The sequence below is a fragment of the Eptesicus fuscus genome, chromosome 5 (assembly GCF_027574615.1).
Source record: "Eptesicus fuscus isolate TK198812 chromosome 5, DD_ASM_mEF_20220401, whole genome shotgun sequence".
In the NCBI taxonomy this organism is placed as follows: Eukaryota; Metazoa; Chordata; class Mammalia; order Chiroptera; family Vespertilionidae; genus Eptesicus; species Eptesicus fuscus.
In genome coordinates, this window is record NC_072477.1 from 65,570,015 (window position 1) to 65,828,437 (window position 258,423).

General features: G+C 45.4%; 8 protein-coding genes, 1 long non-coding RNA gene and 1 pseudogene across 14 annotated transcripts; 4 read left to right on the forward strand and 6 right to left on the reverse strand.

Annotated features, from left to right (window-relative positions):
* Nucleotides 1-5,440: 5,440 nt before the first annotated feature.
* TYRO3 (TYRO3 protein tyrosine kinase) lies at nt 5,441-22,212 on the reverse strand. Of its 2 annotated transcripts, XM_054716336.1 has the most exons (19): nt 21,875-22,212; nt 20,035-20,218; nt 19,725-19,825; nt 18,829-18,999; nt 17,242-17,328; nt 16,364-16,479; nt 14,244-14,421; nt 13,482-13,627; nt 12,822-12,966; nt 12,134-12,263; nt 11,953-12,053; nt 11,575-11,670; nt 10,928-11,008; nt 10,385-10,477; nt 9,897-10,018; nt 9,406-9,515; nt 9,079-9,238; nt 8,726-8,862; nt 5,441-6,166 (listed from the first exon to the last, which is right to left on the reverse strand). In XM_054716336.1, the coding sequence occupies exons 1-19, from the start codon at nt 21,969-21,971 to the stop codon at nt 5,776-5,778; spliced, it is 2,646 nt and encodes an 881-aa protein (XP_054572311.1). In that variant the 5' UTR covers nt 21,972-22,212; the 3' UTR covers nt 5,441-5,775. The 2 variants fall into 2 exon arrangements, with proteins under 2 accessions (XP_054572311.1, XP_054572310.1); XM_054716335.1 differs by lacking the exon at nt 10,928-11,008 and having other exon boundaries at nt 21,875-22,043.
* An 8,253-nt stretch (nt 22,213-30,465) lies between these two features.
* Nucleotides 30,466-49,748, forward strand: RPAP1 (RNA polymerase II associated protein 1). 2 transcript variants are annotated; one of them, XM_008143026.3, is made up of 25 exons: nt 30,466-30,515; nt 31,287-31,531; nt 31,839-31,987; nt 32,268-32,357; nt 32,802-32,922; nt 33,512-33,733; nt 35,681-35,860; nt 36,797-36,912; nt 37,187-37,285; nt 38,088-38,189; nt 38,838-39,005; nt 39,588-39,770; nt 39,897-40,031; nt 40,125-40,295; nt 40,789-40,946; nt 41,578-41,736; nt 41,888-42,089; nt 42,521-42,630; nt 42,826-43,021; nt 43,232-43,384; nt 43,602-43,744; nt 44,431-45,187; nt 48,739-48,915; nt 49,063-49,122; nt 49,230-49,748. In XM_008143026.3, exons 2-25 carry the CDS (start codon nt 31,351-31,353, stop codon nt 49,377-49,379), a joined length of 4,182 nt encoding a protein of 1,393 aa, XP_008141248.2. In that variant the 5' UTR covers nt 30,466-30,515; nt 31,287-31,350; the 3' UTR covers nt 49,380-49,748. The 2 variants fall into 2 exon arrangements, with proteins under 2 accessions (XP_008141248.2, XP_054572312.1); XM_054716337.1 differs by lacking the exon at nt 30,466-30,515 and adding an exon at nt 30,641-30,706 and having other exon boundaries at nt 31,091-31,531.
* A 6,202-nt stretch (nt 49,749-55,950) lies between these two features.
* On the forward strand, nt 55,951-57,322 carry LTK (leukocyte receptor tyrosine kinase). The gene is given in 10 exon segments (XM_054715633.1): nt 55,951-56,020; nt 56,023-56,057; nt 56,216-56,325; nt 56,427-56,476; nt 56,479-56,527; nt 56,629-56,685; nt 56,687-56,755; nt 56,820-56,911; nt 57,011-57,056; nt 57,058-57,322. Coding segments are annotated over 10 exon segments (843 nt in total).
* Nucleotides 57,323-58,062: 740 nt separating this feature from the next.
* Nucleotides 58,063-67,412, reverse strand: ITPKA (inositol-trisphosphate 3-kinase A). The gene is made up of 7 exons (XM_008143025.3): nt 66,875-67,412; nt 60,093-60,189; nt 59,796-60,012; nt 59,470-59,674; nt 59,129-59,230; nt 58,770-58,841; nt 58,063-58,658 (listed from the first exon to the last, which is right to left on the reverse strand). Exons 1-7 carry the CDS (start codon nt 67,361-67,363, stop codon nt 58,455-58,457), a joined length of 1,386 nt encoding a protein of 461 aa, XP_008141247.1. The 5' UTR covers nt 67,364-67,412; the 3' UTR covers nt 58,063-58,454.
* Nucleotides 67,413-77,332: 9,920 nt separating this feature from the next.
* Nucleotides 77,333-139,211, reverse strand: RTF1 (RTF1 homolog, Paf1/RNA polymerase II complex component). 2 transcript variants are annotated; one of them, XM_028147513.2, is made up of 18 exons: nt 118,408-118,470; nt 113,462-113,569; nt 104,222-104,369; nt 101,126-101,330; nt 96,681-96,795; nt 95,606-95,717; nt 85,468-85,603; nt 84,812-84,989; nt 84,249-84,331; nt 82,826-82,913; nt 82,620-82,727; nt 81,701-81,778; nt 81,078-81,199; nt 80,833-80,890; nt 79,960-80,037; nt 79,436-79,531; nt 78,260-78,371; nt 77,333-78,027 (listed from the first exon to the last, which is right to left on the reverse strand). In XM_028147513.2, the coding sequence occupies exons 3-18, from the start codon at nt 104,301-104,303 to the stop codon at nt 77,921-77,923; spliced, it is 1,758 nt and encodes a 585-aa protein (XP_028003314.1). In that variant the 5' UTR covers nt 104,304-104,369; nt 113,462-113,569; nt 118,408-118,470; the 3' UTR covers nt 77,333-77,920. The 2 variants fall into 2 exon arrangements, with proteins under 2 accessions (XP_028003314.1, XP_008141246.1); XM_008143024.3 differs by lacking the exon at nt 113,462-113,569 and adding an exon at nt 138,998-139,211 and having other exon boundaries at nt 77,334-78,027; nt 118,408-118,518.
* An 8,370-nt stretch (nt 139,212-147,581) lies between these two features.
* Nucleotides 147,582-163,321, forward strand: NDUFAF1 (NADH:ubiquinone oxidoreductase complex assembly factor 1). 2 transcript variants are annotated; one of them, XR_008555995.1, is made up of 5 exons: nt 147,582-147,860; nt 151,442-152,093; nt 158,098-158,283; nt 158,808-158,964; nt 162,456-162,511. XR_008555995.1 is itself a non-coding variant. In XM_008143023.3 (5 exons), the coding sequence occupies exons 2-5, from the start codon at nt 151,518-151,520 to the stop codon at nt 163,251-163,253; spliced, it is 987 nt and encodes a 328-aa protein (XP_008141245.1). In that variant the 5' UTR covers nt 147,591-147,860; nt 151,442-151,517; the 3' UTR covers nt 163,254-163,321. The 2 variants fall into 2 exon arrangements, 1 of the variants encoding a protein (XP_008141245.1); XM_008143023.3 differs by lacking the exon at nt 158,808-158,964 and adding an exon at nt 163,104-163,321 and having other exon boundaries at nt 147,591-147,860; nt 162,456-162,530.
* Nucleotides 163,322-165,969: 2,648 nt separating this feature from the next.
* Nucleotides 165,970-199,353, reverse strand: NUSAP1 (nucleolar and spindle associated protein 1). Its single transcript, XM_054715563.1, has 11 exons — nt 199,192-199,353; nt 196,003-196,071; nt 189,849-189,992; nt 188,424-188,580; nt 182,376-182,477; nt 181,124-181,233; nt 177,136-177,323; nt 172,843-173,000; nt 171,929-172,045; nt 167,822-167,930; nt 165,970-166,823 (listed from the first exon to the last, which is right to left on the reverse strand). The coding sequence occupies exons 1-11, from the start codon at nt 199,282-199,284 to the stop codon at nt 166,730-166,732; spliced, it is 1,341 nt and encodes a 446-aa protein (XP_054571538.1). The 5' UTR covers nt 199,285-199,353; the 3' UTR covers nt 165,970-166,729.
* Nucleotides 199,354-199,620: 267 nt separating this feature from the next.
* Nucleotides 199,621-211,273, forward strand: OIP5 (Opa interacting protein 5). Its single transcript, XM_008143220.3, has 5 exons — nt 199,621-199,942; nt 200,187-200,253; nt 204,955-205,077; nt 207,431-207,512; nt 210,797-211,273. The coding sequence occupies exons 1-5, from the start codon at nt 199,624-199,626 to the stop codon at nt 210,890-210,892; spliced, it is 687 nt and encodes a 228-aa protein (XP_008141442.2). The 5' UTR covers nt 199,621-199,623; the 3' UTR covers nt 210,893-211,273.
* A 9,454-nt stretch (nt 211,274-220,727) lies between these two features.
* Nucleotides 220,728-240,556, reverse strand: LOC114231995 (uncharacterized). 2 transcript variants are annotated; one of them, XR_008556138.1, is made up of 4 exons: nt 240,381-240,556; nt 239,817-240,065; nt 238,049-238,126; nt 220,728-229,394 (listed from the first exon to the last, which is right to left on the reverse strand). It is a non-coding gene; the product is annotated as an uncharacterized LOC114231995 (long non-coding RNA). The 2 variants fall into 2 exon arrangements; XR_008556139.1 differs by having other exon boundaries at nt 240,232-240,556.
* On the reverse strand, nt 235,525-235,718 carry LOC129149216 (small nucleolar RNA SNORA48; annotated as a pseudogene).
* Nucleotides 240,557-258,423: the final 17,867 nt, after the last annotated feature.

Below are 258,423 nucleotides of genomic sequence, written 5' to 3' on the forward strand. Positions count from 1 at the left end.
TGTTGGAACAATCGGTCGCTATGATGTGCACTGACCACCAGGGGGCAGACGCTCAACACAGGATCTGCCCCCTGGTGGTCAGTGCTCAGGCAGAAGCTGGGCTCTGTGAGGGCTCAGGCCAGGCTGAGGGACACCCCCTCTGCTCAGTGTATGAATTTTGTGCACCAGGCCTCTAGTAAATCAATAACAGTGGTTGCTTCTGGAGAGAGTAACAGAGGGGCCAGAGCAAGGCAACTTATTTTCACTGTATACTTTTCTATACCTTTTTAATTTTTTACCATGTGTGTTTGACATCTATGTGAAAAGATAAACTAATTTTATTAATTAATTTTTTAAACAGAAAAATATCCATCAGAAACACATTATGAAAAAGTAATTAAATTTTATGAGCTGTAGAAATCATATTACAATCTTTTCCATTAGTGTTATTTTGTTAAAATGATTACATATTGTAGTCACTGAATGATTTTTCAAACATTTGCTGCACACTTTCAAATTATTGATGGGGCATAGTGCTTGTACCTCAAAGTGTGGTCCTCAGACCAGCAGCCTCAGTATTACCTAGGAACTTGTTAGAAATGCAGAATCTCAGGCCCCACCCCAGAACTACTGAATCAAGAGTCTACATGTTAATAAGAATCTCAGGTGGTTTGTCTTGTTTGAGGTATGAGAAACACTGAGCTAAAAGATATAATAATAATTTAAAAACCAAATGTTTTACTCATCTCTAATCTTTGATCCCCTGCCTCTCAAAATTGCTGTTTAGTGTTAGACATGAGCAGAGCAAGGACGATGAGCCCGGTACAGAGTCACCAGGGTAGAAAGCCCCAGATGCAAGAGGCAAAACTGGGAAAACAAGAAACTGGCCCCAGGGTAACCTACCCTCCCCTAGTATTTCACTGGTCATGTGATTTGGACCCCTGATCTTTCATATTGCTGATCAGGCGAATTAGACCCTCTGACCTTTTCCTCCCTAAAGATAACATCTAGGCCTCCTTGTATTTCAGCTCCAGGCCCAGAAAAGCAGTAAAACCAGACAAGTGAAGCCCTGGTACCTCAGAACCAGCTCCGTTGACTAATGACCCCCTGTCCTGGCACTGACCAATCAGTGGAGCCTGTGAGGTCCGCGCTGAAAGGAGCCAGGCTAAGAGACCTTGTGAGAGTTTAAGAAATTTTATGACATTTTCTCAAGGTGGGCTGAGACCGGTATGTTGGTGTCAGCCCTGAGGGGGTGGTTAGGGTCTCTAACGTAGGATAGAAGTATGCAATATAGAGTGAGGGTGTGGGTGCACAAGCAGAGGGGAGGGCATGAGTTGGTCAAGGGAGTCAAGGGAGGAGAGTGCAGAGGGCTGTCAAACAAAGGGGGATTCATCTTGCTTCTGCATGCACAAGCCATCTACTCCAAGCTATGGGAAGAGACTTATATAACAATATATATTTCAGAAAACATGTCCAAGCAGGAGAGATTTAGGATAGTTCATCCTGACAGAAACCACAACCCTGAAAGAGCACACCTGGAAAGCTGATGAATATTCTATTAAGACCCTCTCCTGAGATCTGCCCTAAGATTTCCACCTGCAAGAAAGTGATAAATGGCCCTAGCCAGTTTGGCTCAGTGGATAGAGCGTCAGCCTGTGGACTGAAGGGTCCCAGGTTCCATTCTGGTCAAGGGCACATACCTGTGTTGTGTGCTCAATCCCCTGTAGGGGGCGTGCAGAAGGCAGCCAATCAATGATTCTTTCTCATCATTGATGTTTCTATCTCTCTCTCTCTCTCCCTTCCTCTCTGAAATCAATAAAAAAATATATTTTTTAAAAAGAGATAAATACACTCAGGACAAAGGACCCAGTGCATGCTCTCCCTCTAAGGAGCATATCTGTACCATTCCCTTCCCTCTCTCCTTTCCCCACAGACACATATCCCCTAACCTCTAAGGGACCTCATGGGACTTGCAACCAGGGGAGCAATGGGCAGTGGCAGCTCATCCCGGACTAACCCCCTGAATCTATCTCCAAGGCCCCCTTTCCTCTGACTTCCCAGGGAGCCAAAGCAACCCAGTCTAGGCTCTCCTATTGTTTCTTCTATGCCCTTCCTTGTTTTACTCTCCTAAGTGTATTTTTGCTGCCATCATGGACCCAATAACCTTTGGCTCCGTGCTGTGTAGCCCTTCCCTTTGGGTATCCCTATTCCCCAATCCCTTTTCCTTAAATAAATTCAATTTTTCTTTATTCACCCTCTGAGATAGCTATTTAGCCTGCCCATGTACTGCCAACGTTAATCTTTCAGTTAGATGATTCTGGAAAACAAATTACTGAGTAAAAGAAGGCAAGCAAAATAATACAACCTGTACGACTCCATTTATATGATCTTCCAAAAGAGCTACACTAATCATGGTGTTAGAAGTTACCTTTGGGGAAGAGGGAGGAGATAGACATTGCAACAGGGTCCAAGAGTTGCTTTTGGAAGGCTAGTAATGTTATTGGTTATTTATGTTTATAATATTCTTAAGGACCATACACCTCTGATTAGTGTGCTTTTTGTGTCTTATCCTATCTAATAAGGAGGGACTATGCTAATTGACCCTCACACCCTCACAAAGATGGCAGCACCCACAGCCAATAAGGAGGGAAATATGCTAATTGACTGCCACGCCTTCAAAGGTGGCGGTGCCCAGTCCCCTCAGCCCCACCGGGGCGGCAGGCGCATGGCACAGCCAGGCCCGCCCCCAGGCGGGTCTGGCCACTCTGCGTGTCTGCCTCCGGAGTCCCCCAGTCCCCTCAGCCCCCCAGCTGCCCAGGGCCAGCCTGAGGTACAGGCAAGCCTTGGATGGCAGCTGCCCAGCCGCCCAGGGCCACCCAAGGGTCAGGTAACCAGGGCCGGCCATGGCTTACACTGCCAGCAGTGGCAGCAGCAGAGTTGTGATGGGAGCATCGCCTTCCCCTGATTGCCGGGTCGCCTCCCACCCCTGAGGGCTCCCGGACTGTGAGAGGGGGCAAGCCGGGCTCAGGGACCACCCCCTCCAGTGCATGAATTTTCATGCACCGGGCCTCTAGTATTTCAGTAAAAAGTGTGTATTTTTTTTAATTCCACTATTATCACCTACCTCAAAACCCTTGACCATACCTGGTTTGGGGATGGGGGGTGGGGTCAGGGACAAGGTGCTTGATGAAAAGATACTAAGTTGATAAAATTATCTGCACCGATTTAATTACTGATAGATAACTCCCACACACTCATTTCAGAACTCATGTACATTTTAAAAGGTGCCTACTACTGACTGCTTTCACCCAAAAGATGACATGAGTACAATAGAGCTCCAGGCACTCTCTGGAGCTGTGGGAGGAGAGCACAGGCTCTGCTCTCTGACTTTGTGGGTTTGGAGCCTGGATCTACCACTCATTAGCTATACAGGGGTGGGCAAAAGTAGGTTTACAGTTGAGTACACAAAAGTTTATTCGTGTATTATTGTTTATTGTATTACAACACTAATCCTACTTTTGCCAGCTCCTATATAATCTTAGGCAAGTTACTTGGCATTGCTGTCCTATGGGAGGATGACAATTATAGTCCCACTTTATAGGAATGCTCTATGTATTAAATGGGATAATATATATGAAGGGCTAGGCAGTGCCTGGCATGTAATAGACCATTAGTGGACAATTATTTGAGTGCAGGTCTTCTCAATCAATAACTCCCAAACACTACTTCACAGATAATCATTACCTGCAGTTCAGGAAAATCACAGAAAACATTCCAAAAGCCACTTTCCTGAACTCAATTCAGGTGTCGTGATCGAGGTGAGAACCAGAATCTGGAGCATCAGCAACAGGTTTTTCAGGATATTTGTTTTCAGAAGCAGCTGCCTCATTCCCTTACCTTTAGCCAGCAGTAATGCCTGTGTCCGCCCACTTTCCCCACAGCTCAGTACAGAGCTGGGCCTGTTCTCACGCCTCCCGCTGCACTTCCCCAGGAGCTGGCTCTAAAAGCTTCTCAACTAAAAATTTCAGGTGGAAATACTTGCAAGCAAACTCCATTCTCTTATTTCTAATCCTCAAGAGGCTCAATATTCTCTTTGCCCACTTCTTCCCAGTTCCCCTTGGCTCCGGGCAACAGTATAAAGGTGAGAACAAAGTCTCCACCCCAAGGATAGAAGGCAAAGTCTGACAGAGGGGTAGGAGTCAGCCAATGCAGTCTTTTTATCCTTGTTCCAAGGTGAACTTTTTCAAAGCATTTGCATTTTCTTTTTTCTAGGCCTGGCCCCAGGACCAGCAGCACTGTAGCACTTTTTTTGAGAGAAACATCGATTTGTTGTTCCACTTATTTATGCCTCCATTGGTTGATTCTTGTGTGTGCCCTGACCAGGGATCGAACCTCTAACCTTGGCGTAGCAGGATGACGCTCTAACCCACTGAGCTACCCAGCCAGGGCAAAACATTTGCATGTTCAAAAGGTGGTTATTTCCAGGTAGTAGGACATAGGTATTTAGCATTTTTTAAATGATTTTCTGCATTTTCCCAATTGTCTACAATGACTATTATCTTTCTTTGGGGTCTTCTCTAATTTCAAAAGCAGTCTGTGCTCAATGCAAAAAACTTGGGAAGCCTCCTTAATCACATCATGTGAAGATAACAGCTGTTAACATTTTGGCATATGTCTTTCCAGACTTTTTCTTATATAGAGATGCTTCATTTTTGTGATCTGGGAAAAAAGTAAACATTTAAGAGACAAAGCCTTGGGTCTTTAGTCTTCAATTTTATTTCTGTTTTTAAAGAGCATCTAACAGTGTGGAAATGTTCCTAACAGCAGGGGCCACCCATGCACTCCCCCAGCCAGGACTGGGGTCCAGGCTCCAGTAACTCCCGCTCACCCACATCAGCTATTAGGCTTTTTCTCTCCATCTCTGGAGACCTGGGACAGAAGAGGGTCTCCAATTAGAGGAAACATTGGGACTAAGGGACGCTGTGAGGATTGGGCTCAGACACAGCTGCCTTTGTTAGCCTTAGGATATTTGGGGATCTGGTAGCATGCTCAGACACACTATAAGAGGGCATGGAGAGGGGCTCCTGGTCTCCTCTCTGGCCTCACTCATTCCTGGGCAAGCCCTACAGCACCCCTTCTTGCTAGGCTCAGGGCACTGCCTGTAGAAATTGGGCAAATTGTAGCCGGTGGTTATCCAGTATGCCTTGCTGTAACCTGGTCAGCTGCACTTTACTTCTGGCCGAAGCAGGGTTGGTAAGCAGGAAGGTGACCTGAGAGTGTCCCACTGCCTCCTACCATAGGGCTTAGGTCCTGACTGTACCAACCCCGTACTCTCACCTAGAGGGGAACAACACAATGGTATCTCTTTGTGAGGAGGGGCAAACCTGGGCCTCCAGGCCAGAAACACCTCAATGCATGCACTTAAGCAGGAGGGGCAGCTCAGTCAGGAGAGTACTAGTAGGGGCCCACAGGGCGAGATATACTCTCCTCCAACTCCTTTCCACACCCATGGTAACCATGGAAACATAACCACCCCCTCCTGCCAGCTGCCTGGGTTTAGACAACCAGGCCTGGCCCACCTCCACCCAGCCAAGGCCTAAACTGAGGAGACCAGACTGGCCACAGAGTGGCTGCAGGAAGAACTGGGATTGGGTGATTTGGTCAGTCCAGACTTCCAGCACAGCTTGGGAAGACTACCACAGGAGCCTCCACCCTTTGCTGCCTGGGCTGGGGTCAGATGGGGCTAGGTTAGCCAGCAGAGCCAGCCGCAGGGCCCCGGATGCCCTCTGCCTGGGGCTAACAGCTACTGTGGGGCAGTAGCCCTTGCTGCAGCAGCAGAAGCCTCTGGGACTCGTTGAGGGGGCTTTCTGGCTGCTGCTCCTCCACCCTGGGCTGCTCAGCTAGCCCTCCAGGGCTGAGGATGTACCGATAGTCACTGGGGGTGCCCCCCACTGCCCCTATGCCACTGCCATTCTCAGCCCCGCTACCAGCCTGGTCTCCACCAGGCAACTCCAGGCTCCCTTCCTCAGCAGGCTCCTCGGCTCCCTCAAGGTTGATGTACAAGGGGTCGCGGCTGGTGGATAGCACAGACAGGTGGCCCAGAATGGTTTCCAGCTCCATTCGCAGGCAGGTGAAGCTTGGGCGCTGCTTGGGGTCGGCACTCCAGCACTGATACATGAGCTCATACCTGGGGCAGACAGAAGGGAAGGGGAGGTGGTGAGGAGCCAGAAGAAAGGGAAAGGGTGGTCCTTCCCTCAAAAGCATACAAAACCAGGATCTTAGAAAATTTTATTTAACAGCTTCATATAGCCCTAGCTGGTTTGGCTCAGTCAATAGAGCATCGGCCTGCAGACTGAAGGGTCCAGGGTTCGATTCCGGTCAGGGGCATGTAACTTGGTTGCAGGCTCCTCCCTGACCCGGGCCCTGGGGGAGGGGCTCATGCAAGAGGCAACCAATCGATGTGTTTCTCTCACACTGATATTTCTCTCTGTCTTTCCCCCTCTCTCCCACTCTCGCTAAAAATCAATGGAAAAATATCCTTGGGTGAGGAGTAAAAACAAATAAAAACACCTTCATGTATAGGGCTTACCACGTGTTGGGAACTCTTCGAAGTAGTTTATATTTATTATTTAAGTATCACAACAACCCTATGAAACAAGTGATCCTCCTTTACCAATGTGGAAATTGGGGCACAGAGAGGTTAAGAACCTTGACAAAGGTCACACAGGTAGAAAGTAATGAAGCTGCAATTGGAAGCCAGGTGGGTTGGCCCCAGAGTCCCTCCTATTCAGTCTTGGGAGGAAGTACTAGGAGTGTTTTTGTCTTGTGGAACACAGCCAGGAATGTAGATTGGGCAGCCGCGTTTTGTCCTAAATCCTCACCCATTCAGGCAGTCTTAAATCTCTTTGTTCGCGAATACCTTTGAGAAAAGCTTCCAGCCCTCTCCCCCTGGCAGGAACACTTTTGACACACAATTTCAGGAACCTTACAGATTCCCTGAGGTCTTACCCTGTTCCTAGGGCATGCCTCAGGCTGAGGAAAAAATAAAAGAAAAAAAACTAATGGGAAGGGGCTGAGACCAGATTAGTCAGAGACAACAAATGCCTGACTCTCTGGTTGTTTCCACAATAAAAGGTCCAAACACTCCCCACACACCAGCCTTCCTGACAGGGCCCCCAATGATGGGGGGAGTCATGCCAGACACCGAGTAGGCCGTGGGAATGGTCCAGGGCCACGGGTCCGTGGCCAGGCTGGGACACATTGTCAGAGCTGTGCTAGGAGCCAACTGGCGCCCGTCCACCAGGCTGCTGGTGGGAGGCCAGCATCCGCCCACCCTCTATTGACAACAGGAGCTCCAGTCCCGGAGACGAAGCCAGGGAGGGACTGGTCCGCACTGCCCAGCACACTCTCTGCAGCTCCAGAGGCCTAGGCAGGCTGCGGCCAAAGGGCGACCCGACCTTCCTGCCCAGCCATGCCCTGAGCTCTGCCGAATGAATAGGGGGGTAGGGCCGGGTTCATGACTCAGATTTCTCTCTTACACACAGTCCAGGCTCAGGGCACTTCGAACCCACTGCCCTCGAGAAAGAGGACCTCGCCATTCAGGCTGAGCCTTCCTCTACCTGTCCACATTCTTGGACTGCTAGAGGCCCAATTCCACAGCAAGAAACAGAGGAAATCCTCCTCTGCTCCTACGAGGAAAAGACTACTTTTAACCCCATTTTGTAGATGAGGGACTGGGGTTGAAGAGGTTAAGTAATATGATCAAAGTCACACAGCTATTAAGTGGATGAATTGAGGCTTGAACTTAGATCTCTGTCATTTCAGAATATGTGCTTCTTAAACATGACGCTATGACTTGTCTGCTCTAGTGTTATTCCCTCACCCCATGCAAGCCAGGGTCTTCCTGGGCCCCCAGAGGACCATTCACTAGTACCAGTGGGAGGGAGTCCCTTCACTCCCTCAAGAGGCCAAGACAAGAAAGGAACCCAACCTTCCTCCCAGCAAGGAATGTGAGAGACTAAGCAGTTTTTCCTTGCCCCTGTGCAGCCCTCTCTGGGGGGAGGGAGGGCTCGCTCGGCCAGGAGCTTTCCTTAGACTGGCTGGGAGGGGTGGGGGAGAAAGCGACAGGGAAACCTGCACTGACTGCTGCTCAGTCCTGTAACTTCTGCCTTCAGGGCTCCTGGTTCTTCCTGGAAATTGGAGAAAGCAGAGTAACAGAGAAAGGCTAGAGCAAGAAAGATGAGATGGGCCTTAACCGGTCTGGCTCAGTGGGTAGAGTGTTGGCCTGCGGACTGAAGGGTCCCTGGTTCGATTCCGGTCAAGGGCATGTATCTTGGTTGCGGGCACATCCCCAGTGGGGAGTGTGCAGGAGGCAGCTGAATCGACGTTTTTCTCTCATTGATGTTTCTAACTCTCTATCCCTCTCCTTTCCTCTCTGTAAAAAAATCAATAATATATATATATGTATATATATATTAATGATTTTTTTAAATCAATAATATATATTAAAAAGAAATATGAGATGGGAAAGGAGGAAAGAAAGGAAACAGGGGGGTGGTATATGAAAAAGAAGTTTAGGGTAAAGGTCAGTCTTCCCTGAACAACAAGGACATTTCCAAAAAAAAAAGAAGAAGAGAAGATCTAATTGAGGTTCTGAGCTGCCACTGGCCCAGCAGCTGTGATGGTAGCCATCAGCTGAAACCCCAAATTCCCGTTTCTTCCAGAATCCCCTTCCCGGGGCACTTACACATCCTCCATACAGTCCGGAGGCTGTTTCAGGCGGTTCCCGCCGATGAGGTAGTTGTAAATCTCAGCGTTCTCGATGCCAGCATATGGCGTCTGTCCACGAGTCATGATCTCCCACATGGTCACCCCAAAGGCCCACTGGGACAGAATGGGGATAGGAGGAGAGGTGTCACTAGGCTTCCTGAGCCAGGCAGAGCCCTGAGGCAAGCACTCCCTGGGGCTCAGGAGTCTCATACAAGCCAACCAAGGCCCAGGGCGCTGACCTGGCTGGGCCCTTAAGGATCCGAAAGCTCCACCCATACACTCGTCCACACCACTTGTTACCACCGAGCCTCCCTGTGCCACCACACCCACCACGTCACTGTGCACCGTGTACAGGTTGTCGGCCAGGCTCTCCAGGGCCAGCCACTTGACAGGCAATTTGGAGGCACAGCCCTGACGATAATAATCCCCGCTGTAGATCTTCCGAGAGAGTCCAAAGTCGGCCACACACACCGTCATGTCTTCTGCCAGCCTGTGAGGAGGATTGAAGGGTGGAGTCATGCTGGCAGCCTTACCAAAGCCAGGGCATCTTTGTTCCCAAGCTGTCACCTTGCATAGCAGTTACTGCCCCAGGCAAGAGCTGCCCATTAGCCAGCACTAGCCACTCTCTCCCACTCCCGAGCCCTGGAATTCACATACATGCAATTCCGAGCAGCCAGGTCTCGGTGAATAAAGTTCCGGGAGCTCAGGTACTCCATGCCACAGGCAATGTCCACCATGAACCGAATCAGGGTCTGCAGGGGCAGGTTCTGGTGGGCAGACAGAGCAAGCTCAGGTTGGATCCGTCCGGCCAGCCAGGGCAGGATAAACGGGGATCCGTGGCCAGAAAGCCGAGACTACCCTTGGAATCACTTAAAGGGAGGGGAAAGAGGGGCTTCCCAAAGCAAGGAAGCTCTGGCAACCCTTCCAGAGCGCCCAGGAGTCAAGACTCCCCCGATCTGGGGCTTCACAGGTCTCTTCTCCTAGAAAAGGCCTTGCCCAGCCCAAAATTCCCAGCAAGCATAAGAAGACTCGAACTCAGAGCCCACCTTCTCCCAACCAGTTCCATTGGCCCTCCCCATCCAGACAACCTCTTCCCCAGGGTCTTTGTCCCTTTCTAACTCCTGGCCACTTCCACCCCAGGCACTCACGAAGGGGTTCTCCCCAATCCGGGAGGCGAGCAGGAAGGCGTGCAGGTCCCCGTGCTTCATGAAGGGCAGGATGACCATGGGGATGGGGAGACGGCCTTTGGCCCTGCTCCGGAGGCTGACCCCTGGGAAGAAGGGAGAGTCGGGAGCGGGGCACATAATCGGCAAAGGATGGCTCAGGTGTCTGCATGAGCCCGTCCCTGCTGGGTCCTATCTCTAGCCCTGACTCTGCTACCTCCTTCCCCACAAGTTCCATACTGGCCTGGTGACCACCGAGGATGAACTGTGGCTGCCCCCAGATCTCTGGAGCATCTTCTTTGTCTTCCTCCTTCATGTGCAGACCTTTGGTGCAGGACCTGGAGTCTGATCAAACTTCAGCCAGGACCTCCTGGCTATTTTGCCATCTGCTCACTAGCCAGGTGAGTCTGAACTTCTCTCCCACAGGCTGCCCTCCCGCCTAATTGTGTATCTGCCTCCCCTGAGAAGCTCACCAACAAGCTTGGCCACATGTGGGTGGTCAAACTCCTTCATGCAAGCAGCTTCCCTGAGGAACTCTTCAATGTCGCTCGAGGCAATGATGTCAGCTGGGAGAAAAGGATGGGAGGGAGGGATTGAGGAAGATATGGCCCCCGTTCTGACCCAAGGCTCCTAGGCCTTGTCCTTCAGATGTCCTGGGCTTCCCAGGGGCCCATGAAACAGTCTGGCCATGAGCAGGAGAAACCCTGCTACAGGAGTGGTGCTACCTAAGTTTCTTCACTTGCTAATGCCTTTCATCGGACAGCCCAGCAGCTCAACCAACCACAGCTTTCATCACTCTGAGTGAGCCCCGAGTACAGTCCCCGCTGACAGCAGAGAGCAAAGGCTGAGGCATGAATGTGTGTGGGTTCATGTCTGTGAATTATTCACGCGGCATCCCAGTTAGTGCTAGCTCCTCTGGGAAAGTCTAAGAGCCCCGTAGAGCCTGCTTCAGGATCAGCCACCCTTCCCACCTCCCACGTGATGCCTTCACGCCCCACGCACTATTCTCCACTCACCTTTCAGCATCTTTACAGCCACTTTCACAAAGGAGCCATCCTCCTGCTTCAACTGGGCCTCCCGCACTGAACCAAACTCCCCTACAAACCAATCCAAATTACGGTCAGTCCCCTCACCCTCCTGTCCTCCACCCCATCCCTCCCAGGTGACCCTCTATAGCAGGGGTCCTCAAAACTTTTTAAACAGGGGGCCAGTTCACTGTCCCTCAGACCGTTGGAGGGCCGGACTATAGTTTAAAAAACACACAACTATGAACAAATTCCTATGCACACTGCACATATCTTATCTTGAAGTAAAAAAACAAAACGGCAAAAACACCCGGCGGGCCGGATAAATGTCCTCGGCGGGCCGCGGGCCGTAGTTTGAGGACGCCTGCTCTATAGGGATACAAACTCGTTAGACTCTGGGGCCATCGGCAGAGGCACCCTCTTCCACAGCCAAAGCAATGTATGCTCGGAGTGACTCCTCATCAGCACTCCTCGTCCCCACCTGCCATTCCCTCAAGAATCCCACACTCAGGAGTTTATAAGCATATCCTGTTTATAGGAGCCAACCCAAATCCACACCCTCAAAGTGATGGGAGCAACCAAGCACACCCAGACACGGTAACCTCCACCCACGCCAACCCCTGCCCAGCCCCAAATACCTTTGCCCAACATCCGGCCCAGGGTGAACTGCTGCTCCGGGATGAGCACATCCTCCAGTTTGTCCTTCAGTTCGTCACTGATGCCCAAGCTGTCCACTGTTGGGGAGGGGTGGTGAGAAAGGAGAGGGACCTCTCTGGTTCCTGATCCCAAACCCAGCGTGCCTCCTACACCCGACTCCACCCACGGAGCAGACGTGAGCTCTCCCACGGCTAGAACGACAGTCTCCACAGGGGTAAGGTCCGCATGTCTTTTCCATACTGTGTCCTTGGCACTCACCAAGGTTCAGACACAGAGGCCAAATTCATGAGTTAGTAAAAGGAATACAGATAGGGGCACACGATAGCCCATTCTTCCCTCGAATGATTCCCACCACTCACATGTGGCCTCAATGCGTTCAGGCCTTTCCCGATTGAAGGACCGGGCTGCCCGGAAGTGAACAGCTGGCTCCCCTCCGGCCATGACACTGTCAAAGGCTTGCCTAAAGGGAAACCCAGGACTTGGGGTCAGCTCCAAGGTCCGCAGTCATCACCTTCCTCTCCCTGTGTCCCTACCTCTTACCCAAAACGTGTCTCCTTCCGCCTCTTTCGAAGCAGGATGAGAGCCAGGGCAGCAGCCGTCACCAGGGCTGTCAGCACGCCCAGGACCACCGGCACCCAGGATGTACGGCTATGCGGAGGGCCTTGCTGGCCTGTGGGAGACAGAGGCCTGAGGTAGGCTGACACCAAGGGAGTCCCTTTAAAACTTTCTGATGATGGCCATCTGGCCTGGTCAAGAGATTCCCTTAAATCAGTGGTCGGCAAACTCATTAGTCAACAGAGCCAAATATCAACAGTACGATTGAAATTTCTTTTGAGAGGCCAAATTTTTTAAACTTAAACTATATAGGTAGGTACATTGTTATTAACTTAATTAGGGTACGTGGTATTTTGTGGAAGAGCCACACTCAAGGGGCCAAAGAGCCGCATGTGGCTCTCGAACCGCGGTTTGCCGAACACTGCCTTAAATCAATTAAGGACCTGAGTAGAAAAAGGCTCCAAAGGAAGACCTGAGAGTTCCTACCCTGTGAGTGACAGGCCCTGGCTATTGGGACCTACAGCACAACCAGAGAGGGAGATCTAGTTTAAATGTCAACCCTAGCCTCAGCCGCTTGACTCTGAGTCTTTGGGGCTATTGGGAGGTAAGGTGCTGCCAGCCTCCTGGGGTGCCCTTGAAAGCCCTCATCCTGTCCCCTCTCTACAGGCCTCACCTGCATGGTCATGAGAAGAGACCACCAGTGGCTGACTCCAGGGCCCACAGCCAACTGCATTGGAGACGCACACACGCACAATCAGGTCCTTCTGAGGATCCCAGACTGTCAAGTTGGCCCAGGTCCCTTCCACTATCAGTTCACCCTGCAGCCAAGAAAAGCCCCCATCCCACACTGAGGCAGAGAAAATGGCAGAGAAAAAGGCCTCCAACTGGGGCCGCGGGCAGAAAAAGGTCTCGCTAGGAACAGGGGAGCCTAGGGCCACTGCTGGACGTTATCACATTCCTGCTCCAGGCTGCAGAGGCCTCTCCTGAACACAAACAAGGCTCAGTCCCTGGAATGCAGGGGTGGGGGATGGGAGGGAACTGGGCTTCGGATAAAAAGGCCTTATCTGTGCCCTCCCCCCAGTTTGTGAAGAAATGTGCTTCCTGCTTTACATACAAAGTAGCCAATGGATGCAACCCTAACAGGAAACATAATCCAATAAGAAGTGCAGCCTGTAGGGGAAGATGGGAGGAGCAGGCTTCCTGGGGTGGGGGGAGGCCCAGCCCACTACGCCCAGGCCTACCCAGGACAGCCATTCTGAAGCCAAAGGCCGTAGAGCCCTCAGGGGCGACTCTGTACACCTAGAGAGTGGAGGCTTCGGTCTTCTTCCCTTACCTGGGTTCCGTTGTCTTGAACCCAGGACAGTTTATAGGGTCCCAGAGGGCTTTCGAAAGGGCCCTCAGGGATCACTTCTTCCCACTCCAGGATGAGACCTGAGTCTGTGCGGATGGCATGGAGGTTCTGGGGAGCGCTGGCTGGGGCTGTACCCAAAAAGAGAAGGTTGCTAAGAGCCCCGCCCTTCCCACCATCACTATCCCATGCAGGCGGATGGAGCCAACTCCCACAAACTAAACAGTTAAGAGATCAGCAGGTGGGGGAAGAGCTTGCCTCCCAGTTCTGACTGCTTCACCCATGTCCTGGGGAGGAGGGTTTAGCAAGGGCAGCACCCCTGCTAGGCAGAGTGTTCCTCCGACTACTCCCCCGTCACAGTCCAGCCAGCCTCCTTGCATTGCTAAAGAGCTCCAAACAAGTTCCCGCCATGGGGTCTTTGCACTCATTGTGCCCTCTTCCTGCAGTGGTATTTCCCCCAGCATGGCTCCTTCCTTATCAATTCCTAAACCACCCTGGGCACTCTCTTCATCTGATCTTATCTACTTTGCTCATCTGTTCCACTCACTAGAAATAGAGCTGCATGGGATGGGGGTAAGATATATCTAGTTCATAAGTTTGCTGCTGGCACTCAGTGTTTGCCAACTGGTGCATAAAGCTCGCTCTCAGGTAGCTCCTCTCCCAGGCAACTCCATCCAGAACTGGAGCCGACAAGGACCTTCCCCCACTCCAGCCCTGACCAGCCACTCTGCTCTAAAAGTCCCTTACCTAGACCCTTTGTCCGAAAGGGCACCCAGTCAGCATATGGAGAAGGCCCCAAGGCATTGGCACAGCGCACCCTGAGGCTGTAGTTGGTAGCAGGTGCCAGGTCACGGAGAAGGCAGGTAAAAGGTGGCACAGGGACCACGACAGCCAGGACCTCCCAGCCTCCTGGGGCCTGTGTCACCTATAGAAAAGCAGAAAACTAATAATGTAGAGGGAGACAAAAGATGGGATAGGTATGCATATGTGGTGGGGAGACTTGAGCTAATGCCTCCTCTAAGTCTATCAGCAAACACTTGTAACCCACCCCTTCCCACCAGCCCCCCTCTAATAACACACCAGGTTCCACACCACCCGCCATGCCTTTGCAAATGCTGTTCCCTTTGTTTAGAATGACCTGCTCTTCCTATCAAAGTCCAACTCATCCTTTAAGACAACTCAGATACCACTTTCTCTGTGAAGGCCTTTCCCAACTACTCCAGAAAATTCACGCCCCTTTGTTTTCAGTGCACAACTTGGTTAGAGTAGTTACCACCTATTGGTATGCCAGCCAGCTCACAATCTCAGAACTTCTCAAGGGCAGAGTAGCTGGGAGCCTAGGGACATCGTGAACCAGGCCTTCACCTCCCATTTTTGGAGCCCATGGCAACAGTACAAATGGAGATCCATATGGCTAAATATTTAAATGTTATAAATCAGCCCTGACTGGTTTGGCTCAGTGGATAGAGCGTCGGCCTGCGGACTGAAGGGTCCCAGGTTCTATTCTGGTCAAGGGCATGTACCTTGGTTGCGGGCACATCCCCAATGGGGGGTGTGCAAGAGGCAACTGATGGATGCTTCTCTCTCTCATCGATGTTTCTAGCTCTCTATCCCTCTTCCTTCCTCTCTGTGAAAAATCAATAAAATATATTTTTTTAAAAATAAATGTTATAAATCAGCTAACAAATTATTAAATAAAATATTTCTTAATATATTGACAAACAAAGCTTCAAATCAACCTGGAAGGTCAGGTTTGCATTTATAATCCTCCAAATCCTTGGACTCCCAAGCCAAAAGGTAGTGGCACAAGGTCTGTTCCATGAGGGGTGTCATGTGCATGGGTGTGGAAATACTGCCTGCATACCCATCCCCCCATAAATGACTGCCCTTTGGACATGGAGGTGCACATACCATACCCTCCCAAGGATGCAGCAAGGAAGAGGCCCACACAGGTCCGGGAGCAGACTTGCCATAAGACAAGAAATCCTGAGGGCCTAGAGTACGTATGATATGGGGAGAGGAGGAGGAGTTGTCCTCATGATCTGGATAGGCATGTCCCACTTGCCCAGGAGGAAGGGGTGAAGGGGTGAAGCTCAAGGAGGGCCAGAGTGGGGTCCTCTAAATGGTGGAGCCCAGAGCAAGGGCCTCTCCTGGGGGAACTGCCTCAAACAGTTTCAAAGGTGCTCATTACCTTTAAAAAAATAATAATTTTATTTATTTTGTTAATCCTCACCCAAGGATATTTTTCCATTGATTTTTAGGGAGAGTAGGGGAGAGAAAGGCAGAGAGAAGCATGGATGTGAGAGAAACACATTGATTGGTTGCCTCCTGCAAGAGCCCCGACCAGGACCTGGGCCGGGGAGGAGCACCGCAATCGAACCCGGGATCCTTTGGTCAGCAGGCTGACGCTCTATCCACTGAACCAAACTGGCTAGGGCTCATTACCTTTTGCGTAAACATCTGAAAATAAACCTGCATCACCTCTTGTTTTCAGTATTACCTTACCCAGGTTTTTCACTCTCTGAGGCTTAGAATCCCTCCGAGTCCCCTTGTTCTCTTTGGCATGATTTAGGGGGTGAGGCATGAGAGTGCAGTTATCAGATAAATCAAAGGTTTGGGTTTTCGTCAACATAAGAAAAACCCTTCCAGACACCCCAAATCTACTCCGGTGATTTGCTTTCCAGCCTGAAGAATGCATGGATTTCAGCCAACCTGCAGAGTCACCTGGTTGCCAGAGCACCCTATGATAACAGGTAAGGGGCAAGTCTAGCATATCTAATGTGATACCACTGTCCACAAAGTGCCACCAAGGCGGCCAGAATGAACTCGGCATGGCCAGGAGAGCCTGTCCCACCCTCTCAGTTTACCTGGACGGTACAGGACTGAAGCACAGCTCTGCCATCAGCACCTGGCGTCCAGGCCACACTAGCATTGCTGCTGGAGAGCTTTGTCACGGTGATGTTGAAGGGGGCTGCAGGCAGTGCTGTGGATGGGAACTCAGAGTCAGTGCCCTAGAGTTCGGTGCCCAGGAAGGAAGGATAGGAGAGAAGGGGACAAAAGGTATGGGGAGTCAAGCCTTGAGTCCCTCCCTAGGGTCTGCCCCTCTTAAACTCAGCATTCCCAGGACCACAGTAATAGACAAGACAAGCAACCAGCAGGAGACAGATGCTCATGCCCAGGAGTGTGCCTAGGCTGTGGAGAGAGGCTACCCCTCCCTGAATTAGGGGCTCTGTCTGATCAAGGAAAAGGATAAGATAGTGGTGGTGGGGGGTGGGGAATGAGGCCTTGGGAGAGCAAGTCACTGCAGCCACAGCCCCTTCCCTCCCTCTGTGCAAACCAGCCCTTTGGGTCTCCTCTATCATCCTGCCAGGCTGTTTTCCCCTCCCCCACTCCCGCCACCGGGGGCGGGCAGAAACAAGGTTGGGCACGAGCCTTGACCATCTCCTGCCGGCTCCCTCTCTCCCTCCTCCCAAGCGCTCTGCTTCAAGATGGGAAATCTGCTGTGACGTCAGGTTTCTATTCTCATTGCAGCCTCAGCAGGGTCTCAGGTGCTCCCACAAGGAATGGAGCTATGCCAATTAACCCCTCATCCTCAGATCCCAGCAGGACTGAGAAGAGCTGGAACACCAAATGATTCTGTCTTCCCCCACGGGGCGGGGGGGGGGGGGGGGGGGGGGGGGGGGGGTGGGAGATGATACTGAAAATGGCCCTGCCTCACCTACCCCTCTCCCACCAGTCCTCCTACCTTGAAGACGAACCGTGGCTGGGCGGGAAGAGGCCAGGCCTTTCCGGTTGTGAGCTTCACAGGAGAACACAGTGCTCTGGGTCACCCCTGGGGCCAGAAAACCTCAGTCAGCTCCCTCCCCCCGGCCAAGCAGCGACTCCCATTCAGTCTGGGATTGGGGAAGGTGGATACTTAGGCTCCGGATCTTAATAGACTAGAAGTCCCTCCAGCTAAAGGAAGGGGCTAGACAGTGGGGTACGGCAGAAGGAGCAGGGGCTTTGGAGTTTTATGAGCCTGGGTATAAATCCAAAGGCTGGGGCTCTGTCTTCTCATCTCCCTAATGGGAGAACTGTGAGAAGCAAATGACGTCAAGTGCAGAGCACACAGTAAGCACTTGAGAAATGCTATACCATCCCTCCCACCTCCAGCCCAGCTCCCGAAGACAGCACAAAACTGCCTCCCTTTTCTGGTCGCTCCTTTATTGCACATTCCGGAGCCCCTCTCTGTTTGCTCTGCCTGTCACTGCTGTATTTGCAGATGCTTTGCCTTGCAATAGTTCTCAGCTCCTTATGCAGGTGTCTTGTCTCTAATTCCTTGGGGGCTGGACAGATGGTTTCTATTTCTCTTGTTTTCCCTCCATCCCCTGTGGTGCCTAGCAGTGTGGCATGTGGAGTAGGAGTTCAGGGAGTGCTTATTATCAGGCTGGCTGCCTGAGGGTCCCAACCACCCACACCTAGAGAGAACTGAAACCCAACCTCCCTTCTAATCTGCTCCAACCCAGCATCTCCTAAACAAGACCTGCCCTTGTTTCCAACAGGTCCTGCAGTCCACCTTGTCTCAAGATTCATATTGCTAAGGGACTTAGCAGATCAGAGCCTGCCCCAGCAGAGGAGAGAGGGTAGGTGAGGCAGGGGCATTTCCTGCCAGTACATGACACCAAGCTCAGACAACAATCTCTTTTGGCCAGTTCAAGCCTCTACCAGAAACATTTTCACAGATAAGTGAGCCTCATAAGCATGTGAGGTATGTGCCCAAGGACCAGGTGGATGTGCAGGTGTGGTTGCCACAGGTTAACTGTGTGGAGGTATGCACAGATACAGTTGTTTAGGAAAACCATGCAAGGGCCATTAGGAGAGGAGGCCCTGTATTTTTGTGCTGGCCTCCCCTCCCCATTTTCCTTCCCCCTGCCATTCCCTACTCGGCAGCCTGAGACTAGTCTTCTAGGCACGTCTGCCAGACACTCCTCCTAGCTCTGCGTGGGCTAGTTCCTGGCTCTATTCCTTGGGAGGAGTGAGGGGTGGAGGAAGAATGGGTGCCCCTGTTCCCTCCCAATTCATCTCCCAGGGCCAGCTGTGCACAGCCTGCGCCATGGTGAGCCAGGGAAAGAGGCTCCAGCATCCTCGTTAGGCACACACAGCAGGATCACCGCTAATCTGCCCACCCAGCTGGCCTGGCACACCTGATTAACAAGCTTAGCAACGGTGCAGCTCACATACCCAGGCACCAGGGTTTGCTCTGGACACTCACAATAGCAAACAGTGATTGAAGCAGATTTGAAGTCTGCCAGCCCCACCACCCCGGCTCAGAAGTCCTCCTGAGGCTGCTCACCTGTTACGTTTAAAACAGAAGGAGAGGGAAAAGGTCCCCCAATCTTTGTGCCTCCTCTCCACCAGATAATGGTAACAGGTTCAGGGGGACCCACAGCCTCACAAGACAGTTGGAAAGAGGCATTGGGTGGTACTGCCAGATCTTTCGGCTCCACGGTGAAAAATGGCACACCTAGGGAGAAAAGGAGCATGGGAGTGAGCCTTGCCACCTCTCAGCTTCCAACTGCCCAAACCACAAGTTTGCTCTTTGAAGCCCTCGCTGCATAAGGTCCCACAGGCCCTTATGGTTGGGTCCACTGTACAACAGGAACCTAGCTTGATAGGAGAGCTCTTCTTTGACCCCCCCCCCTTAGGAGTACTGTTTATGCTGTCCCCTTGGGCATGGCAGATTCTCCCTTCCCAGACCTTCTCTGACAGTCCCTCTCTGAGCAAGAAAGGGGGCAGAGGGTGGGGAGCTGGGAGAAGGGCAAAAAGGGAGAAGTGGGCGGGAGCTTGAGCTGAGTTCTGCTGGCAGGACCCAGATCCAGTTCAGAGCCCTTTGTTACTTTCTTAGTCACTTTGTTTTCCTGGGCTGAAAAGCTCTGAGCTCCCACAGCTGCGGATCCTTCCTCCCCTCCCCCTGCTCTCCCCCTTCTGCCCTGGCCACTTGGCAGAACAGGGTCCAGCCCCAGATGGGTGCTTGAGGCTGTTGTTCAGGCAACTGAAACTGACTTGCATCCCGTAAGTGGTGAGTCCTAGTTGCCCCTTTGGTTCTCAAATACCCAGATTCCAGTGGGTATGATCTTGCGATGTATGTAGGGGGTGGGCCTGGAGCCTGGTACAGTCAGGCAGCTTTCTTCCACTGAGCTTTCTTCTCCAGAGTTGTGGTCACCAGCAGACAGCCACGTGCCCCCTCACCTTCTACCGTGAGCCACACTGGTGGGGAGATCTCAGTTTTGCCCCCATCTTCCACCTCGCACCAGTACCGGCCGGCATCAGAACGCTCCACTGACTTCAGGCTGTGGAAACAGGACACCAGGCTCACCTCCCAAGGTCAAGGGGGGCAGCTCTGCTGGGCAGACTCAATGGGCTCAGCCTGCCCTTACTTCTGGAAGTTTCCACAGGTGGCCAAATAAAGAAACCACAGACCTCTGGGCATCATCAGCTTTGCCCCCAGCTCCCAGTGTCCCCAGGCTGGCATCCCACACCTTCCCCCACAGTCCTGCACCTGAGGAAGCCGATCCAGTGCTGCTCGCTGACTGAGACGTACATCTGATTCAAGCCCTGGACCATAGCCCCGTCCTTCATCCACAGTATGTCAGGATCCTCCATCCCCTCCACACTGCAGTTGAGACTCACCGGCTGCCCCTGAGACACTGTCAGCTTCACCGGGGCTCCCATGAGCTTCAGGCCTGTGCGGTGGGAAGGAGAAGGTTCAGCCCACTTGAGAGGTCCCCTGTCTCTGGACACATCCTCATCCTCTTCTAGAACCTAGCTTGTGTCAGGGGGCTCATTCTCAGCCAATGGCTAAGGCAGCAGAGGCAGGGCAGTGTGGAAGGGACTTAGACCTGGGCTGTGGGAAGGGGCACGACAGACTCTCCATTTCTGCCACTGCCAAGTTCCCCCCGTTGCTAAGGAAGTGATCTCTTCCCCATACCTCCCCCAAACCAAAAAGAAGTCAAGCCAGGCTGAAACAGTGGGGCGTTCCCACATACCTGGGGCAGGTACTGCCTTGTGACTGACTGCTGTACCCAGCCAGTACAACAGGCAACCAGTTCTCCACCCAAGATGTCAGCCCAGACCTGCACTGCAGCTGGCACCCCCCTCCCCGTACCCCACCCAGGCAAATGAAAGGAGGCTGAAGGAGGGAAGGAGGGAAGGAGGGGGTGCTCCCCTGAAGTGGAGAACATATGGCTGCAAAACCACGTCAGATCAAACACATGGCAGCCTTCCTGGCAGCCGCCTGCTCTATTAATACCTGAATGTGTGCAGGGGCGAGTGCTAGGAAGGTAGGAGGTAGAAGGGAGGGGCGGGGGGGGGGTGGACCTGAATGGGGAGCCCAAGACCCCTGAACTACTGTCAAACCAACAGAAGCCACCCTCGGAACACTATCCTGTGTGCGTGCCCGCGCACCGCCTGGTGTTTTTAAGCAGAGAAGGGCAGGCGAACTATCTGCATATCTGAAATCCAGTCCTGCCTCTTCCTGCCCTTTGCTGTGCGACCCTGGACAAATCCTACACTCTCTGAGACACACACCTTCCAGATCCTTGTCACTCTTTCACTTCCCTTCCCTGAGAGGCTGCGGGCGGTCTCGAGAGAGGGTGCCAGCTGCGTGCCTGCTGCCCTGTCCTGTTTCTTCCTTAGCCCCTCATCTGTCAGGACCAGTCACCGGACGGGAAGGCCGGCCTCACACACCCACACACGGGCAGCGGTCCCAGGGGTGTGTAGTGTAAACTTGAGGATCCGGAGTGCCGCAAGGAACGCTCCGGTGACTGTCAAATGCCTCCGTGGCTATTAGGGAACACAAGGCTAACCCCAAAAAGACTAGCCGCCTCGTCCCAGCCATCACCTCCAACAATCCCGGCTTCGGGAAGCTCCGTGGGCACAGGAACTAGAGGCTGCCCTGACATTCCCTGCGACCCGGCACCCTCACGGCCACTGCACAGAGGTGGTACCTCTGGGGTGCTCAGCCCCAGCCCCTGCCGTTCCGGAGAGAGACCCTGGTGTGTGGGGTGGGCAGGATGGGGTCCCCGGAACTGGGAGGGGAGAGCAAACAACTGGGAACATGGAGGTGGGAAAATCCGGGTGCAAACGCCCCCGCTCACCACACAGCCCCACTCCTCTCCTTTCCACCCCACCCGAGGAGCCCCGGGCGAGAGAAAGTTGGGGGTGGGAGCCCCGAGATCCAACAGCGAACACGCCGCTCCGCCCCAGCCCCAGCCCCCCCAGCCCAGGCCTTCCAGCGGGGTCCCCCCACCCAAATCTCTGGCCCGGCCGGGCCCGGGCTCCCACCCCGGCCGCGCCCCCCGCAGCCCCAGCGCCCCGCCGCCTCCCGGGCCAGCCCCTACCTTCGGCCACGGGCTCGGGGAGCAGCAGAGCGGCCAGACCCGCCAGCAGCGGCAGCGGCGGGAGCCCCGACCGCCCCATGCTCCGCCTCAGCGCCATCGGCGGCGACGCCGCACCATGCCGGGCCGGGCCCGCGAGCGGCCGGGGAGGAGGGCGGAGGAAGGAGGAGGAGGAAGGGGAGAGGAGGGTCCCGGGGGCGGGGGCCGGCCGGGGAGGCGGGGCTGCAGCCCGAGGCGCCGAGACCCGCGCCCGGGAAGAGACGCGGCGGCCTCCGTCAGCAGCGCGGGGTCGCCGGGGCCGCTCCCGGGCCACCGCGCTCCTTCCACGGCCGTCGCCGCCGTCGCCGCCGCCGCTGATTCATGTTCTTGGAGCCGCCGCCTCCTCCCCGGCCCTCCCGCCCGCAGCCGGAGCTGGTACCGCCCCCCCGCGGGGCCCCGGGCGGCTCGCCGGCAGCGCCAACCTGGCGGTTGCCATCCCGGTCCTCCGGCCTCTCCGGCCGATCCGCACCCACCCATGTCCCCAGCCCCGGCCAGCACCCCCTGCCCCGGCTACCCCAGCGCCGAACCCGAGGATCTGGTGGGTCCCCTGGATGGGCACCCCCGCCACGCCCCTCCTTTCCCCAAATACACTCCAGAATCTTTTCAAACCCACAACTCCAGATCCTGCCCCTGAAAACCTTGCTAGAAGAAGCCTCTGCCCCATCTCAACTTCTGTCCAGACTCCGATTCCGAAACCCAGCACCTGCCCCTCGGGACATAAGGCATCTCGGTGCCCTGACACTTCCAGCCACCAGCCCTCTCCCCCCACGTTGTCGTGACTCGGGTGACTCAGAGCTCCCACCGCAGGATCTACCAGAACCCCTTCGTGCTGCTTTCGGGAGCCTTTCACCCCCGTCCCCCAGTTCGTGCTCCACCTCCCTCCGCTTCACCCCCGAGACCTTGGCGTTTTCCAAGCTCTTCCTGGGAAGCCTCGGGTTTCGCCTGCTGTGCCAAAGCCCGGGAGCCCACCTCTGGTCGTTCTTCCTAGTTGCTTCCTCGGCTTCTAGCTACCCCTGCCCAGGGCATGTTGTGAAAGTTGGCTGTGTTATTACAATTTCCAATAAAACATTAGTTATTATTAATGGAACGCCTTGCACACAGTAGGCACTCTGTAACTAAATAGGCAGATGCCTGTTAAATCATTTCCTCAGAGCTTGGCCTGCCCCACAACCAGCAATCACTGGGGCGGCTGTGCCCACGGACACCCTGTCGGGCCGGTGCAGAACTGGGTCCAGATCCAGGTCACCAAGTGTTCGCCTCCCCTTTGCCCTCGCCTCTACGTGGGCCCTGAGGAGGGACCGGCCACTCAGTGCCCTGTGTTTCCGCAGCCTCTTTGGATCCTTCCAGGGATTCGCCTTCTGAGCAGCCGGACCCTGCCTCTTCCTCACTTGGCCCCATTAGTCCCTGTTTATTTCTTAATGACGGTGATAACAACAGCCGTGCTGGAGGCAGCCCCAGACCCCGTTGGGGCGCCCCCGGGCGGCAGCACGGGGAGAGACTCCGGAAGCCTGTCTGTTGGATCGCAGGGGCCGAGTCTTCGGTTTAGCTGAGCACTCTACCAATTTTCTTGGACACTGTGGGTTGGCTCCAGGACCCTTCCTTAAAGGAAAAAAAAAAAAAAATTGTTCGGTTCCAGAATCCACAGATTCTGAGCTTGGGCCGAGTCGTATCAGGGCAGGCAGGCAACAGTCTGGGACTGAAACCAGATTCGCAAGGGCCGCCGTACGGCAATGTGGCGGCTGCAGTCCTGCACTTGATTGAGTCCTTGTCACTTCTCAGGGCTCTCTCCCCCACCTCTCCTCTCCTGGGGACGACAAACTTGCAGTGGCAGGAAGCCTCCTTTTATCGACTCTGACTGATGTTGGAAAGACCCTTCCTAGAGAATGTTAAACCCAGAGCCCAAACCCAGCCTTCCGCTTCCTTCACTCCCCGCATCCCCTCCCCGCCATTTCCTGAACTCTGACAGAGAATCCCAGCTCAAGGGCCATCATTTCCTACCCGTCAAAATGGGCTTCTCGGACCTGTCATGGATGTCATTGCATTCTTTACTCGGAGCCTTGTCCAACTTCCTACCTCAGCTGCAGACTGGAGGCACATCGCTGTCACCCTCCAGCAGCACACTTTCCATGTGGGGCCAGGAGCCCTGAGTTCCTGCTTCCTCTACCCCTACTTCAGAATCCCTCTCAATCCTTAGGATTTCTACTTGCAGGGTAGGGCAGACTATAGGGCCCTGATCTTCAGAGTTCCCAGATCCAATAGGGTGCTTGCCTTCCTGAGCCCTTACACCCATTCTTCTTACCTATCTTCTCTCTCTCTCTCTCTCTCTCTCTCTCTCTCTCTCTCTCTCTCTCTCTCTGGTATAGAACATACTTTAAGAGTATGCAAGCAGGTGTGATTTTGTGGGAGAGGTGTGTAGGTGTGTGAGAGGGTGTGCATTGTGATATATGAGGGAGGGTGTGCATTTATGCAAACTCTAAATGTGACTGACACTTTGTGGGTGGATGGGAGAAAGTGTATGTGTGTGTGTGTGTGTGTGTGTGTGTGAGAGTGTGAGAGAGAGAGAGAGAGAGAGAGACTGGAGGAGGTTGGCTGCCTATGCCTGCAAAAATCTCCCTTCCTTTCATAAACGCATTGCTTGGAAGGAAACTAATCAAATCAACAGGAAATGTATTTGACCTAATGCAGGAGCAGCTGTCCCAGCAATTCCTGTCCTCAGAACAGAACAGGGGCCAGCTATGATCTATCCCTGGGGAGTAAGAAGGGGCTGCAAGGGAGAGGAAGGGCTCAACAGTCCCTTATACACAAAGCTAGGTTGAACCCTGCCATTTCCTTACTCAGGTGAATTAAGTATCTGCCCACTCTCTGCCTTCTCAGGAAGCAGCTGCTTCATCGTTTTTCAGAGTTTGGGGTGGGGGCGGGGGGGGGGGGAACAGTACACCAAGAGGATACCAAGGTGAGCCATGGAGTCCTGGTAGTTTCCCCAGCCCTATGATCAAGGACCTAGTCTTTCCCAACTACTGGTTAAAGAGGTGAGAGTTGGGAAGTTTCACTTAAGGAATGGGGCAGGCCACAGACTATGTTCCTCATCATCTTAGAGAAACAGGGAATCTGTGCCTGTGGGGCTTGGAGGATAACGACCTGCAGGTGTGATTCCAGGGCTGGTGGGGACTGTTGCTGCGCCTGCTAAATATACCTTGCCTGAAATTCCTAAGCCAAAAACAATGCCACTCCTTGCCAAAGATGAAGCAGAAAGGTAACTTCCTAGAAGAAAACAGACTTTGATTTATAATCATAGGGGACTTTCAAATAATCAGATTTCACCCCAAAAGCAGATTTAGGAAGTAGGAAGAGAGCAATAAGTTTGGGATTTCTGAACCAGCAGATGAGTCCAAATGTGTGAAAGAACAAAATTTGTCCTCTTCAAAATTTCACGTAGGGATGGCAGAGTTTCACCTAAAGAGGAAGTGTTTCATGTGTGAGTGTGAGTGTGTGTGTGTGTCTAAATGCCCCATATCTGGCCCTGGCCGGTGTGGCTCAGTTGGTTGGCCTGTTGCCAGTACACCAAAAGGTGGCAAGTTTGATTCCTGGTTAGAGCACATAGCCAGATTTGGGGTTTGATCCTGGTCTGGGCGCCTACAGGACGCAATTCGATGTTTCTCTCTCTCTCTCTCTCTCTCCTTTCCTCGCTCTCAAATCAATAAAAATATCCTCGAGTAAGGATTTAAAAAAATAATTATATCTGGCTGTCTGTATTTCTCTTTTTGACTTGGCCCTCTTTAACTGCAGCCTGGCAACTGAAGCACTTCTGACTCTATTTTTATAAAAAATGTTATTATAGAATATTTTTAAAAGTTTTTATTTACTGATTTGAGAGAAAGAGAAACATCGATTTGTTGTTCCACCCATTCACACACTCACAGGTTGATTCCTGCACGTATCCTGAACAAAGGTCGGACCTGAAAGCTTAGCAGCTCAGGAGGACCCACCAACCTACTGAGCTACATGGCCAGGACTTGCTGGAGTTTTTAAAAGCAAATCTTAGCTACATAATTTCAGCTGTAAATATTACACTACATATCTGTAACAGACTTTAAAAAAACTCTCCACATATAGATCCAGATGGTTATATATAGAAATGTTTATAAATATGAGTATATATAACAGTATATACATATATTTCCATTGTTAGCTGAGAAGGGTCAAAAAGGAAGACACCCCCATGGCAATAAGCATATCACCCAAATCTTTGTTTCTAATACCATTTTCTAATAAAGGGAACCAAAAGTTGCCCTAACCAGTTTGGTCAGTCAATAGAGCGTTGGCCTGAGGACTGAAAGGTCCTGGGTTTGATTGCAGTCAAGGGCACATACCTCCGTGGCAGGCTCGATTCCTGGCCCTGGTTGGGGCACTTCCTTACTTTCTGGAACTATAAAATGCTCCAGGCTCGATTTGTCTATTTCCTGTCCCAATCCTAGAATCAGCCATTTTTCCAAGGACTCTTGGTTTCTTTTGTTGTTGTTGTTAATCCTCACCCAAGGATATTTTTTCCACTGATTTTTTAGACAGAGTGGAAGGGAGGGGGAGAGACAGAGAGAGAGAAACATGGATGTGAGACACATCGATTGGTTGCCTCCATATGTGCCCCAACCAGGGCCCAGGGATCTAGCCTGCAATCGAGGTACATGACATTGACCAGAATCGAACCCAGGACCATTCAGTCCGAGGGTCAACACTCTATCCACTGAGCCAAACTGGCTAGGGCCAGGTTCAGTTTTTTGGCATGAAGCTTTTTGAGGAAATGGTTTGTTCTGTACTTCCAATTGTATCACATCAGGAGGACTTTTAAAACTGAGAACAGTGATACAAGGAAGGGCCTAGGGCAGTGGTCGGCAAACTGCGGCTCAAGAGCCACATGCGGCTCTTTGGCTCCTTGAGTGTGGCTCTTCCACAAAATACCACGTGCGGGCACGCACGTACAGTGCGATTGAAACTTCGTGGCCCATGCGCAGAAGTCGGTTTGCGGCCTGGGCGAGTCTATTTTGAAGAAGTGGCGTTAGAACACTCAAGGGGCCAAAGAGCTGCATGTGGCTCGAGAGCCGTGGTTTGCCGACCACTGGCCTAGGCCCTAGGGTAACAGGAGAGGGGCCAGGTGGAGAAATGAGCATAAGCTGGGCTGCTTTGTATTCCTTTAAGTTCATTTGTCCTTGAGTGTGGCTGGCAAATGGCATTAATTGGGTTTCTGCTATCTATCTCCCTGAGTGGGGTGATTTAAGCTACTAGGTGTGCCGGTTAATAGTACGGATTTTGTAATCAAAGAAAACACCATAATTTCAAGAGAAACATCAAAAGTGCTTTATTCAAAATGATGTCCATCACTAGCTACACATTCCCCTATCTTTCAGGTAATTTGTAGATACTGTCCCAATAGAACTTTTCTTGTGTTTTTTTTAAATATATTTTTTATTGATTTTTTACAGAGAGGAAGGGAGAGGGATGGAGAGTCAGAAACATCGATCACCTGCCTCCTGCACACCTCCTATTGGGGATGTGCCCACAACCAAGGTACATGCCCTTGACCAGAATCGAACTTGGGACCTTTCAGTCCGCAGGCCAACGCTCTACCACTGAGCCAAACCAGTCAGGGAAGAACTTTTCTTGTTTTGAGGCAAACCATTCAGAGACCCAATTTTCACTTCTTCCTATGTTTTGAAGTGCTGCTCGGAAAGTGTGTGTGCCATCGATCAGAACAAGTGGTAATCTGAAGGAGCAAGGTCTGGTGAATATGGCGGGTGGGTTAATACTTCCTTAACTGGTTTTGAAGTGTGTGATGGTGTGTCATCACGAAGCAAAATTACTTTGCTGTGTCTTCTGGCCCATTCTGATCATATTACGATCAAAGCCTGGTTCAAATTGATTATTTGTTGACGGTAGTGATAAGTATTAACAGTTTCACCTGGTTTTATTATTTTTTTAATATATTTTATTGATTTTTCACAGAGAGGAAGGGAGAGGGATAGAGAGCTAGAAACATCGATGAGAGAGAAACATCGACCAGCTGCCTCCTGCACGCCCCCTACCGGGGATGTGCCCGCAACCAAGGTACACGCCCTCGACCGGAATCGAACCTGGGACCTTCCAGTCCGCAGACCGATGCTCTATCCACTGAGCCAAACCGGTTTCAGCTTCACCTGGTTTTAGAAGCTCATAATACACCACACCTTCCTGATCCCACCAAACACAGAGCATTGTCTTCTTTCCGAAGCGATTTGGCCTTGCTGTCGATGTTGATGGTTGACCTGGATCAACCCATGATTTTGTGCGTTTGGGATTCTCAAAATAAATCCACTTTTCATCGACAGTCACAATTCAATGCAAAAAAGACTTTCTTTCGTGTGTTGAAGCAACATTTTACTGATGACTTTTTGGTTTTCCATTTGTATTTGGTTCAGTTGATGTGGCACCCATTTTCTTTCCTTTAAAATCTTTCCCATTGCTTGTAAACAATCGGAAATTGTTTGCTGAGCAAAGTTTAATCTTTCTGCAAGTTGTTTTTTAGTTTGACACTCATCTTTATCCAATAATGCTTGTAATTGTTGGTCTTCAAACTTGGTTGGTTGACCTGGACATTCTTTGTCTTTCACATAGAAATCATCACTTTTAAAGCATTTAAACCAGCGTTCACAACTTTCTTGAGATGGAGCATGTTCACCAAAAGCTTCCCAAAGTATACGATAACGTTTAGCAGCACTTTATTTCAAAATAAAATAATGAATTAAAACTTCCCGCAAATGCTCTTTTTTTGGCACGAAATTTGACATTTTTAAGCCTAAAAATATCTATGATGTTAACACCTTCAGCAAATTTGACATATGAAGTTTTGAAGCTTGTTGTCAATACAACAAAATAGCATACATATCAAATCGCATATATATCAACATATGTGTAACTCCATGTATTGAAAAAAATCCGCATTATTAACCGGTACACCTAGTTCTATAGAATACCTGAAAACTTGTTGGAAATGCAAATTCTTGGATCCTATTCCAGACCTACTAAATCAGAAACTTTTAAGGATGAGGACCAGCAATCTGTTTTAACAAGCCCTCTAGGTGATTGGTGCCTGCTGAAGTCTGAAAACCACTGGATTAATTATTGGCTGCCCTAAGATGGCCTTCAATCAAGCAATGACTTACTAAGGTCCTAAGTGCATGGCAATATGCTGGGTGTTGAGTGTTATGGAAAAGAAGGCCTGCCCTAGCTGGTTTGGCTCGATGGATAGAGCATCAGCCTGCGGACTGAAGGGTCCCAGGTTCGATTCTGGCCAAGGGCACATGCCTGGGTTGTGGGCTCGATCCCCAGTAGGGGGCATGCAGGAGGCAGCTAATCAATGATTCTCTCTCATCATTGATGTTTCTATCTCTCTCTTCCTCTCCCCTCCTCTCTAAAATCAATAAAATATATTTAAAAAAATATATTTTTAAAAAAGAAGGCCTGATGCCCCCAAGGAACTCACAGTCTATTCAAGGGAACAAGACACATGCTAGCTATAGTTGATATTTAGTAGTGCTTCCCAACGCGTCACACAAGTGGTACAGATGGAATGTTCCAAGACAAGTTCAGTGATTAACCAGGTTGGCCAAGGTTTTAGAGTTGACTCCAGCTAGGCCTTAAAAGAAGAGAAAGGAAATAGATCCAGAGACAGAGAAGCACAGAACAGACTGCAGAATCTCAGAGGGAAGGCAGGGGAGGGTGGGTGGGTGGGAAGAGATCAACCAAAAAACTTGTATGCATATATACATAACCCATGGACACAGACAATAGGATGGTGAAAGCCTGGGGCTGGGGGTGAGGACAGGCTAGAGGGGGGGGGGGGAGACCTATGTAATACTTTCAACAATAAAGATTTAATTTTTTTTAAAAAGAAGAAGAAGAGAAAGGCCCTGGCCATTGTGGCTCAGTTGGTTGAGCATCATCCCATGCACCTAAAAGTTGCCCATTCAATTCTGGGTAAGGGCACATGCCAGGGTTGCAGGCTTGATCCCCAGTGGGGGTGTGCAGGAGGTAGGCGATGGATGTTTCACTCTCACGTCGATGTTTCTCTCCCTCTCGTTCTCCCTTCCTTTCTCTAAAAATCAATTTAAAGAAAAGAAGAAGAAAGACTTTGGGATAGGGTGGAAGGGAAAACAAGATTTCCAGAAAGGGGCACTGGCATGCACAAAGGCAGAATGCTCCCTGAGGAAATGGCCTTGGCGGCAGTGGGCTGCTTTCTGCTCTCTTCTCTCCGCAGCTGCGTGCTGGCATGTAGGGTGCGGTTATCCGCGCTGGTGAGAAACGCTTTGCCTCTGTCGTGGGTGTTGTATGTGGAGAAGGGCCAGTGCCTGATGTACGGCCGAAGGATGTGTTCTGTCAGCACAGAACTCACGTCGTGGACACAAGGCCCGCGGAGCGCCTTAGCGCTCACTGGTCCCAAACTCCGAGCCGCCAAACCCCTGAGCAGGCGGAGCCAGGCCGGGGAGGCGGGGCCTCGCTGGGAGCGGAAGCTCAAATCTGGCGGCGGCGGAAGCCGGCTGGTTAAGATGGCGGCGCCCAGGGAGCCCGGGAACGAGTAGGTGGCTGGGCTGGAGAGACGGCCTTCGGGGGATCTCGGCGGAGGGCTCTGGTGCAGAGTATTTAGTTCCTCTGTCAGAGCCCGCCCGCGTGCGTCTGGGCTGCACAGGAGCGGCCGCGGCCCCGGCCCCTTGGGGTGTGGCGGTCCCGGGCGCGGCCCTGCATCCCCAGCAGCCAGGCTGAGACTCGGTGATTTCTCTTCGCGGACGCGGGTGGTCCAAGAGCACGCGCGACCGCGCAGCCTACGGGGCGTTGTGGGGCCCCGCAGTGTACAAGTGTCTTGGTGATGTTTACTCTTAAGTATTTTGTTATTTTTTTATGCTATCGTAAGTGGAATTGTTTTTCTTAATTTCACTTTCTGATCGTTCTTTGCTAGTATCTAAAAATACAAATTATATATATATATATAATTTTTTTACAGCCCAAAGTGTTTTACTAATTCAATACTTTTAGTCCGGGCATGTTTGCTCCAATTTGATAGAGTCCCCACTCCCTGGTATTTCTCTACCTGGCTCCTGGTGCATTTTCCTTAGTTCCCCTCAGGTTGTAACTGAGACTTTTTGTCATCCACAGGTTAATACAACCTAAGTTACCAGTAAATATTGTTGCTAGGCTGATGATATCAACGAAGGATAAATAGGAAAGGAATGGCAATAAGGCACGAATGAGGAGGAATGAGTTGACATGAATCCAAGGAAAAGGTCTTCTTTGATGCACAATAAAGAGAACCAGGGTTCAGTTAAAGAGGGCCCATCTTTATTGCTTTTAGGGGTGAATGAGAGGGAGTCCCCACACGGAAGCAGTTGCACTGGGGAGGCAGCTGGAGTGTCAAGATGCTGTCCAGACCAAAGCCAGGGGAGTCGGAGGTGGACCTGCTGCGATTCCAGAGTCAGTTTCTTGCATCTGGTGCAGCCCCAGCAGTACAATTGGTGAAGAATGAAAGTAGAAGAGGTGCCAATGCTAACCTGGACCAGCCTCGGCTGCAGGATCAGCGGGATGTGGTGATGCTGGACAGTGAGTGGCTGTGTGTGTGAGGCTGAGGGGGAGAGGGTACAACATCAGGGTCTCCTTCCCCTTCCTGTTATGGCTGGATTCTACCCATTATTATTTCATGCACTGCATAGCCTCTGTGGCTGCAACTCCATTTTACATAGGAAGAAACTGAAGCTCAAAGAGGTTAAGATCTTGCCCAAGGTGACACAGCTTGAGTCAGGGCTCCCCAGTAGCTGACTTTCTTTCTTTGGCTTTCCCCTAGCCTTCAGACTCTACCTGGTAAGGTATGAGTATCCTCATATCTGTCTACTGTTGTTTTATCCCTCAGATCTCCCAGATTTGCCCCCAGCTTTGGTTCCTGCTCCTCCAAAAAGAGCCAAGCCCAGCCCTGGCCGTCCCCTGGCTGACCATGTGGACCCTGAAGAGAGGCTGAACAGGCATGATCAGCACATCACTGCTGTCTTGACTAAGATTATTGTGCGTCTCACCCTGACTGAGTGGGACAAGGCATCCTGGGGCACAAAGGATATTGGGTGGGGGTGGTGAGCCTTATGAGTAAAGGGTGATTTAGAAAGATGGGACTTTATTCCCCTGCAGTGAGGTGGGGGTCTGGTGTAGGATCACTGTGCCCTAAAAAGCAAGGTGGGTTTATCACTTCATAGAGTGAGATTCTAGTTATACAGAACTGGGGCTACTAGCATAGGCTCCAGCCTGGGGAAGTCTCTGTGTCCTCACTTCTTTGTCCTCTGTTGCGCAGGAACGAGATACAAGTTCAGTGGCTGTGAATCTGCCTGTGCCCAGTGGTGTCGCATTCCCCCCTGTATTCCATCGCTCACAGGAGAGACAGGTAGACAGGGGTAACCATAGGTGGTACTTAGGGTACAGTCAAGTGAACTTCCTAGCGCATCTTCTGCAGATTGGGAAACTTAATAATAAGCAATTCTGATGTTAAAGTGGCACCATACTAATTACTTTATATGCATTCTTTTATTTAATCCTCATAATAACGATGTAAGGTAAGTAACATTATCCCCATTTTTTCAAAAGATAAATGACTTGTTCAACACCATATATCCAATAGATAGAAGAGTCGGAAATTCAACCCAATTCTATCAGACTTCAAGACCTGTACTCCTATAGTGGCCTGCTTTTTCTGAGGACTAGGGATGTGACCGTTGGAGATTAAGCAATTTGCTTTTATCTCTTTGTCCCAGTGACTAGTATGAAGAGGTTGAGAAGAGAATGGGGTAAGGAATATCAGTCTCACCTGAGTTTTCTTTTTGCTCCTTAGAGGAAGCCAGCAACATCTGGTAAGAGAAGCATCTTTGCCCAGGAAATTGCAGCAAGGAGAGGATCTGAAGCCAGCATCCCACCAGTTAGAGGAGTTGTGTCTACCCAGGACCAACCAGAGGGTGAGCTGGGGTTGAAGAGGCATGAGCTTGGCTTTTTTGTAACGCAGGATGATAGAGTGATCTTTGGATATACATGTTCCCTGCTTCAAATATGAATTGCATTTGAGCCATTTAAAGAGGAAGCTGTTCTATATCCTCATTTAGAGTATTGAATAAGGGTGGCTTAGGTCCACATCTGGGACTTAGGAGCAGGGAGAGAGCAGGCCAAGGACAAGGATGGAAATGGCAAAGACAAAAAAAAAAAAAAAAAGAAAAAAGAAATGGCAAAGACTACAAAATAAAGATAGAAGCCAAGATTCCTTTAATAATGCAAATTATTGTGGAAGAGCTGGGGGCATGCCTTTAACATGCAGCCTGAACATCTAAGAACATGGTCAGAAAGTAGGATGTTTCTAAGGGAAATCTTCTCATATAAGTCCAAGGGGAAGAATGAGTAGGAGGTGGAGGTAGGGATCTCTGCTCTGTGCCTAGGAAAGCTCTGGGGCCTCCATCTCTCTCCAGGCCTAATGGGATTGGAGAAGAGGGCCAAAAAGCCCAATTGGTACGAGGCAATGATGAGGCAATGAAACTGATCATACACTTCTTCCAGGTGCTGTGACCTGTGAGTCACTCACACCCAGGGAGCAGGATCACCAGCTTCCATGTGGCAGCCAGAACTTCCAGAGACCCCATCTGGTCACAGGAAAGGGGCTCAGGGACCAGGAGGCTGAGCAGGAAGCCCAGACCATCCATGAAGAGAACATAGCAAGACTGCAAGCTATGACTCCTGAGGAGATCCTGCAGGAACAGCAGAGGTTGCTCGCTCAGCTTGGTATGGGTACCTGGCTTTCCTGCCAAGGCTGGGCTAGGAAGGGACTGCTACTTATTGAGGAAAGCTTACTGTGATTGCCAGGCATTATGCTGAGTACTTTACATCATTCTGTCCTCAAACTGTTCCTGTGAGGGAGGTGGTACCAATCTCGTTTACTTATGGAAAAAACAAAAAGAAAAAAACGTGAGGCTCAAAATTTTAAGAAATTGCCCTGGCCGGTTGTTCAGTTTGTTAGAGTAACGTCCTGATGCACAAGGTCATGGTTTTAATCCCTGGTCAAGGCGCATACAAGAAGCAACCATTGAATGCATAAATGAGTGGAACAACAAATCGATGTTTCTCTCTCTCTCTCAAATCAATGAATAAAAAATTTTATAAAGCAGTAAAAACAAAAATTAAAAAAAATTTTTTTATTGATTTCAGAGAGGAAGGGAGAGAGAGAGAGAGATAGAAACACCAATGATGAGCCCTAGCCGGTTTGGCTTAGTGGACAGAGCATTGGCCTATAGACTAAAGGGTCCTGGGTTCAGTTCCAGTCCAGGGCACATGCCTGGGATTGTGGGCTCGATCCCCAGTTGGGGGCGTGCAGGAGGCAGCTGATCAATGATTCTCTCTCATCATTGATGTTTCTATCTCTCTTTCCCTCTCCCTCTCTAAAATCAATAAAAATATATTTTTAAAAAAGAAAAGAAAAGAAACATCAATCATGAGAGAGAATCATTGATCAGCTGCCTCCTGCACACCTGCTACTGATGATCGAGCCTGCAACCTGGGCATGTGCCCTTGACTAGAATCAAACCCAGGACCCTTCAGTCCGCAGGCCAGCGCTCTATCCACTGAGTCAAACTGGCTAGGGCCAAAACAATTTTTAAGAAATTCTCCCCCAGATCACATAGCTGGAAAGAAACATGGATGAGATGTAAACCCAGGTCCATGTGGTCTCACAGGCCCTGATCTTAACCACTCTGCTGTGTGTATTGTACTACCTAGTATAACAGCTATTCTCTAGTATTGCTGCAGTACACTCTACTATATGATGCTCTACTATACTAATCCTCCCTCCTAGTTTCTGTGCACCAAGTCAGTCTTATTCCAAACTATATCTAGCCTGGCCTGTGTTGCTCAGTAGTTGAGCATTGACCCATGAACCAAGAGGTCATGGTTCAATTCCTAGTCAGGGTATATGCACAGGTTGTGGACTTGATCCCTGATGTGGGGCATGTAGGAGGCAGCTGATTGATGATTCTCTCTCATCATTGATGTTTCTTTTCTTAAAATATATTTTTATTGACTTCACAGAGGAAGGAAGCGGGAGAAATGGAAACATCAATGATGAGAATCATTGATTGGCTGCTTCCGCTTCCTGCACCCCACCCCCACCCCCACTGGGGATTGAGCCCACAATCTGGGCATGTGCCCTGACTGGAATCAAACTATGACCTCCTGGTTCATAGGTCGACACTCAACCACTGAGCCACACTGGCCTCGCTGATCATTGATGTTTTATCTCTCCCTTTCTCTGAAATCAGTCAGTAAAACTATATCTAGCACCTATATAGAGCATAGCTTATATTAGGTTTTTAGTGAATATTTGTGCATAAATAAATTAGCTACAAGTGAGAGAAATTTTCCCCCTAAATGCCTTCATTTTCACCCTTGGCGACATTCATTCATTTACTCCACAGCCACTTTGGGCCTATGACCTGGAGCCAAGCACAGGGATGGGCATAAACATGGGCCAGTGGACTGTGAAGGTGGAGGCAGAAGTGGGCAGGCAGGTCCCAGTGACAGTTATGGGTCATTGAGGCCCCACCAGAGCCCAGGGGCCTCAGTCCAGGGCTGGAAGTAGCTTGGTCTTGGCACCTATAGGCAGTATTCAGGTTTCAGGTCTAGAGGAGGTTAGGGAAGATCCACCTTCATCCCCTCTTTCCACCCCCTCTCCTCTAGATCCCAGCTTGGTTGCTTTCTTGAGATCTCGCGGCCATACCCATGAGCAAGCGGAAGAAAAGGCCATCAAGGAGCAGAGGGCAGGAGGACCGTCTGTAGAGGTCACTGGAGAGGAGCCCATTAGGCCAACTTCTGCCAGTGACCCTAGGCAGGAAGATGAGCTGGAGCCAGGAACCCCAGGTTTGGAGGAGGGGGGCATCTTTTGGGGGAATAAAAGGAGAGGAAAGAATTCCTTCTGTCGGATGAGAAAAGAGAATCGCCTCTGTCCTTGAACATCTAATGTGAATCTTCGTTATTGCCTTGAAATCTGTCTTCCTTTATGGACATGTATATTCTTTCTGCACATGCTTCCTGTTTTCCTGTCCTGTTACTTCTCCTTTTCCCCCTTCCCTGGTAAAAGGCAGCAATGTGTGATGGCTGAGTGGCCCCCTCCCCCGGCAGAGCATCTTCTCCCTGCCTTGGCAATAGCTGCCCCAGCTGTGGTTCCATCCATCCCAGTTTTCTGCTTCTGCTCTCAGAGTTGGGGGAAAGATGGCAGGGCCAGGATGATGGGAGAAGAGTGATGCAGGTCTTATCGATATGCCAGACCTGAAGCAGAGAGGCCAGTGGGAGCACTCATTTCCCAGGAACTTGATTATTTTATTAGTGATTAACAAAAGAAGAAATTGAATTATGAGAGCCAGGACCTCCTGCCCCTGGATGAGCTCCAGGCCAGCTGAGCAGGTTGGGTGTGCGTTGGGGTGAGGAAGGAAGAGGTGGTTGGTGTGTGTTTTTGTATCTTGCCTCCCTGAAGCAGTATAGCTACCCCCACTCCTTGTCCCCTCTTCTCTGCTCCTGTGGGAGGTTGATACTAAAGAGTGAGACTATTTTTTCCCTGATATATGTGGTCCTCCCTTCCTTCTCTGCTCCTTCTCTCTTCTCTTCTTAACTTCTCCTCTTCCCTTTCCCCTCCCAAGGAATCCTTGGGGTCAGTTAGGGGCTAGAGCCCATGGACTAGGTATGTTCTGCCATATCGGGGCCAGGACATTTGCCCAGTTCCCAGGATGAAGACTGGGACCCCAGTGGCTCAGTGAGCCGAGTCCCTTAGGGAATACTACTCTGCTTCCATCTCCCCAGCTCTGGCACTGCCTGTGGCCCCCCACAAGGAGTGGCTGCACATGGACACTGTTGAGCTGGACAAGCTCCATTGGACCCAGGACCTGCCCCCACTCCGGCGGCAGCAGACACAGGAGGTGAGGAGCTCCAGCTGGCCTACAAGGGGTGGATTGGGTGAGAGTGGAGCTGCGGCTCTTGTACCCAGAACCCAAGCTCAGGTCCTTTTGTTCCTTGAGCTTGAAAAACATCTCTTCTTGCTCACCTTCCTGGCACCGTAGGCCAGAGGAGCCCATTTCTAATCAGATGAAGAGTCAGGACCTAAGACCGAAGAGGCCTGGGATTAAAGGTGAGGGTGGGTGTGGGGAAGTTGCTGCTGCCCCAGCCCATAGACCTCTTTTCTCTTCCCATTAGAGGATGCAGGCCCGATTCAGTCTTCAAGGAGAACTGCTGGCTCCCGATGTGGACCTACCCACCCACCTGGGACTGCACCACCATGGAGAGGAGGCAGAGGTGATCATGGGGCCCAGGGAGGACTGGGCAGCTTTTAACAGCCATGGAAAAGGACCTCTGGTCAGATGCCTTGGCCCTCCTATTGCGGTTCATGGCCCATTGCATCCATTCAGGTTCTTAGCTCACAGTCTTTCTCCTCGTTCCCTCACTTTCCAGTCAGTTGCCAGTTCTCTCACTTCCCCTTGATGCTTCTTAGATAAGAGCCTTGCTCCCTCTTGTCTGCTCAGTCACCATGTCTTCCAACTCTCTGCCATGTCATTCCAGTCCACCCCTCTTGAGGCTGCCACGCTGATTCCCTCTGGTCCAGCTCAGGCCAACTTGCCTTAGAAAGTTCCCTGGCTCTTTAGCCCCATAAGACAGTCCTTCCATAGTCTGTCCCTGCCCCCTCACTTCTGCCGCACCATTCTGTTGCCCTCTCCCCACATACATCCTATGCTTAAGGACCTCCAGGGCTCAGCTCCTGAAGCCTGCTCCAGGGAATGAATGCCTTTACCCTGTGCTCCAGGCCAGGCCATGGAAGCTCTGCCCACCCACTAAGAGCACATCACTTCCCAGTTTTCTCTTCTTTCTCTCCTGTTGCAAATTAAATACTAATTATCTTCCTTCTAATCTGCTTTATGTCATGGTTATTTGTATGCATATCTTATCTTCTTTACCAGTTTGAGGATCTTTTGAGAGAGAGATGTATCTTTGTCTTCCCCGTGACTTCTAACCCAGTGCTTGGCATATAAGGGTTGCTGTGTATTTGTTGGGGGTGCTGCCATGTATCTTGACTCTTTGTGACTTCTTGTCCCTGCCCCAGAGAGCGGGGTACTCCCTACAGGAGCTGTTTCACCTGACACGCAGCCAGGTGTCCCAGCAGAGAGCGCTAGCACTGCATGTGTTGGCCCGGATCATCAGCAGGGTGAGTGGACTGCTGGCTTGGTCCTTCCCACCCTCACACCTCACCTCTCAACCTTAAGACTTTCCCACTTCCTGTCCTTTTCACTCTGGCTCACTAGTCCATACACCAGCTGTCTGGGTCAGACTGAGAACAGATGGGCAAGTGAATGGTTTAGGACAGGATGGGGAATGTCTGGCCCTGCCAAGGCATTAGTGGTGATTTAATTAAATGTTTGACCAAATATAGCAGGCTATATTTGTTGTTGTTGTTAATCCTCACCCGAGGATATTTTCCCATTGATTTTCAGAGAGAATGGAAGAGAGGGGGAGAGTCACAGAGAGAAAAACATTGATGTGAGAGAGACACATCAATTGGTTGCCTCCCACACGTGCCCTGACACGGGCAGAGGTCAAGCCTTCAACTGAGGTACAAGGTACATGCCCTTGACCAGAATCTTAACTCGTAACCCTTCAGTCTGCGGGCCAATGCTCTAACCACAGAGCCAAACCAGCCTAGAGCAAGGCTAATTTTAAGTTGGTAATTTTGTGTGGCCTGCGAATGATGTTATAAATACCCAAATGGCCCATGGTAGAAAAAATGTGTCCCACCCTAGTTTAGGACAAAGTCTCTGTAACTTCCTCCTGCATGCTTTTCTCCTCTTTCTCCCAGGCCCAGGCTGGTGAGTTTGGGGACCGTCTAGTGGGCAGTGTCCTGCGCCTTCTTTTGGATGCTGGTTTCCTTTTCCTGCTACGCTTCTCCCTGGACGATAGAGTGGATGGGGTCATCGCAGCTGCTGTTCGCGCTCTTCGAGCTCTGCTGGTGGCTCCTGGAGATGAGGTACAACAGGGATAAGAATGGGGCTTTCTTATATCAGGGTCCCTACTGTTCCTGTGGTCGTGCCCTCATTGTGCTCCAGGCAGAGCAGAGGATGGGATAGCAGCATCACCATCTTCTTTTAAAGGCCACAAAGCCTGGAGCCTTACCCTTCTCTCTCTCTCTCTCTCTCTCTCTCTCTCTCTCTCTCTCTCTCTCTCTTTCTTTTTTGCTTTGTTTTGCTTTGTTTTGTTAGTCTCACTCAAGGATATTTTTCTCATTGAGTTCTAGAGAGAATGGAAGGGGGTGATGAGAGAGAGAGAGAGAGAGAGAGAGAGAGAGAGAAACATTGATGTGAGAGAGACATATCGATTGGTTGCCTCCTGCTCATGCCCCAACCAGGCCAGGATCAAACCTGCAACCCAGGTAAATGCCCTTGATCAGGAATCTAACCCGCCACCCTTCAGTGCATGGGCCGATGCTCTATCCACTGAGTCACAGCGGCCAGGATGCCCTTCTCTTATTTGTTGATGGTTCCACTCTCTATTCCTGGGCCCATTTCGTGCTTGACCCCTTCTTCCTACCCCATTCTCTTTCCTCTGGCAGGAACTCCTCGACAGCACCTTCTCCTGGTACCATGGAGCTATGGTGTTCCCGCTGATGCCCACCCAGAAGGACAAGGACGATGAGGATGAAGATGAAGAGCCCTCAGGAGAAAAAGCAAAAAGGAAGAGCCCTGAGGAAGGAAACCAGCCTCCATCTGACCTGGCCCGACATGATGTCATCAAGGTAAAGATGCTGGGACAGCTGCCTCTGTCCCATGACCTCGAGGGCATGCACATGTTAGGCAAGAGGGGTCATCAAGGCCTGGGGTCCAGCTGCATTTGGCAGTAGATTTATCTCTCTCATCCCCAGGGGCTTCTGGCCACCAATCTGCTGCCTCGGCTGCGCTATGTGCTAGAGGTGACCTGCCCAGGACCTTCCGTGGTCCTTGACATCCTGGCAGTACTCATCCGCCTGGCCCGGCACTCCCTGGAGTCAGCCACAAGGGTGAGAAAACGGAGACAGAATGGGAAGAGAGTCCAGCTGGGCCTGGTCTTGACCCTCAGCCTCCCTACCTCCCTTCCCTCCTGTTCCCCACAGGTCCTGGAGTGCCCTCGGCTGATAGAGACCATAGTTCGAGAGTTCCTGCCCACCAGCTGGTCCCCTGCGGGGGTGGGGCCTACCACCAGTCTACACAACGTACCCTGTGCAGCTGCTATGAAACTTCTTCGTGTCTTAGCCTCAGCTGGTAGAAATATTGCTGCCCGGCTGGTAAGCAGGACACAGGACGGGGGTGGTGGCGGTGGTCCTCAAGACAGTGCCGGGCTAAGGGCTAAGCATGGCCACCGGACTCTGGGTGGGGTGCTCATGCCATCTTTCTCTTTGTCTTGATCCAGTTGCTTAGAAATGCAACAAAAACCACCAGTCAGAAACCTAGTCAGCTGGAGCCTAGTGTATCCTGTAGGCCTACTCTGCTCTCCTGTGAAGGGAGGGCTCCCAGGCCAGAAGAGCCACATACAGATACGCACACATCACCCATAGCCAAGTAGCCCTAGAAAAGGTGCCCAGCGTGTGCTTGCTAAAAGGGAGAGGAAGGGGAAGGTGGGAGAGGCGGGCAGGTGAGGCAGTTACACCCTGGCCCGGAGCTATGGAACCGGAGGGGCCTGGAACAGGGCTAAATTGAGTCAGTCTCCATAGTGAGGAACCTGAGGTTACTTGAGACTCCCAGCTGACCCTGATCCCCAGACTTCCTGTCCACCCTCAGTTGAGTAGTTTTGATCTCCGGAGCTGCCTGTGCCGCTTTGTAGCTGAGGCTCCTCAGGAACTGGCCTTGCCCCCAGAGGAAGCTGAGATGCTGAACACGGAGTCCTTCCGCCTGTGGGCTGTAGCAGCCTCCTATGGCCAGGGCTGTGACCTTTACAGGTGAGGAGAGACAAGAGGTAGGCTCCCTGGGAGACCCCCAGTTCTGCACTCTTGCCTAACCTGACGATTCAACCTTGCCCAAGGTTGCAAGCTTGGAGGGAGGCTGAAAATGAGGACGAGGGATTCTGGGAGTAATGACCAAACGGGAGAGGGGAACCAATTCTGTGCGGTTGTGTAGATCAGGTTCCCCGTTGGGGGAAGCCTTGAAGGGCTGCCTCCTTCCCTTCAGCCCCCAACTTCCCTTCCTTTCCTCTTTTTTTTTTTAAAAAATATATTTTTATTGATTTCAGAGAGGAAGGGAGAGGGAGCGAGAGAGAGAAAGATTAATGATGAGAGAGAATCATTGATCGGCTGCCTCCTGCATGCCCCACACAGGGTATTGAGCCTGCAGCCTGGGCATGTGCCCTGACTGGGAATCGAACCGTGACCTCCTGGTTCATAGGTTGACACTCAACCACTGAGGCACGCCGCCCGGGCTCCTTCCCTCTTGAAATCTCCCAGGATTACCCAGCCTGGGGTCTCTCCCTCTGGTCCTCCTTAACTATACTGCAGAGCTCTGGGGCAGGCCTGCCTTGTACTTACGTCTCTCTCTCTCTCTTCTACACTGAGAGGCAGTCATTGTTCTCCCCAGGGAGCTATACCCAGTGCTGATTCGGGCCCTGCAGGTCATGCCTAAGGAGCTCAGCACTCACCTCTCACAGCCCCTGTCCATGCAGCGGATAGCCGCATTGCTCACTGTCCTCACCCAGCTGACCTTGGCAGCCAGCAGCACTGCCCTGCAACCCAGCAGGTAGGTTACAGCCCTCAGCGGCCAGGAGAGACCTCCTACCAGGAACTCTGGGGCAGGCAGGAGAGTTCCTCCCCAGGGAGAGGGTGGCTAGAGCTTAGAGGGGTGTCCAGGCAGCCAGATCCTCACTGTGGCCCCTTTGGCATTCCTGTAGTGACTCTGCTGAGGCTGGTCTGTCGGCCACCCCTTCCTTGATCACTTGGACACAGGTGTCTGGGCTCCAGCCTCTTGTGGAGCCATGTCTAAGACAGACCTTGAAGTTGCTGCCCAGACCTGAGATGTGGAGAGCTCTGGGCCCGGTGCCCACTGCCTGCTTGCTCTTCCTAGATGCCTACTACCAGACCTGGAGCCAGCAGGTAGGTGTTGCCCGCCTGCCTTCCACCATGCCCTGGGTGCCCTGCCTCAGTCTTAACACTCCACCCTCTTTCTCTCCTCACCTCTCCACTCCTGCCTCCCAATCCCACATTCTCCTACTTTCTACCTTTTCCTTCCTACCTTTCGTTCTCTTTCCACCTCCATACTCAGTGGAGCTTCCAAAAGCCATGGTGGGGACCCGAGAACCCCAGCAGCAGCTCTGCCTCCATGGAGCCCTTATGCTCTCTCAGGACCCCTCTCAGCGGGTTCCAGAGCAACCTCAGGGTCTTCTCTCCCGCCACAAGCGTCAGAAGGCAGAAACCTCCAAACACTGACTCTTGGGCTCTTGGAATTATGGACTTGGCCTGGGTCCACAGGGTCTAGGAGATGGGTGTCCTGGGCTGTCAGCTCAGTGACCCCCTTGGTCCTCCAGCCAGACTTGTGCCCAGGGGATTGGCTTCAGGACATGGAGCGCCTGTCGGAGGAGCTGCTACTGCCCCTGCTGAGCCAGCCCACTTTGGGCAGCCTGTGGGACTCCCTTGGGTATGTGCTGTGTGTGTGGTGGGGAGGTAGTTGTTCTCCTTGTGGGACTCCGGGGTCTGCCTCCCTGGTCCATCCCAGGTGGAAGCCCTCAGCCTGAGGGAAACCTGACTCCTATTAGGCCTCAGCTGGGGACTCAGGAAGGTGGGCACTGGTCTGCGCTGGAAAGCCCCTCTCAGTTTCTCCGTTCTGCCTCAGGCGCTGCTCTCCTCTCTGCAACCCACAGTCCTGTGCTCCGGTCCCTGAAGCTCTGCCCAGCCTCGTGTCACTGGGCTGCACAGGAGGTTGCCCCCCTTTCAGTCTGGCTGGCTCAGCCTCACCCTTCCCGGTTCTCACTTCCCTCCTCACTCTCTTCAACACGCTGGCCCGGATCCACAAGGGGCTATGTGGCCAGGTGAGCCCTGGGCACCTGGTTAGATTCCAGGCAGGGGGCCAAGATGCCAGGAGTCAGAAAGAAAGTGGGGAGGGCTCCCCTTGGGGAAAGGAGGCCTCTTCTGCCAGCACCCATTTTTCTGAGTTTGGCTGGGGAGAAAGCCGCCACCTGGGGACCCCCAGGAGAGATCAGCATCACCTTCTAGACCTGAACAAGCTTGCTTCTCCTCAGCTGGCTGCTGTACTGGCTGCCCCTGGACTCCAGAGCTACTTCCTCCAATGTGTGGCTCCTATGGCTGCCCCGCTCCTCACACCCTTCTCTGTGTGGGCCCTGCGCCACGAGTACCACCTGCAGTATCTGGCACTCAGCCTGGCTCAGAGAGCAGTAGGTACCCCCAACCCCCTACCCCGCTATCTACTCCCTCTGCCCCACATTATCTGCATTCTGCTTCTGTGCAACCTGTGCTGCTCCTGGCAGGCAATGCAGTTTCTACTTTCCTCCAGATACGCCCTTCAGCACATATCTTTGCTTATGTCCTCATCCTCACTTCTATTTGCTTTGTCCCCTTTCAACCCTTGAGCCCCCCACCATCTGTCCACAGGCAACATCCCAGCCGGTGCCGGCCACCAATGCTGCCCTCCATCATGGCATGGCCTTGGCTCTGCTGAGCCGGCTGCTGCCCGGAAGCGAGCACCTTGCCCATGAGCTACTGCTGAGCTTTGTATTCCGGCTGGAGTTTCTCCCGTAAGTCCAGAGTTGGTGGCATCAACTCAGCCCTTTGAGATGAGTACTGTGGTTATTGACAGAAGCAGGCTTAAATTGGGAGACAGGAGACCTGGGCTTAATTCTCTTTCTTCCATGGATTACCCTTAACCTGTCTGAGCTTCCATTTTCTCATTAGTGAAATGAGTTGGTGATTACCACATTAGAGAATTATGAGACTTCAGCGTGACTGTATGGTATATAAACTAGTATACACATGTAATAGCCAACAGTTCCGAGTGCTGACTTTGTGTCTGGTATTCCCTTAAGTATTTGACTATCTTTTAAGCATTTTACCCTCACCATGAGCTAGGTATTACTATTTTTTAAATTATTTTTTAATTACAGTTGACATACAATATTGTATTCGTTTCATGTGTACAACATAGTGATTAGACATTTACACACCTTACAAAGTGGTCCCCCAATAGATTAGCATTTCCATTATCACCGTTTTACCATGAGGAAACGGAGGTACAGAGACGTTCTGTAAACTTGCACCTAGGCAGCTGGCCCTAGTGTCCGTCCTCCGAACTGCCACCCACACATGAAAGGGTGTCGGGAACTGGGAAGACCTAGGAACCTCTCTGGGAAGCCCTGGAGAGCTGGCATGGCCTTCTGGGTGCTGTGGGTCCAGCCCTTATTTTAACTTTTGGGTTCTGTTACAGGGAAAGAACATCAGGGGGTCCAGAGGCAGCCGACTTCTCGGACCAGCTGTCCTTAGGGAGCAGCAGGGACCCTGGGTGTGGGCGAGGGGCTCTGCTGGCTCAGGCCTGCCAGGACCTCCCCAGCATTCGCAGCTGCTACCTGACCCACTGCTCCCTGGCCCGAGCCAGCCTGCTAGCCTCTCAGGCCTTGTACCGAGGGGAGCTACAGCGAGTCCCAGCTCTGCTGCTCCCCTTGCCTAAGGAGCCTCTGCTGCCCACTGACTGGCCTTTCCTGCCCTTGATCCGCCTCTACCACCGGGCCTCAGACACCCCCTCAGGGCTCCCTCCTGCGGACACTGTGGGCACAGCCATGCGGGCCCTGCAGTGGGTGCTAGTTCTGGAGAGCTGGCGCCCCCAGGCCCTCTGGGCTGTGCCTCCTGGTGCCCGCCTGGCACGGCTCATGTGTGTGTTCCTGGTAGACAGTGAACTGTTCCGGGAGACCCCAATACAACGTCTGGTGGCAGCCCTCCTGGCCCGGCTCTGCCAGCCTGAAGTCCTGCCAAACCTCAACCTGGATTGCCCACTGCCTGGCCTGACATCGTTCCCTGACCTCTATGCCAACTTCCTGGAGCATTTTGAGGCTGTCTCTTTTGGGGACCACCTCTTTGGGGCTCTGGTACTCCTTCCCCTGCAGCGTCGGTTCAGCGTCACCTTTCGCCTTGCCCTCTTTGGGGAGCACGTGGGAGCCTTGCGAGCTCTGGGGCTGCCTCTGACCCAGGTACTTTCTCAGCCCAGCACAGCCTATCGTGGGCACCTACACTGGGCTTTGGGGGCAGTGGTGGCAGTGGGGAGCTTGGGGAGCCTCCGGTTCCTTACCTGCCTCTTGGGGGCTTTGAGGAGATTAAGAGAATCCATGAAAAGGGTTTAACGTGGTATCTGGCGTGTAGTAGATGTTTGTTCAAGACACAGCTTCTTGCTCATGAGGTGCTATGATCTAGATAAGAGATGTCCTAAATCCCCAGGTAGTTCTAAATTATTCAGATTTTAGGTGCTAAGTCAGTATGCAGAGAAAGGAAAGTTGGCTTCCCATAAGGAGAAGGCTTTGTGGAAGAAATGGCAATTGACCTAGCATTGCCCAGGAATATACCTAGTGGAACAGCATGAGCAAAAGCTCAGAGGCAGAGAATAATATGACAGGGCCTGGGAGGAGGGAGAGTCTAGAACAGATTTAAGTTTGGAAACTTGTTGGAAAAAAGCTAATAAAGTCTTAAGAGCGCCTCAAATATCAGCCTAAGGAGTTAAATTTATAAACTGTAAAGAGCTTTTTTTTTAAGACTTTTTTTTTTTTGCACTGTGTAATTCTTTTATTTTCTGCATATTAGTGCTTTACCAACACTACAACCATTAAAAACACAATTCCAGGTACTTTTACTTTTTAGTTTGGGGCAATCAGTCTACAGACTCATTTACTTATATTAGACAAGATTAACCTCATTCAAAACTTACTGTAGTTTATAAATTCACATAAATACAGAAATTGATGCAATTAAACAAAAACTTCAGGATCTCAAGATTTTGTTTTTAAATTTTCATTATAACATTCTGATAAACTTAAAATAGAAATATTTTAGTATATAAATATATTTCACATGTATATAAAATATGAATGTATATTTTACATAAAAACTACATTTTTTAATTAAAAAGAACATTATTACCTTAATGTGGTTTTTTAAAATATATTTTATTGATTTTTTACAGAGAGGAAGGGAGAGGGATAGAGAGTTAGAAACATCGATCAGCTGCCTCCTGCACACCCCCCATTGGGGATGTGTCTGCAACCAAGGTACATGCCCTTGACCGGAATTGAACCTGGGACCCTTCAGTCCGTAGGCCGACGCTCTACCCACTGAGCCAAACCGGTCAGGGTTTAATGTTATTTTTAAAAAATAATTCTTTAATATATATTTTTATTGATTTCAGAGAGGAAAGGAGAGGGAGAAAGCAATAGAAACGTCAGTGATGAGAGAATCATTGATCGCTGCCTTCTACACATCTCACACTGGCGATTGAGCCCACAACCTGGACATGTGCCCCGACCGGGAATCAAACAGTGATCTCCTGGTTCATAGGTCGACGCTCAACCACTGAGCCACGCCAGCTGGGCACCTAAATGTTCTTAATGTTCATAATCCCACTGTTCAGTGGTAACTATTTTGATTTTGATTTATCTTTTTCTAGTCTTATTTATATGCATATATATTTTTATAAAATTGGGATCACTGCATGTTTTCTTATGATTACATAATAAGTATTTTCCATATCATTAAGTATTCTAAGAAATCAACATTTGTTGTTGTTATATAATAATTCATTGTGTACCCCACTTTATTTTATCGGAACCCATTAACGTTGTTTCTGATTTTTTTTTTTTTTTAAATATATTTTATTGATTTTTTTACAGAGAGGAAGAGAGAGGGATAGAGAGTCAGAAACATCGATGAGAGAGAAACATCGATCAGCTGCCTCTTGCACACCCCATCCTGGGGATGTGCCCGCAACCAAGGTACATGCCCTTGACCGGAATCGAACTTGGGACCCTTGAGTCCGCAGGCCGACGCTCTATCCACTGAGCCAAACCGGCTTCGGCACGTTTCTGATTTTTGCTATTTTAAGTAACTTTATGATAAAGACTATGACAGCTTTATCTCTCATAATCATTTCTGCACAGAATTAATCATTTTATTTTATTTTTTTAAGAGAGGAAGGGAGAGAGAGAAAAAACATCTATTGGTTGCCTCCCACACGCACCTCAACTGGGAATCAAATCTGCAACCTGGATATGTGCCCTGACTGGAAATCAAACCCACCACCTTTTAGTGTATGGGACGTCACTCCAACCCATCCACACCGGCCAGGGCAAGAATAATTTTTTAGAAAGAGAATTGCTGGTCCAAAGAGCATGAATTTTTGAAAGGTTTAATGAGAGCCCTGGCCAGTGCGGCTCAGTTGGTTGGGCATGGTCCTGTGCACAGAATGGTTGCCCTTTCGATTCCTGGTCAGGGCACATGCCCCGTGGCAGACTGGATCCCCAGTAGGGGGTGTGCAAGAGGCAGCTCATCAGTGTTACGCTCTCATTGATGTTTCTCCCTCTCCCTCTCTAAAAATCAATAAAAATAATGAATTTTTAAACGTTTTAATGAGAGATTTTTTTTCAATCCTCACCAATGGATATGTTTTTATTGATTTGAGTGAGAGAAAGGGAGAGAGAGAAATAGCGATTGGTTGCCTCCCAAATCGAACCAGCAACTCTTCAGTGTACAAGATGTCGCTCCAACAGAGTCACACCAGCCAGGGCTGAAAGGTTTGGTAATATAATTGAGCGGTTGGACATGACATTTTAAAAGTTGTTTTGGTTTGTTTTTGTTTTAAAATATATTTTTATTTATTTCAGAGAGAAAGGAAGAGAGAGATAGAAACATCAATGATGAGAGAATCATTGATTGGCTGTCTCTTGCATACCCTCTACTGGGGATTGAGCCCACCACCTGGACATGTGCCATGACTGGGAATCGAAATGGGACCTGGTTCTTAGGTTGACACAACCACTGAGCCACACCAGCAGGGTGAAAGTTTTGTGTGTGTTTTTAATATACTTTTATTGATTTCAGAGAGGAAGGGAGAGGGAAAGAGACAGAAACATCAGTGATGATAGAGAACCACCGATCAGCTGCCTCCTGCATGCCCCACATTGGGGACCAAGCCCACAATCTGGGCATGTGCCCTGACCAGGAATCGAACCCTGACCTCCTGGTTCATAGGTCGATGCTCAACCACTGAGCCACGCCAGCCGGGCTGAAAGTTTTAATTTTATGTAGATTAAACAGGTAGTAGCAATACACAACTGCTTCTGTTTCCCAGTTTTCCTGGCTTTCCAGCCTTTTAGTCTGTAACCTTATCCTTGTGATACAGAGGCAAATATGTCTGTCTAGGACAGTGGTTCTCAACCTTTCTAATGCCGCGACCCTTTAATACAGTTCCTCATGTTGTGGTGACCCCCAACCATAAAATTATTTTCGTTGCTACTTCATAACTAATTTTGCTACTGTTAATGAACTGTAATGTAAATATTTGTGTTTCCCGATGGTCTTAGGCTCTCCAGCAGCGGTTCTCAACCTGTGGGTCGCGGCATTAGAAAGGTTGAGAACCACTGGTCTAGGACCTGACCTCTGCCCTCATGATTTGATTCATGTGAACCATTCACCCTGTTGTCCAGTGGTAACATATTTCCACCCTCACCCTCAGCATATTTCATCTCCCCTGTCACAGTTGCCTGTGTCCCTGGAATGCTACACCGGGCCTCCTGAAGACAACCTGGCCCTCCTTCAGCTCTACTTCCGGGCCCTGGTTACTGGTGCACTCCGTCCACACTGGTGCCCGGTGCTCTATGCCGTGACTGTGGCTCATGTCAACAGCTTCATCTTCTCCCAGGATCCAAAGAGCTCAGTAAGTTACATCCCCATCTCCAGAGGGAGGAAGGGAGCCTGCAATTGCATTTCCTTTGGGCCAGCTGGAGAGGAGGTGAGGGCCAGGAGGGCCAGCGACGGGGACCAGTCCTTGGCCCAGTGCTACTTCTCCCTGTTCTACCTCTAGGATGAGGTTAAGGCTGCCCGCAGGAGCATGCTGCAGAAAACGTGGCTGCTGGCAGATGAGGTAGGGTGGGGAATATCCTGGAGGGAGGGAGAATAAAGGGTCTTTGGGGACAGAGGTCTCAACAGGATCTCACTACCCACTTCCTAACGTTTCTTCCCTCTGTGCAGGGTCTCCGGCAGCACCTCCTCCACTATAAGCTTCCTAACCCTACCCTCCCAGAGGGCTTTGAGCTATATCCCCAGTTGCCCACTCTACGTCAGCAGTACCTCCAGAGACTGACCTTAGGGATGACCCAAAATGGCGTATCAGAGACCTAGCATAGCTGCCACAGATGAAGAGATGGATACATTCTCCTGGAGTTCACCAACAGATGCCTGGCCAGACAAGAGGGCTTTGTATCCTAAGGAAGGGCAGGAGACGAAGGAGCAGAAGGCTTGCCTTCCTGGGATTAGGCTGTTTGAGGTTTTTGGAGCAGGGTGAGCCCTACCATTACATCCTAATATCTGGAGCTCAGGATCTGGGGCTTCTAAGGATCAGTGCTGGGAGTGAAGGGTGATTAGCTATTCACCCCTTCTTGGAGACAAGACAAACTAAATAAAACTCTCCCTCTCCTCCCGCTGACCCAGCCTAGAGTAGATAAACGTTTTAATTATGTACTGAAATAAACAAAATTTTTTCTCCTGGGATTCTGATTTGGACTGATTTGAGATATGTTAGTTCAGAATTGGTATCAAGGGTTGGGTTATCCTAAGGGAGAAGTGTGAGAGACGGGAGGAATGAGTGGAAGGTGACAACTGAGTCCACATGTGGAGACAACAAAAATGCAGCTCTGGAGTGCAGCCAGGCCAGGGCAGTGTTCTTGGGATTGTGGGCACTCTGGAAGGACTCTCACAGTGTCCTTGAAGTACAGGTATCCTTAATGAAGCAGGTCAGCATCTTATCTGTGGTCCCCTATTTCCATATCCTGAGATATGAAGAGGCCAAAAGACTATTGCAGTAGTTTTCTGTTTGGGCTGTTATAACGATACCATAGACTGGGTGGCTTATAAACAGAAATTTATTCTCCCAGTTCTGGAGGCTGGAAAGTCCAACATCAAGGTGCTGGCAGATTTGGTGTCTGGTGAGGGCCTGCATCCTGCCCATGGACAGCTCTCACATGGCAGAAGGGACACAGGAGGTCTCTTGTAAGGGCACTAATCCCATCCTACCCAACAAGGGTGGGATCCTAATCACTTTCCAATGGCCCCACCTCCACATACCCTCATATTGAAGTTTAGATTTCAACATAAGAATTTGGTGGGGTTACACCATTCACTCTTTACACTGTTCTACAAACACCCCTTCCGTTATGGACTTTATTGGTGGTAGGCAAAGCTGAGAAGGAGTGGGTCAAAAAAACAAACAAACTGGTTCCTTGATTCATCTCTTTCTTTTGAGAGAGTTTCTAACACAAGCTGTCGTTTGTTATGTGGAATAACTTATCGTTGTATTTACAGGTGATCAGAATGAGTATGTTGTGCCCTGTCAGTAGGTAGAACCCACTCCCCATAAATGGAGTTGCTGAACACAGTATTATAACAATATGTTTTACTAAGCAACCACTTTATCTGCAGTAATTCCTAAGCTTACCATATGACAAAAGTCACCTGGAGAATGTGTTAAAACAGATTGTTGGGCCCTACACCAGTGTTTCTGATTCAGTAAGTCTAGGGCAGTGGTCGGCAAACTCATTAGTCAACAGAGCCAAATATCAACAGTACAACGATTGAAATTTCTTTTGAGAGCCAAAGTTTTTAAACTTAAACTTCTTCTAACGCCACTTCTTCAAAATAGACTCGCCCAGACCATGGTATTTTGTGGAAGAGCCACACTCAAGGGGCCAAAGAGCCACATGTGGCTCGAGAGCCGCAGTTTGCCGACCACGGGTCTAGGGTGACATTTGCATTTCTAACAAGTTCCCAGGTGATGCTAATGCTGCTGTCCAGGCTCCATCCCCCCTGAGAACCATTGGCTTACAGAGACCTTGCAAAGGATATTCTGTGACCTCGTAGTGGGATATCTACAGTTAAAGAGGGCATAGGCACCAGAGCTTTTACAAAATCACTGTTGTATCTACACCTAGCAGTATACACTCATAGAATTGTACCAAGTACCTAACTACTATAGCTTCGTTTTCCAGTGTTTTATATTAAATACTAGAGGCCCGGTGCACAAAATTCGTGCACGGAGGGGGGTTGTCCCTCAGCCTAGCCTGTACCCTCTCCGATATGGGACCCCTGGAGGGATGTCCGACTGCCCGTTTAGGCCGGTGGGATCGGGCCTAAACAGGCAGTCGGACATCCCTCTCACAATCCAGGACTGCTGGCTCCCAACTGCTTGCCTGCCTGCCTTCCTGATTGCCCCTAACTGCTTCTGCCTGCCAGCCTGATCACCCCCTAAGCTTTGCTTCCCCTGTTGCCGGCGGCAACCCTGGCCTGCTCTCTCAAGCTCCATTCTGCCACCATTTGTTTGAATTTGTTTACCTTCTATAATTGAAACTTTGTAGCTTGAGTGGAGTCTTAGGCCTGGCCAGGGCAGGCGGAAAGCTTGGCTTCCTCTGTTACCTAGGAAACCTTGCTCTCTGTGGCTGTAGCCATCTTGGTTTGGGTTAATTTGCATACTCACTCTGATTGGATGGTGGGCGTGGCTTGTGGGTGTGTTGGAGGTATGGTCAATTTGCATATTTGTCTATTATTAGATAGGATATGCTTCAGCCTATAAAATTAGTACTTGGTGCAAAAGAGTGAGGAAGATACAAAACTGAAGGCTGAATGGCCCTCACCGTTGTAGGATGCCTTGTGATTTGCTGAACAGTTTTCCTTCCTATGACTTTTATAGATGGTGGGGAAACTGCCTCAGGACAGGTGTGACTACACCATCACCCATTGGCCAGAGAAGCTAGTACAGTACTAGCACTCATATCTGATGTCAGGATTCAGGCTTTCACACCATCACACTAAAGTTTTGCACAGAGTTAACACAGGTAATGGAATTGTATGAGGTGAACTGGAGATCCTTGTTTCTGAGGGTGTTGTGAGGTACAGTCTTACAGTCACAAGTAATGGCAAGTGTTGATGCCTTACTTGGGGCAGTTTAAGGAGCACTTCTGCCCTAACCAGTTTGGGTCAGTGGATAGAGCGTCAGCCTGCAAACTGAAAGGTCCCAGGTCCGATTGCGGTCAAGGGCACGTGCCTGCATTTCGGGCTTAATCACCAGTGGGGGATGTGCAGGAGGCAGCCGATCAATGATTATCTCTCGTCATTGATGTTTCTCTTTCCCTCTCCCTCTCTGAAATCAATAAAGATATATTAAAAAAAAAGTACTTCCTGTATGTTATCACAGTGGCCACTACCAATGAAGTGTGCACATACACCCCACTGCTCCTGACTTGAGAGACCTAGAAGCCCCATAGGGGGTGCCTGGGGTGTGGTTCTCCACTTTTTCAAGATCCTGCTTCAAAAGGGTGGGGACACTTTCCACCTTACATGATAGCCACCCCATTCCCTGGGACAACCAGTGGCTGGAGAGTTAGAGCCTTTGTGTGTGGGGCTTTTCAAGGTTCTTCCACCTTGGGGACCTCTCTGACTACCCATGGTGTGAGTTGGGGGTGGCCAGGTCAGCTTTAGGACCAGGTAGTGACTAGCCAGTGGCTGGACACTCCTATAAGCATAGCTGGAGCTGTTACTAAGTCACTGTTGTATCTACATCTAGCCCTATACACTGTGGTTGGGTCTGAGCCAGCAACCCTAAATGCATGGGGGAATAGGTGATGGCTGCTCCTGCCCCCTGCTGCTATGGCAGCTGCGGGAAGTGCTTTCTGGCAGTCAGGGAACTGTCTGGCCAGAGGCATTTTCCTAGGTTGGGGATGGTGGACTCCACAGACTTGTTCCCAATGGTTCCTTCAGAGGCCTCAAACCCTTATGGGCCCTAGCCGGTTTGGCTCAGTGGGTTGAGCATTGGCCTGTGGACTGAAGGGTCCTGGGTTTGATTCCTGTCAGGGGCACATGGCCGGGTTGCGGGTTCAATCCCCAGTAGGGAGTGTGCAAGTGGCAGCCGATCAATGATTCTCTCTCATCATTGATGTTTCTATCTCTTTCTCTCCCTCTCCCTTCCTCTCTGAAATCAATAAAAATATGTTTAAAAAGGTAAAAGGGGACATTCATTACTTTAAAAAACACACACACAAAAACCCTTGTGGGCCGGGAGTGCGGTGCATGCATGAATCCTAGGTTCGGGATCACTCAGCTTGGGAAGGAGGTACAGGTCCTGGGGTCGCAGGACCGAGCTGAGTGCGATTCCCAAGTCACTCACTAGGAGGGGCTCTCCAGGGGAGAAAGGTGCAGAGGTACCAGTGGGCACCCGCAGGGCGGTGGCCACCAAAGTTGGGTTGTCTGGCTTCCAGGCTGTACACTGGCTGGTGGGGTTAGGAGCGTGGCCTCGAGGGGCAAGGCTGGCTATTGAGAAGTGTTTTTGTTGTTTTAATCCTCACCCAAGGATATTTCTCCCATTGATTTTTAGACAGAGTGGAAGCGGGGGAGAGAGAGCAGGATATAAATATAGACGCCTACCACTGGGGATGGACCTGCAATGCCTTGACAGGGAATCGAACCCGCGACCCTTTGGTCAGTGGGCGGACGCTCTAACCACTAAACCACCGGCCAGGGCGAGAAGTTTCTCTCTCCATCTCCTGTCCTCCATTAACATTCTGCCCTTTCTCCCAACCTCGCGGTCTCCCTGTCACCTTTCAGGAGCCATTCTCTCCTCCAGCTCCTAGTCCCAGGCTCCATTTTTGCCATCCTCACCTCCCACCCCCCACCCCCGACTCCAAGCCCCCAGGACACGAACTTCAGGGACACCGACTGGCCTAGCGGCCTGGAGCCAGCCCCTCCGCCATTCCCTCAGGTGAGCTGCGGGCTCCTTCCTCCTCCATCCATCCCACCTGGAGCGGGCAGGTGCTCTGTGGCCCTTTCCTCCCTCCCTGCTCCCAGGCACCGAGGGGCCTTGGCAGTTCTCCACCTGCGGGGCCAGCGGACAGCCAGCGCGGCCCGCAAACACGGCGCGGGCCCTAGCAGGCAGCATGCAGATGTGGCGGCGCGGGGCCGGGCAGGACCGGGAGCTGCAGGGAAGGACCAGAGGTGGGCGGGAACCTGTGCGTCTGAGGGTTACCCTGGGGGGGGGGGGGGGGGGGGGGGGAGGCCACGTGCGCGCCACCTTGCCTCTTAGGGTGTTCTGCAGCGAAGGGGCCCCGCGACCTGGACTGCCCCTCTTTCGGCGGAACTCGGGGCAGCGTGGCCGTGGCCCCCAGTGACCCACCCCCAGAGCCTGTTCCCGCCCCGCAGAGGCCCGCAAGCAGCGGCGGAGGCAGGTGCACAATCTAACCGCACGGTGTGTCACCCCGGGGTCCCATCTCTCCCGAGCCCACCCGGGCCTCTGAGTCCCTCGGATAAGGAACTCCGCAGCCGTCTCTGTCACCACCCTCTGCTCCGGGCGGCGGCCCCAGGACCCGCGCGAGGGCCGGGGACTCCGCGCCCTCTGTCCGCGGGGCCGAGGCGCCAAGAACTACCCGTCCCGGGTGCGTGGCGTCCCCCTCGGCCGTGTCTCCCGTGTCTCCGTGGTGGCGGGAGCAGCTTCACGTCCTCGAGGGGCAGCAGGGAGAGGACGCCTGTCCCGGAGCTGGCGGGGCCGCTGGGAACGGGCGGCTCCGGAGCCCAGGGCGCGGGCTGGGTCTTGGGAGGGAGGGAGCGCTCCTCCGGGTTCAGGCTGCGGCGCCCGGCGCCCGCCCGGGAGCCCGGAGAGCCGCCCGTCTGCCTCGGAGAGTCTCGGCCGCTGAGGAGCTCGCGGGACCGAGGGGACCGAAGGCGTCCCGGGGGGTGGGCGCTGGGCGGGCGGTGGCGGCGGAGCGGGGACGCCACCTACGTCTTTGGGGTCCGTGCCCGCTCCCGCCCCAGCGCTTGGCGTGGGGACCCAGCCTTTTCCCGAGGGCGCACACTTGAGCTCTCCGTAGCGCCTTGGGGTTCCAAAGCCCCTTTCCTTACCCCAGCCCGGGGGCGGGGGGCCTCGCCCAGCGCCCGGTCCGCCCCTGAACGCGCCGCCGGCCGGGAGCTGCGCGCAGGCGAGTTGGAGCCGCCGCTGCTGGCGGCCCGCGGAGGCGGCCGGCCCCCCTGCGGCGGCGGGCCCGAGGCTGGATTCAGGCCGCCCCCCCGAGAAACCGGAGAGCCGCTCCACGGAGCCCGGGGGCAGGGGCGGAGGAGGGCGGCCGGTGGGGGCTGGGCCGCGGGCGGAGGCGGGCGTGCTCGCGATCCCCGCCCCCAGCCGACCTTGTGTCTCTCCGCAGGCGAAGGGGCGGCTGGACGTGGCGGGCCTCCGCTCCCAGGCCCGGCGCTCACGGCGGGAGAGGGCAGGGGGCGGCCAGCGCTGCGCTGAGGCCTGGGCTTCGCGTGTCTGGGCCGCAGCCGGCCGCTGGGAGTGGGGGGCGGCGGCTACCGGGGTAGGTACACCCTTGGGTCCCTGCTGACACCCTGGGTCCCATGTCCTCAGCAAACTGGGGGGCTCCTCAGGACTAGCAGGATTTCCTCAGGCGGTGCACCTGGGGCCAGAGGCCATGTGGGAGTTGTGGGGAAGGCACCCAGAATCTGCAGGAACAGCCTCTCTTCACCATGGGGCTAAGAGGTAGCAAGTCCAGGGACACCGAGGTCCCCTCCAGTTGTGTGGAGCCTAAAGCGTGGTTTCTCTCCCTCTCTCCCTGCTGGTGATGGGATATGTGTCCCACCAGCCCGCCACACCTGCTAAGTTCCTTCTCCCAGCCCTCCAGGTCCCTCTGAAGACCCTGTCCGTGTGTGCCAAACCCTCATGGGCAAAGGCACCCTCTGCCCAACCCAGGGCCAGCCATCACCTCTGGCCATGCAGGACCTGCTCCAGCTGGCCAGGACATAGCCCAGGGCTGCCACCACCTGGAGGCAAATCTTCCTCTGGGGCATCCACTCGGATGGCAGGTCAGGAGTCTTACTGGTTCATGGGAGCACTTAGCCCAACTGCCCCCCCCCCCCCAAGAAAGAGACCTTCCACATAACTTTTATGAAAGTAGATCAGAGCAAGAGACTCTGAGTTCTGGCAGTCGTCCCAACTCTGCAGGGACATCGCTGCCAGGAACTGTGTGCTGAGCTGCAGTGGGCCCAGCTGAGTGGCCAAGATGGGGGACTTCTGGATGGCCAGAGATATCTACAAGTGTGGGGCCTGGGGAGGGGGGAAGGCTGCTGCTTCAAGGGAGTTTCCCAGCAGCCCCCTGTGATTTGAATAACTCATCACTCCCCTCCTCCCTCCAACAGAGGCAGTTATTACCTAAAGGGTTGCCAGGCTCTGCGGCCAGTCAAGTAGATGCCCCAGAGGCCTTCCTGGAGGGCATCTTCACATCCAAGATAGACTCCTGGTGATACCACACCCTCCCCTCCCCTGCCTTGGGCCACCTCATGTGAGGGAAAGGGAGGCTGTGCCCGATGGGCTTCATTAGGTTCCCCACTCATGATGCAGATCTTTTGGGGTACTGCTCTGGGAGATCTTCTCACTGGGCTATATGCCCTACCCTGGGCACCAACCAGGAGGTGTAAGACTTCATGGCCAGAGTTGGACTGATGGCCAGCCCCTCCCAGGGGCATCGGTCTAGGGCCTCTGAGGAGGTCCTTCACAGCCGTGGTTGAGCACAAACTCCTACTTCTCCCCAGGTATCCTATCATGACCCAGTGTTGGCAGCACCAGCTTGAACTCCACCCTAGTTTTGCCAGCATCTTCGAGCATTTTCCATACTGGACTCAGGTGTGTCCGTGACCTGCCCTGACCATCCTGTCTTGGGGGTCAGGAGGGAGGCCATAAAACAACACTGGGCCACTGCTCCCATACCCTGATGTGCTCCCTTGCCCTGATGTGCTGAATTCACCTCTGCCACTGGAGCTAGGGCCCAGGAAAAGAAAGGGCTGCTGGGCTGGGGAGCAGGTCTTTGGAGGGTCTAAGATCCCCATAGGCCCAGGAACTGAGTCTGAAGAACTTCAAGAGCTGGGAAGGGAGCTGGCTGCCCTCTGGCCTCAAGCCCCCCAATTCCAGAGGACTCCAACCTTGGAACCCTTGGAATCCCATCTATAGCTGCTGGGCCCCCAGGGCCCCTGAGAGTGAGGACACAGGCATTGGCGCTAGCAGTGGCTCCTCCCTGCACTCCTCCCCAGGCTTCTAGGTGGCTTGTTATTCCAGTAGCCGCTCCCCCACCTCCACCCAGTTTGTACTGCATGCTTGGGCCTGTCTCAAGGTTGGCCTGCACCACTGGACTTTCCATCCTGGAAACCAGACCCAGGCCTCCTGGGGAAGGGCCTAGCCACTCCCAAACTTTGAACTTTGGGACTAGAGCAGAGGCCAACCCGCTTTCCCCAGATGTGGGTGGCCAGTTGAAATTGCCTCCTGCAGGAAGCCTTTGCTGGACTGCCCTCCCCCTATGAGTATCCTTCATCTGGGCAGTGCACAGCCCTACAGATAACTCTAATAAAGAGCTCTTCTCACCCTGGCCAGTGTGGCTCAGCTGGTTGGAGTGTCATCCTCTTTTTTTTTTTTTTTTTTATTCCCACCCTCTCCCCATCCCCCGCCTCCTTTGTTTCTCTTTTTTTTTTTTTTTTTTTTTTTTTTTTGTGGAGTGTCATCCTGATGCACCAAGGTTGCTGGTTGGATCCTGGTCAGGGCACATACAGGAAGCAACCAATGAGAATGGATGGGTGGAACAACAAACAATCTCTCTCTCTCTCCCTCTCTTCCTCCTCAACCTCCTCCTCCTCCTCACCTTCTCTCAAATCAATCAATGCATTTTCTTTTTTAAAAAGAACTCTTCTCATATCCTCCAGTGATCTGAGTGGACATTAGAGATGCCTGGGAACTGAGAAAGAGGGGACCAGAAGGGGGAGGAGATGAAGTCTGAGTCACCGAAGCTGGTGTCTTTGAGTTTTATTGGGGAGGGGAGTCCATTGTAGTGTGGGGAGGATAGATCAATAGATCTAGTGCCTGTGAAGTAAAATTCATTATCTCACCTCCCTGGAGAAGCACAGCGCCCCCTCAGAAGAACTGGACTCAGGAAGATGCCCATTGTCCCAGTCTACCCCCACCCCCTAAATTAGTGTCATCGGCTCTGGGACCGCTTGGGTTTGTATGGGGAACAGCCTTGGTGCGTGCAGTGCGTCCCACAGTGGTTGGCACCTGGTCCTACAGGACCTTATGAACCACCCCAACCTCTGGGTTTGTCTTTTCCCAGCATGCACAGCGGGAACAAAGCTGCAGGTCCATTTGCGAGACCAGCGGGTCTGTGCGGGGACAGGGGCCTAGCCTCATCTCTCGGCCAGGCTGGCCAGGATGCTAATGAGATTGTCCAGCCCCAGCAAATAGCCGTCCTCGCGGTTGCCCTCCTCCCAGGGCCTCCGATGGTCCAGGGTCTGGCCGTCAGGGAGGGGCGTGGTCTTGCCGAAGTCGATGAGCCACACGCCCGCGCGATGGCAGTGATCGTGTACGAAAAGCAGGGAGCTGCCGATCACCTGCCAAAACCCACAAGATCAGACCACGGCCCTTTCCGGGGAAGCCCCCGGCCCTCTGCCCGCGCAGCCCTCACGGACCACAGACCAGGAGCCTGGCCCGCCCCCTCTCACCTCATGCCTCCGAAAGAACTCAGAGACCTCCAAGGTGTCCCGGATCTGCTGCAGGCGGTTCAGATACCTCCTCTGGATGGGGTAGGGTAGGAGAGGAGGGCAAGTTAACGGAACACTGACTGAGCTTCTGCTAACATTAGGGGTCAGGACTCATGCTCTGCTTGGTAAATACCGTGGAGGAAAAACAAGGTCCTCACGCGGCGCGCAGAACAGAAGGGAAGAAACGTAACAATTACAACACAGCGTGATAAAATGCTACGATAGGGGCCACAGAGGCGAGGGCACTAGGCAGGATGGCCTGGGGGCACCCCCGGTGCCAGGCGCCCCAGCAGCTCAGGGTGCTGGGATGCCGCACTCACCAGCACTTCCGCATCCCCTTGCACGAACTCCCGGAAGACGCCAATCACCTGCTCCCGGCTTCGCGTGGTCTTGAAGTCTGTGCTGCAGGATCCGTCGGCTTTCTTAAGGAGGTGGGACAGGAGGTGTCAGGGGCCCGGGCCCGCCAGGGGGGAGAGGGTCAGGTAGAGCGGCGGGATCTCCCCGGACGTCGGAAGACGTATCTCCGGGACTCGGCGAGGCCGCCGCCGGGGGGTGCTCATTCGGAGGGGTGGTGGGGGGCCGACTGGGAGGTTTGAGCCCGCGGTGTGGGGCCGGGGCGGGGGAGCGCGGGGCTGCGCAGAGCACAGCGAGCCTGGCCCACCTTGATCCCCTCGATGCGGAAGCCGAGCGTGGTGCTGGAGCTGATGCCTTCCCGCCACTGCATGTAGCGCGGCTTGGTGACGGCGCGCTGCGCGTGCTCCTCCTCCGTGGGCGCCTCCGGGTCCACGGCCAGCATCTTCTTGTACATGTCCTTCCGCAGCTTGGGCCGTTCGCGGGCTTTGGTCAGCTCCTCTTCCAGGTAAGTCCTGCGGAGGCGGAGGCAGCGGCGGGGCTCGAGCGGACTCACCCCCGGACCGGTCGAGCACCGCCCCGCGCCCCCCGCCCCCCGCCCCACGGTGCCCGCACCGCCCGGCAGAGCTCACGTACCTGATGCCCATCTTGCAGTCAAGTACGCAGGGTCCATCGAAGCCGTCGAGCAGGTCCTGCAGCTGCAGGTAGCTCTCGCCGTCGCGCTCCACCACGCCGTGGAAGGCAGGCACGCAGCCGCGCAGCGCGTCGGCCATCAGCCGCGCCAGGCAGTAGCGCTCCGGCTCGGAGCTGCGCTTCAGGATCAGCCCGCTGGTGCCCGCCGCCTTGAAACTCCCTGCAGAGGGGCACCGGTTAACGCCGCCTGGTCCCTCCCTCCCCAGACTCCCCTCCCCACCCGCGCCCGCCCGCGCTCACCGGTGTGCCCAGCCAGCTGCACCCAGGCGTAGCGCCTCTTGAAAGGGCTTATGACGGGCATGTTCACCATGGTCCGGATCTTCTGCCAGTGGCTTTTCTGAAAGCAACACGGTGGGAGCCCGCAGGTCCAGCATCTCATCCATGCGTAAGCCCTCCCTCCTCGGGACCGGGACTCAGCCAGCCCCGCCCCACCGCAAGCAGCTAGGGTCCCATGATTCATTCATTTGTTCAGGAAACTTTATTGTGCGCCTCTGTGGTGGACACTGAGACACGCAGGGTGGTGACAGATATCCAGCTTCTCAAATGTGCTGAAAAGAGCCCCGGACTTAGCGTCAGAAGGCTCAGGTCTGTACTACAGTTTGCCCCTCAAAAGCTGTGTGGGCAGGTTATTAAACTGCTCTGTCGGAGGTTTTTGTGAGCGTGAGAATCGACCGGTGACGACCCTTGTTAAAAAAATGCAGGTTCTTGGGTTTACCACAGGGAAATTCTGAGTAAGGTTGGGGTAGGATCAAAAACTTGCATTTCTACCAACGTGTCAGGACATTTGGGGGCCTGAGAAACAAGCCTTTGAGCATCAGTTTCTTCATCTGTAAAATGGGGAAATAACTGCTCGCACTGTGTTGTGAGTAGTAAATGGGGTTTGAAAGTGACTGGCTCTTTCTCCCCTAGCTTCATTTCTTGGCATGAAGTAGAAGCTGGACAAATATGGATTGTTTTTAAAATATATTTTTATTGATTTCAGAGAAGAAGGGAGAGGGAGAGATGGAAACATTAATGATGAAAATCATTGATCCGCTGCCTCCTGCACGCCCCCTACTGGGGATGAAGCCCGCAATCCAGGCATGTTCCCTGGAATCACACCCTGACCTCCTGGTTCATAGGTTGATGCACAACCACTGAGCTGGACTGGATTGCTTTTTAAACTTATTTTGAGAAGATGTTTATTAAAGCTGGGGACAGTGAAACAAGGAAGGGCCTAGGACAGATAGAAGGAGCAACAGGAAAGAGGCTGCTTTGGTTCGCTAGAAATGGAATGGCGAAAAAGTGAGCCAAGATGGAGCTGCTGTCAGCTCACTTGAGAGTCAGAGAAAAGGGCACCTTGGGGACAGGTTCAGGCCATTAGTCCCTGATGAGATGCTGCCGCCCATTACTCCCCTGGTGGCAAGTCTCATGGGTCCCTTAGAGTCTAGGAGATGCACGCTGCCTGTGGGGGAAGAGGAGGAGGAAGGAGAGAGTGCACCCAAAATATGGACTGTTGATTCATTCACTTTGGGACCATAGGTTCCTCTCATTTAGGGAGACAATCACAGAAACAAATCTTGACAAAGGCCCAGGGCAGGGAGGCCAGCCTGGCTGGGTCTGAAGAAACAATGGCTTGAGGTTTCCCCAAATCATCTGCTATCCCTGGATGCCATATCACTCCTCACCACTTAGCAAGACCAGGGCACCCTTGGTCCTCATCTGGACCTAGAAACCTGAGCTTTGAAAATGCAATACAGAGCTGAGGGTCTGTTATCTTCGATGAAACTGAGAGGGGAATGTGGGTTTTGATGAACCTCCTGCCTCATGACCACTGCTTCTGGCCTCCACCCAAACCTGAGAGCATCTCATACTCTGGACCTTTCCTCTTCCCACCCAAAACCCATCATTCCTATGTCTACAGGTTTGTAGCGCAGCACAGGTTTGCTCATCCAAACTGTGTGTCTGCTGCCTCCTCCCAGGGGTGCCTGCTTTTAGATGAGTTACACATGTGTGCTCCCACAGGGCTGGAACCCAGGAATCCAGCCTCCCTGACTAGAGAGAGTTCTCAGAGGGAGAGGGAGAACTGGGGTAGTGGTCTAAGTAGGGGAAGGCTGCTGACCATGAAGCCCTTTCCCATGTGGAGGAGATGGGGGTTAGTGACAGAGCACGGGATGGGGAGTCAGGAGTTGGTTCCAGTCCTGGCTCTGTCATGGTCTAGCCCAGTCCAAGCGAGAACTTCATCTGTGTGAGCCTGTTTCCTCTGGGAAGATATAGCTGCTGCCATGACACAAGCCACCATTTACTGACCGCCTACTGTAAGCCAGGCACTTCCCAGCCTCCACAAGACAGCATTGCTACTGCTTTCCTACCGCAGTCCCTACACGGCACACTGGGGTGTGATCACGTGTCCAATCCCCAGGGATCTAGGGGTGTAGCCAGAAGCAACCCACTAGAAGCATGACAGCTCTTTCAAACCTCCTTGCTCACTCTTTAAATGCCTACAAGGCTTGCATTATGCTGCATAACAATCCAAGTTTTATTATAAACTCTCCCACCTCCAAATCTTCAAATAAAATTCCAGGAAGATGTATGTGCCATGTGTATTCAGCGGCACCACCCTATACCCTCTTCTCCCACTCTCAGTTTGAGAATCATGATAATGATGCACAGGGACAGACAGCAAGTGCATGAGGTGGTGGCAGTATTGCTATTTTTAAAAAATATATTTTATTGATTTTCTTACAGAGAGGAAGGGAGAGGGATAGAGAGTCAGAAACATCAATCAGCTGCCTCCTGCAGAAACATCAATCAGCTGCCTCCTGCACACCTCCTACTGGGGAGGTGCCCGCAACCAAGGTACATGCCCTTGACTGGAATCGAACCTGGGACCTTTCAGTCCACAGGCCGATGCTCTATCCACTGAGCCAAACCGGTCAGGGCCAAAGTGGTGTGTTTTGATCACTGGGGAAACACTGAAATCCGCCTGGAGACCCCTCTCTGTTGGCTGGATACCTTCATTCAAAGGAATGAGGTTACTTGTGGGGCTTGAGGCAGCTTTAGGGGCCTACTGGCAGACGGTGGGGGACAGTGGGACCAGAATGGAGTTAATCAGAGGGAACAACTATTTCTGTAGCCGATCCAGTAGAAGAGGGAATCAGCCTTGGGTCAAATGAGATGGGAGAACTGCATTATTCTTTCTTCTGCGATCATGTGGGAGCAGTGAGTGGGGCTGAAGATAGGTAGAGGTAGACCTGGTAGAAGAGGATTTAGCACCTGCAGTCCAGGACTACTGCCACTTGATTGATATGTGATAACACAGCATCAACTTGCTCCCAAGATGATGTAAAATTGGGGCATCATCTACCCTTACTACCACAATTTTGAGAGGATCATGTCAGCTGAGAGCAGCAAGGACAAAGGCTGGTTCTAGTCATGCAGGTTACAAAGGGCTTTAATACCTAGTATGTCATCTGAGCCCTCCCAGCCACCTCCTGAGGTGGTATGACAGGATTTAGCTTCCCTGCCAGTAATGGATATGTTCAAACATGGAAGGAGTTGATACAAGTGTCATGGAATTCATTGCCATCTTCCATCTTAAGGAACTACCTGGTACCTCCCCCAGGACATAATGCATATAAAGATGCATATGTCTGCCCTGGCCAGGTGGCTCAGTTGGTTGTAGCGTCATCACATACACCAAAAGGTTGCGGGTTTGATCCCCAGTCAGGGTGCATACAGGAGGCAACCTGTCAGTGTTTCTTTCTCACATCCATGTTTCTCTCTCTCTCTCTCTCTCTCTCTCTCTCTCTCTCTCTCTCTCTCTCTCAAAAATCACTAAAAACGTATCCTGCCCTGCTGGAATGGCTCAGTGGTTGAGCGTCAACATATGAACAAGGAGGTCACAGGTTTGACTCCCAGTCAGGGTACATGCCAGTTTGTGGGCTTGAGCCCCAGTAGGGGGCATGCAGGAAACAGCCAATCAATGGTTCTCTCTCATCATTGATGTTTCTATTTCTCCCTTTCCCTTCCTCTCTGAAATCAATAAAAAAATATTTTTTAAAAGATGCGTGTGAAACATTCTTTGGTGGGTGGGTGATGATTTGGCACATGAACAACAGCAGGGAAGATATTTTTTAGCAGGTTAGGCTTTTATTGTATGTATCTCAGAAAGCAGATTTATTATGTCACAAAGTGAAATCTACCTGAAAAGAGGGCCAAAGCACCATCCTCTGGCCCAGCCTACTCCCCACAGAAGACTGGGAAACCAACTCATCTTGGGGCAAAAAGCCCCTGAGAGCTGACCCACGTGTCTTTAAGGAAGTCACAGGAGGACCCTCTGACAATTCCTCACTCCTGGAGCTGGACTAGGAGCATCTCTCTGGGCAGGGCTTTGCTAGACACAAGCCTCTAACTGGCCTTTATCTAAGCTCTGTGTGGAAGCCCGGAGGATTCCTGCTTCTTATGTCAGATCAGCTACTCAGTGTATCTTCTGCCAGAAAGGACCCTTTGCTCTGCCTTTGGGACTCATCCCCATACTCCCTGCCTTCAGCCATTCAGTCATTGGCTGAAGCTCTCTACCAGCCCAACCCCCTCCCCATACTGCACTGTCCTATCAGACTAGCACTCCCTGTGGTGGTGGTAATGGTGGTGGCGGTGAAAGCAATCAGTTTAAATTTATAAAATCATTTGCACTAAGGTATAAGTGACCCACGACTTCACCTTCCCCAGGGCATTTACTTTATAAAAAGGAAGCCAGTTAACCTAAATTCTGCTCTATAATTAGTGAAAAGTGAAGTGTGGGAGTTCTGGGTCCAGGACAGGATGGCATCCAGGTCTCCTTACCGATCCTGGAGCACTGAGAGAAGAGAAACAAAGGAACAGGAGCCAAACATCCTCTCTTCTGCTAGAGCAACACCCCAAACTTGTGTTAAGAGACAGGGAAGGCCTAAGAATACAGACACTCATGGCAGCTGCCCTTGGGGGTAGGCCCCTAACCCCCCCTTCCCTCGCCTGTATAGGTTTCCCTGCCCGTGACTGACTTTTCCCTATACCCGAGGAAAGGCCCAGGGAGGGAGGGAGGCTGTCCAGCCCCAACTACCCTGCGGGGAGCAAGGCTCCAGGCTCTTGGGGGATCCTAGGAGGAGAAGGGGAAGGACGCGTGTGCCAGGCAGAGGCAAGGTAGAGTCTTCCAGGCCTCCTTCTGCTCTGGCTACTCCGGTTATCTGCCCAGGCCTGACTGCAAGGGGCTGGCGCCCGCCCGGGAGCTCCTAAGCGCCCCCACCGAGCCCTTCTCCCCGGTGCATCCTGAAGGCCAGCCAGCTCGTGGGCTCTGCTTCCTGCCTGGGGAAGCCCTAAAGGCAGCCTGGCGGGCGCGCTGTGCCGCTCCCCACCGGCCGCGAGGCAAAGTCCGCGCCGGGCCCTTCCACGCGGACGCAGGAGGCCTCTGTCAACAGTTCCCGGCTTATCTGCCGCCGCCGTGGCTGTTTGCCTTCGGGGAGGCCCCGGCGGGCTGGGGGTTGGGAAGGCCCGAGAGACGCAGCCTTGGAGCTGGAAGGGCCTTCGAGAGGCCATCTGCTGCAGCTCCGCTCGGGACGGCGCGGCCCGGGGTGGGGGGAGGCCGCCGGAGGCACCCAGGGCGCAGCTGCGACCGCTCCCGAGTGCTGGCCGCCGCCGATGCCCACGGGGCTCCCGGGCTGGGGCCGCGGGCCCGCCTCCGCCCACGGACGTTAGAGAGAACCGGGGGCTGCCCTCGTGGGCCCTCCCTCCCGGGCCGCCTCTCAGCTGTCAGAGATGGAGCGGGGGAGCCGGGGCCAGGACTACTGCTCCGAGTTTCCGAGGAGGCCGGGCGGGAGGAGGCCCCCCCCTGCCCCCCAGTCCGCCTCCCTGGAAGCCCCCGGCGGCACCGCCTCCCTGCTGGGGCCGGGGTGGCACTAGGAACTATCGGGGTCAGGGGCCCCCTTACTCCCGGGAGCGGAGAGGGGCTCCCCGCACCTACCCGGCAGCGGGTGCGTTCCTATTCTACGAGACTTTTTGTTTTTTTATTTTGTGTCACAAACCGTGCCGCCCTCTGGGAAATGTACGTCTCAGGGGGTCGCTGAGTCACACGGGTCCAGGGCAGGTCGTCAGTGTCTCCCCGCCTCTTCCTGGGGAGCCCGCGGGGCGCCCTTCGCCTCTCCCTCCGCTCCAGGGGCACTTGCATAACGTGGATCTGGAGCACCTCCTCAGCCCGGCCAGGAGTTATTTGAAGTATTTGGCCTTCGTTTAAACAAGGGGCTCCGGACGGCTCTTCTGGGCGCGGCACACCCCTCAGGGGCAGGCACCCCGGGTGACTTCACCGCACCCTGGCCGGGAAGATTCGGGGGTCAAACCAGGCCTCTGGCACGAGAGGCGGCGACTCACGGGCTGATCACGCCCTTTCGGCCTCAGTTTACCCGCCCTCGGCCGTAATCGGTAGCCGGGACCGGGGCGGGCGGCGCTCCGCAGTCTGCCAGAGCTCCCCGCCCTGCGCGCCTCCTTCCCCGCGTCCACGCCTCGTGCGGGCGCCGGGAGCAGACGGCGCGGTTCCCGAGCCGAGCCTGGAGCGCCGCTCCACTCCCACTCAGGAGAGGGAAACCGTGGCAACGGCGGGGGCGGGGCCGCGGCGCGGGAGAGGGGGCGGCGAGATGGAGCGACTCGTGCGGCCCTCTCTCCCCGAGAGTTCGCGGGGCGAGCCAACCCCTCCGATCTCTCAAGTCCCACCCCGCAGCCGGCAGGTCCCGCTCCCCCGCTCCCCACCCCACCCGGTCCCCGAGGCCGGGCGCGGACTCCTCCTCGCTCGCCTTCTTAGACGCCCCGGGGCCCGGCCCGCGAACCTCCCGTGGAAAAGGGGTAACAATGGCCAAGGCGGGAGGCCCGCCGGAGGCCTCCCTCCGGCCCCGGAGCCCCCCGGGCAGTGAGAGCCCGGCCCTGGGCGGAGGGACCTTGCGGCCGGAGTCGGACCTCAGGGAGCTCGGGGCTGGGTCCCCCGCGCCCGGCCCCGGCCCCGCCCCCGCGGCCCGTACCTGCCCCACGTCCTCGCCCGCTTCCAGCTGCACGTTGCCGCGGCTCCGGCTCTCGCTGTCGCTCAGCAGATCGTCCTCCGAGTCCTCCGGCAGCGACGAGGAGCCGGTGGAGGAAAGCGACGAGGTGGAGAGGCGGCGCGGCTGCTGCAGGTGCGAGGAGCCCGCGGCCGGGAGCCAGCCGCCCTCCGGCTCGGGCGGCCCGGGGCTGGCCGGGGGCACGTCTGGCTCCTCGGCGGTCACCGTCAGCTGCGGGATCACCGGGGCCGGGGGGGCTCGCGGAAGCCCGTTGGGGACTTGTCCCCCACGCCGTTTGGCCCCGCGGGCCCGGGGCTCCCCGGCGGCGGCGGCGGCGGCGACCGCGGCGCAGCGCGCCTCGAAAAGCAGGCGCAGCTCCCCGACACTCCGGCGCGGGGCCCGCTCCAGCCCGGGGCTGCAGGGCCCCCCGCCTCCCGGCCTCGCCATGCCCGTCGGGCCCCCGGGCAGGGTCATTTCCCCGCACCAGATCCGCCGCGGAGCCCACCAGCCCGCGACGCGGCGGGGACTGGAGACGCTGGGCGCCCCGGGCGGGAGCCTGCCCCGAGGCGGAGCCTGCGCCGCCGCCCGCCCGGGCCCCGCCTCGGCCGCGCCCCCCGCCCCCTTCTTTCACTTTCAGGGAAAGCGCGGGCCTCCCCGGGCCCGGGCCCGGCAGAGAAGTCTCCCCGTCGCGGCTCCGGTTGTCTGGGAAGCCCGGACGGCGTGGACAAAAAATCCGGGCCTGGCTCCCGCGGCCTCTCTCTGCCGGGCCCGGAGGAGACGGGCGGGGCCGCCGCACCTCCGAGTCCTCCCGCCTCCCCGGGCGGCGCGCCGGAGAGGTTCCTCCCAGCGGCTTCCAGACCCCGGACCCCGCAGCGGGGAGCTCGTCCTTCCCTCACTCTCCCGCCCTGTCCCGCGGCCTCCTTTCCGCGGCCCATCCACCCTGGTCTCCGGCCCCCTCCGCCCAGCGCCCCTTCAGCACGGAGTTCAAGGCCATTGGCTTTGCAAAGAAGCCTCACCCCGGGGCGTGCGCCCCAGTGGAAACAGGGTCCCAGGAGGAGCCGAGGCTTCTGCCCTCAAACTCCGGGCCGCGGAGAGCAGGGCAGGGGCGGGGCCTGGCTCTCTCCACGTGCCCGGCCGAGTCCGGCGGGTGCCGGGCTGACACCTGGTGCTGGCTGGTGGGGTCACGCCGACCCCCTCTCCCCCTTCCTTTAGTCTGCGGCTCGGAGTCTGCTGTGTGGCTGTAAGCAAGTCATTTCCTCCCCTTGAGCTGCCGATTCTCCTCCTCCAGGCTGCTGTCCACCTCACGGGATTGCTCGTCAGAATAAAATGAAACGGAAGGTGTGAGATCTCTAAGACGTTGGAGGGGTTTGAGGGTGGGTGGTAGAAATAGCCAATCCCAGGTTCACCTCCCTCTGAATGTGATTAGGAAAACCTCACCGACTCACAGGGCTGGGCTGTGGAACCGGGGAGACTGCGGAGGGTGGGGAAGTGTTTCATGCACCGCCATGTGCTCATGGGTGGCGTCTTTGTGGTGGGTCTTTGGCCACTTCACACGTTAGTGGTCAGTTGAACTGCAAGGCTGCTCTGAGTAGAATTCAGTATCTCACCGCATTTGCTGTCTTCCCCCAAAGGCCACAAGTGAGGGTCCCTTATCAGGTGCCTGGTGCCTAGGGATTGTTGGGGGCTGTGCGGGGAGAGGGTTGCAGGACTGCCTCTGATGCTGATGGCCCAAAGGAGGAGCCTTCCTTTCCGGATCTCCCGTCAGTCAGCCAGGGTTCAAGGACGGCCCCGGAGGAGAGAAAAGGAGGGCTCAGAGGAAGAACGGGAACCTTCAGCAAAGAAGAAAGATTTTGGGGAAATTGATGAAGAAGGAGGGGGAGGGGAAGGGAGGAGGAGAAACTGAGGAAATAAGTGAGAGAAAGAAGAAAATACAGGAGTTTGAACACTGAGTCCTCTGAGGCACAGGAGCCTGGAGGAGCCTGGGCGTCTGGGTGAGGGGTGTACTGTAGAGCTTGGAGTCCCAGAAACACCCACGCCTCCTGGACTCACTTCTCTCCCTCTGTTGGAGCTGCCCTGGTCTGTGGTGGGGGCTGGGAAGGGACTGCCCTCAGAGGGGGACTGGGGACAAACCCAGCATGGGGGAGTCGGCAAGGACCTGTCAGAATTGGGGAGACGGGCACTGTGCCTGTCAATGTCTGGGCGATCAGATCCGAAGGCTACCCTCTCCTCGGGGGTAACAGCCAGAGGAACACGCAGGGTGGGAACTGGGTCTCTGTCCTGGCTGCCAAGAGAAAACTCAAGGGTAATTTATTTTCTTCTGGTATCAGGCGCTTGCCCAAGGGTCCATAGCCAAAGAAGAGCTCTTTGCTCATACTTGCCAGGGGTCCCTCACTGGAAAGGTAAGGGCAAACCTGGGAATGGGTTTGAAGTGAGAGCTAATTTCGTAGACTTTTAGAGTGGAAAGGACCTTTAGATACAGCCTAGCCTCACAATACAGGAGAAGGAACAAAAGGGTGAAGGCACTTCTACAAGGTCCCACAGCCAGTTGGTGGAAAATCCGGAGTGTATTTTGACTAGGTCCCCTGACTGCTATTCCTGTGCTGTGTTCAGGATCTTTCATTAACATCTGGCAGTTTTGTTCCTACCTTACCTAATGAGAGAAGAGTCTGCTTCTACCTCACCACAGGCAGAAAGCGTAAGGGCATATATTGGGGCAGGGCCTGTGGGTCCCAATATAGTTGTAGACAAGGTCAAGGGGCTCTCATGTCTTCTTAGTTGAGCCAAGAATGACCTTTCAAATCCTGGAATCTTGTCCTTGGTGCCTCAGTTTCCCCAGTTCTTCAGGTCATGAATAAATGAATGTGAGTAGAAGGATGTAGAGAAAACCAGATTACTATGTAGATGGAGGCATGGCCTCTGTTCTGCAAAAAAAAAAAAAAAAAATTAAAAAATGGGGGGAAATGGAGGCATAGAAGAACGTTTCAAGGTTTTAATGGTCATTAGGTGGCTGATCTGAGATGGGTCACGAGAGTCCCTCTGCCTTACCAACACGGTAAGCATGTCTGAGGGAAGAACTGGTCTTCCTTCTGTGGCATCTCATTCAGGATCCTTCTATACCCTAGAAGCCTGCACTTGGTGTGTCTGAGTTTTCATGCCTCTCCATGGCCTTCAGAATTTATCTGGTCTGAGGGCTACACCCTCCTAGGGGGTAACAGCCAGGGCACAAAAGGTGGGAAAGCCTGGGAAATGGGGTCTGGGAGCTGAGGGGTTCCTGGGATCTTGGTGTTATTCCCCCGCCTACCTGATTTAGCACTGCCCCTCCCCACCCCTCCCCTACCCCAGGGCAGCACAGTGGCCCCAGTGACAGAAGCAAGGTCACTGCTCACCATCCCTTGCCAGGCACAGCGCCCGTTTTTGCTTCCTAAGACCAACAGGCAGGGCCTCTCAACTGGGGGAGAAAGGACGGAGCACAGCCTTTGGCCTGGCCAGCGTTCCTGAATGGGCGGTCTGCTGCTTTGAGGAGATTTGAAGGCCTCTCCAGAGAGCGCGAAGCCTTTATGGTGTGTGTGTGTGTGTGTGTGTGTGTGTGTATGTGTTGGGAGTGGGCAGAAGGGGTGGCAGGAAAGGTTTCTCTAGACCAGGTGATACAGGGTCTCATTCTAGACAGCAACTCCCAGACATGCTCTGTGGGGCTTGGTATCCTCCAAGGGACTAAGTCCAAGATTCCAATATTCTGTGACGAGACCTGTGATTCATTCAGTCACTCACAGAGCAAACAAACTTCCATTGAACAGCTGCTATGAGCCAGGCACTGTGCTAGGTGAAAGGAATACAGGAATGAGTAACTCCTATGAGGACTCCCTCCTTCCTGGGAGTGGTGGTGTATAATTTCATATTGTCTTGTGGAGGAAGGAAACCAGAAAGGACCCAACCGGAAAACAAGCCCCAAGATGCCAAATGGCTGCATTTACTGTTTCCAAGGGACTGTCAGTGAGACCCTGGTCTTTCCGAGGCTTCATGCACACAATTCCCCACCCTTGGTCAACCAGATGCCCTTCTCTGCTGAAGGAGGGCTGGCCCGGCTGGGGCCCCGTGGAAACTTGGGGGTGGGAAGGATTGGAGGTCTTCCTCCTGGGGAGAGGGAGCTAATGGCTATCTTCAACTGACAGCCCCAGACCCTTTTCTTTCTTTTTAAAATATATTTTATTGATTTTTTACAGAGAGGAAGGGATAGGGATAGAGAGTCAGAAACTTCGATGAGAGAGAAACATCAATCAGCTGCCTCCTGCACACCTCCCTACTGGGGATGTGCCCGCAACCAAGGTACATGCCCTTGACCGGAATCGAACCTGGGACCTTTCAGTTTACAGGCCGAGACCCTTTTCTTTGCCTCTGGATTTCTCCTCCTCCCCGTGCCATCCATCTCTGGTCCCATAATTGAGGGACTTGGTGGGAATGTTAGGGAATTAGGAGCTGGATAGGTTAGAGTTTAGTAGGGCTAGAGACCTGGCAGCCTTCACTGACCCTCCACCATCTGAATCGCTCTCCTCTAAAGCGAACAAAATGTGTCACCACGCCTGTGTATGCGCAACAAGAACATTCTCTCTCCTGACATATTTCAGAAACAAGGTTTCCCATCTCTCCCAGGAGCCTGTGTTCCTGTGTTTCTCTCTCCTCTCTCTTCAGAACTCGCAGAAACTCTCCCAGTGGCCAAGTGAAGGGAGTATCTGAGGTCAGGGCTGTGGCTGCTGGTGTGGATGGAGGCAACTGCTCTAAGGCCTGGGGTGTATTAGGCTTCTGTCCCCCATGCTCCCCATCTTGTAACTGCGGGGTGGGCCGCCCGCGCATCCCCTAATTAAATTTGTGATGTCTCTGCCTGCCAGGGTGATCTCTACCCCGCAGTGCGCAGCGAACAGTCCACGGAGCACCGGGTGGGACACACACACACCACACACACACACACCCATACACACACACACCCATACACACACTCATACACACACCCATACACACCCATACACACACACCCATACACACACACACACCCATACACACACCACACACACACCCATACACACACCACACACACACACCACACACACACACCCATACACACACACACCCATACACACACATACACACACACCCATACACACACACACACACACACACACACACACACACACACACACACACACACACACACACACACACACAAAGGCTTCGCTCTCGCTAGAGAGGCCTTCAAATCTCAAGGCAGCAGACCGCCCATTCCGGAACGCTGGCCAGGCCAAAGGCTGTGCTCCGTCCTTCCCCCCAGTTGAGAGGCCCTGCCTGTGGGTCTCAGGAAGCAAAAACGGGCGCGGAGGCCGCTCCCCCACACCGGGCGGCCGCGGGCGCGCGCCCAGCCGGCTCCACGCCGAGACGCCGGAGCGCGCACGTGCCGGCAGCAGCTGGGAGCTGGGCCGCAAGGAGGCGAGCGAGGCGGAGGCTGTTGGCCTGTCGGGGTCCGTCGGGGTCCGTCGGGGCTGCGGCACAGCAGCCCGGTCCCGGGCGGCTCCGTCTACAGCGGCCTTGGGTTGAACCCAAAGGACGGACACCCTGAGCTTCTGCGGACGGTGTCGGTGCCGCTGGGTCTCATTCCCCCGTGCGCTGTGGTCTGGGGGCGAGAGAGGCGGGGAGAGGGGGGTCCTGCGCCTCAGATGGCGCGGCTGCGGCGCGTGTCCACTTGGCTTCCCCGCTCCCTTTCCTGCCGCCACGCCTGCTGGGCGTTAAGCGGTGCCAGGCCGCGCGGGCCGCGGAGCTGTTAACGCGGCGGGGCGGCAGCTTCCAGGCTGGGGCGGGCCGCGGGGCGGAGGCTCTGCGGGGTGTGCCGCGCCGGGGAAGCCGCGGGCGGTGCTTCCGACCCCGAGGGGGCGGGACGGCTCCCCGGGGAGGTGGCCTTTGCGGGGTGCGCCGAAGGGTGAGGAGGCGTCCTCCCGGGGAGTCGGTGGAGACGGGCCGGGGCACTCCAGGAGAGGTGAACGTGTGTGGCCGCAAGATGCGGTCTCCCTCCGTCTGCGATTAGCAAAGCAGGGCCATCGACAGCTAAAAGAGAACCATTATTTTATTTTATTTTTTAGAATCTGGTATTGGAGTATTTGAGATCTTGCTTCCCAGAAATTGTCATCAGTTTTGGCTCAAATAAGGTCTTATAAAAATTTTTTAAAAAATAATTCTGGGCCGAAACCGGTTTGGCTCAGTGGATAGAGCGTCGGCCTGCGGACTCAGGGGTCCCAGGTTCGATTCCGTCAAGGGCACGTACCTTGGTTGCGGACACATCCCTGGTAGGGGGTGTGCAGGAGGCAGCTGATTGATGTTTCTCTCTCATCAATGTTTCTAACTCTCTGTCCCTCTCTCTTCCTCTCTGTAAAAAATCAATAAAATATATATTTAAAAAAAAATAATTCTGGTATTTTGGAAGAAGGTATTGGCGTAGTCATTATGGGAAGAATCGGAACTTTGTTGGACTTATTTACACTTATTTTCCGGTTTTGTACTGTTTTTGTAAAAATATATTTTTATTGATTTCAGAGAGGACGGGAGAGGGAGAGAGAGAAACACCGATGGGCCTTCAGTCCGCAGGCCAACGCTCTACCCACTGAGCCAAACCGGCTAGGGCCTGTTTTTCTGTTTTAATTAGGGGTGTGTGTGGGGGGGGGATGGGGGAAGGTGGGGCCTGTTTTCTGAGCCTGCTGGGGCTGTGGCTCGGTGGCAGCCTTCGGAGCCACTGAAGGCTGAGAGAGGGACGCTTTAAGACCTGCCATCTGTAAAGGGGGTGCGTGTTGAGGGCTGGAGAGTTCTGCTCCCCCGGACTGTTTCCCAGGCCAGTCTGAGCGCCCACGTGTCGGTACCTGGAGGAGGAGTTTCTTTCCCTCCTGACCCCCGACCCAGGTGGAGGCTGCCAGGAGTCTCTGGGCGGAGCGCTCCATCCAGCTTCTGATCATTCCTCTGCAACCCCCACCCCCCAAGCCGGGGCTGTTCTTCGGATTCAGTCTCCTCCCTCACCCCGCAGCTCCCTCCCTCCACCCTGAGCCCCCGACAGTCTGTCTTCCGAAGCCCAGCAGCCTTTGCTATCACTAACAACAGTATTTATTGAACCCCTAGTGGGGAAAGGAACATTTCATCTTTAACGCGATTCTGGCATATTATTAAATATAGGAACTCTGTGTCCTAGAGGAGTTAACTGGCTCAGCCCTAGGTAGTAAGTGGCAGCCCTGGGATGTGAACCCTGCACCCACGTGCCTTGCAGCTCTTAGCTCTCCCTTGGGTCCAGAGCACTGGCTGAAAGCCTAAATGTGCCTTTGCAGTGGCTAAGCCCCTCTGCATGGCCAAGAAACTCCATCTCCTGGCTCTGCTCAGCCCACACTGGGGCTGGCCTGGCCTGGGGAACTTGAGAAGGCAGGCTGCCGCTCGGAAGTCATTTATGCAAAGACTCTGTCTGAGCTGGGGGTCAGTCAGTGGCTTCCCAGCCCTGGAGAACTGCTGGACACTGCCACTCAGGTTTACCCAAGGAAAGCCAATCCCCGGCCAACCTTGCACCCTCTCCCCTCTGCATCCCACCCTCCACGGTGGTCAGCACCTGGCTGTTCCACTGCTCCAGGTGGGAGGTGAAGGGCCTCGGCTGCCCTCTGCTCAAATCCCTGCTCTCTAGGGCCCAGGGAGCCCACTGCTCCCAATAGTCAGGAGTTGGAGCAAACCCTCTTTGGACTAAGTTGCTGGGTGAACGCAGTGACCCACCTCTTCCAACACTAGAGGCAGGCTAGGTCTGGTCACCTCCCACTTTTCCATCTCAAAAGGGGAGGAATTTGCTTCCTAGGGAGAACAAGGTCAGAAAGATCTGAGACACAGCCTAGCCTCAGGCAGTGGGTGTCAGGTGCCCCGGCACATCTTCCTGGCTTGGGGGCTCGGAGGGAGGGAAGGTTATCAGCATTTCCTCCAGGGCCACACAGGTGCCCCGGGTTCCCCTTCACAAGAAAACAGGATAGCAAAGGAACTGCTCCTAGGCCAACTGAAAGCTGGACAGACCACATGCCCACTAAGGTTAGGTAGGGTATCAGGAGCCTACCCAGTTCTGCTCAAGTGCGGTGTATCTTCCAAGGTAGGAAGTAAATCAGGCCAATTGAAGGTCACCCTGGCTCTAGACAACTGCCATACCAGAGAGGCTTCTGGGGAACCAGGCTCTGAAGAGCTGAAAACAGCCACTTTCATTTGGGGGGCAAGTAGGACTAAGAGAAAGGAGAGAAAGCAAGAGAGGCTCTCATGGATTTTCAAAACACAACTTTGAGAGTTGCCATTCAGGATGCAATCTGTGGACTAAATCCAATCCTCTTGTTAAAACGGCATAAAATTTATTTACAAATATCTGTACAGTTTGTGTGACAGGTCAGGATTTCACAACAGAAACAGAAAACAAAAGCATTCTTTTTCAAGGGAAGTTGCAGGCGTAGACTTTCCCTGCACCTGTCAGAAGCAAGACAGACAAACAGACCTATACATCATGAGTTAGGCATATGGACACTGGCCTTTTTGCTTCTTGGAAGGAAGTGAAAAATGTATAAAACAGCCTAAGGTACTGTACCCATCAACACTGAAACCACATTGGGGGGGTAGAAGTGGGGTGTGGAGCAGGGGGGCCCTGCAGCAATTTCCCAGCACAAGAAAACAAGAAATACTGCGAACCACCAAGAAGCCCAGCTGATTCTATAATTTCATGTCTTATGCCTGGGTAGGATTTCAGTTCAGAGGCCCTGCCTCAGGTGAGACTGGAGCCAAGTCCTCAGTCTTGATTGCGATCACCGAGTAGGCTACTCAGTGATGAGTTAACTTTCGGTCTTCTTTGGTTGGCTTTTCTCCCTGCTATTTTGGCGTCTCAGAACGAAAGTTTCAGCAGCTGCATGTGGGGAGGTAGTGGTGAAGTGGCTACAGTGTGATGCAGTTTTAATAAAAATTTTATTACACAGCCATAATGTAATTGACACTTCTCCAAATCCAAATGATATTAAATACAGATCTACATGGTGAATCAGAATGACTCCAGCAAATTCTAAGGATTCTATAATTTCGTGTCTTTTAAAACCAGGAAAGAGAAAAAAGTCCAAGTTAGTCATGATAGGAGAGGTCCCAGCAGCCTCCGGGACTCTGCTGGAGTCCAGGCAACATTTAACAGTCTGTGATTCCACATTTATACAATAGTCTATAAAGGGTTCTGGTCAATGGACTATTCAAGTATATATGATTTTAATGAGTCCATCACCACTCCTTTGCCCAACTGAACTGTGTCACAGCTACCACATAGCTGTGTTACAGTTATATTTATCAACTTTACAGTCACAATACTTTTTAAAAACCATTCATTACTGCATTTTTTTAAAATAAAAAAGTGTAAACTAAGTTAAAGCAATGCTGAGGCTCTACTAAACCCAGAAGAGCTATTAGCAAGTTCATTTTTATGTTTAAATACAACTTAACTCCATTATTTCCCATCACCCCACTTCCTTACAGAAAAGTAGAGAAGAAATACAAAGTAGAGCTTCTAGCTAGATTTCCTCTCCCTCCCATGGGAATCAGCAGCTCTCAGCTGTTTCTTTAGCTTAGTTCTCAGTATATATAGTCAGCTGTACTTTGTTCTGAAAAGATTTGTTAAATGCCACTTTTATTTACACTTGGAGCTTTACACCTGAGAATGATTATCAAGCAGTCAGCTTATCTCTTTTCAAACATTTCATAAAGACATACACACTTCTTTGCTGGCTTCACCCTAGCTGCACAATATACAGTATATATGTATACACACACACATATATATGTATACACACACACAAAACTGCACATGCTTGTAACATTTGCAACCTAAATCTTTTTGTGTTCTTTCTCTCCACATCATGTTAAATACTCTCTCTTAAAAACAAAATATTATTCTTACTGAAACAGCAAAACAGAATCACTAGAAAGAGACAAGTACATGGGGTGGGAAAAGATTCACTCTACGCTCAGCCAAGAAACTGTGTTCTGTACCCATGGGATGAGCAAGACACCCGCACTGCCCTCCCTGGGACTTGGCCATGGGCTTCCCTCCCACCTGCCAGGACACAGCCTATAGGGAAGGGGCCTAACTGGGGAGTTTTCTTCAAGGTGGGGAGGTGATGAAGAGGAGGTGGGGAAGGGGAAGTTACACAGCTACAGCAGTCAGGCCTGTTTAAGAAGAATCACATTTAATGAGTTTCTTTCTTGCAGTTTCAGATGCTCAAGTACAGCTGAAAAAAAATCTGAAACAGCTATAGACCCATGACAGACTGATACAAAGAGTACTGCATTTTTAAAAAATGATAAAAAAATCCACACACTTGCAGACACACACACACACACACACACACACACACACACACTCACTCTCTCTCTCTCAAATAAGACCCTCCCTCCCTCCCCACAAATGTACACTTTTTGGAAACTAAATTGATGTTGAAAACCCCTCTTCCACAGAGATGGGAAGAAGAGTAAGATGAGGAGAGAGGATGGAGGACTGTAGGTGCCCCGAACCCACTCCCTCCACAAGGGCCAGGTTCCAAATGTTCAATGTTTGGGTTCAATGCAGTCCAGAGAGGAGACTGCCCAGTGCTGCTGCTATCACCACCTGGGGCTCCAGCAAGAATCCCAGCTTCACGGTAATACTGAATGCGTGCAGAGTGGCCAATGAACTGTGCTGGTTAAAAAAAAAAAAAAAAAAAGGCAAACACAAATCTAAAGACATGGATAAAGCCCAAGAGAGCCCAGGTCCCCACTGGGTGAGGCCTGGAAGTGGGGAGGGTTGATGGAAGATGGTGCAGACAAGGGAAGTCTATACAGCAAATGGTTTATATTACAGATGACTGGCAGTTTAGAGTCTCTTCCCAGTTTCTACTGCTGCTCCAGCCCAAAGAGGGCAATCAAAGGAAGAGGAAAGGTGGGACACTGATGGGGCATGCAGGGTCAGAAGCAGCAGGCTGGGTGCACTCAAATAAGCCCCCGTCGTTTTTTGTAGTCTTCCAAGTTCAGAGATCTCCTTGGAGCCCCATCCTTGGCTGGTGGAGCTTTTGAGGTGATGGCCAAAGCCTTTGATTCTATGGGAAAGAAGAGCAAATTGACAGCTGAGGTACCTACAAAGTAGTGCTTTACTCCTTCAGGTAGCCTTCCTGAATGTCCGTCCCTATTCCCTCTCAAAACATACCTGCAGCCTCTCTAAATACTGAGGAGCAGAACCCCCATTTCTTCCCTATATCAGGCTGCCTTGCAGGCCGAGAGGGCCATGGAGCTATCTGGTCCTTGGCCATTACCACTCCCACCCTCACGTACCTGAGCTGGGAACTTGTAAATCAATCTTCACATCGAAATCATGTACTTTGAACAAGTCTTCTGAGAGGTCACTGGCTGACTTAGAATTCAAATCTTTATCCTTTCCCTGACCCTGCAATGTGAAGAGGAAAACTAATTAGAAAAGCATAAATGTAAGTGGACTTCAAGCAGAATTAATGGAAAAAGCTCTTGCTCAAGTTTATTAGATCTTCCTACTAAGGCTCTTTTCTGATTCCTTTTCTCAGAGGACAGGAAGGAGGCCACAGACAAAGAGGTTTCTTTTCTGAAGCTTAAAAGCAAAGAGGAGAGGGCAGGCTCATGCCTGTGGTGTGAGGGTAGAAAGATAGGCTTAAGACAAGCCAACCTTCTGACCCAAGATTTCAGGAATTCCTGGCAGTTTGGGCTCCACAGGAAAAGATCTAACTTAGGCAGAAAAGTAGCTCTCTTTCGGGCAGTTCCTCAGTTTAGATTTTTAGTTTTCAAAGAGCTTTCACTTTCATCATTGTCTGATCCTTATATGTCATTTGCTCCTCCTAATTTTCCTGTGAGGTAGGCAGAGTATAGAGTATTATACCCATTGTACCTAAGAGAAAATGTGGATCAGAGGACTAGATGTCAGTTGCCTAAAGCTGCAGTGAAGGCCTTAAGACAGTGGTTCTCAACCTTTCTAATGCCGCGACCCTTTTTAAAAAAAATTTTTTTTTTTAATTGATTTTTTACAGAGAGGAAGGGAGAGGGATAGAGAGCTAGAAACATCGATGAGAGAGAAATATCGACCAGCTGCCTCCTGCATACCCCCCACCGGGGATGTGCCCACAACCAATGTACATGCCCTTGACCGGAATCGAACCTGGGACCTTTCAGTCCGCAGACCGACGCTCTATACACCGAGCCAAACCGGTTTCGGCGCCACGACCCTTTAATGCAGTTCCTCATGTTGTGGTGACCCCCAACCATAAAATTATTTTCGTTGCTACTTCATAACTGTAATTTTGCTACTGTTAATGAATCGTAATGTAAATATCTATGTTTTCCGATGGTCTTAGGCTCTACAGCAGCGGTTCTCAACCTGTGGGTCGCGACCCACAGGTTGAGAACCGCCTAGGCAAGGTCCTGCTTGGTGTCCAGGCCAGCAGCCTCGCTCCACCAGCACAGGGGAGGTAGTGCTGCACTTACCTTGCTCATTTCCTTTGGAGCATCTGGTAACACTCCAGAACCATATTTTGCATTCAGCTGGGCCAAGATGGCAGCTTGAACAGCTGGGTCTCTGGACTGAGAGAGGAAATAAGATTATTCAACACTCAGACAGTCCTACTGAGATTCTTTTCTATCTACCACCATTAACATCACAGGCATCACAGGGTTCCACCAGCAGCTTAGTGGGGTTTTCCTCAAGGCAGCAAAAGGCTTTGAAGCCACGCCCAGTCTAGCCAGGTCTAGATGGCTGACCCAGCCTACACATTTCTAATGTCTGTGGCACAGGGTGGTTTAGTCCATAGGTTTCTATAAACCTATGCCAGGCTTTTACCACCTGGATGTCCTATAGCAAGATAAAAAGGGAAGTATCCAGACCCACGAGTTTGAGGCAAGCAAATCCCACTAAGAACATTATTTTTAACTTCTTTATTAATCTCCTAATGGAACCCATTTTATGTCCCAAATGTAGGTCCTGAGTAAAAATGTTCTCTTTAGGCACTCACATTAGAAACGATGGTAGGTTTGCATTGTCGTCTGGTAAAGGGATCCATCTGTTGGTTTTTCATGTTGTGACTTTCAGCCTGAAACAGAAAGCATGTATTACAGAACTATATCTCTTTTCCCCTCCTCTCATCATGAGCCCACATATAAGTAACAGTCTTTGCAAGGGCCTGAAAAAAGTCAAAGCTGTCTATCCCTCTTTTCCTCTCAAGAATACCAAAGTAGATACGGGGACAACCACCTAAGGAACAAAACTGGAAACAGATAAAAACAAATACCTGTGGAAGAATCTAAGGATGGGGAGGGGTAAGACAGAGCAGAAGACTGTTGCTTTTCATTATAAATTAACTAGAGGCCCAATGCATGAAATTCGTGCACTTGGGTGGTGGTGGGGGGGGGGTCCCCTCAGCCTGTCCTGTGCCCTCTTGCAGTCCAGGAGCTCTTGGGGGATGTCCAACTGCTGGCTTAGGCTGGGGAGCAGGCCTAAGCCAGCAGTCGGACATCCTTAGTGCTGCCCAGGAGGTGGGAGAGGCTCCCGCCACCACTGCTGTGCTCACTAGCCATGAGCCTGGCTTCTGGCTGAGCTGGGCTCCCCCTGTGAGAGCACACTGACCACCGGGGGCAGGTCCTGCATTGAGTGTCTGCCCCCTAGTGGTCAGTGCGCATCATAGCAACCAGTCGTTTTGCATAGTAGCCTTTTATTATATAGGATAAACTGAATGGGTGTATGTATACATACGTACAGAGCACATGTGTTAACTGAACACATTATTTCAATAATTTAAAAAATAAACTCAAGCCAGATGTAGAGAGTATTTCATATCATTTTACTAACTGAAATTATGTTCAGTGATCCAGATAAAGTTCTTACTCACCACAAGGGCCTTCTCAGACTCCACAATATTCCATTCCCGGTTCCGCTGGTTGATGTAACTAGGGGGTGAAGAAGAGGAATGAGTCAGTGGGCTGTGAAGCAAGGAAGGGAACCATTGAGTTTTGACCTCAGAGAGACGAGGAGCCAGTGCAGCACAGCATGTACAAGGCCATAGGCTCGCCTGATCACTGTGGCAAGGATGTGGACCAAGGATAGGAACCCAATCAAAACGACTCTGTAACACACCTAATAGCAGATATGTTCTTGGTCCGCTGGCGGTCCAGGGCCTCTGCCCGCTCCTCCAGCTCATTCAGCTGGTCTTGGATTTGTTTGGCCTTGTCTTGATCCCCCAGGTCCTCAGCCATGGCCTGCACAATGAGGAAAGTGTGTGATTTTGGCTATAATTTGTATTACGTGTCCCTGACTTCCAGGACAAGTAAGCTATCTTACGATATGAACAAATGACAGGAGATGTGAAATAATACTTAAAACTTATAGTAGTAACACGTTCCCATATAGCTACCTGGCTCTGGGCCTCTGGTAGCATTAATGCAAGAACTCAGACCCTATATGTCTAACTCACTCCAACAAGGCTCACCCTATCCTGACGTGAAGAATGGAAAACCACCTACTGCAGCTGGGCGTGGCAATATAATTCATCTGTTCAGACCCAGACTGATGCTGCCCTAGGGTTTATCTGATCATACACGATACTGAAGTGATTAGAAAGTAAGAAGAAAAGAAGAAGCAAGATCAATTTCAATTTATAGAAAGAAAAATCCTGCCCCTGCTTACTCGCCAGAGTGAACAAGTTTGATTCTCACGTGTCCTTAGAGGACAGGGAAAGAGGTTTGAGAGCAAGTCCTTACCTTTTCCTTTAGCAGCTGAGTCTTCTTCATGGCATAGTTAGGTGGAGCTTTCCTGAACCTTTCTTTTTCTTTTACAATCTGTACCAGAGAGGAGATACCAGCAGTGAGGTATTCCTAAACTATTTGTGGAGAGGCTAAGTGAGCCCACTTTGGAGGCAAGCAGCTAGTTAAAAGGGGGCTGCTCTTCCTACAGCAGTGTCGTGCCCCAGAGAGAGCGAGTTCCTTCCAAGGGGTACTATGCTGCTTCCGGGGTCACGGAGATTCTTCTGGGACAGTCTGAAGGAACATGCACCAATAAACAGCAGCAGCCAGAGGCCAGGTATTGTAAGGCTAGCCACTGTCCAAGAGAACAGAGATCAAAGAATTTTACCAAAATATTTTGGAGAAAAAAAACAACTCTTGAAGGACCAACCCTAGCAGAATACAGATCCCTGAACCCTGAATACACTTCTATAATCTATGACTTCAAATGAGAATGTATAGAAAAAACTCTGATAAGCTATAAACAGTGAGAGAGCATTATCAGCATTCCCTCATCCTCATGCAGTAACAGCACAGCTAAAAACACCAAGGTGTGAGGAAGGGAGCCCTAGCCAGTTTGGCTCAGTAGACAGAGCGTTGGCCTGCAGACTGAAGGGTCCCAGGTTGGATTCCAGTCAAAGGCATGTACCTCAGTTGCAGACTCCTCCCCAGCCCGGGCCCTCATTGGTGCGCATGCAGGAGGCAACCAATTGATGTGTTTCTCTTACATCAATATTTCTGTCTTTCCCTCTCTCTTCCACTCTCTCTAAAAATCAATGGAAAAATATCCTTGGGTGAGGATTAAAAAAAAAAAAAGATATAAGGAGGGGAAAGTCATGCTCTTCTCTAACACTGGTTCTTGATGAACCTCTAGGCCCTGAAGTACCAGTTTTCTTACCTCTTCAATGTCTTGATCATTGAATTTATAATTAAGAGCTTCTTTAATAGATAATTCCTTCTTATTGATTTCATCTAGAGTTGGCAACTGCATGCCAGCAGAGAACATCTGGACCAAAACATGATAAAAAGTTACATAATAAGTGATTTTGGAAAGAAACGCTGTAACCGTTTTCAGGAACAGCTAGGTGTTGTCTGCCCACTTACCGCTTCTTTCCACTTCATGAATTCGCTTTCAGTGAACTCTTGGTTTGAGACAAACTCTAGGCGGAATACCCGTTGGTCATTGCCATGCCTACATAAAAAAAAGACAGCATCTCCAAGAATATGTTGACAAGTACCAGCAAAGCAACCCTACCGGACTGTGTACCATCTATTTCTGTGGTTCTCAATCCTGGCTACGCTTTAGCATCATCAAGATTTATAAAAATTCCAGTGTCAAAGCACCTTTGTAGATAAACTGAATAAGAATCTCTGGGAGTAGGAACCAGGCACTGAAATTAACAGACAAACAAAGCCTCCCAGGTTGTTCTAATGTGCAGCCAAGATTAAGAATCAGCCCAGCTGGCGTCCCTCAGTGGTTGAGTGTTGACCTATGAACCAGGAGGTGTTTGGTTTGATTCCAAGTCAGGGCACATGCCTGGGTTGCAGGCTTGATCCCCAGTAGGGGGCATGCAGGAGGCAGTTGATCAAGGATTCTCTCTCATCACTGATGTTTCTTCTCTCTCTCCCCCCCTCTTCCTTCCTCTCTGAAATCAATAAAAATAAAAAATAAATTAAAAAAAAGAAAGCTATGGACTTGGCCTGGTACTTCAAAAGTCCATTTTAATAAAATTTATCACAGTCAACTGGCCTCCAGAATATGAAATACCATGTACATATCTAAATGACAAGGAAACTATTCCCTAGAGAGGAAGAACACTATCTTTCTACTGACCCCTGTGCTGACAAAGTTAAGTGAGTCAGTGCCATTCTCCTAGAGACAGTCACTTGCTGCACATCATGGCCGCTGCCCTCCCCAATTGGTTCTTTTCAAACAGACCAAGGAGATAATGGGGATAGAAGAAGGAATGGGGAGGGCCCATAGAGAGCAAGGTAGGCCACGGGAGAGCAATGTCTATCACCTGCTGTTTGCAGTGGTCCTGGCAAACTACTTCTAGATCAATGTGGGGCTTTAGAATCTTCAGGAGCCAAGAGGGCCAGGATTTGTGTGTGTATTTTGTTGTCACTGCTATCCTGATACTCAGGACAATGGCACATAGCAGACGTTCAGTAAATACCATGTTACCGAAGAGGAAACGAAGTCCAGAAAGGTGACCTGACTTGTCCAAGATCAGGGTAGTTAGTGCCAGAGCCAGGTCCAGAAAGCAAGCCTCCTGACCATGCTCAGGAAAGGCTTGTAGGGCTCTGGGAGGAGGGGGTCTTACAACCTGCCTTTTCACTTCTATATGTCCCACTACTTCGTATCTCTGATTTCCCCTAGGAGAGAGACAGATATCCTACTTTCTCTCCAGGCAACAGCATAATAAAGTCCCAGAAAACCATCACATTGGGAAAGAATAACAGCCCACACAGGCAGTGCCTGTTTGCAATGGGAGCAGAAGTGGCCACACAGAATCATCCCTCCTACCGTAGCTGTAGCCCTTTGTTTGTTCTGGTGCCACCAAGCTGGTAAACCTTGGCGGTTTCCACAACACCCGTGATCTCAGCAACCTAAGAGAAAGGACAGAGACAATATTCAAAAACAGAGTCGGAGCTCTCACACCACTCTCTCTTTGGCTCTATTTACCGACTGCAGACGAGTGACCCTGCACTAAGAGGAGTCCACAGCTGAAAGTCCTGGGCACCTTTCTCAGGGTTAGAACTGATGGCCAAACACCAGGAGCCCTGTGTGCAGAGTAAGCAAGCACCAGGGCGGGAGGCCGTTAGCCTGTGGGGCTCATGAGAAGCTTCCCCTCCAACTTAACCCTACCTTACTGGGGGAGGCACTTGGGATTTCAGAGGTCAGTTTTATCAATCAAATATGAAGATCATGGAGGTCAGTTCCCACTGCCAACCTTTCCAGGGTAAGATATGTTAAATCCATACAACCCAGAACAAATGGGACTAGAAGAGTGACAGATTTATGCGGTATCTCTTAGAGAGTAATTATATTTAAAACATGGATAATTGTCCAAGGAAAGAAACACCAACCCGGTAAACTGGTTTGCTGTTGTGGTTTCCAATGCCAATCCGTACAAAACATCCTGTGACAGTTTTAGCAAAGAAGGGCATGTGACACCAACGTTCCAGCTTATGCCGTGATAATCGAACCCGATTCAGTTCTTCGGGTAAGGACACTGGTTGTGATTTTGGAGGAATCTCTTCTTTCCTGTGAGGAACAAAGGGCACTGGGAAAAGTGTTCATCATACAAACTGATCCAGATAAAACTTAATGAAATCAAAGTACATGTGATTAAGGCAGTAGAAGAAATAAATGAACCGACAGGAAAGAGTGGTAATAGAATCCTGTTCTTAACCAGTTGTGTGAACTGTGTTGATAAGACTGCCACCTTCCCAGATAACCTATTAGAGTAAGAAAACAAATGGAAGCATCTGGCCAAAATGGGGGTGACATGAAGTCAGTTCCTACCTACTGAGCCCAAATGAAATGTTGAGGGCTTCAGGCCAAGAGCCAAAGGCAGGAACATATGTCTTGGCTAATGTCCTGGGAACTCAGCTCCGAAATTCAGGGTACTGGACCAAACAATATTCAGAGACCAAACAGGGAGATTTTGGAAACTACAATAAGCTTCTCCTCAAAGAACCCACCTGTCCTAACTACCAGACCAAAATGTACACAAGCTTACTCTTCTTCTTCATCAGAGGACGATGTTCGGGATGAGCGGTCTGACTTTTCACTGGATTTGTCATCCTCTTCCTCTTCCTCATCGTCAGAGTACACCTCACTGGTTTTTAATGGCTGTTTTTTGGCGAGGAGCTCAGCTAAAAAGAAAGGGAAAATGTTTACTTAGATTCTCTCAGTAAGAAACTGGAACATTCTTCATCTTTGAAAAAGAACTAACACATTGAAAATGACTTGATAGCTCCATCTGCTTGGGACTGGATTGTGATGATTTGGATACATGAAGAAGTGAGGCCCTGGACAGTTTGGCTCAGTGGGTGGAGCATCAGCCTGCAGACTGAGGGTCACAGGTTCGAATACAGTCAAGGGCATGTACCTCGGTTGCAGGCTCGATCCCCAGCCCTGGTCGGAGCGGGTGCAGGAGGCAACCAGTTGATGTGTCTCTCTCACATCAGTGGTTTTCTCTGTCTGTCTCTCCTCCTCCCTTCCATTTTCTTTAAAAAAATTAATTTGAAAATATCCTTGGGTGAAGATTAATAAAACAAACAAACAAACAGGAAAACAAACAAAAACAACAACAAAAAATGAAATGAATTAAACACGAGAGTTAAAATCATTTAGGAACTAAATGTCAAGCCTCAGTAGACATAAAAAGGGCTGGGATACTGTTTCTAAGTGGGCAAAAAGGGTCACCAATTGTATGGACAATTGTTTTTTATTGCACTTAAAATACCTGATGATGGTCAGGAAAGAGGGGGAAAAATTGTATGATTACTTCAGAGAATCTTTGAATAAAACTTAGATAGAAAGCAGCTACAGATAATTATGACACAAATGGGCATCACTGTATTCCAATAAAATATTACTTACAAAAAGGTAATTTATCAACTGCTGCTCGACATAAAATATAAGAAGTGATTTCTAGGATATACAGTAAAGTGAAAAAGCAAGGTAGAAAAAAGTATGTATGGAGTGCTACCATTAATCTAAGACAGTAGGTGAATCTGTGTCCTTTTGTTTAGGGGGAAAAAGGAAAGATAAAAAAATTTTCTAAGTGGTTATGTATTATGGGAAGGAGGAAAGAGTGAAATAGAAAGGTATAGTGCTAAACTTTTCTGAATATACCTTATTTAGTAGATTTGACTTTGGAACCTTGTATTTTATAAAACAAAATAATAAAAAGTCATCTCTATACATCACAAGCAAAATGAAGCAAAGTATTCATTTGATGACACAACCACACAAAAAGGAACTATAACAAGTGACTTTAAAATATAGCTATTAAAAAGACAGACATATAGACCAATAGACTAGAAAGCCCAGAAGTAAACCCTTACATATATGGTCAAATAATTTTCGAGAAGGGTGTCAAGACCATTCAATGGGGAAACAACAGTCTTAAAAAAATTGGTGCTAGAAAAATTAGATATCCCACATGTAAAAACACCCCACAAACAAAGAAGTTGGGCCCTTACCTTACAATTGTATATAAAAACTAACTCAAAATGGATCATAGACCTAAATGTAAGAACTAAAACTATAAAATTCTTAAAAGAAACCTTAGGGGAAAAGTTTCATGACACTCGATAACAATTTCTTGGATATGACAACAAAAGCAGAGGCAACAAAAGAAAAATATTAAGTTAAAAATTGTACTTCCATCAAAATTAAAAGCTTCCATGAATCAAACAACACTATCAAAAGTGAAAAGACCATCCTGGCCGGTTGCTCAATGGTTAGTGCGTTGGCCTGTGGCGGGAAGGGTTGTGGGTTCAATTCCCGGTGAAGGGCACATACCTTAGTTGCAGATTCCCTGGCCCCTGTAGGGGCAAGTGCAGGAGGCAGCCAATTGATGTGTCCCTCTAATGTTTCTCTCTCTTTCTCTCCCCCTCCTCTCTAAAAATTAATGGGAAATATACATACATATATATATATATACATACATACATATATATATATATATTTTGGTGAGGATTAACAGCAACAACAACAAAAAAGACCAAATGGGAAAGACATATGTGAAAATCATACACAGTGGAACCTCGGTTCTCGAACTTAATTCATTCTGGAAGGCTGTTCAAGAAGCGATTTGTGGAAGACAATCATTTTTTCCAATTATAAGTAATGTAAATTGAATTAATCCATTCCAGATCCCCAAAAGATTCCCTGTTTTAATCTTTCTTTTTTTTAAAAATAATAGCATTTTTTAAAAATATGTTTTATTGATTTTCCACAGAGAGGAAGGGAGAGGGATAGAGAGTTAGAAACATCGATCAGCTGCCTCCTGCACACCCCCCACTGGGGATGTGCCCGCAACCAAGGTACATGCCCTTGACCGGAATCGAACCTGGGACCTTTGAGTCTGCAGGCCGACGCTCTATCCACTGAGCCAAACCGGTTTCGGCTGTTTTAACCTTTCTTATATACAATACATGTCTAATGTATTGTTTAATCTATAAATAAACATGTTTTTTATTAAATTTACTGAACCACCCCCTACCAGCCTTAAACGAATCACTTTTAGTGTTCAAGCCAGGGGTGTCTTCCAGGGCAGCGTGCAGCATCTTTGCTTGTTCATCTATCACTGCCTCTGAGACAGCTGTCACTGGCTAACTGCTTTTCCTTTATCCAAATCAGCAAGTTTTTCTACCGCTTTCATTGTCTGTGATCACTGTTTCTTTCACACACTTAGCAACATTAGCACTCTTTTTTCTTTAAAAAATTTTTTTAACAGAATGATTCTGTTGATTTTTTAAAAATATTTTTTATTGATTTCAGAGAGCAAGGAAGAGGGAGAGATAGAAACATCAATAAGCCCTAGCTGGTTTAGTTCAGTGGATATAGAGCGTCGGTCTGTGGACTGAAGGGTCCCAGGTTCGATTCCGGTCAAGGGCATGTACCTTGGTTGCGGGCGCATCCCCAGTAGGAGGTGTGCAGGAGGCAGCTGATCAATGTTTCTCTCTCACTGATGTTTCTAACTCTCTATCCCTCTCCCTTCCTCTCTGTAAAAAAATCAATAATATATATATATATTTTTTAAAAAGAAAGCAAAAGAAACATCAATGATGAGAATCATTGATCGGCTGCCTCCTGCATGGGGAGTGAGTCACAACTTGGGCATATGCCCTGACTGGGAATACAACCTTGACCTCCTGGTTCATAGGTCAATGCTCAACGATTGAGCCACACCAGCTGGGCAACATTAGCACTCTTGATGGCCTTTTTATGTTTTAAAATTGTGCTAATCCTTGACATTGATTTCACCAGCAATAAAAGCATTATCTCTGTTGCCTGAGAGACACTTTTTGTCATTCTCAGGTATCAGCTTGAAAGGGTTGTCAGTTTGAAAATAAACTGGTTGGCAACTGAATTGTTCAAAAAATTCAGGTTTGGCTGTATTTAATAAGGGATTAATAGTCAAAAAATATAAAAAATATAAAAAACACCTACAACTCAACAACAACAAAGAAGTTGATTAAAAACGAGCAAAAGATATAACAGATATAACTTCATCAAAGAAGTTATCCAAATGGTCAATAAGCACATGAAAAGATGCTCAACATCACTAATCATTAGAGAAATGCAAATAACAATCACATTTCATATCCACTAGAATGGCTACTATCAAAAAGACAACAACAAGTGTTGGTGAGGATATGGAAAAAGTGATACCCTCATACATTGCTGGTGGGAATACAAAATGGTAAAGCCACTTTGGAAAACATTCTGGCAGTTTCTCAAAAGGTCAAACACAAATTTACCATATGTTCCAACAATTCCACTCTTGCTCTAGCTGGGTAGCTCAGTTGGTTAGAGCCTTGTCTCAATATGCCAAGGTTGTGGGTTTGATCCCTGATCAGGGCACATACAACAATCAACCAATGAATATATTAATAAGTGGAACCTGGCCGGCGCAGCCCAGTGGTTGAGCATCAGCCTATGAACCAGGAGGTCATGGTTCGATTCCCGGTCAGGGCACATGCCTGGGTTGCAGGCTCCAGTGTGGGGTGTGTAGGAGGCAGCCGAACAATGATTCTTTCTCATTATTGATGTTTCTATCTCTCTTTCCCTCTCCTTTCCTTTCTGAAGTCAATAAAAAAATATTTTAAAAATAAATAAGTGAAACAACAAATTGATGTTTCTCTCTCTCAAATCAATAAAAGGAGAAAACAAAAAACAAAAAACACCCAATTCCATTCCTAAGTACTACATACCTAAGAGTAATTAAAAACATGGGTCTATTCAACAACTTATACACAAATGTTCATAGAAGAATTATTTATAATAGTAAAAAAAGTAGAAAAACCCAAATATCCATCAAGAGGTCAATGGATAAATAAAATGTTTTTATCCATACAATGGAATATTGTTCAGACATAAAGAGGAAGAAGTATTGACATATACAACCACATGGATGAACCTAGGAAACATTATGCTAAGTGAAAAAAATCAGACACAAAAGACCATATATTGTGTGATTCAATTTCTATGACATGTTTAAAACAGGCAAATCTATAGAATTAGCAAGTTGATTAATGCTGGGGGATGATAGATCTGGAAGGTGATGGCTACTTGTAAGGGGGTTTCTTTTTAGGGTAAAAAAAATATTCTAAAATCCGCCCTAACCGGTTTGGCTCAGTGGATAGAGCGTTGGCCTTCGGACTGAAGGGTCCCAGGTTCGATTCCGGTCAAGGGCATGTACCTTGGTTGCGGGCACATCCCCAATAGGGGGTGTGCAGGAGGCATCCGATCAATGATTCTCTCTCATTGATGTTTCTAAACTCTCTATCCCTCTCCCTTCCTCTCTGTAAAAATCAATAAAATATATATTTAAAAAAATTCTAAAATCCATTGAGTTTTACTGCACAGCTCTGTGAATATACTAAAAGCCACTGCCTTGTATACTTTAAATAAATTCTTAGGATAGTACATTAATTATAGTTCATAAAGTTGTTATAAAAAAATAAAAAATCTTGGCATCCAAATTTTTAAATGAACTTATTTAGTATGAGGCTCCTGATAAGTTTTATCCTTAAAAAACAAAAAAGAAATTCAGAGACAAGATGGTGACCAAGTAAATGTGGTATTTGCATCCTACCACAACCACCTGAAATTTAGCTAAAGAGAAGTCCTATAACTAAGTATATAAAGAAGAAGTCACAGACTGAAAGAAAAGGGATGGAAAAGTTATTTCTTGAAAATGGAAACAAGCAAGCTGATGTAGCAATACTAATACCACAGAAAATAGACTTTAAAATAAAGCCTATAATGCCCTGGAGAGTATGGCCCAGCTGGTTGAGCATCATCCCTTGCACTGAAAGGTCACCAGTTCAAATCCCAGTCAGGGAACATACCCATGTTGTGGGTTCAATCCCTGGTCAGGTTTCGTATGGGAAGCAACCCATCAATGCTTCTCTCTCTCCTTCTCCTTTCCTCTCTTTCTAAAATCAAGAAAAACAACAAAAGAAACAAAGGTTGCCCTAGCCAGTGTGGTTCAGTTGGTTGGGTGTCATCTGAAAGGTTGCCAGTTCAATTCCCTCTCTGTAATCAATAAAAATAAAAAAATAAAAATTATTTCTTAAAAAAAATATTATGTGTATATATATATATATATATACTAGAGGCCCAGTGCATGAAATTCATGCACAGGGGGAGGGGGGGGTCCTCTCAGCCCGACCTGTACCCTCTCCAATCCGAGAGCCCTCAGGGCATGTCCTGCTGACGGCTTATTCCCGCTCCCTGTGGTTCTCTGCTCCCTGTGGGGCTTGCCTGCTCCACACCATAGCGATGGGCAAGCAAGCCCTGCTGGGTGCTGCCTGCAGCTGCGCTTGTCTGCTCCCGGGTCGCCGCGGCAACAGCCAAGCAGGCCCTGCTGGGTGCTGCCTGCAGGCCCACTTGCCTGTTGTGGGTTGCCGGCAGCTACGGCCAAGCAGGCCCTGCTGTCTGCTGTCAAGCTGCACTGCTGGACCCACCCCCAGGCCCACCCTGAGGTTGCCTGTCCAGCCCTGCCTGGCTCCCTGGGCCCCGCAGCAGCTGCGGCCACTGGGGTCTGGCCCTGCCTCCCTCTTTGGCTCTTAAAGCAGCCTTGGCGGCTGCTGACCAGGCCCTCCCCCAGTGCAAGTGCATGGAGGCGGGTCCGGGAGCGGGCACCGCCCCAACCCGTGAACGCTGATGGGGCGGGTCTGGGCGCCACCGCCTCTGCCGCACGAACGCTGATGGGGGCGGGTCTGGGCCAATCGGGCCTTTGAGAGGCCACCCCGAGTCCCGCCCCCCAGCCTCCCGCCGGCCCAATCGTGGGTGTAGCGGAGTGATGCTTATTTGCATATTACTCTATTATTAGATAGGATATATATACACACACACACATACACATATACATACATATACACATACATATACTAGAGGCCCAGCGCATGAAATTCGTGCACGGGTATGGTCCCTAGGCCTGGCCTGCGATCAGGGACATCTTCCCCAGCTGCCTGCAGCCAGCCCTGCCCCGCCCCCCGCCGCCACCCACCCCCGGTTCCCTGTTCGCCATCGGGTGATCGGTGCCTGATGGCCGGGAGAAGGGACTGAGAGGTTGGCTATTCCAACCCACTTGCCGGCCCCGCCCCCACCATGGATGGCCATGAGGCTATCAGAGCCTGCCAGCCAGGGAAAGGGACCAAGAGGTGGTCAGTGCGCCTCATAGTGACTGGTCCAGCAGTTGTTCTGGCCATTCTGCAATTAGGGTCAATTTGCATATTACCCTTTTATTATATAGAATAGAGTCCTGGTGCACGGGTGGGGGCCAACTGGCCTGCCCTGAAGGGGGTCCTGGATCAGGGTGGGGAGTTCCCGCTGGGGGCGGGGCTGGGCTGGGTGAGGGGCCGCAGGCGGTTTGCAGGCCGGCCATGCCCCCAGCTTTGTCAGGAAGGACGTCTGGAATGATGTCCGGAATGATGTCTGGAAGACGTCAGGTCTATCCAGTCTAATTAGCATAGTACCCTTTTATTAGTGTGTGTGTGTGTGTGTGTGTGTGTGTGTGTGTATAAAACAATGGTGGGAAAATTAAAAAAACAAAAACAAAAAACAAACAGACATAGGCTATAAGAGGCCGTAACAAAGGACCCAGCAATTTCACTTCTGGGTATTTATCTGAAGAAACTCAAAACACTAAAATGAAAAGACATATGCATCCATATATAATCATTGCAGCATTATTTACAATAGCCAAGATATGGAAGCAACCTAAGCATCTATCAACAGATGAATGCGTAGCCCGGCTGGTATGGCTCAGTGGCTGAGCATCAACCCATGAACCAAGAAGTCAGAGTTCGATTACCAGTTGGGGCATATGCCCAGGTTATGGGCTTAGTCCCTGGTGGGGCAGGGGGGTGGATGGAACATGGCCAATCGATGATTCACTCTCATCGATGTTTCTATCTTTCTATACCTCTCCCTTCCTCTCTCTTAAATTAAAAAAAAAAAAAAAGATGAATGCATATAAAAGTGATGTATATATAAAATGAAATATGACTCAACCATAAAAAAAAATGAAATCTTGCCATCTGCAACAACATGGATGGACCTAGAGGGTATAGCACTGAATGTAATAAGCTAGACAGAGAAAGACAAATGCCATATGATTTCACTTATATGTGGAATCTAAAAAATAAAATAAATGAATAAGCAGGCCAGAAACATACTCAGTAATACAGAGAAAATTTGATGATTGCCAGATGGTTGGGAGAATGAGTGAAAAAGGTGAAGGGATAAGGAGCACAAACTGGGAGTTACAGAATAGTCATGGGGACAAAAAGTATAGCACAGGAAATATAGTCAATGATATAGCAAAAACTATGTATCATATCAGATGTGCACTAGATTTATTGAGGTAATCACATAATACTGTACACCAACTATAATTGAAAAATAAATTATTAAAAAAACAAACCAAGCTCTACACACTGAAAAGTCTTAGACATAATAGTCAACCCAGTAGTATGGACACTTGTTGGATCTAGACTGTGGTGTCCACATATAATTTCTCATGAAAAAGGAACCAGAGTTCCTTAGAGAAATGGCTAATTCCAAATTCAGAAAGCAAGAAAACTATTAGACTATTGGAGTGTTGTATCAAAAGGACTTAGGCTACAACTGGTTGAAGATGAAACAATATGAATCTCAATAATAATTACTGCAATGGATTGAAATGTATGAAGTATCTTAAAATCCATGAGTTCATAACGATATTCAAAATAAAGAAACAAACCTCACTGGGCACCTTTGGAAGTTGTCAAGGAACTATCTTTCTTTTAAAACCTAGTAAAGCAAAAAAAAAATCAAGCATTTATTCTGCCTTTCCTATAAAAAATAGTACCTAGTGGTAACTAAATAGCTGATGAGAAGTTTCTCTTTATAGAAGTAAACCCAAGATAATAAATGAAGAAAGAATAATAGATTATAACATCACCCTTTTGCAACTCACAATAAATTAAATGATCTAGGTAATGATTACAATGGCTGTTGGGATAGAACATATTACTATTACCAATCTTCACCCTTCTTATACCCATGCTCTTTGCCATGTGACTCAGTGGGAAGTTCCTCTCAGCCATTCATGTTGGGCTTGGTAATGTGACTTGCTTTAGCCAATGGAATGTGCACACATCTGACACTGCTCATTCCAAGTCTAGGCTGTAAGAGGCATCTCATGTTTCTGCTTGCCCCTATTATACTTCTGCCATCACCATGAGAAGAATGTGCCCTAGTTATACTGGTCTGAGGCGGGAGAGAGATAGGTGAAACAGACCTGGTTCTATCATGAAACTTGGGGACAATCCCATCTAAACCTGTATATCAAGCAACCCCTACCTGAATTGCAGATGCATGAGTAAGAACAAATGATTGTTTATCTGAGTTTGGGGCAGTTTGTTATTTCACATTATTGAGGTAATAGTTAAGTGACAGCTGGTAGTATCACAAAATGATAGACAAGCAGATACTCTGGGTCTCCTGGTATAATATATTACTACCTAAAACTTAGTCTTCCAAAAAAAAACCAAAATAGAAACAGAACAAATCCAAATCTGTCCAATTCTCTAACTCTAAGTACAAATTACAGAAAATTCAAGGGACTAGAAAAACACATTCAACACCACTAATGTGATATAGTCAGCATCTGTGAAAAACTATAAGATAAATGAACACAGTTTCTTCAACAAATAAACTGAAAGGAGCTAGTTAAAAAAGAGAGATGGACAGGAAAACCTATAGATTAAGTGACTTCAGGGATATATTAACAAATAACAATGAGTAGATTTTATTTATATACTGATTAAAATAATCAAATTAGTATATTTTATAGAACAACTAAAGAAATTTAAAGACTGAATAGATACTTGTATAAAGGAATAAAATGGTAAGGGATTCGTTATCATTTTTTAGGTATGTATTGGCATTATAGTTATATTTAAAACAAGAGCCCTTATTTTTTCAATATATTGAAATAATTATGGTTGAAATATAATGATGCTGGGATTTACTTTAAAATAACCTGATGATAAAAAACATAATAAAAAAATAAAATAACCTGATGGAAGAGAAAGTATAGCTTTAACAAGACTGGCTATGAGTTGCTGTTACTATTCTTATGCACCATTCAGACTTGTTTGCCCAGCACAGTAGTTTTATCACTAAAAGATGGACTTGTTGATGGAGTTCCATAGTGGTTTCAGTGTTAGACACAGTTTTTTCCACTATACATCTGTGCATTTTTTCTTTGGGTGACTGAATGAATGTTTAAGACATTTGTATGCAAAGTTACTCTTTATATGAACTGTTGTGCCCTGTCAATGCATATTGCTCTGTGACTCCAGTATATCTTACTGCACTGATCAAACCTAAATAAACATTTTTATTGTAACTCCTCCAAAACAAAACAAAACAAAACAAACAAAACAAAACAAACAAAATGGTTGGCCATAAGTTGACTGTTGAGTCTGGATGATGATGGGTTCATGGAGGTTCATTACACTATACTCTGTATGTTTTTGGAATTTCTCATAATAAAGAGCTAAAAAAGGGGAAAAATAAAAATGAGCACTAGGAAGTCAAATCATATGATCAAAGACACCAAGTAGCATTTTTTCCCTACTTACCTGTTCTGTTCTTCCGTTTTTCTCTCTCTGCTTTTAGCTCCTCCATGGCTTGAGATTTTTTATCTAGTTTCTCATCCCGTTTGGAACGCCGTTCCTTGTTGTGGGATGTTACCTGGGAAGGGAAAGATATGTAGGATGGCTCTTTTTATCAACTGGTTATGACTGTCTATACCCAACAATTAATTATTTAGTTCTCCACTGTGAATCTGTATATAGAAACTGAAACGTGTTTAAAGGGGGAGAGCATCCTCTTGTGGACAAAGAGGATAGAGCAGTAAAGTCAGCCCCCATCTTCCCTGCCTAATAAACAGCCTAAGAATCATAGGAATAAGCACTTTTAAAAATATATGTAAAATCTATATACATATATATATTTTTATTGTTGACAGTATTACAGATGTCCCCCATCCTGCCCTCACTTTTCCCATCTCTTCCCAGCCCCTGCCCTACCTCAGGCCTTCACCACACTATTTGTCTGTGTCCATGGGCTATGCCATGTATGTATATAAATTCTTTGGTTAATCTCTTCCTGGCCTCCCCACTTCCCTCCCCTGTGAGATCTGTCAGTCTGTTCCATGCATCCATGCCTCTGGACCTATTTTGTTCCTCAGGTTATTTTGTTCATTAAATCAGGAATTAACACTTTCAAGAAGGGCATCCTAGATCAGAGCCAATATTTGCTGATATTATCAACAAAGCATTTTGTGACGAATACAGAGATGACTAATATTCCCAGCTACTTTTACAACCAAGTACAGGATGACGTACACCTGACTGAGTAAACATAACTAACCAATTGGGCTACACTGGACAGGAAATTTACCAACTTTTCCTTAGAGGCTGTTCACACATCATTTAAGCTGCTTTTTAAATGCAGACTTGAGTGAAGAAGGATTCCTAAGGAATTAAACAGTGCAGCTAATGGTGAAATGATATATCTAGAGAATGAAGACACTATGTAATAGTCATGCACTGACTGACTTAAGCTGATTAATATAAACGCATCTTTTATATAAACACATGCACTCAAAACAGATTTTATTCTTCAGATAATGAGGTCCACTGAATCTCCTACCTGAGATTCTTGAATCTGTGTCAGCTTTTTCTTTTCTTGCTCCTCTTCTTGCTTTTTCTTTTTTTCTTTCTTTTCTTTCTTTTTGGCTGTTTTTAGTTTTTTCTTAATTTCAAACCTGATTAAAAGATATTTGTTTTTTTAAGTGGCAATTAAATATTTGTAATGACTGATTTCTATTAGATAGGAGAAAGGAAGTAAGTAGGGGGGAGGAGTTAATAAACATTTTCTGCTTCCTTTAAGAAACTCCAATGTACCAGTACCATAAAAAACATTGACTATAGCCTGGCTGGTATGGCTCGATTCCTGGTCAGGTTACATGCCCGTGTTGTGGGTTCGATCCCCAATAGGGTGCATTCAGGAGGCAGCCGATCAATGATTCCCTCTCATCATTGATGTTTCCATTTCTTTCTCCCTCTTTCTTCTTCTCTGAATAAAATATATATTTAAAAATATTGAATATAAGTACAGAAAATACTTAAAAACATTAAGTTGGAATAGACTTAAGAGGACAAAAATGTTCAGGATATTACTGTATCCTGTCAGTAACACACAAATCCTCCTTGACTTTCACATAACAGAAGAAAATAACGGATTTTTAAAATAAATTCCAATGGTGTTCCATTAGAAATAGAATGAAACCACAGAGAGTCACTATCACATTAAAAAAATGTTTTTATTGATTTTAGAGAGAGGAAGGGAGAGAGATAGAAACATCAATGAGAGAGAAACACATGGATCGGCTGCCTCCTCCACGCCCCCTACTGGGGATCGAGCCTACAACCAAGGTACATACCCATGACTGGAATTGAAACCAGGACCCTTCAGTCCGAGGGCCACTGAGCCAAACTGGCGAGGGCAGTAATACCAATTCTTTTTAAAAAATATATATTTTATTGATTTTTTACAGAGAGGAAGGGAGAGGGATAGAGAGTTATAAACCATCAATGAGAGAAACATCAATCAGCTGCCTTCTGCACGCCCCCTACTGGGGATGTGTTGGCAACCAAGGTACATGCCCTTGACCGGAATCGAACCTGGGACCCTTCAGGCCGATGCTCTATCTATCCACTGAGCCAAACCGGTTAGGGCGGTAATATCAATTCTTCACAAACTCTTCCAAAAAATAAAAGAGAAGGAAACACTTCTCAATTCATTCTATGAGGCTAGTATTATTCTTTTTTTTTTTTCTTATAAGAGAACATTTTTTATTTTATTATTATTTTTTTATTTTATTGATTTTTTACAGAGAGGAAGAGAGAGGGATAGAGAGTTAGAAACATCGATGAGAGAGATACATCGATCAGCTGCCTCTTGCACACCCACTACTGGGGATGTGCCCGCAACCAAGGTACATGCCCTTGACCAGAATCGAACCTGGGACCTTTGAGTCCACAGGCCGACGCTCTATCCACTGAGCCAAACCGGTTTCGGCATAAGAGAACATTTTATTTGGTAAATTACAGAGGTAGAAGAAGTAATTCATAGAAAGATGGGCTTAGGAAACAAGTTATAGAGGTAAAGGAAGGACCCTTGGAGTTTGGAAGTGAGGAAGCTAATGTGCCTGGGGGGCGGGGAGGGGAAGGGAAAGGGAAAGGCATGGGAGAGCCTGGGCTAGTATTATTCTGACACCAAAGCCAGACAATGACATCACAAGAAAAAAGTATAGACCAGTATCTCTTAAGAATGCTGATGCAAAACAGCAGCAAATTCAATCCATCTACATTATAAAAGGCCTGTGGCCATAACACCGTAACAACAGTCACCAGGAGGTGCATTGATGAGTCTTGTGGTGGCACGGTGGGTCTGGGGTCCCACCCCCAAGGCTGCACTGCAGGTCTGGGGTCCCATGCCTGTGGCGTGGCGGGTCTGGGGTCTGGGGTCTTGTGCAATTTCGCGTGCTGGGCCTCTTAGTAAACTTATAAAAAGGATGATATACCATGACCAAGCAGGATTTATTCCAGAAATGCAAGGTTGGTTCAACATAAGAAAATCAATCATTGTAATATACCATATTAGTAGAATAAAGTACAAAAACCACATAATAGCCGAAACCGGTTTGGCTCAGTGGATAGAGCGTCAGCCTGCGGACTGAAAGGTCCCAGGTTCGATTCTGGTCAAGGGCATGTACATTGGTTGCGGGAACATCCCTGGTAGGGGGTGTGCAGGAGGCAGCTGGTCGATGTTTCTCTCTCAACGATGTTTCTAACTCTCTATCCCTCTCCCTTCCTCTCTGTAAAAAATCAATAAAATATATTAAAAAAAAAAAATCTCAGCACTGGCTGGTTTGGCTCAATGGTTAAGAGTGTTGGCCCGAACTCTGACCGGTTTGGCTCAGTGGATAGAGCTTCGGCCTGCGGACTCAAGGGTCCCAGGTTCGATTCCAGTCAAGGGCATGTACCTTGGTTGCGGGTATATACCCAGTAGGGAGTGTGCAGGAGGCAGCCGATAGATGTTTCTAACTCTCTATCCCTCTCCCATCCTCTGTAAAAAAAAAAAAATCAATAAAATGTATTAAAAAAAAAAAAAAAAGTGTTGGCCCGGGGACTGAAGGGTTGCAGGTTCAATTCCCAGTCGAAGTCATGTACCTCAGTTGTAGGCTCAATCCCCGCATTGGTTGGGTTGCCAGCAGGAGGCAACTAGTTGATGTCTCTCTCTCTCTCTCTTCTCTCTCTCTCTCTCTCTTTCCCACTCCCTCCTTTCCCCTCCCTTCCACTAAAAAAAAAAAAAAAAAAAAAAGGAAAATAAATATAAAAAAAATATCCTCACTCTTCAGGTGAGGATTAAAAAAACACCTCAATTTTCTGTGAATGGCTCAGAACTTATCTTACTTATCTATCATCACTGTAAACATTCTTCCAGTCACACCGAAACCGGTTTGGCTCAGTGGATACAGCGTCAGCCTGCGGACTGAAGGGTCCTGGGTTAGATTCCGGTCAAGGGCACGTACCTTGGTTGCGGGCACATCCCCGGTGGGGGGCATGCAGGAGGCAGCTGATCAATGTTTCTCTCTCACTGATGTTTCTAACTCTCTATCCCTCTCCCTTCCTCTCTGTAAAAAATCAATAAAATATATTTAAAAAAAAAACAAACAAAAAAAAACATTCTTCCAGTCACTAAAAAAAGTCACTGAATCAGTCAACTGCTTCATTTGCATTAGGTGAAAAAGTAAAAACCAATATATATTAAAAACCTTGAAATAAACCTTGAGATAAATGGGTGGCTTATCTTGAGATACTTTGTGATTTTCTCATGAGACCCCATTGACCTTATACAAGAACCTCTTGTTATACTTCCCACATTTCAGAAATACTATTTCTAAGAGTCATCCCAAAGCAGTTGGCAACTCCAGCACAGTTTCTTAAACCCTATTTGTTCGAATACAGGTAACATTGGAAGCATTCACACTCAAACCAAATGTCTATTAGTTGCTGCTGACTAAAAGCCAAAACATTCTTGTCTAGGATAACTCACCATACTTAATATGGTCTCTAGAAGGGATAAGCAGGATCCCAGATGAAATAGAGCTAACCGTTGCCCCCCCCCCCCCCCAAAAAAAAAAAGTTTCTGTTTTTGATATAGAGTAGGTAGGGAAGGATCCTAGTTCTGAGGACTATTTTATTTCCTGAGACAATAGCTATATTTATTTTTACCTTAAAATTCTCTTAGGAGATAAGGAAGAACTTTTGCCATTTAAACATGGCTTCTGAATATCAAACAGCAATTTAACATTTGAGTTTTGAAAAACATACAAAAGCCATGCTGGAAAGATAGTGAGATACCTAATGTGTAAATAATAATGATAAATCCCGCCCTAGCCAGTTTGGTTCAGTGGACAGAGCATCAGCTTATGGACTGAAGAGTCCCAGATTCGATTTCTGGTCAAGGGCACGTACTTCGGTTGCAGGCTTAATCCCCGGCCCTGGTGACCCTGGTCGGGCCCAATGTGGGAGGCAACCAATCGATGTGTTATTTCTCACATCGATGTTTCTCTCTCTCTATCTCTTCCCCTCCTTTCCATTCTCTAAAAATCAATGTAAAAATATCCTCGGAGAGGATTAACATCAACAACAATAACATAATAATAATAATCAGCCGAAACCGGTTTGGCTCAGTGGATAGAGCGTCGGCCTGCGGACTGAAGGGTCCCAGGTTCGATTCCGGTCAAGGGCATGTACCTTGGTTGCGGGCACATCCCCAGTAGGGGGTGTGCAGGAGGCAGCTGATCGATGTTTCTCTATCATTGATGTTTCTAACTCTCTATCCCTCTCTCTTCCTCTCTGTGAAAAATCAATAAAATATATTTAAAAAAAAATAATAATAATAATAATCATAATAATAAATCTCAAGTCTTAATTAATTAAATCCTATAGAGATAGGGCTTCAAATGTGAATTTTGGAAAATTATTTTATTATTTTATTCACTCATTAAGGAACTATAACCTTACCTTCTTTTCAACACCTCCCTCTTCTCGATGCGGTTGAAGAGTTCTTGCTCTCTTTCCTTCTCTGTCATCTGCTCCAGACGCGCCCTGTCCTCCTCATCCCCCATGAGGTCTTCCCCGTAGCCATCGTGGAACTCTTCATCTTCAGAAGAGGAGTCAGAGTCTGAACTAGAAGAGGAGCTGTTGCTGTCAGAATCTGACACTTCACCTGACACAAAGGGCAAACAGAAGATTAGGCTCTACTAGAGAAGACAGGCCAAGGTGACTAGTGTTAATCATCATTACTCCTTGGCTCTCCTAGGTAAAATGGCATATGGCCATCTCTGCTCCCTTGGGAACAGTCTTTGGTCTGCCTTTGGCAAATGCAAGTACAGGTTAGGGAAATTTAGGCTGGAATATAAACCAGCATGTTCTTTTTAAACTTTTCAGACCTAAAGAAAAAAGGTGCAAGAATAGGTGATTCCCACACATCTTTTTTTTTTTTTAAATCCTCAACTGAGGATATTTTTTCCACTGCATTTCAGAGAGAGTGGAAGGGAGGGAGGGAGAGAAAACAAACACTGATGTGAGATACATCCATATTAATGGATGTATCTCATCCATAGTTACTGGCTGCTTCCCACACATGCCTGGACCAGGTCCGGGAGTGAACCCCAATCCAGGTATGTGCCCTTGACCAGGAATCGAACCCAAGACCTTCGATGAGCTGGCTGACACTCTAACCAGTTAGCAACACTGGCCAAAGTTCCTGCACATCCTTTTTTCTCCCCTTCAATATTTTTATTGATTTTAGAGAGAGGAAGGGAGGGAGAGAGATAGAAACATCAATGATTAGAATCATTGGTTGGCTGCCTCCTGCAGACCCCACACTGGGGATCAAGCTGCAATCTGGGCATGTGCCCTGACCAGGAATTGAACCATGACCTCCTGGTTCATAGGTGGATGCTCAACTGCTGAGCCACGCCGGCCAGGCATGTGACTGAGTCACACTGGCCGAGCCCATACATTTTTTTTATAAAATATATTTTATTGATTTCAGAGAAGGGAGAGGGAGAGAGAGATAGAAACATCAATGATGAGAGAGAATCATTGATTTAACTGTTTTCTGTACACCCCACACTAGGGATCAAGCTGCAACCCGGGCACTGCCCTGACTGGGAATCAAACCATGATCTCCTAGTTCATAGACTGTGTCCAACCACTGAGCCACGCCAGCTGGGCCATATATCTTTTAACTTAGGTTTACACATTGTCAACATTGCCAATTTACTTTCTGTCTACTTATATAAAATAATGTATACATTTTTATTATTCATTTTGCTGAACTGAAAGTAAGTTGCAGAGAATGGAACCCTTTATACCTAAACACTTCTCCTAAAAGACAGTCTTTTACATAATCAATTACACAATTATCAAATTCAGGAAATTTAACATTGATGGAATACCTTCAGCTAACACATGCCCTATTCAAATTTCACCAGTTGTTCTAACATAGTCCTTTATAGCCACTTTTCAGCCAAAGAGGGACTCAATCTAGGATCACACATTGCATTTGGTTGCCATGTCTCTCTAGTAGCCTTTAATCTGCAACAACCTTTTTTTTTGTCTTTCATGCCATTGAAGTTTTGAGGAGTATAAGTCCAAATATTATCTAACAGAATTTTATGAGGTAATAAATATTCTTTATCTGAGCCGTAGCCACCACATGTGGCTACCGAGCAATTGAAATGTGCCTAATGCAACTGAGAGACTCAATTTTTAAGTTTTAATTAATTCAAACTTAAATAGCCACAATTATCAAATGTCCCCAATTTCAGTTGGTTGGTTTCATCAAGCACTATCCAGGTTATGGCTTTTGGCAACAATACTAAGTAATTGTGTCCTTTTCAAAGTATCACATCAGGAAGCACCTGATATCTATTTGTCCAATTACTAGTGATATTAATTTAGATTTTTGGGTAAGGTAGTATCCCGTAGATTTCTCCATTGTAAAGGCACTTTTTTCTTCTCTGTAGTTATTAAATACTAGAGGCCCAGTGCATGATTAAATCATGCACGTGTAGGGTCCCCCTAGGCCTAACCTGCCATCCAGGCCATATCCACTGCCCCGCAAAGCCTAGCATGCTCCGCGGACACTGCTAGCAGCCTGCTCCCCGCTTTTGATGGCATGGGGTCCGTTGGTGCTGGAGCGGACACACAGCTCCCCGCTTTCGATCACGGGGGAGCTGGCTGGCTGTCCACTGGTGCACCAGGCCTTTCGAAAGCCAACGGCGCAGCGGAGGCTTTCAAAAGGCCTGGTGCTGGAGCGGACAGCCAGCCAGCTCCCCCCACTTTCGCTCCCCGCTTTTGATGGTCCGCAGCAGGACGTGGGCTTGCTGCCCCAGAGGCCCCTTCTGTGCCGCAGCACAGCCATGGCGCAGACACTGAGCTCGCGCCGCCAGCTCAACATTCCACCGGCCCAATCAGCCACCCCGAGTCCTGCCCCCTGCACCTCCTGCTGGCCCAATCGTGGGCGTAGCGGAGTGATGGTAATTTACATATTACCCTTTTATTATGTAGGATAATGGGGAGATGCTTTGAGACTGTAAATATCTTACTTCCAACAAACTCTCACCCAGTGATTTAACAGTCATTGATAACTCTTGAGTAAATCAATTATTACTGATGGCCGAAAAATGGTGATTCTTCCATCACTTCTACATTTATTAGTTGACATTAAAAAAATCAATGTTTTAGTGAGTTATTAAATTGATTAGTGAATTCCTAATAAATTTTTTTACTCAGTTTTGTATCGGTTCAAGGATTTTTCTCCTCAGTCAGACCATGCATAAGAAAGAAGGAAGGGAAGGTCAGGGTAAAGTAAGGTGAAACTCTAATGCAGGTACTTCTCATGGGTTTCGTGGATGGGTTTCACAGAACTCACTAATCTTCGGAATTGCATGCATTTTTCTTTCTTCATTTAGCTTCTCAAAGGGTCCATGACCACTGAAATGTTATGAGCTGCTATAATGCATGCACATTTCCCTCCATTTCTGACTCTGCATCTTCAACCTGTTAAGAGTGGGAGTTCACTGCCAGGGTCTGGGCTACTTGGCTCACCTTCCTCAGGGGCTGAGCTCTCAGCTGAACTGTCTTTGTCTGAACTGCCTGATGAAGCAGTTTTATTGGCCTGTTTCTTCATGGTTCCTTTCTTCTCTATTTTTCTGGTCTTTCCTTTCTTCTTATTTTTATTGCTCCCGAACGTCCACTACAAAGAGAAAAGAAAAAGGAAGACTGAAAAAGACTTTCTTGGGAAAACCTGGAAGATTCAAAAGTTAAAAGTCTCTGACATTCACCAAAATTGCTTTGAACACAAAATAAATCTACTTTATATGAAGATATGAATTTTTGAAATCTTGGTTAAAACTTAATAACTTATGGTTTGCAATTTCTTAGTGGTAGTAGACAATTGATATAATAAAATTTAATTAATGCACTTTTTATCACAACAGAAAAACAAAGATAACAACTTTATGGCATGTTAACTGAGTTAACGAAAACTCACGTTGTTATAGAAATCAACCCCTAGAATTATTGCCCTCTCTGTTTCCTGTAGCAGAGAAGGCAGTAATTGCTGGGGGTTTGTATGTCTGTATTCTCTGTTCAGTACACAAAGAATGGTTTAGTTCTGGAGTGGGTTCCAAGAAGGCTGGAAATAAAGCTTGTCAGCAGAAGAGAATTATAGAAAGCACAGCAAGAGGGGATGAGGCCCATGCTTTAACATGGATGGTAGCACTGGTACCAACTCCAAGGAGGCAGAAAGCAAAGTAGATCATTTTGTGTGTGTGTGTATATTTGTGTGCATCTATTAAAAAAAATCTACATAGCCATGGCCAAGTGGCTCAGTTGGTTGGAGCATTGTCCCATGCACCAAAAGGTTGCAGAATTGATTCCTAGTCAGGGCACCTAGGTTGAGAGTTTAATTCCCAGGCGGGGCATGTATGGGAGGCAACTGATGGATGTTTCTCTCTCACATGGGTCTTTCTCTCTCTCTCTCTCTCAAAACAATAAATATATCCTTGGCCCCTAACTGGTTTGGCTCAGTGGATAGAGCGTCGGCCTGTGGACTGAAGGGTCCCAGGTTCGATTCCAGTCAAGGGCATGTACCTTGGTTGCGGGCACATCCCCAATAGGGGGTGTGCAGGAGGCAGCTGATCGATGTTTCTAACTCTCTATCCCTCTCCCTTCCTCTTTGTAAAAAATCAATAAAATATATTTAAAAATATATATATATATCCTTGGGTGGGGGTAAAAAAAAATCTGCATATACAGGGTATCCAAAAAAAAAAAAAAAAGTATGCACACTTCAACAGCTGATAGCTCAATTTTTAAAATGAAATGTATTTTAATAAACAATTCCTTTATAATTATTCAAAGTGTGTGTATACATTTTTTGGGACATACTGTATGTTTAAATTGAATCATAAATAGGAGATCCCATACATATAAACATACGGAAACTTCAACTGCTGATGTGGCTCAGTGTTTGAGCATCCATCTATGAACCAGAAGGTCATGGTTTGATTCCTGGTCAAGGCACATGCTGGGGTTGCGGGCTTGATTCCCAGTGGCGGGGGTGTGTGGAGGGGGCATTCAGGAAGCAGCCAATCGATGATTCTCTCTCATCATTGATGTTTCTATTTCTCCTTCCCTCTCTGAAATCAATAAAAATCCTATATAATAAAAGCCTAATATGCTAAGTGACCGGTCGTCCATTCAAACCAACCAAAGCATAATATGCTAAGGCCATTCAACTGCTCGCTATGACGTGCACTGACCACCAGGGGGCAGACAATTGACCATTCGCTATGACGCACACAGACCACAAGGGGGCAGACAGTTGATCGGTCGACCAGTGGCTATGACGTGCACTGACCACCAGGGGCAGATTCTCCAACCAGTAGGTTTGCTCGTTGCTGAAGTCCGGCAGATCAGGACCTAGTGAGATGGGCCGGACACGCCCTGGAGCCCTTCCTCAGTCCCTCCCGCTTGCCAACCTCTCGCGTCCCTCCCCGGCCCCAATAGTGCACCGGTGCGGTCCCTCGGCTTGGCCTGCACCCTCTCACAATCTGGGACCCCTTGGGAGATGTCAGAGAGCCAGTTTCAGCCCAATCCCACAGGCCAAGCCGTGGGACCCCACTGGTGCACGAATTTGTGCACCAGGCCTCTAGTATATATACATATATATATATATTTAAAAGAACAGTCTTTGCTCCTTCTATAATGTGATGATAAATTAACCTCCTAACTCAAAATGGCTAATATCAGAAGTAAATTTGTGAGTTTTGTTTTGTTTTTGTGGGGGGTGACAGGGGCAGTTCTGATGAGATTTCCATTTTAGAAATATTCCATATGAACTCTTCTAGTTTACTTTGATTAAATACTGTGAAAGAGTGCTATTTCAATCTTCTGGTTTTATTTTAATCTTAGTTATTTTAATTGCCACATTGTTTTTGTACTCAAGAGCTAGACAAAAGGGGCAAGTAAAAACAAAACAAGTACATGTTAGAGTGATATAAAATGAATGATTTCCCTTTATAAGTTTATCTACTTCTCAAACTTAAAAGCTTCAACTATTAGATCATTATCTAGATAAAAATCCTAATGCTTCTCTCTTCTAAAGCATAGTTCTCAACCATATTAATTTTTTTACCTTTTTTTCATAGCTTTTCTTTTTTAAAATAATTTTTATTTTTCATTACAGTTGACATACAGCATTATATTAGTTTTAGGTATATAACCCAGTGATAAGACATTTATATAACCTTCCAAGTGATCACCCTGATAAATCTAGTACCCATCTGAAATCATACATAGTTATTACAATATTATTGATCATATTTCCTTATGCTGTACTTTTCATTCCAGTGACTATTCTGCAACTACCTATTTGTTCTTTTTTAAAAAATATATATTTTATTGATTTTTACAGAGAGGAAGAGAGAGATAGAGAGTTAGAAACATCGATGAGAGAGAAACATCGATCAGCTGCCTCCTGCATATGCCCTACTGGGGATGTGCCCGCAACCAAGGTACATGCCCTTGACTGGAATCGAACCTGGGACCCTTGAGTCCACAGGCCAATGCTCTATCCACTGAGCCAAACTGGTTAGGACTACCTATTTGTTCTTAATCCCTTCACCTTTTTCACCCATCCCCCCAGCAATCTGGCAACTCTCAAATGTTTTCTGTATCATTGAGTCTGTTTCCGGTCCACTTGTTCATTTATTTTGTTTTTTTTAGGTCCCACATATAAGTGAAATCATATGGCATTTGTCTTTCTCTGCCTGACTTAACTCACTCAGCACCAATGCATTCTAGGTCTATTCATGTTGTTGCAGATGGCAAGATTTCTTTTTTTTTTTTTAAATGGTTGAGTTATATTTCATTGTATATATGCACCACTTTTTATCCATTCATCTACTGATGGACAATTAGGTTGCTTCCATATTTTGGCTATTCTAAATAATGCTGCAATGAACATATAGGTGCATGTCTTTTAGATTTGGTGTTTTGGGTTTCTTCAGATAAATACCAAGAAGTGGAATTGCTGGGTCCTTTGTTATCTTGTTATAGGTTTTGTTGTAAACTCTAGTTTGACAGGTATAAATATTGCTACCCCAGCTTTTTTTTGTTTGTTTCCATGAAATATTTTTCCATCCTTTTTTTTTCTTCAGTCCGTGTGTCTTTCCATCTGAAGTGAGTCTATTTTAGACATATGTAAGAGACTTGTTATTCATTTAGCAACCCTATGTCTTTTGATTGGTGCATTTAATCCTTTTGCATTTAAAGTAATTATTGATATATATGTACTTAATTGCTATTTTAATATTTCTTATTTTTATTTATTTTTTATTCTTCAAGAAGATGACGACCTCTTGACCTAGCTGGTTTGGCTCAGTGGATAGAGTGTCAGCCTGCGGACTGAAAGGTCCCAGGTTCGATTCCGGTCAAGGGCATGTACCTTGGTTGCAGGCACATCCCAGTGGGGATGTGCAGGAGGCAGCTGATCGATGTTCCTCATCGATGTTTCTAACTCTCTATCCCTCTCCCTTCCTCTCTGTAAAAAAATTAATAAAATATATTTTTTTTAAAAAAGAAATTCTCCAGCATGAGAGAAGACAGGCAATCTGTATGAAGAAGTCACTGGAAGCAGTTTGGGTGGACCTACAAAATGGGTAGGACAGGGTCTCAAGGAATCACCAGAGCAGAGCAACCATTTTAGCCAGGTTGATGGAGATTCAATTATAGTGCTTAATCATTTCAAATTTTAATCATTCAAGGAAGATAATTTTAGGTTTGATAGAATCCAAAAGAAGCTAAAGTGTTTAATTTCTCAGTTAACGGAGCTAAAATATATTAACTTCCTATGATGACATCACAGATACAGTACCAGAGGTAACCAAGTACATAAAACATCTTTTGCATTGGCTTTGGTTACAAAACATAGTACAACTATGAACATATTAGTCCATATTTACTGGTTGGTTATGAAAATGGGCATCACCCTCTTCTTCCAAACAAGGTGTCTTGGCCCTCTGTATTTCTACCAATGGGAAGATAAGGCCAAGAGGGTAAAGGCTGAGCTGCCAGGGTCACATATGTGTTAGAGTCACTAGGTCTATATTTACCTACAGATCTGGGTTTCTCATGTACAACAGAGCCAAATTCTGGACTTCCTAGGGGAAAAAAGTGTTTATGAGAGCAATAAAGATCTAAATGTGAAGTCACACAGGTGAATCCAACTCAGGAGGTACTAGGAAGCTAGTAGGCTTCCTTATCCTTCCACTCTCACTCTGCTGCAATTTGACACTGGCTGAGCTTAGCAACTGTCACTCATTCGTAATCTGTGATATTTATCCCTTAGGGAAGAGGGAGAAAAGATAAGAGTAAAAATAGAAAATAAAATGTTGCCCATTAAAAAGGGCTTTCCTGGCTAAACCTGAGTGTGGGAAGAAAAGCTCATTTTTCCTTTCAACAATTTTCAAGAGATGAGAAGACAAAGATGCCTTACCTCCCATGAGGCTAGCTAGTCATGCCAACAGCAAACAACCAAGCTCACTATATTGGACAGAAAATTCCTTATAATACATATTTCAATATTGAGAAGCTGGATTAAGCTATTTCCATATTCTTTCTAAAACATATCTTATTTTTGATAAACCTTAAAAATATAATTTTAAGAAAAATGTTTATTATATACTTTAAAAAAAGATAGTATTTTTTATTTATTGATTGATTTTAGAGAAAGAGAAGAAGGAAGAGAGAGAAAGAGAAAGAAACATCAATCTGCTATTCCACTTATTTATGCATTCATTCGTTGATTCTTTATGTACCCTGATTGGGGATCAAACCCACAACCTTGGTGTATTGGGATGATGCTCTAATCAACTGAGCTACCCGGCCAGGGCAAAGAGTATTTTTAAAGCTAAAAAGCCCTCCTGGCAGGCATGGCTCAGTGGTTAAGCGTTGACCTATGAACCAGGAAGTCACAGTTCAATTCCTGGTCAGGGCACATACCCGGGTTGTGGGCTCAATTTCCAGTATGGGGCATGCAGGAGGTAGCTGATTAATGATTATTTCTCATCACTGATGTTTCTCTCTCTCTCTCTCTCTCTCTCTCTCTCTCCTCTCCTCCCTCCCTCCCTCCCTCCCTCCCTCCCTCCCTCCCTCTCCCTTCCTCTCTGAAATCAATAAAAATATATTTAAAATAAAATAAAACAGAGCTAAAAGAAAATCACCCAAATTTCCATCACTCAAAGATAAATAATCATTTAAAATTTCGGGTCCAGCCCTAGCCGGTTTGGCTCAGTAGATAGAGAGTCGGCCTGTGGACTGAAGGGTCCTGGGTTTGATTTCAGTCAAGGGTACATACATGGGTTGTAGGCTTGATCCCCAGTATGGGGCATACAGGAGGCAGCCGACCAATGATTCTCTCTCATCATTGATGTTTCTATCTCTCTCTCCCTCTCTCTTCCACTCAGAAATCAATAAAAATATCTTTGAAAAAAAAAAAACTTTTTTCGGGGTCCACCTCATTCCTATTTATTCCTATTTAAATACAGAGAAAGATACTCAAAAAGGTACCAATAATCTCCCAAAGATTTTTTTTCCTGGAGAATACATCACATTTATTATAGTTTACATTTACTATTGTAAACCAGAGATTCCCAATGTTCTAAGTACATATTTTAAAGATTTTCCCAGTACCTCTTCTCCCGATCATAGAAGTTAATAAAACATAAAGGAGATGAGAAAGGCTTGTGGCAGGCAAAATCGACACAGAAATATCTTAATCCTAGCCATTAGCTTAGCAATGCTCACCTATTCCTGCAAAAGCCTTATTCTGTTGACTCTGAGACTGAGGGAAAATGAATTCTTCTTTCATTGCCAGGGTGTGGTAGTAAATGGAGGCTCAAAAGTAAAGGACAGGATTCAAGGGATGCTTTTAGGCCTTTGCCATCTAGTACAGAGGAGAGGAATTGACCTGGCATTTCTTAATTTGTTTTGGGAACTATGGCTCTACTAAAAGGCAAACTGTTGTGATCTTAAAAGTGCACCATACAGAAGGCAAGAATGAGAAAATGAGTGCCTGCTGATGTGCATCTGAGTGCAGAGGCCAGAGCCACCCCCAGTGAGAGCTGCTCAATAATAATCTGGGAAAGCAAAAGGATCCACTGTTACTCAGAACTCTCATATACATGGATTCCTGCTTTCCCAAGCAGTCTACATGTATTCAGAACTACACATACAAAGGAAGCATGCATATACAGGGTAGGGCAAAGGAAGTTTACTGTTGTTCATATGAAAAGTAATACAATAATTAATAAAAATATTATAAGAATAAACTGAGAGAGAGAGAGAGAGAGAGAGAGAGACAGACAGACAGACAGACAGACAGACAGACATGGGTGTGAGACATGTTCAATGGTTACCTCCAGCACTTGCCCCAACCAGGGCCAAAGAACCTGCAACACAGGTACATGCCCTTGACCAGGAATTGAACCCACAACCCTTTGGTGCACAAATTGACTCTAACTGCTGAGCTACACCAGCCAGGGCAAGATGTTTTCTTACTAAATAAAAAGAGATTTTAAAAAAAGAGATTTGTAGTTTGACTTTCACTGGGCAGCAATAATATAACAATACAAGGAGGGTTAGTACCACACAACCTGTGACAAACTGACCTTCCCGGCACTCAGCCAAAAGACAGGAAGAAACATGGGGTTGGAAATAGTTGCTTTGGATTTAGGTAACATTGAGATACTGAGTAGTTTGAGCATCCTGGAAGCAAAACACACACACACACACACACACACACACACACACACACACACACAAAGAAACTTGAAGTCTTCAGAGAGGATATCTCTAGTGGGCAAGGAAGGTCTCAGGAGTCAGACCATAAACCATTGCAAACCAGTTACTCTAAAATGAATTTACAAGTGAAACAAAAATACTTTGAGGTAAGTAGGATTCAAGAAGAACAGCTGGGTTAGTGATAAACTATACCGGGATTAGGGTTTAAAAGAATTGGAATAAAGGAGACATATGTAATACTTTCAACAACAAAGAATTAAAAAAAAAGAACTGGAATACAGCCCAAGCCCTTAACTGAAATTGTTTCCTTATGGGTAAAGTAGGAATGACAATACCACCTTGACCATCTATCAGGGTAGTGTGAGACTCAAAGAAGACAGAATAGAAGAAGTTTAGAGCACATCATTAAGTTTATATATATGCAGGGTACTATTTTATGATCTGGAATACAAGAGTCCATATGACCTCTATGAACTATTGGAGTTTTAGAGTTGTAAGATTCTATATTAACTGAGTGTTATACTAAGTCAAAGCAATCTTTAAAAGGGTTCCGTAGTCATTATCTAGATATTGACAGTGGCCAGCAAAGAAGTGTGTGAGAAGGCATGGTTTCTGACTTAGGTGTTTTTTGCCCCCCAGAAAGTAGAAAAGGGCCAGTGGAGTTGAAGAATAAATACAATTTAATGTCAGCCCACAGAACATGAAGAATACCTTAGCTTTCTTTTCTATGTAATTAATCAGACAAAGTACAAAAGACACTACTGTATTTTATAACTAGTCAATCACATATATTTAACTGGAAAACATAGAGAATCACTACACTCAATCACAAAAACTTAAAAGTCTGCTATGGAGACAAAAACAAAAGTGAAACAGATGTAATACAAAAATATGTAGCACCCCCCACACCAAAAAAATATATATGTAGCACTGGCTGGTGTGTAACAGTGGTTAGTCCAATTGGTGTGGCTCAGTGCTTGAGCGTCAAGCTATGAACCAAGAGATCACGGTTCGATTCCCTGGTCAGGGCACATGCCCAGATTGCGGGCTTGATCCCCAGTGTGGGGCAGGCAGGAGTCAGCCCATCATTGGTTCTCTCTCATCATTGATGTTTCTATCTCTCTCTCTCTCTCTCCCCCTTCCTCTCTGAAATCAATAAAAATATATATTTTTTAAAACACACAAAAAACAAAACAGTGGTTGTTAGATTGTTGACCCACGCACCAGAGTCGTGGGCTCAATACCCAGTCAAGGGCACATACCTGGGTTGCAGGTTAGAATCCCGGCCCCAATTGAGGTGCATGTGGGAGGAAACCAATCAATGTGTCTCTCTCACATTAATCTCTCTGTCTCTCTCTACCCCCCTCCCTTCCATTCTCTCTAAAAATCCATGGGAAAAATATATTCTAGTGAGGATTAACAATAACAAAAAAGTAAAATATAATCAGTACTCTATTCAACTGTTTGGTAGGAAGTGTCAGAATTTGTTGTACACAAGTCTGAGCAAGTGGTCTATGAAAATCACTTTATTTTTCCAAATTCTTGTGATGAGATTTTTTTAATCCTCATCATTAGGATATTTTATAGAGTGGAAGGGCGGATGGAGGGAGGGGATGGGGTGAGAGAGGAAAGGAGGGAGGGAGGGAGGGAGGGAGAGAGAGGTGTGTCAATGTGAGAGAAACACATTGATTGGTTGTTTCCCCACACACACCCCGACCAGCGCCAGGTATAGAATATGCAACCGAGGTACATGTCTTTGATCGGGAATCGAACCCACTACCTTTTGGTGCACGGGCTGATGCTTTAACCACTGAGCACACCGGCCAGGGCTGTGATGAGCTTTTAATGGTATCTAGATAAATAAGGTGCTACTGTATGATCATCTAAATAGCCAAGAACTAAGAAGTATGTAAAAATAAGGCTTGTAAGCAATCCAAATAATTGTCGCTAAATTCAAGTACTAAAGAAGAGTATTCCAACCTAAACTCTATGGGGTCCCCTGGTTTCCTGACCACAGAGCAGATCAGATGCAGGAAGTTGGAAGTAGAGCAGATTACCAAAAGGTGAGAACAAGTGGCCACTTCTTACCTACAGTAATGGAGAGAAAGAAAAGGTATAAAAAGCAGTACCACACAGCTCAACATTTTGGAAGTCATTACTTCATGGTACAAGAACTGCCATTCATAATCATAACTAAATCAACAAGAAAAACTATATATAATAATATCTATCAAAAAAACTTTTCAAATGTAGTGGGATTTATATTCTAAACTTTCAAGAGTTTAGTTTCAGTATTAAGATAATTCATCTGTGTGGAACATCTTGTTCTGGAGAACTATGGGTATGAAAACTTTACTAAATCAATACATAGACGGGAAAATAAATACTAGCTTAGCAGTGAAGGCCTTTATCAGAAGCATGTGCTAATTATGTATCTCTTCGGTAAAGCATAACAAAATACTCTTGCATATCTAGGCCAACTTCCAGGAAAAATTGTTACTAAATGAATATATAAGTAAAAGTTATCTTTTTCAAAATATTCTATTAATAAAAATATTAGAGCCAGCAAGAGGTAACAGAGTGGGAATTAGGACTATAACTAGATTAAAGTGGGAGAACCCAAAAGATCAGATGAAATAGGAGAAAAAGAGAAGAAGCTTCAGAAAGAAATAGAAAAAAATGGAATGAGGGGAAAGTAAGAAGAGACCAGAGTCTTTAGAGAGGCAAGTGGGAGAGTTTTGCAACCAGGAAGGCTGGCAGAAGTCTTGGGGAAGAAAAAAGAGGTATGACATGTGCCGAACTACAGGGCTGGGCCAAAGCCTTTATTGCTCAAAAATTATGAAAACAAGACTATACATGAAGCTTAAAAAAAAAAAAATTCTGTTAGGTAGAGGATATTAGAACATAATGCAGCTGTTTCCTCACTATGTCTAATGTAGTTACACTCAATTTTGAACAACAAAAAAGGTTTTCTTGGTATCCAACGTGATTTTTACCGGTAACTAGTGAAAATCTAGGCTTTCTTCTCATCTAGCTGCAGCTGTCTGTTTATATATGATCCACCATTTCTAAAAAGGACTCTGAACAACTTAATTTAGGACTCCATTCCTCCAAACAAATGTACTTTTTTGTTTTGTTTTTAAATCCCACCTCATGAGTGAGCTGCTCCTCTCTTCCTCCTAACCTCGTTATTTTTCTTCCCTGCCACTTCTGTTTGCATCCTTGGTGGTGCTTCTCCCATCTAATGCTTTCAGGGACAAGAAGTGACAGCACTACCCTGCCTGGTTTGGCTCAGTGGATAGAGCGTCGGCCTGTGGACTAAAGGGTCCCAGGTTCAATTCCAGTCAAGGGCACATGCCTGGGTTGCGGGATCGGTCCCCAGTGGAGGGCATGCAGGAGGCAGCCAATCAATGATTCTCACATCATTGATGTTTCTCTCTCTCTCTCTCTCTCTCTCTCTCTCTCTCTCTCTCTCTCTCTTCCCCTTCCTCTCTGAAATCAATAAAGATATCTTTAAAAAAATTCTATGCAATATTAAAAAGAAAAAGAAGAAGTGGCAGCGCCAAAGTACCACAGTACAGCATTATGGCTTACTACTGAAGTGTGCTTTCCAATTTTCTTTCTTTTTTTTTTTTTTAAATATATTTTATTGATTTTTTGCAGAGAGGAAGGGAGAGGGATAGAGAGTTAGAAACATTGATGAGAGAGAAACATCAATCAGCTGCCTCCTGCACATCCCCCACTGGGGATGTGCCCGCAACCAAGGTACATGCCCTTGACCGGAATCGAACCCGGGACCCTTCAGTCCACAGGCCGACGCTCTATCCACTGAGCCAAACCGGTTTCGGCTGCTTTCCAATTTTCCAAGCTTAGTCAAATTAAACCTTACAGAAAGAGTCCCATGTACCCCAAATTCTCACTGAAAATAATGCATTCACCAAAAATAATACATAAGTATATGCACTTTCATTAAACTTAGGTCCCTGTGCCCCTGGGCGAAGATAATGTAACACCCACTATTCCCTCCCTAACTGAACCTTATACTTAATGTCCAATGCACCCACTTTTTCTGGATAAGAAACTTTCATAACTTTCAGCTAGATATCTTCTTTCTCTAAAATCAGTGCATGTCTCTCCCTATAACAAACCACCCACTAACCTTCTCAGTTGTTCTTGACCAGTTTTCTGCACTATCAAATCTGAAGGAACCAACATACTTTTTCTATGTGTATCCACTGTTCACCAACGATAATAAACAATGAAGGTTGGGAGGTGTATCTGAAAAAATTACAGATTAACATATGATACAAGTAGGCTCCATCTGACTGGGACTTGCTTTAACAACCAAATTTCTGTAAGTAATAAGGATATAAAAGCCATAGCAGAAATGAGACAACATAGCAAATTACCTCATTATACAGTTTTTACCTACAAATAGACATATTATTATGAGAGTGAAAAAATGGCAAAAGCTGCTGTCTCAAACTTTATATTCTAAGGATCTCTCAGAAGTTCCCTACCCAACCCAAAATTGGGTAGCCATAAAAAAGAGTTCACAGCCGAAACCGGTTTGGCTCAGTGGATAGAGCGTCAGTCTGCGGACTGAAAGGTCCCAGGTTCGATTCCGGTCAAGGGCATGTACCTTGGTTGCGGGCACATCCCCAGTGGGGGGTGTGCAGGAGGCAGCTGGTCGATGTTTCTCTCTCATCGATGTTTCTAGCTCTCTATCCCTCTCCCTTCCTCTCTGTGGAAAATCAATAAAATATATTTAAAAAAAAAAAAGAGAGAGCTCACAGTATTACCACTGAGTTCTCTGGCGGTTGGCAGGACTCAAAAAAAGTTTTTTTCCCCATCTTTTTGGACAGTTTGCTGAATTGTTCAAAGTAATAAAATATTCACCCTAACTTTGAGGTGCTCAGCTAGTATGGGCAAAAGAGTGATAATACATACTGAAGGTGCCTTTCAGAATGACCATGATACTGAGGCCGCTATTCCCAGTGGGGCAAGGCGATTGGAGTAGAGCTGCAAGAAGCTCGTGGGCCTGGGGAACTGGGACCTGAAGGCAGCAGCAGGAGCTAAGAATCTTGTAGGGGGAAAGTTACTCAAATTATCATTGCCCACTGGGCAGAATACAACTTGCCTGTCAGCTTTTTCTCCAATAAGTGCATAAGCAGTTGGGTAGGATTCTGAGGTGTGAGGACTTTGAGATATGGTTAAGTAGCTGCAAGGAACCTTAAGCTTGAAGGTCTTTATGGACTCTGGATGTATTCTAGCACAAGTTTTGTGTTTCTCTAAGCTGTGGAGGTAGCACACACTCTGCCGTCCTGACACAAGCAGCTAAAAAGTATGAAGGGAATCCCTACTAGTAACTGCATACTTAGGACTTGAATATGAAGAATGCAATACTTCACAGAATATTTATGCTTGTATCTTAAAGAACTGCAAAGACCATAAACATGTAACAGGGTATTCTAGATATACCACAGATTCAAACTTCATAGAATATTGATAGGCGAGGGGAAGAAACACACAACAGCTGACTTCTGAAACATGGAAATTAAAAGTAGTTGATATAGGAACAATGGGAAAAGGAAATTATTCAAGATTTTCCTGTATTGTCTATGCATTCAAAAAAATAAAATGGGCCAGCCAGTGTTGCTCAGTGGTTGAGCGTAGCCCCACGACACAGGAGGATTCCAGTCTGGGCACATGCCCGGGTTGTAGGCTCAATCTCCAGGAGGGGCGCGCAGGAGGCAGATGATCTATGTTTCTATCTATCCCTTTCCCTTCCTCTCTCTAAAATCAATATATATATATATATATATATATATATATATATATATATTTTTTTTTAAACTACAAATTGTAGCTTCAAGGTGAACACATGGAGGAGCTAGGAGGGTGGCACACCCAGAGTAGGAGAGTAGGCAGGGGTGCATGCAGGAGGCAACCAATTGATTTGTCTCTCCCACATCGATGTTTCTCTCTCTCTTTCTCTCTCCCTCCCTCCCTCCCTCCCTCCCTCCCATCACTCTCTGAAAAGCAATGGGAAAAATATCCTCAGGTGAGAATTAACACACAAAAAAGACAATAGCCCAGCCAGAGTGGCTCAGTGGTTGAGCATCAACCTATGAACCAGGAGGTCATGGTTCGATTCCTGGTCATTGATGTTTCTATCTCTCACTCTCCCTTCCTCTCTGAAACCAATAAAATATATATTTTTAAAAAGAAATAAAAAAAAGAAAGCTTCTTGTCTTGCGAAAGTATTTTCCACTAAAATAGGGCATTCTCTACAGAAATTTCTTTTCTAACACAAAAGTAGAATTAAAAGATGAGGAAAATACCCACACAAAATAAAAGAGATGATGACTAACGTTGTGCCCTTTCTTCTGCGGTAGGCTGAAAACAAAAGACTGAAAAATATCCACAAATGCCCTGTAGAGACTAGCAGTATAGAGAACATGACAATTCGAGAGTTTTCCTTACACAGTTTTCTTTCCTAAGAAGTTCTTGTAGATCTTAAGTTGGAGGTCTCAGTTTAAGAAAAAGAGGCCATGCCCTGGCCGGTTTGGCTCAGTGGGTACAGTATTGGCTTGTGGACTGAAGGGCCCAGATTCAATTCCGGTCAAGGGCACGTATCTCGGTTGCAGGCTTGATCCCAGCCCCGGATGGGCATGTGTGGGAGGCAACCAATTGATTTGTCTCTCATATCCATGTTTCTCTCTCTCTTGTCTCTCCCCCTCCCTTCCACTCTCTCTAAAAATCAATGGAAAAAATATCCTTGGGTGAAGATTAACAAAAATAAAATAAAATAAATAAACATGAAATCAAATCTACAGTTTAAAAGAAAAAGAGGCCATCAGAGTCACCAACACATGGACCCTTATATACCTGTCAGTCCAGTGGCCTATTCCCTCCACACCCACCTCATCATCACTGTCCGACGTCTCCGAGTCTGAGGAGGCTGCAGGCTGACTCACAGGTGGCTCCTTCTCCTCAGAGTCACTGCGCTTCCGCTTTGCCAGGGACAAGAGCTCCTAATAGGGCAGAAGTAATCACATGAGTCTTATTCAACAGAAAAGAAATATCCAAGAATAATAAAATGCCCACCCTCCCTATACCTCTTCTACCTCTCTGTGCTTTCAATTGAAGGACATCATCATGGGAACTTTTATCACATGAACACAACTGCTAGCATTCCTAAGTGCTACTAGTAAAATAAATGTTTTCAAAACTGTCTCCTACCTCTTAATGGCAAAATATATGTCTGAAATGCAAAAGTGAATATAAAACTGACCTGAAGGCTACTTCCAAATTGTCACCATTTTCTTTATAAGCTACAGAAGTACCGATTCTCAGGTATTTATATAAAAACCATGATTACAAAGGTAATTTGCTCACTGTTCTTAATGGCATAGCTAACCGATACTCTGAGCATCTTCTTACTGTAATTTATAGTAAAATTGGCATTTGTGGGTTAATTTGAATGAGCTGACAAACTACAAGTTTCTGAGGTCATTTTTAAAAATTTTGAATGCATAAGCAAAAAAAAAGTTTTTTTCCAATGATTAATCCAGGATCTGACAACAAGCCACCAATGTGCTGGCCACTACATTAGAACTCTAATTTGATAACCCCAATATTGCTACTCATTACCTCTGCCTTCTCCTGGTGATTTAAGAGAGACTAGTTGGGGGAGGATGTGCCATTTAGTAAGTTGTGGCTACAACCAGGTTTTGCTCTCTCACAGGGTTCCCCTCTGCTGCTACTTCTCCCCAACTCATCCCAGTCACATGAAAATGCAACAAAAGGATACTTGCTCTGGTTTTTGCTCTCTGCTAATATCAATACCAGCCCACAATTACACTGTACTTACTAGATGCCTGGTACTTTTCTAACCATCTAACATTTAATCTTCACAACAACCTTAAGGTAACTATCATTATCATTCCCATTTTTTTCTTGCCAACTATTTATTTATCTATTTGTTTTTTATGTAATCATCCCCATTTAAAGATAAGAATAAAGAGCAGGAGAGGTTAAGTAATTTACCCAAGGTAAACAGCTAGTACATGATAAAGTCAGAATTCAAACCAGGGTAGATAGAATCCTAATTCAGGAATGGTTTACTAGTCTAAAACCTTTTTCTCCCTTTTGCTAAAAGGAGAAAAATACAACTAATAAATACGAGTAGTATCATTCCTACAATTACAAGTCAAGTGCCAAAATAGATTTTAAAATAATAGACTCCTACAAAGTATGTTTTCTTCTTCCAGTTTCTTTCTATTTTAGGAGTATACCCTCCTTGGCCAGAATGAGAAAATGACCTTCTCAGATTAACAGCTGACATGCTCTCTTTCATAAGCAGTCATGAAATGTTACTCTTCTCGTCTCATTAGAGGGAGCTAGCACACCAACTTCCTGAAAACGCTGAAGCTCATAAGAACACTCTACTTTTTCATACCAAAACGATTAACTCCTATTGACCAAATGCAAATCACAGCAATATTTGTGTTTATCGTATTTTTAAAAATTGAGGCACAACTGACATACAGTACATTTTATCCTTTCTTAAGTACAGTTCTGAGTTTGACAAAGAGTTTAAACTCCCACAATTAAGGCATATGATAGTATCATCATCATCCCAAATATTGGTATTCTTCATATACTTCCCCACAAAACTATTGTCTGTCCCTAAGTCTGCCTATCACAGAATATCATATAAATGAAATCATACAATATGTAGCCTTTGAATTGGGGTTATCAAATTAGGGTTCTGAAGTAGTGGCCAGCACATTGGTGGCTTGTCAGCCCTGGATTAACCATTGAAAAGAAGCCATTAGGCTTCTTAGCATAATGCATTTGAGATTCATTCATGTTGCAGCATATATCAGTAGTTTATTCCTTTTTATTGTTAAGTAGTATTCTATTAAATGGATATAGCACACTTTGTTTATCCATTTACCAGTTGAAAAACATTTGGGTTGTTTCCATTGTAGAGCAATTATACGTTCATGTACAGGTTTTTGTGTAAACATTAAATTTTTAGGAGAAACCAAGATGGCGGCATAGGTAAACACCTAAACTGCTGCCTTGTACAACAATTTCAAAACTACAACTAAAAGACAAAACCAACATCATCCAGAACCACAGGAAGGCTGACTGAGTGGAAATTCTACAACTAGAAGGAAAGAGAAAAGCACAGTGAGACTCAGAGGAGCTGCGGAAGGCAGATAGTTCTGGGCGAGACTCTGGGGACCCAGATTCATACGGGCTGAAACTGGACTGTCAGGAAAGAGAAAAGCACACTGAGACTCAGAGGAGCTGCAGAAGGCAGAGTTACGGAGGCGCGTGCGCGCAGAGAGGGCGGGCAACTGAGTACGCGGCTGGCTTTCTCAAGCGGGAGGGAGACAAAAGCTCCCAACGGCTCTGAACTCCAGTGAGACTCTGGGGACCCAGACTCATTCGGGGAGAAACTGGACTGTCTGGCAGCAGGCGGAACTCGAGGGTGGCTTTCTCTCAGAGGTGCTTGCAGCGATTACTGCGGGACACTGAGACCCAGGGGCCTCTTAGGGCAGGGCTGACAGGAAACAGAAAACTTCCGCACTGAAACTCCGCCCCATTCAAGCTGAGCACAGAAGCTTTTGCAAGTCTTGTCTCATAAGGGTGTCTCCAGCACAGAAGTTCTCCCAGCATAGACACAGCTGATCCTCACAGCCAATTGGCCTGGAGGTCAATTCCTCCCAGTGATACCAACAACAATAAAGGCTTAACTACAACAAGACTGTGCACACAGCCCACAAAGGAGTGCACCAAGAGTGTTTACCTCAGGTAACTAGGGAGGCTGAGCCACTGGCCCCTATAGGTCACCTACCACACAAAGCCACTCCATCAACAGAGGGAAGCAGCCAAAATGCAGAGACAAAGAAACAGATCACAAATGAAAGAAATGGAGGAGGAAAGCAAACGACTGGATATAGAGTTCAAAACCAAGGTTATAAGGTTTTTCAAGAATTTCCTAGAAAAGGCCGATAAATTTAGCAAGACCCTCGAGGATATGAAAAAGGACCAACTAGGAATTAAGCATACACTGACTAAAGTAAAAAATATTATACAGAGATCTAATAGCAGACTAGAGGATCGCAAGAATCAAGTCAAAGATTTGAAATACAAAGAAGCAAAAAACACTCAACCAGAAAAGAAAAAAGAATCCAAAAATATGAAGATAGTGTAAGGAGCCTCTGGGACAACTTCAAGCATACCAACATCCGAATTATGGGGGTGCAAGAAGAAGAGAGAGAGCAAGATACTGAAAACCTATTTGAAGAAATAATAACAGAAAACTTCTCCCACCTGGTGAAAGAAATAGACTTACAAGTCCAGGAAACGCAGAGAACCCCAAACAAAAGGAATCCAAAGAGGACCACACCAAGACACATCATAATTAAAATGCCAAGAGCAAAAGACAAAGAGAGAATATTAAAAGCAGCAAGAGAAAAACAGTTAATTACCTACAAGGGAGCACCCATACGACTGTCAGCTGATTTCTCAACAGAAACTATGCAGGCCAGGCGGGAGTGGCAAGAAATATTCAAAGTCATGAATAGCAAGAACCTACAACCAAGATTACTCTACCCAGCAAAGCTATCATTCAGAATTGAAGGGCAGATAAAGAGCTTCACAGATAAGAAAAAGCTAAAGGAGTTCATCACCGCCAAACCAGTATTATATGAAATGTTGAAAGGTATTCTTTAAGAAGAGGAAGAAGAAGAAAAAGGTAAAGATAAAAATTATGAACAACAAATACATATCTATCAACAAGTGAATCTAAAAATCAAGTGAATAAAAAAATCTGATGAACAGAATAAACTGGTGAATATAACAGAATCAGGGGCATAGAAAGGGAGTGGACTGACAGTTCTCGGGGGGGGGGGGGGGGGAAATGGGTGTGGGGGGTGCGGGAAGAGACTGGACAAAAATCATACACCTATGGATGAGGTCAGTGGGAGGGGGTAAGGGCAGAGGGTGGGGTGGGAACCGGGAGGAGGGGAGCTATGGGGGGGAAAAAGAGGAACAATTGTAATAATTGGAACAATAAAGATTTATTAAATTAAAATAAATAAATAAATAAATACAGACTTCCACTCCAAAAAAAAAATTTTTTTTTATTTCACTTGGGTAAATATCTTTGAATGGAATTGTTGAGTTGTACAGTATTTTGTGTCTGGTCTTAACTATTATTTTTTTCCCATATTACCTTAATGCAAATTTATAAACTTTTACAAAGATTTCTGGTAAGTGAACTCTTTCCTGACCTTTGAGGTTCACGGATGTACCAGAATTCTTTATAATAGGTTGATACCAACTCATTATAACAGGGATTTGGGTACACTATCAATCAAATTTTTCTCTGAAATATTAACTATCACATGCAGTAGACAGCCATTAAAAGTTACTGTAACTTAAAGTGTTAAGCTGTTAGTGCTGTCTTTCTGTTAAAGACATTCCACTCTATACAAAAAACCTAACAAATGGCTCTCCTTCATCAACAAACAACTGCATCTGATAGGTACAGTCCCTCCTCTTATACAACATTAAATACTATATTAACAATAATATGGAGACAGCAAAGTCCTTCTTAACAGTGTGAAAGATATCCTTTCCACAAGTTGAGAATTGTATAGAAAGCTACTGGGGGAACTCATGGCAAGGCTACTCTTTTATTTATTTATTTATTTATTTATTTAGTATACTTTTATTGATTTCAGAGAGGAAGGGAGAGGGAGAAAGAGATATAAACATCAGAGATGAGAGATAATCATTGATCGGCTGCTTCCCGCACACCCGACACTGGGGATTGAGCCCGCAACCCAGAGATTCCTATGCCCTGACCAGGAATGGAACCATGACATTTTGGTTCATAGGTCGATACTCAACCACTGAACCACACCGGTTGGGCGAGGTTACTCTTTTTAGTTAAGTCCTTTATGTTCTACTGAGGGCTCAGAGTACAGCTGAACAGACAAGTGTACAATGGAAAGGTCTTTCCAACAATGCATACATGAAGAGACCATCAGATTTGCTACCGTAGGGTTGATTTACCCAATGTCTATGCTCAAAAAAACCCCAAACCAATGTAAAACTGATTCTTGCACAGGGGATAGGTCCTTCTGAAGCTCTTTTGCCTGCCTGCTTTCCTGTACCACAATGTTGAGACAATGTTTCTGTGTGTCCAGTGGTTCTCACTCACCGTCATCCTTGTATTACATCTCACCCAGTAAAACGTGTCCTTATTTATCTTGGCATTCTTATAGGGCAGTGGTCGGCAAACTCATTAGTTAACAGAGCCAAATATCAACAGTACAACGATTGAAATTTCTTTTGAGAGCCGAAAACCGACTTCTGCGCATGGGCCACGAAGTTTCAATCGCACTGTACGTGCACGCCCGCACATGGTATTTTGTGGAAGAGCCACACTCAAGGGGCCAAAGAACCACATGTGGCTTGCGAGCCACCGTTTGCCGACCACTGCTCTAGGGCAGTGGTCGGCAAACTCATTAGTCAACACAGCCAAATATCAACAGTACAACGATTGAAATTTCTTTTGAGAGCCAAATTTTTTAAACTTAAACTTCTTCTAATGCCACTTCTTCAAAATAGACTCGCCCAGGTCGTGGTATTTTGTGGAAGAGCCACACTCAAGGGGTCAAAGAGTCGCAAGTGGCTCGCGAGCCGCAGTTTGCTGACCACGGCTCTAGGGGAATGGTAGTATGGAATGCCAGCATGGTATATCAAATTTAAGGTGAACTTCAAGTTCTGCTTAAAGTAATGCCAATGCTCAACACACTATGGGTATGGCTGTGTAGGATGCCATACCTGGCTTCTAGGGCAGTTTCATTGCTTAAAAGCCATATTTTACATTAAACTAGACTGCTAAAACTGAGACCCTTTAATTAAGCGAGTCTAACTGAACTAAGGTAATGTTTATTAAAACAATGCTATTCTGGTTAAGATTAGAATTCTAATCCATGAATATGTGAAGACTTAAACCTGAAGATTTAATTCCCCCACCTATCATTCACAACTAGTGTGCTTTTTGTGATGTCATATCAGGATCAAACTATAATAGAGCAACTTAGCTCCCTCTTAGTTACTTAAAGAAAATTAAATCTCATCTCTTTAACCAAACCTCCCATGACCACATGTAAGTGGGACACATATTTTATACCCTAGAAAAAGAGAATAGAAATTCATATGGACAAAGCTGAGGTTTTCATAGCCAATTAACATACGAGCTCTTTCTTTTAACTTATTCATTCCACAAATATAACTAATGTAAGTAATTACTACCAGCTAGAAAGACCAAACATCCTTGTGTGCGCAGGACTGTCCTGGTTTTAACATTAAAAGTTGTGCGTTCTGGGAAAATTCTCAGTTCCAGGCAAACTAGTATCTACCAGTACCTACTATCTACCAAGCACTGGAGAGACAGTCATGAAGAAAAGATACAAAGGCCCGAACGAAGTGGCTCAGTGATCGTCGACCTATGAATCAGGATGTCACTGTTTGATTCCCAGTCAGGACACATGCCTGGGTTATGGGCTCGATCCCCAGTGGGGGGTGGGGAGTGCAGAAGGCAGCCGATCAATGATTCTCTCTCATCATTCATGTTTCTCTCTTTGCCTCTCCCTTCTTCTCCTTTATCTCATGGAATTTAAAGTAGTGGAGACATACAATAAACAAGTAAAGAAACAATTAATTATATCTAGTGATAGTATTAAGAAGTGAGCCGAAACCGGTTTGGCTCGGTGGATAGAGCGTCGGCCTGTGGACTGAAAGGTCCCAGGTTTGATTCCAGTCGAGGGCATGTACCTTGGTTGCGGGCACATTCCCAGTAGGGGGTGTGCAAGAGGCAGCTGATCGATGATTCTCTATCATCAATGTTTCTAACTCTCTATCCCTCTCTCTTCCTCTCTGTAAAAAAATCAATAAAAATGTATTTTTAAAAAAAGAAAGAAAAAGAAGGAAGTGAATTGAGTGAATGGGAAAACCTATCTGTGATAGGATGATTGGGGAGGTTTCGCTGAGACTTTGGGAGAGGAAGGAGGGATGCAGTATTTTGGACAAAAGTCTCCAAATGGAATAGCTAAGGCCCTGAAGCTGGTAACAAGTTGGTTTAGTCAAATACCTGGAAGAAGAAGCAATGTGAATGGAGCTTAGCAGGCAAGGAGAAGGAATGAGGTAGGTTAGAGGTAAGAAGAAACCAGATCATTCTGCAATTTATAAAACAGGACCAGGAACCTGGCTATTATTTGAAGGTAATGAGAACTATCAAATAGATTTAAGCCGAAGCCGGTTTGGCTCAGTGGACAGAGCGTCGGCCTGCGGACTGAAAGGTCCCAGGTTCGATTCCAGTCAAGGGCATGTACCTTGGTTGCAGGCACATCCCCAGTGGGGGGTGTGCAGGAGGCAGCTGATCGATGTTTCTAACTCTATCCCTCTCCCTTCCTCTCTGTAAAAAATCAATAAAATATATTTCTTAAAAAAATAGATTTAAGCAGGGGAGTAACTGTAGAAAATAGGCCTCTGTTATCCATCTCCAACATAGCCAACTTTTAACGGAAATAGTTATTGAATTCCCCCAGGGCAAACAGAATGTAGGGCAGAGGGAAGCTCACTGGTGGGGCTACGAGCTAAGTGCACCTCCTCACTCTACCCCATGTCCCCTGGGAAGGTCTGAGACTAGGGCCAAGAGCGGCCCTAACAGGGCCCTCCCTGAGCTGCAGGGAGGTGACTGGGGGAGGTGGAGGCAACTAAAAAAGTCCTCAGCCCAGTTTTTTTTAAATGGCCCAATGGCAGACAATAAGACCTAGGTGATGTAGGAGGAAACAGGTAACCCCATAGTACTCAGCCAATGAGGAACCAGAGGAGGGACTGGATAAATAGGCTGTGTTAGCTACATCAGAAGTGCCTATACATCCAGACGGACACCTGCTCTCGAGAACGTATTAAAAGTCTTGTTTTCACCATACTTCAGTCTCTGAGTCTGTTATTTGAATTCAGACAGATGAGCATTTCTCACTTAACCATCCCCGGAAGGTTTTTAAAAGAGCAGTCTGACTGACAGAGGATCAGACTAGAGGGGCCAAGGTACAAATGCAGAGAGGAGTCAGAAGGAATCCACAGCAGTATCATCAGAGTGGACGGTGACCTGGCAAAGGTAAGTAACCACAGGAACAGAGAGAAGTGGGAAGACTTAGAGATACTGAGGAAAGAGTAGAAATTCAGAGGTTTAAATTTAAGATTTAATATCTATTCTTTCATATCACAATTATTGAGCCTTAGCCCATTTTTCCCAGTGGTTAGTATCAACTCTCGGACTGAAGGGCCACAGGGTTTGATTCCAGTCAAGGGCAGGTACCTCAGCTGCAGGCTCCAGTCAGTGTGGGAGGCAACCAATCTATGTGTCTCTCACATCGATATTTCTCTCTCTCTGTCTCTCCCCCTCCCTTCCACTCTCTTTAAAAATCAATGGGATGTAGTCCCATTTGTTAATTTTCTCTTTAGCTTCCATTGCCCTAGGGGCAGTGTCAGTGAAGAATTTCTTTTGGCATATGTCTGAGATTTTGCTGCCTGTGGATTGTTCTAGTATTTTTATGGTTTCCCGTCTTATGTTTAAGTCCTGTATCCATTTTGAGTTTATTTTTGTGTATGGCGTAAGTTGGTGATCAAGCTTCATTTTTTTGCATGTATCTGTCCAATTTTCCCAACACCATTTATTGAAGAGACTGTCTTGACTCCATTGTATGTTCATGCCTCCTTTGTCAAATATTAATTGAGCATAGTGGTTTGGGTCAATATCTGGATTCTCTATTCTGCTCCACTGATCTATATGTCTGTTCTTGTGCCAGTACCAGGCTGTTTTGAGAACAGTGGCTTTGTAATACAGCTTGAAATCTGGTATTGAGATCCCTCCTACTTTATTCTTCTTTCTCAGGATTGCTGTGGCTAATCGGGGTCTTTTTTTATTCCAGATGAATTTTTGGAGAGTTCTTTCAAGGTCTGTGAAATATGCCATTGGTATTTTAATGGGGAGTGCATTGAATCTATAGACTGCTTTGGGTAGTATGGACATTTTAATGATGTTGATTCTACTAATCCATGAACATGGTATGTTCTTCCATCTGTTTACGTCTTCCTCTATCTCTTTTTTCAGTGTCCTGTAGTTTTCCGTGTATAGGTCTTTTACCTCCTTAGTTAAGTTTATTCCTAGGTATCTTAATTTTTTTGGTGCGATGGTAAATGGAATTGCCTTTTTAGTCTCTCTGTCTGTAAGTTCACTATTGGTGTATAGAAAGGCCATAGATTTCTTGGCGTTAATTTTGTATCCTGCTACATTGCCAAATTCATTTATTAAGTCTATTAGTTTTTTGACGGAGTCTTTCGGATTTTTTATGTACAATATCATGTCATCTGTTAATAAAGACAGCTTTACTTGTTCTTTTCCAATTTGGATGCCTTTTATTTCTTCTTCTTGTCTAATTGCAATGGCTAATACTTCCAGTACTATGTCAAACAGGAGTGGTGAGAGTGGGCATCCCTGTCTTGTTCCTGTTCTTAGGGGAAATGTTTTTAGTTTTTGTCCATTGAGTATGATGTTTGCTGTGGGTTTATCATATACAGCTTTTATTATGTTGAGGTATGAGCCTTCTATTCCCACCTTGTTGAGAGTTTTTATCAAGAAAGGGTATTGGATTTTGTCAAATGCTTTTTCTGCATCAATTGATATGACTATGTGATTTTTATCTCTCAATTTGTCAAGAAGGCCTACTGCATGGGAGAACATATTTGCAAATGGCATCACTGATAAAGGTTTGATCTCCAACATCTACAGGCAGCTTATACAACTTAATAAAAGGAAGATAAATGATCCAATAAAAAAATGGGCAACAGACCTAAATAGAAGCTTTTCAAAAGAAGACAGAAGGAAGGCCAAGAGACACATGAAAACATGCTCAACCTCACTAATTATCCGAGAGATGCAAATCAAAACAACAATGCGGTACCATCTCACACCTGTCAGAATGGCTATCATCAACAAATCAACAAACGACAAGTGTTGGCGAGGATGCGGAGAAAAAGGAACCCTCGTGCACTGCTGGTGGGAATGCAGACTGGTGCAGCCACTGTGGAGAACAGTATGGAGTTTCCTCAAAAAACTGAAAATGGAACTCCCATTTGACCCAGTAATCCCACTCCTGGGAATATATCCGAAGAAACTAGAAACACCAATCAGAAAGGATATATGCACCCCTATGTTCATAGCAGCACAATTTACCATAGCTAAGATTTGGAAACAGCCTAGGTGCCCGTCAGCAGATGACTGGATCAGAAAACTGTGGTACATCTACACAATGGAATACTATGCTGCCATAAAAAAGAAGGAATTCTCATCATTTGCAGCAACCTGGATGGAATTGGAGAACATTATGTTAAGTGAAATAAGCCAGTCAATGAAAGAAAAATACCACATGATCTCACTCATTTATGGGTAATAAAGAACATTATAAACTTGAACAAAAAGATAGATACAGAGACAGTAAAGCTTCAAACAGACTGTCAAATTACAGGGGGAAAGTTAGGGAGAGGTGGGGGAGATAAGAGATCAATCAAAGGACTTGTCTGCAAGCATATAAGCATAACCAATGGATGCAAAACTCTGGGGGGTGAGGGCATTTATGGGAGTGGGGTGGGGGGTGGCAATGGTAAGATATGTACACATATAATACCTTAATAAAAAAAAATTGGGAAAAAAAAAATCAATGGGAGCCGAAACCGGTTTGGCTCAGTGGATAGAGCATCGGCCTTCGGACTGAAAGGTCCCAGGTTCGATTCCGGTCAAGGGCATGTACCTTGGTTGCGGGCACATCCCCAGTGGGGGGTGTGCAGGAGGCAGCTGATCAATGTTTCTAACTCTCTATCCCTCTCCCTTTCTCTCTGTAAAAAATCAATAAAATATATATTTTTAAAAAATCAATGGGAAAAATATCTTCAGGTGAAAATTAACAAAAATAAAGTTTAAAAAATTGTTGGTAGAGGAACATGCTTCCAACATAAGAAGACATTGGTTACTTTTCAGGAGCAAGGAATGGAACCATTCTATAAGTATGTTTTTGGGACATAGGGGTTTCTGTTTTGTTGTAACTTTTTCAACAAGAACGTACTATTTTTATAATAAAAAAATTAAAACAATGAATATATAATTAAAAAAACCCTTCTAAAGTAATTATTCCAAAGTGGCAATATAATAATCCTTTATATTTCACACGATTGGCACTAAAAGTGGGAACTTGCCCTTCAAATTTCCAGCAAATTATTTATAATTGTAAATAAAATACTGAGTTATATATTTATATAATACAGGATTGCGCCTGGTCACCATGGCTCAGTGGTTGAGCATCGACCTATGATCCAGGAAGTCACAGTTCAATTCCCAGTCAGGACATATGCCCCAGTTGCAAGCTCGATCAATGATTCCCTCTCATCACTGATATTTTTTCTCTCTCTCCTCTCTCCCTCTCTCCCTTCCTCTCTAAAATCATTAAAAATATATTTTTTAAAAATAAAATAAAAATGCACAGAATTGATAAAATAAAATCAGTTTTCAACCCATTCAAAATCAAAGGTATGTAAGTTGTTTTTTTTCTACTACTGTTACTGGTTTTTGCTTAGCTCCCTCTTCTAGTACACTTTCTAACTAATACACATTTTTACTCCTTAAAGAAGGGATTTTATTAAAGCAGAAGGGCTAGAGCAAGAACCCCCAAATTAAAAAAAAATAAAAATTAAATTAAATTAAATTTAAAAAAAAAGAACCCCCAAATTGACAATATCCCTTATCTCTATAAGTGATCCTGTTGTAACCAGGTTAGAAAACTTGGTAAGTAGCAAAGATTTATTATGTTGCCTACTTTGTGCCAGGCAGGCATTATGGACATCTCACAGACAACTTTAAAATCTACAAAAGTAAGAGTGAAGTCATGATCTTTACCTTTAATCTTTTTATTTAATCCTCACCTGAAGATATTTTTTCCATTGCTTTATAGAGAGTGAAAGGAAGGGAGAGGGAGAGGGAGAGGGAGAGGGAGAGGGAGAGGGAGAGGGAGAGGGAGAGGGAGAGGGGGAGGGGGAGGGGGAGGGGGAGGGGGAGGGGGAGGGGGAGGGGAGGGGAGGGGGAGGGGGAGGGGGAGGGGGAGGGGGAGAGAGAGGGAGAGAGAAACATCGATGTGAGAGAGACATGTCGACTGGTTGCCTCTCCCATACACCCAACCAGGGGTGGGGAGCAAACCGACAACCTAGGTACTTGCCCTTGACCTGGAATCGAACCCATTACCCTTTGGGGTGTGGATCGACCCTCTAATCACTGAACCACACTGGTCAGGGCATGATACTCACCTTTATTTTTATTTATTTTTCTTCACCTTTAAACCTGATCTTCCTCCAGGATTCCCTATCTCATATCAGAGCCTCCTCGTTCTCACCCCAACATCCATCCAATCAGTCAAGTCCTCTCAGTTTTATAACCTGAATATTATGTCCAATCAAATCTACTTTCTGTTGTCTCTATAACTACCATACCAATCCAAATCAGGCATTCATTCAACAAATATTGACAGGTTGTCTGCTTCATGCCAGACATTGTTCTAGGTACGGGGATACTACAATGAAAAAATAGTTGCCCTGGCCGGGTAACTCAGTTGGTTAGAGCCTTGTTCCCATCCACATAGGTTGCAGAGTTCATCCCTGTTCAGGGCATATACAAGAATCAACCAATGACTGCATAAATAAGTAGAACAACAAATGGATGTGAGGGTTTGTTTTTTTTCTCTCTCTCTGCCTTCCTCTCTAAAATTAATTAATAAAAATTTTTCAAAACACACACACACAAACAAACAAATAGTCTTGCCCTCCTGAAGCTTCCATTCTAGTGAAGCTTCTCTCACCTGGACTCTTCTATCTGCCACCTCACTGGTGCCCCCTCTCCAGGTTATTATCTGCATAGCAGCCTGGGCAAACTTCATAAAAAGCAAATCTTAACACCTCTTCCACCTTAAAATCTTTCAATGGTTTCTCATTACCCTCAGAATAAAGTCCAAAGTCCTCAACATTGCCTACACTGCCAGAAGCTTTAAACTTATTTTTTGCTTTTTTTCCCCTTTAAACTTTTTAACACTATACATAAATTATACCTCATGATCCAGTATACAGGTACATGCATATACATGAAACATGTTTCACAAAACAATACTTATTACTACTAGGTCTGACACACTTGATGTTTTCTATTAGATTCAACTTCATTTCTATTTTTTTTTAATATATAAATATTTTATTGATTTCACAGAGAGGGAGAGGGGTAAAGAGTTAGAAACATGGATGAGAGAGAAACATTGATCAGCTGCCTCCTACATGTCCCCTACTGGGGACCAAACTGGCAACCAAGATACATGCGTTTGACCAGAATCGAACCCGGGACCCTTCAGTCCCCAGGCCGAGGCTCTACCCACTGAGCAAACCCGGTTAAGGACTTCATTTCTATTTTTAATGCTGGCTGTGATCCACTACACTGGGTTTTCCATCCTCAGAGAGCCATACAGCAAACTACTTCTACAGCTTCATTAGTACCACCCTCTCTACAATTTCAGTAACTATGCTTTCAGTTTCATGAGGGTGCTAGGTCCTTCCTGTCTCGATGCTTTTGTACATGTTGGTCCCTCAACCATGAACCCTCAACACTTCCTTGTACTTGTCAGTCTCCTAATCTCCTTTTCCCTACCATATATTCCAGGTCTCAGTTTAAATGTCACTCCCACCAGGCTAGTATAGGATCCCTGGTCACACTCTCACAGTATCCTTGCTCTTCCTTCATACATAGTCTATAGTGAAATGACTCTGAGCAATGCTTACCCCTGCCCCTCCCTCCCACTCTCTCACTCCCTCCTTTTAACTTTCAGTCTAAGCTCCTTAAAGACAGAAACTTCTATTTTGTTCACCCAGGAATCCTAGTGCCTTGCACTGTCCAACACATTTGTTGAAAAATAAATAATCTCGCCCAGCCATTGTGGCTCAGTGGCTGAAAATCAACCTATGAACCAGGAGGTCACGGTTTGATTCCCAGTCAGGGCACGTGCCTGGGTTGGAGGCTCCATCCCCAGTAGGGGGCATGCAGGAGGCAGCCCATCGATGATTCTCTCTCATCATTGATGTTTCTCTCTCCCACCCCCTTCCTCTTTGAAATAAAAAAAAAAAGTATTTAAAAAAAATAAAATAAATAATCTCTGCCCTTGGGAAACATATAGTCTAGGAAGGGAGCAATAAGAACACTAACAGACTGGTGTCAAAAGATGGGTTTTGAATTTTTCCTAAGAACCCCGCTGTGAAATTATGAAATGAGTTACATGCAACATTAGGTGCAACATTATGACACAAATGAAAAACTTCACAACTCAACACTGACACTTCTCACAAGTTCAGCCTAGACTTTAAACTCTGCTCTAAAAAAAAAAGACTATGAGAAGCACAACTTTTAAATTTCCCAACTTTAATGGAGAAGATTTATGGAAGGTACTTTATAACACTGACATTTTTTACATATAATGTCTAAAAATAATTCCTAGAAAATACTTAGGGGGTCTATTTTTCTCAAAGACAAATTTAATTATTGCTGCTTTAAGTAGGATGAGCAGAGAGAAACAGGACATGACAACTTGATCACTATTTTAAATAAGAAAGGGAATTATTAAATAAAGGCTGCCAATATGCATGTAGCTCAATTTTTTTTTCTTGAGGAAGGCAGAGTAAAGTTTTTATAAATGCTGTATTGATCTGAATAGAGAACTGATTCCTTTATTACCTTGGACACTTTTCATTTTCTAGGACCCACTGCATAAAATAATGCCATAAAAAGTGACATACATTATCTTCATGGAGGCACATGATGGAGTAAAAAGCCTAGGTTTGCCTTGAATTCTGTTTTGTTGTTGTTTTTTTTTCCAAGAGGCACCAAGAGCAAATATCTTCATGATTTGCAATTTTTTTAAAAAATATATTTTATTGATTTTTACAGAGAGGAAGAGAGAGGGATAGAGAGTTAGAAACATCGATGAGAGAGAATCATCGATCAGCTGCCTCCTACACACCCACTACTGGGGATGTGCCCGCAACCAAGGTACATGCCCTTGACCGGAATCGAACCCGGGACCTTTCAGTCCACAGGCCAACGCTCTATCCATTGAGCCAAGCCGGTTTCGGCTGATTTGCAATTTTTAATGTTGAAGAAAGGATGTGACCAACATAAAAAGTAAGGTCGTTGCCCTAACTGGTTTGGCTCAGTGGATAGAGCGTCAGCCTGCGGACTGAAGGGTCCCAGGTTCGATTCCGGTAACTGGCATGTACCTCGGTTGTGGGCACATCCCCAGTAGGAGATGTGCAGGAGGCGGCATGGATGTTTCTCTCTCATCGAGGTTTCTAATTCTCTGTCCCTCTCCCTTCCTCTCTGTAAAACATCAATAAAATATGTTTGTTTGTTTTTAAAAAGTAAGGTCGCTATTAGGTCACATGTTAAAGAAGAAATCCTTCAAATTCTCTAAATTTTGAGTTTTAAAAAGCACTGAAAGTTAAAAAATATATAAACAACTCCTATTCAGTTACTACATACCTCTTGCCCTCAAGAAAAAGGCAAAAAAGAAATAGGCCTCAATAAAAAGCATCCCAACAATTCAAATGACTTCACAGATTTACAAGAACCAGCATCTCTGCCACCTTAAACATCTCTGTTAAGTTTCAATTATAACTGAACACATTCTGACGGAGACAGGAAGTTATTTCTCTCCCAAATACTTAGAGTGTCTTACTAAAAAGATTAAGTTGCATCCAGATAGTGGTCTCAGTCGTTAACATAAATAAGCACCTGAGCTGTATGTGGTAAAAATGCAATGTCCAGGGTTCTATCCCTTGAAGATCTGATTCAGTAGCTCTAGGATGCCAATCCCTGCAAAGTATATTTTGAATAATCATACTAGGCAGCTTCTGACATAGGTGATCCTCTTCTCACTACCAGAAAAAAACAGTGCAGAAGGCTCACCTGCCTCACCTTCCAGAAGGACCAAGCTGGAGAGAATATTTCTGACATAACAGCTTAGATTCCCATCTGGAAAACCCAGAGACAAAGGACCTCTTTACTAACTGTGCTCCACTATCTCACTAGACACTCAGAGATTTGTCACAGTTTATTCTTTTTCATAAGGACAATACACAACACAACAAAAACGATGCTATATCCCCAGTGAAGACCCAAAACTAGTCGGAGCAGCCCAAGGCATCTGTTAGGGGAACCCAGAGTATATTAGTTTTGTTCTGAGGATTTTTTTTTTTAATTGATTTTAGAGAGGACGGGAGAGAGGGAGGTGGAGAGACTGAGAGAGAAAAACATCTATCTGTTGCTCCATTTATAGCCATATGTTCATTGGTTGATGCCTGAATGTGTCTGGGGATTGAACCCAAAACCTTAGCATGTGGGAACAAGGCGCTAACCCATTGAACAATCCAGACACGGAGCTCTGAGGATTCTTAAAGAACTCCAAACCATGCTGACTTTGAACTTCTACTAAGAGCCTCTGGTGAAAACTTCTGGAGGGCAGAGATCTTTCTCTGATTCTTTGACAGCCTGGGACAGTGCTGAACAGACAGATAGACTGAAGGCACTGGTGCCTCTCTTAGGATGTGCAGGGAAAGGGAATTCTGATCTGGTTCCCATCTGATAAAAGAAAGTCAATGAGTGGCGCTAGAGGAAGCTTTAGGTATTACCTGGCTGGCATGGCTCAGTGGTGGAGCGTAGACCTATGAACCAGGAGGTGATTGTTAGATTCCCAGGGCATATGCCTGCGTTTCAGATTCAATCCCCAGGAGGGGCACCGACCACAGGCAACTGATTGATGCTTCTCTCTCATCTCTCTCTCTCCCCCTTCTGCATGTCCTCAGGTGATGATAAAAAATAAAAATAATGGCCCGGTTGCCTTGGCTCCCTGTTTAAGCATTGACCTATGAACCTATGAACAGTTCAATTCCTGTCAGGCACAGGCCCAGGTTGTCAGCTTGATCTCTAGTGTGGGGAGTGCAGGAGGTAGACTATCCATGATGCTCTCCCATCATTGATGTTTCTAGCTCTCTCTCCCTCGCTTGCTCTCTGAAATCAATAAAATATATTTTTAAAATGTATTAGGTATTACTAGCACATTTCATGCTAATTTATTTTTACAAATAGATAGTTGGGTTTAAAATTGCAATCCCCTCCAACTCCAATTCCTATTTCAGAAAAGTTCTGTGTGGATCTACCTACCACAAAAGGAAGATCTCCACTCATTTCATTTGTCAGATTCTGTGGGAAATCACTAAGGACAGAATAATTAGAATAATTTGCTTAGTTTATTCACCATCAGAACAGGTTTCTTAAGAGTGCTTTCCCATGGAAGCCCTGAATAATCTTTATAATTGGTGTACCAATTTTCTCTAGTCAATGTCATTTACAAACATAAATTGTAGCAACATGAAAAATGGCCATAAAACATTCTCATTTTGCAATATGAAAACTTTAAAGACAAAAAGATTGCCCTAACTGGTTTGGCTTAGTGGATAAAGCGTCGGCCTGCGGACTGAAAGGTCCCAGGTTCGATTCCAGTCAAGGGCATGTACCTTGGTTGCGGGCACATCCCCAGTAGGGGGTGTGCAGGAGGCAGCTGATTGATGTTTCCTTCTCATCGATGTTTCTAACTCTCTACCCCTCTCCCTTCCTCTCTGTAAAAATCAATAAAATATATATATATTTTTAAAAAAAAAAAGACAAACAGATTAAGTTGGTATAGTGGAAAGAGTATAAGCCTTGTTGTCATGCAGGTCTGGGTCCAAGTTCCAACTCTACCACTTACAAGTTGTGTAAATCTCAGTAAGTTACTTCTTCAATCTTCCCTTTCTTCATATGTAAAATGGGAAAAATGATACCAACTTCGTAATTCAAAAATATGACAGTGTTGCCCTGGCCGGCTTGGCTCAGTGGATAGAGCGTCAGCCTGCGGACTGAAGGGTCGCAGGTTTGATTCCGCTCAGGGCACATGCCTGGGTTGCGGGCTTGATCCCCAGTGGGGGGTGCGCAGGAGGCAGCTGATCAATGATTCTCTCTCATCACTGATGTTTCTATCTCTCTCTCCCTTCTTCTCTGAAATAAATAAAAACATTTAAAAAAAATAAAATAAAAAAATATGACAGTGTAAATAAAACACCTAATTAAGATGGTCAGTTCACCCTAAGCACTATACAAATGGTAGCTGATGCTATTATTTAAAATATCTGTATTTCTACATTGGAAAATAGAAAAAAAGAAAAAAGGGTTCTAATTCTTCTAAGCGTTGGTCTAAAATTATCAACCAGCCCAGCCAGCATGACTCATTGGTTGAGCTTCGATTTATGAACCAGGAGGTCACGGTTAGATTCCTAGTCAGGGTACATGCCTGGGTTGCAGGCTCCATCCCCAGTGGGGGGCATGCCGGAGCAACCAATCCATGATCCTCTCTCATCATTGAAGTTTCTATCTCTCTCTCCCTCTCCCTTCCTTTCTGAAATCAATAAACTACATATTTAAAAACAAAAACAAAATTATAACCAAGTTTTACAGTCATGAATTTTTTTTTCCTCCTGGCTGGCATAGCTCAGTGGTTGAGCATCCGTCTATGAACCAGGAGGTAACGGTTCTATTCCCAGTCAGGGCACATGCCTGGGTTGCTGGCTCAATCCCAGTGTGGGGTGTGCAGGAGATAAATAAAACATATTTTTTTAAAAAGAATATATATTTTTTATATTTTTATAAATTTCAGGAGCCTTTCAGTGAGAATATTTTCAACTTACTTTTCAATTCCTATCCCAAAACAATTCTTTTTTTTAAATATATTTTATTGATTTTTCACAGAGAGGAAGAGAGAGGGATAGAGAGTTAGAAACATCGATGATAGAGAAACATGGATCAGCTGCCTCTTGCACACCCCCTACTGGGGATGTGCCCGCAACCAAGGTACATGCCCTTGACCGGAATCGAACCTGGGACCTTTCAGTCCGCAGGCCGACGCTCTATCCACTGAGCCAAACCGGTTTCGGCGTATCCCAAAACAATTCTGATAGTTCTCCAGAGGCCTTATTACTTCTCCACTCCCATTCCACCGTTTTCAAAACAGCTCTCTTCAACATATCTCCTGCCCCTCTTATTAAAGTCTTCCTATTTCATGCTCCAATATTTTAGTCCTGAGATCTCTGGCCTACTACAAAAGACCTGCACCAAATCATTTATACAAAAGCTTTATTTACAAGTGCTTGTACCAACATTCTTACAAATACTTGATCCTTATAATAGCCCAAGTTGATATACAAGGTCTAGATTTTACAGTTACGACCAAAGATACATTGCTAGAAAACAGCACAGTCCAGCCTAGAACTCAAATTTTCAGATTCCAAGTTCAGCACTTTTCCCGACTCAACTTATAAAGCTACTACTTCTTGCATATTTTCTTTATATCATTTATTCACAAAACATGGGGGGAACCCTCTTTGTATCTCCTGGTATCACTACAGTACTGCTACAAAGGACAGCTTCCTCCCGACAGTATTTCAAACAATCCCAACCATTAAAACCAAAAGTTGCTTACAATAGTTCCTGCACCATCTTCAAGTAAGAAAGAACTCTGGATGCTGCATGAAAACGGCCAAGAGGCCCCGGCCACAGTCCCTCCATATCGCCCTATATTTCTCCACCTCTGCCCTCTTTCCTCCTCCTAAGAGTTTTCTTCAATCTGACATCTCATCAGGGGTCCTCTCAACCTCCAACGACCCTACTTGCCAAATACGAAATTCGTGCGCGCAGCTAAGTCTTCCTCGCCAAGCACCGCGGAGGTTCTCTGGAACATTTAGGCTGTCGTCCCTTCACTCCGTCCACACACCTGTCTGAAAAACTTCATCTCCCAGAGCCCGCACCTTCTTGGCCACCCCACCCCCAAAGCCCCACGCTCACCCCTTGCACCTCCTCCCAAACCTCCAGCCTCCTGGGTTGGCGGGCAATACTTCCTATCTCTCCTGGCCCAGATCGCCTGGCCTGCAGCCCGCCGCCCCCATCTGGACCCAGCAGATCACGGACCCCTCCGGTCCCCCGAGCCCGAGGCCCACCAGCCCGATCCCTGCCCCGCCTCCCCGCCCAAGGCGCCAAGTACTCGGGGCTCCTTCTCCAGGCCCCGGCCGGACTCCGAGGGCCCCAGGAGCTGCGGGGAGAATAGGAAGGAGGCGGCGGCAGCGGTCAGGGCACGGGGCGGGACGGGCGCTAGGGACGGGTGACCCCGGGCCCGGCCGGCTCCCAGCTCCCGTGGCACGGACTCAGCCCGCCCGCCCGCTCCGCCGGCCCGCGCCTTCGCGGCCTGCCCTCACCTGATCCAGGTTTTCGTCGCTGCCGCTGTCCTCCGTGTCCGAGTCGATCACCACGCGGCCTTTCCGCTTCTTTACCATGGTGGTCCCCCGGCTCCCACGCCGGACGCCGCCCGGACTCCCCTCTAGCCCGTCTGCCAGTGGGACAGCCACTGCCACTGCCACCGCCGCCGCTGCCGCTGCTCGACCCACACAAAGGCGACCGCGCATGCGCGCTCCGCTCCGCCCCTGGCCCCGCCCCCCGCTCGGCGCACGCCGTTCGCCGGCTCTCAGCGCCCCTCCCTGCCCCGCCCCCGACGTAGCGTGAGAGGCGGGGCCTAGCACCCGGCTCGGTTCCGGGCAGTGGACCACTTTCCTTCACCCTGCGCTGGTCCTTGGAAGTCTTGGTTGTGTTTCCGCTGCGGGGCCCAAGCTTGATGGGATGCCTACCAGTCGTGGACTGGAGCCGCAAAGCATCTGGGTCCTCTCTGAGGAGCCTTTCAACTGTCCGACACTGATGAAGTGGCGAGGGCGACGTCAGGGGCTGTCCTCCTGAGAGAGACAGGTCTCCTGGACCTCTGCCGAGGGCACCCGTAGGGAAGTGAAGCTTTCCTACCTAGGTTGTGCAAGTGACAACTGAGCTGGGACCTGGAGGAGGCATCTGAGTTACCCAAAACAACAGTAGAGGGAAGGGTGTGCTTAGCAGAGAACCTCGTGGGCAAAAGCCGTGATAAGAGAAAAAGTTGGGTTCAGGGAACTGAAAGTCTATTATGGCCGAACAGATGGCATGGAGTGTGGGAATGAGGCGGAGGAAGGACCCAGCGGCCACAGGCAGCGTCTAATAAGCTATAGAGGAAGTATTGGAAGGTTTAAACAGAAGAACGACATTATTAGATTTGTGTTTTAAAAAGATTACTCTGCTTCCCCAGTGTGGTGAATGCGTTAGAGGGAGATCATATAGGCTGTTGGTGTCATTTTAGCAAGAGATGATGGTGTCCTAAACGAAGGAAGAAGCAGTAGAAATGGACGGATAGTTTGGAAGTTAGAATTACCAGGTCTTGGAGATTAGTTGGGAAAGGAGTAAAGTGAGGTCGCAGACAAAAATGAGACGCAGGTTCGGGCATAGGAAGCTGGTGGTAGGTGGGCCCTTCATCAAGATAAGCAACACATGTGGGAGGAGGTTTCAGAAACTGGTGTTAATGGGAAATAAGTTCAGTTTCCTGCCTGTTGACTTAGAGGTCAGCTGATTAAAAGGGCAGCTCCAGCAGTGCTTTCTTTGTGGGATTTGGCATATAGGGTGGGGAGCATAAGCAATAACAACTTGACATCTTCTAAAAACTTTTTAGAGTCCATTAATTCATTTTTAGTGAACTTAGGAATGAGACCACAGACTTCCCTAGCCATTACTGGGCAGAGGCAGGCTGATGAGTTCTTGGTCTCTGGCTCACTTTTTCTGTCTAAATTTTATTTTCTACAGCAGGTTTACAGTACATATCACAAATGTACATACCTTAAAATAGTAATAAAGAAAATATACATAGAGACATCCCTGAACTAAATACATACCTAGATGTCCAATTTGCTACCAGTTAGCTTAAAAAGGTGTTCAGGATTCAGGTAGAAAAAAACAATAAGGCCCAGCTACCGCTTTATTCCAAAAGAGTTGTTCTAAGATAAAACCCCTAGACTTCTCTCCCCCAACTTATCCTTGGAACTGAGGCCACGGACAAGATGACCCAAAATGACCAGGCCAGCTCCTCCATTTCTAGCCAGCCTGAAGCCCGGTGCCCTTCTGTGAGGTGGAGTTCTCCTTTTGGTGGCCCATCCATATCTTTTTTTTTTTTTAATCCTCACTGAGGATATTTTTCCATTGATTTTTAGAGAGAGTGGAGGAAAGAGGGAAAGACAGAAATATCGATGTGAGAGAAACACATCAATTGGTTGCCTCCTGCATGTGCCCCTGACCAGGGCCCAGCTTGGGCCAGGGAGGAGCCTGCAAACCAGATATGTGCCCTTGAGGCAATCGAACCCAGGACCCTTCAGTCTGCAGGCCGACGCTCTATTCACTGAGCCAAACCGGCTAGGGCCCAACAATCTCTTAATGAGTTCAGGGTCTAAAAACTTGCTCAGATCCAAAATTTGGCAAAGGATGGTCACTTTTTATTGGGGCAACTGCCCTCAGCCCTCTTATCACCTTCTGATTGAAGGTTGAGGAGTACCCTTGTTGGCTTCCCATCTGTTTTGCCAATGGGGATGTTTATTGTGTTCTGTTAGCCATTTCCATAATTCTCTGGGGCCTTCTTGGCTATAACTCTGACCTTTCTACTCATAATTGCATCTACCTGGCTTCTGGCAGTTAAGTGCTGTCACCTGGCCTCTTGTTTCAAAATCCTATCACCCCATTCCTATTAGCTGAGTTTTATAACAGCCTCACCTACTGCAATATAGGTGAAGCACCATTAAACTTATAGTGATACTGGTGCACCTGCTATTATCACACTAGAGGCCCGATGCCCAAAAATTGGTGCACTGGGGGGCGGGGGTCCCTCAGCCTGGCCTGCCCCCTCTCACAGTCCTGGAACCCTTAGCAGATATCCTACTGATGACCTAGTCCCACTCCCTCTGCGGGAGGCGACAGGGCAGATCAGGGGAAGGCGTCACCCCTATCACCCCATTGCTGCTGCTGCCACTGCCAGTGGCCATGGCTACAAGGCCTGAGCCCCAGGCCTCGCAGCCGGGAGCCGCTGTGGCTTTGTCCGGAAGACATGTGGTCTAATTAGCCCTTTTATTAGTATAGATTCCTTATGGCCTTGGTAAACGGAGTATCCTTTTGGTCTTCCCATGGAGCAGAGGTTGGCAAACCGCGGCTCAAGAGCCACATGCGGCTCTTTGGCCCCTTGAGTGTGGCTCTTCCACTAAATACCACGTGTGGGTGTGCGTATACAGTGCGATTGAAACTTCGTGGCCCATGCGCCGCAGAAGTCGGTTTTCGGCCTGGGCGAGTCTATTTTGAAGAAGTGGCGTTAGAACACTCAAGGGGCCAAAGAGCCCCATGTGGCTCACGAGCCGCAGTTTGCTGACCACTGCCATGGAACATAATAATTTGGTGGGATTTCTGACCTTAGATAATACATCCAGTTTGTTGTGCTCACTTTTCAGCTTTTTTTTTTTTTAAGATATATTTTTATTGATTTCAGAGACAGAAACATCAATGATGAGAGAGAATCAGTGATCGGCTGCCTCCTGCATGCCCCCTACTGGGGATGGAGTCTGCAACCTGGGCATATACCCTGACTAGGTCCCCTTGATCAAGCACCCTCAGAATCCAGTGTCTTGCTATTCTCCCAACTGTTACCATTACATGCTTAGCTAGTTCTTGCAGCTCCTTAGTGGTATAGTCCCTTTTCTCCCTTATCTAGTCCAGTATGTTCCCCACTGGGTTAAGTAGTGTTTTAATCCTAGTAATTGGACTGTGTCCAGGAGGACGATAAGGGCAGTTGTTGAGGAGAGCACATGCATTCTTACAGGGTACAGGCCTCTTCACTGTCTGATAACAAGATGTTGAGCCATTTCTTCAGGTTTCGAGGATTCAGGGAAGTGTGAGAATTCAAGATCTCCAGTGGCATCAATCAGATAGCCCCATCCCAAATGTCATGGTTGCATTACTAGGGCCTAGGTCTTGGCTTAGCTGATCTGCCTGGCTTGGGAGTATAATATTATTAGAGGTGAGACTACTCTGATGATTATCCTGGACCTCAGCTTTTCCTGCCCTCCCACTGTGGGTGTAGAACCCCTCTTCATATGCTATTAGGGGTGCCCTCTGGCTTTCATACTTGACTTTCAGTAACCATGGCCAAATTCCATATTATACTAGTAGTTACTACTAAAGGCCCCGTGCACAAATTTGTGCACGGGTGGGGTCCCTTGGGGTGGGCTGTGGAGATTGGGCCCCAGCTCACGCCCCGAGCCTTGCAGCCCCACAGCCCCACCTGGTACCCTGCCTTGGTCTGGCACTGCCCCCTCGCGTGCTCCACCATCCGGTCTACGGGATGATCGATTGGGGCCCGCCACCCAGCTCCTTCAGTGCCCCCGGCTGCTGGTCACCATCTGCAGGGCTATCTGCAGGGCGATCAGGCTCCCTCTTGCACCTGCCTTGGCCTGGTGCCACCTGCTCACCTGCTCCACCATCCTGCAGCAGTACCACTCTTGTCGGGGCCCATGAGGGCCAGCAGTGTCTCCTCTGCCAACTGCTGCCAGCCCTGCGTCGCTGACACCTGCCATGTTCCCCACCGCCCCCTGGTGGTCAGCACACATCATAGCATGGGGTCGAATGACAGCCTGAGGGGACAATTTGCATATTAGGCTTTTATTATATAGGATGCCCTCCTATATTTTTAAAATGCCTGATATACCCCACAAGCTGGTACATTCCCTTCCACCAGCATACTATCCCTCTTCGCTGATAATGAAATATTTAACTATGGGACTACCAAATCTTTATTGCCAGCTGTGTGGTAGGTAACCCAACTTCTAAACATTTTATTGTCTGCTTTCTTGGACCACTTCTAGCACCAACTGTTGCAAGTTGGATTCTCCAAGAAGTAGACTCTGAGATAGAGTTTAGTTTGCAGGATGCCTATCGAGGAGTGTCCCTGAGAATCACAGCTGTGGAAGGGAATGAAAGTGGGATAAATTGAACTGAAATGTGTACCTATCAAATGACTGGGAATCAAACCGGCAACCTTTTGGTGCATGGGATGGAGGACACCCAATTATCTGAGCCACATAGGCCAAGGCTTGCTGTGTGTGTGTGTGTGTGTGTGTGTGTGTGTGTGTGTGTTTAGATATTTATTAAAGTGACATCATAAAAAGCTTGGCCTCAGAGCTGCAGATAGAAATATCCCCAAAAGAAGGATAGACAATTCATTTTGTTTAATGGAAAGTCCCTTTGAACACTGCCGACTCTTTCTAATTAGGTGACCCTCCTCACCTGCTAGTCTGTCTGGACTGCAAGGTGAGCTTCCTCATCAGGAGGGACTGTCCTGGATAGATGGCCTGAATTCTCACATCAGGCCCCTTTTTTTTGTTGTAGATGAATAAATGTTCATTCTGGTTTGTCATTTGTCCTTGGGTGAAGTTGCTTGGCAAGAAGTAATCCTCTGAGTAAACAGATAAAATCAAGTTCCTGGATCAGCAGAGAGCTAACCCTGGATCTATAGCGGTATTCCCACGAGGTCATATTCTTTTCTAAAATAATGTATTTCCTTTGCCTGGATCACGCCCTGATTGTCTTTAAACTCTGAAGAGACTCTATCAAGATATGAAATTACTGAATAATTTGCCTCCTGCTTTAACTATTGCAATATTTTTTCACTGGCCTGTGTTACTGCAGCCCTTCTTAAAGGTTTTCATGAAATTTGTCCTTTGGCCTCTTGAGGCAGTAACCACTCTGTGTGTAAATTTGTGCAGGTTGCTGTAGAAGATGTATTCTAACATATATGACAAAAATCACTATCTTCAAGGTTTTTACACTCCTGTTGAAGAGAAGAGGCTTGTACATAAAACAATGAATGAGCAGTGTAGTCAAGCTTATCTAGTTTTCATTTGAACGTAATTAAGTGTCAGTGTATATAACATAAAAAAAATTATAGGATGCCAGGAGAGCAATCATTATGACATGGACACATTGGGGAAAGTTTTTAAAGGAAAACATTGGATTTAAGTTGTGTTCTGAATAGGTGCAGTCAATGTATCAATGAGGACCTATTGGTTGCAAGTAATAGAAACCAAATTCAGATTAATTTAGGCAAAAGGAATTCATTGGTGCTTGAAAGTCAAGGAAAGACTCAATAACCAAGCCATGGCAAGATGCTGCAACTGGACCTCGGGAACAATTAGAACTGGGAAAATAAATGCTGACTGAGCCTTCTTTTATCCTCCTATTCCCATCTCTCCCAGCACCTTCATTTTATCTTGTTGCAAACAAATTTTCTTCACAATATTAGCAGGTAGCCCTGGAACTCCACAAGAGCCACCAGTTTTCGTTCAGAAAATTCCTGGGAATAAACTGATTGGCCCAGTACAGACCAGGTGCTCACCACTGGACCAATCAGCAAGTCAGGGGAGTCATGTAAACACCTGAGACCAAACTTATGGGATGCAGAAGAGGGAAAAATGCTGAGCAGAGCCCTAACCGGTTTGGCTCGGTGGATAGAGTGTCGGCCTGCTGACTGAAGGGTCCCAGGTTCTATTCTGGTCAAGGGCATATACCTTGGTTGTGGGCACATCCCCAGTAGGGGGTGTACAGGAGGCAGCTGATTGATGTTTCTAACTCTCTATCCCCCTCCCTTCCTCTCTGTAAAAAATCAATAAAATATATTTTTTAACCCCTGCAGCTCGGGCCAGGGCCTGGGCAGCCTCGGGAACCCTCCCTCTTCTCTGGCTGTCATACCTGCCAAGACCCAGACCTTGCCCACATCCTCTGTTCAGGCCACGCCTTTGAGCCGTACTGTGGCCTCTCCCTCCCCTCTTTATGTGTCCGTGTCTCCCACCTTAGTCCTCAGTGGGAGGCGTGGCTAGGATCCTGTGGTGTTTGTGTTATCCACTATTTATTTTTTTACCAGTTGGTTTAAAAAATAAAGTCTTTTGGTTTGTACTGAAAAAAAAAAAAATATATATATATATTTTTAAAAGAATGCTAAGCAGAGAAAATATTAATTCCATTATGAGGACGAATGAGTATGGTTTAGGCAGATTCTAGCTTGGATGAGAAACTGAGGATGAGTCTTATAGATGGAGTAGGATATTATGGAGAATTTAGAATATATGCAGTGGCACATCTGGAGGCCAAAGGAATATGGTGTCTAGCTCTGGGTGCCACATTTAAAAATGGAAATAGACAAACTGTTGTGTCCAGAGTAGGGCAGTCAGTAGACGGAATGTAATTTGTATAAGAGCAGTAACTAATCCAGGTTTCTCACTGGGTTTGGAAAGAAGGAGCCAAAGATCAAAGATAGCAAAGAGAGTTCAATAGCATTTAGGGTTGGTGAGAGGTGTGTTTTTTTTTTTTGTTGTTGTTGTTTTTTACGTAGTCAATTTTATTTTTCTTAAACCACAAAATAGAGTCTTTGGTTGTACAAACATCACTAGCTACAGTTTTGCAAGAGGTCCCGGCTAGGGAGGGAGCAGTTAGTTGGTGGCCAGAACTCCTGAGGGGTTTCTAAAATGCTAACACCCAGGTTAAAAGACTTGGGGCAAGGGTGGTGTTGGTGCTGGCAGGCCCCCCACCCCAAGTCCAGGGACCCGACCCTCTAGGAGGGCACTGGGCCCAGGTCTCGGCACCCCAAGAGGAGGTCTTAAGGAGAGAAGCCAAGGATGGCCAAAGATTTCCAGTTTAGAAGGATGTGGGCATTTACAGAAATAGTGAAGATAGGAGGAGTTAATATGGATAATTCAATTTTATTTTATTTTTAAAATATTTTTATTGATTTCAGAGAGGAAGGGAGAGGGAGAGATAGAAACATCAATAATGAGAGAGAGAATCCTTGATTGGCTGCTTCCTGCATACCCCCTACTGGGGATGGAGCCCACAACCCAGACATGTGCCCTGACTGGGAGTTGAACTGTGACCTCCTGGTTCATAGGTCGATGCACAACGACTGAGCCATGCCAGCTGGGCTAATTCAATTTTAGACATACCAAATTTGAGATGCTAGTGGTGTATCCCATTGCTGGAACTGCTATGGAGAGGTTGAAAATGTTTACCGGGGTGTAGGGAAAGAGATGCTCACATTGTCTTTAGATAATTCATATCTGAAACTAGAAAAGAGGAGGGTGCAGTCTGGGCTTTGGAGACAACCCCATTTAAAGTTGTGGGAAGATAAGAGTCAGTTAAGGAGCAGCTAGGGAAGGATGGAGGAGGTAAGAGAAGTAGGCAAGTGTAGAGACTAGAGAAGTCAAGGCAGAATTTCAAGAAGGAAGAGTTGGTGGCGAGGAAACGAGTAATGGAGGAAACTTGGAAAAGGCAATTATATTTCGTGAGGTCTTTTCTGAAGCCTGGAGGGGAATGGTGTTGACTTCTAAGGGGTTACACTTCTTTCCAATTCAAGCTGAGCCCTTAATTCCTGCTAGCACTATACTAGGTGCTGAAGACAGTTCTGGACCCAAGAAGTTCACAGTGTGTTGGAGGAACTGAGAAGTAAAAGAACAAGATACAATGTTCAAAGTGCTTACATAGAAGTACGCACAAGATCTAGAAGCCTTGTGGAGTGGGCGACCCCTCGGGGCGGGATAGGGAAATGGCGGGTACAACGGTTTGCTGTCCAGGTGCTTGCTGGTTCTCCAAAGATTCCGCGAGGGCAATTCCAGTAGAACCAGTTCTCTGAGGTCACAACTCTCCGGCGCCTGGGGCGGGGGGAGACCCTGGGGCGCGAGGGGACCCTGGCGCCTCCGGGCGAAGGAACGTTAGCAATACAAAGGTGCTATTTGAAAGATGCGGGATGGAGTTTGCAGCCTGAAGATGGGATGCAGGAAAAGAATAGTTTGTCTAAATTCTCTCATTTTTCTCACATAGGACAGAAAAGATCAGGAGTGGTGGAAACCGGGCTTTTTGGAAAGCGAGTAGAGACCAAAAGCCTCAGGTCGACTGGCTTAGGGATCTTCGTTACTAGTCCTAGGCCTCCGCATCGGACCGGAACTCTAGTGTCAAAACGCCTGGTTTGGCGCCGGGTTGTAAAAGCCGCTGGACCTACACCGGAAAGTGGAGTGCCCGGTCGAGAAAAGCTGGGACCCGGGCAGAGGCCACTCTGGAACCCCGGTGGGGAGGGCAAGTGGGCCTCTGCTGGGCGTTCGTGTGTCCGGAGCGTGCGAGGGCGACACAGCCTAGCAGGTGAGGGGTGAGGGGACCACACCCCGACTCGGATTGGGAGCTTAATGCCAGGGCTCTAGAGTTAGTTTTGCTACTTAGTAGCTGTAATGACCTCGGGTAGTTTAATATTGGAACCTCCGTGTTCTCATCTCTGGAATAGTAATAGTATCTCTCCCAGAGTTGTTGTGAGGAGTCAATGGAAATACATTTAGAACAGTTTCTGGCACGTGGTAAACCCTAGATAAACAATCTTTATAAAGACTGCTCCATTTACCTGCGTCAAAAGCCACGGACTTTCAGTCTGGGGTCATCCGTTAACGGGTTTGACTTTATTGGTAAAAATATGAAACAAACATTTATAATTAAAGTTGTATTAGAGACGTAACAACACTACTGAGGGTTTGGAAAATAGGGTGAATATTACTCATAATCCCATCATCCTATACTAGACTTTAAGACTTTTATTCCCTCCTCTCCCCCATCTAAATATAATTAAAAAAACACACATATTTCTTTATTGATTTCAGAGAGGAAGGGAGAGGGAGAGAGATAGAAACATCAATAATGAGAGAGAGAATCATCGATCGGCTGCCTCCTGCACGCCCCCTACTGAGTATCGAGCCCACAACCTGGGCATGTGCCCTTGGCGGGAATCGAACCTGGGACCCTTCAGTCTGCAGACCGATGCTCTATCCACTGAGTCAAACCGGCTAGGGTCCAAATATAATTTTAAAAAATATTTTGAAGACAACCTACAGTGGGGTTGTCTCCAAAGCCCAGTACTTTTTATTTTGCGAGTACGTTTGTTAAAGCTGGGGACAATGAGACAGGAAGGGCTTAGGATAGAAGGAACAACAAGAGAGAGACTAGAGGGGCCCACTTTTGCTCTCTAGAAACCTATGGTCAAGAAGAGCCTGGGCAGGGCTGCTGTCAGCTCACTGCAGAGTCAGCGAAAAGGGGGCCTTGGGGACAGGTTCAGGGGGTTAGCCCGCCACGAGAGGCTGCAGCCCATTGCTCCCCTGGTTGCAAGTCTCGTGCGGGGGAGGGAGGGTATCCCTTAGAGTTAGGAGATGCATGCCTGAGGGGAAGGGGAAAGACACTGGTGTCCTCCTGGGAAGGAGAGTGCCTCTGTACATCTTTATACTTGTAATGTTCGCATATATGGTCTTGCATATTTTATTTCCTTTTAAGGGTAGCTGGAACAGGTATAAGAGGGGACCAATTGGTCTTCCTGGTTCCGGCAGCACTTCCTGCCAGCACTTAAGAAATGTTGTTGCTAAGAGCAAAGTTGTTATTTTACTAGAGCGATAGAAGTTATATTGGTAATGTTGTACATATAGAGAGGCAGCGTACTAGTTCTAGATTCCATACTGATTAACATTGTGGACTTAGGCAGGCCACTTCACCTGTTGGTGTCTTGTTTCCTAGAGAAAGGAAATATCTACCTGCCTTGTCTTACAGAAGTCATGTACATTAAATGTGATACGTTAAGGTGACTTGAAAATATTAAGAATGGTATTTAAATGTGATAGTATTAGTGTTACTGTTTATTTCTATCTTTGAGGACCTCAGATAGTGATAGTGATAGTCAAAGCCCTGTTACTCAAAGTGTGAGCCTTGGACTAGGAGCTTGTTAGATATGAAGAATCTTGGATATCCTGTTAGACTTACTGGATCAGAGACCCTTCTTATAGCCATCATTCCATCTGATCTTCAGAAAAATCCCTTAAGGTAGGTAAGGGAACTGTTACCCCCAAGGAAATGGAGACCTCAGAAGATCAATTGGTTTACCTGAGGGTAAACAGCGTTAGTAGGTTTAGCCATAAGCAAATGCCAATATTTACAATACTTACAACCTAATAAGAGGGCAGGACTAGGAGTCAAGTCAAAGTTTTCTTTTTTTTTTTAAATATCTTACCTGGAATTTTCCTTTTTTAAAGATGTTTTTATTGATTTCAAAGAGAGGAAGGGAGAGGGAGAGAGGAAATAGAAACATCAATGATGAGAGAGAATCATCGATTGGCTGCCTCCTGCACACCTCTTACTAGGGATCAAGCCCATAACCCAGGCATGTGCCCTGACCTAGAATCGAACCTCTGACCTCTTAGTTCATGGGTTGACGCTCAACCACTGAACCACACCACTGGGCAAGTCCAAGTTTCTGACTTCATATTCAATGCACACATCTAAATCCCTCTTTTTTTTTCTTCTTTTTAAATCTTCAAACGAGGATATATTTTTTGTTACTGGTTTTTAAAAAATATCGTTTTTATTGACTTCAGAGAGGAAGGGAGAGGGAGAGAAACATCAATGATGAGAGAGAATCATGCATCAGCTGCCTCCTGCACGCCCCCCACCAGGGATTGAGCCCGAAACCCGGGCATGTGCCTTGTCCAGAATTGAACCCGGGACGCTTCAGTCCCCAGGCCAATGCTATATCCACTGAGCCAAACCGACGAGGGCATCACTGATTTTTGAGAGAGAGAGAGAGAGAGAGAGAGAGGAGAGAGAGAGAGAGAGAAAACATGGATTGGTTACCTCCCCTAGGTGCCCCACCCAGGAATTGAACCTGCAACCTTTTGGTATACAGGATGATGCTCCAACCAACTGAGCCTCGTGCCCAGGGCTGTAAGTCCCTCTTTTTATGAAGTGCTAACTGAAAGGGTTAAAGAGACTAACATGTCGGTTAGCTTAGGTCCTGGAGTGAATGAGTTGAATACTTTATTCTAGAAACCAATTATTTCTTTCCTAGCCAGTTTGGTTCAGTGGATAGAGTGTCGGCCAGCAAACTGAAAGGTCCCACGTTCGATTCTGGTCAAGGGCACATGCCAAGGTTGTGGGCTCGATCCCCAATGGGGGACTTGCAGGAGGCAGCATATCCATGATTCTCTCTCATCATGGATGTTTCTCTCTCTCTCTCTCTCTCTCTCTCTCTCTCTCTCTCTCTCTCTCTCCCTTCTTCTCTGAAATCAATAAAAAATATATTTTTAAAAAATCCAGTCCTGGTGGAATTGCCAAAAAAACAAAACCAAACCAGAAAAACAAAACAAGTACAAAATCAGCATAAAATTTGTTTTAAAATGAACACAATCGCCAAAACCGGTTTGGCTCAGTGGATAGAGCATCGGTCTGCGGACTGAAAGGTCCCAGGCTCGATTCCGGTCAAGGGCATGTACCTTGGTTGTGGGCACATCCCCATTAGGAGGTGTGTAGGAGGCAGCTGATCGATGTTTCTCTTTCATCGATGTTTCTAACTCTCTGTCCCTCTCCCTTCCTCTCTGTAAAAAATCAATAAAATATATTTAAAAAATAAATAAAATGAACACAATCTTTTGAAACACATACTTGAATTATTTTGGGGTTGATTAATCATAAACTCCATGAAGGGCTCTGTGTTTATTTTTATTTTGGTATTTTTTTCACGAGGCAGCTGGATGCATTATGTATAGTGCAAACAGTATTCTCGTCATATGTCCTGGATAAATGTTTATAGAGTTAGAAAATAAATTCATGAATTTCACAATACATGATCTATGTTGAATTTGAAATTGTGATATATTTTTTGCTACACTTGTAACTCTTCAATGTCTCTTCTATTATAGGTGGAATTGTGCTATTAACTGAAGCTTCTTCCTCTGGTAGCCCAGGGAGAAATTTACATTTCGACTTTTTCTTACCATGGCTCTGGTTCACAAATTGCTGAATGGCACTTATATTCTCAGTAAATGCCTAAAGCCAAGTGTTGCCTCATGTCCATTTTTGAGTACCCGCTTTGCAGACTATTGTTCCAGTAGTCTTCCGAAACCAGTGGCTACTCCTGGCAAAGCTTCCACTCAGAGGAACTCTGCAGGGGGTTTGCAAGGAGATCACCAGAGAGAAGTTTCTTTGGATATAACTTCTCCTGAGGAGAAGCCCGAAGTTAGTTTTGATAAAGCCATTAAAGATGAAATCAAGGAACATTTTTGGCGTTTGAAGGATGAGATTGTGAAGCATTGGATAGGGCCTGAGGGCCGCCCTCTGCAGGAGGTCATTCTGGAACAAGCCAGAGTTGTCTGGCAGTTCCGTGGAAAAGAAGATTTGGATAAGTGGATAGTGACTTCGGATAAGACAATTGGAGGCAGAAGTGAAGTGTTCCTGAAAATGGGCAAGAATAACCAGAGTGCACTGCTGTATGGAACTCTGAGCTCTGCGGCACCTCAGGATGGGGAGAATAGTCAGAGCGGATACTGTGCAATGATATCCAGGATTCCAAGGGTAGGTTAGGCCCAGCAGCTTGAGTTTTCTGGTGAACTGGGGTGAACATGGTAGCATGAACTGTAGCTGAGAGTTTCTGTAAATGAAAACACCTGGCATCTCATCTTGTATGGGGGTGTATAACTACTGGGCACAAGTACAAAGCTGAAGCACAAGGGGGAAGCGGCTCCTGAGGAGGGATTTCTTGTTTCTGGGCATCACTTCGGTCCAGAGTGGTGCATTCTTATGTTTAACACGTGAAGTGCCAAGCCTGTTTTGTCTTCCTTCCGTTTCAGTCACCGGTTGACGTGGCGCTTAATGTGTTAAGGAGCCCTGAGAGATTAGACCAGGCATCCTCAAACTACGGCCCTGCGGGCCACATGCGGGTGTTTTTGCCGTTTTGTTTTTTTACTTCAAAATAAGATATGTGCAGTGTGCATAGGAATTTGTTCATAGTTTTTTTTTACTATAGTCCGGCCCTCCAACGGTCTGAGGGACAGTGAACTGGCCCCCTGTTTAAAAAGTTTGAGGACCCCTGGATTAGACAATTGAACAATGATCTGGGGAGGTTTGCATCTCCTCTAACATAGACCACAGACCCTGAAATGGCCAGGGGTTCCTTAGTGTGGATTTACTTTAGTACATTGTCACAACTAAGAAACCAACATTTGTGCATTACTTTTAACTAATTCCAGACTCTATTTGAATTACACTAGCTTTTCCACTAATATTCTATTTCTGTTCCAGGATCCCATCCAGGATTTTACATTACATCTAGTAGTCATGTCTCCTTAGTCTCCTTTGGTCTGTGACAGTTTCTTAGTCTTTTCTCATTTTTCATGAGGATTTGCAAAATACTGGTTAGGTATCCTCCTATATAATAAAGAGCTAATATGCTAATTAGACTGAACAGCAGAATGACTGTCCAGACAACCTTCTGGATGACCTGGATGAAGCCGGGGCTGTGAGGGCCAGCCAAGGCAGCTGGGGCTGTGAGGGCTGAGCCCCTTGCATGAATTTTGTGCATCAGGCCTCTAGTTTTATATAATGACCCTCAATTTGGGATTTTCTGATTAGACTGGGGATCTGGGTTTTTTTCTCCTGGTTAGACTGGGGATCTGGGTTTTTAGGAAGAATGCCACAAAGTTAAAGTACCCTTCTCATTACATCGTATGAAAGATACATGCAGCGCCCTGGTCAGAGAGCTCAGTTGGTTAGAGCATTGTCCCAATATTCCAGAGTTTTGGGTTTGGTCCCTGGTCACATAACAGGAGTCAACCAATGACTGCATAGATAAGTGGAGCAACAAAAATCAATGTTTTGCTTTCTCTCAAGTCGATAAATAAAAAAAGATATAATTTCTTTAAAAAGAAAAGAAAGGTATGTGCTAGCAACATGACATCACTGATGTGTTAACTTTGATCACTTGGTCAAGGTAGTGTTTACCAGGTTACTCCATTCAGTTACTTTTTTTCTTCTTTCTTTTTTTAAGAATAGTTTATTGATTTTTAGAGAGAGAGGAAGGAGAAAAACATCAATGTGAGAGTGCAACATCGATCTGCTGCCTCCTCCACCCAACCCAGGCATATGACCTGACCAGGAATCGAACTGTGACCTGGTTCATAGGTCGATGCTCTACCACTGAGTTATGCCTGTCGAGCTTTTTTCTTCTTTCTATACCATGTTCTTTGGAAGCAAGTCACTAAGTGTAGCCTACTTTCAAGATGGGAAAGTTGTAGGATTAAATTATATCTCCTGAAAGGTGTACTATACACATAAATTACTTAGGATTCTTAAGAAAGAAAGATTTGTTTCTTCTACCACATTTATTTATTTGTTAGTATGGACTCACACTTTGGGTTATAATCCAACAATATGTTATTTATTTTGTTGCTGAAACTGTTCTACCTTTGGTCACTGGGAGTTCTTTCAGGTTGGCTCCTGTCCCTTGATCTCTCCCCATCCTTTTGAAAAAATATTTTTATTGATTTTCAGAGAGGAAGGGAGAGGGAGAGAAAGATCCATGTGAGAATAAAACATCGATTGGCTGCCTCCTGTGTGCCCTCTATTGGCGATAGAACCCGAAACCTGGGCATGTGCCCTGACTGGGAATCGAACCGTCAACTCTGGTGCACAGGATGACGCCCAGCCAACTGAGCCACACCAGCCAGGGCCCCATCCTTTTGTGTGTGTTTGTGTGTGTATTTTTAGCACATTTTGGCTCTACAAGATGTTCTAGCTCATCTTGTATTTCCCTTGCTCCAACCCTAGAATAAGCCATTTCTCAAAAGAGCTCTGGTTTCTTTTTTTATGGAGGATGTTATTAGAAACCAGGATCTGGGCAATGAGTATGCTGGTTGTTACTGGGATGACACTATATCTAGGACATTAAGTGGACATAGCTAGGAAGTATATGTATACATACCAACTTGTGTAAATACATGTCTATAATTTTATAATTTCTATATTCATATTAATTTTTTTAAATCCTCACCCAAGGATATTTTTTCCATTGATTTTTAGAGAGTGGAAGGGAGAGGGAGAGATGGAGAGAAACACCGATATGAGAGAGAGAGACATTGATTGGTTGCCTCCATTATGCCCTGGACCAGGGCTATGAGCCTGCAACTGAGGTACATGCCCTTGACTGGAATCGAACCCTGGACACTTCAGTCTGCAGGCTGATGCTCTATCCACTGAGTCAAATCAGCTAGGGCCATATTAATCTAAATACGAGTTCATACTAATGCTCACTTTAATTCAGTACCATGTGGTTCAGTCTGGCCTTCCCCCTCTTGCTTCTGTAACTTCATTCTGTAACAGTGAGAAACCCATCCCCCACCATTTACTTACTAGTTTAACCCCAATATACATGTAAAGCAGTTCCAGGATTTTTTAAAATTATATTTTTGTTGATTTCAGAGAGGAAGGGGGAGGGAGAGAGAGAAACATTAATGATGAGAGTCACTGATTGGCTGCCTCCTATACATCCCCTACTGGGGATGGAGCCCGAAACCGGGCATGTGCCCTGACTAGGAATCAAACCTACGACCTCTTGGTTCATTGTTCAATGCTCAACCATTGAGCTACACCAGCGGGGCAGTTTTAGGATTTTTAACCCAGAACTCTGTGAGACAACTCGACCAAGTAGAATACAGTGTTTATGTATAGTTTCTTTTGTCTTTAGCCTTATAGTATCTAGTCAGAACACTATTTTCCAAAGTTACTTAGGTTAGTTCTTTTATCTCTCCGCTGGCCTATGGCTTTTTGCAAATTTGCTGACCAGGTATTGTTTCAGGCCTGCTCTGGACAGATTCCCATGTCTGACCTTGGCCACAGCCTCTGCATGTTGCTTGGATATTGTGCTTTAGGGAGAAAGACAAATGTTAATAGTAGTATTAGGCTCCATCTCTCCAGATAATGATGAAAAAGAAAGGTAGGTATTCTTCCAGAGGCAACAAATTATGCACACCAACTTGTGCACACCAAGATTTTTTTTCAGGCCCTGAAAATCCTCAAAATGGAATTAATAGTCCACAGCAGCAAATAATTTTATGGCTAAATATGTATTGTGGAGTAATAGAAAATGTTCGTAACATTTAAAAAATATGTTTTATTGATTTTTTACAGAGAGGAAGGGAGAAGTATAGAGAGCCAGAAACATCGATGATAGAGAAACATCGACCAGCTGCCTCCTGCACACCCCCTACCGGGGATGTGCCCGCAACCGATGTACATGCCCTTGACCGGAATCGAACCCGGGACCCTTCAGTCCGCAGGCCGACGCTCTATCCACTGAGCCAAACCGGTTTCGGCAATGTTCGTAACATTTAAAAAATATGTTTTTATTGATTTTTTTAGTGAGAGAGAAAGGAAGTGGGATAGAGAGAAAGAAACATCCTAGAGAGAAGAACATCATTGATTGGCTGCCTTCTGCATGGCCCCCACCGGGGATCAAGCCCACAACCTGGGCATGTGCCCTGATCCGGAATTGAACTGACAACCTCTTGGATCCTGGGTAGACACTCAACTTCTGGACATGATAACATTTATTAAGTGTACCTGACATTCCTTGTGCAGATTAGTTCATATACATTTTATTTCTCACAATATTGTAACATAAGATCATTCCAGTTTTGTTTTAAATATATGTTTTTATTGATTTTTTTACAGAGAGGAAGGGAGAGGGAGAGAGAATTAGAAACATCAGTGAGAGAGAAACATCTATCAGCTGCCTCTTGCACACCCCTCTCTGGGGATGTGCCCACAACCAAGGTACATGCCCTTGACTGGAATCGAACCTGGGACCCTTCAGTCCGCAGGCCGACGCTCTATCCACTGAGCCAAACTGGTAGGGCTCATTCCAGTTTTGTTTGTGTGGGGTTTTTTAAATGGATTTTTGCATTGATTTTTAGAGAAAGTGGAAGAGAGGAAAGACAGAAACATCAATGTGAGTGAAACATTGATTGGTTGCCTCCTGTACGAGCCCTGACCAAGGCCCAGGCCAGGGAGTAGCCTACAACCCAGTATGTGCCCTTGACCAGAATTGAACTCTGGAGCCTTTGGTCCGTAGGCCAATGCTCATTCCACTAAGCCAAAATGGCTAGGGCTGATCATTCCAGTTTTACAGATGAGGAAACTGAGGCTTGGGGAGATCTAGTAACTTGTCTAGAGTTATATAGCTACTAAATAATAGCTCATACCTGCACACTGGTATTCTTAAAATCAGATTGCCTCTGAGATTGTTGTAAATAAGCACCTTTGGAAATGAATACTAAGTTCCACTTTGAAAGAGAGAGACAATATAGATCAGCGGTCGCCAACCGGTGGTCCACGGTGGTGACTGCTGATATAGATTGTTAAGAACACAGATTTTGGCCCAGCCAGTGTGGCTCAGTGGTTGAGCATCAACCCATGAACCAAGAGGTCACTGGTTCAATTCCCTGTTAGGGCACATGTCCAAGTTGTAGGCTCCATCCCCAGTAGGGGGCATGCATGAGATAGCTGATCAATGATTCCCGCCCATCATTGATGTTTCTCTCATTCCTCTGAAATCAATAAAAATATTTTTTAAAAAAGATTTTATTGATTTTTTACAGGAGGAAGGGAGAGGGATAGAGAGCTAGAAACATGATCAGCTGCCTCCTGCACACCCCACACTGGGGATTGCCCGCAACCAAGGTACATGCCCTTGATGGAATCGAACCCGGGACCCTTCTCTCTGAAATCAATAAAAATATTTTTTAAAAAGATTTTGGAGTTATGTATTAACAGTACTGGATTTATCATTTATTAGAGTGTTCAGTTTATTCATATGTAAAGTGGAGTATAAAGATAGTACCTATCTCATAGGGGTGTTAGGATTAAATTATGCAAACAAAGTGTTTAAGTTTTTCTCTTTTTAAAAAAAATTTCTAAAAATTTATTTCAGAGAGGAAGGGAGAGGGAGAGAGAGGGAGAGAAACATCAATGATGAGAATCATTCATTGGCTGCCTCCTGCATGCCCCCACTGGGGATCAAGCCCGAAACCTGGGCATGTGCCCTTGACCGGAATCGAACCCTGGGACCCTTCAGTCCTCAGGCTAAACCAGCCAGGGCAAAGTGCTTAAGTTTTTCAATAGATGGTAGCTATTGTTATAAAATATCAATTTTAAAACTTGAGCTCTTTTATAGTTTTCTAGTTTATTGGAAGGCAATTGTCATTAAATGGCCCACTTTTGTCATTAAATTGCTCCATAGGACCAGGGAAAGAAAGTAATTCTTTTCCATTCAGTGATACAAGTAAGTGCCTGCCCCATGTAAACACTGTCCTGGGCCATTCATGTCTTGAACATTACCTTAGAAACATACTGTGTCAGTATTTTGTACTAAAGCAGGAATCACTAGATTTATCTACTCCCTTGTGAGGGAATTGAATCTGAAAAAAAAAATTAGTGGATCCCTTTGTTGTTATAAAAAGTGCTAACTCACATTTTGCTAATAATGGAAAATGAGGTGAAATTAACTTTCCTTTCTGTTCTTTAGGGTGCTTTTGATAGAAAGAAGTCTTATGATTGGTCTCAGTTCAATACCCTGTATCTCCGAGTCCGTGGAGATGGTCGGCCTTGGATGGTGAATATCAGGGAGGACACAGATTTCATTCAGAGGCACAATCAGATGTACAGTTACTTCATGTTCACCCGTGGTGGGCCCTACTGGCAGGAGGTCAAGGTAACAGCCCAGGTCTTTACTGTACATCTTTTGAGATCATGGTTACATTGTAGTTTTTCTTATTAGTCCCTTTTGGAAGGTGTGGGAAGGGAAAGAAGGGAGAGGACCAAGGAGCAAGATTTACACAATTGACTTTTTCTTTGATTAATATATATGTTAGCCTACTAACCAGGAAATATTTTTTTTTAAATATATTTTATTGATTTTTTACAGAGAGAAAGGGAGAGGGATAGAGAGTTAGAAACATCAATGAGAGAGAAACATCGATCAGCTGCCTCCTGCACACCCCCTACTGGGGATGTGCCCGCAACCAAGGTACATGCCCTTGACCGGAATCGAACCTGGGACCCTTCAGTCCGCAGGCCGACGCTCTATCCACTGAGCCAAACCGGTTTCGGCGTAACCAGGAAATATTTTTGATAAGGATATGGTCTGGTACATGCTAGGTCATGGGTACATCTCTGGTTTATGCCTAAGTAGATGTTTCTTTTAAAAATATTTTAATACGTTTTTATTGATTTCAGAGAGAGGAAGAGAGAGGGAGAGAGAGAAACATCAATGATGAGAGAGAATTGACCATCTGCCCTCTATTGGGGATCGATGGGCCCTAACTGGGAATGGAACAGTGACCTCCTCGTTCATGGGTCAACACTCAGCCACTGAGCTACACAGGCGGGGCAGGTATATATATATATTTTAAATATATTTTATTGATTTTTTTACAGAGAAGAAGGGAGAGGGATAGAGATTCAGAAACATCGATGAGAGAGAAACATCGATAAGCTGCCTCCTGCACGCCCCCTACTGGGGATGTGCCCGCAACCAAGGTACATGCCCTTGATCGGAATCGAACCTGGGACCCTTCAGTCTGCAGGTCGATACTCTATCCACTGAGCCAAACCGGTTAGGGCCAGATATTTCTTTTTAAGTTTCTGCTGTATCACCTCTTCAGGGCAGCTCTATTAATATAGTGTCCCTAGCTTAGTAGAAAGGCTTCCTTAAGAGAAATAAATACTTCATCCTTTACAGTCATCAACATTTTTATTTCTTGGTAGTATAAGGCAGTCTTATTTTGTAAATGAGAAGCTTTGAGAAGGTAAACAATGTTAACCAGGAGGAAAATAAGTGGAAATTCAGGAAGGACTAAATCAAGTTTCTATTCCTGTCTTCTACATCATGAAGGTTTTTAATCCATAAACTCAAAAGAAAGTATCCATTTTGTTCATACTTAAACCTAATGCTTATCCTGGACTCCTTTTTCCCTCACCCACATCCCGTCTGTTCGTAAATCCTGTCATAGCGACTTCCAAAGTCACCCGGAGCCGCCATTTCTGCCATCTCTCCCACTGTCCGGGCTTTGGGATTACTTTGGTTTCCCTTTGTCCTCTTGCCCCCCTGAGGTCCACTCTCCACACAGCCGCCGGAGTAATGAGCTTTCTAAAGCATAGCTCAGATGACATCTTTCACATGCTTAAAACCCGCCAGTGGTTTTTTGCTTACAATGAGAATGAAGTCCAGACTCCTTAACATGGCCCCCTGGGCCTCTGACATCAGACCCCTGTTTTCATTTTCCATCTCCCCTCCTACTGCCACTCCACACTGGTCCCTTTTCTGTGTGTCAGACTCAACAAGCTCTTTTTTCAAAAAATATATTTTATTGATTTTTTACAGAGAGGAAGGGAGAGGGAGAGTTAGAAACATCGATGAGAGAGAAACATCAACCAGCTGCCTCCTGTACACTCCCTACTGGGGATGTGCCCACAACCAAGGTACATGCCCTTGACCGGAATCGAACCTGGGACCCTTGAGTCCGCAGGCCAATGCTCTATCCACTGAGCCAAACCAGTTAGGGCAACAAGCTCATATCTGTCTGGGACCCTTTGTACTTTGTGGTGTATCTCCTGGTATGCTCTTCCCCTCATATCTTCCCCAGCTTCTTTCCTATCATTCACCTCTCAGCTTGAAAATTGCCTCACAGAGGCCTTCCTGTCCCTCTAGCTAGAGTTGCACCCTCTAACCCAGTCACTTTTTTTTTTTTTAACACCTGATGATATTTTTTTCCATTGGTTTTTACCCTTGATCTTAGCCAAAAGGCCGAGAAGCGATTCCATTGGTTTTTAAAGAGAGTGGAAGGGAGGGAGGCTATGGGGGAGAGGGAGGGACAGAGAGAAACATCGACGTGAGATACATTGATTATTGATTGGTTGTCTCCCACACATGCCCTGACGGGCTGGGGATCGAACCTGCAACTGAGGTAGGTGCCCTTGACTGGGAATTGAATCCGAGAGCCTTCCATCTGAGGGCCAATGCTCTAACCACTAAGCAATCAGCCAGGGCTAATTCAGTAATTTTTTAAATATATATTTATTGATTTTAGAGAGGAAGGGAGAGGGAGAGATAGAAACATCAATGATGAGAATCATTGATTGGCTAACTCCTGCATGCCCCACACTGGAGATCGAGCCCACAACTCCGGCATGTGCCCTGACCGGAATTAAACTGTGACCTCCTGGTTCATAAGTCCATGCTTAATCACTGAGCCACACCAGCCAGGCACTTTGTAGTTTATGCAAATATAAGCAAATAGGAATATAATTTTCTCCTCTTTTTTTTAAACTGAAAAAATAAAAATTGCATAATTTGTGCATCTTCTATTTATATTTTTAATATTTAGATCCTGAAGACCTTCCATATCACTACATGGAATATTTTTAATTCTTTTTGTGTGTGTTTTTTGTATTTTGTTATGTGGATATCCTATAGTTGACTGAATGAGTCCTGTATTGATAGTCACTTGGGTTGTTACCAATTGCTATAATGAATATTTTGTCACAGTTCTTGAGGTGTTTTAAAAATTAATTTAAAAAAACCTGTAGATTTGTCTATATCTTACTTTTTGACTAGTAATATATTGTGAAGGTCTTCTTTTTGTTTTTGCTATTAGAAAAAACTATATGTATTTATCAGAATTTGTCTGAAATATAAATTCCTAAATGTGAAATTGGTAGGTCAGTTATGACATTTAAAATCTTTTAGTGCTGTTGGTTTTCTATTGCTACATAAAAAAACTTCCATAAACTTCAAAAACATTTATTAGCTCATAGTTCTGTAGGTCATAAGTTGAGACAGTAGATCTGGGTTCAATCAATGCTCAGGGCCCTATAAGGTTGTATTCAAGGTGTTAGCTGGGCTGTATTCCTTTCTTTCTTTCTTTTTTCTTTCTTTTTTCTTTCTTTCTTTTTTTTATTAAATATATTTTATTGATTTTTTACAGAGAGGAAGGGAGAGGGATAGTGAGTTAGAAACATCAATGAGAGAGAAACATCGATCAGCTGCCTCTTGCACACCTCCTACAGGGGATGTGCCCGCCACCAAGGTACATGCCTTTGACTGGAATCGAACCTGGGACCCTTCAGTCCACAGGCCAATGCTCTATCCACTGAGCCGAACAGGTTAGGGCTGTATTCCTTTCTAGAGGCTCTGGGCAAGAATCTTCCAAGCTCCTTCTGGTTGTTAGCTAATTTAGTTCCTGTGATTGCAGGGCTATTGTCCTTCCTTTACTGGCTGTCAGTGAGGGGCCACTCTCAGCTCCTAGAAGCTGCCGCAGTCCATGCCAGGTAGCTGCCTCCATCTTCAAAGCCAGCAGTGTAGCATTCCCCCACCCCACTGAATCCCTTCATGCTTCTAATCTTTTACCAGTCAGTCCCTTTTACGGGTTCAAGTGATTTAGTCAGGCCGACAGAGAAGAAGCTATAAAAGTCAACTGATTTAGGACCTTATTTCTGCAGAGTTCCTTCATTGCAACATTGAGATTAGTGTTCGAATACCTCAAAGAAGGTGTGTGTACACTAGAAGTTGGAAGTCTTGGGGGCCATCTTAGAATCCTGCCTACCACAATCACCATATGCCCTCTAATAAGTTTTAATAATTTCCACTCCTACTAACAGTTTACAAGTGTGCTTCTTTCTCTTCACCCCCATATTTCTATTAGGTTATTTAATCATTTTCTGTTATATATCTGTGATCCAGATGACTAGCCACTTGTCATAACTGCATCTATGAAATAATTTTATAATTGAATTCAAACTATTACTCTTTTATCATTATAATTACATACAAATGCTTCAGTTACTTACATTTCAGTTATGAAGTAAAAGGTTTTCTTTTTTCAGATTCCCTTCTCCAAATTTTTCTTCTCTAATCAAGGAAGAATCCGGGATGCCCAGTTTCAGCTTCTGCTTGACAAGGTAACATTTTCCTTTCAGAACTATATTTTCTTTAGTGAATCAGAACTCCGGTGAGGATGAATTCAGTCCATTTTGGAAGGCTGGCAAATGAAGGATGGAAATTCCTACTTAAGGCCCCCCTGTAATATCCAGACAGATGTTTACACAGACCTATCCTTTGAGCCAAAGCCCTATCCTGATGAATTTCATCATGGTCTTCTCTTGAGCATGCCTACATTTTATTTTAGCTTTAAAATAAGAGAACAGTATTGAGTTCAGGAGAGCTTTAAGAACCTCCATTAGATACCCATGTTGTCCCCACTAGTCTCAGTGGCACTACACTGAAGGAAGAGGAAAGGAAGTAGAGTGTGGAAAGTAGCCCTGTATTTCCTCTTATAATTTACTACAGCATATGATGCCATTGTAGGCCAGTCCAGTTCCTGTGATTGCAGGGCTGCTGTCCTTACTATGGCATACTTGCTAAGGGCTTATAGTGTAGTATAAAGACTCAGCTATAGTAATCACCTCATGGAATTTTAAAACTCCAGGAACATCACTATGCGATTTTGATCAATTTCTCTATTTTAAATTTAGATCTCCTCTATTGGATTCACCCTGGCTGATAAAGTGGATGGTCCATTCTTCCTGGAAATAGATTTTATTGGAGTGTTTGCTGATCCAGCCCACACAGAAGAATTTGCCTATGAAAATTCTCCAGTGCTTAACCCAAGACTTTTTAGATAGAGATCATGTAGTAGTAGTGTAGTATCCATGCTGATACAGAGACAAAATAAAGTATTTCTTTAATGGCATCCAATCAGTGGCTGGTATATATTCCCTAAGAGAAAGCTAAATGCTGCTCCTAAGAGGGACCATATAGAGGGAAACCAAGTTTAAACTGTACCTTAACTCAGAGAATGCAGTTACTATACTGATGCAGAGATACTATATAAATAACTTTTTGGTTAGAACCATTTCTGATAGAGACGATTCCTGCATGGTTTCCAAAGCAAGGAGTCTCTGAGATGATGGTTGATGGCCTCTACCACTCTGTTCCTTACAGGTTTCTTCTGTTTTCTAATCCATCTTTGAGGAAGACTGCTGAAGAATCCTATATAATAAAAGCCTAGGTGGTGTTGCTCAACGCCCTCACTCAATGTCACAAGATGGCTGCCACAAAGATGGCCGCCACAAGATGGCTGGCAGGGGAGGGCGGTTGGGGGCGACCAGGCCTGCAGGGGAGTTGGGTATGATCGGGCCAGCAGGGGAGCACAGTTGGGGGCAATCAGGGGAGCAGTTAGGTGTCAATTGGGCCAGCAGGGGAGCGGTTAGGGAGCAATCAGGTTGCAGGCAAAAGCAGTTAGGGGCAATCAGGCAGGCAAGCAGTTAGGAGCCAGCAGTCCCGTCCCAGATTGTGAGAGGGAAGTCCTAAATCAGCAGTCGGACATCCCCCAAGGGGTCCCAGATTGGAGAGGGTGCAAGCCGGGCTGAGGGACACTGCTCCCCTCCCAATGCATGAATTTCGTGCACTGGGCCTCTAGTATTAAGATAAAGGTGCTATTGAAGTCCCTGAGAAAAGACATACCTAGACATACTTAGTCTGTTCGGGCTGCTATAACAAATTACTGTAGACCAGGTGGCTAAAACAACATACATTTACTTCTCACAGTTCTGAGGGCTGAGAAGTCCAAGATCAAAGTACTTGCATATCTGGTATCAGGTGAGTGTCCACTTCTTGGCTTATAGACAGCTACCTTCTTGGCTGTATCCTCACATGGTGTCTTTCCGTTCTTTACAAAGACTAATCCCAACACAAGGCCTCAATCCTCAAGACCTAATTGCCTCCAAAAGGTCCCACCTCCAAGTACCATCATGTTGGAAATTGGGGTTTCAACATGAATTTTGGGATGACACAAACGTAGTCCATAACATGTATGCAGAGAGCAGCTAGCTGGTCCTCTAAAGCTGCATGATTTTTACCAGTTCTTACTTTATAGTGACTTTTAATGTAACCACTAGAGAAACTAAATCAGGTAATAGACTGATGTCCCCAAAACTTCCCCATTTAAAGTATTACAGAAATTGAATATACAAAAAAAAAAAAAGAACCTTATTAACAGTGTTTAAATTGATAAATTCTTGTCATCTTAGAGAAAGGAAGCTATAATACTATAGACAGAGTACCCTAAGAAAGCCAGGTTTAAAATAAAAGAATATATAAAGTCTAATAGCTTTTCCATCATCTTGGCCTACAATCTACTTTGTGTATTTTCATGTAATTATCTTTTGTTTTTAATAGCTTTAATTGAGGTATAGTTTACGTAACAAAGTTGTTGTTTTTTTATTTATTTTTTTAATAAATTCTTTTTTTAAAAAATATTTTATTGATTTTTTACACAGAGGAAGGGAGAGAGATAGAGAGCTAGAAACATCAATGAGAGAGAAACATCGATCAGCTGCCTCCTGCACACCTCCCACTGGGGATGTGCCTGCAACCAAGGTACATGCCATTGACCAGAATCGAACCTGGGACCCTTCAGTCCGCAGGCTGACGCTCTATCCCCTGAGCCAAACCAGTTAGGGTAAAAAATTTTTTCTTATTGATTTTGAGAGAGAGGAAAAAAATCATCAATCTATTGTTCTACTTATTTATGCATTTATAGGTTAACTCTTGTATGTGACCTGACCAGAGATAGACCCTACAACCTTGGCGTATGAGGAAGACGCTGTAACCAACTGAGCTACCTGGCCATTTGCCTGTTTTAAATGTACAAATCAATGATTATTTATAGAATTGTGCAGTCTTTACAACAAACTAACTTTAGAAAATTTCCATCAGCTGAAAAAGAAAACTCAGTGCACCTTTGCAGTCACTCTCCAGCCCCTGGTCACTACTAATCTAATCCATTTTCTCAATAGGTTTATCTTCTTTGGATATTTCACTTAAATATATATAAAAAGTACTTCATTACTTTATAGTGCATAAGAATATTTTAAAACCCATTCATCCATTGATGGACAGCTGCACTTTTTGGTTACTTTGAATAATATTGCTATAAATTTGTGTGGATATGTGTTTTCATTTCTCTTGGCGAAATACCTGGGTGTAGAATTGCTGGGTTATATGGTAGACATACATTTAAATTTTTAAAGAAATTACTAAACTGTTTTCCAAGGTGGTTGTATAATTTTACTTTCTCAGCAGAAGTGTATTTGACAGTTACTACAAGGTTTCTTGATTGATCTGATATCTGCCTCTTGATAGCAAAATCTAAGTTTATTAAGTTCCCAGGATATGTCCTGTTCGGTGGTTCGTATATGTGAAAATACAAAAGAAGGACATGGGCATTTCTTCTTGGGGTGGGCGTGGGTGGTCAGGAGAGGATGCTTGAGGAGTACATCTTATTTGGTCAACTAAATCTTGGAAGCCAATTATGTTTACAAAGAATGAATCTACCCCTGAGAGAAAAAACTTTATTTATGAAAATCTGAAGCAGTGCAAAACTCAGAAATTCCACTTAGGTGCAACAAACATGGATATGATGCTAAGAAACTCTAGTCTTTCCATAAGTTGAATAAAATTTAAGTTTAACAGCACAGTAATCCTTAAAGCAGCAATCCTGAAATTTCAACATGGCCTTGTATATTGTTAAATAAGCAAGGCTAGAATGAGCTATAGTTTTTGTTTTTAAGATATTGAATGAGATGACAATTACATGAAGTGAGTTGAACAAAAGGTGCGTAAGCTTGAAAAAAAAAACCCACTTCACATGGGTAAAATTTTGATGTCATAACCAACCCATATGGCCCCTTGTTTTATTAAGATGACTAGATTCTCTGGAGGATGAAAGGGGGACTTTTCCCAGCTCACCCTATCCATATGTTATTACTAGTCAATTTCTACTAAAGCTTGTGTTATAATAAGCTACCTCTAGGTAAATGCTCTTGCTTAGAAGAGGATTGCAATTCTGTTAATATTAGAGCCAGGAGGGGGAAATGACATTAAAAATCTAGGTCAAGAATAGGATAGGGGAAAAGAAAAAGAATCTATAGGATGGAAAAAAGTATAGGATAGATCTCATTAAAATATTGAGTTGTACAAGGACTTAGGAACAAAGTTAAGAGCAGAAAAAGATCTTTTGACTAAAGTAGGAAGGACAGTATGAAAATATTTACAAAAAATGTTCAGAATAAAGTAATATGTACAGAAGGTTAAACTATTAATCTGCAGCCATAATAAGGCCCCTTCGAGTTCCCAAAACCTTGGCTTTCTTCTCCTTTCGTTCTTGCTCGTGTTTCTTCCGCTGCTCCTCCCTAAGAGGGACAGGTACACATTAGGCTCTAGTGAAGCTCCACAGCAGACCACTTGGAATGGAAGCACTTGTAGACGAATGTCCAAACTTAAAAAGGTATCTAGCATACTTGTGCAGAACATAGTTATAGGCACGCTGCAGTCTTACCTGGTGCTCTGTGATGAAAATCATTGCTGTGCTCAAGGGCTATAAATTCTAAAGTCAAGCACAGAACTGCACCTGAAGGTACCCTGGTACCTGAACCCAACCCCTGTAGTTTTAATTGATAAATGACTACTTCAGGAAGTAGTCAAGCTCAAAATTACATAGTCTAGTAAAAACGCTGGAATCAGGAACCACTGGTTTAAACCACTATGTTTTTATGAAAGGGATTGGGGAGGGGGGAGGGATGTCCCAGGATCATGTTAATGATCTTAACAGCAAATATAGTTATTCAATATTTTGGTGGCAGGTGGATGTAGGCAAGTCAAATGACAGGCAACTCTGTATGAGGAGGGTTTCATGCAGGGGGTCGACTCAACCAGGACCAGTTGCAACCCAGGTCAAGCTCTCGCTTTAACTTGGTTTTCATACAGATGAAAGCCTCTAAGGACCATCCTGGGTTCTCCCCCTGTGTAGGGCCTTGAAGCCTAGTAAGCCTGGATTCCCTGAAAGTAAAAAATTTACATTTATCTGCATAACTAGGTGTCCTGGGCACTGGTATCTGGAGGGATATCAGGTGCACAGTTTGGGCAGACAGATCATATGAAAGCAGTGCTCTGAATCGGTCCTCTTGTGAATGACCTGTAGAGCTTTGGAAATAATGCAGATGCTTGGGCCCCACCTTGAACCTACTGAATTAGAATCCACAATTAGAACTTTTAGAAAGTTCTATATGTGATTCCATTTCTAGCCTCTTAGACACCACTTACTGAGACTCTCTGTCCCTCAGAGGTTCTGCTTTTATATACAGTCTTTCAAAATTAAAAGACTTATAGAACTGGATAATTATGTGCTCACCTGGTCTGAAGACGAGGTTGTTTGTAAGTTTTCTTGTGGAAGCTAACTCTGCTTACATGCTCATTCAGAGATTTATTTTCTTTAGATTGTCCCCATGGTTTCAGTTTTCCTAGTTTAAGACAGAGACAAAGATAGATCAATGAAGCTTTTGTATTTATAGTCTTAAGTTTATTCATCTGTGGCTATTTGCTTGCTATCAACATTTATACTTTGTTTTAATAGACATTTGCCAGTGTAAATCTTTTATTAATTTCAATTTCATATTCCATAGATATAAATTGCATTTTTTATCTAAATAACATGTTCTATTTTTAAATAATATTTTTATTTATTTCAGAGAGGAAGGGAGAAAGAGAAACATAAATGATGAGAATCATTGATCAGCTGCTTCCTGCATGCCCCCTACTGGGGATCGAGCTCACAACCTGGGCATCTGCCCTGACCTGGACTCAAACTGTGATCTCCTGGTTCATAGGTAGACGCTCAATTACTGTGCCACACTGGCTGGGCATGTGTTCTATTTTTTAATCCTTGGAAAGCCAAAGAGAAAACCTTAGTGTTTCTCTCTCATCAGTGATATTTTTCTCTCTCTCTTCCTTGCTCTCTGAAATCAATAAAAATATATTAATAAGAAAAAGAAAACCTTAACACTAAAAACAAAAAACAACTCCCATTACATAGCACATTAAAAGGAACCATTACAACCAAGCAGTTTATTTCAAGTTGCATAGGTATTATGTTTAGTGGCCTGGTGCACGATCATGCACATTGAAAGGAAATTAAAAGAAATATTTTAATATCGCTATTTGACCTTTCTCTTTAATGGAAGTATCAACCAAATTCACGATCGACAATGCCAGATTGAAATACATGCGTGCGATTGGCGCCAGCGAGAGCTTTATATGTATCTCGCATGAGCAAATCAACTTAGCCTTTTATAGATATAGAATAAACTTGCTTAATTAGACCTGCTTTCTGATTTAGCTAAACTTTTTCCAGCCCAGTGAAGCACCCCAACTTCTCTTTCAGGTAATTGTCAGCAACACAGCAGTAAATATCAACACAAAGCAGATTATTTTAGATCACGCAGGGAGAACAAAGGGTAAAATATTTAACTGCAGCAGTGTTTGACTATATTCTGCGCAGTGAGAAAACCTGAAGTGATTTTTAAGGTCCACCATTTCTTCTTTTCAGTGGGGTCAAGCTTCTAAGCTTTCTAAATCTAGAAATTTTACGGCTAATGAAAAGAAAATAGGATTCTACTGAGTCTCCTACCTACTCCAGGACTTCTGTGAGGATCAAATGAGATGAGGCACGGGAAAACACTTCACAGACATTTGGTTGAAATGTGAAATGTTTGCACTTGGCTATAAAGCAAGTTGGGTTCCTGGACTGGAGAAAATGCAAGGAGGCTAGTTGTCGCTAGGGAGAGGAAGCCAGGCAATTGCTACATGATGTCATTACTGGGATGGTCGGACACTAGCATATTAGCCTTACATATCTATATATATCTATATCTATATCTATATATACATATATATAGATATTAAAGTGGTATTTAAAAAAAGTGGTACTGCCCTAACTGGTCTGGCACAGTGGATAGAGCGTCGGCCTTTGGACTGAAGGGTCACAGGTTGATTCTGGCCAAGGGCACATGCCTGGGGTTGTGGGCTTGATCCCTAGTAGGGGGTGTGCAGGAGGCAGCCGATCAATGATTTTCTCATCATTGATGTTTCTATCTCTCTCTCCCTCTCCCTTCCTCTCTAAAATCAATAAAAATATATTTAAAAAGATAAAATAAAATAAAAAAATAAATTAAAAAAGTGGTACTTCACCTGTGCAGTTTGTTATTACCATTACCTCGTAAATTGTATTTGGAATAGAACAAGTGGGAATATTATGTTGGTTTTAGAACAAATTCCAGATGTTTAGGTATTGCTTTATTTTTACAGTTTGTGACCTATGTCTGAGTACCAGTGATTATCATTTGCATGTTTACCATTTCATAAAAATGATGTTCCCACCCATAATTACCATTTAATCAATAACTACTGAAGTAGTACTTATTTTCCCTTCCATAAAGGAACTAACTGACTTGCCTAGGATATAAAAATAATAAGCACAGATGAAGCTTTAATCCAGGTTTTCTACTGTCAGCCAAGTTGGTGGTCATATTCATTCCCACACCAAACACTTTAGAGTGCACCTTGCATGTGCCAGGGACTGTTGTAGGAGCTGGGGACCTAAGCAGTGAACCAAGCAGTCAAAATCCTTGCTTTCTTGGGCTTACATGCCAGTGGTAGAAGTAGATGACAGTAAAGTAACATAACATCAGGTGGTGACTCATGCTATGAAGAAATGTGCACCAGGCTAAGGAGTAAAGACTGGGAGGCAGGGAGTGGAGGAAAGGCCAGAATTGGGGATAGCTGAGTGGATGTCCCAGTAAAATGAGGGAGAAAGCTGTGCAAAGGTCTGTGGCAACAACATTCCAGGTGGATCAGAGGGATACAATGGAGGTGGGGATGAGCTGGGTGTGTCTGAGGAATTGAAACACCAATGTATTTGTCCCAAAGTCAGGGAAGGAAGGAGGCAGTGACTGAAGTTGGGAAAGAGATGGGAAACCTCTGGAGATTCTGAGCAAGGCAGTGATGTGCTCTGTTTGTTTTTAAGGTTGTAGTGGGGCAAAGAGGTCATTCTAGAAGCCCAGGTAAAGATGATGATGACCTGGACCAAAGGGAGTCACAATGGAGGGGTAAAAGTGGTCTGATTAAAGATCTTTTTCAAAGGTAGAGGTGAAAGGACTAGCTGATGGGCTGGAGATGATGTCTAAGAGAAAGTGAGGAGCCAAAGAGGACTCCTAGGTTTCTGCCCTGATGACTCAGTAGATAACGCAATAGAAAGAGGTGCCATTGCCACAGATGGGAAAACTTGGGAAGAAAAAATGGGTGTGTGAGAGAAGTAGATGTATTTTTACCACCTAAATAAGATTTATGTTATATTATATGTTTCATTGACATTCGTAATTTAAAGATAAACATCCTAGCCGGTTTGGCTCAGTGGATAGAGCATTGGACTGCAGACTGAAGGGTCCCTGGTTTGATTCCTGGTCAGGGCATATGTCCAGGTTGCAGGCTTGATCCCCAGTAGGGGGCGTGCAGGAGGCAGCTGATCAATGAGTCTCTCATTATTGATGTTTCTATTTCTCTATCCCTCTCCCTTCCTCTCTGAAATCAATAAAAATATATTAAAAAATAAACATCCTATATAATAAAAGGCTAATATGCAAATCGACCAAAGGGCAGAACAACTGGTCGCTATGACACGTACTGACCACCAGGGGGCAGACACTCAACGCAGGAGCTGCCCCTGGGGGTCAGTGCGCTCCCACAGGGGAAGCGCCGCACAGCCAGAAACCGGGCTCATGCCTGGCAAGCGCAGCGGAGGTGGCGGGAGCCTCTCCTGCATCCGCAGCAGTGCTAAGGATGTCTTGACTGCTGGCTTAGGGAGTGGGCCTAAGCTGTCAGTCAGATATCCCCCGAGGGCTCCCAGACTGTGAGAGAGCATAGGCTGGGCTGAGGGAGGCCCCTGCCCCCTCAGTGCATGAATTTCATGCACCGGGCCTCTAGTTATTACATAACCATGATTATTGTAGGAAGCTTTTTAAAAAAGTAATTCCAAAAGCACAAAAGAGAGATCACATTAAGTATTGATATTTTTTATAGGTGTAAGAATACTTTAATATATGCTCAATGACATCTGGCCAATGAACATCCCAGTTGTTGGACCGGTGGTTCCTAGCAGCCTGGGATCCTTTGAAAGCTGTAAAGAAAACATTCATTAACCCACAGGCTCACTTCTGTTTCTTGATTTTGGCTGAAATTTTAATTCTTTGTAGTAACATTGATTAGAAATTATGTTTTTGATTAACAAAATTATAAGTGAATCAGATATTTAATATTTGCTTAATGGACATTCTTTTTAATCATGAGGAGTGGGGGCAGGAATTCTAGGCGGTCAAGTAAGGTTTCCATCTGAGTCACATCCTCAGTGGGAAATGGGTTGATCTTAGGTCTTTGCATGTCTTGTACCGCAAAACATCCCACATACCTTTGTGTGGCTCATAGTTGAGGGGACGAGACAAACTTGCTTTGAGATCAAACACTGGTTTCTTGTTGGAGACTGGAGTCTGTGCTGCTTCAGCTGAAAACTTGAATGGGGTAATAACTAAAAAAGCCAACAGAAAACCCAAGGGCTTGATTAGAGAAAAAAAGAAAAAGACATGTTATAGTTTTTTATTTAAAGTATCACTTCTCAATCTTAAAAATATAATCTATATGAAAAGTCCAAGACAAATGTAAGGTTAAAAGAGAGGAGAAAAGAATAACTGAAGAAAGTTAACCACTGAGATTTGTTTCCCCTGTTAGCTTCTCCCCAAATAGTCTAAACATTATGAGATTTCCTATGATCAGCTGGGAGTTTAGAATCCTGTTTAAAGAATTTCCCTGATATTATTTACCCTTCTTAAAAATGATATATTACTAATAGTAACATTTTCATTAATATAGACATAAAGCCTGCAAGGAACTTAAATCACATAAGTGGAAAAGATTCATGGCTTTGTTATTAATAACAAGGGTATGTATCTACGTGGCTTATTCTGGCTCCCAGTCCACTAGTCAATAGTGTGGCAGATTCCATGAACTCTGGGATCCTGTTGGTTTCAGAGTCCTGCAGGCCACTGGAGGCTGTCATTGTCCTCCTCATCCCTGGTCTGAGAAGGGGCTGAATGCTCTTCAGGGAGGGTCACGTCTTAGGACTCCTCTTGGATGGGATGGAGTCCTCAGGCAGATACTAGTTTTTTGTTTGTGATTCTAGCATTTCCCTCACCAATATACAATGAAAACTATGCTATGGTGAAATGTTTGCTTTTGATTTTACAGATATGGAGAGGCTTAAGGAAACAGATAAACTTAATTTCAGGAAGTTACATGGCTTGAAGATGAACCAATATATTTTTTTACCTGTAGCAGAATCCCCCTTTGTGGTCTTTAACTTGTTTGTCCCAAGCACAGCCTGGCCTTTTGGGGTATTTCCAGATATGGACACATGTGGAGACTTTCTGGCCGGAGTCTTAGTCAGTGAACGCTTATATTCATTATCTTTAGTAGCAGCTGAAAACCTAAATAGGACAGTGGAGTACAAGACATGAGTAGTGTTAAGAGTAACTGTGTCAAACTTATAAACAAAGCCACTTGTCCATCACCAAGCAGTGAAAGGGCCCCCATGTACCAACTTGATCCCCAGGAGGCAGCCGTTCATTTGTGTAAATACTGTTACACAAATGAACCTCCTTTGCAGAATAGAGATGCTCTTAAAACACTTACGCTAAAGCAAATCATTTATCAACTTTTGTTATTTATAAAACACTAGAGGCCCATCGGATGAAATTTGTGCACTGGTAGGATCCCTAGCAGCTGGCAGTGGCCAGCTGAGGCCTCCCTCCCTTCCCCAAGTCACCTGCCGCCACCACTGGCTGGGGCCTCCCTCCCTTCCCATGGCTGGCTCTGCCCCCTGGTCGAAATCCCAGAACTCCCAATGGAGGGGACAATTTGCATACTACGCTTTTATTATATAGGACTAGGGGCCCAGTGCATGAAATTCATGCACTGGGGGGGGGGGGGGGGTCCCTCAGCCCAGCCTGCCCCCTCTCACAGACTGGGAGCCCTCAGGGGATGTCCTACTGATGGCTTAGGCCCGCTCCTCTGCGTGAGGCAACAGGGCTGATCAGGGGAAGGCACCAGCCCCATCACCCCGCTGCTGCAGCCACTGCCAGCCACCGCAGTTGCCAAAGTGTTTGCATCAACATGGACTCCAGTCCCTTCACCATGAAAAAATGACAACCTTCTTTAGGCATTTTCAAGATGTCTATTTCATAGGATATGACATTTCTTTTTTTTTTTTATCCTCACCTGAAGATATGTTTCCATTGATTTTTAGAGAGTGTGGAAGAGAGAGGGAGAGACAGAGAGAAACATCAATGTGAGAGGGACACTTTGATTGGTTGCCTCCTGCATGAGCCCTGACCTGGGCCCTGGGCAGGGAGGAGCCTGCAACCTAGGTACATGCCCTTGATCAGAATCGAACCCAGACCCTGCGGTCGGCAGGCCGAGGCTCTATCCACTGAGCCAAACAGGCTAGGGCAGGATATGACATTTCTTAGCCCTTCCAGCTGCGGACCTTCGTTTTTTCCTCCAGGAGTGTGGTGGAAAAACCCTAGATCACCTTCTTGGATTCTTTTTTAAAAATATATATATTTTATTGTTTTTTTACAGAGAGGAAGGGCGAGGGATAGAGAGTTAGAAACATCGATAAGAGAGAAACATCATCAGCTACCTCCTGCACGCCTCCCACTGGGGATGTGCCCGCAACCAAGGTACATGCCCTTGACCTGAATCAAACCTGGGACCCTTCAGTCCGCAGACCGATGCTCTATCCACGGAGCCAAACTGGTTAGGGCCCTTCTTGGATTCTTATTACCCAAGTTACAAAGAACACTAAGTGGTGTACCAGGAGCTTAGCCAATGAGAGGAAAGAAAAGGTGTTTACGCTCGAACTGGTTTGGCTCAGTGGATAGAGCGTCAGCCTGCAGACTGAAGGGTCCTAGGTCTGATTCCTGTTAAGGGCATGTACCTTGGTTGGGGGCACATCCACAGTGGGGAGTGTGCAGGAGGCAGCTGACTGATGTTTCTCTCTCATCAATGTTTCCAACTTTCTATCCCTCTCCCCTCTTCTCTGTGAAAAATCAATAAAATATATTTTTTTTAAAAAGAAAAGAAAAGGTGTTTCCTCTGCAGCTCATGCGCAGAGGACCCCTTGCGTTGTGTCCACTGTGCTAGGGGCATGTTTCCGTGGCCCAGGGGGGCACATCCCCAAGGCCGGCAGACCTGCGTTGTGGGCGCTAGGCTTGGGAGCGTGTGGACCTGAGCTGCACGGCGGCTGCCGCCGGTGGCATGCCCCCAAGGCCAGCAGCCCCGTGTTGTGGGCGCAGGGCGGGGATCTGGGAGCATGGACCCAGGCCGCCGCTTGGCGCTGGCACACACGCAAGCAGCCGCCCCTCCCCTAGCTGCTTGGTGCCTGCGCCCATAGGCCCGGAGTGGCTGGGGGCGTTCTGGGACCCTGGCCGCTCAGGGCCTACAGGCTGGCTCAGTGCCTGTGTATGCAAATTAACCCACCTTTGTTGGGTTAATTTGCATACTCACTCCTGATTGGCTGGTGGGCATCACAGAGGTATGGTCAATTTGCATCTTTCTCTTTTATTAGTGTAGATGGCTTGTATTCTCTTTTCATTCAGCGTTGGCTAATGACAGTATAAGCCAGAGCTGCAAGGAGATGCTTGCAGGCCTCAAGTTACAGATTAGGAGGTACTCAAAGAAGCTTCCCTTATTTCTCCTCTTCCTGATGATGGCAAGTTAGAGGGAATAGGAGATTGCTCTGCCAAATGGGAACAGACCTTACATCTTCCTAAAATAATATTATTCATTTGGGTGGTACATAAACCCATCTTTTAATCATATCAACCTGCCACAATGTATTTCATTGATTCTCTAATGCATAGTTTTCCTACATTTTAACATAACTGAAATTGGGATGTGTTTTACAATGATAATATGTCATAGTTGGCAATGACTTTTCTTACTGGTTCATAAAATAATGGTGAGTTATCAGTGTCTTACATTCAATGAATATCTACTAATGACAGATATAAATACATATGGGGTTGGTGATGGTTTGTTAACAGGGGACAGATTGCAATGAAACAAATGCTAGCCACTGACCATGGTGTTCTTAAAAAGCATTAAATACAATCAGAACTGCCAAGTATAGGTACCTCATATTCTAAGCTAACTCATCTAAACTGAAGGGCATTTTTAAGACTTAAAAACTCTATCAGCTCTGGCCGGTGGCTCAATTGGTTGGAGCATCGTCCTGTATACCAAAAGGTTGCAGGTTCACTTCGCAGTCAGGGCGCATGCCCAGATTGTAGGTTCCATCCCTGGTCGGGGCGAGTACGGGAGGCAACCAATTAATGTTTCTCTCTCACATGGATGTTCTCTTTCCCCCTTCCTTTCTAAAAAAAATAAAATATAATAATAATAAAAAAATCAATAAACATATCTATAGGTGGTTACCATGCACCAACTCTATTAGATGCTGCAGATGCTCTTAAAAAAGAAGAGAATAAAATTTTGGTATTAAAAGAAAGGAAAATGCCCTAGCCAGTTTGGTTCAGTGGATAGAGCATCAGCCTGCAGAATGAAGGGTCCCGGGTTCGATTCTGGTTGTGGGCTTGATCTCCAGGAGGCAGCCAAACAGTGATTCTCTCTCATTGATGTTTCTCTCCCTGTCTCTCTCTTTCTCTCTTCCCCCCATTCCCTTCCTCTCTGGAAAAAAAAAAAAAAAGCATGAAGATCTTCATCTGTGGGGACAGAGTAGAGATGCTTGAGATGCTTGCAGGCCTCAAGTTACAGATTAGGAGGTACTCAAAGAAGCTTCCCTTATTTCTCTTCCCTTCATGAAGCATGAAGATCTTCATCTGTGGGGACAGTAGTAGTTGAGGGGCACCCTGATGTCAGGAAATGTACAAGCAAACAAAACAGGGATTAGTAGGCATGAGATATCTATGATATTGCAATGCCCAATGGGTTAGAGTATTTCTACTTTAGGACAAGTCCATTTTTTAATTCACTGCATTGAGAGATTTTCTATAGGAATTTAGCTGCAACTGTGTGTTTAAGTCAATAAAAAAATTTCTCTTTACACATATTTGCAGGTATAGATTAAAATAAAAAATGTTCATATATATTTTATTTTCTATCTTTACTTATACTAGTAAATCAAATGTGAGCTTAGGTAAGTTGCCTAAAACAAGAAAATGAAATACAAATTTAAAGAAAAATATTAGGACTTAGAAAAAAGCCATTTGCTGATCTTTCTCTCTGTTCTGATCCTCTTTTTCATTTTTTTTTTCATTATTCTTTACCTGAAGATATATGGGTCCATTGATTTTAGAGAGGAGAACAGAGAGAGAGAGAGAGAGAAACATCGATCTGTTGCCTCGGGTATGTGCCCTGACTGGGAATTGAACACGCAACCTTTTTTAGTGTAGGGGACAACACTCCAACGAACTGAACCTACTGGCCAGTGTTAGTTCTTTTTTTATCAACGTGAAAACATTTCATGTAGTCCACCTGAAATGTATTAGAAGCTGTAAAGTTTTGAGACCTTGTCCTCCACCACATTTTGGAGTTCTTTACCTGACATTCATTTTAGTTGCTGAGAGAGTGGAACGTTTGACCGACCCCTTCATATACAAGGTGCTCAGATCTGCAGCACCCTGGGCCCGGCCTTGTGAGCGCTGCTGGCTTGAGGGAGTACAAGCCATAGAGAATCTTCCTTGGAGACCCACTGGAGTTGCCACCACTTCCTTAGTTATGGACCGCTTCTGAGGAAGGAAAATACGTCATTAAAGCTTGACCTCTTAGACAGTATTGAGTCCTTGGCAAAGTGCAGAAGAGCGCTCCCATTTATTTCCCCCACACTCCTTTCATCTCCCGCCCCCATCATCCCCACTTTTAACCCCTCCTATCATCCCTTCCTTCTGCATTACTTCATCCTATCCTACCTGCCTGGCAGGCTGGGCAGTTCCCTATACCTGTGTTGCTATGGTGACGGATTTAATAGTAACTTCTGGTTGTGCTGAGTAATGTGTTACAGAAAGCCCTTCCCAAGTCCCAAGTCCCCAGGTATTTTCTAACTAGAGAAAGAATGTGGCTTAAACAGACCCTGTGGCCAGAAAGAAAGAATAAATAGGTTCTCTTGGGCATACGGTAACTTTGAGAGCATGATATGGAGTTTATTAAATACAAACTCAGAGAATTTATTACATAATTAGTATATGGAATCTACAAATAATTCCATCCCTACTTCTCCCACCCTCTATAATGTTTTTTATATGTTTTTATTGATTTCAGAGAGAAGGGAGAGAGAGATAAAAACATCAATGATGAGAATCACTGATTGGCTGCCTCCTGCATGCCTCCTACTGGAGATTGAGCCTACAAGCTGGGCATGTGCCCTGACCAGGAATCAAACCATGACCTCATGGTTCATGTGTTGATGCTCCATCACTGAGTCACACCACCCAAGCAGCAATAAAAATCTTGTTTTAACAAAGCAAATAACTCAATCACATAATACACAAAAATAAAAACATGGGTTAAAGATTAAACATAGGGAAAAATAACAAAACAGTAAATATAAATATAAGAGCACATTTTTATGATCCTGGGACAGGTAGTGCATGAAAACAACTCAGAGCTTTAAAATGAAAAGTTGGATAGATTTAACTAAAAATAAAACAAAAACACCTTCCACAAGGTAAAAGACACTATTAATGTAGTTAAAAGATAAACTGTGGGCAAATATTTATAACATACTAGAGGCCCCGTGCACGAAATCGTGCATGGGGGGAGGAGGGGAGGGTCCCTCAGCCCAGCCTGCACCCTTTAGCAATCCGGGACCACTGGCTCCTAACTGCTCGCCTGCCTGATTGCCCCTAACTGCCTCTGCCCTGTTGCGGCTGCATCTGGAAGGACATCCAGAATGACGTCTGGAAGGTCGTCTGGCTGTCTGGTCTAATTAGCATATTACCCTTTTATTATTATAGATAATATATATCATTGGCTTATAAATATGCAAAAAAATTTAAATAAGCAAATTAAAAGAAAACAGCCAATTACAACATACTAGAGGCCCAGTACACAAAATTCCTGCACAGGGAGGGGGCGAGGGGTGACCCTCAGCCTGGCCTGCGCCCTCTTACAATCTGGGACCTCAAGGATAGGGTCCCTTGGCCTGGCCTATTGAGGCTTTCCTTTTTCCGGCTGCCAGCAGCTGGCCCCACCCCCGCTGCTGCCAATGCCCATGCTTGCCATCTGTGCAGCGCTGCCCCCCCACCCCACCCCCACCGGTCGCCTCCCTCTGCAAGCGACAGGTATGGGTGTGATTGCTTGGCTGGCCTGGGCCTCCCTCTGTGGGGTGATAGCTGGTCGGCCCTGCACACCCGCCACAGCATTGCGGGGCAGTAGCCTGGGCCTCCCTCTGTGGGGCAATCAATCGCGGGGTCCCCACATAGATCACCCCGCAGAGGGAGGCCCCGCCCACCTGCCACAGCGCCACCAGCTGGGAGGCCCCTCCCAATTGCCCTCCGTCCCCTGCAGGCCTGGTCACCCCCAACTGCCTTCCCCTGCAGACTTGGTCGCCCCAACTGCCCTCCCTTGCTGGCCCGGTCACCCCCAACTGCCCTACCCTGCTGGCCTGATCGCCCCCAACTGTCCCCCCTCTTGCTGGCAGGGTCGCCCCTAACTGCCTCTGCCTCAGCCCCCACCAGCGTGGCTTTGTCCGGAAGGACATCCAGATGTATGTCCAGAAGATGTCTGGTCTAATTAGCATATTACCCTTTTATTAGTATAGAAGGTATACAACATAAACATGTAACAGAATGATCAGAGAAATTCAATTGTGATTTTTTTTATAGTATCAAAGATTTTAAAATTTTATCATTACCACTGTTAACAAAGTAAACAGGTATCTCACGGCACAAGTTTTCTGATCTTTGCAGAGGGCCATTTGGCAACCAAATCCAATAGGTGTCCCTTGTCTAATCATGAAAGTCAGGGAAAGACTGGTCACAGCTAGGATGATTCTCGCTAGGATCTTTGCTCATTTATTACTGTCACTACCTAGATGACCAATCTCCAAACTTCATATCAGCTATGTCAAAGTCATGTAATTATTTTTATTCTCCGGTCTCCAAATAGGTCATACTAAATAACCCATCTGATAGGTCAATTCCTTAAATCATGGGGGTGGGGAAGGATTTTAGAACTAAACTCACTCAGATGGGGCTATCACTAAAAAATAAGATACTCATTTATATTCAACTGTGGATGTAGTGATAGCCCTTGCTAGTATTTATGAAAGTATTGCAGACATACTAAATATCTCCTCTTTGGATTCTCCACCCACATTATTGATCGGTATAAAGGAATGGAGATGTTTAATGCCATGACTTGGCTTTGTCAATGTTTGCTTGAAGACTGATAAACAGTGTCTTTGACTGTATAACAGTGGTTTTATGAATCTTGTTCAAATGAATGTTTACTACCCAAGATTATGCGTCTCATGAAGAAGCTTATGGGGTTTGTGTGTGTGTGTGTTTTACTATTTAGAATTTATCACCCAGTACACATTTCCCTGTTGGCAGAAAACTAAAAACTCAACCAAGTGACTGACAGAATAGACAATGTACCTGCCATCAGTGCTCATTTTCTGTCCTATTTATTTATTTATTTATTTATTTATTATATATATTTTATTTCAGAAAGGAAGGGAGTGGGAGAGATAGAAACATCAATGATGAGAGAGAATCATTGATTGGCTGCCTCCTACACACCCCTTACTGGGGATCGAGCCTGAAACCCGGGCATGTGCCCTTGACCAGAATGGAACCCAGGACTCTTCAGTCCATAGGCCGATGCTCTATCCACTGAGCCAAACTGGCTAGGGCTTCTGCCCTTTTTAAATAGACTTTACACTGTTTTGTGTTGTAATACCACAAACTGCCTCAAATACTTTTGGAGAAATAAGGCAGGTGGTTAAGTTTTATTAAAAATTCTAAAATAAATGTTTCCCTAGCCTCCTTTGAACACCAGATACCACATAAGATAATAGCATCAACTTTCGAGGATGTTATCAGCTCCCTACTCCAGTAACTCAACCTCAGGGCTTGACTTTATCACCTTTTCTTACTTGAAGGGGCCCTGAGTCCAGTAGGACCTGGACTGAAGGCCCACTGGGGAGCTCAGTAATCACTGAGAGCCTTTAAGTAGCCACTGCTAGCCACCCTTTCTCCATTAGGTGAGAGACAGGGAAAGAAGATGGCTTCGGCATAATTATAGCAGTCCATCCTCAACAAAGGTGACAAGCACAATGTCTGAATGTGGAAAACAGGATAACTTATTTCCACTTTGAAATTCATTCTGTATAGTGAGGACTCAGTGTTTATTTGAAGGGTTTTGAAAATTCTCATGGTAGGGGAAAGCAATTTAAGATAATAAAGATGCATTAAACTCAAACAAATCCATTCCACAAATCCATCGAAAGCTGGCTGTATTAACCATGGTGTATATATGGTACCAAGATTAAAATAAAATATTTTAGTCCCATTAAGAACATAATTACCTTCAGTTCGTTAAGTGAATTGTGTTGTTCAAAATTTTTCTTTTTTCTCTTAATATATTGATCAATGGACTCCATTTCCTTAAAATGGGCCTCATGAAGCTTCTTAAAGTCTAGAATATTCCACAAAATATGAAAATTAATAACAAACAAAATCCATTTATTTACCTTCCCTTTGTTTTCCTATAAACACTTATTCTCTCATCTGTAATCCTAACATTCAGTTTCAATATCATCTTTGCCAAAACTTTAATTTTGAAACATTTAGAACATTTAGTTTTTGGAAACTCAGGGGCAAAGCATATCTATCTTAAAAACAATTCAATATTCACCATCTCTCCATTGTGCCACTGCTAACTGACATCTTGATTTTATCTAGGGGATAAGAAAAGAATAGCATATTTGTCCTCTCCCCTCACCAATTAATCAAACGGCCTTATTTTAATCATAAATTTGATGTTTTAAAATGCTTAGAAAGCTCTATGCCAAGCATTGGCATACTTTTTCTGTAAAGGGCAGACAGTAAGTAGGCTTTGTGACCACAAATGGTATGGTCTATCTCATTTACTTCTTTTTTTTTCATAGAACCCTTTATAAGTGTAAAAACCATTCTTAGCTCAAGGGCTAGAAGACAGGCCAAGGCAAGCAGTAGTCTGCTGACCTCTCCTCTGTACTATTCTAACTAGGTATATATTCTAAATATATATTTTGAATAAGAAATAGGGAAGAAGAATTACATGTCCCAAAATGGAGCCCCTTAGACCAGCAGTCGCCAACTGGTGGTCCGTGAGGTCCGAAAGGTTGGTGACCACTGGTTTAAGGAAACCTTTGGAACAGCAGTCGCCAACCTGTGGTCCGCGGACCACTGGTGGTCTGTGAGGTCCGAAAGGTTGGCGACCACTGCCTTAGACTTTTTTTTTAAAGTAATTTATTATAAAGTGGACACTATACCAAGGTACTTTACAGACATGCATTCTCTGATATTTAGTGAATACCTGCTACATGTTAGTTACTGTGCTAGGTAATCAGAGGTAAAAAATAGGCTCAATTAATCTATATATCAACCTGATGAAATAGGCAGTACAACCATTCCAACGTTCAACTGAAGAAGTGGTTTACTGAGGATAAGTAAGCTGCCCAAAGTCTCCCAGCTAGAAAATGGGAGAACACATATGCCAGCCCCAGTTCCAGCATCCCAGATGTTAGCTGTGACAGTCAGTACACTGACTCTCCAACATCAGCTGGCAAAACTTACTTGGAGTAGTGATTGCAATTCTTTTATTTTTTCCAGATTTGGAAAACGCATCTGTGTAGACAGACTTCTTTCTTTCTGAAGGTACCTTTGAATCTTCATTACCTGAATACAAAGATACAGAACCAATGAAAAGATTTCAATAAATTCTTGCCTTTTAGAAATGTCATGAGCATATTCATGTGATAGGCTCTGCCAAGGTGGTGGGAGAAATGGCACACAAGGAGCACAACAACTTACAGCATCACTAAAATTTAGCTCATATGCCTGAACTAGGCAGAAATTTTGCTTCCTATATAGAAGTTATATCAAAAATTTAAAAACACCTTTTCATAACTTTTGCTATAAACATGTTGTTATAACTAGAATAAAAAGCACATAACCCCACCAGCCTAAGACACATCATTAGCATTCTGGCATGTTTCCTCAGGTCCTTTGCTTCTGTACAGGAACATATCAGAGATATGGAGGGTTCTGTTCCAGACCACTGCAATAAAACAAGCAGTATTTTCTTGTCTTGAATTTGTAAAAAAAAATGCAACATCTGTAGAGGCAATAAAGCAAAGCACAATAAAGAAAGGTATGCCTATACTTGTTTCATTTTTGTTCTTTAAATCCAGTTGAAATCATGGCGTATACAAGGTCTACTATTTTCCCCCACTTATAATCATTTTCCACTTTCTGATATCTTTTTCAACTCAAGGTAATCTACTAAAAATATGTAAGTGGATTTTCAAGTAATCCTACTTATAAAGTCATCATCTTTAAGGTTCCCTAATGTATCAATTAAACAAGGCAAAGAATATTCCATAGAGCAGTTGGGGCTCCAGGTGCTTCTGCTTGGACCCTGACTCTAAAACCAGAGAGAGCTGGCCGGAGTGGCTCAGTTGGTTAGAGTGTCACCCATACAACAAAAAGTTGTGATCAGGAAACACACCTGGGTTGCAGGTTCAATCCCTGGTTGGGGAACGTATGGAAGGCAACCAATTGATGTTTTTTCTCTCTCTCCCTTCCTTTCTTTAAGCATGTCCTTGGGTGAGGATTAAAACAAAACAAAACAAAACAAAAATCAGAAAAATTCTGTGAAAAAACAGGAGATTTAGAGTCAGTGTCACTCCTCACAAGGTATTTATTAATTACAAATGGAAAAATAGTAACTTTACAGAGAAGCAACGTAGCAGATACCACCATAACCAGGTGATGGAACTTAGCATGACTAATTACAGGAAAAACCAACACCTGTGCCTTCTGGGGTGCTGAGGACACATCCCTCGGCCAAAAGTGCATGATTTGAATCTAATCATCAGCACATTAGACAAACCAAGTCAGAGGACCCCCCAAAAAAACTTGCCTATATTAGAACATGTCAACATCCTGAAAGACAAAGGAAGACTGAGAAAGTATTCCAGATTAAAGTAGGCTAAAGAAACATGACAATGAAATGCAAAGGATGAGCTGAGATTTTCCTGTTTTTAGAGACATAATTGATGGAATTATTGGAAAAATAAGTTTCTAACACAAAAATAATGAGTGGCTTTTTAAAAAAAAATTATTTAATGTTTGACTTATAAAAGGCAGCTGGATTCTCTTATCTACTTCTGTAGATAATGTGTTACAACATGTTTTGGTTGATATGTACACTGAGTGGCCAGATTATTATGATTTCTGAATGCATAATAATCTGGCCACTCAGTGTATATTCTATATAATAAAAGGCTACTATGCAAATTGTCCCCTCGACCAGGAGTTAGACCAGCAGGCAGGCCGGCCAGCTGCCCATGTCCCCTCCCCCTGGCCAGGCTGGCGGGACCCCATCCATGCACGAATTCATGCACCAGGCCTCTAACACACACACACACACACACACACACACACACACACACACACACACTTTATGAGTGGCCAGATTATTATGCGTTCAGAGATCATAATAATCTGGCAACTCAGTGTATATATAAAAACAAATCTTGCCATACACAGATGTGCGATTGAAAGGGAAGAGTATTTTAATAACATTTTCAGATAACTGTGATATTCTTTTTTGATACTATACCATAACTTGACAAGTAGTGGCATCCTAAATATTAGTTGCAACATGGAATATAAAGCCAAGTCAATGAGCCTTTTGTACTCTGTACATTTGTGAGAGGAAGTCCCTGTGTTTTAAGAAACACACACTGAAGTATTTAGGGCAGTGGTTCCCAAGCTTTTTTTGGCCATGTCCCACCTAAGCATCTCTAAAATACTAATGCCCACCTCCCCATGACATATAATTCTTATTATTCAAAAAGTGAACTCCTATTCACATGAAGGAAGCCTAAAAGGCCATTAACTTGGTCTAAACAGCTTCCAAAGAACATGGCATCCAGGAAAGAAAGAAATAAAAGAACGAAAGGACAGTTGAAGTACTGAGGAAGAAATCACTAAGAAATTGTTTAAAAAAAATAGTATGAAGTGATATGAAAAAAATAGCAAATAAAGTTTCAAAACATAGAGAACTGAAATGCATAAATATGTCACAATATATATTTATACTAGTGGCCTGGTGCACGAAATTCGTGCACATTAAAAGGGAATTCATTAGAGGAAATATTTTAATATTGCTATTTGACCTTTCTATATAATAGAAGTGTCCAGCCGGCTCCACCCCCATCAAGCCCCGCCAGGTGGGGGAAGCAGCCTCAAGTCCTGGCGCCAAGGCAGGGGATAGGGCCTCAGGTCCCTGGGCCCTGGGGCAGAGGGCATGGTCTCATGGAGACATGGCCTCAGGTACCCCGGCCCCAGTGCCGGGGCAGGGGGTGCGGGCGCCGGGGCATGGCCTCAGGTCCCCGGCCCCGGTGCCACGCAGCCTCAGGTCCCTGCTGATCAGTCGTTACGGCATCATGGTGTGACGACTATTTGCATATCAGCTCTTTATTATATAGGATACTGTATATGAGGCCCCTAGAACCATAAGAAATGCAAAAAAATCATTAATAACTCATTCTTGAATTGCCCCCCTTAAAATTTTAAAAATCAAATTGCCCCCCTGTGGGGGGTGTGCTCCACGTTGGGAACCACTAATTTAGGGTAAAGGAGCACATATCTGCAACTTACTCTCAAACAGTTCAGGAAAAAAATGAATATCACACATATGTATACATAAATATAAACAGAGAGGAAATAATGTAATAGTGTTAACATTTGGGAAATCTAGGTGAAAAAGACATAGGAATTCGTGGTATTATTCTTACAACTTTAAGTCTGAAATTATGTCAAAATAAAAAGTTTTAAAAAAAATTCTCTCACCAGAAACTAACTACATGATCAAATTTTTCTCCTTCAAAGAGCTTGTGTTTCATTAGTCAAACCTGACTTAATGTGTCCACACTGTTTTTCTATGGCATTGAAACTTAGTCCTAAAGCTACATCTTCTGGATAAAGTAATTGGTGGAATAGCAGACATTTGTAATTCTACCCCCACTTCTGGCTCTTTGTCATATTTCCCAACAACTTTCTCTAAATCATGGTTTTAAATGGGTATGTGAGGCATATGCATAAAAGGACAAAGGAGCTCTAGTGGATTTTGCTCAGTGGTTAGAGCCTCGGCACTTAAAGGGTTGAGGGTTTGATTCCAGTCAAGGGCACATACCTCTATTACAGACTTGATCCCTGGCCCCTGGCTGGGGTGCGTGTGGGAGGCAACCAATTGATGTGCCTCCCTCACATTCATGTTTCCCTCTCTCTCACCCTCCCTTTCATTTTCTTTCTCTAAAAAAAAGAAAAGGAAAAAATATCCTCAGATCTGGATTATTAAAAAAAACACAGAGGGGAAGTGTCAAACCTGGGGTGTTTATTGAAAACTACAGACACCCAGACTCATCTTAGATCTACTGAATCAGAACCTCGACCTCCTGGAACTATATTTAGTAAGAAATGCAAAATTATGGGGGAAATGGGAAGGCTCAGCATTAGAAATTCTGCATTTAACTGCTTGTTGGACACTGGATCAGGCAGATTGGCTGGGGTGAAACACAGACTCTGTTGCAATTGGCAGGTTTGAGGATGGAAATCAGAAAGCAGAAGTCCTTTTAGGTATACAGGAATTGAAGTTTTCTGTTCTTATTGAAACAAACTTTTAGTTGAGAAGTTTAGGGAAGAGGTTTTTAGGAGGTTAGAATCTAAGAATATACAAACACTAGGGGCCCAGTGCACGAATTCATGCACCTTGAAAGGAACTGTGGGCTGCGAGGCTGTGGTAGGCACAGGGGCGGTTCTCAGCCCATTCTCCATGCCCCCACCCGACCCCTCCTGCCATGGTCCCCAGTCCCATCTGCAGGCAGCCCCACTCCCGCCGGCTGCCACTCCCACGCGCTGATGGCCCTAGCCCCGCTTGCACCCACTGAAGGCACGGAGCGATTGGGGCTGGCATGAGCAGCAGGTGCAAGCGGTGGCTGCTGTCCTGATCGCCCCTCAGGAGCAGGGGGAGGTGGAGAAGCCCTCAGGGGTGATTGGGGCCAGCAGACGCTGCTCACACTTGCTAACGGCACTGAGTGATCAGGGCCGGCACCAGACGTCAGCAGCAGGTGCGAGTGGCAGCTCCGGTGCCGGCAGCAGTTGTGATTGGGGCTGGCGCCGGCAGCAGGTGGGAGCACCTGGCAGGACCACAGCACATGGGAGCAAAGAATTTTCCATAACCACCAGAGGCTCATCCCGATGACAGCAACCGGCGCCGCACCTTGGTTTGGCGCCCCTGCTCGCCTGTTCTACCATCCTGCTTGGCCGGTGCCCGCCATGTTCCATGCGCGCCCCCTGGTGGTCAGCGCAACCAATTGTTTGGTTGTACCGCTGTTTGGTCTATTTGCATATTAGGGTTATATATATATATATATATCATCATTAAAAAAGGCCACACCACTGGGAAGGTAGACTTTGCAGCTCCCTTTTAATTATCCTGATTGAATAAGCAAAGAGATCTTTGTACCAGTCTTGGGAGTAAGCCAGAAGGAACTAATGGACAAAATGCAGGCTCTCCTCATCACTAAGTAGAGATCAATTCCCTAAACTTCGCAGCTACCACTCTTATTCTGGTTTCTCAAATTAATAAAGATGATCTGATGGCCTACTATATTTGGTTCAAACTTTTACTTTGTCAAACCCTTATAAGTGCTATAAAATGGTGTTATGGGTTGAACTGTATCCCCCCAAAAAGATAAGCTAGGGTCTTAACCTCCAGTAACTGTGATATAACCTTATTTGTAAACTAGAGGCCCGACGCACAAAATTCGTGCAAGAGTAGGCCTTCCTTCCTCTAGCTGCCAGCACCGGCTTCCCTCCGGCACCCAGGACCTGGGCTTCCCTCGCAGCCCTGGCTTCGTCTGGAAGGTTGTCAGGAAAGATGTCCGGTCTAATTAGCATATTATGCTTTATTATTATAGATAGATTCTTGGTAGATGTCATCAAATCAAGATGAAGTCATTATGGTGAAAACCCTAATCCAACAGGACTGGTGTCCTTTTTTAAATCCTTACCTGAGGATATTTTCCCCATTGATTTTTAGAGAGAGTGGAAGGGAGGGAGAGAGACAGAGAGAGAGAAACATTGATATCACTGAGACACATTGATTGGTTGCCTCCCGCACATGCCCCAACCAGGGCCGGGGATTGAGCCTGCAACAGAGGTACGTGCCCTTGACCAGAATCGAATACAGGACCCTCCCAGTCTGTGGGCTGATACTCTATCCACTGAGCCAAATTGGCTAGGGCAAGACTAGTGTCCTTTTAAGACAGAGAGAATGCCATAAAACAGACTAATGCAGCTGTAAGCCAAGAAACACAGGATCAATTGCCACCACTAAAAGTTAGACTAGGCCAGGCCAGATTCTATCCAGGGTCTAGACTCTAGAAGGAGAATGGCCCTACTGACCATTCAGACTTCCAGCCTCCAGAACTGTAAGAGAATAAATGTGTTATTTTAAGCCACCCAATTTGTAGCACTTCATTACAGCAATCATAGGAATCTAAGGCACATGCTGCCCTAGCAGTTCTGGATTTTTTTAGTTACTTGCCATACCATTTATTCCACTATTTCCCGAGGACACTGCATTCTCGTTTCCTTGTCTCTCATCTGGTGGAGATGGAACTTCTGCAACAGGTCTGAGAGCCTGGTTTTCCTGTTTTTCTTGATTCTGGAACTCAGTGGGATCACTTGTTTTTATCTCTGAATGATCCTGATACAAATTGAAAAAGGAAATAAATTATTTAAATAATAAATAAGAAGTCATCACATTTGAACGTTGCTAAGAGGGTACATACATCTTAAAAGAAAAATATTTTTGTAAATATATATAGTGATGGATATGAACTAGAATTAGGATGCTCATTTCCCAATATATACAAAAATCGATCAAATCATTCAATTGTACACCTGAAACTAAAGTAATCGTATATGCCAATGATATCTCAATTTAAAGATATGCCATTAAAAAAATTAAAAATATTGCTTATAGTCAGATATTTAAAAAAAGAAATAATCACTACCTTCAAAAGATGGGTACCAAGCCCTAGCCGGTTTGGCTCAGTAGATAGAGTGTTGGCCTGTGGACTAAAGAGTCCCAGGTTCAATTACTGTTAAGGGCATGTACCACGGTTGCAGGCTCCTCCCCAGCCTGGGCCCTAGTTAGGGCACGTGCAGGAGGCAACCAATCCATGTGTTTCTCTCTGTCTTTACCCCTCTCTTCCGCTATCTCTAAAAATCAATAAAAAAATAAATGAACACTTAAAAAAAAAAAGATGAATACCAAGCTGAGGGGGGAAAGGTATTTAAAAAAGTAGAGTAAGATTTCAAGTGGTAGGTTTGGTTCTCTGCCCCATCAAGTGTCACTAGAGTGTGAATCTGGGACTAGGAGATACTAGGGACCATTGGAAGGCATAAATGGCAAGATTAACTCTTTCAGGGATGAGAAACTAACACTAAGAGAACCCGATAGGCTAACAAGTAAGGGACTGTACAAAGCTAGCAAATAAATACTAGGACTAAGCCTTGTAAAAAGTATGTTTGAATGAAAGGATAATATAATCAGAGTCCTCTCAAAGCAAGTGAGGGAAGCTCCTGCAAAAACCCGACCTTGCTGCTATAAGACTAAGAATAGTGTGACCACCAGGTCTAAGACAGACTAGGAAAGAGGGGGAAAAATCATATTTAATGTTGGTTTCTTTCCTTCTTATTTACTACATCTCACTTAAGAAATGCTTAATGAAGGTTTGTATTTCTTCAACAAATATTTACTCCCTGCTGAGACTTAACAAGTGCTTCCTGAGTGCAAGCGCCCGGGGCAAGGTGGTGAGCAGCCTAGGCTTAGGGCTGTGTATTCATGGAGCTTACAACACAGTGTTTACCACTACTGATAGCATAAGAGAATTAACAAAAAATTCCCTAAGAATATGCCAATTTTGGCACAGGTGGTGGCTTATTCTTAGTTTGCACACCTCCATTTACCTGGGAGTCAGGATTGCTGTGGACAGTCCTGCGCCTTCTCCTTTTCTTGGTGACATGGCCAGCTGGTTCCCACTCAGCTTGTTTCTGACTGCTGATCTGCATCTCGGTCTCATCACAAGAGGATGCAGAAGTTTGACTTTCATCCTGAAAAGAGAGATATTAGTCTACCATGTCCTATGTATAGAGGCATACTACTCAGAAAGAATAAGCATTTAAACTGAATAAAAAACATATATTACGTCCAACCAGCATGGCTCAGTGGTTGAGCGTACCTGGAAACCAGGAGGTCACAGGGCACATCCCCGGGTTTCGGGCTCGATCCCCAGTAGGGGGCATGCAGGAGGCAGCCAATCAATGATTCTCTCTTGTCATTGATGTTTCTATCTCTCTCTCCCTCTCCCTTCTTCTCTGAAATCAATAAATATACATTATAAAAAATATGTATAATGGATGCCTGGCATTCTGTTAAAAAAAAGTGCATGAATTTATTGAATATATGCTATGTGCCAGGCAGTACCCTAAAACTAATAATAATTACAGCTAATATCACAACTTTATTGGACTGTTTACCTAGATTATCTCATTTATTTCTCAAAGCTTATGAGATAGGTAATAATATTATCCACAGTTCACAGATGGGGAAATGGGGGCTTAGAGAGCCCAAAGCAGCTTGTCAAAGGTGAAAATAAGGAGTAAAGTAAGAACAGCACTCCACTACCATAAACTAAAAGTAAAGAGCTACATTGTCAAAACAGTACAGTACAGGTTACCAGAACATCTCAAACAGACCTGTTTATATACTAAATCATTGTGTGATAATGGTTACACTTCATATTTGTCGGGGAAGGTTGGATTCATTATTCAAAACATGATGCTGAGAAAATTGTTTTTAATTTTTTTTGGGGGGGGAGGGACAATGAACTTCGATCATTCCCTCACACCAAAATGAAATCTGAATGTATTAAAGATTTAAATGTAAAAGATCAAAAGATAAAAGCACTAGAAAATACTCACGTGAGGGGAAGCTTTTTTACCTGTAGACTATAAAGGAAAGGTTCGATTTATTTTTGGTGCTTTTCTAATTTTTTTATTCATAAGTTCTAATTTTTTAAAATAAACTAATTAAAAATATGTACATATGGCTAAAAAAAAATACTAAGAGATTATAATGAAAAGCAGTTGGTTCTCTGCCTACCTTTCCTATTTCTCAAGCTTAATTTCAGGTGGCTACTAATATATCACCAGTGAGATATTCACTTATATTTTCTTTTTTTTTTTTTCACTTACATTTTTCATAGCTATATTTAGTGCCTATCATGTGCTACAATTTATCTCATTTGTATCACTCACCTCCCCATGTCCTTCCTAACAGAATCGTACCACTTTAATCACTCAATTAGACAGCTTTGCATCTTTAAATATACTAAAGACCTTAAATCTTGTTCCACAACTATATACATCTAGCTTGTAAACTGCAGATATTAGCATCCTTACACTTCCCTTCACTTCTCAATTTCTGTCATCTATTCTCTTTAAGCATCCAAGTTGATAACATTTACAGCCTATTATGTAATCTTAACTGAATCATCTGTGCCTTTTCTGTGTAGCTTGATTCTAAAGGTTATTGATAAATAAGTTATTGTAAGGCTTTTTAAAACAAAAAGTTGTTTTCTGTATCATCTTTGTTTCGTTTAGGGTAATTTTTTAAAAAATTGATTTGAAAGAGAGAGAAACATCAGTTTGTTGTTCCACCTATTGATTCATTGGTTCATTTTTTAAAATATTTTTTTTTATTGATTTCAGAGAGGAAGGGAGAGGGGGAGAGAGACAGAAACATCAATGATGGGAGAGAATCACTGATTGGCTGCCTCCTACATGCCCCCTACTGAGTAGGGATCGAGCTGGAAACACAGGCATGTGCACTGACCGGAAATCAACCTGTGACCTTCTGGTTCATAGATTGATGTGCAACCACTGAGCAACCCCAGCTAGGCTATTGGTTGATTCTTCTTTTTTTTAATTTTAATTTCTTTATTGATTAAGGTGTCACATATTTGTCCTCATCCCCCCATTCCCATCCCACACCCCTCCCCACGGATGCCCCCACCCCCCTGTTGTCCTTAACCATTGGTTAGGCTCGTATGCATGCACACAAGTCCTTTGGTTGATCTCTCCCCCCTACCCCCACCTTCCCCTACCCTCCCTCTGAGGCCCGACAGTCCGATCGATGCCTCCTTGTTTCTGGTTCTGTTCTTGTTCCTCAGTCTATGTTGTTCATCATTTCCCCTAGATGAGTGAGATCGTGTGTTACTAGAAATATACTTTTAAGAACCGAATGTGAGACGAGCAATAATAGTTATGCTGACAGGCAAATGAATCAGTCTGTAGTGAGTTTCTTTCTGGACCAACAGTTCTTTTGAGACCCAATTTCAATGTCCACCAGGTCCTTATGTGTACATGTCGGCACTGACTTTTCAGCTCTGGATGGTGGACCAATGGTGGTAATGCAGGTCCGACTCCCTCTGGTTTGGTCTCGCCCGGACCCAGAGGCACGGCTTCACCCGGACTCAGGGGCACGTGGCCTCACCTGGACCTGGGACCCAGCATCACCCGGGCCCCGGCGCGCATGGCCTCACCCAGACCCGGGGGCGCGTGGCCTCACCCAGACCCGGGATCCAGCCTCACCCTGGTTGATTCTTGTATGTGCCCTGACTGGGGGATGAAACCTACAACCTTGGTGTTTGGGGATGATGCTATAAACCAATGGAGCTACCCAGCCAGAGCCTAGGGTCATTTTTTTCTTTTCCTTAAACTCTGACTACAGGCTTTCCTTAAATGTCTATGATTGTTGGTCTTTTATTCATATTTCAGAGCAAAAACCTCATTAGGAGTTTGAATGTGCGTGCCTGTTATCGGGTGGAATCTGATCTAGTAGGTTCCTTAGGAGGAGGCTATCGTGCTGGGGATCCTTGATTGCCAGAAGCCCTTGGCTTGATAACAATCTACTTTCCTTACAGAGAAATCTTCTAATATTTTAGCCGGTAGCAGACACCTGGTACTCTGCACATGGAAGTAGGGAATAGACTGCTTTGTAGCTGACTTTTCAGTCCATTTCACTATAATACCTGGACCCCACCCTCTGAGAATGATTTAGTTGGCCGGGGTTTTGGTGAGGCCTATATACTAGTATTTTTAAAAATAATTCTCCCCAAATGATTTTCCCACACAACCTGAATTGAGAACCACAGTATAAAGTAAATGTGTTGGGCTCTAGCTGGTTTGGCTCAGTGGATAGAGTGTCCCAGGTTTGATTCTGGTCAAGGGCACATGCCTGGGTTGTGGGCTCAATCCCCAGTGGGGGGTGTGCAGGAGGCATCTGATCAATGATTCCCGCTCATCATTGATATTCTACCTCTCTTTCCCTCTCCTTTCCTCTCTGAAATTGATAAAAATACATTAATAAATAAAGTAAATGTGTTGGGAGTGAAAGAATAAGGAGGCTTAGAGAGTGGAAGGTTTTAGTCAGAGGTGGAATATTACCAACTAGTATAGTTCCAAGGGATATAAAGTCCAGAATATACTCAATGAAATGGGCGGCTGATGAATAGCAGAAACGAAAGTCACAGGAGTTAAGGAACCAGGAGACAAGGGTATAAGAGACATCCAGATGAACCTTTGAATTCACCCAAAATAAGGTCAGAACATGAGGAAAACAAAAAGACAGTGAACATCAGAAAGCAACAGGAAGGCCAACAGACAAGAAATGAGAATAGGTGAATATAATGTCAAAGGAGCAGGGATATTTACATGAGAGTAGAAAGATACTATCTGGATATGACTTCCCAACTCCCCAAATAGTTGTGGGGAAGACAGTGAAAAGAAAAAGAAGAAACGTTCCACTATAAAAGTGGTACCTTCGCGCCCTAACCGGTTTGGCTCAGTGGATAGAGCATCGGCCTGTGGACTCAAGGGTCCCAGGTTCGATCCCCGTCATGGGCATGTACCTTGGTTGCAGGTGCATCCCCAGTGGGGGGGGTGCAGGAGGCGGCTGATTGATGTCTCTCTCTCATCAATGTTTCTAACTCTCTCTCCCTTCCTCTCTGTAAAAAGTCAATAAAATATATATTTTAAAAAAAATAAAAAATAAAAAAAACAAAAGTGGTACCTTCGGATTACACCGTACATTACTGTAATATACAGATACTTTTAAAGTGGTTATTCACCCCATCCCCTAATCCAGCCCCATAGTAGCACCTCGCAGTGTAGGTGCTATAGCTGGTTTTAGAAGCCAGTTAGCACAACTCTCAGAGATGTCTTGCTTTAACCCCACACACCTTAACCATGGTATGTTAGTCGGGAGGCCAACAGTGATAGCGAAGATGTGTTAATGCCTGAATGCGCCATGCTTAACTATAACAGACTTGTCTAAATCTAAGGCCCGGCAGGCGTGGCTCAGTGGTTGAGCATAGACCTATGAACCAGGAGGTTATGGTTCAATTCCCGGTCAGGGCACATGCCTGGGTTGTGGGCTTGATCCCCAATAGGCAGCCGATCAATGATTCTCTCTCATCATTGATATTTCTCTCTCTTTCTTCCTCTCCGTTCCTCTCTGAAAAAAAAAAAAAAAAAAGAAGACCAAAGAGGCACACAGCCAGACTAACCTACATCTGAGCTGCTCCAATTCATAGTTAAGACTGACCTCTAGTGGGAGAATAAGGCTTCGAGAAGGTCTGATGTCACACTCACTCAGATATGATCCACACCTGGGCATTCCCCAGGTAATGATTTGGGTGTCTGGAAGCTTACTCATTTGTCTATCCTTGGGGACATTAATGATCTCTTTGCCATGCATTTGGATTGTGCTGATTCCTGTAGTCTTAGATAAATGAACTTTTTGTCCATCAGGTTTTTCCACCAATCTAAGCTCACGATTGATAGATTCACCACTTAGGAATTCTCTATCTGACTGAATGTTGACTAGCATCCTGCTCTTGTGAAACTTTTTCAAAAAGAATGGCTCCTGCCCTAACCTGTTTGGCTCAGTGGATAGAGTGTGGGCCTGTGGACTCAAGGGTCTCAGGTTCGATTCCAGTCAAGGGCATGTGCCTTGGTTACAGGCACATCCCCAGTGGGGGGTGTGCAGGAGGCAGCTGATCGATGTTCCTCTCTCATTGATGTTTCTAACTCTCTCTCCCTCTCCTTTCCTCTCTGTAAAAAAATCAATCAAATATATTAAAAAAAAAAAAAAGAATGGCTCCTGAGATGTTGAATTTAAAATATGATAGATCATTTTACATTTAGTTTATCAATTACTATCCAAAGTAAATCAGGTTCAGATAGAACTATAATCATGTATCCTTAATCATTTAAAAAAACACACACACACAAATAAAATTTAGTTGATGTAAAAACTATTAATTTGTTTTGTTGTCTATTTTTAGTTAATTAAAGGAATCAAAGGAATTTTAAATGTTTATAACTTGGAACACAGTTAGAGAGACTATACAGTCAGATAAGAGGAAGTTAGATTTTCAGTTCATGTTTATATATTTATCTTCATTTCCAGATATATAACAGATGCTCTCCAAGGCCCAGTTCGGTAAGGCCTTTCAACACTTTCCCTATTTCAAGTTAAGAAACCTGGCCCTAATGAAGCCTTCATTGATCCTTTTAGGCAGCATGCCTCTCAGAAACCTGTGGTGTACATTTAAAGCAGCCATGACAACCTCTGCCATCAGCAGTGCTTTACCATTTGCTACAAGTCTCTTTCACTCAGAACAGGAAACTAAGAATCAAGGAGTTTGTGTTTTCTCAGGTAATACACAATAAAATGACAAAGCTGCTACTTAACCTGGGTTTTTCTGACTTTGAATCTAGTTCCTTCCCTACTCATATCAAGTTATCTCTTACAACTTTTGGCAACTGAGTAGTTAAACTTTTGCAATTGTACAAGAACATCTTATTCAACATATTAATTGCTGCAAGACACTTTCACCATTTATAACCAATAGTTTTTATGAAAGGACTCACCATAACCAATCATGATCTTTTTGGTAATAAACAGTATGTCTTAAAAGACATCACTAATTGTGTCTATCATTCATTACCTAAACATGATTGTTTTGCTAAACAGGTGATGAAAAACCTTACTTACCTGATTTCCATTTTCTTTTCTTGCTTCTCCTTTCAGGTGGGCTTTCAAGGCTTTTAGCAGCTTGTCTGCCTGCAGGAAAGTTAAAGATCTTAACAGTAGAGCCAAAAATCAAATAAGCAAGACAGCCCTGACCGGTTTGGCTCAGTGGATAGAGCATAGGCCTGTGGACTCAAGAGTCCCAGGTTCGATTCCGGTCAAGGGCATGTACCTTGGTTGCGGGCACATCCCCAGTGGGGGGTGTGCGGTAGGCAGCTGATTGATGTTTCTCTCTGGTCAATGTTTCTGACTCTCTCTCCCTCTCCCTTCCTCTCTGTAAAAAATCAATAAAATATATTTAAAAAAAAAAATCAAATAAGCAAGACAGATACATTGAACATTTCTTTCTGTTCTTGTATTCATCAAATGTTCTTTGAGCGGCGGGCTCTGGGAATAAAATGAAGGCTGAAACAGAACTGGTCCCTGCCCTCACAGATTTCACAGCAGAGTGAAGTCAGACAAGGAAAGGCAATGACAACGCAGTGGGGTCAGTGCCAGCACGAGGAAGCGCAGGATGTTGTGAGAGAACACAGCTGGGCTTGCCCATTAGGGTAGAGACTTCAGCAGGTAACTGAACGTTATCAGACTGGTGTAACTCAGTTACATTTTTTAAAATAACTAAATCTTGATAATTGCTTGGAGCAATTTATTCATTTTTGCTATGTACTTGGAATTTAAATAGGCAATTGATTTAAGGAGCTCCTGGGCTGTACCAATTATAAATAATTTCAAATACTTTAATTATGGAAAATTTCAAATACATACAAAAGTAGAGACTAGTTTCAACCCCAAAGTATTTTATAACAAATCCAAGGCATCATAACATTTCACCTGTAAATACTTGGTATTACGAAGAGATAAGGACATAACTAGTAAAAAAATAACAGAGAAACAGCCACAATACCATTATCATACCGAATAAAATTAACAATATCTAGAATTTAATACCTAGTCCAAATTTAATTTTATCCATGTCAAAGGTGTCTTTTTATAATTGGCTATAATAAAGCCTTGTACGCCTGAGAATTGTACCTCTCAACAAATATTTGACACCTACTATGTGCCAGATATTGTGCGCTAGGCAGGCAATGGGGTCTATAGTAACAAATATTGTATTACTCCACCTCTATGAAAACAGATGATTAGTTAACTACCTCAGATCAGGTGCCTCAAGAGACAATGATCGGTGGGACTTTCAGAAAAAGATCTAAACTTGCAATAGCTCTTTAGAGATCCAAGTGGTTGTGGGGCCTTACTGTTAGTCAGAGCACTGAACTGAGGTAGAAACCTCTTCTGTAAACCTCTTGCTATCCTGTGGTGCACTGCCAAGAAGTAGGCGTAAATAATAGTCTGAATAAATACTCAGCATCTCCTATATAAAATGTACTGACTTAGTAGTACTGTGAAGGCTTCCAAGGTGGAAGGATGAAAAGATCCCAGTTCAAGGAACTTAACTTTTAGTAGAGAAGATAACACACAGAGTACAAGGCGGAAGCCTGCAAGCGCTCAAAGTCAGCACTTAAAATTAAACTGTTTAAAAGCACAGAGGGCTCCTGGGGTTACTGGGGTGGTGGACCTGTTGCTAAGGAAATGAAGAGGAGGGGGTGGGGCATCAAGTCAGTGATGACAGTTCAGTGGGACTGATAGAGAGGAGGGGAGTTGCAGGGCTGGGTGGAAAAGGTGAAGGGATTAAGCAAAAACCAAAAGAAAACAAAACTGAGACAGACAATATTAAGGTGATTACCAGAGTGAAAAGGAGGGATGGGGGAGATAGAAGAGGGTATGGGGAGGTAAGTGGTGATGAAAGGAGACTTAATTTGGGATGGTGAACACACAAAATACAGGTGATGTATTACAGAATGGTACACCTGAAGACTATTTCATTTTAGTAACCAATGTCACCCAAAAAAAATTAAATAAAAAGGGGAAAAGAAGAATAAATGGAAATGATTCATGCAGATAAAGAAGACAAGAGGAAGGAGGTGATCTGAGGCCGAAGGGTCAAAATTAGCAAAGGCAATATGATGGACAAAGGTACCAAGTTTTGATACAGACTTGGATAAAAGATTCTAGCCAGATTGCAAAAAGCCTAAGGAATTTAAGCTAAGGTATTCGGCTTTGTTTATGAAGTATTAGGGAACCATTAAACATCATAGCTCAGATGCCCTGGCTGGTTTGGCTCAGCCGATGGAGTGCATGCTTGGGGACTGAAGGGTCCCAGGTTCAGTTCCAGTCAAGGGCACATGCCCAGGTGTGGGTTTGGTCCCCAGTGGGGGGCGTGCAGGAGGCAGCTGATCCATGATTCTCTCTCTTCATTGATGTTTCTCTCTCTCCCTTCCTCTCTGAAGTCAATAAAAATGTATTTTAAAAAAAGAAAGAAATATCTCCAAAGACCCTCCTTTATTATTCTGCCACAACAAATACCTGAGCACTGATTATTTTGTTTAAACCACTTAAAAGCCATAAGAACAAATCTCCAGAGTATACATTAGCATTATATAAGAAAATGCCACTAGAATCTAATATAGAAACCCAATCCCAAACTGAATCTCCACATTTCCCTCCAACATTTTGCAGCCTCGGAGTCAAAGACCTTACTGGTTTGGAAACACTACCACAATAGTGATCAATAAATGAACGATCATTCCAGATCAAGGCTGAGTTATAAAAATGTGTCCAGAGGTATGGTCCCTTAAAAACCACCCTTACTTCCAGGTCCCCCAATAAAGTAGTATTAAGAGATTCTGGGTGCTATTACAAATTATACAAGTGCTACTATGTTGAATTTTCCAAAAGCCAAGGCAGTATTTCCGCGACTGCCTACCAATCAATGGGCAATTAGAGCTCCTTGAGCTTTCTGGGCCTGCATTTGGTCATTGATGCCCTGGGAAGTATCACCGAGTATTTCCAATAAAACCAAACCAAACAAATCCTTTTGAAGCCGAGGCCTATGGGAGCCCCCAGAAAAGTCAGCCTCAAAATCAGGTGAAGAATATGGTTCCCTTTCCGCCCAACTTTTGCAGGTGTAGGGATACTTGAGAACCATACCTACTCCCTCACCTCCAGGGGCCCGCTCGGTCCCTGCCCACCGCTTCTCCGCAAGGCCGCTCAGCCTACCCCACCCGCTCCCGTTCGGAACCGCCGGCTCCTTACCCTCAGGTTAGCCCGGAGGCCCAGACTCTTGGCCAAGTTCTGCAGGTCACTGTACTTGAAGGAGTCCAGCTCCTCGAGGGAGGGGACGGTCATCCCGACCAGCAATCCAGGCAACCCGGCGAAGCGCCCTCCAACCTCCGGCGCGCGGTTCAAAACTCAGGCGCACTACAATCGTTGACCCAGTCAAGCTTTATACACAGTTTAAACTAGGGATGCTTCACTTCCATTGGTTAAAAAGGTATTGAAGGCGGGGTTTCCTGGAGTTGACCAATAGAAAGGCTGATCCCCTCATCCAACGCAGGTTCCATCACACCCCTCACCAGGCAGTGCCTGCGCTTCAGGGCCGGCTCGCGGTGTCCAATGAAGACGCAGGACCCGTGCTTGGGGCGGGGCCTGGTGCGCGTTCGAAATCCCGGCGGCGGCCGCGGGAAGATGGCTGCTCGGCCGCGGCGGCATCGCTCTCGGTATGCAAAGCCGCCGGAGGCTGACTTTTGTGATGGCACTAAGACAATTGACAGGTCCTCTTTTACGACGTCCATGGAGTGGGACACACAGGTGGTGAAGGGGTCCTCGCCGCTCGGCTCCGCAGAGCTGTGGACGGAGGAGCCGCCACCCGGACCGCGGCTGCCGGCCTGGCTGCGGCCCGAGAGGTGCGCGGTGTTCCAGTGCGCGCGATGCCACGCCGTGCTCGCCGACTCGGTGCACCTCGCCTGGAACCTCTCGGGGTCCCTCGGGGCCGTAGTTTTCTCCAGTGAGTGGGGGCGGCGTCTGGGGAAGGCAGAGGGGGCCCAAGATGGGGAGGCGCAGGAGGGTGTTCCCGCTCTCTCCCGGGGTGGCAGAGAGCCGGTTGGGGAAGAAAACGGAATTATTATCTGGAAATTGGGGGAAACTTTCCTTGATTATTGTGGAGGAGTAGGTTTTCCCTTCAAGGCCGCACAGGTGCTGGTTCTGATCGCTTCTTCTTCTTCTTCTTTTTTTTTTTTAATTCTTCATAGGGGTTACAAATAACGTTGTTTTGGAAGCTCCCTTCCTTGTTGGCATTGAAGGTTTACTCAAAGGCAGGTACGTACTAAGATTCCTGATCGGTCTCCAGTCCCTGACTTGATGATACTGAGGAGCGATCTTGCGCTGGAAGAAAAGTTTATTCCATCCATACAATGTATTGGAAGTTTGTTCCTTTTACCTGTTTCAGTCTTCTACGAACTTGATGCAGTAATCGGTGGAAAAGTTGTATTTGTGGATAGATTTTAAGATCTCTTTGAGGGCTACGTATCCCTAGTGGCTTGTGCAAGTGAAGTGAGGCTAAGAAGGTATGTCTAGTAGAGGAAAAAGGAGAAAATTATGTTGTTTGTTTTTGTTAATCCTCATCCGAGGATATTTTTCCATTGATTTTTATTGAGAGTGTAAGGGAGAGGGAAAGACAGAAACATCTATGTGAGAGACACATCAATTGGTTGCCTCCCGGCTCGCACCCGGGAACCTGCAACCAAAGTACCCGCCCTTGACCGGAATCGAACCCGGGACCCTTCAGTCCTTGGGCCGATGCTTTATCCACTGAACCAAACCAGCCAGGGCAAGAAAATTATATTTTGGTGTATAGTGATAATAACTTACTACAAACCACAATCCTTTGAGATAACTAGGACTTTTTTTTTTTTTTTTTTTTTTTATGTTTTATTGATTTTTCACAGAGAGGAAGGGAGAGAGATAGAGAGCTAGAAACATCGATGAGAGAGAAACATCGACCAGCTGCCTCCTGCACGCCCCCTATCGGGGATGTGCCCGCAACCAAGGTACATGCCCTCGACCGGAATCGAACCTGGGACCTTCCAGTCCGCAGACCAACGCTCTATCCACTGAGCCAAACCGGTTTCGGCAAGATAACTAGGACTTTTAAGTTTGCATGTAACCTGGCATTTGTAATAAGCAATAGCAGGACTAATTCTGCCATAATCCAGGAAACTAGGAGGAAGACACGTTTGAATGTTATCTACTTGAATACAGTAATCTGTCCCCTTTACCCATGGTTTTGTTTTTCACGGTTTCAGTTACCCGAGGTCAACTACAGTCTGAAAATATTAAATGAAAAATACAATTTATAGGTTTTAAGTTGTGCATCATTCTAAATAGTGTGATGAAATCTCGCTCATGGTTAGTTATTTACTAGCTGGCTTGATTATCAGATCAACTGTCACAATGTCTGTGCTTGTGTTCAGGTAACTCTGATTTTACTTAATAATGGGCCCAAAGTGCAAGGGTAGTCATGCTGGCTATTCCGATCTGCTGAAAGTGTGTGTTTATATAGGAAAAAACAATATATATATAGGGTTTAGGACTGACTATCCATGGTTTCAGGCATCCACTGGGGGTCTTGGAATGTATTCATTGAGGATAATGGGGTAGTATTATACCACCTAGTAAACTTTGCATCTTGCCAGTTATGATTTATACGTAACAACAGTACTCAGTGGATTTAGTGTAACAAGGCTCCTCAACTTGGAGTGTTGGTGTTAACAGCAAATACAATTCATTCTGACCAGTTTGATTCAGTTTTAGGGTTAAATTATAGGAATTCATTTTTTTTTTTTTTTGTAAAATGTATTCATAGTCTTTTTAAAAAATATGTTTATTGATTTTTAGAGAGAAAGGAAGGGAGAGGGATAGAAAGATAGAAACATCCTAGAGAGAAACATCAATTGGCTACCTCCTGCACGCCCCCTACTGGTGATTGAGCCCACAACCCAGTCATGTGCCCTGACCAGGAATTGAATTAGTGACCTCTTGGTCAGCACTCAACCTCTGAGCCAAACCAGCTGGGCTAAGGTATGTGAATTCTTAGTTGCTTTAGTTAGTAACCAGGAAGAGGTCTGTTGTTCCTCTTTCCCAATTGAAAGACACTCCTTATCTTTACTGGAGTGTCCTCTTCCCACCCAAAGGGAATGGAGGGAAGAAGTGGTAGCCTGTTTGGAATTGGACATGTGGGATCAGAGGCAGAAGCTCTCTGAATATCATCTTAGAAAGAAGAAGAAGAATGCATCTAGACCCATGCTCTCCAATGCTGTAACCACTAGCCACATAGCTATTGAGCACTGTGGCCATTCCGACTTGAGATATGCTGTGAGGGCAAAATACATACTGGATTTTAAACACTTGGTACAAAATAATTTAATAACTTAGAAATATTGATTAAATGTTAGTTATATTTTTGATATATTGGATAGCATAAAATATGTTAAAATTAATTTCACGTTTTTCTTTAAAAAAATTTTAAACAAGACTAAGAATTTAAAATTACTTATTTGGCACCCGACTGGTATGGCTCAGTGGTTGAGCATTGACCCAGGAACCAAGAGGCACATGCCTGGGTTGCAGGCTCCATCCCCAATAGGAGGCATGCAGGAGGCAGCCATCAATGATGTTTCTCTCTCATCGATGTTTCTATCTCTCTATCCCTCTCCCTTCTCTCTCTAAAAATCAATAAAAACATATTAAAAAACATTTATAAAATTACTTATGTGTCTCACATATTTCTATTGAACAGTACTGATCTAGATGGTTTATAAAACACTGGAAGGAAAGAACCATGTGTTGGGTGTTTTTGGAATAAGAGGAGCCATGGGACATGGCAGGAAGAAATTCATTACTAGTTATTGGTTCATGCAATTAGGATGAGAAGTCCCAAGAGTTGTAGTTGTCAAGCAAGAGCCATTGGTTTAGTCCAAGTTCACAGGCCTGAGTGTTACCAGAAAAGGGGACCTGGCCCTGAGTGGTTGTGCCTAGAGCCAGCTGGTAGTGTGTGGATTCTTGACTTGGTGCAGGAAAGATTTCACAATACTTGTCCAGGTGATTTTTAGAGGATGTTTATTAAATGCTGGGGACAGTGAAACACGGATGGGCCTAGAATAGAAGCTACAGGAGAGGAATTAGGTGGGAAAATGAGTCTAGACTGGGTTACCTTAGCTCACTAAGAAGTCAGAGAAAAGGGGGCCTTGGAGACAGGATCAGGGGGTTAGCCTGGGACCAGCTGCCCCTGTGCATTGTGTCTGGTTGCAGACCTTGGGCGGGGGGGGGGGGAGTGGGAGGGGAATCCCTTAGAGTTTAGGAGACGCATGCCTGTGGGTGAAGAAGGGGAAGGGAGAGGTGCTGGCATGCTCCTTCCTGGAGGGAGAGAGCAGGAACGTTTTGTTTTGTAAGTATATCTTTACTAGAGGCCCAGTGCATGAAATTCGTGCACTGGCGGGGGGGGGGGGAGCCCTCAGCCGGCCTGTACCCTCTCACAGTCTGGGAGCCCTCGGGATGTCCAATTGATGCCTCAGGTCCGTTTCCCACAGGCAGTCAGACATCCTTAGCACAGCCACAGAGGCGGGAGAGGCTCCCATCACCATCGCTGCACTTGCCAGCCGTGAGCCTGGCTTCTGGCACACTGACCACCCAGGGGGCAGCTCCTGCATTCCTGCATTGAGCGTCTGCCCCCTGGTGGTCAGTGCACATCATAGTGACTGGTCCTTTGGCCGTTCAGTTGATTTGCATATTAGCCTTTTTATATATAGGAGGATTGATTTCACAGAGGAAGGGAGAGGGAAAGAGAGATAAAAACATCAATGATGAGAGAGAAGCATTGATTGGCTGCCTACTGCACACTCCTGGGGATTGAGCCTGAACCCAGGTATGTGCCCTTGACCAGAATTGAACCTGGAACCCTGCAGTTCGCAGGCTGATGCTCTATCCACTGAGCAAAACCGGCTAGGGCTGGATATTCTTATATGCCAGCAAATATGGTAAGTGACTTACCCAAGTGGTATATTAGTAACTAGAACTAAAATCAATATTTCCCGATTCTTCATCCAGTAATGTTTCAGAGGATGAAGGAAAAGAAAATTAATGGCTTGCTAAGGGTAATAGGATTTTTTTTCTTTTATTTATTTTTTTAGAGGGTGAAGGATAGAGAGATAGAAACATTGATGAGAGAGAAACATCAATTGGCTGCCTCCTGTAGGCCCTACTGGGGATCAAGCCCAAAACCCAGGCATATGCCCTGTCTGGGGATAGAACCGGGGACCTCTTGGTGCATGGTGCACTCAGCCACTGAGCCATATTAACCAAGTGGATTCCTTTTCTTAAAGTTTTTTGTTTTATCTGCACAATAAAAATACTGATTTGAATTCTATTAATAAATTATTTAGTAAGCCCAGGTCAGCTTGATTATGTAATGGTAGCTAAATTAAATAGTGTTATGTAGTTTTATATGTTTAAATGTTAATCTGATTAGTTAGCTCTCTTTCTGCTTTTCAGATGTAAATAACTTTACTCTGTTGAATTGACAGTTCTGCATCCATGATTTCTTTTGTGGCCAGAATACACAAGGTTATCTTTAATCTAGGGTGTAATTATATTAAAATCTGAGTTAGCCGAAACCGGTTTGGTTCAGTGGATAGAGCGTCAGTCTGCGGACTGGAAGGTCCCAGGTTCGATTCCGGTCAAGGGCATGTACATTGGTTGCGGGCACATCCCCGGTGGGGGGTGTGCAGGAAGCAGCTGGTCAATGTTTCCCTCTCATCGATGTTTCTGGCTCTCTATCCCTCTCCCTTCCTCTCTGTAAAAAATCAATAAAATATATATATTTTTAAAAATCTGAGTTAACCTTTCTTGAATGTGACATTCCTATTATAGCATAGTTCTTAGGAATGCATCCAGATGCTGGTTATTTTGTATTTGTTTGCAGATTTTCTTTCTTACCCATATTCTGTTTTTTTCCCCCTCCAGCACTTACAACCTTTTATTCTGTAGTTCCTGTGGGATTCCCATTGGTTTCCATCTGTATTCTACCCATGCTGCCCTGGGTGCATTGAAAGGTCACTTCTGCCTTTCCAGTGACAAAATGGAATGGTGAGTAGACTTAGTCTTTTTTTGAAATTGATTTTTAGAGAGAAACATTGATGTGAAAGGAAAAAATCAATTGGCTGCTTCCTGCATGCCCCCTACCAGGGATGGAGCCTGCAACCCAGGCATGTGTCTTGATTGGGAATCGAGCCGGCAACCCTTCCGTGCACAGGAGGACGCCTAACAAACTGAGCCACACCAGCCAGAGTGACAAAGATATTCTTTATCAAATAAATTTTATAAGATCTTCCAGAAAAGGCAAAATGTTCCCACCAAAGAAGATGTTCAAGTCAGGCACTGTCTCTTATAAAAAAGATTTTAGCTCTCTTTCCCTCCCTTCTTCTCTCTGTGATCAATTAAAAAAAAAAAAAAAGCCCTGGCCTATGTGGCTCAGTCAGTTGGAGCGTTGTCCCGGACACCAAAAGATATATATGCTTCTATTCCTGGTCAGGCACATACCCAGGTTTCGGGCTTCTCTCTCTCTCTCTCCCTCTCTCTTTCTCCCTTCCTCTCTGAAATCAATAAAAATCTATTAAAAAAAACAAAGAATTAATCAGTGAATATATAAATAGGTGGAACAACAAATTGATGTTTCTCTCAAAATTAATAGGTTAAAAAATGTCTTTTCTTGATCATTAAAAACAAAAGAAAATTGCCATTGATGACCTAATTTTGCCAGGCGTTATGCTTTCCTCACTAAGTTCATAAAATAAGAAAACTGAGTCTCAGAGAGATAGAGGAGCTGAGATTTGAATCCGTGTCTTAACTCTAAAGCTCATTTTCCTTTCATAAAGGAAATATAAAGTTTCCCTTTTCTCTTTTAATATGCTTAGATAGATATCTCTAGCTGAGTTATGGATGACTAAGCAATAAAACTCTCAAATAAAGCCCATCCTTTACCATGAGGTTGTTCAGTGTGCACTAGATATACCATTTGTTCTTCAATGCATATTTTCAAAAGGAAATATACACTTGAGATGTACTTCAATTTCTAGTTTCTTCTTTTTTTTTTTTATTTTTTATTTTTTTAAAATATATTTCATTGATTTTTCTACAGAGAGGAAGAGAGAGGGATAGAGAGTCAGAAACATCGATCAGCTGCCTCCTGCACACCCCCCACCGGAGATGTGCCCGCAACCAAGGTACATGCCCTTGACCGGAATCGAACCCGGGACCCTTGAGTCCACAGGCCGACGCTCTATCCACTGAGCCAAACCGGTTTCAGCTCTAGTTTCTTCTTACATAATTTCTATTTAGAATTAAGTTTAAAGAGGGGGATAACTAAATGTGTGCTATTAGTAACCTCAAATATTTTTTAGAAATGGTTATAATTGTTTCAGCAGAGCTGTAATTGAGTTTTGTTTAGGGGAAATAAACTTTTAGTAACAAAAAATTGGAATATAAATTTTAAAAGCACTATGGGATTCTATGTCATTTCTTAATCTATAAAATGAGTTGGACTCAAAGGTCAGTATATTCTTTTTGATTAACTAGAAATTAGGAAAGTATCGGTAGCATGAGTCTGGAAAGATAATAAATCTGTATCTGTTTGTATCAGGATGAATTTGGTTGCCAGTCACAGAAAACCTGACTATAACGGCTTTAACAAGTAAGGGGTGGGGGCAGTTGGCCACTCCAGGAGTTTTCCAATGCCTCAGCCATGACAGGGCTCTGGGTCATCATCTCTGGTTCTCTTGGCCCTTTCTTCTTGGATGCAAGATGGCTGCTGCAATTATAAGCATTACATTCATAGACAGTATCATCTCCACCTGGACGGAAAAGGATATGGGAAGTATGGGAATACAAGGAATAGTCTTTTATTAGCACAATGTCACATGATCACTTAAGCTAGGACAGCAAGTTATGTGACAGTAGGGAATAAGATTGCCACAACTGGCTTAGAATAGTATGGTTCATCTCCTAGGACCGGGCACACTGCTGCCCTAAACAAAATTTTGTTAACACCAAAGAACTGAGGAATAGCTTCTGGGTAGCCAACAAGTAGTAATTTTTCATAATGTGATTCTTTTTCTTCTAGCTGTGCTACATGATCTAATGGTGGAGTGTGAAGCTTATACTCATCAGAATTATTCCTATGACTCTGATTTTTTTTCTAGTTTCTCCTGGGTTAATTTTATCTCATGTATTCCTGACTGGCAAGGGGTGGGATGAGGACAGTGTCTCTCTGATGATTTGTTAATTGATAATTTGTTTTTTCTACAAAATACATTGTGAATCTTGAAATGGAAATCAGTAAGAAGGCTGTCTTTGCTTGACACATACTGCTTTAGAGAGCAAGTTTGCTTCACTGATTATCTTAACTGTGGTCTAATACTAATATTTTCTATTTTCTATCTAGCTATCTCTTAAAAACAAAAGCCATAGTAAATGCATCTGAGGTGGATATTCACAACATGCCTCTACCAGAAAAGATTGCAGAGGTAACATTTCATGATTGTTGTGTATCCTTTAATCTAGACAACTCCTGATAATTTGTACCAATGACCTTGGGAATGATGAAACGATATGATACTCCAACAATTTTTTTAATGGATTTTTCTGAAGAGGAAGGAAGGGGAAGAGAGACATGGATGTGCAAGAGATACATCAATTGGCTGTCTCCCACATGCCCTGAGTGGGGATCTAACCCCAACCCAGGTTCTACATGCCCTGACCGGGAATCAAAACTGGGACCTTCTGGTGCACAGGATGACAATCCAACAAACCGAGCCACACGGACCAGGGCAATTAAAAGTTCTTTTTTCTTTTTCTTTAATACCCAAGGATATGTTTTTTATTGATTTTAGAGAGAGAGGATAAGAGAGAGAGAAACATTGATATGCAAGAAACACATCAATCAGTCCCCCTGTACACACCCCAACCTGGGATAGAACCTGCGACCTGGGTATGTGCCCTAATTGGGAATCAAACCTGCCACCTTTTGGTGCTTGGAACAACACTCCAACCAACTGAGCCATTCGGCCAGGGCAGGCCTCGTTTTCTTATCCATTCAGCCATCTGTTTTTTCATTGGAGCAGTTAACCATTTACATTTAAAGTAATTATTGATATGTGTATGTAGTTATTGCCATTTTATTATTGATCCTCCCTTACCCCTCAAAGAAGTCCTTTTAATATTTCTTGTAATACTGGTTTGGTGGTGATGAATTCCTTCCTCTTTTTTTTGTCTGGGAAGAGCTGGCTATTTGAAACTGTGTGGGGATGTTCAACTCTAAGGGTACTGCCCAAAACAATGGAGATTTTTGCTTAAAAGGAAGCTGGTAGTTCTATGAGAGCAACAAGCTAAACCTTAGACTAGTTTATGAGAGAATCAGGGAAATAGCTAAGAGCAGGCCTCCTGGAGTTGGAACTGGCTTTAATAAAGGTTATCCCTACTAAGTGTCTGAATTTAATTGGATTAGACTATGGAGCAATTTATGTCCCAGGGCATTGTTGAAAACAATAGAGCAATCAGCCAGCAGTTAGTGGAGGTTAATAGCTGGGTGTGATGCTAATGGAGGCAGACAGCCTACAAAGAGATCAAGGAAAGAGACAGAGAGCCTTGCTAAAACCAGTCATCCCAAGGCTGTGTTCTCTGAGGAGTTACAGGCTGCACACTGAGGGAAACAGGCATCAATAAAACAGTCTAGCCAACTTTCTAAACAGATGAGCAAACCACCACTAAAGGAAGGAATGTGTGTCCTGTTTAGTATCCAGAGTTGCTACAATATATTATCTAAACTGGCCATTAAAAATAAATAAATAAATTGTCCATTTTCAATAAAAAATTAGACACACAAAGAAAAGTATGATCCATACACTGGATAAAAAGCAGATATCAGAGCCCTAGCCGGTTTGGCTCAGAGAATAGAGCATCACCCTGTGGACTGAAGGGTCCTAGGTTCGATTCTGCTCAAAGGCATGTGCTGTGGTTGCAGGCTCGATCCCCAGCTCTGGTAGGGGCTGTGTGGGAGGCAACCAATCAATATGTCGCTCTCACATCGATATTTCTTTCTCTGTCTCTCCCTTCCACTCTCTAAAAATCAATGGAAAAATATCCTTGGGTGATAATTAACAACAACAAAAAAGTGGACACCATACACTGCCTTTTAAAGGACCCAAATATTAGACAAAGCCTATAAAGCCGCTAATATAAATATGTCCAAAACTAAAGAAAAACATGGTTAGAGAAGGAAAGGAAAGGCATGATGACAGTGTCTCTTCAAATAGAGGTTATCGCCTAAAGAGAGAGAAATTATAATTAAATAAAAATCCAGTGAGTTGAAAAGTATAAACACTGAAATGAAAGATTCACTAGAGGGGCGCAACGGATTTGAACTGGCCAAAGAAAGAAGCAGCAAACTTAGAGATATGGATTGATAACCTTATGCAATCTGAAGAAGAGAGAAAAAAGAAAGAAAAATGAACTGAGCCTAAGAGACTTACAGGACACATCAAGCACACCTAAATATGCTTTAGTGGTGGGAGTACAAAAAAGGAGAGAAAGAAAGTAGAAAAAATGTTCAAGGAGATATGGTTAAAATTTTTCAAGTTTGATGGAAAGCATTAATCTACATATTTGAAACTTCAACAAGGTCAGGAAGGATAAATGCAGAGAGATCTATATACCTCAGCACATCATAGTAAAAATATTGGAATATAGATAAAGAGAGAAATCTCTCTTTTTATTTTTGATTTTGTGTTCTTTTATTTTGCTCTTTCCAGTCTGAAGCTACTATCATGGGCATTTAGTTATACAAATAAAACTTACAAAAAAATAAAAGATCATGACACCCAGAGTGATATGCATGGCGGACAGGGGATTGGGGGGCTGGCAGGGGTGAGAGAAATCTCTTGAAAGCAAAAGAAAAATGATTGATTATGTCCAGGAGCACCCCAGTAAGAATTGTCTGTTTAAGCAAAATTTTCTGATAAATTTTGTATATGCTTATATCTTGAATCATAAAAAATAGATTTAGTGTACTGTACAAATTATGGAAATAAGATTTTTTTGTTGTTACGCATGACTTCAACAGAAAACTGTTAATCCATTTTTCTGTATCCATGATAAGTTTATTTTTATTTATGAGTCTAAGTACATGTTGTATGCTGAAGAACACTAAATTTGGTTCTAAATACAACTATTCTACGGTGAAAGAACTATTGAAAATTATCGAATTGCAACAAATACCTCTTCTAAACCTGACAACTAGAGCTACTTCTGAAGACCATTAGAATATTAAAGAAAGGCATTTTGTCTTCCTTCCCAATTTTTGGAGTTTAAACCTGGTGATAGAGGTAGGAAGGAAGAAGATAGAAGTAACAATGACTAGTCTTTTTTCATGTGAAATCTTATATCTGAGGATCTTATTGTACTCTATGTTACATAAACTTCTTTTAGAAAGAGAACAAATGTATTAATGAAATGTGTTGAGACATTGCCAGCTCCCAATCACTAGCATGAATTTGAAGTGACTTCTAAAATCAGCAAATTGAGAGGTAGATGCCCTAATATATATATACTAGAGGCCCAGTGCACTAATTTGTGCACGGGTGGGGTCTGGTTGGCCTACCCTGATGTGGGGCGGGCAGGCAATTGGGAGAGGGGGCAGGGCCAGCCCAGGGGCAGGGCCTGCAGGCCCTGGTCGAACTCCCAGTTGAACTACCGGTCTAGAGGACAATTTGCATATTAGCCTTTTATTATATATATATATTTCTCTTCCCAGATAAAAGAGAAGATAATACTAACGCATAATCACTTAAGTTCACTGATGAAGATGCTGAAGGAAGTGACTCCTGACCAGTCCAACATAGAAAACTGATCTAGAACCAGAGCTCTACCAGGGTCAGGCCTTACTGCCATCTTCAAAGACAGGTGCTGTTCAATCATTTCTTGAGAAAGATCAACTTCAAGAATGGACAGGAAATGTGGTTTATTATGTTTACATCTAGGCTGATTTTCCAAATTATTTGTGAAGCTGTTTATAGAAGATGAGAAATTAAGGAGCTCTCTGGCCAAGATTCATATCTATTTGACTTCTGAAATTATTTTAGCTCTCATCAGTTTCATAGTCATTTCTGAAAACACCTTTAACTGCATATTTAGGGATTAAGAAATATATGGTAATAAAGTTGTACTTAATGTTGACTACTGTGATTCCTACATGGAGCAGTTATATGAATAGTTGTAACCAAGAATTAACATTTCAGTTAAGCAATAAAGGTTTTATATTCTGCATTTTCTCAAGGTTATAGTCAGCCCTGTGTTTTATTAAAATGTGTAAATAGCCCTAGCTGGTTTGGCTCAGTGAATAGAGTGTCGCCCTGTGGCCTGAGGGGTCCTGGGTTCGATTCCGGTCAAGGACACATGCCCAGGTTTCGGGCTCAGTCCCCAGTGTGGGGAGTGCAGGAGGCAGCCAATCAGTGATTCTCTCTCATCATTGATGTTTCTATCTCTCTTTCCCTCTTCCTTCCTCTCTGAAATCAATAAAAAGATTTTTTTAAAAGTGTAAATAAATTCCGTGTTTTCACTTCTTAGTGAGCTTTCATTACAGCTTAGAGCAGCCTGTTTCAGGGGAGGGGGCTGCTGGTGCCAACCATGAGCTGTAAATCCACAGATTACTGTTTGAAGAGAGAGAGCCTCTGAACAAGGGGAGGAAGCTTGAGAAGGAGCTCTGCAACTACCCTTGGGCCCCCTCCCCACCTTTCCCTTGCTCCCTCTTCCCTTTCTCAAGAGAAGCGGCATGTTCCTACTCCCCTTCAGTTCCCCCTCCCTTTACTCCTGGGAGAGACAGCACATCCACAGCTCCTCCCCCTGATCTCTTAGTTGTGCTTCTCTCTCCTTATAAAAACCTCTGCCTGCACTGAGATTTTAAGATGTTTTTTTTTTTTATAATATATTTTTATTGATTTCAGAAAGAAAGAGAGAGGGAGAGAGAGATAGAAACATCAATGATAAGAGAATCACTGATTGGCTGCCTCCTGTATGCCCCCTACTGGGGATCGACTCTGCAACCTGGACATGTGACCTTGACTGGAATCGAACCTGGGACCCTTGAGTCGGAAAGTCGACACTATCCACTGAGCCAAATCAGCTAGGGCTTAAGATGGGTTTTTGAGGACAGAAGTCCCCCCAACTTCCTGAGTTACTGACAACTTGAATAAACCACTTGCCTTCTCATAACCACCTATCTCAACGAGTTTGATTTTTAAAGTGGCAGGTAGCGGGACCTGGGTGAGGGTCATTTTCTTGGTTTCATACTAAGAATCATTTTTTAAAATGTAAAATACAAATACATATTCTATAGGCAAAATTCAATAAGTTAGGTGATATACAATTTTTCTCTTCAGTTGGAAATAGCTTAAGGTAATGAGGAAAGGAATAAGAAAACATTATTCACTGACATGCTGTGGGGTTTTGTTTGTTTGTTTGATATATTGCTTTACATAGCACTTTGGCCCATAGCACCTGTAGTAACGGTTTGAAGGAAAGAGACAGTTATAAGCACAGTAACTGAACTGGTCTGGGGGTCAAGAAAGGCCTGTCTAAGGAATTGAAGTTTCAGCAGTGGTCTGAAAAATAAACAGGAATTAATGTGGAGGGAACAGCCAGTGCATAGGTCCTGTGAGGCCCTTAAAAGAAGGCCTGCAGGAGTTCTGGTGGCCAGAGACAAGAAGGTGCAAGGCCATACTGGACTGCAGAAGGATGTTTGTTTATCCCAAGAACAGTGGGAAACCCTTGAACTTTAAAGGAGGAGGCCTGTGACAAGGTCAAATTTTCTTTTTTTGTAAATATATTTTTATTGATTTCAAAGGGAGAGGGAGAGAGAAACATCAATAATGAGAATCATTGATTGGCTGCCTCCTGCACGCCCCTTACTGGGGATTGAGCCTGCAACCTGGGCATGTGCCCTTGACCAAATCGAACCTGGGACCCTTCAGTCTGCAGGTTGACACTCTATCCATTGAGCCAAACCGGGTCGGGCCAAATTTTCTTTTTCAAAACCTCATTATGGTTGTCCTTTGGAGGATTGGTGGGAGGGGTGGCAATCTACCACTAAAGAGGAGCTAACACTAGCACAATCAAGAGATGATATAGCCAAGTGGTGGTGCATAGGGAAGTTAACTTAGTTCAGGTGTAGCTAGATTTTTTTTTTAATCCGTACCCGAGGATATGCTTATTGACTCTAGAGAGGGGGAGGAAGAGAGGGAAACACATGGATGTGAGAAAAACATTGGTTGTCTTCTCTGAGTGTCCTGACCTGAAACCTAGATATGTGTCCTGATTGGAATCAAACCAGCAACCTTGCATTACTCAAGGCGATGCTCCAACCCAGCCACACCAGCCAGGGCCTAGATCAGTGATGGGCAACCTTTTGAGCTTGGCATGTCAAACTTCGCCAAAAAACTGAGCATAACTCGGGTAGTGTGTCACTTTGAGGAAAAAACATTATTTCGCAAATGTTTCATCCTCAGGAGCAGCAAATGTTTCATCCTCAGGAGCAGCAAATGTTTCATCCTCGGCATGCGGCCGCCTCAATGGCCGCGTGTCATCAGAAATGGCTACGCGTGTCAGTGCTGACACGCGTGTCATAGGTTCGCCATCACTGGCCTAGATGTATGTGGGGTTTTTTTGTTAATCCTCACTCAAGGATATTTTCCATTGATTTTTAGAGAGAGGAGACAGAGAAACATCCATGTGAAAAAGACACATCAATTGCCTCCCACATGTGCCCCCAACTGGGGCCGGGGATCAAGTTTGCAACCGAGGTATGTGCCCTTGACCGGAATAGAACCCAGGACCCCTCAGTCTGAGGGCTGATGCACTATCCACTGACCCAAACTGGCTTAGGGCAATCCTACCTAATAAAACAGTAATATGCAAATTGACCACACCTTCGCTACGCCCAAGCCACGCCCACCAGCCAAGCCACGCCCCCAGCCAATCAGAGCGAGTATGCAAATAAACCCAACCAAGATGGGTAATTTGCATACATAGGCACCCTGAGCTGACCCCCTTCCATCAGAGGCGGGGAGCTGGGTGTCCACTCTGGCTCCAGGCCAAAAGCCCCCACCGGGGGCTTTTGAACTGGTGCACGAGCGGACCCCCTGCCATCGGAGGTGGGGAGCTGGGACTGGCAGGCGCTGACTCAAGCCAAGCCCGGCAGCGCCCGCCTCAGCAGGCGGAACCCAAGCCACCCCCCGATTGGGGACCGGGACTGGCAGGTGCTGGCTCAAGCCAAGCCCGCAGTGCCAGCAAAGGCAGGCGGAACCCAAGCCTGCGATTGGAGGGGCGGGGCAGGGCGGTGGCGGCGGGGGGGGGGGACTTCCCAAGCCTAAAGCCTGGGGCTTGGGAAGGGGCTGAGCCTGCGACCAAACGCAGACCATCCAGAAGTTAGTGCTGGGTTGCCCAGCTGCAGCCTGTCAACCCAGCATTGACTGCCCAGGTGGCTGAGACCCAGAAAGTGTGTCAGGGTCTGATCTGCAGCCTCAGTGGAAGCTGTTGATCAGTGTATTACCTCTCTCTTTCTCTCCCTCTTTCTTTCTGATCTTCACCAGCAGCCAGGCTTTTCTTTCTCTCCCCACCTCGAGGGGGCTGCTGTTAAGCCCCGCCTCTTTGATCAGGCCCAGAGATAGGCCTGGAGATGCTGACTGGCATAGGAACCAACCAATCAGAAACAAAGGTGGGTGCTATGGGGAGCCAATGGCTACCTAGCAGGCGGAGCTTTTGACGCTGACTGGCATAGGAACTGGCCAATCAGAGCCAAAGGTGGGTGCTGTGGGGAGCCAATGGCTGTCTACGAGGTGGAGCTTTTGACACTGACTGGCATAGGAACCGAACAATGAGAACCAAATCTGGGTGCTGTGAGGAGCCAATGTCTGCCTAGGAGGTGAAGCTTTTGATGCTGACATAGGAACGGACCAATCAAAATCAAATTGGCCAGCAGAGGAGGGCAGTTGGGGGCGACATCAGGCCTGCAGGAGAGGGCAGTTAGGGGTGATCAGGTTGGCAGGCAGAAGCAGTTAGGGGCAATCAGACAGGCAGGCAGGTGAGCAGTTAGGAGCCAGTGGTCCCGGATTGTGAGAGGGATGTCTGACTGCCGGTTTAGGCCCGATCCCTGGGATTAGGCCTAAAATGGCAGTCGGACATCCCGCAAGGGGTCCGCAATTGGAAAGGGTGCAGGCTGAGTTGAGGGAACCCCCCCTCCGAGCACGAATTTCGTGCACCAGGCCTCTAGTCTACATATATAAAAGCCTAAGTGACCAAATGGTTGCTATGTTGTGCACTGAACACCAAGGGCCAGATGCTTAACACAGGAACTGCCCCCTGGTGGTCAGTGTACTTCCCCAGCCAACCTCCATGGCCCCTCTCTCCGGCCAACCTCCCGCGACCATGATTGGCCCCGATCGCCGGCCAAGCCGAGGTACCCCACCCATACAAGAATGTGTGCACCAGGCCTCTTTTCGTATATAATAAAAGCCTAATATGCAAATTGTTCCCTCGACTGCTCGTTATGATGTGTGCTGACCACCAGGGGTGGCATGGAACATGGCGGGCATTGATGATGCAGCACTGGCAGTAGGCCCCAATGGGCCCTGACAAGAGTGGGACTGTGGTGGGATGGTGGAGCAGGTGAGTGGGCGGCGCCAGGCCAAGGCGGGTATGAGTAGGGGTCCAATTGTCCTGCAGATGGTGAGCAGCGGCAGTGACGGGGAGCGGTGCCAGCTCCCAGGCACTGAGGGAGCCAGGTGGGGAGCAGGGGGCTCTGCCCCAATCCCTGACTCCACAGGCGGGATGGTTGAGCAGGTGAGGGGGCGGCACCAGGCTAAGGTGAGGTGCCAGGTGGGGCTGCGAGGCTGGTGGTGCGAGCTGGGGCACTGGTGGGGTCCCTCTGCCTGGCCTGCAGGATTGGGCCACAACTGGCTCTCCAACATCCCTCGAGGGGTCCTGGACTGCAAGAGGGAGCAGGCCTGGCCAAGGGACCCCACCAGTGTACGATTGGGGACAGGGACAGACACGGGAGGTTGGCCAGCCAGGGAGGGACCGTGGGAGTACTCCAGGGCATGCTGAGTCCCGATCAGCCAGACCCCATCAGCAAGCTAACCTACTGGTCGGAGCATCTGCCACCTGGTGATCAGTGCATGTCATAGCGACTGGTCGACTGTCCCCTGGTGGTCAGTGCACATCATAGTGAGTGGTTGAGGGTCCTTAGCATATCATTAGCATAATACACTTTGATTGGTTGAACTGCTGATCGGACCCTTAGCATATTAGGATTTTATTATATAGGATAGCAGGTGCTTTCCATTTTATACTACACTAGAGGCCCAGTGCATGAAATTCATGCACGGAAGGGGGGGTGTCCCTCAGCTTGGCCTGCACCCTCTCCAATCTGGGACCCCTTGGGGGATGTCCTACTGCCGGTTTAGGCCTGATCCCTGTGGGATCCCTGTGGGATCGGGCCTAAACAGGCAGTCGGACATCCCTCTTATAATCCGGGACTGCTGGCTCCTAACTGCTCGCCTGCCTGCCTGTGTGATTGCCTCTAACCGCTTCTGCCTGCCAGCCTGATCGCCCCCAACTGCCCTCCCCTGCTGGCCTGATCTTGCCCCCAACTGTCCTTCCCTGCCGTCCTAGTCACCTCATCTGCCCTCCTTGCCGGCCCGGCTGCCCCCAACTACCCTCTCCTGCCGGCCCCATCACCCCCAACTGCCCTCCCCTGCCGGCCAGATCGCCCACAACTGCCCTCCCCTGCCGGCCATCTTGTGATGATGTCACATGAGGGCGTGATGCCACCTAGGCTTTTATTATATAGGATAAAGAATTATTTCTCTTTAAAAATAAGTTTAAAATGTTGAAAACTGATTTGCTGTATGCTTTTGAGTTGCAAAATTTGATTCTGGCCGAAACCGGTTTGGCTCAGTGGATAGAGTGTCGGCCTGCGGACTGAAAGGTCCCAGGTTCGATTCCGGTCAGGGGCATGTACCTTGGTTGCGGACACATCCCCAGTGGGGGGTGTGCAAGAGGCAGCTGATCGATGTTTCTCTATCATCGATGTTTCTAACTCTCCCTCTCTCTTCCTCTCTGTAAAAAAATCAATAAAATATATTTTTTAAAAAATTTTGATTCTGTAAGCAAAGGTGAAACCTCTGGCAACAAACTACCAGAAAATTAATGCTATATTGAATCATCCTGGGGTTGTTGTTAAATGTGGGTAGATCTGCCTCAATATATTTCCTTTAAATCAAAAGTCTGTTCTTATGCAGCTATTTTCTTTAACCTCTGGATTTACCATTTAGGTAGCCTTTTAATAAAAAAAATGCTTGAACTTGACATAAAATTAGCCTGGCTGGTTTTAAAAGGATTTTTTCCCCAAATTATAGGCTCAACTCTAGAAAAATATGTAGATATACTAGTAGATGTGTGACAAAATAAAGGGTGTACACTTCTCTTTTCATTTTTCAAAGGCATAATATACTAGTATCATGCTGGTAAGTGGGCAAGGTCTGGAGTCCCAAACTATTTGGATTAAGATTGTTGCCTTGGGTACTTATTATCCATGAATTTGAAGAATTTACTTAAACCCTTGTAAAAAAAGGTATTAAAAACTAGGGGTAGCCTTAGAATCTCTTAATATTAGCCACACTATCAACTCTTATGCCACCTAAAACATGTTTAAAAAGTCAACTACTTTGAGTATTAACTAATATAACATTTATGGAAGGTGTAATATCAAAATTATAAGTGCACAGGCTCTGTTAATGAATAAATCTAAAGTAATTTGAGCAGTGTTTCGTACAGAGTAAATGCTCAATAAATACTACCTGTTATAATCTTCACTTGTGTGGACACATGTATAGCAAGCATGTCAAACTCAGGCTAACACAGGCCAAATAAACAAGGTTTAAGTTTATATGGGCCACAAAAAAACAAAAGCTCAATTTTCATAGAAACGTAGGTTTAATAGAGACATGCTGAATACAAAGGGCTAAAATGAAGGAGTAATCGTTAAAATAATAGAACATAAAAATTGGTATTTTTTTCTTGAACATTAACTTACCAGATGTTGAATAACTGCACAAATTAATAAGTGTAACGCACATAAACCTATTTTTCTTGTTCTCTGAAAGCGAAGTATTTCCTGTTGCACACACCGAACAAGACTAATGACATGGCAATCAGCTGCTAAAACACTCGCTGCTAGTATTAATGGAGAGAAATGGAGCGCCTGTGCATAAGGCACGTAAGGAAAATGAATGCAATATGATTATAGTAACCAGTCATTAGCGAACGTTGTAGTTCGTTGATAATTATTCATAACAGGATATTGTAAAAATTAAGTTACAAAATTTTTATTAAAACGTTTCTACATACCATTATATTGGTTGGGCCACAAAAATATTCGTTGTGGGGCGCATGCGGCCCATGGGCTGCAAGTTAGACATGCTTGATGTACAGACATAAAGGCAACTATATTTTTAACATTCTGCAACCTACCTTTCACACAATAAATGTCATGGACAACTTTCCATACCAGCCCATTAGCAAATGGATTTCATTGGGTTTTAACATTTGCATATGATTCCATTATGTGAATATATCAGAATTTAACCTTTTTTATTTTTATTTTATTGATTTTTTACAGAGAGGAAGGAAGAGGGATAGTTAGAAATATCGATGAGAGAGAAACATCGACCAGCTGCCTCCTGCACACTCCCTACTTGGGGATGTGCCCGCAACCAAGGTACATGCCCTTGACCGGAATCGAACCTGGGACCCTTGAGTCCGCAGGCCGACGCTCTATCCACTGAGCCAAACCGGTTAGAGCAGAATTTAACCATTCTTAACTTGGATCCTTATATCGATATTGATATTTATGTAGCAGTGACTCCTAAAGTGTGACAACGAGCTTGTGCACTTACAATTTTGATACTACACCTTCCATAAATGTTATACTAGTTGATACAAGTAGTTGACTTAAAATTGAAAAAAAAAAAATTTGAGAGAGGAAGGAGGTGGAAAGAGATAGAAGATCAATAATGAGAATCATTGATTGGCTGCCTCCTGCACACCCCCTACTGGGGATTGAGCTCACAACCCCAGGCATGTGTCCTTGACCCAGGACCTTTTAGTTCATAGGCCGACGCTCTATCCACTGAGCCAAACCAGCTAGGGCAGTAGTTGACTTTTTAAACATGCTTTAGGTGATATAAGAGTTGATAGTGTGGCTGATATTAAGAGATTCTAAGTCTACTATACTAAAATTTCATACCAGTTAGCATTGTCTATATGTTGAATAAAAGTAGTTTCAAAATTCCATGTAATTATAAGAATAAAATTGCATATTGAAGGTCCCCTGAGTTGTAAACTTTTGAAAAAACGTGGGTTTTTTTTATTGATTTTAGAGGGAATAGAGGATAGAAACATCCATCAGCTGCCTCCTGCACACCCCCTCTGGGGATTGAGCTCAGAACCTGGTCATGTACCCTGACTGGGAATCAAACCAGCGGCCTATTGGTTAATGGGTCTATGCTCAACCACAGAGCAACACTGGCTGGGCTGAGTTGTAAACTTTAGAGTTCCTTAATTAAAAACCGATCTTTTTTTTTTTTAATTGATTTCAGATAGGGAAGGAGATAGAAACATCAATGATGAGAATCACTGATCAGCTGCCTCCTGCTCAAACCACATTGGGGATCCAGCCTACAACCTGGGCATGTACTTTGACCTAAATCAAATCATGACCTCCTGGTTCATAGGTTGATCCTCAACCACTGAGCCATGCCAGCTGGGCCATCTTAATTATTTTAAGCCCAAGATCTAGCATAGTACTTGGGAGTGGAGTGTTTCAGTAAGTGTATGTTAAATAAAATCTCTTGATTTATTGCATTAGTCACACCATAAAACTACACAGCTGTTGTTCCTCTGCACTTACAATATTTAATCCCAAGGAAGTCTGTTAAGGCCTAATTTTTTACTTGAAAAAAACTCCTTTCCTTTTATCTTAATCAAGGGGAAGCATCTGTTCTTTATTATAGTATTAAAATCTCTGTATTTAACTTAGCCAACATTTAATTAAATATAAAAGGATCTTAAATGCTTTATCTATTTCAGATAGGAAGGATTCCCTGCAATAGTTGTGTCGTTATTATAGTTATTATATGTAGGTCACTATTTCCTTACCAGAAACTGGCTCACAGACATAGTGTAAGGTTGGCCCCAAAAGTAAAATGGAATTGGCATAAATTTAAAGGGGATGCCTCTTGGCGTGCTCTCATTCTCAGGAGCATGCCCAAGTCTTTCCCTTACCCCTCTTCTCCCTCCCCCTCCAGGCATGTTACCTTTGTCTTTCTTCTAAACTCCAAGGGCCCTTCTTCTGTCTTTGGGATGTTTTCTGAGCCTACGCAGCTCAGCTGGCTCACTTGTACTACCTCTATAACTTTCTAAATAAACGTTCTCTTTCAATTTGAAAATAAATACGATGTCTCTTTCTTCAAATGGCTGCCTGTTCACTTGGACAACAAAAACCACAACTCAGGTATCTGGAGTCTACCTTAGCACAGGTCTGTGTATAGGTTCCTTTTCCCATCCTCCTAATTTACTGCATTGTTTATTAGAAATTACCCATTCCAAGGAACAACACAGTGAAATTTCAGTACATTCTCAGCCCATGCTGCTTTATTGCCAAAAAAATATATACATACACACACAGGTGCAGAGTTTCCAATTCTTAACGCAGTTCCTTTTTACATAAAATCTTTAGAAAACAATAAATCTTTTCTAAAATCCCAAAGATGCATAGATTAAAAAGCAAGCTGCTTTTTTAATACTTTAAACATTCAATGAAATTCTTTTAACATTATCGCCTATATCACTGGTACAATGAAGATACAGAATAGCAAGTAAAAACAATGAGCAACAACTGTACTTAAAAGGACAGACAGGTAGCACATAAAACCCTATGTAAAGGGTACTCTAATGTGATTCTTAGTGATGGGTGATTTTAAGGTAAGCGCCAAGATGATTACTATTGTTTAAGGACTGATGATAATGTATTGCCAGAATATCTTTTTTGTCCCTGGAAGAAAAATATATTTGAATTGATGGCATGGCAGACCATCACCACAAGACAAAATCTTTTGGAAATTGTTAGTAACCCTAAAATATCTATTCTGATTTAAAAGGGAGGCTTAGGAGTATGGGTTCCTGGAGAAATCTATGATATTTGTTTTTCTAATAACTTTTAATATGCGTTAGTGGAATAATGGGAACAGAGTTTAGAGAAACTCCATAAATCTTCATTGGTTGATAGGCATGTTATTAATAAGTGGCAAAGAGAAAATTTACATATGGGATATGATATCTTACTTCCTATATTTGAGTGGAAACCAAACACTGTGATGACCATACTCTAATTCCGTTGTAAACTACTGAAAAGTTACCATTACATTTAAACATTTCCAAAGGTATCTGGAGGGAAATCCCATAGCAAAGTGTCTATCTAGTCTAATCCTATTTAGGCCTCTTAAGATATAATTACTCCCATTTACATTATTCATCATAATCACTTGGACTTATAAGGATTATTCCAAAATTAGGAATTGTCTAAAAATTTTAAGCTACTACAATAAACATAAAAGTAAAAACTTGCTCCTGTTTACGTGGCATCAAAAGCTTTAGGCAAATTATGCAGCCTGACCAAAGCATCAATAAAAAACTCTGGCTATTAAAAAAAATAACAAAATAATGTTAATGTAATACAGTAACGAAAGAGAAACCAAACCACAGATATGTTAATATTTTCAGGACTATTTCCACAAAATGCAAGTTTCTTTTGCTGCTGGGATCCTTTATGACCAATCAATACCAGTACAATCCAGAAGAGTTGCCTAGTTATCTGAAAATCCTGAAACATTTAAAATATGTGCAATTGCCTCTATTCACTGCCAGATACTAGTAATGAGATGCAGATTTAAGCCACATAAACTTTACCAGACAAACCCTGTATCTACTTGTTTTTAACTCCACACTATTCCCTATCCTTTTTGAAACTCTGCACCTTTTCTGATTATAACCATAGCAGCTTATTTATTTCACATGCTTAGTTTGTGCCTTTTGTATTGTTTTTAAACATGCTTGGGGACTAATGGAATCAGGCAAGAGGTTAGAGGGTGATGAGCACTGTTATGCTCTATTCCTGACAGTTTGTCTTATGGTTGCCCCTGTTTATCGTCTAACTTCCATTTTCAATGGAAGTAAGATCATCTTTAGTTAGAAAATGTAAACTAATAATCCAAACAATAAATTCAAGCTATTGGTTTAAGTCTCTATTGCTTCATTAATAAATGCATATATATAATTACTACTAACCACTTAATACTAGACATTTTCAAACATGCATTAAAATATTAGTACTCTAAAATCAGAGTTATGGGTCTGCCACTATTGCTTGCACTTTCATCCAGACTCAGTTTTAATAAACATGCAGAGTAAACCCCTTGATTTAGAAGAATTAGAATAGCAAAGATACATGCAAAGTTTCAACCAAAAATGGGGATAAAGTGATTGCTTAGAAATGCAGGCAGATGTTCCACATCTATTACAATGCTACTTCAGAATCCAGGTACAAAAGTCACACACTCAAGTTAAAATTAGGACTACTATTCAGTTATAAAGGCTTAAGTGCAAATCCTGGTCCTTCTGGGTAGAGAATGATGCAAAGCCTCTGGGAAAAGAAAGAGAACTGAGAGATGTACAGTCTTCTGGAGCAGTTTTCTTGGCCATTTGTTAACTGCTATAGAATAGAGGAGCATAGTGGTTTAGGGATGGTGAAAATGCTCTTAGAATTTTATTTTTTTCTTTCTGATTCACATTAAGAGCATTACCTCCACAGCTCCCAGGGGAAAGGAGTTTAATAATAGCAGAGCTAATATAATGTAAACTCAAAATCAATGCCCTGAAATTTAGCATAGCCCTCTGCTTTTGAAAACTGTTGATCAAGGGATCCTTCCAAATATGGTATGACTAAATAGCCAAGCAATGTTCTGAATAAACTATAAGTAATTTGCTTGCACCAGCAGCACCATGATAATGTAAACTCCTGGAGGCCAAGGGTTTCTTCATATTTTGCATATCACAGGTACACTAAAAGTAAACATGAGATCACAACACTGAAAACTAATTAACTGCGTACTTTGAAACTACAAAAACTTGTAGCACATTTTAGCATTTGGAACTATTAACGTGGCTGTTAAGGGTAATCTTTAATTGTTCTAAGTAACTGCTGACATCACAGTAATACACCTATGTCTCATGATCATGCAGATGTCTGAATATTGCTTGGTTATTCCAATGTCTTTAACACCAACTGATGGTCTAGGACATTTAAAAGGGAGCTATAATAAATTTAGTATAGCCTCCCTATCCTTTGGAGTTGCCATGTAAGAATTAAATATTCAAGAGGCACTGTATTTGTTGATCTTCTCCATTTATCTTTTAGTTATTTTTCCATTTGGAAAACAAGGGAACATAGACCACATCTTTTCAGGGATCTTCAAAGTGCTAAATGGCCAAGATGACATGAGGTAAAAGGGAGTAAGAGTCACCTTCATTCTACTCTTCTATCCTAATGTGAACTGCATGATTCCTCATCAAGAAACTAGTTTGCTGGGTTCTTGTTAAAGTAAGTAGTCACAGACTATTGGCCTCGAACATCTACTTTAGACAAGGTTTAAAAAAAAACCAAAACCAACATACTGCCTCTGGCTATTTCCTTTAATCCTTTTGCTTTATACCTTTAAATCTTAACTCCCTAAACTAACCATAGGCATGAGGTTTCCAGCTATCCAAGTTCTTATTAACCCTAAATACATATACACAACGAAGTTTTCCTTTTTAAAAATGCACCCAGGAAACTAATGGAGAAAGATAAGGTGACAAAGCAAAAAGTATGCTATTAGTGTGATGCTAAAAAACACATCATAAGCCTTCCTGGCCCACAGGCAAGGAAGGCTATCCTAGGCCAACAGGCAGGGCCCCAGGGCGGGAATGGGGAGCGGGTGTGAAGGCTCAGGAAGTCCGTGACTACCTCAGGACACAGCTCGATGGCACAGCCTTGGAAGGAGGCCAAGAACAAAGAGTTCCATGCCCCGTTGGAGGATCAGGCTAAGAAAAACCATTACTTGGGAGGCAAAGATAAACTCTCCCCAGGAGATAGTCCAGTAGTTGTTAACGAGGGTGGAGACAGTCCTTCAAACCTACATGACAGAGCAGTGGGGGAGGCAATAGCGAAAATGCTGGACAAATATAAAGGTGGCATGGAAAGGCCTCTTCTTACAAAGAGAAGAAAACTCATCATGGAAGCCAATGCTCGCCTGGAAACTATTACCCAGAAGCATGGAGACGGCTACAGGAAGGGGCAGGAGCCAATGGAGAAGCTTTATGATAAATATGAAGAGCAATTAGAGACTTTGTTTCAAAGCTGGAGAGAGCTCTGCAGAACATCAAGTTAGAAGAGCAAAAACTGAAGAAGTTGTTTCTCAAGCTACAAAAGTGTTCCCCAAAAGCTAGAAATATCCTAAACCAGAGCCTGCAAATATTAAAGGTGCACGTGTCCAGTTCATACAGGATATGGCATGCTTAAAGATAAATAAAGAACAGCATGTTGCCAATGAAACAAAAGAATTTAAAGATGAATTGGCCCAATTGCACAAAAAGCTCGTGAATGATGCTCAACTGCAAGATCTGGCCATTATTCAATACTCTGTTAACCAGCTAGGTGAGGACTCCGAAGAGAGAACTGGAACTTAAGTTACATGATACAAGTATCACATTAGCTATGTTAGCGTGGTTTAAAATTTTCTAGTTGAAATCAGTACATCTTGTTTACCATCAGCTTGTTTAAGTGCAAGAATCCTTGTCTGTTAAGCACTGAATGAATCCTAAACAGTTATGTGGGTAGCAGCAGTTCCACAGTTAGATGTCCGAAGCTTGCAACCCTTTGGTAGCAATGGAGGTTTCTTTGTCCCTAACACTGTCAATTAACCATCAGCAATAAGTCGACATAATGTTAGGTTTTGGCCCCAGCAAATCTGTATCAATCCCCAAAGGTAGAAAGAGGGAGTATTGAATGTTGCATTGTTCTTATTTAAGCAAAAATAAAAATAAAGCATACAACAACAACAACAAAAAACATCATAAGCAAGATCCCCACATGATAGCTTCAGTGGGATTTCTTCATCAGTTAAGAGTACATTTGTTTCCAGGTTAAGCAGTAGAAATAGTTCATTCAATGGCTCAACCCTCTGTTATAGAAAACAAATAGTATCTTTAACCTTTAATTTACATAAAAGTTGCTATTTCTCGCTGATATATTCATATACACTCATAGTTTTTAAAAGTACCTTCTGTATGCTCTTTACCTAGCATCTTTTTCCTTTTATACAACTCTTGACCACAGAGCCTCACAAACTCTAGTAATACTTATTCTACTGTACAACCTTGCTAATCTAGCTTACTATACGTGCTAAAATTGTTATTGCTAAAATTCTACCTCTTGAAATTATTAGTTCGTTTTATGGCTTTTTGTTTTTTTTTTTGCAATAGGAAATATTCTTTCCTATATACTGTGCTATTTTGCATTCGTTACCTTTTCAGAGGTATTAAAAAAGTATTTAAATACTTTTCAGAAATGGATTCTCGCAGGCACTAAACTACTTGAACTGAGAGTACAACTACTTAAAGTACACTATGAGCATCTAAACCCGGGTCCCTGGAGATCTGCTGCAGAAGAGTCTATTTGTCTAAGCTTGCTTCTACATCAGACACCACATTAAACTAGTTTTGCATTTCCTATCATGCTAACTGTAGAACCTATGAATAAATCCTGGACTCTCCTAAGAGATTTAAAAATCACCTCAGAAAACTGCCATTTCCAAGTTCTCAAGGCAGCTTTTAGAGGTAGAAATTTTTTTTTCTACAAGACACTATCTTATGCTTTCAGGACAAAAATAACTTTTATGTCTACAAGGAAAGTAGAAAAGTGAAAGCTGTCTGAGGAGGCTTACTATAACCAAGCAAAAGTTAGTTATTACATGGCAACTTAGGTAGGCTCTATTGGCTACATTTCCAATTCCATGAAAAGGTCTAGAATCTTAATACACAATTCAGCAAACTTGGAAATAGGAAAAGCCCATGACAAATTAATCTAGGACACTCTAAAACTACTGACACATGGCATGCTGCAGACAGGAAGTATAAGTAGGCTGCAGATTAGAAAAGCACTCAAGCAACAAACATAGCATCTCAGGAAGACGTGCAAAATAATTTCCTGATGCAAAAGGAATGGGAAAATTATAAACCTAAAAGACATAAAATGTGAAAAAAGCGTAAGAACAATCTCACCTAAAACCGAGCAAAGCAGAATCATGAAATGGGGCCACATTTTGATTTGAGGTTTCATAAGACACAAAGGCAACTGGTTTCCAGCTACCTCATGAAAAGCTTAAATATCCTCAAACACAGTATTTCACATAGTGACCCCACATTACTATTCATAAATGAGTCTTTTTGGCCTAATCTCCTCTCTCCAGGGAGAATATCATGGATACAGAAACTTATGAAAGAGAAGTTCTAAATTTTTCACTTTTTACACTATTGGTTATTATAATAATTCATCCTGAAGTTTAAATTGTTACTAGGCTCATGCACTAACCCCTAACATGGCACTACAATATGCTACCAAGCACTAATGCTTACAAAACTATACACATCTCAAAATGGAAGACATTGGTGATTTTGTTGTTCTGAAACAACTTGTAACATTTGTCCACAAGTATTAAAATATACATATATATATATTTCTATTGCACATATCCCGTTTTAAACTAAAACAACAACAACAAAAAAACAACTGCCAGCTAAAATGGATGCACAAAGGAAAGCAAGCAGGCACAACTATCGATTGAGGCATAGTCCTGCCGAAAATGAAAACTTTTGTCATCAAGAAGAGGACCAAACCAGGAAAAAGCAATGTAGATGTATTAAATAAACATTGGGCAAGTACAACTGGAATATACGCGTTTTGTTAAATGCTATCTGCTGACAAGATGCAGAAACAAATGAAAGAACATTAAACAGTACTTTCCTTAGCTTCGAAATGAAAAAAACATAAAGCAACTAAGTTGAGTCTGATACATATTTTAAACAAGTGGGCCAGAGATGTTTTCACTGGTTCTAATAGTACAGGGTTCCTTTTTTCTAGCCAAATAATTCCACCTAAAAAGTTGCCAAAAGGACACCAGGGAGATGGGTAATAGACAACTGAAGATACAAATTCTCCATTTGATATTCTCAAAATACCAACAGGACCCAAATATGTAAATTCCATTCTGCCATTAATAATTCCAAAATATTAGGAATCAGGAAGTGGCTGGGAAGTTACATAGAGAAAAATTTGAACTACCTTGATCCAAAGTTACTTCTATGCTTTACCACTCAGTAATTGCCCTCAATTAAGGAAAATTACATTTTATCTATATAATTATTTTTACTTAAAAAGTTTTCTTATGCCAATTCAGATTGGTTGACCAATTCAACTAATTATCAAGGGTGCTCAACATTTCCATTCTGGGCCAGTCCTATCACTCTCAAATTTTGGTAAATCTGCCCGTTTTCAGCATAACAACATGTATGGCCCTGGGCAAGCAGTCCCTAAATCACAGACATGATCTAGGATCATTTGTTCCTAAGAGGCTTTAAATTCTTTCTCAAATAACAAAGACCCATAATGGTTTCATTCTTCTCATGTCAAGACCTGACAATTCATACACTGTTCCTCTGCTGATTTTGAAGCAAGAACAGCTTTATACTATAGTCTATTCATCATATAGTGTAAGTTTTAAGGAAAAGGAAGATCCATATTTCTTATTGGAACTATTTTTCTTGTTTGAGGTTTTTTTCAGACCTGAATTTCTTCTAAATTTATACTGATCCAAACACATTTGGGAACATTGCTTCTAAGGCCCATTCTCTGATGAAAATGGGGAAGTTACCTGAGTCCCAGTATTTTCAGCCTAACATTACAGCTATCATCTAGAAAAAGCAATAAAGGAAAGTTATTTATACTTCTACAAAAAATAGAGCTATAGAATGTAAAACGCCATAAAGCCAGGTGGATGTATAAGGCTTTTTCTGCTTCATTTTCTTAGGAGAAGGGAGTTATATGAAAATTTTCTCATCTCCTTCCCCCCAATTCCTCCATGTCCAAAGTTGAAGGCAGGTCATATTGTATGGTCCATCACATCTTCTGAACAGAAAATCTATTTAAGTCACTTTTCTTCCAGCCTTAGCAATAGGGAAAAAGTCCCAAGTGCTATATAAAACTCCACAAAAAAGAATGAAATAATTTGTAATACAGCAGCCTCTCATCCCAGGGAGGAGAAAAGGGTTCCAACACTGGACTCAAAGCTTTTGTTTCCTTTACCAACCTTCACTAAACCCAAGCATGCATTCATTGGGTTAGCACAATATGGTCCTTCCTTAGAAGAAAAAAAAAATTAAAAGAAAATACCAAATGTCCAAAGACTTATGAGAAAGAACAGGCTCCTTCTCTTGGAGAAAAATCCCTCTTCTCATAAAAAAAATGGATTTACATGTTAAAATATATATTTATACAGAGACTGTGATGGCTTATTCATATATGAAATTAACTTTGTGGATATTCTGTTTTTATGCTTCTTTATCACATCAAAGGTTTCACTGCAAAGCTGGACCTTTGTTCTTATCCAGTTCATCTATGTCACAGGATAAGCCAGGATTTATAGATATAGATATATATATGCATCTCTTTCATTTCAAATTACAACACATCTGAAATTTACTGCTGCAGTCTCGACTGTTTTTGATAGTGGCTAAAATGGGAAGACATTAAAAAAACCAAACAAACCCTGATGTCACACCTACACTTGCTATTTAGATAGTCTTCTTCCTGGGAATAAAAGGTAAAGAATTCACAAATACCACCATCTAAGCACCAGTTTCAAATTAAACATCACCCTTCAGCTTGCAAAATAATTTCTTCACAAGTAAGCAATTGGCAGAAGAAACATGTCAGTTGTTCTTTCTTCCTGGAGAAGTTGGCAGGATGACTGCATCCTAGGAGCTTCTCTGTGTTAAATTTGAGAGGTGGGAAGAAAAAGAAAAGCAGTCTTTTGCAATCCAAATCATGGAGGTCAAGTGTAGAGGGATATCCGCATTTCAAGATTACGGAAGTGGTTGGATAGAAGAAGCAGGACTCCCCACTCCAGAAGACAACACAGAAATACCTAGAAATACAAATAAAAACAGAAAGATTAAGACAGGTACGTCTGTATAAGGTTACTTTTAAAAATAGTATTTAACACAGAGAGAGAAAACAATATTTTAAATTATACACTGTCTAAAAGAAAATGTCCAACCATAACACCAAATTCAGTATCACCACCAGAAAAGGAGTAGCCAGAAAAAAATATGTAAGTATGATACAAAAAAAGCAAGATTTATACAAAAAGTTATATAAAATGATATAAACACATTAATTTCCTCTTATGCAAGTAGAGTAATATACTCCAAGTTTTTACAGCCATAAAATTATTTTATATAAAACATTTGTTTAAAAACAGTATTGTACTCCAAATTTGATGTCTACTCAATTCTCAAAATTGTATGAATCATCTTATTTTGTATTATCTTGAACTATATAAGACCAACTTGAACAATAAGTTTTATAAAATATAACTACATAAAATAATATGTACTGTATGTATCATGATCGCCAAATGCAAGCATGTAAAAACATTAGCAGTTCATCACTGCTAAATACTCATTAAATTGCAAATCTCTGCAAATGTCAGACAAAAAAGAACAAATATTTGTATAATTCCACTTAAATGAGGTACCTAGAATATGCAAATACATATAGACAGAGAGTGGAATAGAGGTTACTAGGGCTGGGAGAAGTGGAATGGGGAATTATTGATTAGTAGGTACTGATGTTTGGGATAATAAGTTCTAGAAATAGATGGTGGTAATGGCTGCACAACAGTGTGAATGCGCTTATATGCCACTGAATTGTATATTTAAAAACGATTAAAATGATAAATTGTATTTTATGTATACTTTATAATAAAAATGTCAGCCCAGGCCAGTGTGGCTTGGACTACTAGAGTGTGGTTCGTTTATCAGAAAGTTGCAGGCTCAATTCCCAGTCAGGGCAGACAGAATGCAACCAATCAATGTTCTCTTTCACATCAATGTTTGTTTCTCTACTCCCCATACTTCCCCTCTTTTTAACCAATAAGTATATCATCAAGATAGGATTAAAATACATACATAAATAAGTCAGATACATATCAAGAACTTAAAGTACTTTGGCTTACAAAAATGGCCAATAGCAATGAGTCTTCTTAGCCCTCCATTTTAAAAATTTTATTAGCTATCCTGATAGGACTGGCCCTCCATTTGTAGTATGTCATATACAGGGTGTCCCCAAAAAATGTATGCATACTTTGAATAATTATAAAGGCAGTGTTTATTAAAATACATTTCATTTTCAAAATGTAATAGAATCTACAGACATTTTGTGTATACATTTTTGGGGGGATACCATATACACACACACACACACACACACACACACACACACATATATATATATATATATAACACCTCAACTCTAAACTGAATATGAATAACCTCTTTTGGTTGAAGACAGTTCTGATTCAAAACCTATGACAGAATCACATCTGAAGGAAGAGAACTGCAGAATTTGCATTTGTTGCCAAAGTAGCAGAAGGAAAAAATATAGCCGATACACAGGCAGGCCTTTAGAACCCTACTGGCAACAGGGCTAGCCTATGTAATAATAAAGGCTAATATGCAAATCAACTGAACGGTGGAACCACCAGTCTATATGATGTGCACTGACCACCAGGGGGCAGATGCTCAATGCAGGAACTGCCTCCTGGTGGTCAGTGCACTCCCACAAGGGGAGCGCCGCTCAATCAGAAGCTGGGCTCACGGCTGGCAAGCGCAGCGGTGGTGGTGGGAGCCGTTCCCACCTCCACAGCTGTGCTAAGGATGTCCGACTGAGAGCTTAGGCCCGCTCCCCATGGGTAACGGGCCTAAGCCAGCAGTCGGACATCCCCGAAGGGATCCTGGACTGCGAGAGGGTGCAGGCCAGGCTGAGGGACCCCCCCGCCCCGGCCTGTGCACAAATTTCGTGCACCAGGCCTCTAGTCTACATATATAAAACCCTAATATATAAATAGACCTAACGGTGGAACAACCGATCACTATGACGTGCACTGATCACCAGGGGGTGCATGGAACATGGCGGGCATTGGCAGCAGGTGGCAGAGCATGGAACATGGCAGTTATTGGCCGTGGCAGGATGGTGGAGGTGAGCAGGGGTGCCAGACCAAGGCAGGGTGTCTGTCGCTGTCATCTGGGTGAGCCTCTGGTGGTTACTGAAAATTCTTTGCTTCCACGTGCCACGGCCCCACCTGCCGGCCCCAATCACCCCCAAAATCTTCTCCACCTCCCCCTGCTCCTGAGGGGTGATTGGGGCAGCAGCCACCGCTCACACCCACTGTTGGCGCCAGCCCCAATTGCTCTGCACCGTCAGCATGTGGGAGCAGTGGCGGCGGGAGCGGGGCTGGTGGCAGACAGGGGCCCAGGGCCCGGGGCGGGAGCATGGAGGATGGGCCAAGACCAGCCCCTGTGCCCACCGCAGCCTAGCGGCCCACACTTCCTTTCAAGGTGCACGACTTCATACACTGGGGACCTTAGTTTCCTCATATAAGCTAATTCAGACTGATTCAAAGCTTGTACCAGCCACTAGAGTTAGGCAGTTTAATTCTAATGGCAAGATAACTGGCAGTAATGTTGAGAGGAAAAGAAGATATAAGCTAGTTCTTTCCAGAATATATAAACCAAACAAGCCTTCAAAAAGAGTACCTTTTCTTAATTAGAAACCTGTCTAGATTCTTTAAAAAACATTTCTACTTTACATCTTTTGTATCAGCTATTGTCTTGGTAAGAAGACTCTCCCCAGGTATCTGCTATAATGTCCTCACCTGTGCTCCAATACTACTTTCCCAATGAGGTCTATTTTTAGTTCTTATTTAACATTACATTGTTCCCCCATCCTACCCACAGATACACTCCCACCACTTCCCTTTACCCTAGCTCTACTTTTCCTTTTATTCATAGCACAGAACACTAGCAAATCTGTTATATTAGGTACTTACTATGTTTCTCATTTACTGTGCTGTCTAAAATGGAAACTTGTTTTGTTCATGAAGAATCCTAAGTATAGGGTGTGACCATGGTAAGCACTAAATAAAAAGTTGTTGAATGAATGAGAATAGCAGGCCTCTTAAATACACTGACCCAACATGGGTTGAAATTTAAATAGACATAGGTTGCCCTGGCTGGATAGCTCAGTTGGTTCGTGTTGTTCCCATATGCCTAGGTTGCAGGTTCAATCCATGGTCAGGGCACATACAAGAATCAACCAATGAATGCATAAATAAGTGGAACAACCCTAGCTGGTTTGCCTCAGTGGACAGAGCTTCAGCCCAAGCACTGAAAGGTCCCAGGTTCGATTCTGGTCAAGAGCATGTACCTCGATCCCTGACCCTGGTTGGGGCATGTGCAGAAGGCAACCATTGATGTTTCTCTCTTACATTGAGGTTTCCCCTTCCACTCTAAAAATCAATGGAGGAAAAAAAAAAAGAGATCTCAAAATAACAACCTAACTTTATATCTTAAGTAACTAGAAAAAGAATAAACTAAATGGAAAGCTAGCAAGAAGGGGGAAAATTAGAGCAGAGTTAAATGAAATAAAAAAAAAAAGAGAAATTCAACAAAACCAAAAGTTGGTTTTGACAGGGTCATGGGAACCCCAAAATCTGCAGAGTTGAACAGAAATTCAGGTGGCCTGGGAATCCTCCAAAGTGTAACTGGCACTTAAAAGGAGGACAGTGCCCTGCCGACGTGACTCAGTGGTTGAGCGTCAACATATGAACCAGGAGGTAATGGTTCAATTCCTGGTCAAGGCACATGCCCGGGCTATGGGCCTGATCCCCAATGTGGGGTGTTCAGGAGACAGCCAATCAGTGAATCTCTATCATTGATGTTTCTATCTCTCCTCCCTCTCTGAAATCAATAAAAATGAATTTAAAAATAAAAATAAAGGGAGGGCAGCCCAGCCAGTATGGCTCAGCAGTTGAGTGTTGACCCAGGAACCAAGAGGTCACCAATTCGATTCCCGGTCAGGGCATGTGCCTGGGGTTGCAGGTTCAATCTCCAGTAGGGAACATACAGGAGGCAAGGCAGCCAATCGATGCTATTTCTCTTTCATTGATGTGTCTATCTTTCTATCCTTCTCCCTTCCTCTCTCTCTAAAAGAAAAAAAAAATCAATAAAAACCTATCTATAATAATAAAAGGATAATATGCTAATTAGACCAGTCAGCTGAACGACTTTCTGGATGAAGCCACCGTGGCGGGGGCTGAGGCAGAGGCAGTTAGGGGCGATCAGGCGCGATCAGGCAGGCAGGTGAGCGGTTTGGGGCAATGAGGCAGGCAGGCAGAGGGGTTAGGGGCAATGAGGCAGTAAGGCAAGTGGTTAGGGGCTATCAGGCAGGCAAGCAGGCAGGCAAGCAGTTAGGAGCCAGTGGTCCCGGATTGTGAAAGCGATGTTGGACATTCCCCGAGGGGTCCTGGATTGCGAGAGGGTTCAGGCCAGGCTGAGGGATGACCGCCCCGCCCCCATGCACGATTTTCGTGCACCAGGCCTCTAGTTTTAAAATAAATAATCTATAATAATAAAAGCATAATATGCTAATTAGACCGGACCTCCTTTATGGATGAAGCCAGGGCTGCGAGGGAAGCCTGTGCCGTCAGCTGGGGGAAGGAAGGCCTATTCTTGCGCGAATTTCGTGCATTAGGCCTCTAGTAAATAAATCTATATATATAATAAAAGTCCAAGCGACTGTTAAGGTGGAATGACCAGAATGACTGGTCGCTATGATGCGCACTGACCACCAGGGTCAGACACTCAACACAAGAGCTGCGCTGGTCAGCCAGAAGCCAGACTCATGGCTGGCGAGTGCAGTCGCAGTGGCGGGAGAGGCTCCGTGGCAGCGCTAAGGAGCAGCAAGCCGAGCAGTAAGGAGCAGCAAACAGGAGGGCAGTAAGGTGCGAGGGGTCCCAGACTGTGAGAGGGATGTCAAATGCCGGCTTAGGCAGACATCCCCCAAGGGTTCCCAGACTGCGAGAGGGTGCAGGTGGGGCTGAGGGACCACGCCCCGCCACCCCCCCCCCCCCCGCCCCAGTGCATGAATTTCGTGCACTAGGCCTCTAGTAAATAAAAAATTGAGGGCAGCCCTGTCTAGTATGGCTCAGTCTCAGGTATGATACCTGGTCAGGCACATACCTAGGCTGCAGTCCCGGTCCAGGTGAGTTCAGGAAGCAACCTATCAATGTTTCTCTCTCCCTCTCCCCTCTAGAATCAATGAAAAACATACTCTCCAGTGAGGAATAAGTAAATAAAATAAATAAAGCAAGGGCAGTCTTGTTGGGGACCATGCCCTTTAGACTTGTGGGGTGTGCATTAACTTCAAATGATATCAGAAATGTATCAAAGTATACTAGTTGGTGTCAAAATAGTAACCAACAGAAGGAGGAAGAGGAGGAGGAGGAGGAGGAAGAGGAGGAGATAGTGAGTACTTCTGAGGCAAGGTCACAGATGGAGAAGCCATATGTTGTATTACGATGGCACTCAGGCAACCCTGGAAGAGGCTGACACTGGAAAGAACGGAGGTTTTCCATCTCCAACATGAATTTGCCAGCCATGTGAAAGAGCAACCATGGAATTAGATCTGATGACTGCCACCCCAGCCAGTATCTAGACTGCAACCTTGTAAGACACCCTAAGACAGAAACCCCCAACTAAGCTGCTCCCTAATTTCTGACGCACATAAATCTGTGAGATAATAAATGTATAATGTTGTTTTAATCCACTAAATTTCGGGCAATTTGTTATGCATCAATAAATAACTAATACACTTTGCTTCCTCTAAGGACATGGGACTCAAGTACTCTTTTCTCACTTTTCTATGTAAATAGTAAATTTAGAACATCTCACAAAACACAGTGGATATCATTGTCATTCAAATTCCATTTTTAAGTGTCTTATTAAAAAAAAAGTATTGGACTTGTTGGAAAGTTTTTGTTCCCAGATATGGATAGACGCTACTAATGTAAAATTACTGCCTAAGGCAAAAACTTCGCAGTCATTTATCAAATATTTATAGCGTGCTTCTTTCTTTGGATATTTTTATTTCCTTGAAAGATGACAAATGCACATGATAGGAAAAGGTGAAATAGGGTATACAGCTGTTAGTTTGTTTTATGTGCCCCAAGCATGAAAAAGCTGGATGTCTGATTTCTAAAACGGTGAGACAATAAATTTCTGTTGTTTCTATTGGTCACCAACACAGGCATCAAGTTAGGATGAACTAAGGACTATATATCTACTTTGCCCTTGACATATATAAGAGCAACACTACCAACCAGGTGTCTCTTTAACCATTGCCAGGGGGTGGTATATAGTATTTCTTGCATATCATTTTAGATATTCTACGGTTACATAACATCTGTATAAGCAAATTTATTTCTTTCCCACAAATGAAAGCACACTATACACTTGGTTCTGCACCTTTGATTTTCCTCTTTAATGTATATGAGATCATTCCGTATCCAGAATTAAAGCTTCCTTGTGAGTAGGAAGCACCTACATTTATTTACATCAGTTTCCTTAGGTGGATATGTAAATCAATCTTGTGCTATACTAATATCAAGTTGCTATTTCTGTCAACCTGGATTTAAGGTTCTAAATCCAAGCAATAAAGTCCCCCCTCTAAAGGCATATGATAAAGATATCACCTAAAGGGCATTTTGCCCCATCCATTTTTATTCCTTTTCTTTTTTAAAAAAAAAAAAGAATATTTTATTGATATTTTACAGGGAGGAAGGGAGAGGGATAGAGAGTTAGAAACATCGATCAGCTGCCTCCTGCACACCTCCTAGTGGGGATGTGCCCGCAACCAAGGTATATGTCTTTGACAGGAATCGAACCTGGGACCCTTCAGTCCACAGGCCGATGCTCTATCCACTGAGCCAAACCGGTTAGGGCTATTCCTTTTCTTAATACTGAAACTTACAGTTGGAAATTTTTTACTTACCTTTTTTTTCAATATTTTAAAATTATGGTACAATACATGTAATATAAAATTTATCATCTTAACCTGTTTTAAGAGTTCAGTGTTAAGTAAATTCATGTTGTTGTGAAGCCATCACTACCATCCATCTCCAGAACTCTTTTCACCTCACAAAACTGAAACTCCGTTACCCATTAAATAACTCCCTATTTCCCTCCCTGAACCCCCTGGCAACCACCATTCTACTTTCTGTCTCTATGATTTTGACTACTCTAAGTACCTTATGAAAGTGGTTTACAAAATTTTAATCCTTAAAGCAGTTGTACATTGAATGATTTCACACAACACAATCAAGGCATATGACTAAGTAGATGCTATGAGCTAAACTGTGTTCTCCCCAAATTCATGTTGAAATCTTAGGCCCCAGAACCTCAAATGTGACCTTATTTGGAAATAACCATTACACATGTAATTAGTTAAGATGAGGTCCTTATAAAAAGGAGAATTTAGGACACAAACACACAGCAAGAACACTATGTGAAGACTGAATTATAGCCCTGGCCGGGTGCTCAATGGTTAGAGCATTGAGGCTAGGACCGAAGGGTCCACAAGTTAGATTCCTGGTCAAGGGCACGTATCTCAGTTGCAGGCTCGATCCCTGGCCCTAGTCAGGGCGTGTATGTCTGTCTCTCACATCAATGTTTCCCTACCCTCCCTCTCTTCAACTCTCTCTCTCTAGAAAAACAAAAATAAAACACACACACACACCAAAAAAAAAAAAAAAAAAAAGGAAAAAATATTCTTGGGTGAGGATTAAAAAAAACACAAACACATGTGGAGTTATAATGCCACAAACCAAGGAACTACCAAAAGCTAGAAGGCCTGGAACAGATCCTTTCCTAGTGTCTGTTTTCCAAAACTGTGAGATGATAAATTTCTGTTGTTCTAAGTCACTGTTTGTGGTACTTTGTTAGGGCAGCACTAGGAAACTAATACAGTAGGTAAGAACCCTATTTTACAGATAAGGTATTGTCCACTGAGAGTACATATCGCCTCTTGCTCTTTGAGCAACAAACCTACTTCTGCAGTAAATTCAGAAGATATCAACACTTGGCACAGAATAGACTCACACTAGGGAAATAAAGTACTGAAAAGCTTTAGAAATTAATTACAGTATCAATACTTATCTATAATTAAAACGTAAGTGAATATATTCTAAAATGTGCCTAATAACATTTATATTTTATCAGATAAACTCTTTCAATATAATTAAATCATTATTTTTTACCCAGTAAAGATTGGTTTGGGCAAATGATTAAGTCTCTTTTCTTTCTTTTTTTTTTTTACTTAATACATCACTATTACTGAAAATAAAAGGCTGAGCTTGAATATCAATTATTTGTGGTCACTTTTTATGTTCATCTTCTGTTGGAGCCAATAGTTTCTTGTTCCACTTCTATTTTTTTTTTTTTTTCGAGAGGAAGAGAGAGGGATAGAGAGTTAGAAACATCGATGAGAGAGAAACATCTATCAGCTGCCTCTTGCAAACCCCCTACTGGGGATGTGCCCGCAACCAAGGTACATGCCCTTGACCGGAATCGAACCTGGGACCCTTCAGTCCGCAGGCCGACGCTCTATCCACTGAGCCAAACCGGCCTCGGCAATTTTCAAGATGCTTAAACAGTATTGGAAGCATTAACCACTATTACTCACTTGCCAAATCCTGAGTTCAGAATTTTTTCTTTTCAAGATGAATATAAAAGCACCTAAAAGTCAAGGGAAATGTTCTTCCTGTGATAAGAAATAATAAAAAGAAAATTACAGTAAGGATACAGCTCTCACTTGTGCTATATGCATTCTTGTGCAAAATTACTCAAATGAATCAAGCTTTTCTAAAAAACATAAAACATCATCACTATCAAAAACTATCCAGAAGGAATCATCAGAAAGAAGTTACTACTGTCTACCTGCACTGGCATTAATTTGATAAATATGCAAAACGCTTGGAGCAGTGGCTCTCAAGTTATTACGGAACAATGTCCCCTTTAAAGATGATGCTATAGACCAGTGATGGGCAACCTTTTGAGCTTGGTGTGTCAAACTTCGCCAAAAAACTGAGCATAACTCGGGTAGTGTGTCACTTTGAGGAAAAAACTAACTCCAAGATTCTAGTCGCAAATGTTTCATCCTCAGGAGCAGCAAATGTTTCATCCTCAGCATGCGGCCGCGTGTCATCAGAAATGGCTACGCGTGTCAGTGCTGACACGCGTGTCATAGGTTCACCATCACTGCTATAGACTCTCTTCTCCCTACAAAAGACCTTTGCTTTAGTACAGATGACCACTCCCCTCTGAAAGGCAGAGAGGAAGAATGTTCTTCCTTTTCCCTGCTCAGTATCTTTTCTTCTTCTGTGAAAAAAACAAAACAAAACCTACTCCGGACAAAAGCAAAAGAAGGATCTTATTTAAAAGTCCTTTACCTGATATCTTCAGCTCTGCTAAAGCCAGGGCCAGCAAAGAGCATACCAGAAACATTCACTTTTGTATTATGACATGTCATTTGAACTGGACCCAACTAACATGCCACTTTTAAACGAGCTTCACCAATTCATAAACCTAGTAACAGGAACTCTTCCAAGAATTTAACTCAAAGACTGACTGAAGGGTTATAACAATCCAAATGACAATCAAGGGATACCCCATAATGTTAAACAAGAATTGAATACAAAGGCCTGATAGTATTATACTTTGCAACCCCACCACATTACACAAATTACACTAATAATTCCCAAAACTCATCCTCTCTACAAAAAAAAAAAAAAAAGGTAAAAATTGTACACTGAAATCAACAATGAGAATTCCACTGAGATGTAGAGTCGGCCGAGATGAATGCGCCATTAGGGAATCATTAGGTCACACAAGGACAAAGCTGCTTCCCCGGTTCTTTCAAGTTTGAGTTGGCGGTGGGAACGAACGGACGTAGTGAGGGTGGCCGGGGGGCGTGCGCCACAGACTCCGGTTAAAATCCCAGGGGCAACTTGTTAGACCAAATCTCAAGGTCAACGGACCAGGCACACAAAATACTCAGAGCCGCAACAGGCCTGGATGCACGCCGGGGCCTCAGGCAAAACAGTGACTACGAAGCCATGAGGGGGCGGGGGGGGGGGGACTATAAATAAATAAAAAAGGACATATTCTTCGGAAGGTAAGTCGATGGCCAACGCAGCGGCTACCAGACATACATCTGCGTACGCGCAACCATGCCGGGCAGCCAAAGGCATGGTACTGAGGTGGACGGCGGCGGGTCGAGGACCGGGTGGTGATGCGACACACCTGGAAGGCGGGTGCAGTCGCCCTGGGCGGCTCGGGAGGAAACCCACGCCTGGCCGACGCCCGGCAGTGCCGGCTGCGGGCAGGCTCCGTGCGCTCCTGCACCCGCGCCACTTCCTGCTTGTGCCCCATCGCTGGCCTTCTCGGCTTACCTCGCATGAGCCAGCAGAAGCACTGGACCGGCCAGAAGCCGGCCCACCCGGCCCAAAGGCCAGCTCGCCGGCGAACGCCTCAGGCCGCCATCTTGGCTCCTTCAGAAGTCCGCCAACCCTGCGGAGTCCGTTTCCACAAGCCTCCGCACTCGGTACTGATTGGGTAACGACTTGCGCAGGCGCGCTATCCTTCCGTTGTAGGTTGGTTGTAACGTACGTCAATCAATATACGAAGCCGTGAGGGGGTAACTATAAATAAATAAATAAAAAGACACATTCTTCCAAAGGTAAGTCGATGGCCAACGCAGCGGCTGCCAGACATACATCTGCGTACGCGCAACCATGCCGGGCAGCCAAAGGCATGACACTGAGGTGGACGGCGGCGGGTCGAGGACCGGGTGGTGATGCGACACACCTGGAAGGCGGGTGCAGTCGCCCTGGGCATCTCGGGATGAAACCCACGCCTGGCCGACGCCCGGCAGTGCCGGCTGCGGGCAGGCTCCGTGCGCTCCTGCACCCGCGCCACTTCCTGCTTGTCCCCCATCGCTGGCCTTCTCGGCTTACCTCGCATGAGCCAGCAGAAGCACTGGACCGGCCAGAAGCCGGCCCAAAGGCCAGCTCGCCGGCGAACGCCTCAGGCCGCCATCTTGGCTCCTTCAGAAGTCCGCCAACCCTGCGGAGTCCGTTTCCACAAGCCTCCGCACTCGGTACTGATTGGGTAACGACTTGCGCAGGCGCGCTATCCTTCCGTTGTAGGTTGGCTGGAACCTACGTCAATCAATATTACTAGTGCATTCTTTCCAATCCTTTTTGTTGGATTGGTTCCCAGGATTGAGGTAATAAGGAAAAGTGCTTTTGTTATTCATTTGTTAGGAGTGTAAAATTATTTCCGCATGGAAGCAGGGTCACTTTCTGATAAAGTAGTTTTACTAGGACGCATGACTATTTTAAACCACCATTAGGCTAAACAATAGCACTAATAATTTCATTCTGTGGAGGAAAAGGAGACACGTGCTAACCTGACCTCAGGGAAGGCCTGCGTGGCAGCCTTGCAAACTCAGAGACCTAAAATAACCTCAAAGGATAGTCTGAAATTAAAACTTTTTAAACTAGCACTGACTGGTTTGGTTCAGTGGATGGAGCGTCGGCCTGCAGACAAGAGTCCCAGATTCGATTCCAGTCAAGCGGATGTACTTTAGTTGCGGGCACATCCCCAGTAGGGGGTGTGCAGGAGGCAGCTGATTGATGTTTCTAACTATCCTTCTTCCTCTCTGTAAAAAAACAATAAAATATATTTTTTTAAAAACAAAAACTTTTAAAACTAAAAAGCAGTTTATGGTGGGTAGTAATGTCCTAGGTTGGTCTATTCTCTGACAAAAGTCAGTCTTTATTTTGAGCCTGTCTATTGTCTTTTTGCATCTATGATAACATAGGTCAATGCAACATTAATGGAATATTTTGAAGACTTATCACCCCCTGGCCCCCAACACAGGTATTATTCTTCTTGGGACCCAGGCAACTAAAGAAGAACCAAAAACAAAACCATAAATAGTGTCAACAGAGATAATTGTTCGCATTTATTTCCTCTTTCTTAACAACCATCTCCCTTCATGTTTAAAAATTCTGCAGAGCCCTTAGCCAGTTTGGTTCAGTGGATGGAGTGTCAGCCTGAGGACCCAAGGATCCTGGGTTCCATTCCAGTCAAGGGTGATGTACTTCTGTTGCAGGCTCCTCCCCAGCCCCAGCTCTGGTTGGGGTGCCTGCAGGAGGCAACCAATCACCAATCATGTGTTTCTCTCACATGAATATTTCTGTCTTTCCCTCTTTCTTCCACTCTCTCTAAAAGTCAATGGAAAAATATCCTCAGATGAGGCTTAAAAATAAGAATAAAAAAAATTCTGTAGATCCTGTGGTATTCCCCAAACAAAAGACAAATACAAAAATTTTTGTAAAATGCTATTATATTTACTTAAAGAAACTAGTAATTATAACATGAATTAACAAGCAGGAATTCTAGATCACCTAGGTCAGTGGTCAGCAAACTGCAGCTCGCGAGCCACATACGGCTCTTTGGCCCCTTGAGTGTGGCTCTTACACAAAATACCACGTGCGGGTGCGCACATACAGTGTGATTGAAACTTCGTGGCCCACGCGCAGAAGTCGGTTTTCGGCTCTCAAAAGAAATTTCAATCGTACTGTTGATATTTGGCTGTGTTGACTAATGAGTTTGCCGACCACTGACTAGGTAATCCTCTGTTGTAATTTAGAAATTCTGAAAGATTTCTGACAAAACATGGTCAAAGACTTTGCTTAAGCCTGTGCAGCGACTGCTGGGTACCCCCAGTGTGCTTCTACCTTCTTCCTTATGAAAAGCGATCATAATTCCCAGGTTTCCTCACCTGTAATGTGTGGCATGTGACTAACCAAGTGATAAATGGTCATTCAAGATTTTGCCTAGCAACCAACAGCTAGGGAGTGCATTAGCTTTGGGGATCTCCCGTTCTTCATTTGGATAATTAAAATTATTAGAATATCCTACCTAGTTAAAATAATCTGGAATCAGTCAACCTATCACTTCCACGCATTGTTAATCATACATAATGTGCCCTAGTTGGGGGTTCAATCCCAGGTCAGGGCACATACAAGAAGCAACCAAAGAATGCATAAACAAGTGGAACAACAAATCGATGTTGCTCTCTCTCTCTTTCTAACATCAATAATAAAGTAAATTAATTAATTAAAAACATAAAAAGTGGGGCAATATAATTCTATGGTGTTAAGTTGGAGAAATGGAGATAGGCAGAATAAAAAAAATTATATGTTTAGCATGTGTCAGGCACTTATTTAATCCTCACACCAACCTATGACTTTGATACTGTTATCATCATCATCATAACCCTTATTCTACATTTAAGGAAAAGAACACAGAAGAGTTATGTGAATTACTCAGGTTCATGTGCTTGGTTAAGTAGCAGAACCAGGATTTGAACCCACCCGATCCATTTCCAAAGTACATGCTCTTAAGTTCCACATTAAACTATCTAACTATTTCCTCTAGAAAAATACTGGTAACAGTGAGACTTTTAAGAACAGATCCTTAGTAATCTGACGATATATACAAAATATTTGAAGAGAGCTACTTTTTCTTTTCTCTAGGTTAAAGGCTCAATTCCTACAATTGTTCATGAAAATAAGTTGCCCTGAACCTCTCACCATTTTGCATCTTAGGAGCAAATACTTTTATCAATGTCTTTCTTAAAAGGTGATGGTCTTGTCCTAAATGGTTTGACTCAGTGGATAGAGCATCGGCCTTGGGACTCAAGGGTCCCAGGTTTGATTCTGGTCAAGGGCATGTACCTTGGTTGCGGGCACATCCCGGCAGGGGATGTGCAGGAGGCAGCTGATTGATGTTTCTCTCTCATCGATGTTTCAAATGCTCTCTCCCTCTCCCTTCCTCTCTGTAAAAACTCAATAAAATATATTTTTTTAAAAAGGTGATGGTCTTTAAACTTATTATATCTTTTATTTTAAATGTTTTTATTGATAATTAAAGAGAGAGGAAGGGAGATTGAAAACACCAATGAGAAACACCATTAGTTGGCTATCTCCTGCACGCCCCCTACCGGGAATGGAACCTGCAACCCAGGCATGTGCCCTGACCAGGAATCAAACCCTGACCTCTTGGTTCATGAGTCTATGCTCAAATGCTGAGCCACATGGGTCAAATTTGTGATATCTTAAAATACACAGGTATCTCTTGCTTGCCATCTCTCTTTTTACCCTAAATAAGGGAGTTTATATTTACCTTCACTAAAAATCTAGATTGTTGGATAATTATAATTATTAGAATATCCTTCCTAATTAAAATAATCTAGAATCAGTCAACCTCTCACTTCCACTCATTGTTAATCTTACATAATGTAAGATTGATTTTAGCCCAGCCAGTGTGGCTTAGTGGTTGAGTGTCAACCTGTGAACTAGGAAGTCATGGTTCCATGCCCAGTCAGGGTACACGCCTGGGTTGCTGGCTTGATCCCCAATAAAGAGCATGCATCAATTCTCATCATTGATGTTTCTATCTCTCCCTCTCCCTTCCTTTCTGACATTCCTAATATATAAAAATCCAGGGTCCGTAAAATCCAAAACAACCGAAGGCTTGACTGACTGCTGCTGCTGCGGGTGCCCCAACCCAGCGCTGACTGCCGAGTGGGCTGAGGATCAGGCCTGGAGAGAGGCCTGGGGAGAGAGAAGCAGGGTCTGATCCGTAGCTCCCATGGCAGCTATTGATCAGCACTTGCCTCTCTCTTTCGCTCCGGGCCTGGCCAGCAGCCATGCCTCTCTTTGTCTCGGGCCTCTGCTGGGGCTGCTGATCAGCCCTGCCTCCCTGATCAGGCCCGTTGATAGGCCCAGAGACTCTGACTGGCGTAGAAACTGACTAATCAGAACCAAATCAGGAGAGGACCAAGATGGCGGCATAGCGCAGATGCCTGATTGTTGCCTACCACAACAATTTTGAAACCACAACTGGAAAACAGAGTAGACACCATCCAGAACCACCGGAGGGCTGGCAGAGCGGATGCTCTACAACTAGAATAAAAGAGAGGGGGACACGGGATGATGCTGATGCCGGTGAGCCAAAGATCACACTTTAAGAACTACGGCTCTGGCGACACAATGGTGGCCTGGAACGTGCTCGGCGTGGTTCCCCCGGCGGTCTCCGGCTGAGGGGACGGCTCCACTCACTGCCGAGCACGGACAGATGAGCCCCTGGGGGACATGGGGTGGGAGACTCCGCGCTTGCTGACCTCCGAGCCCTTCGAGAATCTCTGCTCCCCGGAAGCGGCCTGGTGCGCATGCCCGGCGACCGGCCGCCACTGCAGACCTGAGCGCCATCGCAGCGACCTTGGACCAGCCTGCCGCCGCGCACCGGGCACACCGGAGCTTCGCTGAGCCCGCCGCCCAGCAAGTTCTGCGGCAGCCGCCCCGGAGCTTTGAGAAAATGGCCGAAGGAATTGCTGAGAGGGAATTGACCGACAGGAATTGGGATCAAGAAGACTAAGCCCTGCTGGGTGCCGGGTCCAGGTGAGGCCGCATGCCCCTAGGTCCGGGTGAGGCTGGTTCCCGGGTCAGGGTGAGACTGAGTCCCGGGTCCGGGTGAGGCCGTGCGCCCTGGGTCCGGGTGAGGCCATGCGCCCCTGGAACCAGGTGAGGCCGCACGCCCCTGGGTCCGGGTGAGGCTGGGTCCTGGGTCCGGGCGAAGCCACGTGTGCCTGGGTCCGGGCCAGGCCACACGCCCCTGGGTCCGGGCGAGGCTGGGTCCCAGGCCCGGGTGAGGCCGTGTGCCCCTGGGTCCGGGTGAGGCTGGATCCCGGCTCCGGGTGAGGCCGCGCCCCTGGGTCCGGGCGAGACCAAACCAGAGGGAGTTGCACCTGCATTACCACCATTTGTCCACCATCCAGAACTGAAAAGTCAGTGCTGACGTGTACACATAAGGAACTGGTGGACATTGAAATTGGGTCTCAAAAGAACTGTTGGTCCAGAAAGAAACTCACTACAGACTGATTCATTTGCCTGTCAGCATAACTATTATTGCTCGTCTCACATTCAGTTCTTATATTTCTAGTAACACATGATCTCACTCATCTAGGGGAAATGATGAACAACATAGACTGATGAACAAGAACAGACCCAGAAACAAGGAGGCATCGATCGGACTGTCTGGCCTCAGAGGGAGGGTAGGGGAGGGTGGGGGTAGGGGGAAGAGATCAACCAAAGAACTTGTGTGCATGCATACGAGCCTAACCAATGGTTAAGGACAACAGGGGGGTGGGGGCATCCGTGGGGAGGGGTGTGGGATGGGAATGGGGGGATGAGGACAAATATGTGACACCTTAATCAATAAAGAAATTTTAAAAAAAAGGAACCAAATCAGGGTGAAGTGTTGAGGAGCCAATGGCTGCCTAGGAGGTGGAGCTTTTGACACTGACTGGCATAGAAACTGACCAATCAGAACCAAATCTGGGTGAACTGTGAAGGCAGAACCAAACGGTCCCCAATTGGAGATGGTGCAGGCTGGGCTGAAGGAACCACCCCCTGCCCCTGTGCACGAATTTCGTGCACCAGGCCACTAGTAAAAATATATTTTTAAATTTACTATTAAAAAAGTTGATTTTAGAGGGAGGGAGGGAGAGAGGGAGAGAAAGAAATGTCAATTTGTCGTTCCACTTAGTTGTGCATTCATTGTTTGCTTCTTGTATGTGCCCTGACCAGAGATTGAACTCAAAACATTGGCGTATTAGGATGACACTGTAACCAACCGAACTACCCAGCCAGGACCTTTATAAAAAGAAATTTGTTTATTGGATGTATTGGGTGAAAATGGTTAATAACATTACATAGGTTTTAGGTATACAATCCTATATAATAAATGGCTAATATGCAAATCGAACGAACTGCGGAACGACTGGTCACTATGATGCGCACTGACCACCAGGAGGCAGATGCTCAACGCAGGAGCTGTCCCCTGGTGGTCAGTATGCTCCTACAGGGGGTGCACTGCTTAGCCAGAAGCCGGGCTCATGGCTGGCTAGTGCAGCGGCAGGTGGCGGGAGCCTCTCTCACCTCTGCAGCAGTCGGATATCCCCTGAGGGCTCCTGGACTGTGAAAGGGTACAGGCCAGGCTGAGGGACCCCCCACTCTAGTTCTATAATAATATGTCATTATATTGTGTGTTCACCATTGATGTATTATTTTAAAGTTATATTGAGATAAAACTTACATACCATACAATTCACTCATCTGAAATGTACAATTCAATGACTTTTAGTATATTCAAAAAATTGTGCGTACATCAACACAAGTAATTTCAGAACATTTTCATTGCTACAAAACCAACCCCATACACTTTAGCTGTCACCATTCTCCCAGCCCTTCAGGCTCTGGAATCATATAGTATTTAATGATCAAATAGCATAGTATTTGTCCTTTTGTGCCTGGCTTATTTCACTTAGCATAAGGTCCTCAAGGTTCATTCATATTGTTGCATGTTTTCCATTCATGTGTCCATGGACATTTAAGTTGTTTCCACCTTTGGCTACTGTGAATAGTGTTTCTTTGAACACGGGTGTAAATATCTCTAAAAGACCCTGCTTTAAGTTCTGGGTAGCCTTATCTGGTTTGGCTCAGTGGATAGAATGTTGGCCTATGGACTGAAGCAGTGGTCGGCAAACCGCGGCTTGCGAGCCACATGCAGCTCATTGGTCCCTTGAGTGTGGCTCTTCCACAAAATACCACGTGCGGGCGCACCCATACAAGTGCGATTGAAACTTCGTGGCCCATGCGCAGAAGTCAGTTTTCGGCTCTCAAAAGAAATTTCAATCGCTGTACTGTTGATATTTGGCTGTGTTGACTAATGAGTTTGCCGACCACTGGACTGAAGGATCCCTGGTTCGATTCTGGTTAAGGGCACATGCCTGGGTTGTGGGCTTGATCCCCAGTAGGGGAGGCAGCCAATCAGTGATTATCTATTATCATTGATGTTTCTCTCTCTCTCCTTCTCCCTTCCTTTCTGAAATCAATAAAAGATATATTAAAGTAAATAAATTCTTCTGGATATATACCCAGAAGTGGAATTACTGGATTATATGTCAATTCTATTTTTAATTTTTTGAAGAACTGCCATACTGTTTTCTTTTCTTTCTTTTTTAAAAATATATTTTATTGATTTTTTACAGAGAGGAAGGGAGAGGAATAGACTTAGAAACATCGATCAGCTGCCTCCTGCACACCTCCTAGTGGGGATGTGCCCGCAACCCAGGTACATGGCCTTGACCAGAATCGAACCTGGGACCTTTCAGTCTACAGGTCGATCCTCTATCCACTGAGCCAAACCGGTAAGGGCTGCCATACTGTTTTCCACAGCATCTGCCCCATCTTACATTCCCACCAACAGTGCAGAAGGGTTCCATAAATGAGTTGAATTCTTATTTTATTTTTTAAAAATGTTTTTATTTTTTAGAGAGAGAGGAAGGGAAAGGGCAAGAGAGAAACATTGATGAGAGAGCACACCTAGTGGGGATAAAGCCCACAACCTGGAAACAAACTGGCAATATCTTGGTGCATGGGATGAAGCCCAACCAACTGAGCCACACCAGCAGGGCTGTCTTTTTATTATTGAACTAGAAGCCCGTTGCACGAAGTTTCATGCAATAGACCTTCCTTCACCTGGCTGCCGGCACCAGTTTTCCGCCAGCAGCAGTTTTCCTCTGGCCACCTGCCGATAGGAGCGCCTCCCACCAGCGCGATCGGCTACCCTGAGAGGAACTCCAATTGGGAGGCGCTCCAATCAGCGGGTGGCCAGAGGAAAACTGCTGCTGGCGGAAAACTGGTGCTGGCAGCCACAAAATCGGCTACCCCGAGTTCCGCCACCTGCGCCTTCCGCCGGCTCCATCGGTCCTCCCGCAGGGCCGGCCGTTGGGGCCAACGGGAGGAATGGGGGGTGGGGACTCGTGAGTCCCCGCCCCCCGCTCATCCTGTCAGCCAATTGGCCATCCCAAGACCTGCCCCCAGCCTGCCGCCGGCCCAATCGTGATGGTTATTTGCATACTTCCCTTTTATTAGGTAGGACTAGAGGTCCAGTGCATGAAATTAATGCATGGGAGGCGGGGTCCCCTCAGCCCAGCCTGCACCCTCTCCAATCTGGGACCCTTTGGGGGATGTCCGACTGCCGGTTTAGGCCCGATCCCTGGGATCGGGCCTAAACCGGCAGTCGGACATCCGTCTCACAATCCAGGACTACTGGCTCCTAACTGCTCACCTGCCTGCCTGCCTGATAGCCTCTAATACCCGCCCCCCCGCCAGCCTGATCATCCCTAACTGCCCCTGCCTGCCGGCCTGGTCACCCCCAAGTGCCCCACCCCCCCGCCGGCCTGGTCGCCCCTAACTGCCCCCCGACACCGGCCTGGTTGCCCCCAACTGCCCCCCCCCTTCCGGCCTGGTTGCCCCACGCAGCCTACTGTTCGGTCATTACTGTGACAGCATCCTGGACAATTTGCATATTCCTCTATTAGTATAGATTATAATTTATATATTGTAGATAAGTCTATTAGATATATATTTGCAAGTATTTTCTTCCTTTCTGTAGGCTGTCTTTTTACCTTCTTTTTTTTTTTAATGAATCTTTATTGTTCAGATTACAATTGTTTCTCCTTTTTCCCCACATATCTCCCCACCACCCAGTTCCTACCCCCCCTCTGCCCTTACCTCCCTCCCGCTGTCCTTATCCATAGGTGTATGATTTTTGTCCAGTCTCTTCCCATACTCCCCACACAGACACCCCTTTCCCCCTGAGAATTATCAATCCACTACCATTCTATGCCTGATTCTATTAAGTTCACCAGTTTATTCTGTTCCTCAGATTTTTAATTCACTTGACTTTTAGATTCACTTGTTGATAGATATGTATTTGTTGTTCATAATTTTTATCTTTCTTCTTCTTTTTCCTCTTTTTAAAGAATACCTTTCAGCATTTCATATAATGCTGGTTTGGTGGTGATGAACTCCTTTAGCTTTTTCTTATCTGTGAAGCTCTTTATCTGCCCTTCAATTCTGAATGATAACTTTGCTGGGTAGAGTAGTCTTGGTTGTAGGTTCCTGCTATTCATCACTTTGAATATTTCTTGCCACTCCCGTCTGGCCTGCATGGTTTCTGTTGAGAAATTAGCTGATAATCGTATGGGAGCTCCCTTGTAGGTAACTAACTGTTTTTCTCTTGCTGCTTGTAAGATTCTCTCTTTGTCTTTTGCTCTTGGCATTTTAATTATGATGTGTCTTGGTGTGGTCCTCTTTGGATTCCTTTTGTTTGGGGTTCTGTGCGCTTCCTGGACTTGTAAGTCTATTTCTTTCATCAGGTGGGGGAAGTTTTCGTTCATTATTTCTTCAAATAGGTTTTCAGCATCTTGCTCTCTCTCTTCTTCTGGTACCCCCATAATTCTGATGTTGGTTCGCTTGAAGTTGTCCCAGAGGCTTCTTACACTATCTTCAACTTTCTGAATTCTCTTCTCTTCATGCTTCTCTGGAGGAGTGTCCTTGGCCTCTTTGTATTCCAAATCTTTGAGTTGATTCTTGCAATCCTCTAGTCTGCTTTTGGGTCTCTGTATAATATTTTTTATCTCAGTCAGTGTATGTTTAATTTCTAGTTGGTCCTCATTGAATTTATCGGCCTTTTCCATGAAATTCTTGAAAAACCTTATAACCGTGGTTTTGAACTCTATGTCCAGTTGCGTGTTCTCCTCCATTTCTTTGGTTTGTGATCTGTTTCCTTGCCTTCTCATATTCTCTGCTTCCCTAAGTTGGTAGGGTAGTTTTGTGTACAAGGTGTCCTATTGGTTCAACGGGTCAGCCTCCCAGTTACTTGGACACTCTTGGTGTACCCTTGTGTACTGTGTGTCCCCCAGCAGGAGCTACAGCAAGGGCTAGTTTTCTCCTCCTTTGCTTGGGCGGTTTTGGAGCAGTCTGACTGGAGCTGCAGTTAATTTTGTTGAGCTGCCCCAGAACAGGCCATTTATATGCAAAAGCTGCTGAGTGGAGCCTGGGCGGGTTTGTAGAATGTGCGGGGCGGGGTCTGAGGGCTGGGCGGGGTCTCAGGGCGTCACTAGGCTGGGGCGTGGCCAACGGCGATGGCTGCCATCAGCCGTCTCTGCCTTTCCACTTTTCCAAGTCCCTGCGCCCTGCGCTCCAGCGCAGTAAACAATGATTGCTGGGCGCACCTCTGCAAAAAAGTCACTCTCACTTTCCGACCTGATGGCCGAGAGTCCAGCTTCTCCCCGTAGGTGCCTGGGTCCCCCGAGTGTCCCCAGAAACTGGATTTCAGAGTGATCGGGAGCTTGTCTCCCTGCGGGTTGAAGAAAAGCCGTGCACCCAGCCGCCCGCCGCCGGCCCGATTCGCGTGCCTCCGTACCTCAGCTTTTCAGCGATTGTGTTCCTTTCTCTTCTTAGTTGTAAATCTTCCACTCAGCCAGCTTTCCCGTGGTTCTGGGTGGTAGACGTTTTTGTCTTTTAGTTGTATTTTTGAAATTGTTGTGTGAGGCAGCAGATTAGTTGTTTAACTATGCCACCATCTTGGTTCCTCCCTTTTTACCTTCTTATTATTCTTTTTTGTTAATCCTCACCTGAGGATATTTTTTCCACTGATTTTTAGAGAGTGGAAGAGACACAGAGAGAGAAACATCAATGTGAGACACACACATCAATTGGTTGTCTCCCGCACGCACCCTGACCAGGGCTGGGAATCAAGCCTGCAACCGAGGTATGTGCCCTTGACCGAAAGAAAATGGAACCCATGACCCTTCAGTCCGACTGATGCTGTAACCACTGAGAAAAACCGGCCAGGATTCTTTTCACTTTCTTCATGGTGTCCTTTGAACCACAAAATTTTTAAAGTTTGATAATGTCCAGTTTATTTTTTTATTTTTGTCCAGTTTATTTTTATTTTGTTGTTTGTTCTTATATCTAAGAAACCATCACCTAATCCAAGGTCATGAATATTTATGTTTTCTTTTATAAGCTTTATGGTTTTAGCTCTTACATTTAGGCCTTTCATACATTTTCAGTTTTTAAATAATATATATTTTTGATTTCAGAGAGGAAGGGAGAGGGAGAAAGAGATAGAAACATCAATGATGAGAATCATTGATCGACTACCTCCTGCACGCCCCCTAAGGGAGATCGAGCCTGCAACCCAGGCATGTGCCCTTGACCGGAATTGAACCCAGGACCCTTCAGTCCTCAGGCTGATGCTCTATTCACTGAACCAGACCGGCTAGGGCTGGTGTGAGGCAGGGGTCCAACTTCAATCTTTTGCATGAGGATATACATGGCCCCAGTTATACCAAAAGACACTGTTTCCCCTATTGGATTGCTCTGGCAGCCTTGTCAAACATCAGTTGATTATAAATGTGAGGATTTATTTCTGGACTCACAATTCCAGTCCATTGCTTTATAGTCTATTTTATGCCAGTATTGCAATATCTTTATTGGGATGTGTAAATCCTCTAATTTTGTTCCTCTTTTTCAAGACTATTGACATTGATCTTTTAGATTCTTATTATATGGTTATTCAACTGCCATATTCAAATGTCAGGTATAATCAAGCCAATTTTTTTCCATCTTAACTATATAAATATATGAGACACAGGCATGTGCTTTGCAGAACAACACTGTGTCTATCTCACTGATGTGACATGTAAATTTAATCAAGCTTTGAAATAAGTGAAGGGAGAGAAACTCGGCATAATTATTTGCCAAACACATCAGTATCCTGGTGATCATCACATTCTTTTCCATGGCTTCACAAACCATGTAATGACCCATTCTAATATTCTGCTGGGGAATAACGTCAAACAGTTGAGTGGGTCATTTCTGAAATCTGCCTTTTCCCCTTCTGCAAACTTTGCTAATATATGCCTCTTTCTCTAACCATCTCCCAAAATCTATGTCTCCATGATTATGAAGCTACCAAAATTGCCCCTGATCTCATGGGCACATAGGGAGGAGTTTACAGAATGCAGCCATCTGCTAGAAACACAGAATGTTACTATTTTAGATTTTTTATTCTGGCTCTACAATGCCAGAAGAGGCAGGAGGCAGCAAAAATATACATTTAAAATTTAGCACATGCATTGTGCTAAAATTGAGTGTTTTTACTCAAAAGTTAAGTCCTGAGAAAATGTTTCATAAAATAATGGAAGTCTCCCTGGCAGCCTTCTCCCAACTGACATCCTGTGGAAGGATTTTTCTCTTTTTCTTTTGTGCAGAATATATTTTAATAGCAGCTAGAAGTTTGTTATTCTACTGGCAAAGAAGACAAATTCCTACCCTCAAGAAATTTTGCATTAGGGACAATATAATGCTTTTTGTCCCCATTGTCCAAAAGGGTATTTGCAAATATAAGCTTCTAATCCATGTCACATTTGATGTCATCAACCATTTCATTTTCCAAAGTGATAAGGAAAAAAATGTGACATCTGTAGAAAACCAGACAAGGAATCACTGGACTCAATCAGCATATGTAGTATTAACTTACATAGATCCAGGTACAACTTGAATTACATGCAGTTCATTATGAATTTTATGAATTACACTAGAGGCCCATTGCATGAAATTCGTGCACAGCAGGGGGGTGTCCCTCAGTCCAGCCTGCACCTTCTCCAATCTGGGTTATCCCTCTCACAATCCAGGACTGCTGGCTCCCAACCGCTCGCCTGCCTGCCTGCCTGATTGCCCCTAACTGCTTCTGCCTGTTAGCCTGATCACCCCCTAACCATTCCTCTGCCAGCCTGATCCAAACCTAACTGCTCCCCTGCTAGCCCGATTGCCCCTAACTGCCCTCCCCTGCCGGCTTGGTCACCGCTAACTGCCCTCCCCTGCCGGCCTGGTCACCGCTAACTGCCCTCCTCTGCCGGCCTGGTCACCCCAACTGCCACCCCCTGCTGGCCCAATCACCCCTAACTTTCTTCCTTGCCAGCCTGGTCGCCCCTAACTGCCCTCCCCTGCCAGCCCAATTGCCCCTAACAGCCATCCCCTGCTGGCCCAGTCACCCCTAAATTCCCTACCCTGCAGGCCTGGTTGCCCCTAACTGTCCTTCCCTGCAGGCCTGGTCACCCCCAACTGCCATCCCCTGCTGGCACAATCACCCCTAACTTCCCTCCCTTGCCACCCCTAACTGCCCTCCCCTGCTGGCCCGATTGCCCCTAACTGCCCTCCCCTGCTGGCCTGGTCACCCACAACTGCCCTCCCCTGCAGGCCTAGTCACCCCTAACTGTCCTCCCCTGCAGGCCTGGTTGCACCCAACTGCCCTCTCCTGCTGACATGGTTGCCCCTAACTGCCCTCCCCTGCAGGCCTGGGTCCCCCCGCAACTGTCCTCCCCTGTAGGCCATCTTGTGTCCACATGGGGGCGGCTATCTTGTGTGTTGGAGTGATGGTCAATTTGCATATTACCTCTTTATTATATAGGATAGGATTAAAATAACATTATTATTTTAAAATTATCAGGAATGTTTCACTTAAGGAAATTTCCATTTTACTAAAGCTTAAACCTATAAGCACCAGCACATTTTAGACCATTTCTTTTTTTTTTTTTTTAAATATATATTTTATTGATTTTTTACAGAGAGGAAGAGAGAGGGATAGAGAGTTAGAAACATCGATGAGAGAGAAACATCGATCAGTTGCCTCTTGCACACCCCCTACTAGGGATGTGCCCGCAACCAAGGTACATGCCCTTGACCGGAATCGAACCTGGGACCCTTGAGTCCGCAGGCCGACGCTCTATCCACTGAGCCAAACCGGTTCCGGCTAGACCATTTCTTGATAAGTTGAGGTCTTTTCTATAAACTCACGCTGTAATGGCTTCATGATTAATGGACTGCTTAGGATCATTTGGTCTCTAGTGGAATGGTTGAGTTACTTGGTTTTCCTCTAGTCTTCTCCTTTGTGAGCTGTCCTTTTTTAAAAAAATATTTATTGATGAGAGAGAGAAATATTGTTATTTATGCATTGGTGGTTGATTCTTGTATGAGCCTTGACTAAGGATCTAACCTGCAACCTTGGCAGATCAGGACGACACTCAAACCAACTGAGCTACCTGGCCAGGGCTCAGCTGCCCTTCTTGTCAACATACCTATTAATATAACTATTTCCAATTTGTTATTACCAAATTTATTAGAATTACTAGAAGCCCGATGCATGAAGGTTCGTGCAAGAATGGGCCTTCCTTCCCCTGGCTGCTTCACCGCCTTTGCTCTGGCCAGAGCCGCCTGTCCACCTTCCAATGCTGCCCAGAGGCCCTGAGCGGCTGGGGTGGTGCGGAATGCTATGGCGAGGACACAAGTGTCTCGCCCCACCCCTGGCTGCTTGGCACCCGCATATGCAAATTAATCAGCCATCTTTGTTGGGTTAATTTACATACTCACTCCTAATTGGCTGGTGGGCATCGTGAAGGCACAATTAGCATGTTACTTTTTTTTTTTAAATGTATTTTTATTGATTTCAGAGAGGAAGGAAGAGGGAGAGAGAGAGAGAGAAACATCAATGATGAGAGAGAATCACCGACTGGCCGTGTTCTGCACGCCCCCCACTGGGGATCGAGCCCGCTACCAGGGCATGTGCTCTTGACCAGAATCGAACCCGGGACCCTTCAGTCCGCAGGCCGAGGCTCTATCCACTGCGCCAAACCGGCCAGGGCTAGCATGTTACTCTTTTATTAGGTAGATTTTTAAAGAAATTGTGTGTGTTTAGGGGTAAGAAAATTTTTCTTATGAATAAAACACTGACACTGCTTAATAGTGTTTGCTTTCTGTTGTAGTGGTCCAGAGACATTCTTTGATTAATTCTTATTTGTCCAGCCACCTTCAGGTACTTGATATAATAATTCACCTACTTGTTTCAGTTTTTTTGTTATTCCACTTACTTATGCATTTATTGGTTAACTCTTGTACGTGTCCTGAGCAGGATCAAAACCACAACTTTGGGCGTGTTGGGACAATGCTCTAACCAACTGAGCTATCTGGCCAGGACCATACCTGTCTGGGTTCTTGAATAAACTGCAAAGGGAGGTGGAAAGTGTCAAGATCATGTCTCCAAATAAACAGTCTTGATAGTTTTTTTTATTTTACTTTAATTTTTTAAATTGATTTCAGAGAGGGAGAGGGAGAGAAAGAAAGAAACATCAATATTGAGAATCATTGATTGGCTACCCCCTGCACGCCTCACACTGGGGATCGAGCCTGCAACCCAAGCATATGCCCTTGACCGGAATCGAACCTGGGATCCTTCAGTCCGCAGGCCGACACTCTATCCACTGAGCCAAACCAGCTAGGGCCATCTTGCTAGTTTTGATGCAAGATCAGAATCTAGTGCTTAGAAGACTGATTTTATTGTTCTATGTTTCCTCCAGAGCTGTGTAGAAACAGTCTGCAGTACCTCACAAACTTAACAAGTAAATCTCCCATCACTGTTTGGTGTAGAGGGAAGAATAAAATCTCTAAAATTGTTGTTTCTACTAAACTAGATGTTAAACACATAGAGGGGCAAATACCAGCCATCTGTAGTTTGAATCGCTGGTTGATTAAAAAATCAGCTAAAGTACTCTGAATTTAGAGTATCAGTCCAGTAGTAATAATTTCCTTCCAAGCTATTCTGCTCTCAAGTGTTTGAGGAACAGGATAAATATCTAGTTTGTAGCATAAGAAATCCAGTTAGTAAAGATAGTCCTCTCTGAGGCATCTCTGCAGTAAATACTTGCTCTAAATACCAATCAGCACAAACTATTCTAATACTGTTTTAAATGTAAAACTTGACATGATTATAAAATCAATTTGAAAACAGGTGACTATAAAGGATATTCTAAAAAGGACATTCTAAAGGTAATACAGAGTAATTTGAAAGCTTGTGGCATTCATTTATTTTCGAACCTATAAAAGCTGTAAGTTATGGCTCAGTAGTTGAGCATCGACCCATGAACCAGAAAGTCATGGTTCAATTCCTGGTCAGGGCACATGTCCCAGTGACAGGTTTGATCCCCAGTAGGGGGCATGCAGGAGGCAGCTGATTCATGATTCTCTCTCATCACTGATGTTTTTCTTTCTCTGCCTTCCTTCCTCTCTGAAATCAATAAAAAACATATTTAAAAAGAAAAAGAGCCCTAGCTGGTTTGGCTCAGTGGATAGAGTGTCAGCCTGTGGACTCAAGGGTCCCAGGTTTGATTCCGGTCAAGGGCACATGCCTGGGTTGCAGGCTCAGTCCCCAGTGGGGGTTGTGCCAGAGGGCAGCCAATCAATGATTCTTTCTCATCATTGATGTTTCTTTCTATCTCTCCCTCTCCCTTCCTCTCTGAAACCATAAAAATATTTTTAAAAAAGAAAAAGTTATCTGCAGAAAGGCATTCACTATCATTATTTTATAAAATTAATGGTTAAATATAACAAATATAATAAAAATTAATAATTTTTATTTTAAAAATTAATGGTTAAATATAACATTATTTGGTAAAATATAATGTAACCATTAATATAAACTAGGAAGAACAGATAATAACATGGGGAAATGTTTTTATTTTTTTAATTGAATTTACTGGTTAATAAAAATATATGGGTTTCAGGGGTACAATTCTATAATACACCATCTATAAATTGTGTGTTCACCACCCCAAGTCAGGTTTCCTTCCATCACCTTTTAACCCCTTTACCCTCTTTTACCTGCCCCCACTCTCTTTCCCCCTGGTAATAACCATAGTGTTGTCCATGAGGCTGTCTCCCCCCCATCCCACACACACTTAATCTCTTCGTTTAACAATATTTTATTTTTTACATATTCTTATTGATTTCAGAGAGGAAGGGAGAGAGAGAGAAAGAACATCAATGATGAGAGAGAATCATTGATCAGCTACCTCCTGCACATCCCACACTGGGGATCTAGCCCACAACCTGGGCATATGCCCTGTCCAGGAATTGAACCATGACTTCCTTTTCATAAGTTGACGCTCAACCACTGAGCCATGCTGGTTGGGCCTCATCTTTATACAATGTCAATTTTTAAAAGCCAGTATGATCTTGTGTTATGTTACATTTATGTTCAAATACATAATGCATGGATAGAACAGAAGGGAGCAAGGGAAATAAAGTTGGTTAAAGAGATTCTTCTCAAACTGCATTTAATGTTGTAATGATTTTATAATTTTTTTTGCAGTATTGTTTTATTTTAGTCACAGACTGTTATACCTACAGACATGGTCAGTAACATTAAGGTTCCTCCAAAATTGCCTATATGGTCACTCCATTCATTTTTTATTTTCTCAAACCCTAAAATTAGACTCAAAGTGAAGCAAAGGAGAAACATCATGCATGTAACTTTGAATGGATTTTGAGGCAGAGAGATAGCAAAAGGAGGATTATGTTAGAATTTATATGACCAATGATTCCAGCTATTACTGCTTTGAATCTTGTGGCATGCCACTAAACCTTAAAATAAGAAGAGATGTGCCGAAACCGGTTTGGCTCAGTGGATAGAGCGTCGGTCTGCGGACTGAAAGGTCCCGGGTTCGATTCCGGTCAAGGGCATGTACCTTGGTTGCGGGCACATCCCCAGTAGGGGGCATGCAGGAGGCAGCTGATCGATGTTTCTCTATCATCGATGTTTCTAACTGTCTATCCCTCTCTCTTCCTCTCTGTAAAAAATCAATAAACTATATTAAAAAAAAAAAAAAAAAGAAGAGATGCTCATTCTCTGCACAGACCAAGCAGTCACTAAAGCTTGGAGATGTGAAAAGCCATGGAATAATAGCTGGGTGCAATATGTCACTGAGGTTGCACATGAATGAGGGGGTAGACAACTTAATAACAAGCAATAGATAGATACCCCATTTTTAGGCCTTTTCTACATTTAAGAAGCCAGACAAACCTAAGGGAAACACTGTGATTTCAAACTTGAAGAAGGTGATTTAGTTATATACAATTCCTGTAAAACACATGGACAAAATCAACTAAGTTATATTGTTTTAACTACAAGAATTTATTATTGATGGATCGGAGAATACAGTTTGAATGGAACAGT

Bases quoted from the DNA above. Each gene is read 5' to 3' on its own strand.
- TYRO3 (XM_054716336.1), bottom strand. From the start codon at position 21,971: ATGGCGCTGAGGCGGAGCATGGGGCGGTCGGGGCTCCCGCCGCTGCCG. The intron at 11,671-11,952 runs GTGAGTGGTGGG...CCTCCCCAACAG, and splicing joins TGAACGCATTGAGGCCACAT to TGGACAGCTTGGGCATCAGT. The intron at 9,516-9,896 runs GTGAGTGCCTGG...TCTGCCCACCAG, and splicing joins GGATTGGGGAGAACCCCTTC to AACCTGCCCCTGCAGACCCT.
- RPAP1 (XM_008143026.3), top strand. From the start codon at position 31,351: ATGCTGTCCAGACCAAAGCCAGGGGAGTCGGAGGTGGACCTGCTGCGA. The intron at 43,745-44,430 runs GTAAGTCCAGAG...GTTCTGTTACAG, and splicing joins TTCCGGCTGGAGTTTCTCCC to GGAAAGAACATCAGGGGGTC. The intron at 49,123-49,229 runs GTAGGGTGGGGA...CCCTCTGTGCAG, and splicing joins CGTGGCTGCTGGCAGATGAG to GGTCTCCGGCAGCACCTCCT.
- ITPKA (XM_008143025.3), bottom strand. From the start codon at position 67,363: ATGACCCTGCCCGGGGGCCCGACGGGCATGGCGAGGCCGGGAGGCGGG. The intron at 59,675-59,795 runs GTACGTGAGCTC...CCGCCTCCGCAG, and splicing joins GACTGCAAGATGGGCATCAG to GACTTACCTGGAAGAGGAGC. The intron at 59,231-59,469 runs GTGGGCCAGGCT...CACCTCCTTAAG, and splicing joins TCCGCATCGAGGGGATCAAG to AAAGCCGACGGATCCTGCAG.
- RTF1 (XM_008143024.3), bottom strand. From the start codon at position 139,204: ATGCGCGGTCGCCTTTGTGTGGGTCGAGCAGCGGCAGCGGCGGCGGTG. The intron at 101,331-104,221 runs GTGAGCCAAGTA...CCTTTGTGTCAG, and splicing joins GAGCTCAGCCCCTGAGGAAG to GTGAAGTGTCAGATTCTGAC. The intron at 80,038-80,832 runs GTGAGTAAGAAC...TTTCTGTTTCAG, and splicing joins AGTCTGAGAAGGCCCTTGTG to GCTGAAAGTCACAACATGAA.
- NDUFAF1 (XM_008143023.3), top strand. From the start codon at position 151,518: ATGGCTCTGGTTCACAAATTGCTGAATGGCACTTATATTCTCAGTAAA. The intron at 158,284-162,455 runs GTAACAGCCCAG...TTCTTTTTTCAG, and splicing joins CCTACTGGCAGGAGGTCAAG to ATTCCCTTCTCCAAATTTTT. The intron at 162,531-163,103 runs GTAACATTTTCC...TTTTAAATTTAG, and splicing joins TTCAGCTTCTGCTTGACAAG to ATCTCCTCTATTGGATTCAC.
- NUSAP1 (XM_054715563.1), bottom strand. From the start codon at position 199,284: ATGACCGTCCCCTCCCTCGAGGAGCTGGACTCCTTCAAGTACAGTGAC. The intron at 189,993-196,002 runs GTAAGTAAGGTT...CTCTCTTTTCAG, and splicing joins GAAAAGAAAATGGAAATCAG to GATGAAAGTCAAACTTCTGC. The intron at 182,478-188,423 runs GTATGGCAAGTA...CTTTGTATTCAG, and splicing joins GGGAAATAGTGGAATAAATG to GTAATGAAGATTCAAAGGTA.
- OIP5 (XM_008143220.3), top strand. From the start codon at position 199,624: ATGGCTGCTCGGCCGCGGCGGCATCGCTCTCGGTATGCAAAGCCGCCG. The intron at 200,254-204,954 runs GTACGTACTAAG...TTCCCCCTCCAG, and splicing joins GAAGGTTTACTCAAAGGCAG to CACTTACAACCTTTTATTCT. The intron at 205,078-207,430 runs GTGAGTAGACTT...TTTTCTATCTAG, and splicing joins TCCAGTGACAAAATGGAATG to CTATCTCTTAAAAACAAAAG.